The sequence below is a fragment of the Salmo salar genome, chromosome ssa25 (assembly GCF_905237065.1).
Source record: "Salmo salar chromosome ssa25, Ssal_v3.1, whole genome shotgun sequence".
Taxonomy (NCBI): domain Eukaryota; kingdom Metazoa; phylum Chordata; class Actinopteri; order Salmoniformes; family Salmonidae; genus Salmo; species Salmo salar.
Genome location: NC_059466.1, coordinates 14,257,817 through 14,546,174, shown reverse-complemented (window position 1 = coordinate 14,546,174; position 288,358 = coordinate 14,257,817). Strand labels below are relative to the sequence as shown.

General features: G+C 41.9%; 12 protein-coding genes, 1 long non-coding RNA gene and 1 pseudogene across 28 annotated transcripts; 3 read left to right on the top strand and 11 right to left on the bottom strand.

Annotated features, from left to right (window-relative positions):
* The first annotated feature begins 5,822 nt into the window (after positions 1-5,822).
* On the top strand, positions 5,823-35,201 carry LOC106586220 (serine/threonine-protein kinase tousled-like 1-B). Its single transcript, XM_014173257.2, has 22 exons — positions 5,823-6,129; positions 25,020-25,150; positions 25,309-25,380; positions 26,936-26,974; positions 27,256-27,331; positions 27,445-27,488; positions 27,741-27,836; positions 28,025-28,111; positions 28,213-28,305; positions 28,566-28,676; positions 28,818-28,954; positions 29,156-29,344; positions 29,466-29,532; positions 29,914-30,011; positions 30,348-30,429; positions 30,519-30,610; positions 30,919-31,008; positions 31,091-31,260; positions 31,373-31,508; positions 33,161-33,272; positions 33,359-33,466; positions 33,746-35,201. The coding sequence occupies exons 1-22, from the start codon at positions 6,021-6,023 to the stop codon at positions 33,914-33,916; spliced, it is 2,310 nt and encodes a 769-aa protein (XP_014028732.1). The 5' UTR covers positions 5,823-6,020; the 3' UTR covers positions 33,917-35,201.
* A 2,486-nt stretch (positions 35,202-37,687) lies between these two features.
* Positions 37,688-42,428, bottom strand: LOC106586219 (Golgi reassembly-stacking protein 2). 4 transcript variants are annotated; one of them, XM_014173254.2, is made up of 10 exons: positions 42,328-42,428; positions 41,511-41,591; positions 41,152-41,355; positions 39,632-39,718; positions 39,402-39,526; positions 39,179-39,311; positions 38,924-39,047; positions 38,732-38,818; positions 38,517-38,633; positions 37,688-38,418 (listed from the first exon to the last, which is right to left on the bottom strand). In XM_014173254.2, the coding sequence occupies exons 1-10, from the start codon at positions 42,346-42,348 to the stop codon at positions 38,282-38,284; spliced, it is 1,116 nt and encodes a 371-aa protein (XP_014028729.2). In that variant the 5' UTR covers positions 42,349-42,428; the 3' UTR covers positions 37,688-38,281. The 4 variants fall into 4 exon arrangements, with proteins under 4 accessions (XP_014028729.2, XP_014028728.2, XP_014028730.2 ...); XM_014173253.2 differs by having other exon boundaries at positions 42,084-42,346; XM_014173255.2 differs by having other exon boundaries at positions 38,517-38,564; positions 42,084-42,346.
* A 13,727-nt stretch (positions 42,429-56,155) lies between these two features.
* LOC106586218 (glutamate decarboxylase 1) lies at positions 56,156-69,660 on the bottom strand. 4 transcript variants are annotated; one of them, XM_014173249.2, is made up of 17 exons: positions 69,238-69,660; positions 67,976-68,148; positions 66,156-66,218; positions 63,583-63,723; positions 62,648-62,890; positions 62,390-62,480; positions 59,792-59,904; positions 59,517-59,632; positions 59,160-59,239; positions 59,019-59,073; positions 58,394-58,510; positions 58,165-58,229; positions 57,984-58,062; positions 57,630-57,779; positions 57,351-57,458; positions 56,952-57,041; positions 56,156-56,838 (listed from the first exon to the last, which is right to left on the bottom strand). In XM_014173249.2, the coding sequence occupies exons 2-17, from the start codon at positions 68,049-68,051 to the stop codon at positions 56,665-56,667; spliced, it is 1,761 nt and encodes a 586-aa protein (XP_014028724.2). In that variant the 5' UTR covers positions 68,052-68,148; positions 69,238-69,660; the 3' UTR covers positions 56,156-56,664. The 4 variants fall into 4 exon arrangements, with proteins under 4 accessions (XP_014028724.2, XP_014028725.2, XP_014028723.2 ...); XM_014173250.2 differs by having other exon boundaries at positions 67,976-68,103; XM_014173248.2 differs by having other exon boundaries at positions 67,976-68,056; positions 69,238-69,659.
* A 9,269-nt stretch (positions 69,661-78,929) lies between these two features.
* sp5a (Sp5 transcription factor a) lies at positions 78,930-81,244 on the bottom strand. Its single transcript, XM_014173247.2, has 2 exons — positions 80,893-81,244; positions 78,930-80,471 (listed from the first exon to the last, which is right to left on the bottom strand). The coding sequence occupies exons 1-2, from the start codon at positions 80,941-80,943 to the stop codon at positions 79,398-79,400; spliced, it is 1,125 nt and encodes a 374-aa protein (XP_014028722.1). The 5' UTR covers positions 80,944-81,244; the 3' UTR covers positions 78,930-79,397.
* Positions 81,245-85,420: 4,176 nt separating this feature from the next.
* myo3b (myosin IIIB) lies at positions 85,421-183,303 on the bottom strand. Of its 4 annotated transcripts, none has more exons than XM_014173241.2 (37): positions 183,033-183,303; positions 182,486-182,528; positions 176,893-177,076; positions 174,802-174,936; positions 174,076-174,180; positions 173,714-173,813; positions 172,889-172,965; positions 172,034-172,179; positions 163,673-163,738; positions 156,419-156,574; positions 152,710-152,794; positions 152,481-152,597; positions 152,274-152,378; positions 152,013-152,096; positions 151,635-151,837; positions 151,434-151,532; positions 151,193-151,307; positions 150,445-150,571; positions 150,067-150,277; positions 149,081-149,228; positions 147,507-147,660; positions 145,223-145,311; positions 144,970-145,099; positions 129,142-129,221; positions 118,782-118,802; positions 117,786-117,863; positions 117,293-117,498; positions 115,307-115,418; positions 115,015-115,177; positions 114,712-114,792; positions 113,067-113,163; positions 111,530-111,569; positions 110,548-110,668; positions 98,553-98,653; positions 98,136-98,182; positions 97,600-97,754; positions 85,421-86,011 (listed from the first exon to the last, which is right to left on the bottom strand). In XM_014173241.2, the coding sequence occupies exons 1-36, from the start codon at positions 183,124-183,126 to the stop codon at positions 97,622-97,624; spliced, it is 4,053 nt and encodes a 1,350-aa protein (XP_014028716.1). In that variant the 5' UTR covers positions 183,127-183,303; the 3' UTR covers positions 85,421-86,011; positions 97,600-97,621. The 4 variants fall into 4 exon arrangements, with proteins under 4 accessions (XP_014028716.1, XP_014028719.1, XP_045563569.1 ...); XM_014173244.2 differs by lacking the exon at positions 183,033-183,303 and adding an exon at positions 182,793-182,885; XM_045707613.1 differs by lacking the exon at positions 118,782-118,802.
* A 1,477-nt stretch (positions 183,304-184,780) lies between these two features.
* On the bottom strand, positions 184,781-233,402 carry ubr3 (ubiquitin protein ligase E3 component n-recognin 3). Of its 6 annotated transcripts, none has more exons than XM_014173234.2 (40): positions 231,828-233,399; positions 230,733-230,872; positions 230,197-230,349; positions 229,818-229,979; positions 229,611-229,651; positions 229,453-229,519; positions 229,213-229,343; positions 228,843-229,071; positions 228,551-228,730; positions 227,650-227,783; positions 227,431-227,517; positions 227,275-227,340; positions 227,104-227,193; positions 222,907-223,035; positions 222,755-222,807; positions 218,243-218,376; positions 218,029-218,114; positions 217,477-217,618; positions 215,861-215,957; positions 214,469-214,613; positions 214,210-214,314; positions 213,638-213,814; positions 213,331-213,363; positions 208,665-209,110; positions 207,252-207,340; positions 204,711-204,860; positions 203,680-203,813; positions 202,766-202,876; positions 202,427-202,639; positions 201,998-202,134; positions 199,874-199,959; positions 197,087-197,189; positions 192,303-192,403; positions 190,414-190,538; positions 189,289-189,396; positions 188,917-189,042; positions 188,627-188,806; positions 187,534-187,743; positions 187,175-187,314; positions 184,781-187,020 (listed from the first exon to the last, which is right to left on the bottom strand). In XM_014173234.2, the coding sequence occupies exons 1-40, from the start codon at positions 232,259-232,261 to the stop codon at positions 186,903-186,905; spliced, it is 5,592 nt and encodes a 1,863-aa protein (XP_014028709.2). In that variant the 5' UTR covers positions 232,262-233,399; the 3' UTR covers positions 184,781-186,902. The 6 variants fall into 6 exon arrangements, 5 of the variants coding, with proteins under 5 accessions (XP_014028709.2, XP_014028710.2, XP_014028711.2 ...); XM_014173235.2 differs by having other exon boundaries at positions 202,439-202,639; XM_014173236.2 differs by lacking the exon at positions 213,331-213,363.
* Positions 233,403-240,446: 7,044 nt separating this feature from the next.
* On the bottom strand, positions 240,447-244,456 carry LOC106586213 (lupus La protein homolog B). Its single transcript, XM_014173232.2, has 12 exons — positions 244,316-244,456; positions 243,093-243,156; positions 242,864-242,967; positions 242,564-242,738; positions 242,359-242,466; positions 242,172-242,275; positions 242,009-242,080; positions 241,886-241,928; positions 241,515-241,652; positions 241,235-241,421; positions 241,028-241,147; positions 240,447-240,889 (listed from the first exon to the last, which is right to left on the bottom strand). The coding sequence occupies exons 2-12, from the start codon at positions 243,147-243,149 to the stop codon at positions 240,795-240,797; spliced, it is 1,203 nt and encodes a 400-aa protein (XP_014028707.1). The 5' UTR covers positions 243,150-243,156; positions 244,316-244,456; the 3' UTR covers positions 240,447-240,794.
* A 1,729-nt stretch (positions 244,457-246,185) lies between these two features.
* On the bottom strand, positions 246,186-247,220 carry LOC106586214 (kelch-like protein 23). The gene has a single exon (XM_014173233.2). The coding sequence runs from the start codon at positions 247,135-247,137 to the stop codon at positions 246,319-246,321; it is 819 nt and encodes a 272-aa protein (XP_014028708.1). The 5' UTR covers positions 247,138-247,220; the 3' UTR covers positions 246,186-246,318.
* A 1,154-nt stretch (positions 247,221-248,374) lies between these two features.
* Positions 248,375-254,582, bottom strand: LOC106586211 (D-3-phosphoglycerate dehydrogenase). The gene is made up of 12 exons (XM_014173231.2): positions 254,276-254,582; positions 253,521-253,672; positions 253,321-253,386; positions 251,663-251,717; positions 251,389-251,487; positions 251,163-251,295; positions 250,932-251,080; positions 250,669-250,821; positions 249,773-249,911; positions 249,356-249,483; positions 249,033-249,249; positions 248,375-248,757 (listed from the first exon to the last, which is right to left on the bottom strand). Exons 1-12 carry the CDS (start codon positions 254,411-254,413, stop codon positions 248,603-248,605), a joined length of 1,584 nt encoding a protein of 527 aa, XP_014028706.1. The 5' UTR covers positions 254,414-254,582; the 3' UTR covers positions 248,375-248,602.
* Positions 254,583-255,622: 1,040 nt separating this feature from the next.
* Positions 255,623-259,394, top strand: cfap210 (cilia and flagella associated protein 210). 2 transcript variants are annotated; one of them, XM_014173229.2, is made up of 9 exons: positions 255,623-255,935; positions 256,147-256,351; positions 256,608-256,781; positions 256,910-257,115; positions 257,273-257,429; positions 257,535-257,674; positions 257,833-258,022; positions 258,182-258,346; positions 258,504-259,394. In XM_014173229.2, the coding sequence occupies exons 2-9, from the start codon at positions 256,172-256,174 to the stop codon at positions 258,855-258,857; spliced, it is 1,566 nt and encodes a 521-aa protein (XP_014028704.2). In that variant the 5' UTR covers positions 255,623-255,935; positions 256,147-256,171; the 3' UTR covers positions 258,858-259,394. The 2 variants fall into 2 exon arrangements, with proteins under 2 accessions (XP_014028704.2, XP_045563243.1); XM_045707287.1 differs by lacking the exon at positions 255,623-255,935 and adding an exon at positions 255,969-255,987.
* On the bottom strand, positions 259,395-264,403 carry LOC106586208 (peptidyl-prolyl cis-trans isomerase G). The gene is made up of 13 exons (XM_014173227.2): positions 264,272-264,403; positions 263,829-263,905; positions 263,639-263,713; positions 263,430-263,537; positions 263,289-263,333; positions 263,120-263,207; positions 262,936-262,965; positions 262,650-262,789; positions 262,319-262,508; positions 262,035-262,217; positions 261,862-261,943; positions 261,622-261,767; positions 259,395-261,393 (listed from the first exon to the last, which is right to left on the bottom strand). The coding sequence occupies exons 2-13, from the start codon at positions 263,887-263,889 to the stop codon at positions 260,352-260,354; spliced, it is 2,190 nt and encodes a 729-aa protein (XP_014028702.2). The 5' UTR covers positions 263,890-263,905; positions 264,272-264,403; the 3' UTR covers positions 259,395-260,351.
* A 3,947-nt stretch (positions 264,404-268,350) lies between these two features.
* On the top strand, positions 268,351-280,559 carry LOC106586212 (FAST kinase domain-containing protein 1, mitochondrial-like; annotated as a pseudogene).
* A 316-nt stretch (positions 280,560-280,875) lies between these two features.
* On the bottom strand, positions 280,876-283,634 carry LOC106586209 (kelch-like family member 41a). The gene is made up of 6 exons (XM_014173228.2): positions 282,442-283,634; positions 282,120-282,277; positions 281,917-282,024; positions 281,580-281,765; positions 281,353-281,499; positions 280,876-281,180 (listed from the first exon to the last, which is right to left on the bottom strand). Exons 1-6 carry the CDS (start codon positions 283,540-283,542, stop codon positions 281,069-281,071), a joined length of 1,812 nt encoding a protein of 603 aa, XP_014028703.1. The 5' UTR covers positions 283,543-283,634; the 3' UTR covers positions 280,876-281,068.
* Positions 283,635-284,968: 1,334 nt separating this feature from the next.
* Positions 284,969-285,948, bottom strand: LOC123730521 (uncharacterized). The gene is made up of 4 exons (XR_006761976.1): positions 285,882-285,948; positions 285,703-285,754; positions 285,375-285,487; positions 284,969-285,221 (listed from the first exon to the last, which is right to left on the bottom strand). It is a non-coding gene; the product is annotated as an uncharacterized lncRNA (long non-coding RNA).
* Between the last annotated feature and the right edge of the window lie 2,410 nt (positions 285,949-288,358).

Here is a 288,358-nt window from a genome sequence, read left to right as displayed (position 1 = left end):
CACTTGCCCCAACAGTGCCTGTGTGCTGGAGGCGAGTGAAAGCTCGGGAGAGAGGGGGGGAGTGTGGTGGGGGGGTACCTGTACCAGACAGCGGGAGACAAGCCAAGGCAGACCAGATACCCAGGTGGAATCCAAGCAGCAGTGCAACAGGCAACGGGAGTAGGTGTCAAACCCACTTGGGAGAAGCTTTTATTTCTGGAGGCAGATTTCTTGTCGAAAATGTCAGTGGATGGTCTCTAAACAGCGGAAGAGGGTTTCAAATGCCTCTGGATTTGGGTGCGGTAGCCTGTGAGACTCCTGTCATTTGTTGGGCTCAAAGGCTTTGACAGCTCTCACGTCACACCTCCGTGCTAATTGAAGTTGTATCTGTTCTGTCTCAGTTCCAGTTTGGATGGTGTCCTCAGGTCTCTGCTTCTTGTTTGCCAGAGTACCCTCTGTAACGCTTGGAAAAATCAAACCTTGGTAGAAGTAATCCTTCCAGGTAATTTTGTCCAAAATAAGGTTTGGAGTTTTGATCTGGAGGGAAAGTTATGCATATGCTCCTTCTTTCAACTCCAAACCCACCACTGGTGTGCGTGGACAAAGAACTCTATTTTTGTCTCATCTGACCTAGCACCCGGTTCCAATCCAAGTGCCAATGCCATTTAACAAACTCCAGGACTTTACATTTGTTGGTTATCCCAATAAAGGCTTTTTTCCGGGCAACCCTTCCAAGGAGCTTATTGGCATGGAGGTGGTGAATAATTGTAGATTTGGAGACTTGGTGACCCCAATGGATTTTTCTTTGCCTCCCGAACCATCTTCCTCGCAGTGCATGGGGACAAGATACACTTGGAAGTTTACCACCGTTCCAGTCGTTTTAAACTTCATAATTGTTGCCCTAATAGTGGTAAGTGAATTTGGTTGTTTGGCTAATGTGTACCCAATTCCTGATTTATGAAACTGAACAACAATTTGTCTCTTTTCATTTTGTGAGTTATTTGCCTTTCCCCATGGTGATGGATGACAAAGGGATTTTGCATGCGTGTTACCTCATTTTTATACCAATGAAACAGTAAGCCATGGAAAGCCACAATACAGTTCCTTAAACTGAGATTAATTTAAAATATATATAAAACGTTAATGTAGATTACATTTTCTTTGATTTTATTTATATGAATCATAAGGGGTGCCAATTATTGACACTTATATTTTTATATTTGTTTTTATTACTTGTTAAACACTGCCAGGTCTCTGACCTCCTCCCTATAGGCTGTCTCATCGTTGTCGGTGATCAGGCCTACCACCGTTGTGTCGTACAGGAGGGGACTAAGCACACACCCCTGAGGGGCCCCCGTGTTGAGAATCAGCATGGCAGATGTGTTGTTGCCTACCCTTACTACCTGGGGGTGGCCTGTCAGGAAGTCCAGGATCCAGTTGCAGAGGGAGGTGTTAAGTCCCAGGGTCCTTAGCTTAGTGATGAGCTTTGTGGGCATTTTGGTGTTGAATGCTGAGCTGTAGTCAATGAACAGCATTCTCACATACAGTTGAAGTCGGAAGTTTACATACACTTAGGTTGGAGTCATTAAAACTCGTTTTTCAACCACTCCAAAAATGTATTGTTAACAAACTATAGTTTTGGCAAGTCGGTCAGGACATCTACTTTGTGCATGACACAAGTAATTTTTCCAACAATTGTTTACAGACAGATTATTTCACTTATAATTCACTGTATCACAATTCCAGTGGGTCAGAAGTTAACATACACTAAGTTGACTGTGCCTTTAAACAGCTTGTAAAATTCCAGAAAATGATGTCATGGCTTTAGACACTTCTGATAGGCTAATTGACATAATTTGAGTCAATTGGAGGTGTACCTGTGGATGTATTTCAAGGCCTACTGTCAAACTCAGTGCCTCATTGCTTGACATCATGGGAAAATCAAAAGAAATGAGCCAAGACCTCAGGAAAAAAATTATAGACTTCCAAGTCTGGTTCATCCTTGGGAGCAATTTTCAAACGCCTGAAGGTACCACGTTCGTCTGTACAAACAATAGTACGCAAGTATAAACCCCATGGGACAACGCAGCCGTCATACCGCTCAGGAAGGAGACGTGCTTTGTCTCCTAGAGATGAACGTACTTTAGTGTGAAAGGTGCAAATCAATCCCAGAACAACAGCAAAGGACCTTGTGAAGAGGCTGGAGGAAAAAAGTACAAAAGTATCTATATCCACAGTAAAACGAGTCCTATATCGACATAACCTGAAAGGCCACTCAGCAAGGAAGAAGCCACTGATCCAAAACCGCCATAAAAAAAGCCAGACTACGGTTTGCAACTGCACATGGGGACAAAGATTGTACTTTTTGGAGAAATGTCCTCTGCTCTGATGAAAAAAAAGTAGAACTGTTTTAGCCATAATGACCATTGTGATGTTTGGAGGAAAAAGCCCAAAGAAAACCATCCCAACCGTGAAGCATGGAGGTGGCAGCATCATGTTGTGGGGGTGCTTTGCTGCAGGAGGGCCTGGTGTACTTCACAAAATAGATGGCGTCATGAGGATGGAACATTAAGTGGATGTATTGAAGCAACATGTCAAGACATCAGTCAGGAATTTAAAACTTGGTCGCAAATGGGTCTTCCAAATGGATAATGACCCCAAGCATACTTCCAAAGTTGTGGCAAAATGGCTTAAGGACAACAAAGTCAAGGTATTGGAGTGGCCATCACAAAGCCCTGACTCAGTTACACCAGCTCTGTCAGGAGGAACGGGCCAAAATTCACCCAACTTATTGTGAGAAGCTTGTGGAAGGCTACCCAAAATGTGTGACCCAAGTTAAACAATTTAAAGGCAATGCTACCCAAATACTAATTGAGTGTATGTAAACTTCTGACCAACTGGGAATGTGATGAAAGAAATAAAAGCTGAAATAAATCATTCTCTCTACCATTATTCTGACATTTCACATTCTTAAAATAAAGTGGTGATCCTAACTGACCTAAGACAAGGCATTTTTACTAGGATTAAATGTCAGGAATTGTGAAAAACTGAATTTAAATGTATTTGGCTAAGGTGTATGTAAACTTCCGACTTCAACTGTAGGTGTTCCTTTTGTCCAGGTGGGAAAGGGCAGTGTCGAGTGTAATTGAGATTGCGTCATCTGTGGATCTGTTGGGGCTGTATACGAATTGGAGTGGGTCTAAGGTTTCCAGGATGTTGGTGTTGATGTGAGCCATGACCAGCCTTTCAAAGCAATTCATGGCTACCGACGCGAGTGCTACGGGGCGGTAGTCATTTAGGCAGGTTACCTTCGCTTTCTTGGGCACAGGGACTATGGTGGTCTGCTTGAAACATGTTGGTATTACAGACTCAGTCAGGAACAGGTTGAAAATGTCAGTGAAGACAGTTGCCAGTTGGTCAACGCATGCTCGGAGTACACGTCCTGGTAATAGGGCTGGCCCTGCGGCCTTGTGAATGTTGACCTGTTTAAAGGTCTTGCTCACATCTGCTACGGAGAGCGTGATCACACAGTCGTCTGGAACAGCTGATGCTCTCATGCATGCTTCAGTGTTGCTTACCTCAAGGCAAGCATAGAAGTAATTTAGAACGTCTGGTAGGCTTGTGTCACTGAGCAGCTCGTGGCTGTGCTTCCCTTTGTAGTCTGTAATAGTTTGCAAGCCCTGCCACATCCGACGAGGGTCGGAGCAGGTGTAGTATTATTCAGTCTTAGTCCTGTTTTGATGCTTTGCCTGTTCGATGGTTCGTCAGAGGGCATAGCGGGATGTCTTATAAGCGTCCGGGTTAGAGTCCCGCTCCTTGAAAGTGGCAGCTTTACCCTTTAGCTCAGTGCGGATGTTGCCTGTAATCCATGGCTTCCGGTTGGGGTATGTACGTATGGTCACTGTGGAGACGACGTAATCGATGCACTTATTGATGAAGCCAGTGACTGATGTGGTGTACTCCTCAATGCCATCGGAAGAATCCCGGAACATATCCCAGTCTGTGCTTCCTCCTTTAGTATTTGCTTGTAAGCAGGAATCAGGAGGATAGAATTATGGTCAGATTTGCCAAATGGAGGGCGAGGTAGAGCTTTGTACGCATCTCTGTGTGTGGAGTAAAGGTGGTCTAGAGGTTTTTTTCCTCTGGTTGCACATTTAACATGCTGGTAGAAATGAGGTAAAACAGTTTCCCTGCATTAATGTCCCCGGGCACTGTGCCGCCTCTGGATGAGAGGTTTCCTGTTTGTTTATAGCCACTAAGTGTGGTCTTAGTGCCAGCATCAGTTTGTGGTGGTAAATAGACATCCATGAAAAATATAGATGAAAATTCTCTTGGTTAATAGTGTGGTTTACTTATCATGAGATACTCTACCTCAGGCGAGCAAAGCCTTGAGATTTCGTGCACCAGCTGTTGTTTACAAATATACACAGACCGTCACCCCTTGTCTTACAGCAGTTCTATCTTGCCGATTCAGCTTAAAACCAGCCCGGCTGTATGTTATCCATGTCGTCGTTCAGCCACGACTCTGTGAAACATAAGATATTACAGTTTTTAATGTCCCGTTGGTAGTATATTTGTGATCGTAGCTCATCTGTTTTGTTATCCAATGATTGTACGTTGGCTAATAGGACTGATGGTAGAGGCAGATTACCTACTCGCCATCGGATCCTTACAAGGCACCTTGACCTACATCTTTGATATCTTTGTCTCTTTCTCATATGAATGATGGGGATTTGGGCCTTGTCGGGTGTCTGAAGTAAATCCTTTGCGTCCGACTCGTTAAAGAAAAAATCTCCGTCCAGTACGAGGTGAGTAATCGCTGTCCTGATATCCAGAAGCTCTTTTCGGTCAAAATCCAATGTATTTTCCATGTAGATTCCACGTCACAATACGTTGACAAATTAAATTTCAACAACGTTGATTCAACCAGTTTGTGCCCAGTGGGATGCAACTCTTTCACCAAAGAAACGTACTTACCAAATAGATTTTTTTTCCATTAAATGTTTTCTTTATTTAGTATTAAAGATTTTTTGTAAAATATTGTGTGGTATTGAATAAAAATGATTCAGTAGCTATTATTGTGTGCTTTTATGTTTGCTTATTTTCTAACTCTAGGTAAGAAAAAATACTTTTAGGTATTTCATAGTGCTAAAAGTGCTTGGGACCTCATTTATATTTTTATAACAGATACTCAAATTCGGACTGTGGGGGATTTTATTTGGCCCCCAAGTTTTTTATTTTTATTTTTATGTTGGACATAAAAGACTGTAAAAACACCAGCAAATCAGCTCCAAGTGATTTAAATATTATATATGTTAGGGCTTATAGCCTAGTTAAATAAAGTTTAGATAAAAAATATAACAAAATGATTGCGGTCAATTTGCAGTCTACAAATTATTTGTAATTATGTTGCAGCCCCCTGACCATCTGCTCAAGAAAAAATTGCTGAATCTAGTAGATGATTCCTGTTATAGATGGTTATATATCAGTCCGCTAATACAGGACTAGTAAACTAGTGCACTAGTTTTGTGAAGAAGAAAAAAATGCTAATATATATATATATTCTTTGCTTCAAGATTTATCAGGGGGTGCTGCAGCCCCCCTACTTCCCACGGCTATGTTTGTATTACATATTTTATCATGTGTGTGCATGTCTATGTACTGCTGTATCAATTTCTAAATGAAATGTACACTGATAATACAGTATATAAATTACTATATTCTATTCCACACAATTTGGATGGCTTTTTCACTAGTGACATTTTTGCCTAGGATCATGAACCTCGCGATAATGTTTGCACACGATGCGTGACGTTTGATGTAAGGTAGCTTATTAAATTCATTTTACAAAGGGAACTTAAAGATCCACCGCAGAGGTCTTAAGATGGGTTGTGTCCAAAAATGTTAAATTCCAACATTTTGTGAGGTTACCGATGGCAGCTGGACTTATGTCTAAATATTGTCAGGTTTAAAAAAATCACAAGATTTCACTGCCACTGACAGCGGTGTTTGTTTGCTTTGTCGTTTCAAAAAGTAGCTTGATGAGTGTCCAAAGTAACAGTGGAAGTTTGGAGGGGACGCCATCTTGGTCCCAGATCTCCACGTCCCTTTCTCAGCAACATATCACGGCAGTGGTGAAGGCCAAGGGAGGTAAAAAAATAATATTATTGAAACAAAAGTATTTGCTAGTTAGATGTTTTGTGTGTCGTTTTGTGGTAGGTGTTAAGAATCATCTTGAAATGAATTGCAACTGAGTAACACCGAAGCCATGGTGTACAGCAGCCTGCTAGCTAGCCACTAACAGACGAGTGTTTGCTGGTGGTGTCTGCAAATGTCCATGAGAAATAACATGAGGAACGTTAGCCACAGTACCTAAACTACTGTTACAGTTCTTTGTTGGTAATATAAGTGAAGATTGTAGATGTTTCCATGCTGAAGTGGAGTAGTTGGCTAACTGACTACAGTACTGTAGTAGCCCAAGTTATCAACACTAGAGAATTTGCTATCCAGCAAAGGTAGCTAGCTAATATAGCTAGGTAGTTTAATAACTACATACTGCTAGCTAGCTGTCTCCACCGGCTAGCTACGTTGACAGCGTTAGCTAGCTAGCTAGCTATTATCGGTTGTTGAATGTTGTATTTGCAAGACAGCAAGCTAATATGTCAGATTTAAATCAGGGTCGAGTGATGACATGGATGACCTATGGATTCAGTATTGCCAGATCTAAACGGAATTTTGTGGACTGTATGAAATTCTATACAAATATATATATCGATAGCTAGCTAATGCATGTCTGGCGACCCTCCTTTCCTTTGACATGAAGTCGGGATGACACCTTTTTATTGCAGTAACCAGCTACGTACACTGTGCTGTGGAAACCCGATGTACAATTGACCATATCAGATTAAGAAACTGGGGGTTGTAATCATAATTGTATTGCACTCATTGACTAAATTAGGTATCCAACTATTACTATGCTAATGAGGGCACACCATGTATTTTCAATGGCTTGCGTGAACAGGACGGTGGCAATAGTTTGTAATTGGGCAGTGTATTACTTCCGACACAAGTCTAGATGTTGAGGCGATGTAGCGGGCTAATGTGATGCTCATTAGCCATTACATGTTAGGTACTGTTTGGCCTAGCACGGATCATTTGACGGCCTTAAAGACACCCTCCAGTGCGTTTTTGAACATTTCCTGTTGAAAAGCGATATCCCAAGGATAAATCCCGGAAAGTACACACACGAAAGGGTAAAAAAATATGTTTTTTTAGGCACGACTGCAAACTTCAAGGAATAGGGCATTCATGGAGTTGGTTTTATGGGACGTTATGTCATCGGCCTCCCCTTTGCTTGAGGAGCAATAGAGAACAAAGAAAGCCCCCCTTGTGCCATGTCATGACTTACCTGGACTACCTATTGATGTGCATTTTGTTAAGTAAATCAGGTGTTAAATGATGTGGAAAGGAGATTGGCGTGCCAATGTGTATTTCACAATCATGTCTATTTTCAAAACTTCTCTCATTGATCGAGACAGGTGAGTGCCATGATTTGCAGCACTTTGGGGTGGACACCCACCTGTCTCATTGAGAGAAGATATGAAATGGACAAGATGGCGGTGTACATGCTGGATACCTTCATGGAGCAAAATTATTTAATTTTAACTGAGTGTTTTCTAAATTCAAACAACCCCCCCCCCCCCTGCAACTAGACTGGAGACTTGTTCTCTGGAGTGATGAAGCATGCTTCACCATCTGGCAGCCAACGGACGAATCTGGGTTTGGCGGATGCCAGGAGAACGCTAACTGCCTCAATCCATTGTGCCAACTGTAAAGTTTGGTGGAGGAGGAATAATGGTCTGGGGCTGTTTTTCATGGTTAGGGCTACGCTATGACATTCTAGACGATTCTGTGCTTCCAACTTTGTGGCAACAGTTTGGGGAAGGCCTTTTCCTGTTTCAGCATGACAATGCCCCCGTGCACAAAGCGAGGTACATACAGAAATGGTTTGTCGAGATCAGTGTGGAAGGACTGGACTGCAGAGCCCTGACCTCAACCCCATCAAACACCTTTGGGATGAATTGGAACGCCGACTGCAAGCGTGACCTAATTGCCCAACATCAGTGCCCGACCTCACTAATGCTCATGGCTGAATGGAAGCAAGTTCCCGCAGCAATGTTCCAACATCTAGTGGAAAGCCTTCCAGAAGAGTGGAGGCTGTTGTAGCAGCAAAGGGGGGACCAACTCCATATTAATGCCTAGAATTTTGTAATGACATGTTTGACGACCAGGTGTCCACATACCTTTGGTCATGTAATGTATTTAGAGCAAATGTTCTGTCAGCAGTGATTAACTGATTTCTAGACATTGTGCTAGTTGGTCACGTTCCGTAGATGGCTATATTTTTAGTTTGTAACCCAAACAATACTGAGCACAGTACCCCTTTTAGTATAGAAGGCCACAGATGTGAAGAAAGTAGACTGAGCTGTATCAAAATAGTACAATTGTCTGTGTACTAAACTTACTCTGTTCACTACCTAATTTAGACATTAAGACCTACATGCATGGGAAAACATTCAGTGTTGAAATATGAGTAGATGAACTGCATCCTCTAGTTAGCCAATAGTTGAGTTGTCAAAGTATTGTAACCCAGAATACATTTTCTGGTGGATTTATACAAACTGGGTACAAATTGTGCCATTTATTTTGATCTGAATCTAAGCTATAGGCCTAGCCTTATGCCAAAGGGATTTTTGAATGACTGTCCAAATGTCTGTTGTCAACAGGTGGACACTATGTTGCACAGCATGGAGCTCAAATGACATCCACAGCATTCTAAGGGTTCAACCACTGGCTTGCGCAGGGGCTTGAATTTGGTTGCTTGGAATGTATTGGCTACATATTTATGCAGAATGTTTAGGAAATCATCCCTCCTTGCCAAAGAGAGAGGGCTAACACTCCACGCTTTCCTGGCTTTTTTAAATATGAAAACGCTTGTAGATCAAGTGCGCTCAACGCAAGATTATGCTTTTATTTTAAGAGGACCATAGTTTTTGTGTGGTGTGTTCACTACCAAGTTAATGGTGACGCGTATGAGAGCATGCACTGAGATGCTGCTGTAAAGTGAGAGCCGTGTCTAGTAGCCTGGTTCTTCAGACTATCATAAGGAAATGAAAGTGCCATGACAACCTAGATCTTGTGGATTAAGCTTTTCCAGGTTACGAGTTGGTTCAGAACAGTTTGAGGGGTGTTTCTCTAGCACCCGTCTGTGTGCTTCATTTCAACCCTAAAATCATTAGGCTATCTGAAGTAGATGATGATATTTGGCATTTAAGTTGAGTATTATTTACTGTTACGTCATCCTTGTTACATGACATTTCTCAAGTTACTTCATGTTGCACTGAAATATCTACTGGCAAGCCATAACGTTACCACACTCCATCACCTTAACCTCGCTTGTTTTAGTTAGGCTATATTGTAAATTATGGCTGGTGTTTCATTTTGTCACATTCTTTCAACTTTTCAACTTTTTATTAACTATAAAATGTTATTGTCGTGCATAACTGCTGCTTATTACAGTATTGGTGAAGAATAGAAAATACCTTGTTCCACTTGGGCAGTTGTTACATACAATTATATTAAATCAAATGCATCTTTCCAAAAGGAGATGCATTGTTGCACTGCACTGTCCTGGGTTTGTACATTGATTCCCTAGAGCCCAAGTGCACCACATTTATTTCACCTCTACTCCACAAATGAGCTTAAGGGGCATCCATCTTGGGTGTCTTGGAACCTGCTGTGGTATCTGATCCTTTGTCCCCAGGGTGTTGTCTTTTTCTTTCTTTTGTGTATTTCACTTGAGAGAGACTGCCTGCATCTGGTGTTGCAGCATCCACAGACTGCAGATGAAAAGCAAACTCTCTAATAGATTACAGGGTAGTTGACATAGAATGGTAGCACGTATATTACAAGTAGGCTATGACCTGGCAATGAAATATTTTTCTTGCAGTGGACATTTTTGTAAGATGAACAGGAGTGTTCTGCTTCTCAGGGGAATTTGAAATTGTAGGTGAGGAAAGTGGATTGGAACGATGGGTAGCCAGATGGTTCTTTTGGATTTTGATGTGAAGCCAGTACAGGGAACAAATTACAATTGCCATGTCACTGGTGGCAGCACTTTAAAAACAGTAGCACTAATGAGCGATCAATGTAGGGGAACCATTATCTGGCCTAATTTTAGACAGTCTAGCTCTCGCATACATTTTTTCAGAACAACCTATTTTGTAGTTTAGTTAATAGGTTGATGTAAGGGTGTTTGATTTTAAGAGAACTGCCAGAGAAGAATTTGATGTACATGTTTTTTCTCTGTTCCAGCTCTGATGCGTTGGTGCTCTCTGTTAAAGCCAAGTGAAACAGCCAGGCCCAGGTCCCTTGGGCCTACTACACTTGTGGGAATTGTCTTGGAGACAGGCCTGCATTGTTCTCCAGGCTCATATTAGACAAGGTGGAGGAACTGTGTCATCTTGTCTGTGGGTGCTGTAAACCACAAGCTGGTGGGAAACCACCATGAACTGTACTGACGAGAGTAAAGGGGCTTGTACTGGACACACTGACTGCTTGAGGAAACCTGATGTCTGTAAAGGATATACAGTGAGGGGAAAAAAGTATTTGATCCCCTGCTGATTTTGTACGTTTGCCCACTGACAAAGAAATTATCAGTCTAATTTTAATGGTAGGTTTATTTGAACAGTGAGAGACAGAAGAATAACAACAACAAAAAATTCAGAAAAACACATGTCAAAAATGTTATAAATTGATTTGCATTATAATGAGGGAAATAAGTATTTGACCCCATCTCAATCAGAAAGATTTCTGGCTCCGAGGTGTCTTTTATACAGGTAACGAGCTGAGATTAGGAGCACACTCTTAAAGGGAGTGCTCCTAATCTCAGCTTGTTACCTGGATAAAAGACACCTGTCCACAGAAGCAATCAATCACATTCTAAACTCTCCACCATGGCCAAGACCAAAGAGCTCTCCAAGGATGTCAGGGACAAGATTGTCGACCTACACAAGGCTGGAATGGGCTACAAGACCATCGCCAAGCAGCTTGGTGAGAAGGTGACAACATTTGGTGCGATTATTCACAAATGGAAGAAACACAAAAGAACTGTCAATATCTCTCGGCCTGGGGCTGAGGGAGTTGCAATGATCATGAGAACGGTGAGGAATCAGCCCAGAACTACACGGGAGGATCTTGTCAGTGATCAAGGCAGCTGGGACCATAGTCACCAAGAAAACAATTGGTAACGCACTACGCCGTGAAGGACTGAAACCCTGCAGCGCCCGCAAGGTCCCCCTGCTCAAGAAAGCACATATACATGCCCGTCTGAAGTTTCCCAATGAACATCTGAATGATTCAGAGGACAACTGGGTGAAAGTGTTGTAGTCAGATGAGACCAAAATGGAGCTCTTTGGCATCAACTCAACTCGCCGTGTTTGGAGGAGGAGGAATGCTGCCTAGGACCCCAAGAACCCCATTCCCACCGTCAAACATGGAGGTGAAAACATTATGCTTTGGCGGTGGCGGTGTTTTTCTGCTAAGGGGACAGGACAACTTCACCACATCAAAGGGACGATGGACGGGGCCATGTACCGTCAAATCTTGGGTGAGAACCTCCTTCCCTCAGCCAGGGCATTGAAATGGGTCGTGGATGGGTATTCCAGCATGACAATGACCCAAAACACACGGCCAAGGCAACAAAGGAGTGGCTCAAGAAGAAGCACATTAAGGTCCTGAGGTGGCCTAGCCAGTCTCCAAACCTTAATCCCATAGAATATCTGTGGAGGGAGCTGAAGGTTCGAGTTGCCAAACGTCAGCCTCGAAACCTTAATGACTTGGAGAAGATCTGCAAAGAGGAGTGGGACAAAATCCCTCCTAAGATGTGTGCAAACCTGGTGGCCAACTACAAGAAACGTCTGACCTCTGTGATTGCCAACAAGGGTTTTGCCACCAAGTACTAAGTCACGTTTTGCAGAGGGGTCAAATACTTATTTCCTTCTTTAAAATGCAAATAATTTTATAATATTTTTAACGTGTTTTTCTGTATTTTTTTGTTGTTATTCTGTCTCTCACTGTTCAAATAAACCTACCATTAAAATTATAGACTGATCATTTCTTTGTCAGTGGGCAAACGTACAAAATCAGCAGGGGATCAAATACTTTTTCCCTTCACTGTACATCTTTGGCTTTTATTTAGGCGTTTCCTCCACCCTGTCTTTAACTTTACTGGATAGTTGAGCAGAATTTAGAAGATTTATGGCAGTACCTGAGATGTAGATTCACTTTTGACCGACATTGCATTTGGTAAGATATGTAAATAATCAGTGTCTCTCTGGCATTAGTTCTGACAGAGGAAGTGTTGCAGCAGACTTGATGCACTGACTGAACAGGTGTTAAGAGACCTCATAGCCCTTTGTTGATACAAAATGGAGCGGTTGTTAGAGCAAGGCCATGTCAGCTGTCTCCCAGTGGCCTTTAGGCTTGAGGGAGACAGTCCAATCCTATTCTCTGTCTAGGATGTAGCCTACTCGTTGAAATCCTTGTTTACATGTGAAATGATAAAGATCTAGCATAGGCTATTATCGAAACTCGTACACTACATGACCCAGGGGTATGTGGACAGCTGCTTGTCGACCGTCTCGTTCCAAAATCATGGGCAGTAATGTGGTGTTGGTCCCTACATTTTGCTGCTATAAGTCTCCACTCTTCTGGGAAGGCTTTCCACTAGATGATGGAACATTGCTGCGGGGACTTGCTTCCATTCAGCCACAAGAGCATTAGTGAGGTCGGGCATTGATGTTGGGCAATTAGGCCTGGCTCACAGTCGTGGTTCCAATTCATCCCAAAGGTGTTCGATGGGTGCTGAGGTCAGGGATCTGTGCAGGCCAGTCAAGGTCATCCATGACTATCTCAAACCATTTCTGTATGGACCTCGCTTTGTACACAGGGTCATTGTCATGCTGAAGGGCCTTCCCCAAACTGTTGCCACAAAGTAGGACGCACATCGTCTATAATGTCATTGTATGCTGTAGCTTTAAGATTAAGGGGCCTAGCCTGAACCATGGAAAAACAGCCTCAGACCATTATTCCTTCTCCACCAAACTTTACAGTTGGCGCTATGCATCGGGGCAGGTAGCATTCTCCTGGCATCCGCCAAACCCAGATTTGTCCGTTGGCCTGCCAGATGGTGAAGCGTGGTTCATCACTCCAGAGAACGTGTTTCCACTGCTCCATAGTCCAATGACGGCGAGCTTTACCTCTCCAGCCAACGCTTGGCATTGCGCATGGTGATCTTAGGCTTGTGTGCGGCTGCTCGACCATGGAAACCCATTTCATGAAGCTCCCTACAAAGAGTTATTGTGCTGACGTTGCTTCCAGAGGCAGTTTGGAACTCTGTAGTGAGTGTTGCAACTGAGGGAAGATGACTTCTAGGTGGTTTCGTTCTGTGAGCTTGTGGCTTATCACTTTGCGAATGAGCCGTTGTTGCTCCTAGAAGTTTCGACTTCACAATAACAGCACTTACAGTTGACCGGGGCAGCTCTAGCAGGGCATACATTTGACGAACTAACTTGTTGGAAAGGTGGCATCCAATGACTGTGCTACGTTGAAAGTCACTGAGCTTTTCAGTAATGCCATTCTACTGCCAATGTTTGTCTATGGAGATTGTATGGCTGTGTGCTTGATTTTTATACACCTGTCCGCAACGGGTGTGGCTGAAGTAGCCTAATCCACGAATTTGAAGGGGAGTCCACATACTTCTATATTACACAAGTGTCTTGATATAGAGCACCTAGTGTTATGTTTGGTTTGCCTTGAACACTCACCATGCAGAATGTGGTCAGCCACGTACTGGGATTAAGGTATTTTTGTGTTTATAAAATGTTATCTGAGTATAAATTTAGGACATTACATCTCCCTTTCTCTGTTCAGACATGAAGTAACCAGACATTTTGAAATTGACAAGGGAACAATCCTCATTAGTTTTGCTTTATCACATCATTTAGTTCTAAGTGGATAGCTCTTTGATAATGCCTTTTAACAGATTCTCTGCAACCTTTTTTATGGTTGGGGTATTCCTCAGGACTAATCTTCAAGTGTATTCTGAAGGTCTTCAGGATTCCTAGTCAATCCCGATTTGTTATCTTGCAGTTAATCCTTAAGTCTAAGCTGTTACTAAGAACATAATTTAGTTGTTTGATTTGTAGTTTTAGGACCCCTTTAAACCCCCAGGAAGAATGACAACCCTTTTACATTTTCTGACAAGCGAGTACTTATTTGGTCGTTTTCATACTGTCATTCCCAAACATTCTGTAAATGTGAAAATTCTATAGCAATATAGTGGCAAAGCAGGCTGTGCGTTTGGACAACTAATAGACAATGGAGTAAATAAAACCTAAACATCGGCCTCATCCAGGATGGGAGTCTACAGACCGGTGTGCCGTAGCCAACCAGAGCTACAGTAGGCCTTAATGCAAATAAGCCATTTGCCACAAGGGCCAGCCATCATTCACTTTGAACTGGACTGAGTTTTTACAGGCGGTAGCAACAGAGTGACTTTAGATCAGGGGTTCTTAAACTTTTTTAGCTTGGGACCCAAATGATAAATTCTGTGTTTTTCCTGGGACCCAAGTTTAGGAACATATGCAACTATATGTAAATATTGGTACATTTCATTGCCCTTATGCCTAAAACAAATGCAATATAGACAAAAACAAATAACAATGAAATGGCCATATAAATAGCTAGTCACGTTTATTTCCCCCATTTTAAAAACTCTTACATATCTGTCTAGGTTGGAACTGTTGCTGTTTAAAATGAAATGAATAATTTTCATTCTGAACTGGAACAAACTGATAACAGAACAGACACGCAGGCTTTTTGATAGTGTTGCACCAAGTAACAGTACAGATGAGAAATGATCAGGCCTACTGTACATCTTACTGTATAAATTATTGTAGAAAGAAAGCCAAGGTTGGAGCTGCTGCTGTTAAAATAGTCTATTTTTTTTTATTATTCTGAACTGGAATAAACTGATCCGGGCTGTATCACCTGCGGCCGTGTTTTGAAGTTTAATAGGGCTGTGCAGAATTATCCCAGCGTCGTCCAGGTTTGGCCGGGGTAAGCCGTCATTGTAAATAATGATTTGTTCTTAACTGATTTGCCTAGTTAAAGGTTCATTTCAATTTGTTTTTTAAACAATCACACAGATGTAGACCGTTAAAACACACACAGTCCTAATTAGAGGTGTTTCAACAAGCAGGTCTATTTTGGGCTCAGTTTCTGACAGTATAACACTGAGGTCATGCTCAGCATTGAGACTGTTTCTGTACTTGTTTAAGTAATCCAGAGTTGAGAACCCTGACTGACACAGGTATTTGGTGCCAAACAGGACCAGAACATCTACTGCTTTCTCAGTTAGGCAGGAGAATGCTTCCTGCTGTAGATGAGCAACCCAGAACTGTATGAGTGTGTTTGCTTCAAAATGTATCTTGCTTCAATCAGTTTATTCCAGTTCAGAATAAAAATGATGACTTGTATTTTAACAGCAATGGTTCCAACCTAGACTTGTTTTCAACAATCATTTCTACAGTAAGATGTACAGTAGGCCTGATCATTTTTCAACTGTACTGTTACTTAGCTAGCTACTGATAGGGTTGCTTGCTTTGGATAACGTTAGCTGTGTACAAGGCCAGGGGATTGTTTGAAAGAGAAATTCACATCTAACTACAATGAGATAGTACTCCCTTATTTCTGCTTATCATCACCTTTTATAAAATGACATCAGTGCCTTGCTAGCTGACTTTTCCACTGTCGAAGCACTGTTTCCTGACGCATTCTGCCCTGTTCTGAAATAATTCTCTGGGTATACTGTCATGCTGTGGATGTTTGGTGTGATAGAGCCTGGATTCGAACCAGGGACTGTAGTGGCGCCTCTTGCACTGAGATGCAGTGCCTTAGACCGCTGTGTCCGCTGTGTCCATGTGTTAACTATTTAACTGTACTAGAATGCTTAAGGCCGCAAAAAGTTTTACTATCGGCATAGCTTTTTTTTTTTTTTGGGGGCAAGGAAAGTGTCTGCCAAAAATGTAATCTCGGTGCATCACTACTCTTGATCCAGCAGGGTATTCTGCTGTTACCAAGCAAATGCTTGATTTTGGATGAAGCAAACCACTCTGCTAGATGACTAAGTAGCTACTAAATTAGCAAACCAAATGCACAACTGGTAATCAAACTTATCCCAGAGGCTGTTCCAAGACGCTGCCGGCGGGAAGGGGTATTTGGAGTGGACTTCATCCAGCGCCTCAGAGTGTGTATTACTTGCTAATGTTCAGTCCCTGGACAGTAAAGTAGACGAGCTCGGCTCCCCGATGTCTATCTGGGGACTGTAAAATACTGGTTTACGGAATCATGACTCTCCTTATATACTGTGCCCGTCCATACAGCCAGCTGGGTTCTCAGTACATCGAACAGACAGGAATAAAGAACTCTCCGGGAAAAAGAGGCGGAGGTGTATGTTTAATGATTAACCACTCATGGTGTGATTGTGATAACGTACAGGGACCTCACGTCCTTTTGTTTAACCGACCTAGAATACCTCACAATCAAGTGACGACCGTATTACCTCTCAAGACAATTCTCTTATGTTATAGTCACAGCCGTGTATATTCCCCCTCAAGCCAATACCACCACAGCCCTCAAGGAACTACACTGGACTTTGTGTAAACTGAAAACCACACATCCTGAGACTGCAATTTATTGGAGCTCGGGGCTTTAACAAAGCAAATTTGAGGAAAACGCTCCCAAAGTTCTATCAAGACATTGCCTGTAGTACTTGCACTTCAAAAACAAATTTGTTACTCTCCCTTCCAGGATGGCTACAACGCCCTCCCTTTGGCAAATCAGATCATTGCTCCATTCTGCTCCTCCCTTCCTATAAGCAGAAACTCAAACAGGAATTACCTGTGCTAAGGTCTATGCTATACTGGTCTGACCAATTGGATTGTTTAAAGATTTGATCATGCAGACTGGGATATGTTCCGGGTTGCCTTCGAGAATAACATTGACGTGCACAATGACTGAGTTCATCAGGAAGTGTGTAGGGTGGGTTGTTCCCACTGTCTATTAAAACCTACCCAAACCAAAAACTGGATAGATGGCAGCATTTGCGCAAAACTGAAAGTGCAAACCACCGCATTTAACCACGGCAAGGTGACTGGGAATATGGTCGAATACAAACAGTGCAGTTATGCCCTTCGTATACAATCACAGGCAAAATGTCATTACAGAGACAAAGTGGAGTTGCAATTTACCGCCTCAGACATGAGATGTATGTGGCAGGGACTCCAGACAGTCAGATTACAAAGCGAAAACCAGCCATGTCGCGAACAGTCTTGCTCCCGGACAAGCTTAAACACCTTCGCCTGCTTAGAGGATAACACGGCCTGCTCCAGAGGACTGTGGGCTTTCATTCTCCGTGGCCGATATCATGAAGACGTTTTAATCGTGTTAACCCTCGAAAGGCTGCCGGCCCAGACGTCATCACTAGCTGTGTTCTCAGAGCATGCACAGACCAGCTGGCTGGAGTGTTTACGAACATTCAATCTCTCCCTATCCCAGTCTGCTGTCCCTACTTGCTTCAAGATGTCCACCATTGTTCCTTTACCCATGAAAGCAAAGGTAACTGAACTAAATGACTGTCGCCCCATCGCACTCACTTCTGTCATCATGAAGTGCTTTGAGACGCTAGTTAAGGATTATCACCTCCACTTTACCTTACACTCTAGACCCACTTCAATTTGCATACCGCCCCAATAGATCCACAGATGATTGTATTGACATTCCCAGCCTTAGTTACTTTCATCCATTTTTGTCCAGAATATTGAGTCATTAACTGAAAGGGTGTAACCTGAATAGGGCTGGGTGGTATGCCATATTTTACTGTATACCGGTGTTGATGTACAGACCGGTTTGAGTTTTTACTTTATCTTCTATAAGTGTTTCAATGTTTGGTTTGTTAAATAGACCCTTTTCCTGTACACAACACACTGACGCCACTCACAGATGTATTTGTTGTTGCTGGCGTTCAATAAGAACTGGTGTTCTGCCACCAACTTGCACACATCTCCCTCGTTTGTAAACACAGAAAGGGGTCTATGTGATACGCAACTCTGGTGCGTAAATTCCGTTTTGATAGTTTACTCCGTTTTATATTTGACTCATCTCTCTCCCTGCTGCTGCATGCCACTAACCACACCAAGCCCTGCCCCCGTCACTCAAGGAGAGAGCAGTTGTTGGACCAAGCACTTTCTTGCCGTTCACTCTGCATGGGCCGATGGATGCAACAATGTTGGTGATATGCTGCTTTCCACAAGCGTTCTATAATTACACTATTTGTTTGTGCATATTACTGTTTGCTAGTTTGTCTTTTATTAGCAAGGTTTTGCTCAAATAATTTGTTAGCTGCTAATGCGAATCGCTAGCCTGCTAAATGTTCTAAGAGTCAGAGCAAACATAGCTAGTTGGCTAATACAGCCTGGTACCGATTCTGATGTAGGCCTAGATAAGATACCGTTGCACAAACATGCTTATCAGCGAGTAATAGCCAACATATTCATTCACCTAACTAGCAACGTGAAGTAAGGGAACATGTAATGTAACATCTAATTGGGGCCACCTGGAAACACTGACCAACACTGGTTCTTACTCTGTCAATAATTCCTCACTGACTTATTCATGTCAGACAATTTATTCTAGGTCCTTCCCACTGTTTCCAACTATAGAATAATCATAATTTCCATGATTCCAATAGTTCACCAATTAACTAGGTCTAGATTTTTTGGGGCTTGTATCATGCTTTGTGGCACAGTGTGGAAATGATGATTAAAAGTGCATAAATGTATTTTTGTTTAGAGTTCTATTGAAGCCCCATTTTGAAATAACTTATTTGTATTGCCACCCTAGGGTCATGAACTACTCAAAGCATATTGAGTATTTATTATAAAAAAAATCGAATACCGTCAAACGTGACAAATCGGTATATGATATTTTGTCCCTATCACCCAGCCCTAATCCTGAATGGGTAGAGGTTGCAAACAATATACCAGTCCAGGCTGTGAGTTACAACCTGATAGCAGTATTTTTGGGACTACCAGGAAATGTATTGGTGAGTTATATTAATCATGCATTGAACTGCATCCATCTACTCTGCCAACAATGCCTTACTGTACATCATGGAATTGAGTCAAATATAACCTATTTTTAAAACCTTATAAAGTTGGTTTTGTAGCATTAACTGGGAATTTGATTTTTTTGACTGATTTAGGATTATCTGTTTCATATCTGCGAAATAGTTACTCAGTTGTACTTTAAAGTGTCTGTCCTATATACACTGCTCAAAAAAATAAAGGGAACACTTAACCTCTTACATCTAGACGTTCCGCTAGCGGAACACCTGCTCCAATATCCAATGACGGGCGTGGCGCGAATTACAAATTCCTCAAAAATCCCAAAACTTCAATTTTTCAAACACATGACTATTTTACACCATTTTAAAGACAAGACTCTCCTTTATCTAACCACACTGTCTGATTTCAAAAAGGCTTTACCGCGAAAGCAAAACATTAGATTATGTCAGCAGAGTACCCAGCCAGAAATAATCAGACACCCATTTTTCAAGCTATTATATAATGTCACAAAAAACAAAACCACAGCTAAATGCAGCACTAACCTTTTGATCTTCATCAGATGACAAGCCTAGGACATTATGTTATACAATACATGCATGTTTTGTTCAATCAAGTTAATATTTATATCAAAAACCAGCTTTTTACATTAGCATGTGACGTTCAGAACTAGCATTCCCACCGAACACTTCCGGTGAATTTACTAAATTACTCACGATAAACGTTCACAAAAGACATAACAATTATTTTAAGAATTATAGATACAGAACAACTTTATGCACTCGCTATGTCCGATTTTAAAATAGCTTTTCGGTGAAAGCACATAGCCCAGCCATCACGGCTAGCTATTTTGACACCCACCAAGTTTGACCCTCACCAAACTCCGATTTACTATTAGAAAAGTTTGATTACCTTTCCTGTTCTTCGTCAGAATGCACTCCCAGGACTTTTACTTCAATAACAAATGTTGGTTTGGTTCAAAATAATCCATAGTTATATCCAAATAGCGGCGTTTTGTTCGTGCGTTCAAGACACTATCCAATGGTGACGAAGGGTTACGCGCCCGACGCGTTTCGTGACCAAAAAATTCTAAATATTCCATTACCGTACTTCGAAGCATGTCAACCGCTGTTTAAAATCAATTTTTATGTTATTTTTCTCGTTAAAAAAAAGCGATAATATTCCGACCGGGAGTCGTTGTTTACTTTCAAAGACGAAAGAATAAAAACATGGGGTCGCCTCGTGCACGCGCGCGCCAGTCTCTGTACCTTGACCGACCACTATCAAAATGCGCTAATGTTTTTCAGCCAGGGCCTGCAAAGCCACGATTCAGCTTTTTGCCGCCTTCTGAGAGCCTATGGTAGCCGTAGGAAGTGTCACGTAACAGCAGAGATCCCTTGTTTTGGATAGAGATGATCAAGAAGGCCAAGAAATGGTCAGACGGGGTACTTCCTTTACAGAATTTTCTCAGGTTTTGGCCTGCCAAATGAGTTCTGTTATACTCACAGACACCATTCAAACAGTTTTAGAAACTTTGGAGTGTTTTCTATCCAAAGCTAATAATTATATGCATATTCTAGTTTCTGGGCAGGAGTAATAATCAGATTAAATCGGGTACGTTTTTTATCCGGCCATGAAAATACTGCCCCCTATCCATAACAGGTTAAACAACACAATGTAACTCCAAGTCAATCACACTTCTGTGAAATCAAACTGTCCACTTAGGAAGCAACACTGATTGCCAATAAATTTCACATGCTGTTGTGCAAATGGAATAGACAACAGGTGGAAATTTATAGGCAATTAGCAAGACACTCCTTTATTGGGGGTTTCTGCAGGTGGTGACCACAGACCACTTCTCAGTTCCTATGCTTCCTGGCTGATGTTTTGGTCACTTTTGAATGCTGGCGGTGCTTTCACTCTAGTGGTAGCATGAGACGGAGTCTACAACCCACACAAGTGGCTCAGGTAGTGCAGCTCATCCAGGATGGCACATCAATGCGAGCTGTGGCAAGGTTTGCTGTGTCTGTCAGCGTAGTGTCCAGAGCACGGAGACAGGCCAGTACATCAGGAGATGTGGAGGAGGCCGTAGGAGGGCAACAACCCAGCAGCAGGACCGCTACCGCCGCCTTTGTGCAAGGAGGAGCAGTAGGAGCACTGCCAGAGCCCTGCAAAATGACCTTCAGCAGGCCACAAATGTGCATGTGTCTGCTCAAACGGTCAGAAACAGACTCCATGAGGGTGGTATGAGGGCCCGACGTCCACAGGTGGGGGTTGTGCTTACAGCCCAACACCGTGCAGGACGTTTGGCATTTGCCAGAGAACACCAAGATTGGCAAATTCGCCACTGGCGCCGCGCCCTGTGCTCTTCACAGATGAAAGCAGGTTCACACTGAGCACATGTGACAGAGTCTGGAGACGCTGTGGAGAACGTTCTGCTGCCTGCAACATCCTCCAGCATGACCGGTTTGGCGGTGGGTCAGTCATGGTGTGGGGTGGCATTTCTTTGGGGGGCCGCACAGCCCTCCATGTGCTCGCCAGAGGTAGCCTGACTGCCATTAGGTACCGAGATGAGATCCTCAGACCCCTTGTGAGACCATATGCTGGTGCGGTTGGCCCTGGGTTCCTCCTAATGCAAGACAATGCTAGACCTCATGTGGCTGGAGTGTGTCGGCAGTTCCTGCAAGAGGAAAGCATTGATGCTATGGACTGGCCCGCCCGTTCCTCAGACCTGAATCCAATTGAGCACATCTGGGACATCATGTCTCGCTCCATCCACCAACGCCACGTTGTACCACAGACTGTCCAGGAGTTGGCGGATGCTTTAGTCCAGGTCTGGGAGGAGATCCCTCAGGAGACCATCCGCCACCTCATCAGGAGCATGCCCAGGCGTTGTAGGGAGGTCATACAGGCACGTGGAGGCCACACACACTACTGAGCCTCATTTTGACTTGTTTTAAGGACATTACATCAAAGTTGGATCAGCCTGTAGTGTGGTTTTCCACTTTAATTTTGAGTGCGACTCCAAATCCAGACCTCCATGGGTTGATAAATTGGATTTCCATTGATTATTTTTGTGTGATTTTGTTGTCAGCACATTCAACTATGTAAAGAAAAAAGTGTTTAATAATATTATTTCATTCATTCAGATCTAGGATGTTATTTTAGTGTTCCTTTTATTTTTTGGAGCAGTGTATGAGCGATTATAAGAAATACTACATTTTGGGGCACTAAACTACTTCCATGTACATGGAGTATACAAAACATTACACTAACAAAACACAAAAGCAGATGAGCGTGCTTTGTAATATTCCTAAAACCATAAATGTACTACTAGTAAGAAGTAATGTGGTATATTTAATTTCATACATTTTGTGACTGAAGTCTTCACAAAAATATTACAGATGAGAGAAAATCACCTGCCCCTTTAAGTGTGGGAAGTTACCGTGGTAACGTGACTAGTCATATGTGCATGTGAAATTGAGTATGACCAGCTGCAGCTTTTTTTTTTCTCTTCCCCAGCAGTTGAAACTTAAACATTGATACTACATGACCCAAAAGTATGTTTGTGTGTGTGGACAGCTACTAGTCTGTTCTGATTCCAAGTGTTATTTCATAGTTATGATGTCTTCACTATTATTCAACAATGTAGGAAATAGTAAAAAATATATAGAAAAACCCTGGAAAGAGCAGGTGTCAACTTTTGACAAATGGAAGTGAAATGCTCACTCTGTGGAGCCCTGACCACCCGCCAACATGGCTGGTGTTAATTTTAGGCCCTGAAAGCTGTGATCCCTTATTGATGTCATTTGGTAAATTCACTTCAACCAGTGTAGATAAAGGGGAGGAGACTGGTCAAAAGAAGGACATGAATTGTCTGTGTGCCATTCAGAAGGTGAATGGGGAAGACAAAATATTTAATTGCGTTTTGAACGGGGTATCGTAGTAGGTGCCAGATGCACTGTTTTTCCTAATGTTTGGTATACTAACATTCATTTAAAAAATATATATATTTGTACTGATCCCGGCCTACCTTCAGATGAGCCGTGTGAGACTCGTGGGCGTCCTAGAGCAAAACAACACATGTTTGTGAGATTCTCACCTTTCCATAGACGGGTCATATTAGTGCGTAGCCCAAACTGGACGCTACAAACAAGTTGGTAGTCGGTACCGACTACTAGAGTAAAACCAAGAACATCACTGTGTTAGTGAGGGGCTCATCTTTCCATTGAGTGGTCATATTAGTTAGTATGCCAAACTGTTGGGATGATAGATGTTTTCAATTTTTCGAGCGTCTCGTGGTCTGACAAACACAGCTGTACCTCGGCCACCTTCCACCGCAGATTCGAAAGGCTGCCCTTCGGTAGATTGAGATGCAACAAAAAAATGACTGACGCAGGGAGCAGTGGGAGAGGGAGGAGCAGCATGAAACAGCTGAGATTCAGACTTTCTCTCAGTACTGGTTTTCATATCAACTTTATTTAGTTGTCCAGAAGCCAAAGGCACAATCCTAGTCGTATTTAACAACCCGTCCTCGTTGTTGCATGTTTACATTTTCCCTCAAAGTTTCGAACGGAGATGTTCATCTCTGTCACATGAAACGGCTCGTATCAGATGCGTCTTTTTAGAACGGTGTCTTCCCGCAAATTGGATTTTGGCAAATGTTTGAAAATGTGTTCCAGTCTCTGCTTCATTACTGTAGTTTCATGTTCAATAATATGAGAGGATAGGCTTGCTATTGTCGCATGTTTTTTATTTTTTTATTTAAGCTTTTAATGAAAAATGTCAGTTCCTTCCATGCATAGTATTTTCTGTTTGGAACAAATTTAACTGTTTGTTTACCGGTTAATAGGGGTTGGTTAGTCGGCAACGAAATTTACCAAAATTTGCGTCTCTTGTAGGAAATTTTGCGAGCCAGTGCTAACTAGCGTTGGCGCAATGACTGGAAGTCTATGGTACTGTATCTACTAGCATGCTAGCAGTTACCGTAGACTTCTTAATTTCGCTAACGCGATTTAGCAATTGCACTAATGCTAATTGGCAACTTTCTTCAAACTGCATGCAGAGACCTAAACATGGTATCCACGAGTTCATTGGACTCTGGGGAAGTAGATAAAGGGCTTCATTGCCAAAATCCTGAAGTATCCCTGTGTCAGCCTGAAACTGAATTAGCTGTATACCTGGTCTCAGTTATGGTCGAAGCTTCAGATCAAGTCAATGAAATGCAACAGTTTTCAGATAGGGGTGGACTTCAGTGTGCTTTCTGTAGTTTGTCTCAATTTTGTCATGAAGAAATTGTAAAAAGAGCCAGACATTCTGGTTTTCCTTGTATAGGCCTAAAAGAATAGGTAGACGTAGGTATACATTAAGATAGAGTTCAGTAAGGTGCAACATAAAAATTGTGATGTTACATTGCCTGTCCCAGTGACCCCCCCCCCCTCCCCATACAAGACTGGAACACAAACAAAACTCAAGACACTTTCATTTGGACTGCATTGCCTCATTAACATCTCACCTTTAGAACGAACACAAGGGGACAGCTGTGTTCCCTTAACAGCTGTGAAATATGATTGACTGAAAAGCCTTTTTTGAGGCTTGGCGTCCTACTCTGTAATGGTCACCATTCATAAAATGTCTTACTTAAACGTTTCAAATAAAGCCTGACATAGAAGTGATGATCATGATGCAGTCAGGTCTACTCTGCAGCGTTGGATGACTGAGAGGAATGTGAGGATGTAAGGAACAGTAGGCAATAAGTGGTTAATATTCTGTGACTGTGTTTCTCTTCTCTTCCAGGCACCATGGAGGAGCTGCACAGCCTGGACCCCCGGAGACAGGAGCTGCTGGAGGCTCGCTTCATGGGCGCGGTCACTGGCACTGGGGGCAGTACCGGGGGCAGCACTGGCAGCACCAGCGGGGGAACCAAAGTGTGTGCGCTTGCCTCACCCCTGATACCCATACACTTGGCTGCATGTTTTCAGCTAGTCTAATTGTCTGTCAGGCTTATTTTGTGTAACTAAAGTAAATAGTTGTCATGGTTTCTTTTCAGAAGAATGTTATGACGTACTTCTGTTTTTGATTTCAGGGCATGACTAACAATGACTGCTCAAATCAAAGTTTTGGAAGCCTGGGGTCCTCCAGTGACAAAGAGTCAGAGGTATGTTTCTTAACATGTTCTTACAGTTTTAATGAAACATTATATAATGAATCAATGTACATGTTTGTTTGAACAGGCTCTTGTCAGACAATATAACTGGTTTCCAAGGCTTTTCTGTTTTAGTTTTTTTGTCTTTGATATTCCATCCTTTGTTTGGATTAGACCTATGTTTTGATTGGATGTTAGATGTGGGCTGGTTGGTGTGAGCAGGGAGATCCCACAGGGGGAGAGGAGCTGGACCCTCATGGTCCTCTGTCACTGGTGAAAATGTCAGACGCAACCTAAGATGGAGCTAGCTCTAGAGAGAATAAAAATGTGCGGAATCTTGTTGTAATTAAACTGCCTTCTTGTGACGCATCATGCCACAAGCTCTCACCTCTCTGTACAAACACGGTCTGCGCCAGGGCAGCCTGATCACAGGCGTCATGCTGCATCTGCGCCTCCCTCCACGCTGTTTTCCTGTGTTTGGCAGCACAGCTCTACGCTAATGAAGGCAAAACACAAATGGCTTCCAACTTGGGAGGGGCTCCAGTGTCGCAGCCTGTTTGTGTGGGGTAGTGGGCTCCAACATTGTCTGGAATAAAGAAGCCTGAAGCACTGCAGTGGAGTGTGTGCGTATACTAGCAACCCGACTGTGCAGGTGACTGTCTGCTCCCTTCCATTCTGTACAGTTTGACTGGTTTAATAAGTCACTGATGGAGGCCTATGTGTGAGCATGATCGAGGGGGGGGAGAGGAGGCAGAATAAATCCTCTCTGGCCGCCTCTGCTGCTGAATCTGCACAGATGTCACCCACACAGATGCTACCATACGTCATACACTCCCTAATGATGCACTGTTGACACACTCAATCAGACTAGCACCTGTCAGCAGATTCTCTGCACAAGGCTCTGTCCTGGCCCTGGGGTTTTGCATAAATATCACGAGGATTCCTCTGCCCGGTTGAAATTGGCTACTCCTTTTTGATTTAGTCTGGGTTTTCTCAGTTTAAGCATTTTAATATTTTTCTTTTGTAGGGCAGAAAGAATCCTCATATGTTATCTTGTTGGTTGGTAATTCATTAAATTGGTTGATCATGGTTATTCCTTGTTATTTGGAGATCTTGTTTTTTTTCCCACTCATAAGTTTAGCTCCTGAAGGCTTCGTTTACACAGGCAGTCCATTTTTAACTAATTGGTCTTTTGACCAATCAAATCAGTTCTGAAAAAGATCTGTGATTGGTCAAAAGATCAGAATTGGGCAGTGTGTGTGTACTCTGTCATTGAGATTTGAATCAGACATTAGAAAAGGCTAGTTAATCTTTGTGCCACAGTTACCTGCTGTAGTTGCTTTTCTTGTCTTTATTTCTCACAGCCTGTGGCCCAAAACTGCCAACAGGCTGCATTGGCCATAGATAAACATCCTCTCTCAACTGTTGAAATTCTTCCATTACAGTCTTATTAAGCTTTCCAATACAATGAATCTCTGTCAAAGCAGGCTAATTATAAACGGTATTAGTTATGTATTTCATTACATTGAACTCATTCTCTGTACCCCTCTTGTTCTTGTGTTTGCAGAGCTCCGATGTGAAAAGGGGGAGCTCTCCTGCATATTCGGTAGGTACTCCATTGTATTTGGAATACTAGGCTATGTTCCCCTTCATTTGTCATCTGCTGGGTGGTAGACAGCAGTGGTCGGTCAGTTCACCTACATTCAGGAACTCCCTAGCAGGCTGTAGGTTAGGCATTTTGCTGCTGCTACAGTATATTCACAACGCTTTTGTTTTTCAAAAGTCATTACATCCTCATCTTGACATTTCAAGGAATCAAAGTAACTGTACTTGTACAACCTACCAGATGATGATGGTTATTGGTTAAACTCAGTTTTTCTTGGACAGACTCCTGAAAAGAAACACTCTGAATCATCCAGAGGAAGAAAAAGGAAACCTGATATCCAATCAGAGAGCAGCCAAGGTAACTTCCCTTAAGCTGTTTCTGTTATGCTCCGGGTACATATAGTCACTGCTGTATGATGGCCATAATTTATAAATGAAAGTCAAATGGTAAATGTGTTTTCTCTCTCACAGGGAAGTCTATCGGGCGAGGACCCAAAATTAGTGATTATTTTGATGTAAGTTACATGAGTTGGGAGCATGCTAAATGTTTTTTTTAATGAAAGTTCTACTCTTAATGTCCCTGTGTGCTGGAGCACCACGTTTGGTGTTCATCTGAGAGGTGTTTTTGTTTTGGAGAATATCAATGAAGCTCCATTTCACTCAGAGGCAGTAAACAGAACCTAACATAAAGGAGGCTTTCTGTGCCTCTGTTTTTGCCAAGTGGCAGGCAATGATGGCACTCACACTGGTGGCCTCTCTTTCTCCAGTTCCAAGGAGGGAACGGGTCCAGTCCTGTGAGAGGTCTCCCCCCAGTGATCCGCTCACCCCAGAACTCACATTCCCACACCGCGCAGGGTTCCAGTGTAAGTTACCCCATATCCACTTCAATTAATTTACCGCTTGTTGCCATTTGAAACAGAAGACGGTAAGTATCCTTGTCCAGGCCAGAACAGCCCAGAGCCAGACCGGCCTATTTTAAGCAGTCTGTTTTTATAAGTAATATTGATGGTACAATTAGATATGCAAACAATTGTTGTCCCTTGTGTTTCAGATTAGGCAAAACAGCTCATCTCCTACGAGTCTGTCTTTTGGGGACCATGTGATGCATCCTAAGCAGCTAGCAGTCAAATGTGTGCAGGTGAGGATGACATCCATTAGTATGTGTATTCAGCACTTTTTGAATAACTGACATTGTGTTGGAGCATTTTAAGAATTTGTTCTATTTGTTTTTTGCTGCAGACTGACCTGACGGGGCTCAAGTTGGCTGCCCTTGAAAGTAACAAGAACCTGGACCTTGAGAAAAAAGAAGGCAGAATAGATGATTTGCTTAGGGTAAGAAAAGCTGTCTAATGAGCACAAAGAGAACCTCAGCATAAACTCAATGAGGAACTTAAGAACTTCAAGTGTCAGTGATGTAGTACTCTGGCACAACTGAACACGGATCAATTAAAACACAGCTCGGTGTGCTGCCAGTGGACTCAAAGTACATACAATAATGCATGTTATCCATGCTAGACTGGCCGTCTTAATTCTGTTTAGAGGTCCTGGGTGTTAGAATTGTATTGATTAACCTAATGTGTGTTTCTCCATAGGCAAACTGTGATCTCAGGAGACAGATAGATGAACAACAGAAATTACTTGAAAAGTACAAAGAACGCTTAAATAAATGCATTACCATGAGCAAGAAGTTGCTCATAGAAAAGGTACTTTCATTTCAAAGTGGAATGTCTAAAGCCTGGCATGTCTGGCTTTTGACATTGTGCCAAGTCTTTTGCATTTCCGTGTGAGTAATCAGGTATTGCTTATCAGTCTGTGATGTCTGACATTGTGCATATGTTGCTTAGAGCACCCAGGAAAAGCAGGCGTGCCGGGAGAAGAGTATGCAGGACAGACTACGATTAGGCCATTTTACCACTGTACGACATGGCGCCTCCTTCACAGAGCAGTGGACAGATGGCTTTGCCTTCCAAAACCTAGTCAAGTGAGTACCTTAGTCTCCAGGTCAACTTAACTTTCAACTATGATGTGGTTGGCAAGCTACATGTATTTCTCTTTCAACCAGGTATCAAAGACATCTGTAGTATTAGTACAAAATTACCCTTTTTATTCTAAAGCCTTAGCCAGGGTTAAACGCAAGCGTAGCGGAAATGGTATTGATTGGATATAACATTTTTATCTGCAGACAGCAAGAGTGGATAAACCAACAGAGGGAGGAAATCGAGAAGCAGAGAAAACTCCTAGCAAAGAGGAAACCCCCATCCTCCAGCAACTCCCAAGCACCAACCACAAACTCTGAGCCAAAGCAACGCAAAACCAAGGCAGTGAACGGAGCGGAGAACGATCCCTTTCTCAAGCCCAGCCTACCTCAGCTGTGAGTGTCCTTGTCCTCCTTACTTGTGGCTAAGCCTAAACGCACAAGACGCTAGATATCTATGAACATGTATGCCTGATCCTGCTGCTTTCATTGGTCATTTTGTTGGTTCATTCCGAAGGTTGACTCTAGCAGAGTACCATGAGCAGGAGGAGATTTACAAACTGCGACTCGGGCATCTCAAAAAGGTCAGTGTGTAGATGCCCAACCTGGCAGGGCCAGGCAACGTGAGATGACCTTTCATTGTTTCATATGTCACATTGTTCATCAAGACAATGAAATGGGGATAAGACATCCTGATATAGAACCACTATTAGTTTGACTGCCTAGAGATTCTGTGGATTCTTAAAAAAAAAATGTTTTAAACCTTATAGTATATTGAATTATTAGTTTTCCTAGGGATTAAGCATCAGACGGATTTCCCTAGACAGACTTTCTACCACGTCAACCGTTAGTTTTTAAAATGACTTGTCAGCCTCGGTGTAGAAGTGGGTTTTGATGCGCTCCCCTCTCCTTGTAGTCAGTCCTCTGATGTTCCTCTTTATGTCTGTTTGTGTGAATCATTACAGGAAGAAGCTGAAATCCAGGCGGAGTTGGAGCGTCTGGAGAGAGTGCGGAACCTTCACATTCGGGAACTTAAGAGAATAAATAATGAGGACAGTTCACAGTGAGTCTGATCACTGGAATGAATCTCTGTGACGTCAGGGCATACGCACAAGGGCTCCTGCTGACAACCATAGATTGTTCAGTGTGGCAGTAATGGCCATGTCATGGTGTTTTTCACAGTACGTTAAAAATCATTCTGGATGTCAGTTTTCCATTCTGCAACTTGAGGTAAAATGAGCCAGTGTTTTTTTTTTTTTCACCCATTAGCATTTCAGTAACAAGGTCCGACTTAATGTCTTTATAGGGATTAGTCGTCTTTGTGTTGGTGGAAGTCCTACCATTTGACTAAGTTCGTAATGAATTGCTAACTTTTATATTTTTTTCTCTCCCGCTAAAGATTCAAAGACCATCCGACTTTGAACGAGAGGTATCTACTCCTGCATCTTCTGGGAAGAGGAGGCTTTAGTGAAGTTTACAAGGTGAGTCTATCGGAGTTTTCATGTGTCATCAGTTGCATCTGCAAGTCTTCGTTTGAATAGACCAGTCAGAACTCTTCTGTTTATTATAGGCGTTTGACTTGATTGAGCAACGGTATGCTGCTGTGAAAATTCACCAGCTCAACAAGAACTGGAGGGAGGAGAAAAAAGAGAACTATCACAAGTATGTTCAACATTAAATAATTGCCACTTTTGCCATGTTCTGTTCATCAACACTGTGAAAAGTAACTTTTTAAAAAGCATTGCTCTGCTTTAGATCATTTTAGAAAAGCAGAGTCAGTTTTATGAATTACTGTAAGAATGGCACAGTTTTGTGTGTAATTCGCTGGCTTTAAGCCTTTGGTTTTTCTAGTCCGTAAGCTTAGTGTCTGGGTTAGCCAATCAATCAGTCATACCTCCACCTCTCTGCGCTCTTACTGTCTTGAGTCATTCCTTTGGTTGCCCATGGTAACACTGCTCACCTTGTTGCAGACACGCCTGTCGAGAGTACCGAATACACAAGCAGCTGGACCACCCCAGAATCGTCAAGCTGTATGACTACTTCTCACTGGACACAGACACGTAAGTGACCCTTCCTCATTATACTGACCATATGTCCTCATGACATCCTCTCATCACTGCCTTTTACACATTGCCCTCACAGGTTTTGCACAGTTTTGGAGTACTGTGAAGGAAATGACCTGGACTTCTACTTGAAGCAGCACAAGCTAATGTCAGAAAAGGAGGCCCGCTCCATCGTCATGCAGATTGTGAATGCTCTCCGATACCTGAACGAAATCAAGCCCCCCATCATCCACTATGACCTCAAGCCAGGTGAACAGACACACTTCACACACTGCAGGGATATTATGGTTACCTTTCCATCTGTAAAGAGAGCCTCAGAGAACACAGGATATGTGCTCATTTGTTCTGTTCCAATTTCAAGGTAACATCCTGCTTGTGGATGGCACAGCTTGTGGGGAAATCAAAATCACAGACTTCGGTTTGTCCAAAATCATGGATGATGACAGCTACGGTGCGGATGGCATGGACCTGACCTCACAAGGAGCAGGGACCTACTGGTAGTGAACTGCCACCATATATGGATAAATATGCAGTGTGCCTTCAAAGTATTCACACCCCTTGACTTATTCCACATTTTGTTTTGGTACAGCCTGAATTCAAAATGGATTAAGTAGAATTTTTTTTTTCTCTCACCCATCTGCACATGATACCCCATAATGACGATGGTAAAACAAAGGAATTTTTTTTGCTAATTTAAATACAGAAATATGAAATTTACGTAAGTATTCACACCGCTTTCCTTTGACGTTCCAATTTGAGCTTGGGTGCATTCAATTTCCTTTGATCATCCTTGTCACTACAACTTGATTGGAGTCCACCGGTGGCCAAATTGTATGGACATGATTTAGAAAGAAACACCTGTCTATATAAGGTCCCGCAGTTGACAGTGTATGTCAGAGCAGAAATTCTACCATGAAGCCCAAGGAACTGTCAGTAGATCTCTGAGATTGAATTGTGATGAGGCATATATCTGGGGAAGGGTATAAAACAATTTCTAGAGTGTTAAGTTTCCTTTCACCACAGTGGTCACCATCATTTGTGAAAAGATGACAAATTATGGAACTACCCAATCTCAGGCTAGAGCTGGCTGGCCAACCAAACTCAGCAACCGGGTAAGGAGGACGGAGGTGACCAAGAACCCAATGACCACTCTGACAGAACTACAGAGTTCCTTAGCTGAGATGGGAGAACCTGAAGGACGACAGTCTCTACAGCACTTCACCAATCTGGTCTTGATGGGATAGTGGCCAGACGGAAGCTACTCCTGAGAAAAAAACAAATGACAGCATGCCTGGGGTTTGCAAAATAGCATATGTACGACTCCAAGCATAAGACAAAAGATTCTGTAGTCTGATGAGACAAATGTAATTCTGGCCTGAATGCAAAGTGCGGTGTCTAGAGAGAACCAGGCACAGCTCATCACCCATCTAACACCATCCCTACTGTGAAGCATTGTGGTGGCAGCATTGGGATGCTTTTCAGCAGCAGGGACTTGGAGACTGGTAGGGATAGAGGAAATGGAGCCAAATACAGAGAAATCCTTGATGAGAACCTGCTTCATAGTGCAAATGACCTTTACATTTGCGTTCCAACAGGACAATGACTCCGAGCATACAGCCAAAGCAACACTGGAATGGCTTCAGAACAAGATTGTGAAAGTCCTTGAGTGGCCCAACCAAAGCCCAGACTTGAATCTCATTTAAAAATCTGTGGGAACACTTGAAGATTGCTGCTCCCCGTCTAACTTAACAGAGATTGAGACAGTCTGTATGGAAGAATGGGAGAAAATCCCCACATCTAGATGTACAAAGCTGATAGACCTAACCAAGGTGACTCAATGCTGTAATTGCCACCAAAGGTGCTTCTACAAAGTATTGACTCAGTGGTGTGAATACTTATGTAAATGTGATTTCTGTATTTCATTTTCAATAAGTTAGCAAACATGTCTAAGCATGTTTTCACTTTGTCATTATGGGGTATTGTGTGTAGATAGGTGAGAGATATATTTTGAATTCAGGCTGTAACACAACTTTAGAATAAGTCAAGGTGTACGAATACTTTCTGACGGCTCTGTATCAGGACCAGCACATGATTTTGATGATATGATGCTAGACTTATGGACAGATTTTTGTTTTGTGTTCTCTCAAAGGTACTTGCCTCCTGAGTGTTTTGTTGTTGGCAAAGAACCTCCAAAGATCTCCAACAAGGTGGACGTGTGGTCTGTTGGCATCATCTTTTTCCAGTGTTTATATGGAAGAAAAGTAAGTGTTAGAGAACTGGCTTTATCGACTAATAAAATAACTTATTTTCGCAACACTTAACTCGTCGCCTTATTTTTATCTTTCAGCCATTTGGTCACAATCAGTCTCAGCAGGATATCCTGCAGGAGAACACAATTCTTAAAGCAACCGAAGTTCAGTTTCCTGTCAAGCCTGTTGCCAGTAATGAAGCAAAGGTCTGTGGAAGAAGTTGTTCTGAATATTACCATCTGACTGCAATTGTCACTTCTATTTAATATTTTGGGATTGTTTTATGATTTAGCAATTCCTGTATGAACATTGCTTTTGTTGAGACCTCTAGTGTTCATATAAGATAAACCGACATTACAGCCCCTTTTGAGATGCATTTCGGTCCAGTCATGATCGCCATCATACTTAGCGTCTTGCTCCAATGTTTCATTTAATTGGTTCTGAGTGCTGTGTTTTTTTTAATGATGTCTCCTTTATTCCCCAAGGCCTTTATAAGGCGTTGCTTGGCATACAGGAAGGAGGACCGGTTTGATGTTCACCAGCTGGGAAGGGATTCCTACCTGCTCCCTCACATGAGGAGGTCCAGCTCTTCAGGGAATCTGCAGCTGGGCGCTGGTGGCTCAGGACCTGCCTCCTCCAGCATCATCTCATACTGAGGGCCGGCTGTGCACTGACTGACTGGCTGCACCACGCCTGCAGAGCCCTCTCCCCCACAGGACCAGGTGTGTGGGAGAGGAGCTGCCTGCCAACCAGCGGTGTATGGAAGGCATTTGGACCCTGCAGACTGAATGGTGTGGAATTTGGCCTTTGCCTGGACTGTGCTGGATTTCAAATGGGTGTTTACTAAAGACTTATTAATGAATGGATGTTTAAAAGAACATGAGTAAATTACCTTGTGAAGGTTGACTAGAGCACTGCTACAGACAGTACCTTAAATAAATGTGACTGGACACTTGCTGGTGGAAGCCTTACAGGGCCTAAGGGATACCTGGCAGCCCATCGTTTAGAAGAATGAACATGGTCCTACAGGGGTGATTTAACTTCTAGGACAGTCTTTTCTTTTTTTCTTTGTTGTTGTAGATCTGCAATGATTTCACCATCAATTTGGCTGTATGTTTTTTTATTTTCAGAAAGTTTTGAGTTGTACAATTAGCCATGAGAATGTAATTTTTAGCGTATGTGGGATCTGTCATTTAGGCCCAGGCAGCATACTAATGTTGAATGCACAAAATAACCAAATGTCAATGTACAGAATCCTATGCAGGTAAGATTTTAATGAATTTCTTCGAGAGTACATGAATATTTGCTGTACAGAAGACGATTTTCAGATTTCGAACTGCAGCTGTACCATTCTGTACAAATGTTTAAAGGCCCAGTGCAGTGATTTAAAAAAAAAAAAAAAAAAATCTCCCCCCCTTAGTTTTGTATACGCATTACCACACTGAGGTTGGAATAATACTGTGAAATTGTGATAATTATGATGATGACCTTTAGTGTAAGAACTGTTTGACAAGACCACCTGAAATGTTTGCCTGTGTGGTGGGATGGAATTTTGGCCTGCCTGCTGACATCTCCAGGCGGTAAATTAGTTTATAGATCAATAAGAGTTCCAAACCTCACTGCTAATAACAGCTAGTTTTCCCCTCCCCACTCAGACCACTAGCAATTCTTTGCTTCAGAAATTGCTATGTTTTGTTTCTGACCATATTTTCTATTGAAAATCACAGTAAGGTACTTAATTGTTACCCAGAAATGACTTGATATTGAGATAAAAATGGCTGCATTGGACCTTTAACAATTTCTCTTGTACTTTTTTTTTTTCTCTTTGTTTTACATTTTTGCTGCTTTTGATGTCGCTCTTAAGTTTTAGGGCTGTATGTTCCACTCTGGGTAGAAAATGTACAGTTCTGTAAAAACAATAAATGATGACGATGATAAATACCAGGGAATCACAGTATGCTATACAACGGATTTCTTTTGGAGACTACGATGGGAGGAGCTCTCCAGTGTTGGGCTTTTTCAGTCCGTGTAGTCCTGACATAAGTTACAAAGAATTCCAGTCCCATCTTAAATTACATACAGTGCATTCTTAAAGTATTCAGACCCCTTGAATTTCTCTTTTACGTTACAGCCTTAATCTAAAATGTATTAATCCCCCCCCCCAATCGATCTAAACAACCCCATAATGACAAAGCAAGAACAGGTTTTTAGAAATGTTTGCAAATGTATTAAAAATAAACTGACATTTGCATAAGTATTCAGACCCTTTACTCAGTACTTTGTTCAAGCAACTTTGGCAGCGATTACAGCCTCGAGTCTTTGTTATGATGCAACAAGCTTGGCACCTGTATTTCGAGTTTCTCCCATTCTTCTCTGCAGATCCTCAAGTTCTGTCAGGTTTGATGGGGAGTGTCGCTGCACAGCTATTTTCAGGTCTCTAGAGATGTTCGATCGGATTCAAGTCCAGGCTCTGGCTGGGTTGCTCAAGGACATTCAGAAGCCACTCCTGCATTGTCTTGGCTGTGTGCTTAGGGTTGTTGTTGTCCTGTTAGAAGGTGAACCTTCACCCCAGCCTGAGGTCCTGAGTGCTCTGGAGCAGGTTTTCATCAAGGATCTCTGTACTTTGCTCTGTTCATCTTTCCCTTTCCTGACTATTCTCCCAGTCCCTGCTGCTGAAAACATCCCCACAGCATGACGCTGCCACCACCATACTTCACCGTAGGGATGGTGCTAAGTTTCCTCCAATGAATTCTATCTTTCATCAGACCAGAGAATCTTGTTTCATGGTCTGAGTCCTTTAGGTGCCTTTTGGCAAACTCCAAGCGGGCCATCATGTACCTTTTTTACTGAGGAGCGGCTTCCGTCTGGCCACTCTACCATAAAGGGCTGATTGGTGGAGTACTGCAAAGATGGTTGTCCTTCTGGAAGGTTCTCCCACCACAGAGGAGCTCTGTCAGTGACCTTCTCCACCAATTGCTCAGTTTGGCTGGGCGGCCAGCTCTAGGAAGAGTTTTGGTTGTTCAAAACGTCTTCCATTTAGGAATGATGGAGGCTACTGTGTTCTTGGGGACCTTCAATGATGCAGAAATGTTTTGGTGCAGATCTGTGCCTCGACACAGTCCTGTCTCTGAGTTCTACGGACAATTCCTTCGACCTCATGGCTTGGTTTTTGTGCTGACTTGCACTGTCAACTGTGGGACCTTACCTAGACAGATGTGTTCCTTTCCAAATCATGTCCAATCTTGAATTTACCAGAAGTGGACTCAAATCAAGTTGTAGAAACCTCTCAAGGATTATCAATGGAAACAGGATGCACCTGAGCTCAAATGAGTCTCATAGCAGAGGGTCTGAATACTTATGGAAAAAAGGTATGTTTCATTTTTATTTGCAAAAAAAATCAAAAAACCTGTTTTCACTTTGTCATTATGGGGTATTGGGTGTAGATAAATGTAGAAAAAGTCAAGGGGTCTGAATAATTTCCAAATGCACTGTATCTTGTCTGGCTACCTTTTCTCAATTGCGGCAAGGGAAAATAGCTATACTCCCAAATCTGTGCTTTTGCTCAATTGCGTTTCCTGTACTTGTAAAGATGAACTTGTGATGATTCTGCTGGAATTGTAGACGTAGCCCAGAGTAAACACCTGAATGTATATTTGGCTCCCTGACAATATTGGGGATCATTGGGGAAGATGGGTGTTCCTTGTCGTTGGGGTCAGACAGTGCCAGAAGAGCCTGCTGACCAGACAGTGACCCAGTCTGATTATTTGCGTGTATGATTGAGTTTCTTCCACAGCCCAGTGGAGTAGGCATGCTTTAGATCTGATGCTAGCAGCAACTGGGAGCCAGTGACGGGATGGAACTGAAGAAGGGCAAAGTTAACATGAGCAGCAGCATTCTTGATCAGCTGTTGCACCAATATGTTCTGTTCCACTGACCATCTAAATACTTGTAGCAGAAAATGTTGAAGGGCTCAATACAATTAACATGCAGCAGGCCTACAAAGAGTGAACCATACCAATTTCCAAACACTGAATGGGAATAATTGTTTGAAGCTACTTGGTATATACAGAAATTTGTAAAAATACATCCGACAGCAAATATGTTAAATTTGCAATTGCATGTGAAGTTTGAGGTATTAACTTTTTAGTAGCCAAGATGCACCAACTTGGTAATAGTGAGTGCAAAATGAATCTGCTCAAGGTACATTGTGGGAAAATCTCAACTGCATCCTCTCCTTCTCAAAACCCACTGGAAAAGGTCAGTGGGGTGGGACCTCTGGCTTTCTCATATGATGGGTTGAGGAGAGAAGACAGGATGAGTATTCCCATTCCTACACTGACACCTTGTGGTTTTCAGCAGTAATGCACCTTCATTTTTACACCAACCAAAGAATTACAGAACTGAGGTGGAAGTATGAGAAGTCAATGCCGCAGGCGAGAAAAATAAATCAATTTATTCAAAAAAGGGATCTCAATTACACACGTTTTAGTACTTTTTGTAAAACAAAAATAAGACATGATTCTGCATTACAACAGGCTAAAGCGGATCTCGCACAATACTTCTCACATTTCTGACCGCCCATCGTTCTTCCGAAGACCCTTGCTGTTGATTCAGCCACCAAGGCTGCATCCCGATTCTCCACCCTTTTTCCAGACTGTACACCCCCATCATGGATTTAACAATGGTGGAAACTTCTCCAGCCAATGATTACACCAATCCAATGCTTGTAAATCTATAACAAGAAATGTGCAAATATACACACACTTCTGGAAAAGGGTGGATAATTGGGGACGCCGCCATAGTTTCAGGAGTACAACGGAGTGTTTTCAGATTCTTTCTTGTTGAGTTTTAAATGCGGTAGATCTGGTCGGTAAATGGTTCTCTGCTAGGAAGATGCAAGTCACTGGTGCTTCTCTAGGTTCAGAGGAAGTCACTGGTGTAGGGAGGAGTGTTTCTGTCAATGTGTCACTGACCACTGGGGCTCTGGAGAAGGATGTTGCGTCCAGGATGAGGGTGTCTGCTCATAGGAGACTGCCGCTTGCGGAGCTAGGTGGGAGAATGAACTCAGATGGAGGCAGAGTTACCCCTGGGACCAGAGGCAGCTGGGAGTTGATCATGGATAGGTTTAGGGGAGGAAGAGGGGCCAATGGAGGGAAACCTGAGGAAGTCAGGTGTAAGGTTACAACAATACAGGAATTTTACTAACAGTAGTATAAAAATACCCATAAACCTACATCTTGAAAACATTGACATTACCTGCTGGTGACATCCCTCCAATACCTGGTAATGACACAGTGCCCAAGTCTGGTAAAGTGACATTTAAATTTGCCAGTTTGTGAAGGGGAGGTAGGCCTCCGGGTAATGACATTAGACCTATGCAGGACATATAAAAACAATGAAATACACCAAGCCACATAAACATAATACATGCATCATATTGTTCCCAAACTAGAACCGTGTCCAACAATGACCTGGTAATGTGGTAGCAGGGATGACTGGGGGCACTGTGCTTAGCAGGGGGCTGACTTGGCTAGGCAACAGTGGCACAGTAGGTACTCCTTGGACAAAGATACAATCCATTGTTAATAACTCATCTCTTACTTGGTGACATCAAGTCTGTAAGCAATATGCGTCTCAATGAAAAGTAGTGATACCTAGCATACCTGTTTGAAGAGCGCTCGGGACAGTGAGAGGAGCTGAGCTGACTGACAGGTCAAAGAGATTTTGTTCCAACCCAGTTGGAGCAGAAGGCACCGCAGATTGAGGACTGACAGCAGAGAGCTGAACCTGAGGAACAAATGAAAACTGGGATCAACACCCAGTGCTGTAGAATATTCTCACTGTACACACAAATTCCTTCACGTGACCGGCAGATATTGGGGATGAAAAGAAGTAGGTCATTAACAAAAATGTCTTACCTCTGTGAAGCCATCCTTAAATGGGGAAACTGGTTCACTTGGAATATGTCCAGGGAAGCTGATCTTCTTACCCTCTTCAAATGTATGTGTGGGTATCCTGTGCAGGTAGCCATAGCCAATCCCACAGCCTAGGCTGAAGAAGAGCACAGAGAGTATGTGTGCTATGGGCCAGCCAATAGGCATTTCAGCTAAATGAATTAACAACAAAACGTCAATGCCATACCTGCCCTCTCCACCCCATTCAACGTTTGGAATGATAACCACATCCCGACAGTTGTCCGTGTTATACACATACAACTTAAGCTCTTTCCCTTCATGCGTCTCAATGAGGGAGAAGAGATCCCCAGACTGTGGGGAAAAGTCCAGACAAAAACCATAGTCAAACACAACATCAACAGCTTAGTGTAGGGAAAACATCATTGAAATGACACTAAAGAAAGGCATCCCACACACCTCGTTCATGACAGTGTCAGCACCAATGATGTAGTCAGTGTGTGGTCTCAAACCAGCCAGGGCTGCAGGAGAGTTTGGCTCCACTTCCTGAGGACAAGAAATATAATACAGACCGAAATTGTAAACACAGTGTGCCGTGAAAATGTATTTGCCCCCTTTCTAATGTTCTCTACTTTTGCATATTTTTGATACTGAATGTAATCAGATCTTCAACCAAAACCTAATATTACATAAAGGGAACCTGAGTAAACAAATAACACAACAATGACATACTTACTTTATTTATTTCATGAACAAAAGTGCAACACCCAATGCCTCTGTGAAAAAGTTAATTGCCCCCTTCACTCAATAACTGGTTGTGCCACCTTAAACTGCAATGACTACAACCAAATGCTTCCTGTAGTTGTTGATCAGTATCTCACGTCGCTGTGGAGGAATTTTGGCCCACTCTTGCATGCAGAACTGCTTTAACTAAGCGACATTCGTGGGTTTTCAAGCATGAACTGATCGTTTCAAGTTCTGCCACATCTCAATTGGGATTAGGTCTGGATTTTGACTAGGCCATTCCAAAACTTCAAATTTGTTGTGCAAAAAGGTATACTTTTGAATCATCTGTTCATAGAACATTCTTCCAAGAGTCTTGAACCATCCAGGTGCTTCCTTGTGCTTTTTGGCAAACTTCAGTCAACTTTTTGGACGACATGGGTCCCATTATGCCTGCCGAAAACAAAACACTGCATTCCACAGTAAGAACCTCATACCAACAGCATGGTGGTGGTAGTGTGATGGTTTGGGGATGCTTTGCTGCCTCAGGACCTGGACGACTTGCCTTAATAGAAGGAACCATGAATTCTGCTCTGAATCAGATAATTCTACAGGAGAATATCAAGCAATCTGTCTGTGAGCTGAAGCGCAGCTGGGTCGTCAGCAAGACAATGATCCAAAACACACTCAAGTCTACATGAAAATGAATTTAAAAAAAACACATTTGAAATGGCCTAGTCAAAGTCCAGACCTAATCCCAATTGAGATGTTGTGGCAGGACTTAAAAATGAGCATTTCATGCTTGAAAACCCTCAAATGTCACTGAGTTAAAAGCAGTTCTGCATACAAGAGTGGGTCAAAATTCCTCCAAAGCAATGTGAGAGACTGATTAACAACTACAGGAAGCATTTGGTTGTAGTCATTGCAGCTAAAGGTGGCGCAACCAGTTACTGAGTGTAATGGGGCAATTACTTTTTCACACATGGGAATTGGGTGTTGCATAACTTAATTAAATCAGTAAAATAAGTATATTTTTTGTTATTTGTAAACTCAGGTTCCCTTTATCTAATATTAGGTTTTGAGTGAAGATCTGATAATTCAGTATAGATTTTTTTGGCAAAAATAGAGAAATTAACGCAAAAATACGTTTTCACGGCACTGTATATCGGGGTCAATGCAAGTCTTCACATCAACACCATTTCCAGTTTTACATTTATTCATATGTGCAGCTCTAAACGCCAAGGCGATTCACTCACCAGAACATGCCACACATTCTCATTGGCTCCTTCGAAGCTGCAGAATCGGATGCTGACACCCAGCAGCCCCTGACCTCCCCACATATTGTTGGGTGTGACTGTTGCCTCCCGCAGCTCAATCATCTTGCTGCTGTATACAAGCATCTTGATGGGTTTCTCCACATTCACCTTCAGCAAGTCTTTTAATGTGTCATCATCTTTGTTCTGACAAAAATGTACAGATGTTAAAGTGCATCATCACCTGTAAACAAAGTTAGTCCACCTATAGGTTGTCTTGTAACCCTGGCTTTGAAAATAGTTGAGCTGCAAAGGGATCTGACAGCTTCAGGATGTAGATAATTTGAGAAATGACAGTTTACCAATCTTGTGTCACTGATGGAAATAATAAAGTCAAAGAATGGTTCCAATCCTGCACGATGCCCAGGGGAATTCTCTTGCACCTGCAAATTGAAACAGGATTTTTGTGCATGACTTAAATAACATGATATTCATATTGCCCTTAAAAATTCAATCGCCACACTTTTACAGCTAACACACAGGTGCAATGCCCTTTGCAAATGTGTTCTGAATTGAAACGACATCCCACCCCCGTCATGCACATTGACAGACCGGTTGCTCGAGTCAAGCGACGACCTGGCACTAGTTAACTAACTAACTAACTAACTAGCTATCCAAATCAGCTTGCACAATTTCACTCGTCAGACATTGCTCTGTTTAATTGGTTAGACTACACCATTTTTTCCCCTGAACGACAAACGTGGTGAATTACTCACATGGAGCACATAAAATACACACTGACATTCTACAACAACCTGATGACAGCAACAACATTAGCGTCATTCACACTCATGACAAGTATTTATGTGTTGCGTTCCCATCATCAACTAGCCCAGTTACAGCTCGTGGTTTAGCATGCTACTAAAGATCCATACTCTGAGGACGTGATAACCTTCGGATCCTCCTCCAGGTATGTCCATGCTCTGTGCACCCCCCATGTCTCCTCAAAACCTGGATATTATTCTGGTGAATAAATCAGTGTAGCTGGCTAGACACTTAGCTAACACTTTCCCCCGGTTCCGGGATGATGCTAAAATCAAGATTGCCTACATAGCCACACTTCCGGTACACTGTAAGAGAGTTTCTGGCATCATCTAAAATACAAAAAAATACTAAAACCTTGTTTCTTTCCTCTACCATTTGTGTTCAGTGTGTTTTTTATATATTTTCTTTTCTCTAATTGACTTTCCAAACCCCGGCCTGGTCTTGGTCTGTTTCGCAAGCATTCCCGGAAGTCTCGCGATATTGTGACTCGATGTTTAGAATCTGTGCTATGCATTTATGCAATTTTATATGTTCTTGTTTTAAGGTTACTTAAGGTCACTTTAAAGAAAAAACGGTTAATGTTAAGGGTAATAGAAGGTTAAATGACCCTTAATTGGCTATTTGATATGTTTTAGAATGGGAGTGGAGCTGATGAAAGCAGTGTATGCTATGGTGTCTAGCTCATGATTGGGGAATCATCACAAACAGGAGCCTTATTAATCTATCTCACGTATTCCATCGTGTTCCAGGCTTTACTTATTATGGGAAAGGAATTTCATGTTGACCAATTGGATGATAGACGACATAAATGTGATGTGTTTTCCTCAACAAACTGAATCCGTGCCTTTGTCCATTGGGGCAGCAACCAAACATTGTAAATGAAAACAACATCGTTGTTGATGCCATAGGTGCTGGATGGTGCTGTCTAATACAATCACTGGAAGGAGTATGGCATATTGCTATCATTTTAGAACAGGAGTGGAGGAGGCTGAGGTAAACTGTAAGGAACGTCGCTTGCACAAACAGATTAACCCTATCAGTCCTGAGACCCCAGCAAAAAACAGCTTTTCATTTATCTGACTTTCATTTATCATCAAGCCCTCATATTTAGCCTCACAATTAATTGTTTCACCATTTTATTTTCAGGAAAGCCAGGGCTATAAGTAGAACACAAAATAATTTGACATTCATGAGTTTTATTGACAAATGTCAATTAAATAAATAAGGTCCACCGAAGCAAAAAAACGGATAAAAATTAACTCACCAGAACATGCCACACATTCTCATTGGCTCCTTCGAAGCTGCAGAATCGGATAAAAATGTATTTATATGAAGGTTTTAAGTACAGTAATTATTTGCTCAGTGGGAAATGAATATCTGACTAGTGACAACAGTTTGGAGTTTGTGACAGAAATTATGTTCATTACAGTATTATACAATGGGTGGGTCTAATCCTGAATGCTGATTGGTTAAAACCGCATTCCAGCCAGTGTCTATTCTATGACATTAAAATGCCAATTTCCGCATTCCAGCCAGTGTCTATTCTATGACATTAAAATGCCAATTTCCATCTGACTGCGCAATCCACTACCTCATCAGCCCAGCCAGGCTCTTTATAAACTTCTCCACTATAAAAAGCATCGAAACATTACCTCACATTTCTTTTAGACTAACATTTACTTTTCACAGTGTAGATTTGTATAAACCTTGCTGTCTGTCTCCAGCATTTGCAACATTGTTTCAATATTCAAATTAGATCTCCAGCTGTCCCAGAGTACTAATGAACGTGTCGGGAGTCGGGACGAGACAGACAGGCAGTGTTTCTTAGCCAGTCTAAAACATGAATCAGACATCAGATGGTGTAGGTGTCCTGGAGGGCAGGTAGTTTGCCCCCGGTGATGTGTTGTGCAGACCTCACTACCCTCTGGAGAGCCTTACGGTTGTGGGCGGAGCAGTTGCCGTACCAAGCGGTGATACAGCACTACAGGATGCTCTCGATTGTGCATCTGTAAAAGTTTTGTGAGTGTTCTTGGTGACAAGCCAAATTTCTTCAGCCTCGAGTTGAAGAGGTGCTATTGCGCCTTCTTCACCACGCTGTCTGTGTGGGTGGACCATTTCAATTTGTCTGTGATGTGTACGCCGAGGAACTTAAAACTTTCCACCTTCTCCAATACTGTCCTGTCGATGTGGATAGGGGGGTGCTCCCTCTGCTGTTTCCTGAAGTCCACGATCATCTCCTTTGTTTTGTTGACGTTGAGTGTGAGGTTATTTTCCTGAGACCACACTCCGAGGGCCCTCACCTCCTCCCTGTAGGCCTTCTCGTCGTTGTTGGTAATCAAGCCTACCACTGTAGTGTCGTCTGCAAACTTGATGATTGAGTTTGGAGGCGTGCATGGCCACGCAGTCATGGGTGAACAGGGAGTACAGGAGAGGGCTGAGAACACACCCTTGTGGGGCCCCAGTGTTGAGGATCAGCGGGGTGGAGATGTTGTTTCCTACCTTCACCACCTGGGGGCGGCCTGTCAGAAAGTCCAGGACCCAGTTGCACAGGGCGGGGTCGAGACCCAGCTTAATGACGAGTTTGGAGGGTACTATGGTTTTAATGCTGAGTTGTAATCGATGAACAGCATTCTTACATAGGTATTCCTCTTGTCCAGATGGGTTAGGGCAGCGTGCAGTGTGGTTTCGATTGCGTCGTCTGTGGACCTATTGGGGCGGTAAGCAAATTGGAGTGGTCTAGGGTGTCAGGTAGGGTGGAGGTGATATGATCCTTGACTAGTCTCTCAAAGCACTTCATAATGGCGGAAGTGAGCGCTACGGGGCGATAGTCGTTTAGCTCAGTTACCTTAGCTTTCTTGGGAACAGGAACAATGGTGGCCCTCTTGAAGCATGTGGGAACAGCAGACTGTTCAGGTGCATCCTGTTTCCATTGACGTCCATAAGACGTTTCTACAACTTGATTGGAGTCTACCTGTGGTACATTCAATTGATTGGACATGATTTGGAAAGGCACACACCTGTCTATATAAGGTCCCACAGTTGACAGTGCATGTCAGAGCAAAAACCAAGCCATGAGGTCGAATTAATTGTCCGTAGAGCTCCAAGACAGGATTGTGTCAAGGCAGAGATCTGGGGAAGGGTACCAAAAAAATGTCTGCAGCATTGAAGGTCCCCAAGAACACATTGTTCTCCATTATTCTTAGACTACTGCGCCACTCGGGAGCCCAAGGCACTGCATCTGTGCTTGAGGCGTCACTACAGACACCCTGGTTCGAATCCAGGCTGTATCACAACTGGCTGTGATTGGGAGTCCCATAGGGCGGCGTACAATTGGCCCAGGGTCATCTGGGTTTGCCCGGTGCAGGCCATCATTGTAAATAAGAATTTGTTCTTAACTGACTTGCCTAGTTAAATTAGGGTTAAACTAATAAAATTTAAAAAATGTATTCTTAAATGGAAGAAGTTTGGAACCACCAAGACTCTTCCTAGAGCTGGCCGCCCGGCCAAACTGAGCAATCGGGGGAGTAGGACCTTGGTCAGGGAGGTGACCAAGAACCCGATGGTCACTCTGACAGAGCTCCAGAGTTCCTCTGTGGAGATGGGAGAACCTTCCAGAAGGACAACTATCTCTGCCGCATTCCACCAATCAGGCCTTTATGGTAGAGTGGCCAGACGGAAGCCACTCCTCAGTAAAAGGCACATGGTAGCCCGCTTGGAGTTAGCCAAAAGGCACCTAAAGACTCTCAGACAATGAGAAACAAGATTCTCTGGTCTGATGAAACAAAGATTGAACTCTTTGGCCCGAATGCCAAGTGTCACATCTGGAGGAAACCTGGCACCATCCCTACGGTGAAGCATGGTGGTGGCAGTATCATGCTGTGGGGATGTTTTTCAGCGGCAGGGACTGGGAGACTAGTCTGGATCGAGGCAAAGATGAACGGAGCAAAGTACAGAGAGATCATTTATTTTTTAAATATTGTTTTTACACCTTTTTTTCTCCCCAATTTCGTGATATCGAATTGGTAGTTACAGTCTTGCGGACTCAGGAGAGGTGAAGGTCGAGAGTCATGCATCCTCCGAAACACAACCCCGCCAAGCCGCACTGCTTCTTGACACACTGCTCGCTTAACATGGAAGCCAGTCGCACCAATGTGTCGGAGGAAACACCATACAGCTGGCGACCGAAGCCAGCGTGCATGCGCCCGGCTGCCACAAGGAGTCACTAGAGTGTGATGGCGCAAGGACATCCCAGCCAGCCAAACCCTCCCCTAACCTGGACGACGCTGGGCCAGTTGTGCGCTACCTCATGAGTCTCCAGGTCGCGGTCGGCTGCAACACAGCCCGGGATCGAACCCGGATCTGTATTGACGCCTCTAGCACTGATCAGTGCCTTAGACTGCTGCCCCACTCGGGAGGCCTACAGAGAGATCCTTCATGAAAACCTGCTCCAGAGTGCTCAGGACCTCAGACTGGGGCAAAGGCTCACCTTCTAACAGGAAAACAACCCTAAGCACACAGCCAAGACAATGCAGGAGTGGCTTCGGGACAAGTCTCTGAATGTCCTTGAGTGGCCCAGCCAGAGCCCGGACTTGAACCCGATTGAACATCTCTGGAGAGACCTGAAAATAGCTGTGTAGCAATGCTCCCCATTCAACCTGGCAGAGCTTGAGAGGATCTGCAGAGAAGAATGGGAGAAACTCACCAAATACAGGTGTGCCAAGCTTGTAGCGTCAGAAGACTCAAGGCTGTAATGGCTGCCAAAGGTTCTTCGACAATGTACTGAGTAAAGGGGCTGAATACTTATGTAAATGTAATATTTCTGTTTTTTATTTTTAATAAATTATCAAACATTTCTAAAAAACAGTTTTTGCATTGTCATTATGGGGTATTGTGTGTAGATTGATGAGGGGGGAAAAACTATTTAATACATTTTAGAATAAGGTTGTAACGTAACAAAATGTGGAAAAAGTTAAGGGTTCTGAATACTTTCTGAATGCACTGTAAATGTCACTATAAATCAGCTTAAACAAATGCAGCTACTTTGTTGTTATTCTCGCTACACTGTTTGACGTGACAGTAAGTTAGCCGTAATTTGCTAGCTAGCAAGCAAGAGATAAGAACATTGCCAGCCAGTATGGCAATGGAACATTTAGAATGAACGACTGGGTTGCGCCTCTGGCAACCTTACCAATAGAACAAATGACCAGCCACCTTGGGTATTAACCTTAGATTTGTGTAAGGATGAAATAGTATGAATAATCAAAATTACGTTTTTAATGAAAATATGTCAACTTTGTCTCGGGCCTAACAACACCCGTGCCAATATATCCCCAAGCACTGGCTTCACGGGCATTATCACTTAATTATAGTCACTATATCCTTGGATTTCCTATGATCTTCTATGATCTCCCCTTACCTTCTAACAACTCGTGTGTAGCTTGTGAGCGTCATAGAGCAAAACATGTTACGTGTGAGTTTTTGAGAGTCTCAGCTTTTCATAAATAGCTTTTAATAGTTTGTAGCTCGGACTCTACAAACGTTTTCGTAAAAAGACCCGGCTCCAGGCCCCTTTGGGCCCTTGTCTCACAAATACCGCTCTAGCTCAGCCCCCGTTAATCACACAGACTAATGGTGTTGAAAAGGGGTTAGTAGCCCAAATTGCGTTGGCATCGCGGTGGGACACATTGGGTTAATGAATAGATAATTGAATATCTTTGGGATGCATGTTTTATCATATCATTTGAAATTAAGTTGTTCAGAGTAATGCTTACACTCATCAATCATGACCAGTCCTTTTAGTCTGAATGTCCATGTGATCAACTTGATATAGGCATACTCTGATCTAGAATAGCTTTCCACAGCAGCCTCTTGCAGTGGACACAATTACTGAGGAGCCTATATGTTGGAGTGAAATTCTACAGGTCAACAACTGTTTCCACTCTTGTTGTGGTGTGAAATTGAACAAACAGATAAGCATGGATTGTGGTGATACAATAAAATAACTGAGATGAATCAACCAATGTGGAGGGCCGCATAACCATACCCCAAATGTAGAGGGTTGCTTGGATTGTGAAGTGAATCTCGCATTATCAGCGATTGGGCCTACTAATCAATATTAAACCTTCTGTAACTTATATATCAATTACCTTTATTTGTTTTGTAAAACATATATTAATATACCGGTATTGATTAAGCAAATATATTAACTTTAAAATTAAGCTTAGCCTATTATTTCTCTTACAAATAAGGAGATATATCAAAGGATTCAAGTATATTGCTTTCTGTACTGTATGTTAGGATAGGCCTCTACAAACTGTGGTTGCAAAAGTTCCAACTTACTGGCCTTTCGCCATTGTGAGGGGGAAAATGCATCATACTGGGATAAAGATCTCCCCAGCGGAAGGATACCTTTATGCTCTGGTTTTGAGGCCAAATTACTCCCACTTCAAAGGATTACACCCATCATAGACTAGAAAGAAATAGTCATTATCTGCCCTCATCCTTTAACATTATGTTGAAAATGGTCTCTGTCGATAATGCTTTCAAGGCTGGGAGGACAAGAATCATACTAGCGCCCTATGAGTAATATGTTGAAATATCACCACCATGGCTTATGACTCTGATAACAAACTGTAAGAATTAAAGAATGCTTCATCTGCATTCCTGGTCAGAAATGTATACATTATGTGTGCTTGTATGTGCATACTGAATTTACAATTTAATTCAGAACTATGGTAATAATGTTTGATTTATACATATGATTAATATATTTTGCTACGGTGTTACATTTGTGACATTAAAATTGTTGTCCTTTTCACTTTTAATCGCTGAAGAATTCTCTGTCTACAGTGACGCTATCCTACTAGAAGTAAATAAATAAACTCAGTATTTCACTCGCAGCTTGCTGACACCTTAAGTCCCTGCAATCATCACTCCTCTCAGGGCCACTCTATGTGGCTGTCACAGATTTATATCCATTCAGTCCTCCAAGTAATTTACAATGCAAGTCTGGACTAGGGAATCTACTATTCTTAGTATACATGAAAATATATTCTTACAGCACTATAAAATATACTCTGGGGAGTTTTTAGGACACAGACTTGGATGTTTTGTGAGAGTCAACATTTTATGGTGTATATTACTGAAGAAGGACCAAATAAGTTTGGGAATGTCAATACTAGCTAATGCTAAACACTGAAGCCTGTAAAATAAATGAGTATATTTTACTTATGAACTGGCAACAATCTGGGCAATAAAATTAGTATGTACATAGAGAAGATGACCAATATTTAACATTATGGCAATGTTTAAAATACTCTTTAGAGCAGAGCAAAAACATTACCCGTCTGGGTTAAACTTGGCAGTCAACGTGCTGGATCCTTCAGCGTGCACCACATGGCAAACAGCTGTGTCTTCTCTGGAGTGCCATGCTGACCACACCAACTGCCTGGCCAGGCTCCGGCCTGTCATGATGGCGGATGGACCTTCCAGAGCTGTGCTCACCAACCATGATCTCCTTCCTGTCTGTCTTTGGCTCTCTGCTTGTAGTCCAGTTGTGAAGCTAATGAGAGCCTTCCAAATGCATTCTGACAAAGCTTAGTGATTGCAGTCATAATCAAGCCGAGTGCAAAAAATGAATAGAATTGTGCACTGCAGCGGGTTTGTATTTTAATGACATAAACTTAATGAATCCTCTGTGACAGGTCATTATCCTGGGGAAGAGAAAACTGTCAAAATAAAGGGAGCCTGTGGTTAGAGGAGCTGTATAATCTCACAGACATACTGTGCTGGGAGGCAGAGATAAAGTGCTCCTCAGAGAGAGGGGGGGGAAGAGGTGGGGGGGTGTTTAGCTGACAGTTCAGTACAGGTACCTGCTGGTGAAATGTTTATCACACAGACTGTTTATTATTTTCATTTCAACCGCTGACACTGTGTTCCCTGCCAGGCCAGTTCATGGCTCGTAGTCAGTATACGTGCAGTACCCTGGAAGTGTCAGCCCTCCTCATGTTAGAAACAATTAACAATTAACATTTAACAATTAGAGTGAGGCTGAGCACTGCATTACTGTCACATTCCGTGGGTCGTCTTGTTTCTCTAAAGCACATGATGGTAATCAGCATGCAAGGCCTGGCTACAGTGTAATTGCTCTTGGCAAACACTAATTGCCTTTAGAAACTGTCCAAGACAGACATTTACTAGCAGTCTTTCAACTTTAACAAGAGCCCCATTAGGAGTTCAGACGTTGTAGCCGGAGGGATGAGTAAGTTGCTGTTGATGCATTGTTAATTCTTCCATTTATACATTTGCTTTCTCCCAAGACAGATCAACCCTTGCACTGGGATTGAACCACGAGGTCAATAAGAGGAGGCTCTTTAGATAATTGTGAACTATTATCATTGCTTTAGGAGTGAAAGGCCCAGGCCACCGGTTTGATAATTCATGTCAGTGTTACCATCACTGCTAAAACACCCTTTAGAGTTACTGCCATGTTTGTATATCTGCTAAAGATGAAATGAATAAAATATGGCGATTTAAATAATACACTCCTCTCCACTTGGCCAAGGTGTGTGTGTGTGTGTGTGTGTGTGTGTGTGTGTGTGTGTGTGTGTGTGTGTGTGTGTGTGTGTGTGTGTGTGTGTGTGTGTGTGTGTGTGTGCGCGCACGTGTTTGCTACAGAGAGACAGACAAAAGGGGGTTGTGTGGCAATGAGCCTCCATCAAATCATCATCACCATTTCATTAGACTAGCCGCGCACAATGGGAATGTCAGTATCTATCAGGAGCCTAATGTGGCAGTGATTCCCGGAGGTGGAAGATAGATCTGGCACATCAGGAACCCAATGACTAGACTCATGGATATATACGAGAGGAGAGCTTTACAGCTGAGAGGGGACAGGGGGAGAACCCCATTGTGGGGAGAACGTCTAGGACCTCAGTGACTATATGAGGACACTGGAGGTGCAAAGAGATACCAGTTGAGATGAAACTCACTGTGCTATGGTTAGGAGGAAAGATACTGCCTCTCAGACCTGAAGCACAAATCAATATCTCACAAAATCAATGGAAAGATTGTATAACAAGCACATGAAACCAATACCATAACTATCAGGAAATTATTTATTTAACGAATAAAAACCACTTGGAGACCAGAGGTTCAGCTACACTAAAAGCCCAATGCAACCGTTTTTATCTCAATATCATTTCTGGGTAAGAATTACATACCTTACTGTAATAGTTTTCCATTAACATTTTAAAAAAAGAAACAAAAATAGCTGATTAGCAAAAAAATATGTCTCAAGCAAGAATTCTGCTTGGACTGTCTCAGAGTGGCCTGAGTGGGGAGGGGGAGGGATATGTTATCTGAAAACTTGCTGTTATTGGCAGAGAGGTTTGGAACTCTCTTTGTAATTGGTCTATATTAACTTGTCACCAGGCAAGCCAAAACCCTAGCCATGCCAAACCTGCTGATTAGAAAGTCCTGTGTAGATTGTATTTTACAACAGGTAACTGTCAAGAAATATAACACTGATCGAATTTCTTCACACTTTTACAGTGTTAGTTTAATCAGCTGTTGTACAATATGACACAAAACATAGGGAAAACTTCATTTTGACTGCACTGGGCCTTTAAGTTAGATTGTACCTTGGTGTTGGTTCATTTTCTGTTGGACATGAAAACTAAGCCTCTTTAGGGCCACCATCTCCTCATAGGCAGTGTGTTGGACACAGAGAATCTTAAGTTGTGGATGGTGTGAAATGGAGGGTGGTCAGCGAGTCAGACAGCAGGCATTTCACAGTCTGGTGTTCATAGACAGTCTACCCCCAGAGACTGAGAAAACGGAGAGGAAATCAGCCATGCTTGTTATTTTCAAACGCCTGCTTTGGACTTGTTCAAAGTTTAATAATGCTTGTAATTGCGATTGATGGGCTTCCTGATTGTTGGTTAAGGTGATGGAGCAATGTGTAATTCAATTAATTATTAATTTTATGTTCCATATATATCAGAGAGCTATTCCAAAGTGTACATTATAAAGGGTGTGAAGACAAGACAACGCAAATTAAAACATATTCATCTTACATGTTTCAGTCAAAATGGACAGACATTCTGTTCAAACAATTCTATTCAAACAATCTTGGGAATGCTAAAATAGCTCTGGAGATGATACATTTTGCATTGTGTGGAAGGACAAGCACTGATATTTATGTTCCAGTGTAGGTGGAGAATATAACTCGCAGTGGGGGGCCATTCGTCTCTGCTTAGTCACTGGACTGTGACAGCTAAAGGAGGCAATTATTGGGAGATACAAAAGCTGGTTCAGTTACTGCAGTTCAATCTGGCTCCTTCATTTTCATTTACTTTCAATTATTTCAAGAGCCTCAGACACCTGCTTCCAAATTAGCTCTGTAATTATGCATCAGTTCAATTAAGCCCGGACAATATTATCACCATTGCTGATGCAAACAACTAACCACTTTGTTTAACACACTTCGATTCAAAGAAAATAAGGTTTTTGATTTCTGTTACCCCCTTAAGACTGTGATTTATCCACTCCTGTATTTTGTGTAACTCCACGAAACATCCAATGACATCAAGTCCATAATGATCACGGCAGTGAAGGGTGGGGGGGGGAAGGTAGTTGCTGGCCTAGCACCACTCAAACACTCTGCTCCTGTATGACTGGATTCAGATAAAATGCACCCAGGCAGAGCCTTGAAATGGGCTTTTCTCAGAGCTAAAAAATGTCAAGGAAGCACAGTGTGATGCGTTTCATGATAAATATCTTCAAAGTGTGAGTAATGAGAGGAGAGGAGTACACAGCGGGGTCTCGTGAAAGCTCAGCTGTGAGATGATCAGCCAATAAAACTCCCCTCCAGGGTGATTCATTTGAGGAATGGGGAATGATAATCACATAGGCTCTTTGGAGAATTTGGACAAGGCACTGGAAATGCATAGACATTTGCTCATACTAGATCTTTGGCCCGGGGGAGTGAGGGGCTAATCATTTCACAGGCCATGGTTGAAAAAACAATACATTCATTGCTCATTTCTACTGCCCATACTGGACTTTGATACGGCACCTTCCATTTCTGGGCTATCAGAAATATTCATATGTTGTAAATGCGGAGTGTTTGAACATGCCACTGTACCGTCTAGATGTTTGCGTTCAGTTGCCTCTGACGATGAATGGAAGGTGGGTGGCAAAGGCCGAGCGTCTTCTGAGGTAAATCATCTCAGAATTTCTCTCACATCATTCCTGTTCCCCATGGCTGACCCGAGTCCATAAAGGCAGGTCTGTCACCAAAAGCCTTTTTGTTATTCAGCTACCAAACACAGGACCCCAGAGGGAATATTACTGCACACTGTACAGAATTAAATACAGCGAGCCATTTCACTCGTCGACCGGACTCATAGCCACAGATAAATTTCATTGCAGATGATCATTGACCTCATTAACAATAACTGCACAAAATGCCCCCAAAACATTGTTAAAGCTGAGATTTTTATTGGTGCTGTCAATAAGACAGTAATGTTCTGCACTTAGTATGAGGTTAAAGTGGCTACCTTGACAGGGGATCTCCATCCGACTCACCGAGGAATGTATTCAATCGATCTTATCACAGAAACAAAATCATGACTGTGCGTTTGTTTCATCAACATCTCAATGACAAACAATTGGTCTCTTACAACATGTCGATTCTCACGGGATAATATTGTCCACACATGGGTCATATAAAGACCAGAAAATCCATGACATAGTTTATAGATTTGAAAGATTGTATATTCAATTAAATGGCCCCCTTCATTAAGTGAAATGCTTCAAAACAGTCAATGCATCACTGTTAAAATACAAACAATCCTTTGTCCCTACGATAAAAATTTTCCCCAGATGGTTTAGCATTGTGCTTCTCGCTAAATAAGGGCTTTATTGAATCCGTATTGTGGAGCATTACAGCGTGATTTAAATTTAAAGGCAATGTTCCCACATTATATAGTGGAGACTGCATTCACGGCAAACGCTACATATGTCGGTTCAACGGGAAACTACCTTTCAATTTCTATTGCGCAATCTGTAACGCTTCAGCGATACAGATTGAATAGAGCCCTAAAGCACCAGCAAATTTGCTGCCAGAGCTCAGCTTCCCTCCCACAGCTAGTCATGTGACACTATAACATTCAGTCAATGTGATTCACAATGACATATCACAGTTACACAACAAAGATTGCACTAAGGTTAAGGGTGGTGACTGAGTTACATATTCTTATATAAATATCTTAATCCATCTATTGGTTATATTAAGGGACTTATTTATATATATTTGTAAGTATACCCTTCTTTGGTTCACAAATACACTAAAATACCTTTAATATGCTTATTCAAAACACAGTAGCGTTTCAAAATACAAGTAAGGACACATTACAAATGGAATAGATAACAATATAAATAAAGTGATTAATCTATTAAATACTTATATTTAGTGTTTTTTATAATCATTGGAACATGTGTTACTGAAAAACTAGGACATATATTTGCCACAAAAGCAATGTAACAATACTTTACACAATCTCCACAAAATTCATTAGCTCTAAAAACGCAGCAATAGAATACAGTACCTATTACAATGACTGTTACATATTTCCTCTACTTAATATGAAAGGGGAAAACCAGATACCATGTGGTGTTGCATACAGTGCACCTGGCTTAATAACTACATGGACAACACACAGCACCAATATTCAGTACATTATAATATATATATATATACAGTACCATTCAAACGTTTGGACGTAGCTACTCATTCAAGTTTTTTATTTTTTTATTATTATTTATTTGTACTATTTTCTACATTGTAGAATAATAGTGAAGACATCAAAACGATGAAATAACACATATGTAATCATGTAGTAACCAAAAAAGTGTTAAACAAATCCAAATATATTTTATATATGAGATTCTTCAAAGTAGCCACCCTTTGCCTTGATGACAGCTTTGCACACTCTTGGCATTCTCTCAACCAGCTTCATGAGGTAGTCAACTGGAATGCATTTCAATTATCAGGTGTGCCTTGTTAAAAGTTAATTTGTGGAATTTATTTTCTTCTTAATGCGTTTGAGCCAATCAGTTGTGTTGTGACAAGGTAGGGTTGGTATACAGAAGATAGCCCTACTTGGTAAAAGACCAAGTCCATATTATGGCAAGAACAGCTCAAATAAGCAAAGAGAAACAACAGGCCATCATTACTTTAAGACATGAAGGTCAGTCAGTACAGAAAATGTCAAGAACTTCGAACATTTCTTCAAGTGCAGTCACAAAAACCATCAAGCGCTATGATGAAACTTGCTCGCATGAGGATCGGCACAGGAAAGGAGACCTCTGCTGCAGAGGATAAGTTCATTAGAGTTAACTGCACCTCAGATTGTAGCCCAAATAATTGCAGAGTTCAAGTAACGGACACATCTCAACATGAACTGTTTAGAGGAGACTGCATGAATCAGGCCTTCATGGTCAAATTGCTGCAAAGAAACCACTACTAAAGGACGCCAATAAGAAGAAGAGACTTGCTTGGGCCAAGAAACACGAGCAATGGACATTAGACCAGTGGAAAGTCCAATTTTTTTATTTTTGGTTCTTTGTGAGACGCAGAGTAGGTGAACGGATGATCTCCGCATGTGTGGTTCCCACCGTGAAGCATGGAGGAGGAGCTGTGATGGTGTGGGGGTGCTTTGCTGGTGACACTGTCTGTGATTTATTTAGAATTCAAGGCACACTTAACCAGCATGGCTACCACAGCATTTTATAGCGATACGCCATCAGAACTGGTTTGCGCATAGTGGGACAATCATTTGTTTTCAACAGGACAATGACCCAACACACCTCCAGGCTGTGTAAGGGCTATTTGACCAAGAAGGAGAGTGATGGAGTGCTGCATCAGATGACCTGGCCTCCACAATCACCCAACCTCAACCCAATTGAGATGGTTTGGGATGAGTTGGACCGCAGAGTGAAGGAAAAGCAGCCAACAAGTGCTCAGGATATGTGGGAACTCCTTCAAGACTGTTGGAAAAGCATTCCTCATTAAACTGGTTGAGAGAATGCCAAGAGTGTGCAAAGCTGTCATCAAGGCAAAGGGTGGCAACTTTGAAGAATCTCAAATATAAAATATATTTTGATTTGTTTAACACTTTTTTTGGTTCCTACATGATTACATATGTGTTATTTCATACTTCTGATGTCTTCATTACTATTCTACAACATAGAAAATAGTAATAATAAAGAAAACTCCTGGAATGAGTAGGTGTCTCCAAACTTTTGACTGGTACTGTATATTACAATACTGTACATATCTATGCCACGAGGTCCCTTGCATTGTCCTCTGTCTCTACTGAAAAGGTCTCTCAAGGTCACTCAGTATATGAATATGTATTATTTTACGAAGGCTATACTGTACAATAGTTAAATCTAACAATGGCATAGTCACTGCTAAAAGACAGAACAGACCCACATTTATTATTCTGAAGGTTACCTGTGGTCTAAAAAGACCTACAAGCAGCTGAAGTTTCAAAGTCCTACATGATTGGTCAAGAGACAACAGGAATATGAAGCTCAGTGTAGCTCAGGGTCTTTTTAGAGCTGGACATGACAAAGCTGAGAACGAAAGGTCAAAGGGCAACATCCTCCTAATGGGTGTGACCATTACAAGTCCTGCCCCAGTCTCTCAATCTCATCGGTCAAGAAGTCGATATCTGACCTGGTGGCGGCAGGATTGGAGATGACCATGCGGAAGAAGTTGACCTTGTCTCCCTGAGGCTGGTAGCCCACCATGGTAGTTCCAGACTCCATCATCAGCGCCTTGATCTTGGGGGCCACCTGGTTTAGAGACAAGGACAATTCAGAGAAATGTACAGTAGGTCAGTGCTGTCTCATCTGAATACAGAATATAGTCTTCATGGGCCGAAGCTGACGAGTCCTTTACTCCTTACCTTATGCAACTTCTCCCTCTTCTCATGACCATCGGGCATGTCACGAATGCCTGGCGGAAGGTACCAGAAGCAGACGTTTGTGTGCTGGGGCTGTGGAAAGAAAACAGCAACATTGTTTGTCCGTGTCTTTACTCAATGGAGTGTCTAAAGTTCATAAATCCACAAGGAGTTCAACTGGGGATTCTAAAGCCTAGCACCACCTCTACAGGCAGACAGGGAGGAGAGTTGGCCTGCCTCACTACATTGTGTTGCTCAGAATACTATTGGGCATCTCAGTTAATGAGTTCATATTAATCAGATATGTAATTCCTCTGACGCTTTATTAGGGTAATCCATTAAAAGATATTGCTGTTTTTGGAAAAAGAACCAAGTAGAAAATGAAGGGAGGAAAAATCTCACCTCTCCATCGAACACCATCTGATAGCCCTCGCGACCCTTTATTTTAGTGTAGAGATAATGCGAGAGGTCCAAACACTTGTCGATGTGCTGTTCAAACCCTATTGTTCCCTGTTGGAGTGGAAATACACAAAACATAGAAAGATCACTCATATCAAGAACTACTCGTTTTCTGTTCCGCGAGCCAAGATCAGCATCCAAGATCAATCCCTGTTCCATGCTAACGCTTTAAAGCCTGCTTAAGTCTTGCAATAAGAGCTTGGAGAGATATGTGCACATTACCTTCGCTTTCCACATTAGCCAGAATTTGAAGATGTCTACATGTCGTCCACACTGGATGGCCTTGTCCCCTGTGTCGTACGATACATCGTACTGTTTGTCTGGTTGGAAGAGGTAGCCAGCACACATGGAGTTGCAGCCTGACAAAACTCCCTGTAAAGATCAATGGCGTGGTTAACGGACAAGGACGAAAGGCAGAGACTTCAAGTTCAACGGTGCCTTCAAACTGGGCTATATTCATAAGAATAGTAGCCAACTCTCTGTGACCTCTGACTTAACTTCCGACTTAACTTAAGTGTGGTTTCGTGGCATTCCCACCATAAGTGATGATAACCCATCTATCAGTATTGCTCTTACCCTCTCTCTGACCAGAATGGCAGAGCACTGCAGTGGCACACCCATCATCTTGTGAGGGTTCCAGGTGACTGAGTTGGCCCTGCAAACATGGAACACAGATGGTAAGACAGGCCACAGTCCCCATCAGTGAGTGTGTGTGTGATTGGTTTAATAAGGATATCTTCTCAGGGCTGTAGCCTACCTCTCTACGCCACACAGCTTGTGCCTGTGCTTCCTGGACATCAGTAGGCCTCCTCCCCATGCACCCTGAACAAAGACAACAGTTTGTTTTGAGGATAAGGATTAGACACGCAAGTGGCTTTTATGTTCGAGCCAAAGCTCAGCCGACCATTCAAATGTGTTGCAATTAACCCTGAAATGATATATATCACCATAACCTTACAGTATTCATAGTAGGAAGACGCACTTACATCCACATGTAGCCACATGTTGTATTTCTCGCAGATGTCTGCAATCTCGTGGATGGGGTCGAACGCTCCATACACTGTGGAACCAGCTGTGGCATTCACAAACATTGGGACACAACCCTGCAAGCATACACCATGAGAATGAATATGGAGTCTTGTATTATTGGAGTGAATTGAAATCGTTGCGTTCTGTTTCTGTAATCGTTGACATAATATGAATTGGTTAGAGCAGATTTAAATGACATTGGACTATTTCTCTTGGCAAGCCTTTGTCACACCAGAACTGCACGTCCATTGCAGACAGCCTGCTATCACCTCTCTCCTGTAACAGAACTAGCTTCAGGAGACTGTGCTTTGGTAGCTAGTGGCAGTGGGTAAGATGATACTTGAGGAGGCATAAGTACTAACCCCAAAATGAAAGTGGACATGTTTTTATTTTGTAAACATGTACGATTACCTGACGACCGGAGTATTCAGATGACTAGATTCATATTAGGCAGCTGTTCTCATTAGAATTCAGTTTCCGTGCGTCGCATCATTGTGCAGAAACAAACGGAAGGTATTTCATGTCTTCAGGGGATACGAATCCACCGTTTGAAGTTGATTGGCTGACAGTTTGAAAACTCACCCTCGCCTTGGCATCGATGACCTTGGCTTCCAAATCAGCGGGAATGACTCTCCCTCTAGAGAAGCAAACAAGACATGTCAAAGGGATGTTCTCACTGGGTTGTTTCATTCAGTGCAGTGTATTGGACATGGCTCCACAAACCTCTCATCTGTGCTCAACAGGATCAGGTTTTCTGTTCCAAAGCCCAGAGCAGCACTGGCTTTCTTTATAGAGTAGTGGCTCTGACAAAACACATGAGCATGACATTAGACTACAAACCTATCAGCTGAGCTCTGGCATATAGTCAGCTGATGTACTGTCCAATGGTTGCATTTGTTATTGTTGCTTTGACTCAGGCATGTCTAACGAACCCTTTATACGGAATAGATAGGGTCAATCAAGCAGTGACAATAAATAACAATAAGACTTTGTTTTGGTAATACAATACTGCTTCTGAGACTGGAGACCTGTTCTGTTGTGGAGATTAATGTTCTGCTCAGATGTTAGGATGAGACTTACATGCTCGGAGGTGAAGAGCACCAGCCTGGGGGCAGCAGTCATGCCTTTGGTCTTGACTTCAGGGAAGAACTTGTAGCGGGCGATCATCACACTGTACATGTTGGATATTGCTCCACCTGCACAAACGCCGCATACAATCTTTCACTAAACGGCATTCGATTATCTGAAGGCTTGTGTGAGGAATCTTCACCTGTAACGGTAGGTTTATTCCCATCTCAGATTCTCAGGGCATGGCTGAATTCATAACCGTTCATCGGAATTGGATTCGCACTCACCTGGCGAGAATATCCCATCGCCCTCTCCATCAGGCCAGCCAATGATCTCTCTCATCTTCTTCAGCGTCAGCTGCTCCATGAGCACGAAGACTGGGGCGATCTCATAGGTGAACCTGAAATACAGAGCACCTGTCTCCAGTTACCCACTACCAATAGAAATCCATTCTATCACTGGCCTTGAACTCTCATGTCGTCATTTGTTTCTCATATCTACATTGTCTATGTTGACATAAACAGAATCAATGAAGGCAGGTGGCAAAATCCCAGGATAAGGCATCACCATTGTGATAAAGGCCAATAATTGTAGCTTATGTTTTCAAATTTTTGGGGTGCAAAATAGATTTCAATTGTGTTGTTTTGTTGAATTATCATGACATATGTTTCTTATTGTGTATGTTGAGCAAGGCCACGTTGAAGCCAGAGAAAAGCATGGAACGTGCATGCTACTATTAACGCCGTCACGATTCAGTGATAGCTCTGTTACATTGTATTACGGATACCGTTTGTTGCAGTGGAATGAGAAAGAACATCAATGTCACATAGTCTGAAGCCCATTAAGAATATTCCACCAAGAGGGAGCCCTTGTCTCTGAGTTAGCAAGAAGAAGAGGCTAGAAACGTGATGCAACACAATGAGAGTGTCATTGTCTTTGTGTCTGAGGTTTGTCTTGAGGCCAGCTTCCACTGAGCTTGTTTTGAATGTGTTTTTAATTAAAACAGTATATTACCCTCATGGCCCGTCTACAGAGAGTAATGATGGAAGAATGGTCGTTTGTCCTTTAGAACAGGAATTATATCATTACAATCATGTTTATTCAATGCAATCACAATTACAACGTGAAGGATTGTCTCCATATCATTAGAAACTTCCTCCAGGGCAGTGCAATATCAATGTAGAATGAAATGGATCCCCAACTAACTCATCTATCTTCACTATGTCCTGCCCAATGCTCTTCTCATTACACTGCCTGTCTATTCATGCAATGAGTCAATGCATTAGTGGGGCAATACAGTGTATCACACTGTGCCACACACACCACCTATTTTGTTTTGTTCTCTGGCTCATCATATCCAGCAGAAATGTTTAAAAAGAGTCCGGACCTATTGTCCCAAATGAATTTGCACTCGCTCACTCATGTAGAGTAATCCTGATGATAACCCTGGGACGTGATTGTTAACCTATTAGTGGCAATCAATACCTGTCAGGGGTAATTAATGATGATGGAGTAATTAGCTAATGCAAATAACAAATATGGATGCAGTCAGAGCCAACCCTCTGATTCAAGTCATCTACGGTAGTGTTTGATATATAGCATACGCAGGGTGGCAACACTCTCACCAGGAGATCTTCAGCACCATATCAATCCCATGAGCTGGACCAACTAAACACTCTTCAAAACACTGGGGGCAAAGAGGGATACATCCTTTGAGGATCACAATACATAGAAGGTCAAGTCAGCCAGGCCATGTGTTGAACCTTTAGTTATGTCAGGGGCCAGGCAAAAATGAATAATTGAATCCCCGACATAAAGAGGACCAGCCTTGGTGTGTCTAGGCAACAAAAAAATTGAAATTGACCATGACCACACAGATTATCTTGATTATTACCACTCAGAAATGCAATGTTTTATCAATGTTTACAACACAATATTTTTCATATAGTGTATTTTTTTTAAATGATGATTTTACAATGCTGTGACGGGTTCCCAGGCTGACATCATAGACAAGATCAGCATTTCACAGCAGCTGATACACTCAGACCAGTGCCTTAACTGACTTGGCGGCCTCAGCTGGTAATCTGTGTGTACTGGTTAACAATAGTCCATGGCCAACGAAGCATCAACTTTTCTCTTGGACAAGTCCCTGGGCACCTGGTGTATCACCATGCTGTCTCTTACAGATTCCCTTTCCTACGGAAAAAGCAATATTGAATCACAATGTCTATTGTTCACATTTGCGCAGAAGATCTCAGGGGCATATCTCATTCTGTTGTGGAACCATTATCTCTGAGGCAAAGAGCATTCCATAAAACAACCACCCAATATAACTTTGAATGCTAATCAATATGCAATTTAGTTTGCCTGCAGGGCTGTATTATCTGACTACAGCCACAGTGTCGGTCAACAACAATAACAAAGCAAACAAAACAGTGAACTCACAACTCTCACGTTGTACTTGCTTAAAATGCAGTCTGTAAGAGCATCTTCGGGACCCTTCACTTAGAAGCTTATGAAGGGCCCTAAATATGTCACTTCCACTGATTTTCATCTTCAAACGAAATCTTCTGAGGCCATTTGAAATGGTAGGAATTGTCATTTTTCTTCAGCGCCAGACATACCTTAAACCAAACGAAATCAACTCTCTGCCAAATTAGAGCCTTCAACCTCTTATCACAATCCCAGCCTAAAACGGAAACTATGTTATGCAACTCTTACTAAGATCCTTTGTTTAGGCACATTGTTTACAAAATTGACAGGACTACTTTAATACTATACACATATTTACAAAATGTAAAGTTCCTGTGACTTTCAATAATAAACATGTATAAATGTATCATAACAAATGTGTACTAACTTTGGTGGAGATAAAGACCACTCACATGTTAGTGTTTGCAGTGGAGGTGAGCCATTCTCCTGACAACCCAATGATGTCTAAGCCAGTAGATAGCTGATTGAAAAACCTGGGGTGACCTGGGAGGGAGACAACACCATTTGTCTTTAATACATTTCTCATGAAAGCTTCATCATTCAACTATGGGCTTATCTGTAATCATTAAACCACATTGTAGACAAATGAGAGATATTGATTGTGCTGGGAGGTTAGCCATGCTTTATGCCTCTGTCTTCTCTGTCCTCACCTGTTCTCACTCCATACTTCAGGGTATCCCTGCAGTCCACCAGGATCTGCTCCAGAGACTCAGGCTGGTCGGACAGCTCCAGGTTGAAGCCCTCCATGCCCTCCAGCAGCTGGTGGGGGTGGTGGAAGTCCAGGACCTTGGTGGATCTGTCGAAGGTCTTCCGGACGTAGTTTGTGAGAATATCCACCACCTCCAGCAAAAACTGCATAGTTGGCTCCTCTCCATTTTTAGCTGGTAATAAATCTAGGGTGAGAAATTGAAGCATGTCAACAATATTTGTGTTTTTCTCATTTTGGATAAAATAAATCTGTCACTTTTGTTTGCATCCTTCATCACTTGAGGATGTTTTTTTAAGAGCTTACTTTCACAATCTTCCGTAGAATGTGTCATGACTTCGTTCTACTTCACATCTTGTAAACTATTTATTTGGTTTTCCCCTCTAAAGCTGGTATAAATTATATAAATTAGAATGTCATTTTCAGAAACAAATGAATGACCCTTTTTGGTATTTCTCGAGTGAGTGTCCCTGAGTAGCCTATGCTATTGTACAGCTATTACAACTTGATCTAGCAGGTCATTATGGTAAACCAAATGGTGAATATTGATTTCAAATAGGCATAGCAATCAATTCAATTTAAATTACTAACAATTTAACGATTTGGGGTTTTATTATTTTCAACAAAAAGTGTTTTCAAAAATACCTTTTATCATCAAACATGACTAAATCGAAAAAAATCCCTGAGATTTATAAAGATGTGGTATTTTCAAACCAGATCAAATCAGGCTAATCTTTGCATCAGTAACAACATTTAAGATTTTAAATTGACTCATGTTCCATGTAAAACAACTGAACAACACGAACATCAACAAGTTCCCTACATCATTTTGATTCATAGGCCTACATTTCCCATAATGAAAATAATCCGGACATCTACCTCTAGCAAATAGATTGGAAAAATCCGTCTCGGTGCGTCTGAAACGGGAATCTCTGTCGCTGTTATCCAGCAGGTCCTTAGACGATCTTTCCTTGAAGGAACTAATCTTCTCCTCGAGGTTGTTGTTCTTCTGCAAAAATCCTAAATTGTTGCAAGGGGCAGAGGATTGAAATGAGTGATTACTATCATCACTTCCAATCCCAAACATTTTGATGACACCTTTTTTTATATACACAAAACACATGCCTAAATGTCTCTCACTGATTGAGCTGACAATGACGTTGTGTAGGCTGGTTTTGAGAAAATTCCCGTCCTGTCCAGGGAAGCCTTTTTATGGGAGGAAGAGTCAGTGGGAGGTTGAGCCCAGTGACAGCAGCACCAAAAGCCAGTCAAGCAAAAACAAAATAGCCGTCATTTTGCGCAGCTGTAAATTCGTGTTAATTCCCTCCGACAGATTCCACTTCAGTAAACAGGGAAGAGCACACAATGAAGTGAACCGATGTCATTAAAGCCTGAAGGCAGATCTAATAGCTGGACTGGGCTGTGATGATATATGGGACATTTTATAGCTTATCTGCTTATCTGCTGGAGGATACCACATTAACTCAAATCTTATTTAACCTATACCGATTTTTTTTGTTTTTCAAAAATGTATTTCTAGGTTGGTCCTAGAAAAGAAAACACCTATTCCAAATCTTCTGCTAAGATTATCAGTAATAAAAATTCCTGCAATATGATGTTATTTATGATCTTATTTTACAATCAACAACGCAATATTTCAGATAAACTAGCTAGGCCTACAAGATGTGAAACTCAAATATGCCATATCCCACACCCTTTTAGAGTAATAAACAAAAGTACTTAAAAGTGTATCAGGAGATGATAGTTGGAAGTATTTTTACTGTTATTCATTTTTATTTCGTTTTCAATATAGACTAATTGTATATAATTGTATTATTTCACATTCAGAAAGGATATGTTAGATTATACCCTGAATACGCATAAATCCTAACATTTCACAAGGTCAAGCAAGAGGGATAGCTTTTGATGTTGTTTTTAGACCAATATCATTGCACTTAATAAACAGAGATGAAAGGTGGAAAACGGGCCTATAGGCCTATAACTTGATAGTGAATCAGATAAAACCAAAACGTAAAAATTGCGTAAATATCGCATTAAAACATTAAACTTGATTTATATTCGCCTTTGCGTGGGGCTCCCGAGTGGCGCAGCGGTCTAAGGCACTGCATCTCAGTGCTATGAGGCGTCACTACATACACCCTGGTTCGAATCTAGGCTGTATCATTTCCGGCCGTGATTGGGAGTCCCATCGGGCGGCGCACAATTGGCCCATCGTCGGCCGGGTAGGCCGTCATTGTAAATAAGAATTTGTTCTTAACTGACTTGCCTGGTAAAATTAAAATAGGCCTATGGCCTATACTGTTGGTCCTTGATTGGCACAATAGCAATAGACTCAACGCTTGGCCATATCAGATAGGGCTAATGCATTTTGCTCCCACTTAATCGGTGCGTATTGTGGAGAAGACTGACAGTAGGCCTACTATCTCTGCAAAACAGAACCTTGACGAATTGCGATTTGAATTCCCTGGAGCAGAAAAGATGACTATCATGATGAGAGGAATCTTTTCTCTTCTGATGGACTCGCATCATGATAAGGACCGATACCAATCATTCCACCAAATATAGCTCTTTAATAAATGACACCCGCTCAGAGGCTACCGATATATTTTGAGAAAAAGACAAAGGCAGGTGCGTATAATAGGATAGTCAGATTTGGCTCAGCAAATATAAAGATAGGCTATCTTACTTGTGGATAACTACAATGAATGTAGTAAAATCAACTATACATGTTCATGTTTCTGTCGAAATGACCTAAAAATAATGAAAATGGGGTTGCATAATTTAGCCGGCTATTTGTTTATTCCAAGGTTATTAAGCATTGGCAAACGTATATGTTTCTCCAGGTAGGCCATAAGAGGGCGCAATAGTACGATTTAATTAAGAATTCTATATTTTTTAAAGCAAGGTAAGAAAACACACACATTGAAAACATGCCCAAGACTAAAGAGAGCTCATATTCCATTTTGGGACGTGCCAACGTAGACCTATAGTTCTTTTTGGATCAATAGCTAGTCTCTGCTGTTTTTCAAACTGATTTTAATATTGATTAAAAAAACAGGTTTGTTACTATAAATTCAGTGGTAATAATCAATATGGCCATTTTGATTCTTTCTGCATGAAAACCCACTCATGCGACCAGAGAATAAAGAAAGGGGCAGAAAGCATTCAAAGAGCAAGTAATCAGAGCCGCCCAGGCTGCACTGTGTATTAAGCAGTATGGCTAATAGCCTATTCATCAGCTATCAGAATGGTCTGCTTGCTCGACGTTGAGAAACACATCAAATATGCAACATAGTAACCTATGATATTTCTTCTGTTCATTATTTGACGTAGGACTAGTTGCATTCTAAAAGACACATACGAACAAAAGCCTACACGAACATGTATTATGAGGTCCACGAAAATAAATGACGTGAAAATAGTCAACTTACCACATATCTTCATTCCCAATTTTCTAGAACATCCGTGAGCAACTCCACACCAAGCGTCATAGCCTAAAATAATTTTGGAAAACTATTGAGAAGGCCTTCACATTTAGGCCTCAAGTGCATATTATCTCTGCAAAAATACTCCCGAACTCAGAGTGATGGATGGGAAAATATTGAAGCATGTTGGATAAAACAATGCATAAGACTATCAGTTAACATGTGTGTGTGTTTTAATTCATCTGCTCTATCCCATTGATACCACCATGGCCATAGGCCTATAACGTGGCATTTCAGATGAACATTCCACGATTTAGACATTTCTGACTGTGCTAAAGGAACTAATTGGGTGAGAAGATGCTGAAAAGATCAGACATGCATCACCAGACGTTGGCCAGTGACAAAAAGGGCTGAGCATTACGTCGCTATCAAGGGCTTCCAGGGATTAAATCGGGGAGGTGGGGAGTTGGTGTGTGTCTGTGTGTGAGGAGGAGGAGGAGGGGGGGGGTCTAGGAATTGAAGAATTCTGTTGAAATTGACCCTGGAAAAATCGGCCAGTGGAAGGGACAGACAGCTCCACACAGAATGCCGTTGAACCGCTGCTTAGGATCACACATCAAATATATCTGGACCAAATCTACGCCAATGTTACACCCACGAAGGCAAATGCAAAGGCAACAGAAATATCTGAAATAAGACGTGTATAATGCCAAATAATTATGCCAATTATGGGTGGAATAAACTTGAGATCCACGAGCATAATTCGGATTTTCGTGTAAATCATGCATTGATGTCAAAAGAGATACAGACACGATTGAAGTTGCACATTATTAGATGTAGCCTAATACTGGCATGACAACAGTCTAATGGCTTTGGCACACCATCAAGCCCAAAACAAGCACAGTTTTGCAAGCAAATTCAGCCCTGACTGAATCCCTTTTCTTGTGAGAAAAACGGAAGTGCAGTTTTTCTACATTTAAATCTGATCTGACGTCAAAATATAATTTCGTGGCTTCATCTTTTACCTTTGCGAATGCATAATTTACATTGGAGTGTAGTCTATCAAATCAGAGCTTTATGATCGTATGTGAGAAAAATATGACATTAATGGCGAGCTTTGCATCAAAATATTAATGTGCTTGGACAACTAACTGAGACGTAGCCTAGGCTATAGGTTAGTTATGTTTGTCTTCAATAGCTCTTGGATAATAAAAAGTATTGAGGCAGAGCTGTTGGCCGCTTACATCTCTACACCCACTCTCAGCTGAAGGTACAATAAGGTGCTTGAACACATGCCATTAGGGCCAATTTAGTGTGGCTACAATTAACGCCACTTTGCACATAAGAAATTAGCATTAAATTCACTCTCACTTTTTATTCAACCACGACGGAATAAATACACTGAAAAATATAGCCTACTACAGTCTCTTTATGGAAGGCAATAATAATAATAATAATAATAATAATAATAGGCTTATAACAGCAGAATAATAATTCAAGAAGGCTGTATATTTTTTTGGAAGATTATGTTAAATTCTTTTGGGATTTTTGCATTTATCAATACCAACAGGATGCTACTAGTCTAGCCATTAGTATTTTCTAATTGCTTCAGTTCATGTTTTTAGAGGACATCACCTATTTTGACAGCAAGATCCGTCTATCAAGCAGATGCCGGGAGGTCTGCTGCGCATGCAATGATGCGGTGATTTGTTGCGTGGGAGGCATTTAGAATGGTACAGTTTTTTTCCTCCATGGAAATGATTAATGGCATTGCCCACAAAGTAAATAGCACAAGTGAAATAGCGTTTTATCTGTGATGGACCTACTTGAGCCTGGTGGTCGTAAATTTGTCGAGTTGGGATCCGGTTCGTTGCCAGACGAGGAAGGTGCAGACGCCGCCATCACTCCTAAGATACAGTACAAATGTCCTCACTCCAAAGCTCGCTGTCACTTTCTGCGAAACCTCTCTTATTTTATTCAAGATGAAAAGTCACATTCACTGCAAGGAGAGTATAAAGAATAGCTGTCTCCGAGCCTTAAAATATATAAATAATGACATGCCTATCTAGGCTATTTTAAATGTATGAATATGATATTTTAAGATCGATCCCTCATTCAAACGCTGACAGAAATATCCACAACTACGAATAAGCAAGGAGACAGGACACGACAGACATGTCTACGACATCGTCTGGCAGCCAGAGTAGCCTACAATTATTCTCGAACATCAATTAACAGGTTGGCTGAGGCTGCAGTGCACATTCTTTTTTTCCTGAATCCATAGGCTACAGATATGAGAGTCAAAAAAAGCCTAAATAACTTATTGGCTATAAATGCAATGCATTTCATTTAGGCTTTATCAAATCAACGTCGACGATGATGCTCATTAATCCTCACCATTCCACAACCTGATCTCTGCTGTCAATGTGGATAATGAGGCATCACTGCAAGTGTATTTCTTTATTTTCAGAGAGTTGTATATGTATCTGCCTTTGATGATAGGGAGGTAACCCGGGGAGTTGGGCAACAAATAGTTTAACCCTAAAACATCATGTATTGAAAGTGAAAATACTGAATTAGCCTTGATAAGTAATCAACTATGCCATAACAGCTAATCTGGTGATTTATCACATAGGCAAGTTAGGTGAACTGTCAAACCTCAGATAAATGAAGTACTCATTTGATAATAATGACCCAAAAAAGATGCTATGTTTACATAATTGATTGACAAACAGGATAGCGACTCCTTAATTAAGAGGATGATTTGTAAATAGTGATGACCCCTTATCCAGGTCAATGTCACTTCAAGGGAAAAGCATGCCCATACAATGAAAAACCCTCCGTCAAAAGCTCAAACAACTGTAGATTAATGATACCACAATTGTATCAATCAATAACTTTAATATCCGCAAACAAATACTATGCCTAGCCTGTATTGTTCTCCGTGTCTATCTTACAAATCGTTTATGAAAGATGTTAAAACACCTGTTTGAGCCTCTCGAACGTCAATTTACCGTAAAGCTTTAATGAACAAAGCACACTTATCCAGCTCTTGTAAGATACTAATCCCTGTTAAAAACCATCTTACCGTGCTGAGGGTGGGTACAGGTGACCAAGTAGAGCCCCAAAAAGAAACTATGGGACAATGATGAAATAAAGTCCTTTGGCAACGCAACGCAACGCAACGTCTGGTGCGCTTTTAACACTTCAAGAAAAACAGGGTTTCGAATATCAGATGTCTACAAAATCCCATCCACGGTGACCTTTTTAGAGAAGTAGCCTACGTTTGATTTGCTGATATTTAGAGCCGCGTGCATTGACTATTTATTCGTTACTACGCACGCATGAGTCACACCAATACCTCCTCTGGTGCTGAACATTTCCCCCCAATATCGAACAGATCCGCTTTGTCTGCAAATGTACACAGAATAGTGGCGCTTTCAGCTATAACGTGACCTTTAGTAAGTGTTTGATAGCCTTTGAGACTATATACCTCGATTTGGAAACTGATTTGGAATCCCGGTCACGAACCTTGAATTGGGAAGTTTGATCCTATGCAACACATTACGCTCATATGGGATGGGGGGGGGGGGGTCCTTGGCTTGTTCTTGTGAAATCGGAATAGTAGGGAACCATAATCAGAAGAACCATCTCCTTTTATGTTATTGTAGGTCTTCTGTGGGATTAATATGTTTTGTTGAAATCTCAGTGTGTATGGCTTCATCTGTTTTTCGATGTAGGCTACAATAAATATATTATCAATAACGATATTTATAGACAAGTAGGCTATTTTGGCCAAAGTTGTAATGTCTTCTTTTCTTCCGAATTTTAAAATGAAAGCGCAACATTTATCTTACGTTTTTTGGTAAAGAAACAGTGAAATTCAAAGTGAGTGCGTAAAGGTTGAAACAAAATCCACAAGGTGGCAGTAATGAATCATCAATGATTCCTCCCAGAACTCCACACAAATGAAGTGGGCCACTCCGCAAATACTTCACGAATCTAATAATAAACCAACACATTAATCAGATTTGCTACATACCAAAGCTACATGAGTGCAATGGAACGGAACAAGAATAGGCCCAGTGCGCAAGAATAAGATTCGAAGGAACAAGCTATTCATAGACTAGTCTATAGACTACAGGTTTAATCCTTCAATCAATTAAAATATAAATTCGTCATCATAAATTATCATCCATATAAATACTGGGCACATGGAATTTTAATCTTCATCTATTATCTTGCATAATCAATAAATAAGGTCAAAGTATTATGTTTGGCTGTAAGGTCAATAAGTAAAGCCATTCAAAATTTCTGACTCTGAAGCCTCGTTTACACCTGGTTCTAATATGTGTCCTATGTCCTGATCTTGGCCATATTCTGATTGTGCTCACATTTTCAGACATGTGTCTACACATCACAGGAGGTTGGTGGCACCTTAATTGGGGAGGATGGGCTCATGGTAATGGCTGGAGCAGAATGAGTGGAACGGTATCAAAGAAACCAGGTGTTTGATGCCGTTCTATTCGCTCTGTTCAGGACATTATTATGAGCCCTCAGCAGCCTCCTGTGCTACACATGTTATTAAAATGTGTCTCTTATCCGTCCACTGTGTCCACATTGTGACCAGATGTTCTGGTCCCTCCCTGTATGCAAGTTATTTGACAGGAGGTATGCAGAGGCCAAATTGAGGTCCATTACACATTGGCGTGCACCTTGCAAATGTTTGCTCCGTTTTGCGCCATATAGCTCCACATTGACATGGTTGGTTGACCGTAGGTGGGGGCGGGAGGTCCCGTATAAATACAAAAACACTTCCTTGACAACTTCCTTCCGAACAGCTCTGCTCAACAGCTCTGCGCTGCTCCGCGAAGCGCAAGAAGCATGAATGCCCTGACTTCTGCAGAAGCCTAGCACCGTAAATGCTGCACGGCCAATGCAGACGTCAGACCACGCAGCGCCTTTTAGCACACTTGAGCTCATGTGACCTCAGCGGATCTTGGCTGTGCTTCTATGGAGTTTTCAGCACCTGGACAGCTCCTCCAACGGTTTCCCGTTGACGATGTCGGACCTGTTATGGCAAACACTATTTGGGCTATTTTTCAAGTCATTGTGATAGGCAACATACTGCCAATGTGATCCTGAATATCCCAATGTATCATGTTTGTGATTAATCTGTTTTGATACATTTATCATAATGAATCAAGTGGCAGTCGTTAAAAATCCGACGTCAGATCTTCATTGACATCCAAAGGAAAGTGAAGGATGCAGCCCTCTTCATCGCGTTGCATAGAGCTTATTAACAGCAGTCTCCAGGAGATGGCGCTTCCTCCTACCATTGAAACCAGATAAACCTCAAACCCCAGTGTTGAAACCACCTTGAAACTATTATAACCACGGAGATATTGCCCACAGAATGCCGAGGGAAACACTATTGTAAACCATTTAAGGGGAACGTGAGCATTAAAAACACATCTAGGCAGTACCGTTCATAAATGAGTCTCTATTATTGATAATGTCGTCACTCACCAAAAGCTAGACTAGGCCTATTGGAGAAAAGGCTCAATGTTGATAACAAAATGTATGTTCCGTTTCAGTGAAAAAAGGTTTGGACATCAGGTTAGAGCCCCCATGGTCATAGAGTCAAACGACCATGACGTCTAACAACTGCAAAGCAGAATTGCGCTGGCCTCGGTTGATGGATCTACTATTACCTGGATGAAAGACCAGGTGGTACTGGAAGTGTCTGAGGTCCTAGAGGGCTTCTTCCCCCCGAAGGAGACCCCAATGCCCTTGGGTAGTGACAGGGACACTTCCCTGTAAAGTGTGCTGTCTTTCAGTTGAGACGCCCTGACTCGGTATGGTCACTCAAGCTAAAAGTAACAGGTCTGCGTTAACCCAGCTGGCTAAGGCTTATGTGATGCTGTGCCTTGTTTGTGATGAGATGCAAGACACATTTTGAATTATTTTTTTCCTACTTGAACCTCGTACTATCATGGTCATCTATCCCCTTGTTTTTAATCGATGATGCACTTTTCACCTCCAGCCCAGTCACTAAGCAAGTAGCACCACGACACTGCGGCCATCTTTACTTGAGCGCTTCACTGTTTCTGAATGTGGAAGTAGGATCCTTCTCTCTCTCGTCTTCCTCTGAAGGAGCAGCTGTCAGAGGATTCCCCTTAGCTGTCACAACAGTCATCGGCATCAACTTCTTTGCCACAGCAATCATTCATGTCTTCGCTCTGCTAATGTGGCATCCTTTGGATCGAGAAGAAGCCATAAACGATTTGGACGTACACGCTGATGTTGGCATAATGGTACATCCAAGCATTTTACACAACTTTTCAAACCAGTGTCACAAAATATGTTGTGTTGATATAACCATGATTCTCAAGGTTATGTTTTATTCATAGGACTCTGAATGTGTAGGTCTTTGTGAAGAATAAAACCATTACATCCATCTGGGGAATAAAGGTTATACTAAGTTATATACTTTTATTGATATACAGTGCCTTCATAAAGTATTCACCCATTGACTTTGTCCACATTTTGCTGTGTTACAGCCTGAATTTAAAATGGATTAATTTGAGATTTTGTGTCACTGGCCTACACACAATACCCCATAATGTAAAAGTTATTCAAACCCTTTTTTTAATGTCAAGCCTAGATAAGTTCAGGAGTAAAAATGTGTTTAATAAGTCACATAATAAGTTGCATTGACTCCCTCTGTGTGCAATAATCGTGTTTAATATGATTTTCTGAATGACTACTTCATCTCTGTACTCCACAGATACAATAATTATCTGTAAAGTCCACCAGTCGAGCAGTGAATTTCAAACACATATACAACCACAACGACCAGGGAGGTTTTCCAATGTCTCGCAAAGAAGGCCACCTATTGGCAGATGGGTAAAAATAAAAAAGGAAGCATTGAATATCCCTTTGAGCATGATGAAGTTATTAATTACACTTTGGATGGTGTATCAATACACCCAGTCACTACAAAGATACAGGTGTCCTTCCTAACTCAGTTGCCCGAGAGGAAGGAAACCACTCAAGGGATTTCACCATGAGGCCAATGGTGACTTTAAAACAGTTACAGAGTTTAATGGCTGGGATAGGAGAGAACTGAGGATGGGTCAACAACATTGTTGTTACTCCACAATACTAACCTAAATGACAGAGTGAAAAGAAAGAAGTCTGTAAGGAATACAAATATTCCAAAACATGCATCCTGTTTGTAATAAGGCACTAAAGTAAAACTGTAAAAAATGATTGGGGCAAGTCCAACACAACACATCACTGAGTACCACTATATCTTGGTGGCTGCATCATGTTATGGCATGCTTGTCATTGGCAAGGACTAGGGAGTTTTTTTGTTGATAAAAAGAAACAGAATAGAGCTAAGCACAGGCAAAATCCTAGAGGAAAACCTGGTTCAGTCTGCTTTCCAACAGACCCTGAGAGACAAATTCACATTTCAGCAGGACAATAACTTAAAACACAAGGCTAAATGTACCCTGGAGTTGCTTACCAAGACGACATTGAATGTTCCTGAGTGGCCTAGTTACAGTTTTGACTTAAATCGTCTTGAAAATCTATGTCTGGACTTGAAAATGGCTATCTAGCAATGCACAACAACCAACTTCACAGAGCTTGAAGAATTGTAAAAAGAATAGTGTGCAAATACTGTACAATCCAGGTATGCAAAGCTCTTAGAGACTTACCCAGAAAGACTCACAGCTGTAATCACTGCCAAAGGTGATTCTAACATGTATTGACTCCGGGGTGTGAATACTTATGTAAATGAGATATTTCTGTATTTCTTTTTCAATAAATTAGCAAACATTTCTACATATTTTCACTTTGTCATTATGGGGTATTGTGTGTAGATGGGTGAGAAAAAATCTATGTAATCCATTTTGAATTCAGGCTTCAACAACAAAATGTTGAATAACTCAGGGGGGTATGAATACTTTCTGAAGGCACTGTATGTACCATGCAATTGATATGTTTTGATGTGAGACAATGTCACGTACTGACTTTTTTAGATCCCTTTTCATCAAAATGGCATGAAATTCTCTCTCTATCATACTTTTTTTTCCTATCCTACTAGAATATGTCAAAGTTAGAATCCAATTTAAGAATTTTGCACGGTTAAACACCCTGCACCCTCTTTCCTTAAAAGCCAATTAAAATATGCAAAAACACAATCCTTTAATTTTCTTATATCCTTTAATTTTCTTATAAAAATGTAAATGACTCAAAAAAAGCTAGTTAAAATCTGAGGAATTATGATCCAACAATGAAAAAGAAACCTTTTCTTTATTGAGTTAAAAGCAATTGGATAATGGAGTAAAGATCGAAAGAAGCTCCTTAGGGGAATAAATAAGGCATCATGGTGACATCCATGTGTTAGAACTAAAAAGTACCACGACTGAAGACATTGTCACTGAAATGTTGTTTAGTAAATGGATTGGTCTAATACACCATTATATTGTATTGCACATGGCCTATTAGTAATTCACTTATCCACCTGCAGCGTTGATATCCGATGTTCAACATTGAATTTTGGGGATACTATGGATTATTGAAGATTTTCAGCGTTTTTAATATTGGTAAACGGCTGGGCTAGATGTTAGTGGAATTAAGATGTTATTAATTCTAGATATTAGTGGAATTAAGTAAATCTCACGTGGCTTTACTATGGTTGGTGTTTTACAGTATAAGACGTTGCTACATTACACCTCAATGAGGACTACATTTCATCTTTGCAAGCACAACCTAATCAATGATAAGTCAACAGTTATCAAGATAACGTGTTCAATAACATGCTGATTAGAGATAAGGGAGAAAGTAGGCTCTATCTATCCAATGCCCCATGGCTTTACAGTCGGTCCCTCTGTTGGGTTATGACAGAGATCCAGGTGGTCACGGTGTAAGCCTGAAAATTACCCCTTATATGTTTACATTACATTACAGGTCATGTGTACATGTTCATAGCCACTTGTTAAAATAGTTGGAAGTTAAGTGTTGTGTCTTTTCACTTATTTCAACCTCAGCCTTGGCTCAGCTTCCTGTCATAGTAGACTCATGGTGGGTCCCTGTGGTACAAAACTTGTCTAGTAGGTCTATGTCATAATACAAAAGGGTGGCAACCTCTTCTCTACAAAACAATTGCTCCCGACAGACTCAGAATTGCCCATAAGGATTTGGTGTTCCTCTTTTGGATTCTGCTGCTGTCCTAATTAATAAGTCATGAGTTCATTATAGCTCAAGTTCAGAAGCAAGTACCACACTTAACTCCTCCCCCTAACCAATCACTGCATATATACATCGACATCTACCTGTCACTCATGTCTTCCTGGTTCCTGCACCCCACCTCACATCATCTCTCTGTTTTACAGGCCTTCAGGAGGTATATTGCGTCACCACCATGAAGAGACTCCACCAGTCTCCACCACACTCCACACTCTGAGCTATCCCACCAAGACCAAAGCTACTACTACTACTAGGATATCAGACACATGTATAGTTAAAAAGAACACTTTTTTAGGGTGTTTTGGAGACCAGTACTTCCTACTTCCCATCCTATCACCAGGGGTCTGGCACAACTGATCCATTCCACCTCCAGCTGATATGATGCCCATGGTCAGATCCCCAAGACCTGTTAACAAAACAAGATTACCAGCCTCTTTACCAAACCAATAGGGCCCTCAAACTCAACTCTAGACCTCCAAGCCAGTTCCACTGCATATATATGTTCATTGTTCCCCTCTAATCAGGGACTGATTTAGAGCTGGGACACCAAGTGCGTGCAATTCATTATCAGGTAGACCAGAAAACCAGCAGGCTCCATGATCTCATCGGATCGTAGAGTTGAATCTCTCTGCAATAAGGCAATAAGATTAGCAATAAGATTAGCACTCCCTTAATGACATTTTACAAGCAACTGCACTGATGTAAATGTATACCTCTATATGTCAGGTGATGTCAAGAGATACAGAACATCAAAACAACATGATTAACTATTTGATCAAATCTAAAGATGTGTTATAATTGTACAAACAATCATCTTAAGTATTGGACGTTAATAACTCTATGGACAACCAGACAGACTCTAATAGTCTATTCTAACAATACAACTGAACTTATTGGAGTGAGTAGGCTTTGTATTTATAGCCATACAGTAAAAAAACACCCTCAAACCTAGTGTAGCAGGAAGATTGGAATGTTGTGACCCAAGAGGTTGAGAGTTCAAATCCCAGGTGAGGACATGCTGAATATGAATTACTGTGTAAATAAACAAGCACAATGTAATCATGTATGCCAATATGTACGTTTCAAAGAATGTATATTAAAAGCACTGTGTGTGCGTAACTAGTTCCACAACCTTTTTTTAGGCCAAATAATCATTTCTAGTTGAATGAACATATGAGACATTTGTGCAAACATAATTTTAAGTCGACTGAAATTTTGCCTGCGTTTTCTCATGTTGGTGCTACGTTTGGGCCAACTAAAAATGTTAAGTTCAGGTAACACTTTGACCAAAAAGTTGAGTATACAAAAAAAAGGATGTCAAATCAAATGAGAAAAGGATGTCAAATGAATTTAGAAAGCCCCTTTTACATCAGCAGCTGTCACAAAGTGCTCATACAGAAACACAGCCTAAAACCAGTTACTTAATAATATTTAGTTGAAACAACTAGATCTTCGTTTTTACAGTGCGTGCACGTCCCCCCCCCAACAATCTCTATAATTCCACAGTTATTATAATCATGGCTATCTTGGACGTTTAAAGCCAATCAGTGGCTAACAAAGCCTTTGTCTGCCATTAGGAGCCTCCGTGGATGTGTTCAACGCGTCCTTAGAAGTCATCGCTTCATAACAGGATCATGAAATTTGGATCAAGACTTAAAAGTTCAAATGGTGAAGACTCCTTTCTATGATCACCACCGACGTATTTGGTTCACCATACCCCCCTCCTCTTCCCTCCCCTCTTTTGTGTCATGAATGTACTGTAGATGATGACTATTGTTTGTCCGTGGAATGTGGAGGAGTCCTGTGGGAAAGCTGGATGAAGCACTCAATCTCATTAAGTGTTTAGATATGAATTTTCTCAAGTACTGAGTTTTAAGGTCCCTATTCAGTCAAACACTGGGTTACTGGATCTCAGGCGTAGGCCAAGTTGAAAAACCTCAAAAAGCTTGTGGCGCTAGAATACCCATTTGCATTCATGTGTCCAACATTTCAATGTTTACAGGATGATTTAAGTAGAAACTTATTTAGACTTCATATTATTTCAAACATGCTCGGTAGCTGCAGGGAAAAGGCCGGCCGTTATAACTGATCCCAGAACCTGGTCACTGCATTGGTTTCAGTAGGGCCTCAAGCCCGGAGTTCATATGACAGAGGTCCGTCATGACTCAGAGTTTTTTCTGATATGTCAAGGTTTATGGGCTTGGAGCTGTGCTTCACTGTTCTCAGAGGCGCCCTGCAATGGCTTCTTGTTTTGTTTTTTTGCGACAATATTTATGATTGTTTGGTGATACAGTACCTACAGTATAATCATTGCATTACTTTAGTTTCGATTTTGAACTTAAATACGTGTGAGACTTCCAAGTAAACTAAATGTGTTTCTCTAAAGAAATCCACAGCAGAAGAGAAGCCTTAAGAACAATATGGTGCTCATAACACCTCCATTTAAATATAAAATTCCTCTTCAGATCAACCGTTTCACTGTAAAATGGTACCATTTCAATATCATCTCTGCTGTAGCCCAATAAGTTATGGACAATATACTGACTGGTTATTTCACACAGTATTTCTCATGTACTGGGTTGGGAACAACTGGTGGATATAAATTCCTACTGGGTCTCAGGAAAAGCACTGGTCTTGGGCAATAATTATTCTGTTCATCTGGAGGGTCACAGAAAATGTAAAACCTTAGGTGCCATTTTTTTTTTTTACATAACAGACACAAGAAGAAGCTAGCTAGCTCGTATGTGCTGAAAACCATCTATGCTGTTGAACACAACTATGTTTATTATGTCATAACAATTGAACATACATACGCTAACTTTTCATTTTAGTTGTAGTTGGACACCTTATCTGCAGAGATAGTAGGATTCTAGCTGATTTAGTGCTGACATGATTATGTAGGCTGATGCTTATGTGATGTTTATGACCAGTTTCATTATCACAAATAATAACTTAGAGAACCTACGGTTTTACAAGCTCTATGTGCCAACATCACTGATCAAGGTCAGGATAAAATCCTTAGGCAGGTGCAACTTCATTTTGTCTTGAGTTTGAAAACCATATTTGCCTAAATGAATCTTCCACATTTCATTCGTGTGGTTTTCCATGTTACTTGAAATGGACTGTTTTATATTTACATATTCCTTCAAATGATAAATGTCATGTTGCTAGTGGATGCCGATGCTAAAATTCCATGATTCACTCTTTTATCATCGGTTTGGCCAACTTCTCAGTCACAATTATGGCATACAACTTCTCCTAATATGAATATAGATTCTCAGTCTAAGCAGCAGCACTGGGGGAATGTTCCGGACTATGGTAAACTAGGGTGGATCAAAGCGCAAGTCCTCACACAGGTAACTGTATAGTGTGTGTAGCAATATAAAGTTTGCTTTAACTATATATCTTTGTCATGACTACAACACAAAACATATTGAAACAGCGTGGAAGTTGTAGGATATATATATATTTCCTTTCAGATAATATGTGAGGAAAAATTAAATGAGACTAATTCTGATCTGGGACATTTGTATATGTTTTATTCTCACACAGTATTTGGGTCATATCAACAATAGCATATCTTTTCAAGAGCATGCTAAAACACCCACATGGAGCGAAAACGGACACTTTCATTCAACAAAAGCTATTAAATATTATTTACAAGAAAGTGAAATCTTCCACCGAAGACAATGATCCAAACACAAGCTGAAACTTGTCTTTCTTGATATGGTATATAGACAATGCCCATCGGGGTATTAAAGTAAGTTCTCCAGGATCCCATGATAACTTTGAGACAGATGTCATATATACAACAACAACAAAAATCATCCTAAACAGACCTGCAATGTTAGAGAAATAGTTTTTCAGTACCTAAGAAAAAACAAAGTAACCAAAAAGAATGGAAATGTCAGTTTGTACTTCAACTAAGTAAAGGACTTATATTGCACTATCTTGATTATGATATCAAATTGACTCTAATGAATTCTACTACATGTTCCTCATATCTTCCCTTTTCACGTGATGATCAAACGTCTTCTCATGACACTTGTTTTTTTTGTTCTGGTGAGTTTTGACATGTTTTGCCAAATGGTCACTCCTCATGAACCTCTTGCAACAGTCTGGACAAACAAAGCGCTTCTCCCCAGTATGAGTCCTCAGGTGTCTCTGCAGCTCATCAGACCTGGTGAAACTCTTGCCACAGAAAAGCCAGTTACAAACAAATGGACGCTCTCCCGAGTGCCACCTCAAGTGCGCTTTGAGATGGGAAGTTTTGCCATAAACTTTCCCGCACCCTGGTATGTGACAGATGTGCTGCTTTTTCTTGCCGGGCTCATCGTTTGAGGTGGAGGACTGACAGTTGGGACACCTGCATCTCCGGCATCTTCGGGCTGTTGCGAGGGGGGACTTGGTGTGAAGGAGGGCAGCGATTTGAGTCTGGTACTGCGCGAAGTCTGTATGCCCCATCACCAAGCCCCTCTGCAGTTGGAAACGGTGGTGGCCAAGGGATTGAGTGGTGATTGAGTGGTGATGACTGACGTGATTTCCCTGTTGGAGACTCCACCACGGAATGTCCTCTCCTGGGCTAGGGGACAACTGCCTCTGTTGCTGGTGCACAAGGCCAGAATGTCCCGTAACGAAACCTGGCATGGCAGTTGGCGCTGCGTAAGATACAGCAGGGACGTAGGTGGGTGGGCACGAGGACTGTAACGACTGCATTGAGCACGGTAACATATTCACTGGAGAAAAGTCATAAGGATATGAAGGGTCCGCTGGAGGGGTGAGAGGGAGCTCGTGGTGGGAAGTAAATGAACTTTGAATGTGGAGCTGGGATTTAGATGATAGTCCAAAAGTAGAATTGCTAGAGAGAGTGCTTTGAGGATTCCCCTCGTTACTCCAAGGATGAAAAATTCGCGACGGCGAGCCTAAAGTAGTGTCATAAGGAACCTGGAGGAAATCCGCCGGACTTGATCCGTGGTGGTGTCCGATCCGGTTACAAGTGGCAGCTAAGAGCGCCAGTGGAGAGTGCTTACAGTTTTCTGGAGAAGAGTTAGGAGTGCGGTCCTGCATATAAGTAAAACAAATAATGATTAATTATGTGTTGACTTGGCTCTAAACCAGAGTTGTAACTGTCTTGAAAAACAAAATGACACTCCGGCAATTAAAACGACATTGATTTGCCTAATATTAGTTTTAATGCACTCTCACTCCAGCAAAATGATCACAATACAAACATATAGTTGTAACATAATCATTGAATCCGTTATTATTCGCCACATACAGTAAATCAAACAGCCACATTTCCGTTATTATACAATACGTTTTTAAAGATGAAACAGGTTCAGATTCGCATTATCCGCAACACGCGTAATAACTAACAATACGCGCGGTCTAAACATATTTTTTTTAAACTACCGTGTACATACAGTAATATTTTGAGAAGGACAAATAAAACCACAACGAGAGCCAAAAGTTTTGAACAAACCTGAAGAAAAGCCTGGAGTGTTTCATTCCGCAGTACAGCCACTGCTGCCATGGTAAACGTCCTCTTTTATTTTTGTTAAAAACAGATCACAATATCAAAACTACTTGAGATAAATGTAAAAGCGTAGAAAAATGTCTTGACGTGGTAAAGTCTTCACTCTCAATACTTCCTCTCCTCGAGATATCCTTGGACTATCTGGAGAGTGAGGGATCACTTCTTAGAATTTGATAAGGACTTTGGTGGGCCGCCAGCCAGTCAGAAATAAGATTTATTACTTTGAAGTTTGCCGCTGCCCAATCATCAAAGAATAGCGGCTCTATGAGAGGGGAAAGCAAATCCTTTGAATCCACAAAGCTCCTATGGTGTGTTTGTTGGTCTGGATAAAAGAGCTGATTATTAGGGGGGATGGGAAGGGAGGAGATAAAGGCGGGACAATTAATGAAGTAATCACTATGTGGGAAATGTATATACACAAATAATTGGATTTTCTTGATCAAAGACCCCCATGCCGCCTGGAGACCCTGGTATTGGATGCTGTAGTCATCTGATCCTCTTTTTGTAATTAAGGATTTGTAGCACAACCCTATGTGACAATGTAACATTGTTATCTCTGGAGATCTCCTGGCGCATAGCTGTTTGATAACTTCAAGAGGAGTAGCTAATGAGAGCAAATCAAGTCTCAACACAAAGTTAATGTCGTTGGGGAAGTATTTACCTTTTTTCTAAATATAAATGAAATACTTTTTTATTATAACAAACAATTATGATGTTGATAACGTGTTTCCAATGGAACTAAAATGCTCCTGATAGTTTATTAATCAACACATGTGAACTGGCAGACTACAACATGTCTTGGAAGAAGATTACAGTTTATACCCTGGCCTGCTTACAGACATGTCAATGTCAATATCACTTCACTTCTTTCATTCTTTGATAGTTAACCTCAAAAGCCCATAGTGGTGTCATTTGCGTTCTAGTGTGTAAAGTGACTTTTACGCACTATTGGGAAAATTGGCTATCGGATAAGTTGAAAGTGATACAAGCAGTAGCCTAACAACTATATCCCATAGGCTACTTTCAGTAACGAAATGCAACTGGTGTAGCACTTCACTTATTTAACTACCAGAGTATTAACCGTCATCTATTTAGATAGCCATTAATTGATCCAGGTGTCAAAAGTGGCAGATAGAGAGGGTGATGTCTCTATGTGTGTTTTCTAAGAAGTTGTGCCAGTGTTAGAGACCTGGGAAGGAGGGAGGAGTTCCCATCCGCAAGAAAGTGGAAACAATTTTGAAACCCCCTGCCTGCATCTCTGCCTTGAGCTTGTTGGGCTTTCATGGCCAAGGACCAACCTGGTCTCAGATAATTTCGTATTATTCTGTACGTAAATCCGAGAAACTGTACAAAAAATGTGACATGTAAAGTGTTGGTCCCATATTTCATGAGCTGAAATAAAAGATACTGGAAATTTCTCAGATGCACATGAAGCTTATTTCACTCAAATTTTGTGCACAAATTTGTTTACATCCCTGTTAGTGAGCATTTCTCTTTAGCCAAGATAATCCATCCACCTGACAGGTGTGGCATATCAAGAAGCTGATTAAACAGCATGATCATTACACATGTGCACATTGTGTTGGGGACAAGCAAAATGCCACTCTAAAATGTGCAGTTTTGTCACTTAACACAATGCTACAGTAGTCTCAAGTTAGGAGCGAGCGTGCATTTGGCATGCTGACTGCAGGAATGTCCACCGGAGCTGTTGCCAGAGAATTGAATGTTCATTTCTATACCAGAAGCCGCCTTCAACGTCGATTTAGAGAATTTGGCAGTACAACCGGTCTCACAACCGCAGACCATGTGTAACCACGCCAGCCCAGGACCTCCACATCCGGCTTCTTCACCTGCGGGATCGTCTGAGACCAGCCACCCGAACAGCTGATGAAACTGTGGGTTTGCACAAACAAATAACTTCTGCACAAACTGTCAGAAACGGTCTCAGGGAAGCTCATCTGCATGCTCGTCGTCCTCACCAGGGTCTTGTTCTGATTGCAGTTCGTCATCGTAACCGACTTCAGTAGGAAAATCCTCACCTCTACCAGGCAGATGGCAGACAGCGTTGATGTTGGTGGCAGTGGGGTTATGGTATGGACAGGCATAAGCTAAGGGCAACGAAGACAATTGCATTTTATCAATGGCAATTTGAATGCACAGAGATACCATGATGAGATCCTGAGGCCCATTGTCGAGGAATTCATCCACCGCCATCACCTTATGTTTCAGCATGATATTGCACAGCCCCATGTCGCAAGGATCTGTACAAATTCCTGGAAGCTGAAAATGCCCCAGTTCTTCCATGGCCTGCATACTCACAAGACATGACACCCATTGAGCATGTTTGGGATGCTCTGGATTGACGTGTACGACAGTGTGTTCCAGTTCCCGCTAATATCAGCAACTTCGCACAGCCATTGAAGAGGAGTAGTACAACATTCCACAGGCCACAATCAACAGCCTAATCAACTCTACGCGAAGGACATGTGTCATGCTGCATGGGGCAAATGGTGGTCACACCACATACTGACTGGTTTTCTGATCCACGCTCATACCTTTAAAAAAAGTTATGTGACCAACAGATGCATATCTGTATTCCCAGTCATGTGAAATCCATAGATTAGGGCCTAATGAATTCATTTAAATTGACTGATTTCCTTATATGAACTGTAACTCAGTAAAATCTTTGAAATTGTTGCATGTAGCGTTTTATATTTATGTTCAGTGTAGTTTGATATGTTGCATTTCATATGGTATGTATTCATTTGTGGATGTCCATATCCCATTTCGTATGATATGTTATGAATTACAATTCGTATTATATGTTATGAATTTGCAAAACGAGTTATGTTACAAATATGCAAAATGAGTTATATGTTACGAATTTGAAAAACATACAATATGTAACGATTTTACAAAACGTATGATATGTTATGAATTTGCAAAACGCGTTATATGTTACGAATTTGAAAAACGCGTTATATGTTACGAATCTGAAAAACATACAATTTGTAACGAATTTGCAAAATGTATGATATGTTACGATATTTTAACTACGCTAGGTTTTAGGCGTTAGGGTTAAGTTTAGGAGTTAGGTTAAAGGGTTGAGGTTAGGGTTAGCTAAAAGGGTTAAGGTTAGTGTTAGGTGAAGGGTTAAGTTTAGGGTTTGGGTTAGTTAACATGGTAAGTAGTTGCAAAGTAGTTAAAAAGTAGTAAGTAGTTGAAAAGTTGCTTTCCCCTAGTTGCTAATTAGCTAAATGCAAAAGTTGTCTGTGATGAGATTCTAACTTGCAACCTTTGGGTTTCTAGACCTTTGCCTTATAACCATCTGTCTTATGTAAACATACGAACCGTAACATATCATATTAAATGGAGTGTCTCGGATTTATGTACAGAATAATACAAAATGCTCTGAGAGCAGGTTGCAGCAACATCACTATATAAGACCTTATTGGGAGTGTCTCAGATTTACGTATGTAATACTACGAAATGCTCTGAGACCAGGTCGCAACAACATAAGCATGTAAGAGCTTAGTGCCTTCAGAATGACAGAAAGTGTTTGTAAATAGATGAAATAAAACAAAGAAAGAAACTAAGGTTTTTGTTGTTATAAAGGAATGTATTTTCTAATAAGAATTATAAACCATCTCATTAAGTAACAAAAAATACATAACTGAAAATAATTTCAAAACTTTTGTAAAACTGTTGTAGTCTAGTCAACTTCAACTGTAGAGCAATGGAAGTTTTCTTCTATATCAACACAGTGATCATTATCAGGCTTCCCTGCAGAAACAATCACTGTCCTCTCAAATACTTTGGAGCAGCTGATTTAGAATTAGATCTGTTCCTTTGAAGGGATTAATGTTCCGGTCCTCTCCCACGGCTCTACACACAGTCATGGGGGAAAGGGGGAGTCCTGTTGGGCCACGCAGAAACCCTGTTTCTCTGCAAAGCCATAGGCTGCTTGCTTGCAAGAGTGGGGAAGCTACACTGAATAGCTGAAATGAGTTAAGGCCTGATGCCTAAATGAATCGTATTTACAACTATGGTCAATGAAGACCAAGTTACACAACATGTCAATAAGGATGTCATTTCCTATGCACATTGTTGCTGCATAACTTAGTACACAGCAATCTTCATTTTCCAAGAATAATCTCACCACTAATCCACTAAACTATATGAATACAAGAGAGACTGCCATAGAAGTGGTGTTTGCTAATATAAAGTTAGAACATGGCTTGAGGAAGAGAAAGTGCATTATTGTTTTCATATGAATTCCATTAGTGTACTACATTTACAACCAACTAAAATTCAAATATTCATATAGTTTGATATTCTATATAGTCTAAAAACATACATTTCTGGCATAAAAATGGTTTATAACGATGAATGCATCTTGTACTGTACATGTGACCTGGGTAGATGCCTGTGTGGTAGGCCTACGGACAGTTCGAACAAAAGGCAAAGCTTTGAGTATTGTTGTGAGTATCTTTAATTTGTTTTAATCACTTTATTAGAATGGTACAAAACAATGTTGATACAAAGAAAGAAAGTGAGAACATGTACATGTAAAATCAGTATGCAGTGAGTTCACCAAAAAATGCCAATCTGCAAGTACTACTGGCTACAACTGATTCCACATGGGGGTGAATTACAAGTTTACAATAAACTGATATTTGACATTATACTGTATAGAGTGGAATACATTGAAAAAATAACAGCAATTAAAGCCAGCCATTACACTAAAGGTGACTTAAGGTAAATGATTTAGCATGAGTTGTATGATAAACCATGCTATTTACACTTTTATATCAATTTCATGTTTTTGGATAAGTGACATCAATGAAGAATATTGATCATGGCCTTCACAATCACTTTTTTGGGGCAATTCATATTGCTAATCAAAATGCAGAGACGTAAACACACAATCCCTTAAGAAAAGAACAGCTTTCACATCCACTTACAGGAAAATAAATAATCCACGGTCATTACAATATACAGTACAATTCAGCTCTGACAAAATATACAGCTCTTTTTGGTTGACGTCAGGTTTAAAGAAGGCAATCTGTAAAAGAAAGAGAGACCAAGCCAGTTTACAATATGTCATAAATTCCCTTTGTATTACTTGAACATAGTTGACTTCAAGTCCAGAGAATTAAGACATGGAAATGAAACACTGAAATGCTTTTTCAACAGAGGACAGAGGGGTCATTTCTAGGCACAATGGCTTATTCCATCTATATACAACGTTTTTGAATATTCACTTGTATTCATAGGGCATGTTTCACATTTCAGGAACAAGTATTCCCTCCAAAATCGCGAATATGTGGCGTAAGTGAAAGTGTAGTTGCATCCGGTCTTATAGCATTGAACACATTGACAGTTAGAACTGCAGCTGTGAGGAAGTTGGGGGTTAATGCCACAACATGAACCCCTTTTTAACTATTCATATTCTCTGGACAGTTGGAGAGAAAACAGGTTCCACATCTGTCTCACACGAGAGACATGAGAGAGGCAGAGAGAGGGGGGCTGAGAGGGAGAGAGCAAGAGAGAGGAGCTCGAGGCTACTGGATACTTGAGCCGCTATAATGGCGTCTCCTATGAGAAAACATCTGTGAATTTCCTCAGTGATCTACAACAAAGTATAACTCAGAGCAGTCACTCAGCAGACCTTTGAAGTTGCTCTCTGACAGAAAGCTGCCATTGTTCACAGCCCCCAACATCGAAGAGCTCCAACTTTGGTCTCACTAATATTCAAGATTTGCCCTGCAATGCGATACAACTCTTGTTTCTCCCCCAACTTATGAAGCAGAGGATCTCCACATTTTCAAAAGCAAAGCCATGGCAATGTGCAGGCTGGCCCGAGGTCAAGGAAGGCGGGACAGGTCATTTCACCTACTCAGCCCACCCTGTGTGTGGTAATCCAGCCCTCCCATAATAATTCTCAGGGTCACAGCCTGATCTGCCAGGAAAGATGAGGAACAGAGATATCATATCAGGAGGCAATTAGGCTGAGTGATATGCCAGCCAGGGACAAGAGCACATCTTGCAGACTAACTTACTGCATGTGAAAGTTGTCACTACTCAGATATGAGCACATTGGCATGTGGTCAAGCCAATACAACATGTAGAAAGACTAGCTTGTCTAACTTGTTGTTACTTATATACAATACCAGCCAAATGTTTGGACACACCTACTCATTCAAGGTTATTTCTGTATTGTTACTATTTTCTACATTGTAGAATGCTAGTGAAGACATCAAAACTATGAAATAACACATATGGAATCATGTAGTAAGCAAAAAAAGTGTTAAACAAATCAAAATAAATTTTATATTTGAGATTCTTCAAAGTAGCCACCCTTTGCCTTGATGACAGCTTTGCACACTCTTGGCATTCTCTGAACCAGCTTCATGAGGTAGTCACCTGGAATGCATTTCAATTAACAGGTGTGCCTTGTTAAAAGTTAATTTGTGAAATTTCTTTCCTTCTTAATGCATTTGAGCCAGTTGTGTTGTGACACGGTAGGGGTGGTATACAAAAGAAACCCCTATTTGGTAAAGGACCAAGTCCATAATAAGGCAAGAACAGCTCAAATAAGCAAAGAGAAATGACAGTTAATCATCATTTTAAGACATGAAGGTCAGCCAAAACGGAACATTTCAAGAACTTATAAAGTTTCTTCAAGTGCAGTCACAAAAAACATCAAGCGCTATGATGAAACTGGCTCTCATGAGGACCGCCACAGGAAAGGAAGACCCAGAGTTACCTCTGCTGCAGAGGATAAGTTCATTAGAGTTACCAGTCTCAGAAATTGCAGCCCAAATAAATGCTTCACAGAGTTCAAGTAACATACACATCTTAAAATCAACTGTTCAGAGGAGACTGCGCGAATCAGGCATTCATGGTCAAATTGCTGTAAAGAAACCACTACTAAAGGACACCAGTAAGAAGAAGAGACTTGCTTGGACCAAGAAACACGAACAATGGACATTAGACCGGTGGAAATCTGTCCTTTAGTCTGATGAGTCCAAATTTGAGATTTCTGGATCCAACCGCCGTGTCTTTGTGAGATGCAGAGTAGGCGAACAGATGATCTCCGCTTGTGTAGTTCCCACCATGAAGCATGGAGGAGGAGGTGTTATGCTTTGCTGGTGACACTGTCTGTAATTTATTTAGAATTCAAGGCACACTTAACCAGCATGGCTACCACAGCATTCTGCAGCGATACAACATCCCATCTAATTTGTGCTTAGTAAGACTATCACTTGTTTTTCAACAGGACAATGACACAACACACCTCCAGGCTGTGTAAGGGCTATTTGACCAAAAAGGAGAGTGATGGAGCGCTGCATCAGACCTGGCCTCCACAATCACCCGACTTCAACCCAGTTGAGATGGTTTGGGATGAGTTGGACCGCAGAGTGAAGGAAAAGCAGCCAACAAGTGCCCAGGATATGTAGGAACTCCTTCAAGACTGTTGGAAAAGCATTCCAGGTGAAGCTGGTTGAGAGAATGCCAGAGTGTGCAAAGCTGTCATCAAGGCAAAGGGTGGCTACTTTGAAGAATCTGAAATATAAAATATATTTTTATTTGTTTAACACTTTTTTTGGTTACTACATGATTACATATGTGTTATTTCACCGTTTTGATGTCTTCAAAATAACTCTACAATGTAGAAAATATAAAAAATAAAGAAAAACCCTGGAATGAGTAGGTTTTTCCAAACCTTTGACTGGTACTGTATATGTGTTATACTATATCTTGTGTCATAAGAAGTGGACATTTATTCTTATAAAAGCCTACATTTCAACCAGTCAAGTCATGGATGCATCTGATGAGAATGTGATCTACAGTAAAATTAGGTTATTTCATGAAGCACCAGGTGATATGATCCTTTTCCTCTTGGCGGTGGCAGAAAGACAGATTTCCCCATTTTGCCTCCCAAACTACAACAAGGCTGCAGTGATTCTCACACTGTTTCCCGCCAAGCGTTTATTCTATGGCAGCTGGTCACACCATCTGGACGAGCAGTGCCGAGGCAAAACAAAACAGGTTACACCTTTGGCCATGCCAAGTCTGCTTGTGCCCCGTTCAGTCCACAAACTGAGAGAGGCTAATCAGAATTTCATGCTCTGATTTGTCAAGCCCCATTCCAACACAACAACTTTTTAGGTAAACACCTTTTGTAGGATACAGGATGAATGTTGTTTCCTCACGCTGTTTTGTAGATTCCATTGCTAGCTTAAAGCCCCTTACACTCGTGAGAATTGGCCTATATGGATAGGACTAAATTTAAATGTTAATTACAGAAGAAATATAAAAATCATATGCATAACCATGGTTGCAATTAAACAGTGGAGATTATGGGAAAATTATTAGACTAAAGGTGAGGACACAACAGCTCACCCGAAACAAGACTGATTCCAAACATTACACTGTTGATTTTATGTGCATTTTACATGTACTGTACTTTTTGCTGCACTTGTTAGTAACGAAAACTGTAAATACTCTACATACATCCAATAACATGATAAGAATATTGGATAATTTGGGGTAGGTGCAACATAAGACAAAAAAAAAATGATAAGGGTTTGAGTGAGAGGTCTAACTGGGGTTTCCAAGTGGCCACACAACTCTCCAAAGTGTGCACATTTCCTAAGTTATTTCAATACACTTTTATGACTCAAAGAAGAGTCTTCAACTATAAGATGCTTTTTGGGGGGCTCTCCTAGCTGTGCCGTTGAGGAACTAGAGCAAGCACACTTGTAGTTGTTTTGAACAGCCCTGCATCCCCGCCTTTACCTCAATTACTGTTGTTGTTTAAGCAAAACAGTCCATTATAACCCGCAATCTGGGTCAGGTGGGGCATAATTTGAAAGCTTGTTCCTTTTGCCAACATGACTAGCTAAATGATAAAATATGATTTTACATTGTTAGGCTTTCACAAGGCATTTCAGAGAAGCAGATTTTGGTGCGCATAGAATGGAGTCATGAGTGCATTCAGATGCGTGGTCCGCAGCAACTTTTCTTCACATTACAACAAACAGGCTCATTCTGTTCAGGACAACCCAGGGTATAACGCCATGTCATCTTGTAACTGTACATCAAACATAATGATCATAAATGTTGACACTGTATTACATGAGTTTTATGATATGGAAATGTGAAGTGAACGTTTGGCCGTGTTTGGATCGCTTATATGACATCAAAGCGGTATTTATTATAATCCTCAACGTCTCATGTTTTAAAATACTTATAGTCCTCAAAATGTACAGCAATTCCCCAACTAAGACAACAAAACATTTGCAAAAGTTGCCCAATTAGCAGGAGGATGGCTCTCAAGTTAACAACGGCTGTCAGTCAAAACCCATACAGGGCTGTGAAACGGAGAGCTTGAGCTCTGACATCATGTATAGCATGTTACTGTATAGCCACTGCTTTCCAATTTAGGCGCTTATCAGTGCCAAAATCTGCCATTTTCAACCTGCATACGGGTACAAATGTAGAGGGCACGTTTCTCAAATAAAAGTCTTCTGAGGAGAATCGGTCATTAGCTACCCAAATTTCAGGGGAAAACTTTCCAGGAAAGGTCCTCTCTATCCCATCGTGCACACATTTTCTATTCATGCATTTTCTATTCATGCAAATGTGAGCATCTCAACTGTGCATAGAATGCCCTCAACAAATTGCAGGTGTGAGGAAGCTGAAACAAAAGCCACTGTAACCCTAATGGCATCCCTTGTCATTAAGAGGCCTTTGATGTGCGTACTCAACAGACTCTTTTATCTCCTTCTTCCCTCTCTCCCTCTTTACTCTGTATTCTCTCTCCCTGGCTCAACCGGTTTCTTTATTAATACACTCTTCAGGGAATGTTTTTTTGCACAGAACCCTCAACACATCTGACATCTGTTTGACATTCATGCCTGCCCATTTCTTCAATCATTAGCTTGCTAAGAGCATCATAGAGTAAGGTAAGACTTTAACGCACCTGTTGAGCCCACAATGCACCCCACCAAAGTAGAAGAAAACAATATCACAACAAAAAAAACCACACAAAAACGACAAATTAAAAGCCCTGACATAAGCCGTAACTTAAGATAGAAATGTATGATCATATTCAAATTATTACCATATGTCTACTTGGGCCCCTGTTGAAATTCTTTAATGCAAAGCTAAACATCTGTATATCAAAAGCACATAAACTTAATTAAAACAGAGTGTGTCTGCAAAGACGGCTGAAGAAACATTGATATTCAAAAACTCTCCCTTTGAACTCAAAGGATATAGAAACAGGACAATGTTGGCTTAATCGTGTTCGCTCTTTGAAGTAAGACATCACTATTAGTAAGACATCACTATTAGGAGAAAAGGTAAATGTGCCTGCTTTTCATAATTTGTAAAGGCTGTAGCTTGAGATATCAGATAGGTGGTGGTAGTATGAGACTTTATTTAATTAGGCAAGTCAGTTAAGAACAAATTGTTATTTACAATGACGGCCTACCCCAGCCAAACCCTAACTCGGACGACGCTGGGACAATTGTGCACCGCCCTATGGGACTCCCAATCACAGCCGGTTGTGATACAGCCTGGAATCGAAACAGGGTTTGTAGTGACGCATCTAGCACTGAGATGCAGTGTCTTAGACCCCTGTGCCACTCAGGAGCCCTGTGTTTGGAGCAAATAGTTAAAATGGCAAGAATAACATCAGTGGTAATGTTAACCACATTAAAGGAATCCTCTGTTCCACCAGATGCAGACAGATTTAATGAGGGAAAACAAAAGGGAACTGGGTTTTATGAAGAGGTAATAAACAAAACAGGTGGCAGACCTCAAGCCTTTACCTGACACACACACACACACACACACACACACACACACACACACACACACACACACACACACACACACACACACACACACACACACAGGCCTGCTCTGTCTGGTTGGTGTCCACCTGTCCGTCCAACACCACCACGGCTACTTTGCCGATCTGGCTACTTTGGCAGGCATATTCTAAGCTAAGAACAAACGGTGTAACATCGTTTACCATATGACACATAATCAAGTACCCAAGCTTGTTACATCCACAGCCACCTCCGCTCATATGCTCAGGCAGACAATCAGCCAGGGACTTCATTTGGCAGAGAGAAAGAGGGAAAGTAACACCCACTTACAGCACCATATGTTACCACAGTCCAACCTTGTTATTAAAACTAGTAAGCCTATTTGAAATTCATCTCCATGGTTAAACAGGGCCAAAATAATCAAGGGAGCACGATCACACTTAATTGATTCAGTGTACTTTTAAGACGCTCTATTGGGTGCTGTGGTGACCTATTTCAGCCGGTCTTCAGAGGAACGAAATATCCCAAGTAAGGGGGTAATGCACAACTAGTATTATAATTACTGCTGGATCCGTCGCTGCACAACCGGAGGTGAAGTGCTTTTGAACTAACTGCACAATCGACAAAGCCCCATTATACTGAGGCCAATGATTCTTGGGGTATATTTCTTGCAATTTCCATATGAAATACTCTCAGCGCAGTGTTGAAATGTAAAATTATCAAGGCACAAGGCGAGACCCAGATGCAGACACAGGAGGCAGAGGTGAAAACCAGATGGGCAGACACGAGAATAAGCAAAAGGGACTAAAAGAAAAGCAACGGGAAAACACGCTGGTTGACTTGACTTGACGAACTGGCACAGAGAGACAGAAAACACAGGGATAAATATACTGTGGAAAATAAGCGACGCCTAGAGGGGGTGGAGACAATCACAGGAACAGGTGAAACAGATCAGGGCGTGACAGTACCCTCCCCCCCAGGTCTTGGTTGGCTCGCTCCGACTGATCGTTAGTTTGGGGATGGAATCCGGATGACAGGCTGACCAATAAGGTTGCAGAATGCCTTCCAGAATTGAAATGAGAACTGAGGACCCCGATCGGAGACCATGTCATCCGGGAGTCCAAGGATCCGGAAGACATGCTGCACCATAAGCTGGGCCGTCTCCTTGGCCGAAGGTAGTTTGGGGAGAGGGATGAAATGGGCGGTCTTGGAGAACCAATCGACTACCGTCAGATTGACAGTGTTGCCATCAGACGGAGGGAGCCCAGTGACAAAGTCCAGAGATATATGAGACCAGGGACGATGAGGGACCGGTAGTGACTGAAGGAAGCCAGAAGGAGCTTGCCGTGGAGTCTTGTTCTGAGCACACACTGTGCATACTGCGACAAAGGCAGAGACGTCAGGAACCATTGTGGGCCACCAGAAACGTTATTGGAGGAAGGCTAGTGTAGGACGGGACCCTGGATGACAGGTCAGCCTGGAGGAATGAGCCCATTCCAGGACCCGGGACCGGACAGGATTAGGGACAAGCAGCCAGTTAGCCGGGCCCCCTTCAGGTCCAGGCTGGGAGCGTCGTCCCTCGCGGACCAGGTTCTCAATACCCCAATCCGCAGTGGCAGCAAGGCATGAGGTAGGGAGAATGGTTTCAGAGGTCGAGGGTGTGGCAGAGGAACTGTATAGGCAGGAGAGGGCATCAGCTTCACATTCTTTGACCCTGGGCGGTAGGAGATGGTGAAGTTAAATCTGGTGAACAGGAGGGCCCACCGGGCCTGCCTGGAGTTGAGGCGCTTAGCTGTATGGAGATATTCCAAGTTTTTATGGTCGGTCAGGACCAGGAATGGCTGTTCTGCTCCTTCCAGCCAGTGCCTCCACTCTTCCAACGCCATCTTCACCACCAGGAGTTCTCGGTTGACAACATTGTAGTTCCTTTCAGCAGGATTGAGATGATGGGACAGGAAGGCACAGGGATGAAGCTTCTGGTCCTGGGCAGATTGTTGGGACAGGATGACCCCCACTCCAACATCTGAAGCATCCACTTCCACCACAAATTGCGCGAGGGGTCCGGATGGATGAGGATGGGTGCTGTTGTGAACCAATGCTTCAGGTCCACAAAGGCTTTGTCGACAGCTGGAGACTATTTGAACGGTAGCTTGGGAGAGGTGAGTGCCGAGGGGGGCCGCCAGTGTGCTGTAGTCCCGAATGAAACGGCAGTAGAAGTTTGCAAACCCAAGAAACCATTGCAACTGCACCCTGGGCGTTGGTTGAGGCCAATCCACCACTGCTTTCACCTTTCCAGGATTCATCTGAACATTGCCCTCAGCAATGACATATCCCAGAAAGGTTATTATAGAGCGGTGGAATTCGCACTTCTCGGCTTTCACGAACAGTTGGTTCTCCAGGAGGAGCTTAAGGAACTGTCTGACATTAAGAACATGTTCTTGTGCAGATCGGGAAAAAAACTGAATGTCGTCAAGGTACACAAACCGGTTTAGCATGTCCCGAAGCACATCATTGACCAAAGCCTGGAAAACAGTGGGGGCGCTGGTGAGTCCAAATGGCTTGACCTGGTACTCATAATGTCTACTGGCTGTGTTGAAGGCGGTCTTCCACTCATCCCCCTTGCGTATCTGAACCAGGTGGTAGGCATTTAAGAAGGTACAACTTGGAAAATATGGTGGCCCCCTGGAGAGGTTCAAACGCCGAGGAGAGGAGAGGTCTGGGGTAACGATTCTTGATAGTAATGTCATTAAGTCCCCGGTTGTCAATGCATGGACGCAGGGTCTTGTCCTTCTTCTCCACAAAGAAAAACCCTGCGCCAGCATGAGATGCAGACGGACGGACGGCCCCAGACCTCCTTTCACTCTTCCGTTCCCTTAGATGTCCATCAATTTGAATGGTAAGGGCGATAAGGGAGTCGAGATCCATCGGCAATTCCCGAGCAGCTAGCTCATCCTTTACCGCCTCAGATAATCCGCGCAAAAAAGTATTGAAAAGAGACTCCAGATTCCAGGCACTCTCGGCGGCCAACATGCGAAAATCAACCACGTAGTCTGCCACACTATGGGAGTTTTGACATAAGTCAAGCAGTTTACTGGCCATCATTCTCCCGGAATCCGGAGACTCAAATACCTTTCTCACTTCTGCCATGAATTCCTCCAGATGACCACAAATGGCAGATTGTTGCTCCCAAACTGCCGTAGCCCAGGAGAGCAAACTTCCCGACATTAGCATAATAATATACGCTATCTTCAATCTGTCTGAAGGAAACGAAGAAGGCTGTAGCTCAAAAATAAGCGAGCACTGAGAAAGAAAACCCGGTAGGTACCAGGATTCCCCAAATATCGCTCCGGAGGAGGTAAGCGGGGTTCTCGGGGACCCGGGATAGGCTGTACAAACTCACCAGATAGGGTAAAATGACTGGGTGATTGGAGTTTTTCAGAGGAGGCAGGCAGCCTCTGAGCTAACTCCCTGATTTGCTCCATAATAGCCTTTAACCCATGGTCGTGGCGTTCTGTCAAGGACCTGAGCCCTTCCAAAAGGCCCTGTGCCAACTCCTCATGTCTCCTAATGGTGGCTCCCTGCAGGGAGACAGCGTGGCGGAGCTGGTCCAAGTCTGCTGGGTCTGTCATGGCCAGTTCGTACTATCAAGGCACAAGGCGAGACCCAAATGCAGACACAGGGGGCAGATGGTTGGAGTCTTACAATGTTTAATAATCCAAAGGGGTAGGCAAGAGAATGGTCGTGGACAGGCAAAAAGGTCAAAACCAGATCAGAGTCCAGGAGGTACAGAGTGGCAGACAGGCTCGTGGTCAAGGCAGGCAGAATGGTCAGGCAGGCGGGTACAGACTCCAGAAACAGACAAGGGTCAAAACCGGGAGGACTAGAAAAAGGAGAATAGCAAAAGAAGTACGGGAAAAACACGCTGGTTGACTTGACTAAACATACAAGACAAACTGGCACAGAGAGACAGGAAACACAGGGATAAATACACTGGGGAAAATAAGCGACACCTGGAGGGGGTAGAGACAATCACAGGAACAGGTGAAACAGATCAGGGCGTGACAAAAATATTGTAATGCAATGTACTAATATGTCTTAAAAAAAAGTTTAATAAATAATATCAACTATTCATTTTAATGTCAGTATTTGTGGTCAAATTATATCAGAGATTGAGTCTCAGACGTAGTACACTGTTGTACATTCCCTTAGTTTGACATACTTCATTCAGCCAAAGTTTCAATCTCAAAGGGCATCTCATTTGTAACTTCTCTGGTAGAAGAAATGTACAAATTGAATCAAAAAGTATGTTTTTAGCTTTGACAGTTTTTAAGCTGATCTTATTGGTACTTGAAATTTGGTCCGACAAGAATATACTATTTTCTATAGCTGCCACTAATCAAGACTGGATTCTGACTTATTAATAGCCAATAATCTTTCATTTCATATTTACGCAGGCATGAATAACATTATTAGTACATATTAGTATAGTATGTCTCACAATGTGAAAGAAAGACACAACATGTAAGCTAACTGTTAAACGTTTGGTAATCCCACAAAACCTGAATGCAACTCGACTTAGTTCTGACCCTTACGGTACGTAGTCTTCCTCTCTACGATGGCCACCTAAAGCTTCTGAAATCAGAGTAAACCCTGTACTGTCTGTGGCTGGTCCTGCTATCTAGACAGAGCTCTAATGTTTTCCCCGCTGAGTACAAGGGATCTTCAGTCATACCACCCTACTCTTCCTATTAAGATCAAAATCTCAGCTTGGGCCCTGGGGTGTCAACAAAAGGAGATGCAGTAAATGATATGCAAATCAGGGGGGAAAAAAGCACTACAGATCAACTTGCCAGCCCTGCATTTCCGACACATCTTAAAAGGACATTTCTATACTTTGGGTGAAATTCAGAGTTACGACTAGCTCTCTGTCTGCTTTTAGACAGGAAATGTTTTAGCGGTTCTAGTACACAGCATATACCACTCACTCCTTGGTATAATGATACTCATATATTGCAACCATTATTGAAGAATTCACTGCAAAATGGTCATAGTATAACATTGACATTTCACGTGATATCTCTATGCTCTCAATGCAGCTTTTCAGCGAGGAGACGAATTGTAACACGTACTTTATTATACCACAGTGAACAGAGAATTGATTCAGTGACCATTAAATTATTACAACTTTATGAACACCGAACTGACTTAGAATGATGGGCACCTGTCTTGTCCTCAGAGTCTGGTTCCATGCCAGATTTCCGTCTGAGCTCTAATTTGGCCCGAGCTTGCTGTTAATGGAGTCTTGGTCAATTGTTAAACGTTCAGTGACAATAAAACTTTATAGAAAAAAAACCCATGATTTAATATAGATTTTTCTCTGCCACTAAACAGCAGTGTCATTTTCATGTACCATTTGTCAGGATTTTGAAAGACAAATATTTTTCCTGAGATGAGTCTCTTGTGTGAACCAGATAGAAAAACAAGCCTGAAGACGATTGAACGACACCATAACTAATCCCTACATTACTGGAGCATATCTGCCTAAATTGAGAGGTGTGTGGGGGAGGTGGCAATGTACAAGGAACTGCTAATAAAAACATGGTAGCAGAACTACATTCAACAATGTTAATTGTGGAGTTTGTGTTCATCCAAATACACACATACAAGGGGAGCATCATTAGTCATTATTTTAAACTAATAGACATTTACTCTGGTCTCTTGTACATCACTGGCCCTTGTTATACATGGTGCATATGGAGGAAATGTTATTTCAGTATGTGTCTGGCTAGTGCTCTTTGACTCGTACCGGTTGACAGGGGTTGTAAGACTCAGCTCTGACTGACGAGTGGCCCTCTTGACAGGGTGGGAGGGGGCCCGGTCAAATAGTCTTCCTCCGGGATTGATTCCACCGTTGACAGTAATTTGTAGTACTCATCCTCTCCATCCAGTACTTTGATTTGGCTGTGATGTTCAAGACAGGGAGGGTATGAGGGAAAATAGACTGCTCTTCTAAAATGCCTCTGACCAGAAAAAGCATAACATTTCACTTAAATAAGAGCAATGATATCTAACAAAGACAAGGCAGTGAGGAGTTAACCTGGTAGACTATAAACCAGGCTTTCATTTACAAATACAACTCAGACCATCAACAATTAAAATTAGCATGCTGACAAAGCCTTAATATGTAGCCCTCTCTAATGACACAAGAGGAGCTTGTAAAAAGCTGTTATTTTCAGCACTCCATTTACATGATTGGAAAACAAAATCCATTTCTGGATTCTTCTATTCCACAAAGGGCCTGCTCTGTTTAGAGTTACTGTAAGTAGGAAAGCAGTTATTTACCCAAGTTTTCTCGGCTTCCTCTTGCTCCCCTGGTAATCCAGAGTTCTCTGTGGAAAGGGCCAAGAGCACAGTCAAAAAGATGAGCAGAGAGTCATTCATTTTTAATTCAAAGTGATTTTGTGTTGAATGCGAGCAGATGCTGATAATATCAGAAGCATAATTTTTGGGGATCAAAGGGCTCAAGTGAGCCCGATGAAGCATGCATCTTGCTCAGCTTTGATAAACCACATCAATTATTCACCGTGAAGGCAGACATCCTGACATGAAAGCAACAGATAAAGAACATAAGCACATGTTCAAGACAAGAGGCAGAGAAGCGTGGGGGTGGGGCTCGAGGGTCTGGCACAGGTAGATTTAATTGTATTATCATCTGGAACCAAAGTCAGACAAAGGACTTTATCGCCACTTTGAACTCACATTTAGCTGGTTGTAATAGAGACTGTCTTCAGGGCTGTTCAGCAGTTTGGGCTGCTGGCCCCGCCGGCGAGGGGTTCGCTGCTGCAGCTTAAGCACTGGACCTGCAACAGAGACAAATCACTGAGAAACAGCACAGCAACAACACTCCCGCACTGATAAACAGTGTGGTAACAGCCCCAATGGATAACCACTACACACTGAGATGCATTCAGATTGCACTGGAACAAAACACAATGAGGTAACAAACCTCACAACAAATCATAAAGGCATAAAAAGCATAAAAGCTGTAAAAGACGAGGTGAAAAGCAAATATTCCCACAGTCATGTCAATGGGGTTTATTCCCCTCTATGGGACTCGAGGAAAACCAAGCTCTCAGAGGTAACTATGCCAATATGGCATGAGCAGATCAATGACTCAAACTCAGATCCACTTCTTGAAGCAGAAGACTGTAGCATTGCCAATTTCATGTTGTTTTCTTTTCATGTTCAAAGCCGCATGATTGTTACTATTTATAATTCATAATACCATAGATGGTGATGTAACATGGTAGGCTTTTGCAATAGATAATGACCCAGCTTACACAATCACCTGATTAATCAAACATAAGACAATTTAAATATTTTCTACAACTCTATGACCAAGTTTCAAGATTTCAGACAAAAAAAAAAACACGTTCTAAAACTCAGACACCTTTACAACGAAGCATCTATTTTTAATGCCAGACAGCGTTTCATCTTCTACCCTTCGTTTTGGGTGAGACAGGACATTCCTTCATCATCTCCTGTTACTTCAGCTTCCCAACCTTGACTAAAGCTGCATTTACTTTTTGCAGCTTAACACTACTTTGTACTCACTTTGAACAGACCTCATCACATCTCAATCCTACACATCAAAGCTCAAGAGTTTTTTCCTCCGCTCCTTCTGCTTTCTTGATGTTATTCAAACCAGCGTAGATTTACTAAATTCACACAACCTTGAAAATGCCCATGGAGATGCTGTCATTTCTATATGTCTGCACTTCTAATGTAGATATTTTATTTATCAGGGCGCAGTCAGAAAGACTTCTTGTCCCAAAGAGTCAGGGCACACTTTCTCTCCAATGCTGTTGTTTAAAGATATATAAACAGGGTGGAGAGAACTAACCTTCATTAAAAAACAAAACTTAAGGTTCCTTGCGTAACCCCGGTTCTCTGATATTATGAGATATCTCACATGGAGGTTCGCTAGGACCGCCTACTCTCTTGGAAGTACCTATCAAAAGCGTCTGTTGGAGACAGACAGGTAGAGTGGAGAATGAGGGGAGACCCTCACTTCCATTAAAGGAGCCACTCTCCCGCCCTCTGGTTATTCTTAAGCATGTTTCTCTTCCTCACGCTCATGCGAGCAGGGGAATGTGGTGAGATATCTCACTCATAATATCAGAAAACTGGGGTTAAGCAAGTAACCTTAAGTTCTCTTTCAATTATTAGTTTTGATATATCACATGTGGGTATATGGCCAATTCCCGTATCACAAAACATGCTCTCCGATGCCAGAGTAGTCACAACATCAACATCTCTCGGAGGTGCCGAAAAGGTGCGGAGACAACCCAACGGGGAAAAACCTCATAACAAAGTAAGGGAAAGCCCAATACAAGATGCATACAATCTCAGTTGATTGAGAAATGCCCCAAAAACCAGAGGATGCTCTCTGTACTAGCGAGCACTTCTAGGCCCCTTCGAAGGCGTTCACCCTCGCTTTGTAAATAAATATTATGGTCCCCGTGATCCGGCAGGATATCATTGAAAAGGGAACAGCCCACCCTCGGTTGCCCAATGAGTGAAGAGCATGACACCCTTTCCCGAGCACTCCTACAATCCAAGTTCATGCGAACTGCACGTACTGGATGACGACTAGGGCGCCCTTCTAGGGAAGGCAATACGTGAAAAGCCATAGGCTCCAAGGTGCAACAATGGGAAAAGAAGTCCTGCAAAGCGCATAGGACCAAGGAAAACAGAGCGTAGGGAGGAACAATCTGTCTTGTCACACAACTTCTCCATGACAAAAACGCACCAACTGTAAAACAGAGAGCGTACAAAATGGGCTGGCACTCTTTTCCAAGAGTTGCGGGCCTGTCTCTTTCCTTTTTTCGTTCTCTCTCATTGGCTATGCCCCGAAGGCTAAAGCATCCGAGTAAGGATAGAGAATTGCTTCGTTCACTAGGGCAGGGGTTCCCAAACCTTTTCACTCGGGGCCCCCCTTCCAGCATTGGGGAACATCCACGCCCCACCTGCGTGTGTGTGCACGCACCACGTCTATTTCTTATATCTTTTTTCACCCCTTTTCTCTCCCCAATTTCGTGGTATCCAATTGGTAGTAGTTACAGTCTTGTCTCATCCCTGCAATTTCTAATTCCCCTGAAACCGCATCAAAGCACTCAATCAAGGATAATGACGTCCTTGAACAAAGTTTCATAATGTAATCATAATGCAGAATAATGTAACTATATAGCAGCACAAACTGTTTATCCAAAAAAAATATGTTGTTAAGAAAATAAAAAAAACTAAGTAGTTATGCTAGAGATAGCTAGTTAGCTGGCATGCAATCTTGTTATTTCACAACTTCTGTTCAGTCAGGCATGGCCCTTTCCTTTAAAACAAACAAACTAAGGACATCAGATGTTCATGGCAAAGCAACGATTCATCACAGCACTACACGACTGAATGGGGGAGATTTATGTTTGGGGTCTGAGGTGAGATGTTTTCTATATTCACATTAGACCCTCCATCCTGAGGGAATGATTGTAACTTGGCTGCTCTGATATACAGCTGGATCCCTGTGTGTCTGTGCAGTCTAGGAGTCAGAAACACAACTCTCAGTTCCAACATCCCCATTTATCCAGCATGACCCACAGCGATTAAAGCGTGTAGCAGATCAGAGAAAGGGTCAGGCTTCCCATCTCCGCCTGTTTGGGAAATCACTGCCATTTGATCCAGGCCAGCCCCAGAGGAATGTTGTTGCCGCAGATATCTTACAGACACTGAGGCTGCCAAACGGGCTTCTGGCACGAGAGCATTTTGGACCCAGGTAGGTCCGGGAAGAGGTCAGACAGTGGCTCACACTAGGCTTGCTATATGATAATAGTGGGCAGCGTCTGATGTTTGCGGTGAGGAATAATGATCAGAGAATACAGAAGAAGAAAAAATTCCAGCAGAGTTTGCAACAGACTTACATTTTGTACATGCTTGCATCTCCAGATAAAAAGGATGAGAATAATTTTTTAGATAGGCACTTTCTTTCATTTTCAAAGAGGTTCAGATGATTCGTAACACATCTCTAAATACCAGTTTTAAATCCCTTGAAAATCAGAATGCTCCTCAGAAACAACATCGAAGAGCTGCTAAATGGGATTTTAGCCGAATAAATGAAAGAGATGTATCGATTTACTTCCTGAATCATCTGCTGTGATCACCTGACTTCTCCCAGACCCCAGTTATCCACTTGGGCTTTGTTTATTCAGATGGAGGGAGCCGAAGCACCAAAAGGCATGGATTATAATGAAAAATCATCAGTGGAGTCCTTTGATGTCTAAATAAGACATGTGCAGCCCATACCCCTCTTTTCCCCTCACAAACCCTCACATGCACGCACGCACGCACGCACACACACACACACACATTGTTTATTGCTAACAGAAAGTCCCTGAACAGATAGCTAACTCTAGTCAAACTTCAATAGGAGTTCGAGAGCTTTTCAGGACTACTGTGATTTATTACCAATGTCTTAATTTGGTAAACCATGTGCTTTGAATTATAAAGGCACACTAGGAAAATCACAAGGTTTTCCAGATAATGGTCCAAAGGGCATTTCCTGCATCTGTTTTTAACTAATGCAGGCAGAGGATGTTATTACTTACAACCAATTTTCCAATTTTTCACACTGAAATCAATCATTTCCACTGACGGCAGATTTGGGGCTTGACTTCTGAACAAATCTTCATGTGCTGGGAAAATCCCACAGAGTTTTTTGGAAGTCAATCATTTGTCAGACCTCTGTATAATGTATCATTACAGCCCTCCAGATTGAGCAGTGAGTACATGTTGGTATGTTGCACAGGGGAAGTCGGAGAGTCATTGAGAAACCATCCTACAAAGTGAACCAAGCAACTGAAATGTACTGTGATGGATAATATACATTCGTATAACCACTTCTAAAGATCAACAACTAAAGGACAACAACTTCAAAAAACGGGATATCTCAATATCAAATAATTTCTGGGTAACAATTATGTACCTTACTGTGACTGTTTTCAAATCAAAATCGTAAAATATAAACAAAAATAGCTTCTTAGCAAAGAGCAATTTCTCAAGCAAGAATTTTGCTAGGACAAGGTCTGATTTGGGAGGAGAAAACTGAAAACGAGCTGTTAATGGCAGAGAGGTTTGGAACTCTCTTTCTTTTTGGTCTATTGTTGAATTTACCACCTGATGATGTCACCAGGCTGCCCAAAACTCCATCCCACCAAAACAGGCTGACATTTTAGGCGGTCTTTTCAAACAGCTTTTACACTAAAAGGGCATTAGTATTATTATACAGTATTAATCCAACCTCGTAGTGTGGAAATATATATAAAACACGGAAAAATCTCATTTTTGACTGCACTGGGCCTTTAAAAGTTCTAGCATGACAAAACGTTCCAAATAACCCAAGCCACTTGTACGATACTAAAAGAAAAGTTACAATATAATCTTATACCTTCATATACTACAGGTACGTTTGAAAAGATTATTCTGTAGAAATTGTGATGATGAGTAGTTTGGAAGTACATCCTGTTAACTACTCTCACTGACATTAAGAGGATTATGGTAGGTAGTGGCAGACAGGAGTCCTCCTTCCTTCCGTTAAGTTGAGTCTTCCTATCCACTCCAAATTTCAGCTACCTCTGCGACGCACCTGTAATTTCAGCCTCTATGATGGGTGGAGACAGACAGATAAATCAAAAGGTTGAGAGACAGTGAGAGAGGGAGGGAGAGTATTTGTCTGAGGAACACGGAGAGGGTGGATCATTTGTCTTGCAGATGTATGTTGATATGGTGGTGTTGGTGAGGGTAGGGGCAGGACTGGGGGGAGTAGGGCGTTGTGGTTGCACAGCTAGTGGGAGGACATGTGGTAAGTGGTGTCAGAGTTGCTGGTAATGAGCAAGTTGGACGGTAGGAAAGTGGGATGGATCAGTAAACGTGGGTTTAAGAAAATTGCAACTGGGTAATTCCATGTCCTAATGCCGTGTTCCCATTGACCACTCACAGCTGCAGCACAGCTCAGGGTGCCAACCAAATCAAGGCACAATGACTAGACTAGTACTCCCTATACAGATGTAGGATCTTCATTATTTTGTTGCTGAGAACTTTCCTGCACTGCAGGAAATGCAAACTTGTTGTATATTCAAGGTTTAAAAAGGCTTCTAAAGTTTGTAATTTCCACTTTAAAATGTCGGACTTGGTTTGCCCTAACAAAAAATGTATCAACCCCTACAAAAAAATGTCCATTAATTATAATCCACATAATAATTAACATTTTCTGTTGTTGCAGGATTATTTTCCTGCTGTAGCAAACTGGCTCAAATTAAGATGCTACATCTGCAGAGTCGAGGTACAGAACAATAACGGTACTGAGCCTTCCTCTTTTTCCTTCCTTTTTCTTCCCTACTCATCAAAAGACCAGGTTAAGTGTCTTTCTAGACTCAGCGGTAATTGGTCTCTGTGTTGTGACTCCTCTTTATCGCTGTCTCACTTCTGACATGTATGTTTACCAGGACTGTAATCTTCAAAAAGCCTGTTAACATAAGTAGCTCAGCTTTCATAAACCATAAAGTCAGCCTCTGACTGATCCTCGGCACCAGCCTGTTTACCACACTGAGGAGCGTAAACAGCACTCTGATCATATCGCCGCATTGCTCGCAGAGCCTTTCGTCTGCTTGACTCATTTTGAATTATTATTCATATTGTATTAATATTCAGGCTGGTGAGACAGGGAGAGAAGTTACATACTGTAAGTGTTCTGTTTACATGAATGTTTGGTGGATGCACCTCGCTGAACTTTCTTGGTGACAAAATGCTGCAAATCAAAGGTTGACACTTTTGTGTGTCAAGCTTTGACACAAACCACATCATTTCATCATGGAAATGTGGGTAATTTTTGGTTGAGACGTTGATCGATGAGATTTCAACCTTTCTGCACCCACTCAGAAAGACAGTCAGAAGTTTGTTGAATTCCCAATGTGTTATCACTGCACTTTCAACCATTTAAAAGCACAACAAAGTTCAAATGGGAATACAATGCCAGATATTTTGTATTTATACAACAACTTAATGTGTTATCACTGTATTTCATCCAATAGCACAACCAAATTACCTGGATTGTAGTTGAGATTACATTAAAAGTACTGTTTGAGGTTCTGTGAAGATCTCCACAGACCTGCGACATTTGCATGCTATGCTGAACATGCGCACTTGCTATGATTACATAATAATACTTTTATAGTTACAGTAACCTCAAAATGTGGCCATGGATGAGTTACTCATTTTAAGGTTGAATAAAAACTGTTACATTAGTTTGTAAAATAGCCTCATTACAAAAGTCATTTTGATTTGTGTTAGGTTGACAACAGGGGGGTTAACTCAGTTAGGGGTCTCCATTTAATGCTGAGAGTTAGAATAGTAGAATACACAAGGTGCATTTCAAAATTTGGTTGTGCATTAGCGGTTTTTCTTGTTATGTCAGTCACTAACCATGTTTCCATCCAGTTTCTATGCGAGTAAAGTCATACTGTATAAAAACAAATTACGCCAGCTGGGATGGAAACAGGAAGTTGCGGTAAAATTGTATACATTTTGGGGCTGCAGGTAGCCTAGCGGTTAGAGTGTTGGACTAATAACCGAAAGGTTGCAAGATCGAATCCCCGAGCTGACAAGGTAAAAATCTGTCGTTCTGCCCCTGAACAAGGCAGTTAACCCACTGTTCCTAGGCCGTCATTGAAAAGAAGAATTTGTTCTTAACTGACCGGCCTAGTTAAATAAAGGTAAAAAACAAAAAAAATATTGTATAAATGCTGACAGATAATTTGTTCGTTCGACATAGTGGGATCTTTTGTGTCGTTAAAATTAATAATGAGAGAAATGGCAGTGGAAACCCCTTTGTGCAAATATTGATATAATAACCATCATAAGGAAGTAAACTTGGAGTCACGTGATGATATGGTGTGTGAGCCTCCCACTACGACTCAGGAAACCATGCAGTTTATTAGACTACAGATGAAATAATTTCTGATGAACTTCACAGGGTGGCTTGTGTTCAGTCACTGGACAATAAAGTAGACGTGCTCAGGTCGAGAATCTCCTACTAGAGAGACATCAGAGACTGTAATATACTCTGTTTCACAAAAATGATGCCTCTCTCCGGATATACTGTGCCCGTCCATACAGCCAGCTGGGTTCTCAGTACATCGCACAGACAGGAATAAAGAACTTTCCAGGAAAAGAAAGGCGGAGGTGTATGTTTGATGATTAACCACTCATGGTGTGATTGTGGTAACATATAGGAACTCAAGACCTTTTGTTAACTCAACCTAGAATATCTTAAAATCAAATGCCGACCGCATTACCTCCCGAGAGAATTCTCTTCGGTCATCGTCACAGCCATGTATATTCCCCCTCAAGCCGATACCACGACAACTCTAAAGGAACTACACTGAACTCTGTGCAAACTGGAAACCACATATCCCGAGGCCACAAGCTGGGGACTTTAATAAAGCAAATCCTAGTAAATCTCTACAAAACTTTTAACAACAAGTATCAACGAGTGCCTGCGCCACTCTCGCTTCAAAAACACTCAACTATTGCTACTCTCCCTTCCCGGGACGGCTACAAGGCTCTCCCTTGCCCTCCCTTCAGCAAATCAGATCATGCCTCTATCCCGCTCCTCCCTTTCTATAGGCAGAAACTCAAACAGGAAGTACCCATGGTAAGGACTGTTCAATGCTGGTCTGACCAATTGGAATCCATGCATCAAGATTGTTTTGATCACGTGGACTGGGATATGTTCCGGGTTACCTCTGAGAATAACATTGACGTATACACTGACACAGTGACTGAGTTCATCATGAAGTGTATAGGGGATGTTGTTCCCACTGTCTATTCAAACCTATTCAAACCAAAAATCGTGGATAGATGGCAGCATTCGCGCAAAACTGAAAACACAAACCACCGCATTTAACCATGGCAAGATGACTGGGAATATGGAGTAGAAACAGTCCAGTTATACCCTTCATAGGCAATCAAACAGGCAAAATGTTAGTACAGAGACAAAGTGGAGCGGCAATTCAAAGGCTCAGACACGAGACGTATGTGGCAGGGACTCCAGACAATCACGCATTATAAAGGGAAAAGAAGCCACGATGCGGACACCGACGTCTTGCTCCCAGACAAGGTAAACACCTTCTTCACCCACTTCGAGGAAAACACAGTGCTGCCCACGCGGGCCACCACCGCTCCCCTAGACTGTGAGCTCTTGTTCTCCGTGGCTGACGTGAGTAAGACATTTAAGCTTTTTAACCCTCGCAAAGCTGCAGGCAGAGATGGCATCCCTAGCTGCGTCCTCAGAGCAGCTGGCTGGCTCCCTATCCCAGTCTGTTGATGCCACTTGCTTCAAGATGTTCACCATTATTCCTGTACCCAAGAAAGCAAAAGTAACTGAACTAAAGGACTATTTCCCCGTAGCACTCATGTCTGTCATCATTTGAGAAACCAGTTAAGGATCATATCACCTCCCCCTTACCCGACACCCTAGACCCACTGCAATTTGCATTCCGCCTCAATAGATCCACAGATGACGCAATCGCCATCGCACTGCCCTATCCCATCTGGACAAGAGGAATACCTATGTAAAAATGCTGTTCTTTAACTACATCTCAGTCTTCAACACCATAGTACCGTCCAAGCTCATCATTAAGTTTGGGGCCTAGGGTCTGAACCTCACCCTGTGCAACTTGGTCCTGGACTTCCTGACAGGCCGCCCCTAGGTGGTGAAGGTAGATAACAACACCTCTACTGCGCTGATCCTCAACACAGGCGGCCCCACAAGGGTGCGTGCTCAGCCCCCTCCAGTACTCCCTGTTCATCCGTGACTGGTTGGCCATGCACGTCTTCAACTCAATCCTCAAGTTTGCACAACAGTGGTAGGTCTGACTACCAATGACGACAAGACAGCCTACAGGGAGGAGGTGAGGGCCCTGGCGGAGTGGTGCCAGAAAAAGGTAGAGCTGAAAATGTGATGGAAGTACAATAAACTTTAGATTCTTATTCAGTACATGAAAATGTAAGCTTAAAAGTACATTTTGTGTGCACTACATCATCACACACTGATTTTTATCTGCAACAAGTCCGTTATACAGATTTTGGAAAATGTGCATTAAAATCTGTCGCCAGTTGGATGGAAACCTAGCTACTGACAGTCACTCAACTAGCCCATGTCAGCTAACCATTTTTAGATTGGAAAGTTAGTCTAGCCAGCTATCTAAACTAGCAATCATGGTCAAATTACTGGCCCCAATGATTTTGTCAGTCACTCTTAGATATTATATTAAAAACTGCAAACATTTTCTCCCACCCTATGGCAAAATCTGTAGAATTGCAGGAAATACACTGTAAAACTGCAACATTTTCTCTCCGTGCCATGGCAAAATGAGTATTATTATTCTCTACACCCCATGGTAAAATGTGTAGAATTGCAGGAATGTCTCCTCTGTCAAGAGGGGGGCTGCTAATATGTTTTGCTCGCAAGGGGGTTCCCCAACAAAATTTCACCCAAAAGACTAGGACGGGTTCTGACAGCTTGTGTGGGTATGGATGTGGGTACGCAGACCCGCAAGCCACTGCAGCCCCTCATGATGAGTTCAGATTTTTAGTTGCCCCCACCCCCATCAAAGTTGCCCATCCCTGCTATAGATAAATCAACTCTCCAGTAGGATGTGCTGCCCAGCCTACTGTTTTTTTCTTCTGATAGTGGATATAATGTTGAAGATCTGACGTTATTTCAAAGGTACAAATTCAACATATTTTATACAAATTTTGTCTATGTATAATTTTTTTAACCATAATGTCATAATTCTGTTGTTGAAAACAACAGTTTACGTTGATGACTTTCTGCAATCCAATGTATTTTCCACAGATTCCATATTGCAATACGTTGACATATTACATTGAAACAACGTTGATTCAACCAGTTTGTGCCCAGTGTCTGTGGAGTGCTTTAATTCTTTCTTTCCTTCTTCCTTCCACAAAAGGCAGCACTGCAGGTATCTGGCTAAAGCTGAAGGATAGTCCCTTAGCCCTGTGTTAAACATACACTGAAACAGACATCTTTGAAACTAAGGGTAATCTCCTCCTGTCTTGCTTTCACAAATGGGGCTGTCCTGGACCACACAGCACAGCTGAGCTCAGTTAAATTACTTAGAAGGGACTTAGCGTCCATCAAACGCAGAGAGGTTCCGGGTCGTGCCACAGAGCTCTTTTGGCCAAAGCGGATTTGAATTTCCTGGGCTAATTTTCTACTTTCTCTGTTGGTGTCCTGAAACACTCCAGGTTCACCTCAGCCCCAGAATATAAGCGTTCACCAGGGGCGTCGGCAGGATGAGACACAGGAAGAAGCCTGGTCTCCAAACATCTGGCAGGGCCAGGCTTCCATGACTCGCTCAACCTCAGGATAAAAAAGGCCTCAGATCTGCAGGGATCAAAGTGTACCCTGGGTGCCTGAGCCACCGTGGCCTCCCTCAACGTATTCAAATATGGTTTCCTGAAAGCAACTTGAGCCATAAGCAGACCTCAGAATATAAACGTGGAGGAAAGAGATGATGAATACCTGAAAGTCTATGTGACCTCTACACACAACACAAGTGAAGCATTATGAAAGCCCATGGCTTATGGAAAATGAAAATGTTTTTATCACAGCATTTAGCATTTTGCCCCGAAACCAGCTACCCTGCTCTCAGGAGAAGGGAATTTCAAACCTCATTAATAGACCTAGCTAGTTATAATTAATATTTTCCCAATTTATAATGGCATAACTGCTTAATTCTTTTTGCTAGTATAAACCAGGGAACTACAGTGGGGGAAACACTTTAAATGCATATTTCAATGAATGAAATTAAACTCAAACTGCTATTCCTTCCAGCATTTCCCTTCATATTCACACATCATAAATTCTTAAAAGCACTCCCTTGTCAGCGGCAGTGATGCTTCAGAGCGGGGGTCACCTGTATCCAGCATTACCGAATTAGCTGCTATCTAACCCAGACCTGCTGTGGCATGCTGACACTAATCCCGCGCCCGCTGGAGAGCCCTGTCTGTGTTATATTATCATGTCTAATCCGCGTAATCTCCCGGTCGTGCAGCTAAACGGTATTCCACCTCCGTCTCTTACCTCAGTCTCATAATAACATTAATGAAGGGCCGGGCTCCCATTACCCAGGCAGGCTAGTGGTGGGCTGGGTGACGGCCGTAATCAGCAGCCCCCTGCTCAACCACCCACTCAGCCTCCCAGGCAGCATGAATTAATGGAATTCAGCGCCTTGGGCAAAAAGCAAACCAAACATATGTTCAACAAATCAGGGTTTGTGTATTTTCTTGTCACCGTTACTATGGGTGTCTATTAGAGCCATTGATGAGATCTTTAGCAAAGGGCTTGGCGTGTGGGAGAATGAGGCTTTGAAGTGCTATAGCTCCACTTCTAAAACCCCTGCGATGAGACGTCGTTTATGACCAGTTGACCCAGGTTATTAAAATACCATATAAATATCACTCATAATACTTTCTCCCTTTGTTGTCAACAAAAAAAGGCAGGAAGGATTGGTAAGGATGAAAGGGTTCCTGAATTAAAAATGGCACTTTATCAATTAAAGCTGGATTTCTCCTGTCTCCTTACGTAATTACCTGCACCCTTCAGCTCTGTGCTCGGGCTTACCTTGTTTACACTGTGTGTCTCGCAGGCTGCCTGTCTCCCTACAAGGCTTCACTACTGTGTCTTCTCTGACTTTGTCTCTGCTGTCATTTCTCAGTTGTTTATCATGGCGGTCGGGAGCAACCTTTAAAGAAGAAGCATAAACACACCCAGAAGAGTACTGGTCAATGGAAACACAAAATACACTGACAGACAGAAAGACACAAGTAAAAGCAGGCTGCCTATTTATTATTGTTTCTTAGTCATACTGGATTCAAATTCATTTATTTTTAATTTACTGTTTTGGCAGACACAACCCATGAATGTGTTTTGCAATGTTAATCACATGCTAATGCAATCGCATAGGCCCCGCTATTACCCCTACCTCCCTGCAAATAGCAGCACACTGACTTAATTGTGAGGTTGAAAATAACAACACAGACAGACCTCTCATATAAAGAAATTACCTTTGAATAAAAGAGCTATAGGAAAGTATTAATCTGCTTAACATTTCTAAGTACATCCTCCAAAGGATTTTGCTTTTTAAATCTTACATATGCTCAGCAGAGTTACTGCGTTTTCCTCATTTCATCCTTTCAACATCAAATGGTGAGCAGCAAAAATTGGATCAGACTTCAAAGACTGTGATGTGCTCCTAGTCACGGAGTGGCTCTTCTATTTCACATATTGAATTCGAGCAGGATATCAAAGTGCTACCAAAGAACCTCAGGTCTTTACCAAAAAGGGGTCTAACATCTGTAGAAAGAGAAGCGCAAAGACAAATCACCTCCGGGAACAGCAAGCATTTATTCTCAGCCGCGAATTTCCAGCCTTTTGATTCTCCCATTCCTGTACCACCCTGTCTCTCTATTGAGATGGAGTTTGGAGCAAGAGAAGTCTTTTGTCTCAAGGACTCAAAAAACTAATGAATAATCTATGTTCAAGGGGCTTTGTAGAAGTACAGTATTATGCTAAAATATTCATTTCTCTGATAAAAAAAACGTACCTTCTCTCTGTGATCATTGGAAGTGTGTCTGCCATCATACCTACAAAGGTGAAAAAGAGAGTTTAGAGGACTGATCCTAAACCACCTATCACAATAGATTTCACATGGTACAACATAGATAATGATATACAAACTATTATGTAAGATTTACCATCCTTCATCTTGTCTCTCTTTCATATGACATATAGACACACGACTGAACACACAGTAGAGCAACAGAACAAAGCTGGGGAATATTATTCAGGTTGGGCAGTGTGATGCAATAGAAACCTTTGGAGATAGACACAAACGTAGACAGTGTGCAAGGCACTGAGTGATATAAAAGGGGAAAGTAACAGCGTGTAGGTAAGAGCCCACAGATCTTAAAAGGGGAAAATTGGCCAGATCTCGTCAAAATAAATCTATATGGAGTGATTCCAACACTGATTAAACAGAATTGTTAAGTTGAGGTTTGAAGTTTTCTCACCAAGGAATATGATTGTAAACATGGAGAAAAAATTCCCAGAAGAAAAACTTCTCAGCCCGGGTATACAACAAGCATAACATTTTCAGATGTGGAAATCTAGTCTTTGAGTCTGGAGAGATGCATTGCCGCCCTTGACCGACAAATTCAATAAAAGCAGAAATGAATAAAGATTTCAGCTTCTCCAACAAAATGGAGGATCTGTGCATCAGTTGGCAATATACTTCCAAACCCAAGTACTGCCTATGTATTTACTTCCTTTAAAAAAAAATATATATATATAATACCCTTAACATTTGAAGATTATGGAATAAACCAATACTATTCCAAATAATAAGGCAAGAGAGAATCAATAGTGGTCTTGAATGAAAGAACAAGTGTTGAAGGAGAGTGGTGCGACAGTCAGCTCGGTTGGACTTGTGAGCAGCACTGGCCAGACACCATGTGTACTGCAGTTCAGCTGCTGTTCTCCTGCTTCACACATACTTCCTTAATGACTGGCCTGCCCATACGCTGAGTAAACACAAACTGCGTTCAGCTCTTACATCTGGAGACCAGTTCAGGGCCCAGCCCCGTTTGCGGTCAGACAAGTGCACTATCTTGGTGGAAAGTTATTTATTACATTTATAAAAAGGAGAGGTGGTGCAATAGGAGGAGCTTCCTCTAGTGGTTGAAACAACAGTACATTAACGAGGGGAGGAAAGAGGTCTGTGTAGTAGAGCTCAAGTTGAGTGACTGGTATGCAAACCCATTTGCCCCATGACTGTGGTCTCTACCGGAGGTCCTTCTGTAACAACTTGAGAATGAGCTTGGCAGGGGTGCACACCAGGCTCAGATCTAATGGCCTTCAGAGACACTTAACACTAAAAAACTACAGTAAACCACAAACAAACATACAAAAACACAGAATATCATCCCTATGGAGATAGCTGAACCCTGCCGTCTGTGGCCAGACTTTGGAGCACCCTACTCATTAGAGCCTAATGGATACATCAACACAATCACACACTGACAAAAACATAGCTAACTGTTTTAGATCAAATATAACACTGGTAAAGGGATGAAGAAACTGACCCAAAATACTCGTTCCTGTCAGTGTGGCCTCGTGCCCCTGGGTGAGATCTGTGCCTCTGGATTCCATGGTTTTTACGCACTCGGTGGCCCCTGTATGCTGTGGATACAGTAATATGACTACCATCAATGCATTCCGACACGATATTATCTGGGATTTAAATTAATTTCAGAGTATTAAGCTACGCTTAACTGCACAATTTAAACTAGATGAGACAAAGAAAAAGGACACAAGATGTTATTTGAAATAGTTTAAAGAACACTCATTAGTGTGGCTTGGGCAATTACTGACTGGCAACTAACAAAGCCTTGTAACTTACAATTCAGTAAACAAAGATGTTATCCAAGTGTAAAAAATTCTACCAGTTAGTGGTACAAAAGTCCATTTTTCATCAATCCAAAAAGGATTTTCAAAACAATATGTGATGACAAAAGGGGACCCTAATGGATGGCACTAAACAGAGCATGCCACGCTATTCAGTCAAAGGGCTTTGTGTTTTAGTTGTAAAATTATACACAGTGAAAAAGAATGTTGGAGTACATTGTTGAGCAGCTCTATTTTCCATGGTCTAATCTGATCGATGGTTAGCATGCCCCCCAGGCCCTGCTGAGATCTGAGGAGCCACCAGACTCATACATTTGAAAGGCATCTGTTTATTTAAAAAATGCAAATGCAGCCCACCTCAAAGGCTATAAGCTGCAGTGAACACACAATGTGAGCGTGTTGGAGTGTTCCGTCGGAGGGCTGAGGCCCCACTTATGTCAGGTTTGGCCTTCTCCTCAGCCCGCCCGCCCGCCCGCCCGCCCGCCCACACACAAACACGTCAATGTGGAGTTCTACAAAGAGATAAAGAGCGAGGGCCGACAGCAGGGCTTTTCTCACACCAAAAAACCTGTTTACCTATTCCACAGCGTTATTTACAAGGGTTTTAATGGAGGACATTTACACAAGGTGTGCAGGCGACTGATATGCTCCGTGTGCCAGATGAGGGCAGCCCTTAGGAGAGCCACATAAAACAATGCCAAGTCTCCTCCCCCCAGCCCTCCTCTACCCCTCCTCTCCCCTGCCCCTCTTGGCACCTTCCCTTGTCCTCCAATGAGAGGCTCAAAGGAGTGGGGGAGGCCCGCAAAGGTTAATGTGCCCACTTTGATCTTCGTCAAGGCACACTGAGTACGAATTAATTTACATTTCAGATGAAAAGGTTGACAGTATAAAAAGGCATCTTGTTTCTGGTATGTGAGAGCAGTGTAATAGACTGGGAATTTGACAGAGGAAGTTGTGAGGAAACAGAAGGGATAACCCCCCTCTCTTGCCTTTACTGGGAAAGAGATGAAAGGAAAAAAAGGATCTCAATATGCACTGTTCTTCTGAAACATGGGGACCAAATGCTGCCCAAACTTTCAAAAGCCTTTCCTTATACATTATTAATTAATTATTACGGTTTCATGGGCTGCTTATTGAGATCAAAAAGGTATTTCATCAAACCATAAGGTTTTCAGACCTTTATTAATTTTCTCTTAAAAATATATAAAGAAGAATTCCAAAGCACATCATTTGGATATAGAAGTGCATGAAATTTTCAGAAGTGCCCTATTTAGTGTGTTGAGTACTTCTGAGAACAATACAACCACATCTGCCATGCTTTACCTGATTGTATGCAAACAGCCGCATCTTCCCTCTCCTTTCTGGTTCGCTTGAAATTCTGCCGGGTAGTGTGGCCCCTCCAGGCTACAGAGAGAAATAAGCTACTGATCAACCTCAGTTAAACAATATAGACGGCACATACAACATGAGACCCCACTTCAAAACAGAGCACAACCAGGTGGCAATGAACTCTCAGAGGTCTTATTATCTACTCTGAAGCATTGCTCTTTTGGCCTATATGGGTCACACTGGGTCACACTCTTTTATGAAGTATAGTCCTCCAGATTAGGCCAGGTGGATGGCTACCTGACTGGATGACGACGGCCCCACGGTTCCTCTTCTCCTTCTCTCTGCGGTAGCGCCTCGCACCCAGCCAGCCCTTGGTGTAGGCCTGCATCACCATCACCCGTGCTATCAGCTCTCTCAGCAGCAGGTTCAGCTGCTCCACATGGTAGTACTTCAGGAACACCTGACATACAGTACACCCAGGGAGCTTAACATCGAAGCACCTCAATCCATGGACAAAGTTCCGATGCCATCCGTATATTTTGAAACAAGAATCACTATAATATTCCCTGACTAATCATCATCACTTTACCTTTGTCTTCCCTAAGACCCAGTTCTCTAGTTTGGCCCGCTCCAGTATGGCAACGGCATTTTCTTTGCTGGTGTCAGGCATCTGGTGAGCCCGGAAAGCAAGATAGTAATACCTATAAAAGAGGGGAGAGGGAAAGATATCTGACCTTTATCATAGGTAATCCTATTTCTTGCCGTGATTCCGTGTTTTCAGACAGTTCAGAAACGTGCCTTTCATACAACTTCCAAATATATTTCTATCTAAATTAATTCAATCGCCATGCGTGGATCAGTGCACAAAGAAAACGAGGCTCGCTGAGGCATGAGTCACTAACAGAGGCCTATTGTCTGAGCTTTTCTGAATGGACTATGCGCTCTTATTTCAATCACTACACAGATGACACCCATCTGTGTTAATCAGCTCCAGTGCATGTCTCTACTTCATTGTCTAAGGCCCTTGACTGTCCCGCCTGTCACAGTTTATAAAACACCCGCATAGGACAGAGCTGATATAACTGTTTGTTCAGGGACATCAAGGCTCCCAAACTGCTGGTTCATTCCTTGTGTTCTGGTGTTGGTCAAAGAAAAGAAAAACAACAATGGAGATTGAAGAAAATCGTCTTTGAACCCTCCCCTTCCCCCCCACCTCATCCTACAGCCTTTCATTCTAATTCCTGTTGATACCTGTTCTTTCTTTGATGGTAAATACAAAGCACACTCCTTGGCAACATCAGACGAGTCTTTGATATGAGAGCACAAATTTAAATCAGTATTGCACTAAAGGTGCAGTTTAACTATTGAGTCTGTCAGAATTATTTCTGCCTGGCTTGGATGGGATAGATTCAATGGCAAGGTTGAAAGCCAGGGACATGCCAGGATATGGTCTCCTATACTCCAAACAACAGATGTGTTACTAGGTTGATTTGACCTAACAGGACAGTAGCTTTAAACACTGCTAAATGAGAATCTAGCCCCTCCCCCCTCCTCACACACACCTGCACGTACACATTCATTCTATCTGAGGGTCAACAGGCGATTGTCAGGTGATGCACTCTCCCTTTTATCACCAAACTAAGTGAACCCTCAAATAAAATAGCCTCACCAACAACGTCAGAGAATTGGGACAGGCAGAAGAACGACATGTGGTCATTCAAGGTTTCCTGCTTGAAATCCGGCTAAATTAAACACACAATCTTTTAAAAGCTCCCCTGGAGCAGCGAAACTAACCAGCTGTCCCACTGCTTTTTACACAGGCCACAAGCCCAAGCTAATTAAATTGTACATCATATTAAAGCGCCCCATTGGAGGTGCCTGGAATATTTTTCAAAGGATAATTGATCAAACGTACGGTTTCCCAAGGACCTAGTTTGAGTATGTATTTTATTCTTGATGGGTCGAGGAAGGTTTAAATCCTTGTTTTTTTTCAATAGATGGAATTCATATTATGCTCACACTGGCAGATGTTGCCAGACATTTGAAAAACAAATAAAAACCTTATCTAATATCCTGTATCTAACCCAATTTCTTCATTACTTCATTACCCACTTGGGGAATAATGGGGTTCGATCTCAGATATGGACTGCGTCCAGGACACTGAGCATAAAAACAAACCCTTCATGAATAGCAAAGAAAGATTAATTAAAATGTCTACGGTCAGCCTCAGAGTTCCTCTCTGTTTGAATTGTGCCCTTATTTCCCAGTCCCGTGAAGTGAACCCACCCAGTTAAGAGAGTTGAACCCACGCAGTTAAGAGAGTTGAACCCACCCAGTTAAGAGAGTTGAACCCACCCAGTGAGTTGTACAGGATGTAGTCTTACGCTATCACTAATGACTGCCAATTAGTGAGCCTATTGCTGTGCTCAAGTTTTAACTCCCATCTAATTAAGGAAGCCGTGTTTTGTGTGATGTAGCACACACAGTGCACGTGTTCTGCTCTACCACTGGGGTTGTGTCGGCACTCGGCGCGCACATCTAGCGCCGCGGCGCCCGGACTCACTGCAGTTGTTACCTGTTAACAAACTCTTCGAACAGGATGCGGTGGGAGTAGCCCTGGCGGCGGATGTTCACTGTCTCCAGGATCCCGGTGTAACGTAGCTGCACCATCACCCTCTCCTTAAAGAAGCGCAGCGCCTGTCTGTCATCGTTGGGCTTTATGCAGCGCACAAAGTGGGGTTGACCCACCACCATCTTAGACAGCAGATCCATCAGGGAGTACTGCCAACGCAGTGAGGAGACAAAGCAAGGCGACGGGGGCAGAGCAAAGAAGATAACAGGGATTATTCTTTGCATTATGCATTACTTCCTACTGTCATCGCGGAATTCACAGATTCTGTGCTGATGCTGTTTTGTTATTGTGTCAGCAAAACAATATTTTTACTGACACGCTCTTCACCGCTTGATAGGAATCGACCCAGAAATTAAAACCCTTTTCTGCTGTATTAGAGGTCAATGAAAAACATTCCCGAAACGGTATGGTTGTGTGTGGTGATGGCGATACATACCCGGAAGTAGGAGGCCACTGTCTGTCTCCTCATGTTGGTGGTTTCCTCAGGGTGTCGCATCATCTCCATGGTGTCCACCTAAACACAAGCTGTCCCATTAATTCCTTCCTCACAATGGGATGGACATGAATGCAGTACATTGTTGCTTGTACTGTTGTCTGGGAAGGGTATCAGCACCATAAACACTTAAAGCCAACAGTGTAGAGAATGGATGTGTACAGCTGAGGGGCATGGGAGAATTGCAGCTAGCGCTGCACTGTATAATGAGGCTTGCCATCTCAAACCAGATAGTCCTTCTAACAACGGATTAACGAGGACACAATATAAGCATTCTAATGGCCCTCACACTCCATGGCTTCATAAAAATGAATGACGCAATCAATATTTTATAGTAAGTCTACACAGCAAAGTGCATATCTTAATACTTTATTTCATCTTACCACAGGGGGAAAGGTATGTCAAACATTTTCTGAACAACTTCATGTAGTAATTGGATGTCTTGACAGTGTCTATGTTGAACGCTGTTCAGACAGAAGTACCAGCAATCATCCCCTTTCTGTTCAACTACTTCTGCCCATGTATTTTAACAAGGGCCGTCCATACGTCTGCACTAGTTCAATCATTTGTTTGCAATGATAACTTTTACCAGCTTCTCATCTATTAACTGTTTAGAACTTTCCACAGATTTTGATTGGGCAAAGGAGAACATGCATTTTACATCAATCATATTTCAGAGTTTGACTCATCGTTACCGTGTACTTTCGTTATACAGAGTAAGTATAGTAGTGCAGCTCATAAGTTGGTTTGATGCTTTACAAAGAGTGTATGAAAATGTCACAATGTCAAACCACAGAGAAATTGAACCCCTCCACATGATACCAGTAGCGAACCATTGGAAACAGTAGAAATGTTGTTAAAAAATTTTAACTGAGAAAAATAAGAAAGTCATGCAAGACAAGGTAGAAGGTAAAAAAAACAACCATAGGCTGTTCTTACCTTCAATAGGTATTTGGGAGACTGAATACAGGAAGATGTTGTTGAGAAACATGGAAAAAAAGGAAACGATAAGAGGATAGACAAGAAGTAAAGAATCTGAAATCTCCCTTAAAGGGTATAACACCAAAAATCATAATGTGAGTCATTTCTTAATATACAATATTTGACAATCGACAAAATCTTAACAGGACATTATGATTTTACTGTATGCTTCCCTTTAAAAGAGGTTAGTTCAGACAGTGAGAGATGAATAGAGCAACAGAGTATTTTTCTTATAATTACTTTTATGGTACACTAAGTCAGTAAAGTCAGTTAAGAACAAATTCTTATGTACAATGACGGCCTATCCTAGCCAAACCCTAACCCGGACCCCACTGGGCCAATTGTGCGCCGCCCTATGGGATTCCCAATCACGGCCGGTTGTGATACAGCTTAGAATCAAACCAGGGTCTGTAGTGACGCCTCTAGCACTGAGATGCAGTGCCTTAGACCGCTGTACCACTCGGGAGCCCAGAGCCTTAGTCATGTGTGCAGGTTTGTCTACACACATGACTAAGTGGCTTTGGATAAAAGCGTCTGCTAAATGGCATTTAGCATTATTATATATTAGGTTCACTACACTAGTTAATAGGGAAGATATAAAACCAGATAACGCTTTCAGAGGGCTGCAGCAATTGTAATTGTTTATGGCCTAACTGTGGCCTCGTTATGGCTAGAGGCCTGTAACATGATGTTCCATCAAACGTCTACCATTCAACATGTTGTTCTTTACAATAGGAATTGTACGAGAAAGCCGTACCGGCCGTCATCATTTAAAGCCTCCTTCCTAAAAGCTGTTGATGGGGTAAAACACTGAGATATGCCTTTATAGTGTCAGGGGGATCCCAGTTAAGGGTAGAGCATGGTGCACTTGGACTCAACTCGTTCTCAATGTTCAAACGATTCAAATCGTTTTCAATGATCTCGCAAGCTGCTACAATGGACTAACAGCTCAAGTAAATACAATGTCAGTCACAACTGCCTGAATCTGAACAATACTACCAGACAGCGTGGAGATAGACAGCACCACGAGCAAGACAGTAGCATTCACAAGGGAATGCTATGTTGTGTTTGATTTCTACAGTTTGTTTTTGATGTAATCCCTGTGAACTCATACACAGGGCTCTATTTTAACAAACCTAACGCAATCGTCAATCTTAGCGTTGGGCGGTAGTGCTATAGGTTCGGGGGATGTGTCAGAAATATTTGAGCTATTTTCACAAACACAATTATCGGCGCAGTTGCTGGCGTTGGCACAAAAGGGCTGGGTTTTGATGAATGAACAAGTTGTGGGTGTGTCGAGGCTTGGCCCCTAACTGGACAATCAGAACGTGCTCCATAGCTAAATATGTGGTTGCTTTGAGTTGTGTATTTAAGGTATTTTATGTATTGCCTTGGAATCAACTCCAATTCCAATGTTAGTCCATTAAAGTTTGTTAAAGAGCTTATAGAAACAAAATAACAAAATGTACAGTAGACCTATCCCATCTTTGCTAAATTTGTTAACTTGAACCTGTTTGCAGTCCACATTGTCCTCTCACTGTCAGCTGCGTTTATTTTCAGCAAACTTAACATGAGTAAATATTTGTATGAACATAACAAGATTCAACAACTGAAACATCAACTGTACAAGTTCCACAGACATGTGACTAACAAAAATTTAATAATGTGTCCCTGAACAAGGGGGGGGGGGGGGGGGTTAAAATCAAAAGTAACAGTCAGTATCTGGTGTGGCCACCAGCTGCATTAAGTACTGCAGTGCATCTCCTCCTCATGGACTGCACCAGATTTGCCAGTTCTTGCTGTGAGATGTTACCCCACTCTTCCAGCAAGGCACCTGCAAGTTCCCGGACATTTCTGGGGGGGAATGGCCCTAGACCTCACCCTCCGATCCAACAGGTCCCAGACGTGCTCAATGGGATTGAGATCCGGGCTCTTCACTGGCCTTGGCAGAACACTGACATTCCTGTCTTGCAGGAAATCACGCACAGAACGAGCAGTATGGCTGGTGGCATTATCATGCTGGAGGGTCATGTCAGGATGAGCCTGCAGGAAGGGTACCACATGAGGGCGGAGGATGTCTTCCCTGTAACGCACAGCGTTGAGATTGCCTGCAATGACAACAAGCTCAGTCTGATGATGCTGTGACACACCGCCCCAGACCATGACGGACCCTCCTCCTGCAAATCGATCCCGCTCCAGAGTACAGGCCTCGGTGTAACGCTCATTCCTTCGACGATAAACGTGAATCCGACCATCACCCCTGGTGAGACAAAACCGCGACTAGTCAGTGAAGAGCACTTTTTGCCAGTCCTGTCTGGTCCAGCGACGGTGGGTTTGTGCTCATAGGCGACATTGTTGCCGGTGATGTCTGGTGAGAACCTGCCTTACAACAGGCCTACAAGCCCTCAGTCCAGCCTCTCTCAGCCTATTGCGACAGTCCGAGCACTGATGGAGGGATTGTGCGTTCCTGGTGTAATTCGGACAGCTGTGGTTGCCATCCTGTACCTGTCCCGCAAGTGTGATGTTCGGATATACCGATCCTGTGCAGGTGTTGTTACACGTGGTCTGCCACTGTGAGGACGATCAGCTGTCTGTCCTGTCTCTCTGAAGTGCTGTCTTAGGCGTCTCACTGTACGGACATTGCAATTTATTGCCCTGGACACATCTGCAGTCCTCATGCCGCCTTGCAGCATGCCTAAGGCACGTTCACGCAGATGAGTAGGGACCCTGGGCATCTTTCTTTTGGTGTTTTTCAGAGTCAGTAGAAAGGCCTCTTTAGTCTCCTAAGTTTTCATAACTGTGACCTTAATTGCCTACCGTCTGTAAGCTGTTAGTGTCTTAACGACCGTTCCACAGGTGCATGTTCATTAATTGTTTAATTGTTTATGGTTCAATCTGGTGCAGTCCATGAGGAGGAGATGCACTGCAGTACATAATGCAGCTGGTGGCCACACTAGATACTGACTGTTACATGTTCATTAATTGTTTATGGTTTATTGAACAAGCATGGGATTTTTACAAATTATTTTTGAAAGACAGGGTCCTGAAAAAAGGAAATTTCTTTTTTTGCTGAGTTTATGAATATACTGTATTTCATACCATCTATTGCATCTTGCCTATGCCGCTCTGTCATTGCTCATCCATATATTTATATGTACACTACTGGTCAAAAGTTTTAGAACACCTACTCATTCAAGGGTTTTTCTAAATGTTTACTATTTTTTACATTGTAGAATAATAGTGAAGACATCAACACTATGAAATAACACATATGTAATCATGTAGTAACAAAAAAAGTGTTAAACAAATCAAAATATATTTTATATTTGAGATTCTTCAAATAGCCATCCTTTGCCTTGATGACAGCTTAGCACACTCTTGGCATTCTCTCAACCAGCTTCACCTGGAATGCTTTTCCAACAGTCTTGAAGGAGTTCCCACATATCCTGAGCACTTGTTGGCTGCTTTTCCTTCACTCTGCGGTCCGACTCATGCCAAACCATCTGAATTTGGTTGAGGTCGGGGGATTGTGGAGGCCAGGTCATCTGATGCAGCACTCCATCACTCTCCTTCTTGGTTAAACAGCCCTTACACAGCCTGGAGGTGTGTTGTGTCATTGTCCTGTTGCAAAACAAATGATTGTCCCACTAAGCCCAAACCAGATGGGATGGTGTATTGCTGCAGAATGCTGTGGTAGCCATGCTGGTCAAGTGTGCCTTGAATTCTAAACAATTCACAGACAGTGTCACCAGCAAAGCACCCCCATACCATAACACCTCCTCCTCCATGCTTTACAGTGGGAAATACACATGCGGAGATCATCCGTTCACCCACACGGCATCTCACAAAGACACGGCGGTTGGAACCAAAATCTCAAATTTGGACTCCAGACCAAAGGACAAACTTCCAACGGTCTAATGTCCATTGCTTGTGTTTCTTGGCCCAAGCAAGTCTCTTCTTCTTATTGGTGTCCTTTAGTAGTGGTTTCTTTGTAGCAATTTGACCATGAAGGCCTGATTCACAAAGTCTCCTCTGAAAAGTTGATGTTGAGATGTGTCTGGTACTTGAACTCAGTGAAGCATTTATTTGGGCTGTAATTTCTGAGGCTGGTAACTCTAATGAACTTATCCTCTGCAGCAGAGTTAACCCTGGGTCTTCCATTCCTGTGGAGTCCCTCATGAGAGTCAGTTTCATCATAGCGCTTGATGGTTTTTGCGACTGCAGTTGAAGAAACTTTCCAAGTTCTTGAAATGTTCCATATTGACTGACCTTCATGTCTAAAAGTAATGATGGACTGTCGTTTCTCTTTGCTTATTTGAGCTGTTCTTGCCATAATATGGTCTTGGTCTTTTACCAAATAGGGATAACTTCTGTATACCAACCCTACCTTGTCACAACACAACTGATTGGCTCAAACGCATTAAGAAGGAAAGAAATTCCACAAATTAACTTAAGGCACACCTGTTAATTGAAATGCATTCCAGGTAACTACCTCAGAAGCTGGTTGAGAGAATGCCAAGAGTGTTGAAAGCTGTCATCAAGGCAAAGGGTGGCTATTTGAAGAATCTCAAACATTAAATATGTTTTCATTTGTTTAATACGTTTTTGTTTACTACATGATTCCATATGTGTTATTTTATAGTTTTGATGTCTTCATTATTATTCTACAATGTAAAAAATAGTAAAAATAAAGAAAAACTCTTGAATGAGTAGGTGTTCTAAAACTTTTAACCAGTAGTTGACACGTCGGCATAAATGATTTGGGAGACAGGCGCAGGAATGCGTAATAGTTACGGCGTGCCGTGTAAAGGCACAAGGACGAAGACCAAGCAAACACGTAACAAAACACAGGGTAGAAACCAAAAACAAAAGAGCAAAGAGTACCCTGAATAAATAACACACACGCACAATGATTAACACACGGCACGAGACCAGTAATCATCTGCGCAATCCACAATAGCACGAAAGCCAAAACACACAGCACAGGTACTCACACGCACCAACGGACATTGTAACAATAATGGACCGACAACGGAAACCAAAGGGCACACTTATACAAGTACTAATCAGTGGGAATAGGGGACAGGTGTGCGTGATGAAAGTTCAGGAGGGATCCGTGACAGTACCCCCCGACTCGCTGCACAAGCAGTGCAACGACACCGGCCTCGAGGACGATCACAGGAACGCAGTGCGGGTCGATTAGGACCCGATGCAGCTGCCGAAGTTGCGTCATCGTCGGACGGTCCAGTTGTGGCTGCTGAAGTGGCGTCGTCGGACGTACCCATTGTGGCGACGTTGGACGGCCCAGTTGCAGCTGCCGAAGTTGTTGTGGCAGCATCGGACGGACCAGTCGCAGTGTCGTCGGACGACTGTCTCCCTTAATGGTCGATTATTCTGTCAATGTTGGTAAAAGGGATCGGAAGACAGGCGCAGGAATGCGTAATAGTTTTTAAAATGATATCCAAAATGACGCCGTGCCGTGTAAGGGCACGAAGACCAAACAAACACGTAACAAAAACACGGGGTTCAAACTAGAGGTCGACCGATTAATCGGAATGGCCGATTAATTAGGGCCGACGATAATCGGTCTTTTTGGGCACCAATTGTGGCCAATTTTCTTCTTCTTTTTTTTACACCTTTATTTAACTAGGCAAGTCAGTTAAGAACACATTCTTATTTTCAATGACGGCCTAGGAACGGTGGGTTAACTGCCTTGTTCAGGGGCAGAACGACAGATTTTTACTTAGTCAGCTCGGGGATTCGTTTTTGCAACCTTCCGGTTATTAGTCCAACGCTCTAACCACCTGACTTACATTGCACTCCACGAGGAGCTTGCGTGGCAGGCTGACTACCTGTTACGTGAGGGCAGCAAGAAGCCAAGGTAAGTTGCTAGCTAGCATTAAACTTATCTTATAAAAAACAATTAATCTTAACATAATCACTAGTTAACTACACATGGTTGATGATATTAATAGTTTATCTAGCGTGTCCTGCGTTGCATATAATCGATGCGGTGCCTGTTAATTTCTCATCGAATCACAGCCTACTTCACCAAACGGGTGATGATTTAACAAGCGCATTCGCAAAAAAAGCACTGTCGTTGCACCAATGTGTACCTAACCATAAACATCAATGCCTTTCTTTAAAACCAATACTCAAGTATATATTTTTAAACCTGCATATTTAGTTAATATTGCCTGCTGACATGAATTTCTTATAACTAGGGAAATTGTGTCAGTTCTCTTGTGTTCTGTGCAAGCAGACAGGGTATATGCAGCAGTTTGGGCCACCTGGCTCATTGCGAACTGTGTGAAGTCCATTTATTCCTAACAAAGACCATAATTAATTTGCCAGAATTGTACATAATTATGACATAACATTGGAGGTTGTACAATGTAACAGCAATATTTAGACTTAGGGATGCCATCCGTTAGATAAAATACGGAACAGTTCCGTATTTCACTGAAAGAATAAACGTTTTGTTTTCGAAATGATAGTTTCCGGATTCGACCATATTAATGGCCAAAGGCTCGTATTTCTGTGTGTTATTATGTTATAATTAAGTCTATGATTAGATATTTGATAGAGCAGTCTGACTGAGCGATGGTAGGCAGCAGCAGGCTCGTTAGCATTCATTCAAACAGCACTTTTGTGCGTTTGCCAGCAGCTCTTCGCTGTGCTTCAAGCATTGAGCTGTTTATGACTTCAAGCCTATCAACTCCCGAGATTAGGCTGGTGTAACCGATGTGAAATGGCTAGCTAGTTAGCAGGGTGCGCGCTAATAGCGTTTCAAACGTCACTCGCTCTGAGACTTGGAGTAGTTGTTCCCCTTGCTCTGCAAGGGCCGCGGCTTTTGTGGAGCGATGGGTAACGATGCTTCGAGGGAGGCTGTTTTCGATGTGTTCCTGGTTCGAGCCCAGGTAGGGGCGAGGAGAGGGACTGAAGCTATACTGTTACACTGGCAATACTAAAGTGCCTATAAGAACATCCAATAGTCAAAGGTATATGAAATACAAATGGTATAGAGAAATAGTCCTATAATTCCTATAATAACTACAACCTAAAACTTCTTACCTGGGAATATTGAAGACTCATGTTAAAAGGAACCACTAGCTTTCATATGTTCTCATGTTCTGAGCAAGGAACTTAAACGTTAGCTTTTTTACATGGCACATATTGCACTTTTACTTTCTTCTCCAACACCTTGTTTTTGCATTATTTAAACCAAATTGAACATGTTTAATTATTTATTTGAGGCTAAATTGATTTTATTGATGTATTATATTAAGTTAAAATATGTGTTCATTCAGTATTGTTGTAATTGTCATTATTACAAATAAATATATATACACTGCTCAAAAAAATAAAGGGAACACTTAAACAACACAATGTAACTCCAAGTCAATCACACTTCTGTGAAATCAAACTGTCCACTAAGGAAGCAACACTGATTGACAATAAATGTCACATGCTGTTGTGCAAATGGAATAGACAACAGTTGGAAATTATAGGCAATTAGCAAGACACCCCCAATAAAGGAGTGGTTCGGCAGGTGGTGACCACAGACCACTTCTCAGTTCCTATGCTTCCTGGCTGATGTTTTGATCACTTTTGAATGCTGGCGGTGCTTTCACTCTAGTGGTAGCATGAGACGGAGTCTACAACCCACACAATGGCTCAGGTAGTGCAGCTCATCCAGGATGGCACATCAATGCGAGCTATGGCAAGAAGGTTTGCTGTGTCTGTCAGCGTAGTGTCCAGAGCATGGAGGCACTACCAGGAGACAGGCCAGTACATCAGGAGATGTGGAGGAGGCCGTAGGAGGGCAACAACCCAGCAGCAGGACCGCTACCTCCGCCTTTGTGCAAGGAGGAGCAGGAGGAGCACTGCCAGAGCCCTGCAAAATGACCTCCAGCAGGCCACAAATGTGCATGTGTCTGCTCAAACGGTCAGAAACAGACTCCATGAGGGTGGTATGAGGGCCCGACGTCCACAGGTGGGGGTTGTGCTTACAGCCCAACACCGTGCAGGACGTTTGGCATTTGCCAGAGAACACTAAGATTGGCAAATTCGCTACTGGTGCCCTGTGCTCTTCACAGATGAAGCAGGTTCACACTGAGCACATGTGACAGACGTGACAGAGTCTGGAGACGCCGTGGAGAACGTTCTGCTGCCTGCAACATCCTCCAGCATGACCGGTTTGGTGGTGGGTCAGTCATGTTGCGGGGTGGCATTTCTTTGGGGGGCCGCACAGCCCTCCATGTGCTCGCCAGAGGTAGCCTGACTGCCATTAGGTACCGAGATGAGATCCTCAGACCCCTTGTGAGACCATATGCTGGTGTGGTTGGCCCTGGGTTCCTCCTAATGCAAGACAATGCTAGACCTCATGTGGCTGGAGTGTGTCAGCAGTTCCTGCAAGAGGAAGGCATTGATGCTATGGACTGGCCCGCCCGTTCCCCAGACCTGAATCCAATTGAGCACATCTGGGACATCATGTCTCGCTCCATCCACCAACGCCACGTTGTACCACAGACTGTCCAGGAGTTGGCGGATGCTTTAGTCCAGGTCTGGGAGGAGATCCCTCAGGAGACCATCCGCCACCTCATCAGGAGCATGCCTAGGCGTTGTAGGGAGGTCATACAGGCACGTGGAGGCCACACACACTACTGAGCCTCATTTTGACTTGTTTTAAGGACATTACATCAAAGTTGGATCAGCCTGTAGTGTGGTTTTCCACTTTAATTTTGAGTGTGACTCCAAATCCAGACCTCCATGGGTTGATAAATTGGATTTCCATTGATTATTTTTGTGTGATTTTGTTGTCAGCACATTCAACTATGTAAAGAAAAAAGTATTTAATAAGATTATTTCATTCATTCAGATCTAGGATGTGTTATTTTAGTGTTCCCTTTATTTTTTTGAGCAGTATATATAAAAAAAATAAGAAATCGGACGATTAATCGATATCGGCTTTTTTTGGTCCTCCAATAATCCGTATCGGTATCGGCATTGAAAAATCATAATTGGTCGACCTCTAGTTGAAACCCAAACAAAAGAGCGAGGAGTACCTCGAATAAATACACATGCGCACAATGATTAATGCACGGGACGAGACCTGTAATCATCTGTGCAATCAACAAGGGCACGAAAGCCCAAAACACGCAGCACAGGTACTCACACGCACCAACGGACATTGGTTTCCGTTGTCGGTCCATTATTGTTACAAAGGGCACACTTATACAAGTACTAATCAGTGGGAATAGGGGACAGGTGTGCGTGATGAAAGTTCCGGAGGGATCCGTGACAGTAGTGTATATATTCTTATTCCATTCCTTTACTTAGATTTGTGTGTATTAGGTAGTTATTGTGGAATTGTTAGATTACTTTTTAGATATTGCTGCACTGTCGGAACTAGAAGCACAAGCATTTCTCTACACTCGCAATAACATCTGCTATCCATGTGTATGTGACCAATACAATTTGATTTGATTTTGGAATGCGACGTTCGACAAGCAGGTGTCCACATACTTTTTGTCATGTAGTGTATAATGTTTTATATACATATTGGAATCATCTTACAGATCGCATTTACACTTCTCCAGAAGTTGCATTGCATGCGTGCCACGGACATTCTCACCATAAAACCAGTACAGTGAATCATTCTAATAAGTTTTTTTTAATACAATTAAACGAAAAACAAACAGTTGGGGAATGTCAGCTCACTGTTAAAAAGGGAATGTCAGCTCGCTGTTTTGCTCCTCTCAAACATTATCTTTTAACAAAGCTTTGCTGATTAAGATTTATCTCCAAGCGGTCTCACGAGCCAAACACTTTATATATGGTCTTGACTAGCCTACTTGATTAAATTGGCAAGGACTAAAAGAAAACAGCCTTCATTGAGAGGAGGGGGTGCTATGCATGGTTTTTAATCAAATAAATCGAAATGGGGGAAAAAAAACATTCGTGTTTTATGAAATTGCAAACTAACGTACGTTTAACACTAGCGCTGCTTTAACGCCAGCCAAATATAGAGCCTAAAGAAGTTATGGTCTCAACTTGGATGAAATAATAGCCCTTAAAAGGGTTTAAAGGATACTTCGGGATACTTCCCCAGAGTCAGATGAACTCATAGACAGAATTTTTAGGTCTCTGCATCCAGTATGAAGAAAGTTAATTTCGAGAGCCAATGCTCAACTTCCTTCAAAATGGACACACAGACAAAAAATGGTATCCACGAGTTCATCTGACTCTGGGGAAGTAGATAAAGGGCTTCATTGACAAAATCCTGAAGTATCCCTTTAAGGGAGAGAGAGCCCACCTTGTTGCGTCCTGAGCTGAGCTGGGGTGGCAGTGACCTTGAGGCAGCAGTGACTCTCGCCCTGGAAGTGGCCAGATTACCTATTCAAACCAACACAGCAAAGCAACAAGTCAATACAATCCCACATACTTTATGAACACCTGCTCTTTCTATGACATAGACTGACCAGGTGAATCCAGGTGAAAACTATGATCCCAAATCAGTGTAGCTGAATGGGAGGGGACCGGTTAAAGAAGGATTTTTAAGCCTTGAGACAATTGAGACATGGATTGTGTATGTGTGCCATTCAGAGGGTGAATGGGCAAGACAAAAGATTTAGGTGCCCTTGAACGGGGTATGGTACTGTAGGTGCCAGGCGTACCAGTTTGTGTCAAGAACTGGGTTTTTCACACTCACCAGTTTCCCATTTGTATCAAGAATGTTCCACCACACCAAAGGACATCCGGCCAACTTTACACAACTGTGGGAAGCATTGGAGTCAACATGGGCCAGCATCCCTGAGGAATGCTTTCGACACCTTGTAGAGTCCATGCCCAGAAAATCAAGTTAACTGCTGCTTTCAACAAGCATGTCTCTTGAGAGCAGGCCAGTTCCATTGTGGACCAGTGTGTTGGGTAACCCTTTAGGTAGACAGAAGGGGGCAGTTTAGGACCTCACCAGTCTGAGCTGGATCTCACTGCAGTGCTACAGTCACTCCCGGACAGACGAGAGGATATGACCCGAGCATATGCAAGACAGTCTGAAACATTTCAAAGTTTCTGCACAAGATGTCCAAATGTTTTCTCTGGCTATATCTTCAGAGGCTAAACTGTGATTAATAGCAGTGAAAGAAGCCTTTGAAGCAGGATTGGTGACATCAAAGTCCTAATCCATGGGTGGCAGGATTTTTATAATGAGTGGGAAGTATCTTAACACATTTCAAAGGGTTTACTCCATGAATAAACAATAGCTGCACAGATGTGCCACACACACCTTAGAAAAATATGGCTCCAGAAACAGGAGGCAGTATTAACCAGGCTGCAGTGTACACTCCGAAGAAAACCTTTGTTTTCGATGAAGCTAAAGCTGAATAGACAGACAAACAATCGTCCTCGATTTCATATAGACCCGTACGTCAATAGACAAAGATGAGGTCATTCCTTTCACTATAATTACAACAATTTAGGTCAATTCTCAAGGGTTAATGACTGAGAATGATCAACCTAAAACAACTATGGTGTTAGATCACAATTCTGTTGTTCCAAAAGACGAACAAACAGTTTATATTCTACAGTATGACTCATACAGTTTTGCATATCTGGAGAGATAGAAATCAATTTGTGATGGATTAATTAAAAGTCAGATCACGTCTAACTTTAGAACAGGAATGTCCTGCTCTCGCCAAAGGCTTTTTTTCCGGCCAAAGGAATGTTTTGTCACATCACACTCACACAGCTGTAGTCAGGACAGTCCACAACATATGATGTGAAAAAGAATATATAGTAATTACATCGACGGTAATAACAATGACATTGTGTTTAGGGTCTGACAGTCACACACTTTACTGTTCATATGTCTGAAAGATCCAGCAACAATATTCACGATATGGTGTTTAGGAACTCTCCCTTGTCTAATTCAAATTATAAACTGGGTAGTTTGGGTACTGGATGCTGATTGGCTGAAACAGCATTTCAGCCCTGTGTATATCAGACAATATACCATGGGTATTATGCAAAAATACTTGTTTAATGTTCTATTTATGTTGGTAACTAGTTTATAATAGCACTAAGGTACCTCTGGGCTTTGTGGTCTATAGCTAACATACCACAGCTAAGGGCTGTATTCAGGCACTTTGCTTCACGTCGTGTCTAAGAACAGCCCTTAGTGGTGGTATATTGGCCATTATAAACTGGGTGGTTTGAGCCCTGAATGCTGATTGGCTGACAGCTGTGGTATACCACGGGTATGACAAAACATGTATTTTTACTGCTCTAATTACGTTGGTAACCAGTTTATAATAGCAATATACCACGGCTAAGGGTTGTGTCCAGGCACTCTGCGATGCGTCGTGCCTAAGAACAGCCCTTAGCCGTGGTATATTGGCCATATACCGCACCCCCTCGTGCCTTATTGCTTAAATATACCACAACCCCTCGGGCCTTATTGCTCAAAGGCAATAAAAGCCCTTTATCTACTTCCCCAAAGTGGATACCATTTTTATGTATCTGTGTCCAGTTTGAAGGAAGTTAGAGGTAGTTTCGTGAGCCAATGCTAACTAGCTTAGCACAAAGACTAGAAGTCTTCAGGTACAGCATGCTAGCTAGGGAAGGAGATAAAGGGTCTAAATGCCAAAATTCTGAACTATCCCTTTAAGTCTACCTCTACCTTATTACTTAATGCTACATGTAACATTTTGGGGCGACCTGACCAAATTCACATAGAAAGGCGAGTTATGGATCTTTAAATCTCATTGAAAGCAAGTCCAACAAGTGATAGATCTGTTCTATGTGCACTATTAAGTTTAGTTTTGGAATCTTTTACTTTTGGTTTTGTACACCAGCTTCAAACAGCTGAAAATACAATATTATTGGTTATGGAAAATTATTTTACAGCGGTTTAGATGGTACAATGATTCTCTACACAATATCTGCTTGCTTTGTCACCTAAACTGAAATTAGCCAACCAGGAAATGGCGGAGCGATTTCTGCATAGTGCATCTTTAAATCTATATTTGGAAATTTCAACAACAACAAAACATCTTTGTTCATCAAACAAAAATAAAATAAAAATTGCACAGTATTGCAGAAATTATTCAATCATGTAAACAACCTAATCACTGTAAACAACCTAAAACAGGGCTAAGAAAATAAATGTCAGAAATCAACATCTTATGTCTGACGAAACATAAACATCTTACAGGCCAAAACACACAAAGATGAATCTCTCAGAATGGTGCCCACAGACAAATGGTGTCAGGTAGCCCAGTGCTCAAGCAGGGATGCGCTGCAATTAGCCCAAAGTAAAGCTGGATGGATTAATTGGAGTCGGTCTTGTGCAAATGAAGAGCCCTCTCTCCTCTCCCCATTAGTGCTGCTGGGCCAGATCATCTGAGCACATTTGTCATGATGAATTAGTGGCTGAGTGTCGAACGGGCCCGTGGAGTGTCACGGTGCTTTCACGCCTCTCACTTGCATGACACCATCAAGGGGAGATGAAGGGGCTGTGTTATGATGAGGGAAGCTATGACAGTTGTACCTAAGCCTCAAAACAGACACTCTTCTACTGCTTTCTACATATATTCCTAGGCGGCTCTTATTAATTCATTATTTTTGTGGTTCCTTATCGACTTATGACTACATGATTAGTGCATGGGTTAACTGTCTCTGCGCTCAAAGATTTCCTTTCTTGAAACATGCTAACACCTGAGATGTCCAGCATAAAAAATCATCCTTATATCATAAGACTGTAATGAAGTCAATGGCAGATTGAGAAACAGCGCGTTTCTGTCTGTTGGTAATTCTAGCATAGTATTCGTACTGAGCACATACGGAGTGGGAAGAAGTCACCGCTGCACTTTAAAGGCAATGGAATGCGGTTTTACGTCTAGTATGTAAGCTTATGCCTTTTAATGTGCATGGGCCATCAGCAAAACATTTTTTTTTTTTCAATCGCTTAAGTAATTCACCTCTCTGACTAAGCCTGCACCTTTTCTTTTTAAAACTAGATAACATCCTCTTACTAAAAACCCACCGTGCCTATTCTCAATGTTCGGAGTCATCATCACAACTGTACAAAACGGTATATATTCGCAAAGGGGTTAATCACTAGAGGCTGTAGGGGTGTTGTGAGAAGAGAGGAGGAAGTAAGGGGGTCCATCTCCCAACAGGTCATCCTGTCTTAGGGAGCAGACAGTGGTGGAGGATCACACTGATCGCTTCTGCTTCACGCGTGTTGCTCTTGGCATGGGCTGCCGCCACAGATACACAGAGTGCGAGAAGGAGAGGGAGAAAAGAGAAAAAGCCATCCCTGGCATCTGTGCGTACACTTTGAAAATTAAGCCCAGCAAGAATCCTATAGAAAAAAAAGCTCAAGCTGGCAGTTGTATTGGGTTTCTATTGACAAGAATAGTCAATGTGCCTGGGATTAAAAAGCAATCCCACGTTCAATATGACACCTCCCTACATTCTTTTATGAGTGCCAGTGCACGCCTTGTAGTTCAGAAGCTATGGATCGAGCTGTCGACACAGGGGACAATCAAAGTTGTTAGAGAGCAGCCTCTTAGAGCTGAGTTTGCAGAAGCTCCGTGGATATATCTCCCTTCTCTCCCGCTCTCTTTTTTGAATAAATGTGATCTGGAAACTCAACTCAGCAACCAAGCAAATGAGATTATGGCAGCCATACCGCCCCCACATAACCAGCACCCTTTATGCCCAGAGTTAGTTGATTTCAATGCAGAAAAGGGTCATCTGAATCCGACTGCTGACTAAAAACATTCCCGTGATTAGAGAAAATATAAAAAAGTATAACTTAAAGTAAAATTCCACCCAAAAACTATATATTGTTGATATAGTCCCAAAATGTTTTTCATGTCAGCAATCAAGTTTTCAAGATACAGTATATACAGTGCATTCAGAAAATATTCAGACTGCTTGACTTTTTCCACATTTTGTTACGTTACAGCCTTATTCTAAAATGGATTAAATTGTTTTGTTTCCTTATCAATCTACACACAATACCCATGATGACAAAGCAAAAACAGGTTTGTATAAATGCTTGCTAATTGATTAAAATAAAAAAACGGAAATATTACTTTTACTTAAGTACTTAGACCCTTTACTCAGTACTTTGTTGAAGCACCTTTGGCAGCGATGACTGCCATGAGTCTTCTTAGGTATGACGCAACAAGCTTGGCACACCAGTACTTGGGGAGTTTCTCCTATTTTTCTCTGCAGATCCTCTCAAGCTCTGTCTGGTTGGAAGGGGTGCGTCGCAGCACAGCTATTTTCAGGTCTCTCCAAAGATGTTCGATCGGGTTTAAGTCCAGTCTCTGGCTGGGCCATTCAAGGACATTCAGAGACTTGTCCCAGAGCCAATCCTGCTTTGTCTTGGCTGTGTGCTTAGGGTCATTGTCCTGTTGGAAGGTAAATCTTCGCCCCAGTCTGAGGTCCTGAGCGCTCTGATCAAGGAGCTCTCTGTACTCTGCTCCGTTCACCTTTCCGTCTATCCTGACTAGTCTACCAGTCCCTGCCGCTGAAAAACATCCCCACAGCATGATGCTGTCACCACCATGCTTCATTATAGGGATGGTGCCAGGTTTCCTCCAGACGTGACGCTGGGCATTCACGCCAAAGAGTTCAATCTTGGCTTCATCAGACCAGAGAATCTTGCTTCCCATGGTCTGAGAGTCCTTTAGGAGCCTTTTGGCAAACTCCAAGTGGGCTGTCATGTGCCTTTTACTGAGGAGTGGCTTCCGTCTGGCCACTCTACCACAAAAGGCCTGATTGGTGGAGTGCTGCAGAGATGGTTGTCCTTCTGGAAGGCTCTCCCATCTCCACAGAGAAACTCTGGAGCTCTGTCAGAGTGACCATTAGGTTCTTGATTACCTCCCTGACCAAGGCCCTTCTCCCCCAATTGCTCAGTTTGGCCGGGCGGCCAGCTCTAGGAAGAGTCTTGGTGGTTCCAAACTTCTTCCATTTAAGAATTATGGAGGCCACTGTGTTCTTGGGGACCTTCTCCAGATCTGTGCCGCAACACAATCCTGTCTCAGAGCTCTACGGATAATTACTTCGACCTCATGGCTTGGTTTTTGCTCTGACATCAACTGTGGGACGTTATATAGACAGGTGTGTGCCTTTCCAAATCATGTCCAATGAATTTAATTTACCACAGGTGGACTCCTATCAAGTTGTAGAAACATTTCAAGGATGATCTATGGAAACAGGATGCACTTGAGCTAAATTTTTTGTCTCACGTATACTTACGTAAATAAGGTATTTCTGTTTTTATCTTTAAATAAATTTGCAAAAGTTTCTAAAAACCTGTTTTCGCTTTGTCATTATGTGGTATTGTGCATAGACTGATGAGGACTTTATTTTATTCAATCCATTGTAGAATAAGGCTGTAACGTAACAAAATGTGGAAAATGTCAAGAGGTCTGAATACTGCCAGCTCGCTAAAATTGGCCCTTTCCTAAATTAGCCAAGGGTGGAGATAGGGATTTGGACTTGTGGTTTTACTTAATTCTCCATTCTGGTCAATGATTATAAGGGCGATTCTGATCCAACAATAAATGCATACATTGTGCCCCTGGACTGAGAGGATGGAAGTTTAATATGTAACTAGTTGTAGAAGGCGAATGTTAACTAGCTAACGTTGCCCATGAATGGAAGTTAGGCTAGCGAGCCAACATTTTAGCCAGGTGATAGACAGTTTCAAATTAAATCACATTTTATTTGTCACATGCGCCGAATACCAAGTTGTAGACCTAACAGTGAAATGCTTACTTACAAGCTCTTCACCAACAATACTTAAAAAAATAAAAAAATAAGTGTAAAGTAAAAAATAGATGAGTAAAAAACTGAAAATTGAAAATAAAAGTAAAATTAAACAGCAGCAGTAAAATAACAAGCAAGGCTATATACAGGGGGTACCGGTACAGAGTCAATGTGCGGTGGCACCGGTCAGTTGAGGTAATTGAGGTAATATGTACATGTAGGTAGAGTTATTAAAATGACTATGCATAGATTATAAACAAAGAGTAGCAGCAGCGTAAAAGCGGGGTCTGAGTAGCCCTTTGATTAGCTGTTCAGGAGTCTCATGGCTTGGGGGTAGAAGCTGTTAAGAAGCCTTTTGGACCTCGACTTGGCACTCCGGTACCGCTTGCCGTGCGGTAGCAGAGAGAACAGTCTATGACTGGGGTGGCTGGAGTCTTTGACAATTTTTAGGGCCTTCCTCTGCCTGATATAGAGGTCCTGGATGGCAGCAAGCTTGGCCCCAGCGATGTACTGGGCCATACGCACTACCCTCTGTACTGCCTTGCGGTTGGAGGCCGAGCAGTTGCCATACCAGGCAGTGATGCAACCAGTCAGGATGCTCTCGATGGTGCAGCTGTAGAACCTTTTGAGGATCTGAGGATCCATGCCAAATCTTTTCAGTCTCCTGAGGGGCAATAAGCTTTGTCGTGCCCTTTTCACGACTGTCTTAGTGTGTTTGGACACCAAGGAACTTGAAGCTCTCAACCTGTTCTACTACAGCCCCGTCGATGAGAATGGGGGCGTGCTTGGTTCTCCTTTTCATGTAGTTCACAATCATCTCCTTTGTCTTGATCACATTGTTGTCCTGGCACCATTTGACCAGGTCTCTGACCTCCTTCCTATAGGATGTCTCATCATTGTCAGTGATCAGGCCTACCACTGTTGTGTCATCGGCAAACTTGATAATGGTATTGGAGTCATGCTTGGCCATGCAGTCATGAGTAAACAGGGCGTACAGGAGGGGACTGAGCACGCACCCCTGAGGGGCCCCCGAGTTGAGGATCAGCGTGGCACATGTGTTGTTCCCTACCCTTACCACCTGGGATTGGCCCGTCAGGAAGTCCAGGATCCAGTTGCAGAGGGAGGTGTTTAGTCTACGGTCCTTAGCTTAGTGATGAGCTTTCAGGGCACTATGGTGTTGAATGCTGAGCAGTAGTCAATGAATAGCATTCTCACATAGGTATTCCTTTTGTCCAGGTGGGACAAGGGCAGTGTTGAGTGCAATAGAGATGCTGTGGATCTGTTGGGGCGGAATGCAAATTGCAGTGGGTCTAGGGTTTCTGGGATGATGGTGTTGATGTGATCCATGACCAGCCTTTCAAAGCAGTTCATGGTTACAGACGTGAGTGATATGGGTCGATAGTCATTTAGGCAGGTAACCTTAATGTTCTTGGGCACAGGGACTATGGTGGTATGCTTGAAACATGTGAGTATTACAGGTTGAAAATGTCAGTGAACACACTTGCCAGTTGGTCAGCGCATGCTCGGAGTACACGTCCTGGTAATCCTTCTGGCCCTGCGGCCTTGTGAATGTTGACCTGTTTAAAGGTCTTATCTGCTAAGGAGAGCGTGATCACACAGTCGTCCGGAACAGCTGGTGCTCTCATTTATGTTTCAGTGTTACTTGCCTCGAAGCGAGCATAGAAGTAATTTAGCTCGTCGGGTAGGTTCGTGTCACTAGGCAGCTCGTGGCTATGCTTCCCTTAGTAGTCTGTAATAGTTTGCAAGCCCTGCCACATCCGACGAGCATCAGAGCCGGTGTAGTATGATTCAATCTTAGTCCTGTATCGATGCTTTGCCTGTTTGATGGTTCGTTTGAGGGCATAGTGGGATTTCTTATAAGCTTCCGGGTTAGAGTCCCACTCCTTGAAAGCGGCAGCTCCACCCTTTAGCTCAGTGCGGATGTTGCCTGTAATCCATGGCTTCTGGTTGGAGTATGTATAGCTCATTGAGTGCGGTCTTAGTGCCAGCATCCGTCTACGGTGGTAAATAGACAACTACGAAAAATATAGATGTACGGTGGGGACGTCATCGATGCACTTATTGATGAAGCCAGTGACTGATGTGGTGTACTCCTCAATGCCATCGGAAGAATCCTGGACAAATTGTAGCCTGTGCTAGCAAAACAGTCCTGTAGCTTAGCATCTGCTTCATCTGACCACTTTCTTATTGACCGAGTCACTGGTGCTTCCTGCTTTAGTTTTCGCTTGTAAGCAGGAATCAGGAGGATAAAATTATGGTCAGATTTTCCAAATGGAGGGCGGTGGAGAGCTTTGTACGCGTCTCTGTGTGAGGAGTAAAGGTGATCTAGAGTTTTTTTTCCCCCTTTGGTTGCACATTTAACATGCTGATAGAAATTAAGTAAAACTGATTTGAGTTTCCCTGCATTAAAGTCCCCGGCCTCTATGAGCGCCGCCTCTGGATTTTCCTGTTTTCTTATGGTGGTATACAGCTCATTGAGTATAGTCTTAGTGCCAGCATCGGTCTGCGGTGGTATATAGACAGCTATGAAAAATATAGATGTAAACTCTCCTGGTAAATAGCGTGATCTACAGCTTATCATGAGATACTCTACCTCAGGCAAACAAAACCTTGAGACTTCCTTGGATTTCATGCACCAGCTATTGTTTACAAATATGCATAGGCCGCCGCCCCTTGTCTTACCAGAGGCCGCTGTTTTATCCTGCCAAAAAAGCTTAAAACCCGCCAGCTGTATGTTAATCATGTCGTCTTTCAGCCACGACTCTGTGTAATATAAGATTTTACAGTTTTTAAATATCCAGTTGGTTGAATATACGTGCCCGTAGTTCGTCTATTTTATCATTGATTGATTGCACGTTGGCTAATAGGACCGATGGAAACGGTAGAGTACCCTCTCGGCAACGGATCCTTACAAGGCACCCGAACCGTTGTCCACAATACCTCCGTCTTTTCCTCCTGCGAATGACGGGGATGAGGGCCTTGTCGGGTGTCTGGAGTAAATCCTTCCCGTCCGACTTGTTGAAGAAGAAGAATTCCTCCAGTAAGCTCAGTCATTTTCGGTCATAAGAAACATTATGTACAAAATAAGTTAGAAATAACGTGAAAAAAACATACACAATATCACAATTGGTTACGGGATCGTAAATAGGCGGCCATCTCCTTCGGCGCCATTACATTCGTCAACATGAAAGAGAGGAGGATGGCGTTTCTCTACAAGTAGGGTGAGTCAACATGTTTTTCTACTTGCACGAATGCACACACACACACACACACACACACACACACACACACACACACACACACACACACACACACACACACACACACACACACACACACACATGCACGCACACAGAAATCAGAACCATGGACAGCCACATCATATTTAGCTTACGTTGATTGAACTGAATTGTTTTTGGTATGGTTTAATTGTCACTGTATTAGACTAAGCAGAGGTGATTTGATAATGTAGACCTGTTGAAGTTGAAATGGTGCAGGAATAGTGGAGGCAGCTCCTGTTTTCTTTGCGACTTATGGTAAATCTCTGTGGTTCTAAATCAATATTTGTTTAGTGGTCCAAAAATTTCAGAAACATTATCTTGCTTGACCATGCTGTAGGTCATGTAACTGTTACTGTACATGCACTATGCTTTGTGGACTTCAATGGACAGATGTTGCTATCCGGTTTTGTGATGAAACAAAGGTGTGGTTGAATTTATTCTGCCACTGTCTTCTTATTGTCTCGGCCTTTAGGCCTATATATCACGGCCGCAAGGCATGTGAATTAATAGGTTATAGAGCAAACAACACAATTATCACAACACATAGGTTGTAATATGGCGGGGGCTTGGCTTCCCCAGTGATTTACCCACGCATCCCTACTGCATCCTACTCAGTGAATTTACATTTAGATTTAAATGGTGAAACATTAAAAAAAAAAAAATAACTGAGTAAAACACACTGTTTTGCAATGAAGGTCCACATTAGGCTCAACAGCACTCTTTGGGGTAGCACCATGGTGTAGCCGGAGGACAGCTATTTTCCGTCCTCCTCTGGGTACATTGAATTCAATTCAAAACCTAGGAGGTTCATGGTTTTCACACCATTCCATAGAATCACACAGTAATTATGACGACTTCCGGAGGACGTCCTCCAACCTATCAGAGCTCTTGCAGCATAAACTGACATGTTGTCCACCCAATCAAAGGGAACGTATCTAGTACTGAAAGCATAAGCTACAGCGAGCTAGAGAGAGAGAGCTATATTTCATTGTAATTTCTTCACTTTCACTTACCTAGCTAGCTAATGCAGCTGGCTAATTTAGCTTACCCAAACACCTGGCTCAAACAGAGAGGAATGCTATTTATGTTAGCTAGCTGGCTAAGTCGATCCAACACTGGAACTCGTCCAAGTCAAGGTAAGCTTTCGGGGTTTATTGATTTATTGCCACAGAGGCCCGCCATTGTAACTGCTAAACTGCTAAACTGTTTGCTGTACACTGTAAGGTGTGATTGTAGCGGGTTTACTAACGCGTTAGTTCTAGTAGCTATGTTGACTATGATGTTAGCTAATATGGTGACAACAATGTAGGTTGTGTGTAGTGGTTAGCGGTTATGATTTGAAGGTTTGGCTTGGAAAGTTTTTTTTTTACCTGGTCACAGACAGCTGTTGTGTTGTGCACAAGTCCACAAGCAAGGGAATAGGTAAGAGGAGGAGAGCGCGTAGATGCTAGAAGGAATTATACAAAGAGTGATGCTATGAAAGTGAACTGTGTGTGCGGGGGATTTGGGGTATATTCATTCCGCTGATTCTGTAGAAAAACATTTCTTAAACAAAAGCAAACAGAATGAAACTGGGATAAATCTACCTGAACTTGTCCAATAGAAACTCTCGTTTCCAACTGTTTGTACTAATGATTTTACCCTAGATCAGCTAGATGCAGGCAAGAGTGTGCAAGGCTGTATTGAATGAGTCACTGTCTGTCACCTTGATTACTACAATTTGTCTCTCGACCTGTGCACCTAAGTGATAAACATTAATTCGTAGGCTAGGTTTTAATAACCTCATGATAGGGAAAATTCAGAGTATCATGTAGTAGCCTAAACCTATCGATGTTACATTGAGCTGGGTGAATGGAATATGAATGAGTCATCCAATATGCTGTAATGGAAATAAGGCCATGGTTATAAAAAAAATAAAAATAACCGTCCTCCCTAATCTGATGATAGAGCTAAATGTGGAGTAATCGGAAATGTGTAGTTCTGTCACGACTTCCGCCGAAGTCGGTCCCTCTCCTTGTTCAGGCCGCGTTCGGTGTCGACGTCACCGGTCTTTTAGCCATCGCCGATCCACTTTTCATTTCCCACTTGTTTTGTCTTTGTTTTCTACACACCTGGTTTCTATTCCCCAATTACATGTTCATTATTTAACCCTCTGTTTCCCACATGTTAGTGTGGGTGTTTATTTATTGTTCATGGCGGTACTTGTCGGCTGGTTATGTTTGCCGGGTTATGTATTTACGCCCGTTATTTTCGAGTGACCGGTATTTCTCCGCACTTTGAGTTTTGTCTGCATACTGGTGCTGTCGTGGAATTAAATACCTTGTACACTCATTCCTGCTCTCCTGCGCCTGATTCACTGCACCAGTTAACCACCGCCTGACAAGTTCTGAAAATGCTCTTCAAGATGTGATGATATTAAAGGCAAATAGTTATACATTTATTTAACAACCCATTGAAAACGGCACGTAGTTGTCAATGGTTTTAGCGGAGCTGGAGGTCTCCTTTCCCTCCCCAGCAGCCAAATCGAACACTGCACCGTATTGACGTTTTATTGATAACGACAGAAAAGTATATCCATGAATGTAACCCAGTGGGATGAAAGCCAGACTACTAGCAGAGAACAAAGAGCACAATGTGTCATCACGCTGCACGGCTGAAGGAACATGTCAGTTCTTCACAAGAGAAACTCTTAACACGAAGAGAGGAACATTGTACTGTCTTGGAGTTGTGAAAACGTTGAACTAATATGTAGCTTTCATTTCGTACATTTCAAACATCACAGTGGAATTAAGTGCAGTAAACTCGAGCCATTACATTACTGTTGATGTACAGTATGCACAACATTGGAACATACAGACTTGTCTGGTACATGAATAAAAATAATTTGCAATAAATTAAAATCAGTCTCTGTGATCACTTTCTTCTAGGACGTTTGAAATGTAAGCTTGTGTATATATAATGAAAGTTACATAGGCCTACATAGAGTAATATCATTTTCTCTGCAGTAAACTAAGGTTGCCACTAAAAAGAGTTGACTACAATGATACATGGCTAACATCACAGAAATATAGATAAATATACATTATGTTAATAGTGTTTTAGTATCCGTGCCCATCTATACACTAGAGACTACTCTCCCATCCAATAAAAATATGCAAGTTAGGCAATTATAAATTACACACCACTTTACTCGTCATATTTTCACCAATAAGCCAAGGATACCTACCTAATAATTCAAAACGCACACAGATGATCCTGACACCAGTCATGTTTATATTACTGGAAATTACAGTACACAAAAACATGGTTTATGTATGTACATACTAAAAGCCCTGAGAAATACATCATGCATATTAATATGGTGTGAGAAAGCAGAAATATATTGACTTCTGAGGTACAGTAGATGAATATGAGGAACCATGCACCATAGAAACAGAATTAGACCACTATGCCCTGCAGTCTGGTCTGGCAGAGTGAGGGCTGTCATACGGTGCCGTGTTTGTGTGCACTGTGCTCTGCTGACACTAACCCTAAGGATACATACAAATCCTCTGACCGCAGGCCCCCCAGGCCTCACTGGACCGACCATACACAGCTCAGCCAATTCAAGCACTCTGATCTGAGGGATCTGGGAAAGACCCTGGCTTAGAGGAATTTGTCCATGCAAATACATCCCATTTCCTTTGACAAAACCCCACCACATGCCCAAACCTCAAGGACCCTGCTTGATGAGATTATTCTAGGCACAAGTGGTCCAACTTTTCTGGCAAGGAAAGCTTTTCACTTTTTGGTTCCGCACGACTCTCAAGAAACTCTGCGTGTAATCACATCTTACTTATCAATATGCAACATTTCAATTTATTTCAACATTTCTAGACCAGTCCCATTCCCAATGAGTAATATTTACTGTAATGTTCCAGACAGTAAAGTGTTCACAGTATCTTCAATCATTTTGAATCCGAGATATCATTTGATAACAGTAAGGGTCACTTGCTTTGGTTAACTTGCCTCTGAATTATAATTTGATACTCACATTTGATAAGACAGATAAAATATAGTCAAGTAATCCTCTATGCCTGTATGTGTGGTGCCTCGTTCCAGACCCATCAATGTCCTTTAATCTCAAAAGTTAACATGAGGATCAACGAGGCTGACACCTAGTGGTCATAAGAAGAGCCATCCGGTTGGTACAATATTCACAACTCGACAGCATAGAACTAAACCACCCGGGTTAAATAGATTTTCATCTGATCCCACAGATAGCAGTAATTTCACAGATAACACTGACTCTATAATATGAACTAAAATGCAAATTAAATTCCCCCAGATTTTACCCTGAAGAATCGAATTATCATCTTCCTCTGCTATTTTTCACTTAAAAGGGAACTCAAGCTTTTCCCACTTGATAAACAGAAGTAGATTGTCTCATAGCTGTTATCTTACGTGATCATCTCTACCGTCATGAAGTGTCAAGAAGACGGGACCTCTTTATCAGAGGGATGGTGAAGATTGAGTGAGGGCACCCTGTAGACATTTTTTAAAAGAGATGAGTTACGGAGGAAGATTCCATAACTGGCGCACTAGACACTAATAACTCCAGAGTGGCGCAGCGGTCTAAGGCACTGCATCTCAGTGCAAGAGGCCACTGGAAGTCGGAAGTGTACATACACCTTAGCCACCCTGGTTCGAATCCAGGGTGTTTTACATCCGGCCGTGATTGGGAGTCCCAAAGGGCGGCGCACAATTGGCCCCGCGTTGGCTAGGTTTGGCCGGGGAACTGTAAATAAGAATTTGTTCTTAACTGACTCGCCTAGTTAAATAAAGGTTAAATAAAAAATATGAATAAAAGAAAAACAGACAACAACAGTGGCTAGATTACAACTACACAGCAATATAACATTTTACTGCAGTCATGAAAATCTCAACTTGATACCTATTACCTACTATGCACTTGACCCAATGACATTGCTGCAAATATGTCCCTTGTGTGTTGTGCTGTAGACAAGAAAGCCTTTGGATGAGCTGAACCAAATTAGAGGCTTTTAGGCCTAATTGACACTATGTCTGTACCCATGAATGAGGGACCACATCTCTGCTGTCACTCATTACTTTGGAGTACCAAAGTGCAGTGAATTCTCCCCCCATTTTCATTCTACTGAATTAACTTTGAAATGGTACTGTATTTTTCTGCAATCAAGTAAAGAGGAGGATGGCCATGGGCTCACCTTTTGCACTACCTCCCATTATTAAAACCTAGAGATATAACACATGGATTTCTAATGGAGGCTAAACCAAGGTACACATCGTAAATTGGAGCTGCTCTTAATTCGACTAGAACTGAAAGCAGTCATAATATGGCTTAACTTAAGAAAAGTATGAAGTGCTGCATCTGGTAATTGAACACATCCATTAGCATTCCGGCTCAGCCAAGTGACCACGGGCACCAGCCACGGCTAATGACGAAGATATTACCACCTTCATTTAACTGCACAGAAAAGACTGGAAAGAAGAGTTGCTTTTATGCTCTCTAAATACCGTTTCTTCATCCCCTGGGTATTTGGAAACCTTATCACAAAAATATCCCGCTGCTGCACAATCTGTAGATAGCAGCAAGCAGCAGGAAACCAAAAGGGACAGCTTAGTGAAAATAAAAACAGAGCCCTCCATGGAGAGCTGAGCCTCTCAGGAGATAATGGAGACTGGAGATTTATTCACACAGTATCGGATCGCAGAGAGAGAGAGAGGGGATTTGAGTGGAGGACCAGGACGCTGGCGCGTCCGGAGTCTTTAAAAAAAAATCCTTACCTGAATGTTTATGGAGACATGAACCCTAGGAAGAAACACACACTCACACAACACCGCCATCGGCTCCCCAATAACTTTCTACTACAGTGTAAACAGAGTGAAGATTACTTAGTTGTTTTTACAAAAAAAGGGAAGTTTCCAAGTTCCTGTGTGGAATATGGGGCAGTAGTGTAATAACACTCCAAAAGGAGTAAACTGCTGATGATAATGAATTCTACAACACTTTTACCACAAGTCTTGACACCTACCTGTTTTTGTCAATGGACTTGAAAATAGCTGCTGCAGAAGTTTGTTCTCTGATGTTCTCAGAACCACAACGATGTCTGCAGGGAGAGTGTCTCGGTTCTTCTCAAGAAACCCGTTCACATTGTACAACACCTGTGTGACAGCACAGGGACAGTCAACTCAAACTACACCTGACAAAAGAGGACCTAACCAACTGTATCAGTGGGCAAACAGCAATGAAACATACTGATCCATACATACGGCGGTGATCTATACCTTGCCAGCATAATGCTGAATTCCAAAGCAGAGCTCAAAACGTTTTGGTCTCCAGAAGTACTTGTAGCGCAGATTGTCCTCAAATTTATCTGAAGAGAAAACATATTTTGTGGATAATATAAAAAAATATATAAACTGCTTGATCCAACATATATATTTTCAGAGCCTTCTATGCAAGGCTTCTTTCTAAGACTTTGGTTGTTTTAGTACACATGGACGTGAATCGGTCTGCTTGTGAGGCCATGTGCCTATATAGTCTCACAAGGCTATATACAGTTGAAGTCGGAAGTGTACATACACCTTAGCCAAATACATTTAAACTCAGTTTTTCACAATTCCTGACATTTAATGCTAGTAAAAATTCCCTGTCTTAGGTCAGTTAGGATCACCACTTTATTTAAAGAATGTGAAATGTCAGAATAATAGTAGAGAATTATTTATTTCAGATTTTATTTCTTCATCACATTCCCAGTGGGTCAGAAGTTTACATACACTGAATTAGTATTTGGTAGCATTGCCTTTAAATTGTTGGGGGAATTTTGGCCCATTCCTCCTGACAGAGCTGGTGTAACTGAGTCACGTTTGTAGGCCTCCTGGCTCGCACATGCTTTTTTAGTTCTGCCCACTAATTTTCTATAGGATTGAGGTCGGGCTCTGTGATGGCCACTCCAATACCTTGACTTTGTTGTCCTTAAGCCATTTTGCCACAACTTTGGAAGTATGCTTGGGGTCACTGTCCATTTGGAAGACCCATTTGCAACCAAGCTTTAACTTCCTGACTGATGTCTTGAGATGTTGCTACAATTTATCCACATCATTATCCTGCCTCATGATGCCAGCTATTTTGTGAAGTGCACCAGTCCCTCCTGCAGCAAAGCACCCCGACAACATGATGCTGCCACCCCCGTGCTTCACGGTTGGGATGGTGTTCTTCGGCTTGCAAGCCTCCCCCTTTTTCCTCCAAACATAACGATGGTCATTATGGCCAAACAGTTATTTTTTGGTTTCATCAGAGCAGAGGACATTTCTCCAAAAAGTACGATATTTGTCCCCATGTGCAGTTGCAAACCGTAGTCTGGCTTTTTTATGGCGGTTTTGGATCAGTGGCTTCTTCCTTGCTGAGCAGCCTTTCTGGTTATGGCGATATAGGACTCATTTTACTGTGGATATAGGTACTTTTGTACCTGTTTCCTCCAGCATCGTCACAAGGTCCTTTGCTGTTGTTCTGGGATTGATTTGCACTTTTTGCACCAAAGTACGTTAATCTCTAGGAGACAGAATGTGCCTCTTTCCTGAGCGGTATGACGGCTGCGTGGTCCCATGGTGTTTATACTTGTGTACTATTGTTTGTACATATGAACGTGGTACCTTCAGGCGTTTGGAAATTGCTCCCAAGGATGAACCAGACTTGTCGAGGTCTTCAATTTTTTTTTCTTATGTCTTGGCTGATTTCTTTTGATTTTCCCATGATGTCAAGCAAAGAGGCACTGAGTTTGAAGGTAGGCCTTGAAATACATCCACAGGTACACCTCCAATTGACTCAAATGATGTCAATTAGCCTATCAAAAGCCATGACATCATTTTCTGCAAAATTCCAAGCTGTTTAAAGGCACAGTCAACTTAGTGTATGTAAACTTCTGACCCACTGGAATTGTGATACAGTGAATTATAAGTGAAATAATCTGTATGTAAACAATTGTTTGAAAAATTACTTGTGTCATGCACAAAGTAGATGTCCTAACCGACTTTCCAAAACTATAGTTTGTTAACAAGAAATTTGTGGAGTGGTTGAAAAACGAGTTTTAATGACTCCAACCTAAGTGCATGTAAACATCCGACTTCAACTCTATATATACCCTGTAAACACACTCACGCTACATTGACACTCACATAAAACCTACACACATTCACATACACTACATATGCACACACATAACAGACACGCATACCGACAAAACACACACATTTACACTCATCATTTGCTGCTGCTACTCTGTTCTTAATTTTACTGTTATTATTATCTATCCTGATGGTTAGCCACTTTATCCTACCTTCATGTACATATCTACTTCAAATACCTCTTTCTGCACATTGATCTGATGCTGGTACTGTATAAAGATCCATTCTTATGTATTTTACTCCTTTGTGTTACTATTTTTCTTTTTAGGATTCTTTTTTAACTCTGCATTTCTGGGAAGGGCTCATAAACAAGCATATCACAGTTAGACTACAGCCATTGTAATCAGCGCACGTGACAAATAAAAATGGATTTGATTTGTCTTACCCACTAGGGTCTGGTCGGTGGCCTGAGGGAAGCGGCTCTCCTCATCCAGCAGAGAGAGCAGGCCCATGGGCTTCTGGAGGAACATGTCCAGGATAGGACGGTTGTCCTCATACTCCACCAGGCTGGCATCCACCCCCTCGCTCTGGTACTCCATCTAATTAAAACACACAGAATTTAGAACATTGCACAGTTAATGATTTCACTAAATAACCCAATTAAACAATCTAGGCTAAATAGGATTTGTGCATGTTTTTTTTTTTAAATACAGTCCTTAAGCAACAGCACCACTGGGCTGCAGAGAGACACTCCAGTTACTATTTCTAAAGTCAGTCGCTGAAATTATACAGAACTGTTCTGAAATAACAGATAGAGCCACATACTAATTCATAATTTAGTTCCATTTGCAAATAACCCAGAGTCATATCACATTATTGCATCTGCTTAATTTAGATCAAAAAGTTATTTTAAATATATATTTTACTAATAAAGTGGAACCAATGGAACTAAACCGTCCTCATGTTTAAATCATTAACTTAGAATAATCAGCTTCTGTGTACCACTGGATTGAAGCCATTTTCACATTATAAAAATCCCTTTTCCGCTAAGCACTAGCGCTACATCGAAAGCAACTAATACTTCTACGTAACAAATCATGCAGGAAAGTTGCCTAGTTAAGAACCAGGAATTAAGTATGCCTAGTTAAGCCTTGGTAAAGTAAATATACAGGACAGTTTCAGAACACAACCCCAATATAGTTCAGTTCTTCTCTATTCATTAGACTGAATAAAGTGATCACTTTATAAATACCAACTCTCTCTAATTCCCTTGAGAGGAATTGCTAAAGAGCCAACATTAAGACAAAAGGACACAAGAGCAAAAAGTGCTTTTGATTAATGTCTATACAGTGTTGTCAATGAAAATGAAAAGCTCCCACACTCCAGGGTAAAAAGCTTAATTAAATCAATTAAAGGTGCACTATGCAGAAATCGCTCCACCATTTCCTGGTTGTTAAAATTCGAATAACTCGCCTAATTTAAGTTAATGTGACAAAACAAGCAAGTATAGCGTAGAGAGAGAATCATTGTACCATCTAAACCGCTATTAAATATATTTTCCATATCCAAAAATATTGTATTTTCAGCTGTTTGAAGCTGGTGTACAAAACCGAAAGCAAAAGAAGCAAAAATGAAACTTAAGCATGGGAAGCATAGAATTAGCGCACATAGAACAGATCTACCGCTTCTTACACTTTCTTTCAATGAGAATGACAGATTATATGTAAGGGAGAAAAACATTCATGTTAATATCATATAAACGCTATAAAGAAGATAACGCTGGTTTACAATTAAGAGACACTTCCTCCGTGATTGATGAACAAGCCGGCATACTATATCGCGATTTTAAATATACAAAATGATGCTCAACAAAAATGGTCAACATGTACTACACACAAAAGGACATTTTCAGCAAAATCTAGTATACCTTCAATTGTCACTGTTAATGGACTTACTGGAGTTAGAGAAACAATGAATCTAGATTCTCTAAAACATGAGCCACCCCATCTGCAGGCTCACCTGTTCCAGGGCAAAAATGTGTTGGTTGAAGTAAAACTGAATCTGTTCATTTGCAATGTTGATGCAGAGTTGCTCAAAGGAGTTCTTCTTGAAGTTCTCGAATCCAAAGATGTCCAGGATTCCCACATTCATGCCACTTTCTGCCACACTTCAAAGGGGAACATCGGGACAGAAAAACAAAGTTCATCTTGTGTGGAACTGTGTGAACCACATTGACTTATGAAACTTTAATGATGAAGCAAGTTCAACCCAAATACAGAATATTTTGATCTGAATGGCCAATTCTACTGTTATGGGGGAGTCCTAATGAACTTTTAAACAAAAGTGCTGAAAGTTCAGAGATCCTTGACTACGATCAGTTAATCATAAAATGTTAATTGCTGGCAAGGGTTGTACAAACAGATTGATACTAAAGTCTGTATTTAACTGTGATCGACACAATCGACACAATACTTCATTTGGGTCTACACTAACAACACATACGCACAGAGTGATTTCACTTTTTATTCCTAAGATCGAAAGACATCATTTCCCATAATCCCTTTCATTAACAAGACATTAGAGGTCACCTTTTGTCTTGGTTAACAGGTTATTAATGGCAATAACAGAGTGTACAGATGACTGAAATGGAAAGAGACCCTGTGGGCCTTCTACAGCTCAGAGAGAGAAGATGACTCCCTGACAGTCCACGCTCACATTTATGAGGGAATTCTTTTGGATCAATGAACAACCCTTTACAGTCTCTCTGAAGTATTTTTAATCATCAGAATATTATTTCCTCAGCACGTAACTCTGCATAAAACATTTACTCGACTTATTTTTCTCCCTTTCTTGTCTTGTGATGTCCATTCCTATTCTACTCCACGTGTTTGGTTCTCATCTCAGACGTAAAGGTCACTAGAGCTTAATAATATGCAGCAGCATCCACACCCACGGTAGTGTGAAGCACAGCGCAACAACCAAAGACAGAGATATCTTACACTTACCAGATATTCATATCAGGCTGCAGGAGGGCATTGATGCGGTTGACTATCCAGCTGAAGAGGCGTCCGTACAGAGCCTTGGACATGGCGTCCCGGACATCGGTGGCTTTGTCTACAGTATTGGTGCGGATAATTGTCTCTCCACGGGTCACCACACAGTGGGACGTCAGGGCCTCCGTGAGCTCCTCAGGGCCGATGCAGAGCAAGGCCGCAGCTGAGGGACAGGGTAGGTTCATGTCACAGTCACACAGAGTAACAAGGAAACAACCATTCAGCCATATTGTGTAAATACACCAAGAGGTGGGAATGTTACTATCAATTCTTAACCTGAGCAAGAAAAAAATAGTGTTTGCTAATAACACTGAAGTACAGTTGTCTTACCATTTTCCAAGGCCTCAACATTAGGCACTTCACTTTTATCAGTCTGGTGTTGGGAAGTAATGGCAGTGAATTCAATATTTCCTGTATTCAAAATGGCGCAGAGAATTCTGTATACAGAATTGACCTCCTGTTAAAAAAGGAAGCACAGAAATCAGCGTACAGTGAGTGAAGAAATGCTATGGATATTTAGACACAGTACCAGTCAAAAGTTTGGACACACCTAATCATTCAAGGGTTTTTCTTTATTTTTACTATTTTCTACATTGTAGAATAACACAAATGGAATCATGTAGTAACCAAAAAAGTGTTAAACAAATCAAAATACATTTCATATTTTAGATTGTTCAAAGTAGCCACCCTTTGCCTTGATGACAGCTTTGCACACTCTTGGCATTCTCTCAACCAGCTTCATGGGGTAGTCACCTGGAATGCATTTCAATTAACAAGTGTGCCTTGTTAAAAGTTAATTTGAAAAATCTAAAATATATTTTGATGCATTTAACACTTTTGGGGTTACTACATGATTCCATGTGTGTTATTTCATAGTTTTGATGTCTTCACTATTATTCTACAATGTAGAAAATATAAAAAATAAATAAAAACCCTTGAATGAGTAGGTGTGTTCAAACTTTTGACTGGTAGTGAATGTTCTCTTTGTCTTATTTGTTTTAGGAGAAAACATCAGACAAGGCAAATAAAAATAATGTTCACACATTTGCTTTTAAATGAACAGAGCAACTGTACCGACCTCGTCAGTGAAGCCAATGATGCGGAAACAGTCCTGAATGGCATCAAACTGCTCCTTGTACAGTTTACTGGAGACAATGTCCTGCATCACTTTGCCATGTTGATTTTCAATATATCTAGACAGAAACACAGTTTTCAGTGCCAGTTTCTGCATTAGTCAAGTGATAGGAAATAACTCACTATATTCAGGCTATTTTGAGGTGCCAAGTAATCAAAGCCAAGTAAAGTGATGAAATGCTAACCTGGGGGGTTTCTTGTCAGGTAATCTGTACTTCTTCAGCTTCTCTTGGTGATACAGACCGGCATAGATGTAGTAGAATATGTGGAAGTTTTTCTCTCCCCTAAGAGCATAAAGACAAACGGTTAGCCATCTAGCCAGTTAACTTCAATTGAGGATAACAGTTGTGATGAATAATATCCCTAGCACATTTTTCCATTCTTACGTGGCCTGTTTGATGACCCTGGACTTCTCCAGCAGGTACTCTGAGATCTTGGCCCCCATGACGGCCCCGGTGGGGGTAAACTTCATCTCCAGGTACTTCCCAAAGCGACTGGAGTTGTCGTTAATGGCCGTGCACGCGTTGCCAAACGCCTCCACCAGGGGATTCACCTGGAGGATCTTCTCTCGCAGCGTCCGATTGTTTGCCTGGGATCACAGTCAATCATTTTTTTGGGGGGGGATAACTCCCTCCGGAGACAACACAAACTAAATGTGTAGGACTGAATCTATCAGTGTCCAGTCTGTCCATTCAATAATGAATTCCACTGAGGTTCAATATTTATGAAGATGATGAACAGATTTTTTAGTAAACAAGCAGTACCTTTCCCAGAAAGGTGAGATGCTGGACAATCAGATGGGCACTCTCTGTCTTCCCAGCTCCACTCTCTCCACTGATGATGATGCACTGAAACATAGGGACACGTCAACGCCTTTTGTCATCGGGATGTCTCTAACAAGCACATCACTAGAGCTCTAAACAAAGAAAATGTTTTTGTTTAATGCCAATGATAACATTATCCATATGAACCGGCATATCACTAAATAGGACTTCCTCAAACAAAGTGTATCCCCCCTCAAGTACCTGGTCTTTGCAGAAGGTCACCATGCCCTGGTATGCTGCATCAGCAGTAGCAAAGATGTGGGGAGGATTGTCTGCTCGCTTCACCCCATGGTACAGCTTAGAGAACTGTGAACAGACACCCCACATTAGAATATCAATACCGCTCTGTCTTTACAGAGGTGTTAAGCGGAATTATGGCACACAATGGCACTGCCGTAGCAAACAAACCTGTGGTGAGTAGATGCTTAGAGTTTGAAAAGGATTGAGAGCGATGAGGATGTCTCCAACGTACGTGTATATCTGCAGCTCGTCATATCTCTTCGAGAGGTGTTTGATGATGGTCTCCTTCGGAGAAGAAGTAGTAGAACACATACAGTGGGTACTGTGTACAATACCTACATTATTCACATACCGTCCTCTAGTCCAACAACAACAAAGTCAAAGTATGAAATCTTACCTCATCTAAAAACTCCAGGTTCACCAGATCATCATCAGGACTTGTCTCTATTATGAGTGTTTTACGAGTATTGATTCTTTCATGCCTGTTGGAGTAAAGGACATAATACTGGGTTAGAAAGCATTACAGTGATGAAAGAATACAGATACATTACTAATGCTAATCTGGATATAAAATCCATTCATTTAGATGGGTTGCCGGTTGGCCCATAAGGGTGTTCCCCAGGGAGATCTCCACCATTATCACAGGCTGTGATTGCACTTCATCGCCGTTTGACCTATCACTCTACAATGGGGCCTACCGGTCAGAGGTCAGCACGGAGGCAACTGCCTCATTGGGATTATGCAAACCCCCAAGGGCCTACTGCGGTGATGTTTGTTAGTGTGTGTGTGTGTGTGTGTGTGTGTGTGTGTGTGTGTGTGTGTGTACATGTAAGCGAATAGATTAATCAGCACTTTTGTCAAAAACATCAAGCTTTAAAATAACAGTTATCACTAAAATATTGCACCCAGAAATTCCAGTCAAGTTCAGATACTAAACCTAACATGAACAATGAAATGGACCAACATCTCAGTCACAGAGTGTATCTATTCTATGATAATAAATAATAGATACACTGAGTGTACAAAACATTTCCATGACATAGACTGACCAGGTGAATCCAGGTGAAAGTTATGATCCCTTATTGATGTCACTTGTTAAATCCACTTCAACCAGCGTAGATGAAGGGGAGGAGACGGGTTAAATAAGTATTTTTAAGCTTTGAGACAGTTGAGACATGGATTGTGTATGTGTGCCATTCAGAGGATGACAAGACAAAAGATTGAAGTGCCTTTGAACAGGGTATGGTAGTAGGTGCCAGGCGCATCGGTTTGTGTTAAGAACTGCAACGCGGCTGGGCTTTTCACGCTCAACAGTTTCCCGGGTGTATCAAGAATGAGGCTGTTCTGAGGGTAAAAGGGGATGCAACTCAATATTAGGAAGGTGTTCCTAATGTTTTGTACACTCAGTGTATATGAAGTGAATAACATAATAGTAAATCCCTCCTACGAGTGAACAATGATTTCCCATTTCAGAAGATACATATCACACCATAGGCACAGACACATGCATACACATACGCACTATAACACACGTACACATGGATTTTGTGTTGTAGATATGTGGTAGTGGAGTAGGGGTCTGAGGGCACACACTTAGTGTGTTGTGAGATCTGTTATGAATGTATTGTAATGTTTTTAAAATTGTAGAACTGCCTTAATGTTGCTGGACCCTAGGAAGAGTAGCTGCTGCCTTGGATCCATAATAAACACAAATATTCTGAGTAGAAATCCTACAGAAGTTCAACAGGGAAACATAATGTCACAACTGCCAATGGAGCACTGTGTAGTATGGAATCCTCAACACTTTCTTCTCCAGAGACATCCCTTCTGAAAAAGAGTAAAGGCCCTCAGCTTGTACCTTCTCTAGCTTCGAAGCATGATACATGTTGTAAACCATTCCACCTACTTAAATCTGCCTGTCTCCTGTCTGTGCCGTGTGCTGATCTTTGGCACCAGTGACTAAAACTGGGAAAGCACAGCTCATTTTCCTTCAAGCCTCTAATCTCATTATGCACTTTCACTGTGGACAGGGACATAAGATCACCATCTCACCACACACACACACACACACACACACACACACACACACACACACACACACACACACACACACACACACACACACACACACACACACACACACACACACACACACACACCTGGCATGGCATGGCATCAAGACTCATTCAATGGCACGTGTACTTAGCGCTTTTCTTTAGGGACACGGAAAAGTATTCCACAAACAGATCATTGGGGAAATAACAAAGTGAACAGAATCATTTTGCAATCACAAACAACCGTTTTTGAATAAAAGCTCATGGCATCCCAGATATAAATCATTCCAAATTCTTAATTCAGTGATAATGCGACCTGCAAGGTTGAACAGTTAGCATTTTCCACAAGTAAATCAATCTGAGACTAAAGTGTTTTATTCCCTCATTGGTTCAATCATATGGGTGGAGGACTGCTCTGTCCTAAATGCTCCTCGTTGTCACACTGTTAAAAGATCCATTGGGATAAAAAGCTTTTCTTAATCTAACTTTGAGTCAGCACAATCACTCCTATCAAATTAGTTCCACTCCCCTAACTTCTCTTTAATCACATCATTTTCATAACTTCGACTACACATCATACACTAAATATCCAAAGGTATGTGGACACCCATTCAAACTAGTGGATTTGGATATTTCAGCCACACCCATTGATGGCAGGTGTATAAAATTGAGCACACAGCCATGCAATCTCCATAGACAAATATTGGCAGTAGAATGGCCTCACTGAAGAGTTCAGTGACTTTCAACGTCAGTTCATCAAATTTCTGCCCTGCTAGAGCTGCCCCGGTCAACTGTAAGTGCTGCTATTGTGAAGTGGAAACGTCTAGGAGCAACAATGGATCAGACGCGAAGTGGTAGGTCACACAAGCTCACAGAACTGCTGGGTGCTGAAGCGCACAACGCGTAAAAATCGTATGTCCTCGGTTGCAACACTCACTACCAAGTTACAAACTGCCTCTGGAAGCAACATCGGCACAATAACTGTTTGTCGGGTGCTTCAGGAAATGGGTTTCCATGGCCAAGCAGCCGCACACAAGCCTAAGATCACCATGCACAATGCCAAGAGTTGGCTGGAGTGGTGTAAAGCTCGCCGCCATTGGACTCTGGAGCAGTGGAAATGCGTTCTCTGGAGTGATGAATCACGCTTCACCATCTAGCAATCCGACGGACTAATCTGGGTTTGGAGGATGCCAGGAGAACGCTACCTGCCTGAATGCATAGTGCCAACTGTAAAGTTTGGTGGAGGAGGAATAATGGTCTGGGGCTGTTATTCATAGTTTGGGTTAGGCCCCTTAGTACCAGTGAAGGGAAATCTTAACAACACAGCATTCAATGACATTCTAGACGATTCCGTGCTTCCAACTTGAGGCAACAGTTTGGGGAATGCCCTTTCAGCATAACAATGCCCCCATGCACCCAGCAAGGTTCATACAGAACTGGTTTGTCGAGATCGGTGTGGAAAAACTTGACTGGCCTGCACAGAGTCCTGACCTCAATCCCATCGAACACCTATGGGATGAATTGGAACGCCGACTTCGAGCCAGGCCTAACCACCCAACATCAGTGCCCGACCTCACTAATGCTCTTGTGGCTGAATGGTCCCTGCAGCAATGTTCCAACATCTAGTGGAAAGCCTTTCCAGAAGAGTGGAGGCTGTTATAGCAGCAAAGGGGGGACCAACTCCATATTAATGCCCATGATTTTGGAATGAGATGTTCGACGCAGGTGTCCACATACACTACGTGACCAAAAGTATCTGTTACACTAGTTTGCGCGGACACAACAGTTGAAGGAAATGAAACCCTGCCACCCACTGGTGAGAAAACACATCTCATCTCAGCATTTCATCCAGCTCACTCTGTCTTGCTCCATAGCATTGTCTCTCAAATGTAGATGAATTAATCAGCAATAAAAGATACATAACATCATTTGATTGATAGATTTAACAGATGTCATCTCAGAGAGATACATCAATGAGATCTGCAGAGGGGATTGTTTCAGAATTCTATAACTGAGAATGTTAGCATTTCTCTGAGTAGACGACACACTTACTTGGTCTTGAGTTTGCAGCCCAGGTCTTGTTGCTCGCAGATTAGTGTGGACAGCTGTTGACCGAGAGCCATTTCTTTGCCATGGGCCTGCTTAATGAAGGGGTGTTCCAAGAGGTGGGTAACAGACGGACGAGTCTCAAAATCCTTTATCAGACACCTGTGTAGCGAGAGAACGCAATTACAACATCATAATACATCATCAAAAAGTCAAAAGTACAACCTTTTTTGGGGTTTAAACCCTCTGATCACTAACTCACTGATCACTAATACAATGACCTGAACATTTTACAAAGCGGATTTTTCTGGATTATCTCTGATATGAGGGTGTTCAGTAGGGTGCTTCTATGGAGCTTCTCATCAGTGCTTCTGTGTCTAGGTGACTGACCAATGTGTCCCCTCTGTGAGCACCACATGGTCTGGTCATCACCATGGCCCCCAGTGCAAACAGGTCTGTTTCTGGATGGCCCCTATCTGCTTTGTGCAGTGTTTACTCAGAGCCCACTTTTTGCCATAGTGGTCATATCCCAGCAAACCGGGAACATTCACAGAACATTAGCTAATATTACCATTAAGTTCTAGTTAGGGTTTTATCTAACATTAGGATGATAACATCCCCAAAACATTGTTTTTGATACAAATAAAAAATCATTCTCAAAATGTTTTAAATAAAATATCCTTGGAATGTTCTCTTAACATTCACTAAAATGTTGTGCACAACATCTGTAACAACTACCACAGAACATTTACCAAACGTTCTCATTAGGTTTCCAGGTAATGTAATAACACAATGTACCAGTAATGTTTTAGAACATAGTGCTGCAATTAAATGTGAGAGCAACGTTCTGGTATACTTTATACAAAAATTATATAATCATCAGCACAACTGGACTGTTTTTGTGTTATGAGAAGAACATTTACAACAACATAACGAATGTTCTGGGAACTTTCACAGAACCAATTTCTGTTAGCTGGGATCTCACTATTGTACTGCCTTTACATTATGATATAATCAATATGAAATATTTTCAATCCAGAGGCAATACATTGTTGTTCAAATAACTTTATATCATAAGTAAAATAATTTGTAAAATATGTAGTCCATGGACATGGTGTGATACCGTTTCAAATGGTGAGGGTATTTAAACCAGCTGCCTAGCACTCCATTTGAAATGTATGTTTTTTCAAAACAAAATTATTCTGAAAAGACATTACCAATAGTCATCACACTGTATCTATCCCTTCCATTCAGAATATCCATCATTCCGTACCTAATCTAAACACTTAAATGCCTGAATATGTTTTGGTGTACTGCAACACAACAATGCAGGCAGGCGAGAGATAAGAGAATAATACCAATCTGACTCCTGCTACCTAATCTAGGCTGAAATTCTGCTTGCTCTTTCTATCAGTTTTTATGCTCTAGAAATTCATTCATAGAATTAATTAGTGTCAGGACATTAAGCAGAGGCTGCAGCCATTAGCTGAGCTGTGCAGCCAGGATGCTAAACATCAGGCTTTGTTATAAAAGGCAGCTCTTTTGGCTGCACAGGGACAGACACTGGTGATGCATTTATTATCGAGAGCAATGACAGTAGTTACCTACCCACCCGCACACACACTGGTCTGGCTGAGAGCTGGAGAGTCCTCACAAACAGCCTGCCAGGCCTGATAACATTGTCCATGCTCCACACATTGTAGCCTGGTGGGCTTTGTTTGAGGAGATTATTTCTGATCTGATATCATACAATCCATTACCTCATACTCATGAGAAAGAGAGAGAAAGATTAAAAAAGCACCTAATAAAATGCATTGTATCTGAATATGGAAAATGGTCAAATAGAAGAGGATGCATTACTATAAGACAGGGATCATCAACTATATACAGCTGCGGGCCGATGTTTTCTTGAGCGGATGGTCAGCGGGCCGGAAAATCATTACAAATAATTTGCAGACCGCAAATTGACGGAAAGAAGCCCAAGCAGATATAATATTTCACTAAAACATAATCATTTCAAACCTTGCTTACAATCTGGAACAGATTTCCAAAATGTAAATCACTTGGAGCTGATTTGCTGGTGTTTTTACAGTCTTTTATGTCCCCCACCCCCCTTTCTTTATTTTTTGCTCAGAAAACTAGGCGAGGACAAACAAAATCACCATCAGTTGGGGAACCCTGCTATAAGACGTTTCATGACATTTTTGGGGACGAATCAAGTAAAGGTTGTATGAGCTGTGTTCTCTAAGAATGTTCTCTAACTGAGTTTTTTAAGAGAAGCAATAAAGACGTCAGCATTCTCAATAAGGAAGGCAAAAAGGAAAACAATGAGGATCCTTACAATAAACAAAAAGTATTCACACCCCTTGACTTTTTCAAAATGTTGTTGTGTTCAGGGATTGGAACCTGTTCAGGGAACAGAACCAAAAACCTATGTCATTTTTCAAGAAACAGAAACGGAAACAGAAACGGGAACGAAAGTAATCCGTACTAGGCCTCCCGAGTGGCGCAGTGGTCTAAAGGCCTCTCTATAGATCCGGGTTCGATCCCAGGCTGTGTCGCAGCCTGCCGCGACTGGGAGACCCATGAGGCGGCGCACAATTGGCCCAACGTCGTTCGGGTTAGAGGAGGGTTTGGCCGGCTGGGATGTCCTTGTCCCACCGTGCACTAGCAACTCCTTGTGGCTCCCGGGCTCATGCCAGCTGACTTCGGTCGCCAGCTGTACGGTGTTTCCTCTGACACATTGGTGTGGCTGGCTTTCCGGGTTAAGCGAGCAGTGTGTCAAGAAGCAGTGCGGCTTTGCGGGGTCGTGTTTCAGATGGCGCATGGCTCTCGACCTTCGCCTCTCCCAAGTCTGTACGGGAGTTGCAGTGATGGGACAAGACTGTAACTACCAATTGGATATGATGAAGGGGTAAAAAGTACCAAAAAATATCTATAAAGAAAGTGATCCATACTGTTCCGGAACAGAAACATTATTTTAAAAGCATGGGAACCGGTTTTAATAACATTCTTTTACATTCCAGGCAACAAAGCCCTCACTCTGTCACTCAAAAACGTATTCCAGTGTCTGCCTGCAAGCTGAAAATCTTTGCCAGTGTGTGTTTGTGTTTAGGCTACCTGCCCCTCCCCCCTCAGAAGAATAGGTTACTGTACTGACATTACAATTCAGAAGATAGGGAGAGATATTAGAGAAGAATGGAATCACTTTTTCAATGCTAGTTAAGAATACTTCTTGGGGATCGGCGTCTCGTCAACGGGACAGTTGTAAATCATGCAGCGCCTTGTGTTACCATCGCAGATTTTAGAGAAACAACAAATGTCGGTACATATAAGTGTCTTATATCGTCTGAAAGCTTAAATTCTTGTCAATATAACTGCACTGTTCAATTTACAGTAGTTTTTACTGCAAAAAAATGCCATGCTATTGTTTGAGGAGAGCTCCTAACAACAAAACACTTTTTTCACCGCGATAGGTTTGATAAATTCACCTCTGAAGGTGAAATGTGTACTTACATTCTGAAATTTTGCTCTGATTTATCATCCAAAGGGTCCCAGAGATAACATGAAGTGTCGTTTTGTTAGATAAAATCCTTATTCATATCCTAAAAAGGTCCATATAGCATGCACAATCAATTTTGTATTTCCACTCGTTGAATTTGCAAAGAAAGGAATCTGTGAAAATCTAACCCTAAACGTTGTTACAACCAGACAAATCACGTTCATATGTATTCCTCAGAGATCCTAGAATGTAACCAGACTTCACTATATCATTAGGACACCATATTTGGTCAGAGAGCAACGCCTTCATGGCACGCCGATGACGTGGGTGGTCTTCACTTGAACAACTTTAACTTTGTCAAATAAGCACCAATCGGGGTCAAACGAAGCTAGCTAGATAGCCAATGAGCTAGGCTTTACGGGAGTATCCGGAAACCCTGTATCAGTCGTAAAATGTAGCTACTAACCTTGTTCGACAGCATGCCTTTTCCTTTTGGACAAAAATTATAAGAATATTCAGTTATGAAAACTGGTTGTTTTGCAAATGTTGAACTTATAATATGGCTACTAATACTGGAAAAGCTAAATCAAAGTCTAAGTATACAGATTTGACGATATTCTTGCAGAAAAAATGTAATATGAATGCAAATGTCTCCTTCACGATTTGCCCAAATGTACCTGGGTGACTTCACACTAAATGTCATGTAATTCGCTCATACTTCAAGTTATAAATCTGAAACTTTGCACATACATTGCTGCCATCTTGTGGACACCATCGGAATTACAACCAGAGTGATGGCTAGAACTGGGACCTTTCTCTTGCATTTCAAAGATGGTGTAAGAAAAAAAACTGTCGTTTTTGTATTTTCTTCTACCAGATCTAAAGTATTATATTCTCCTACATTCCCATTTCCACAAACTTCAAAGTGTTTCCTTTCAAATGGTACCAAGAATATGCATATCCTTGCTTCAGGGCCTGAGATACAGGCAGTTAGATTTGGTATGTCATTTTAGGCGAAAATTGAAATAAAGCGGGCTATCCCTTAAGAATACTATAGTCCTAGTTATTAAGTTTCATGTTGGATTTATTAACTACAAAAAGGTAAGAGGTGTTTTCAATTCTGGTGCTGCTCTGCACACACAAGAGTGTTAGCAAGCTAGCTCAAGCTTGTTAGCTAACTAGCTCAAAGGACATTCAAAGTTCCTCCATAGAAACCGCTCATCGTAGGTATAATTATGTGGACATAGCTAATTCAGATAATCCATGTCATAACAAGATGCCCAGCACTTCAAGCCTCTTTCTCAACCCTCTCTTAGGTCATGGCTAGAAGGGATCCAGCTTTTGTCAAATTAAAGTCAAAAGTACAAATGAATTTAAAATGAAAAGCTGAAATGTCTCAAACCCTTTGTTATGGCTTGCCTAAATAAGTTCAGAAGTAAAAATATGCTTGACAAGTCACATAATAATTTGCATGGATTTTTGAATGACTACCTCATCTCTGTACCCCATCTCTGATAATACAATTATCTCTAAGGTCCCTCAGTTGAGCAGTGAATTTCAAACACAAATTCAACCACAAAGACCAGGGAGGTTTTCTAATGCCTCACAAAGGGCACCTATGGAGGGGTAAAAAAAAAATCCCTTTGAGCATGGTGAAGTTATTAATTACACTCAGTTGTTGGAGAGGAAGGAAACCGCTCAGGGATTTCTCCATGAGGCCAATGGTGACTTTAAAACAGTTACAGAGTTTAATGGCTGTGATAGGAGAAAACAGAGGATGGATCAACAACATTGCAGTTACCCCACAATACTAATATAAATTAGACAGAGTGAAAAGAAGTAAGCCTGTACAGAAAAAAAATATTTAAATATATGCATCCTGTTTGCAACAAGGCACTAAAGAAATACTGTAAAAAAAATTGCCTAAGCAATTCACTGAATACAAAGTGTTATGTTTGGGGAAAATCCAATACAACACATTACTAAGTACCAGTCTCCATATTTGCAAGCATAGTGGTTGCTGCATCATGTTCTCGGTTTGCTTGTCATCGCTAATGGAATAGTGCTAAGTACAGGCAAAATCCTAGAGGAAAAGCTTTTTACTAGACACTCGGAGATGAATTCAACTTTCAGCAGGACAATAACTTAAAACAAAAGGCCAAATCTACACTGGAGTTTCTTACCAAGAAGACAGTGAATGTTCCTGAGTGGCCAAGTTACAGTTTTTATTTAAATGTACTTGAAAATCTATGGTAAGACTTGAAAATGGTTGTCTAGCAATGATCAACAACCAATTTGACAGCGCTTGAAGAATTTTTAAAAGAATAATGGGAAATTGTTGCACAATCCTGGTGTGGAAAGCTCTTAGAGACTTACCCAGAATGACTCACAGCTGTAATCGCTGCCAAATATGTTTCTACAAAGTATTGACTCAGGGGTGTGAATACTTATGTAAATTTGATATCTCTATTTCATTTTTAAAACATTTGCAAACATTTATAAAACACGTTTTCACTTTGTCATTATGGATGAGAGTTGGGTGAGAGAAAAAATATACTTGATACATTTTGGATTCAGGCTGTAACACCACAAAATGTGGAATAAGTCAAGGGGTATGAATACTTTCTGAATGCACTGTAAATGAGAAATCAGCTTCTTTAGGGTACCTATAACACAACAGCACCAACTAGTTGTTACTGTTCATGTGGGCCTTGAACCATCTCCTCAGCTCTCCAGCTTCACCAAATTATTAAATAACAAGCCACACAAAGGTACATCTTAAAGCAGTGCTTTCCTACATGCATTATGAAACAAAAAGGCCTGTATGATAGGCCTTATGACAGGGGATCCATTCCAAGCAAAGCTTTAACAATATTATAACAAAGTAGTGTACAGGTCATACAACTCTACATTGGACTCAGCTACAGCTTCTAATCCATCTCTGACAGACCTGGTGCTATGATAAACGCATGACTAACACAAATAAATGAGTCTATTACCCCAAATGGTTATGGGCTCACAGCTGTACTGTTTGATGTTTCAATTATTAATAATGAATTAATAACCACTGCCTTTCAATCTATTCCACCACTAATAATAACCCAAAATCCCCCCCCCACAAATAAACCCAGAAGAAATAGATTTTTTCTCTCTCATTTACTTGCACTGCATGCTAGATATTAAGGTTGTATATTCAGCGAGACTATTATGGGCCAATGTTGACATGATTTGTTTTCCACACTGGAGGGACTGATTACTTATCTTGTCCTAAAGATATAACTGATAAGTCAGTAGAATGAGTTTTTTCCTGTGACAGATTTACGCAAATGAAAACCGAGGAAATGAGAGGAAGAGAAAAGGGTTGATACAATCTATCTTAAAAAAAAGATCAATTTCTAGTCCTTTCCATTTCCAGTGATCAAAGGACGCCCAGAACCAAATGCGTAACCAGTGCATTCTGCCCCCTTGGCCAAATGGGAAAAGATTTAGGTCTCGCCATTGAAACCCATTCAAATAGGCTTGTGTTGTTTAAAAAGTAACAATGAATATATTTTGTTGTCATCACCATTAACCAACTGCATTAGAGTCAGTTGGGTGCAATCACTTCAAAGACTAAATAAACACAAATAAACATGTATAGCTACATTATCCCACTGGACTAGACCCAACAACTTCATTACTGTGTAATTAAGTGTAGAGGAACACATTCATTTCAGCAGGAAGCAACTTCATTGTCATAGAAAGAGTAGGATACTCACTGGGCAATGAAGTGACTGAAGCTTCTGCACCACTCCTCTGGATTGCGTAACGTAGGGGAAGGGTTTCTGAAACGAACACACAACACAAAAATCATCATTCCTGGATATGCATTTTTTTTTAAAACATTTTTTACATTGAACTGAAATGTTTAAGTTACTGATGGTGTTGTTGTTGTCGGCCTAAACACGATAGTTCTCATGAGACTGGAGCGTCAGAATGGTAGGGTATAATCTGAGTGCTGAGTATAATCAGTGACAAATGATAACAGCTCCTCAACTGTCTGACAGGAAGCATCTGCCAGCAGGAGCCACAGTTATGGGAGCCAGTAATACCTCTGTCAGCAGCATTTAAAGAAACCATCTATAACGAGGCAAGCACCTCAAGACTAGTTCAGTGGATGATATCGGGACGGAGCCAGGGCAGTACCAAGGCTCAACAACAGGGCGTTACCATTCTTCAAGTTCAAAACATGCTCATCAAAGAAAATAAAGAAATAATGTAATGGGGAAGATGGTGATTAAAGTTATGATTTTGCTCATACTGTAATTTTGGATAGGGTGCTTTTGTACACTTAAGCTTTCAAACTTAATTTTCAAAGTATCATCAACTCATTTCTAAAACAGAGCCAGCTTTGTACATCTAAGGCATGCAAAAACAACCAAGAACAAATGGTTCTAATTTATATGATAAGAAAACATTGTCAATAACAAAGCTTTATGCTACACATATATGGGAGTCCATTAAATGAGGAAATGTGTCATTATTCCCAGCACTAAGTCACGCACGTCTGTGATAGAGACTCAGAGTCAGACAGACAGTCCTTTCTGAAGTGCAGATCAAAGCCTAGTAATGGACTGCTTCAATGCAAAATATAATATGAGCCTGCAGCAATGCTCTTGCCTTGATGTTGTACCACTGCGCTGCTTATATATTACAAAGTCAATACACCAGTACATTGGTGATAACACTGTCAAGTACCCTCTTACAAAATCAGGCATTTTTCTTTCCAGTATATATGGGAGCACTGACTCATTTTGTAAACACAATTGGCTTATTTAAATTTAGGTCGGGGCACTCCTTGTGCTGTCAAACGTGTGTCAAAGTGGATTGAGTCAAAATCAGTGGTTCTCAGCTCCACTTTTGAAGCCCTAAGTCTGCTACTAAGCTCAGGAAAAAGACAAAAAAGCATGCTCGTGAATATGATACTTTGCATGCAGAGCTCATAATTCTTCCCATTTTCCTAAAAGATATAAAAAACAGTCAGATCATTTCCATGAATCCTGACAGCCAATGTCATACAGTAGATATAGTTGTAGAGCATAGCTGGGATAATCAACTAGATTCAGCCACAGGCTGATTTTGTCTTGAGCGGATGTTTGGGGGGCCGGAACATGAATACAAATAATTTGTAGACTACAAATTCATCGCAAGAAGCCCAAACAGATATAATATTTGACTAAAACACAATCATTTCAAACATTGCTTATATTTGTATACAATCAATTGTCTCTCTATTATGTGTGGGAATACTGGGGAACAGATTTACAAAATGTAAATCGCTTGGAGCTGACCCTATCTGGCAGTGTTTGAACTTTGAGGGCCTAAAGAGCAGCACTACGGGAAACACAAGAAAGACTTCTTCTGTGGGCCCACCGCTCAAATTCCAGCTCATCTATCATCAGAGAGCACCGGCAGTTCTGTTGAGCACACATGAATGAACACGGAAAAGTGCTGCAACATTTTTCTCTACAGGATAGACTGTGAGGGTACATCAGTGTGCCTGCATGGAACAACCGCATAACAGACAGACAGAGGCATTCTAAACACAACCAATGTCACACCCCCAATATCCTATCACCTCAGAGGTCGAAACGGCAGATGTGTATTAGATTATGTTAAAAACAATAGGATATTGAACGAGGGAAAACAAGTAGTCAGTACAATACATTTTCTCTAAGATAGCTGTTGGATAATCACAAACAATCCAATATTATTTGAGAAGAAAAATAACATAACTAGGTCAGAAACCTTCCCAGTCTGTGTTCTATTACTGCTACATTTCTCAGAACAACCAGTGAGGAGTTTCCAGAACAAATGACCACACAATGTTGAAAAATAATCGTTGCGAAGTAACTACATTCGTTTATAAGCCATAGCGTGACTCTAAATCATTACAAGACATTTGATAAACGACCACTGATCGTTTGTCATAAAAAGTCCCACAGAGAGAGATACAAACAGTATCCAGCAATATTCTAAAGCCTTGTTCACACTGCAGGCCTTAATGCTCAAATCAGTTTTGTTTTTCAAATCTGTTTTGGATTATTGACTGTCCAAACAGCAAGTTACAAGTGACGTGACCAAAACGGATTTGTGTGTGTTCAGACAGCAGTGACATGGCTATGCTAGTTGTCATAGTAATGACGGGTGTGTGAGCAGTGGTGCAGGCTGATTGGTGGTGGTGCTCATGCTTCCTATCACTCAAGAGGTTATGTAGCAAGCTAACGTAACAACAATGCCTGCCATGGACATTTCCCAGTTTCTTTGAATGTTCAGAATCATTGTGTAAGAACACTTTTAAAGCCTCAAAGGATAAGATGATACAACTTTTTCCTGCAGGAAAAAGAACAGATTCGAATCGGATATGCAAAAAAATAGGATTTAAGTCACTTCAAACTGCCAATGTGAACAAGGCTTTAGAGACTATGATGGATTGACCAGTTGACATGTAGCCAATAGTAATCTTCCACATACAAAATGCCAAACAATTGTTGTGAAAAGTACGTGCCAAAAGCTGTGTGAGTTTACTTTGAAATGAACGTATCTCCAAGACTTACAGTTTATAGAAAAGTAAGCATAAATCTTAACCCCAACCCTAACCCTAACCCCAGCCTTTCATGTGCATAAAAATCTACAAAATGTTACCAAGGCTGAATGTCAAGATTACAATACAAGAATCACACTTTACATTCTGCTAAGACTTAAGTTTACATTTAACATTGAACCAAGGCCTGCGTACTGTGCTGCTGATGGCCAGGTGTCAATTTCTAAATCTGACCCAAAATGGATGAACAGTATTGGTAAAACAAAACAGTTAAATGGTAGCAATGTCTTTCAGTCTTGACTGTTCTGCTCTGCAACCTTTCCATTACCTGTGGCTTTTGGCTGGGATATTGCTTCTTGCCATAACACTGGTTGCCCTATGATTTCATTAGCCTTTGTTGGCTCTGACAACCCATCATTTACTCCCATTATCTTCCTCACTTCACGTCTCCCTTCAGACAGATACAAGCCCAGTTACATACAGTGAGCTCCAAAAGTATTGGGACAGTGACAGATTTTTTGTTGTATGCTGTAAGTGCTGTAATCTCTAAACGGTTCATGAAATATGGATGAAAATACCATCAAATGAAAGCTGACAGTCCGCACTTTAACCTCATAGTCATTGTAAAATTTCAAATCCAAACTACAGAGCCAAAACAACAAAACATTTTTTACTGTCCCAATACTTTTGGAGTTCACTGTATTTTGCTAATATCCACTGGGATCTGGGCGAATAAACACAGCATTGGACTTCTTTGCCAATTACCTTTAACCTTCACCGGCTTTTTACATACACATCTCCCTATGCCTTTACACAGGACTTTGCTCTGGGTTTGGCAAATACAGCATGGAGAATATTGGCTCAAGCAATTAACCTTTCCACATATTGAATATCTGAGAGCATCGTCTCAAGTTTCCGTAATTAATTCTGCAGTTAACCGTTTTACAGCTTTACCCTTTTACATGCTCCATTACCCACATTCATGATAACCATGGGCCCCACGTATGTGACATACTATAAAGCAGGCAAAATCACATCCAATCGTCTCATCATGATATGCTGTAGGGCATATAATCTGTTTTCCGTAGAAGAGGATCTCTGATTGGCTCTTGGAGGTCTATCTACAACAGATTGGATCCCGGGCCGGCCTTACTTTACTGTTAATAGTGATTTACAATGGTGTTGGAATCAATACAATTCTTTCAATGCGATGCTATCTGCGGAAAAGAGCAAGCAGCAGGTATGAATGGAGTGGAGGAGCAGAGCAGCTTCCCTGACAGCGATCTGAACTCCTCTCATCACTTCACACTGGTCGCTGTGAAAGGGATACCATCTGTGCAAGTTCCCACCACAAATCTAAAGCTCTATCACATGGCTTGCAGTAGTCCTGCCTGTGTTCAGCCCCAGTGTCAATGGCCCTAGAGGCCTGGCTACGTTAATGGTGCTCTTGTTTTATCTACACAGTGAGTCCACACCCTAAGGCCACTCCATCTGCTGTATGACATGGAGGAGATAATGTAGTACAGCGAGGGGCATAGTCCTGGGCCAGCCAAAACAACCAGAACCCTCTCAGATCTCAACCCAGGGTTCACATACTGCCAGCTACATCACAGAAGGATATACAGTTGAAGTCGGAAGTTTACATACACCTTAGCCAAATACATTTAAACTCAGTTTTTTACAATTCCTGACATTTAATCCTAGTAAAAATTCCCTGGTTTGGGTAAGTTAGGATCACCACTTTATTTTAAGAATGTGAAATGTCAGAATAATAGTAGAGAGAATAATTTATTTCAGCTTTTATTTCTTTCATCACATTCCAGGGGGTCAGAAGTTTACATACACTCAATAGGTATTTGGTACCATTGCCTTTAAATTGCTTAACTTGGGTCAAACGTTTCGGGTAGCCTTCCACAAGCTTCCCACAATAACTTGGGGGAATTTTGGCCCATTCCTCCTGACAGAGCTGGTGTAACTGAGTGACGTTTGTAGGCCTCCTTGCTCGCACACGCCTTTTCAGTTCTGCCCACTAATTTTCTATAAGATTGAGGTCAGGGCTTTGTGATGGCCACTCCAATACCTTGACTTTGTTGTCCTTAAGCCATTTTGCCACAACTTTGGAAGTATGCATGGGGTCATTGTCCATTTGGAAGACCCATTTGTGACCAAGCTTTAACTTCCTGACAGATGTCTTGTGATGTTGCTTCAATATATCCACATAATTTTCCTCTCCTCATGATGCCATCTATTTTGTGAAGTGCACAAGTCCCTTCTGCAGCAAAGCACCCCCACAACATGATGCTGCCACCCCCGTGCTTTGCGGTTGGGATGGATGTTCTTCGGCTTGCAAGCCTTCCCCTTTTTCGTCCAACCATAACGATGGTCATTATGGCCAAACAGTTCTATTTTTGTTTCATCAGACCAGAGGACACTTCTCCAAAAAGATCTTTGTCCCCAAGTGCAGTTGCAAACCATAGTTTGGCTTTTTTATGGCGGTTTTGGAGCAGTGGCTTCTTCCTTGCTGAGTGGCCTTTCAGGTTATGTTGATATAGGACTCGTTTTACTGTGGATATAGATACTTTTGTACCGGTTTCCTCCAACATCTTCACAAGGTCCTATGCTGTTGTTCTGGGATTGATTTGCACTTTTCGCACAAAATTACGTTCATCTCTAGGAGACAGAACGCGTCTCCTTCCTGAGAGGTATGACGGCTGCGTGGTCCCATGGTTTTTATACTTGCGTACTATTGTTTGTACAGATGAACGCGGTACCTTCAGGCTTTTGGAAATTGCTCCCAAGGATGAACCAGACTTGTGGAGGTCTACAATTATTTTTCTGAGGTCTTGGCTGATTTCTTTTGATTTTCCCATGATGTCAAGCAAAGAGGCACTGAGTTTGAAGGTAGGCCTTGAAATACATCCACAGGTACACCTCCAATTGACTCAAATTATGTCAATTAGCCTATCAGAAGCTTCTAAAGCCATGGCATAATTTTCTGGAATTTTCCAAGCTGTTTAAAGGCACAGTCAACTTTGTGAATGTAAACTTCTGACCCACTGGAATTGTGATATAGTGAAATAATCTGTCTGTAAACAATTGTTGGAAAAATGACTTGTGTCATGCACAAAGTAGATGTCCTAACCGACTTGCCAAAACTATAGTTTGTTAACAAGAAATTTGTGGAGTGGTTGAAAAACGAGTTTTAATGAGTCCAACCTAAGTGTATGTAAACTTCCGACTTCAACTGTAGGTGAAGCCAGACAGAAGCATCAACTAAATTTAGATGGTGACACTGAATATGCAGTTACTGCCATATTTCATAAAAACATCCGTTGTGTTTTTCATAATGCTTATACCCAATATAGACCATGTTTGTCATGGTAATGTCCTACTCATAGGAATAATCTTGGGATTTACACAGCAGATTAATAAATACACTGTGCCATTGAGTGGATTGTGAGGTGGAAATACAGGAATGTGTGCAAAGACATACAATCTTATGTCATAAGGAATTATAAACTGGATGGTTCGAGCCCTGAATGCTGATTGGCTTTATTTTATACCACGGGTATGACAAAACATTTATTTTTACTGCTCTAATTACGTTGGTAACCGGTTTATCAAAGCAATAAGGCACCTTGGGGGTTTGTGGGATATATGGCCAATATACCACGGCTAAGGGCTGTGTCCAGGCACTCCGCGTTGCGTCAAATCGACCTCATTACAATCATTATAACTACCTCATTACAATCATTAAATCCACCTAATTTTACAATAATTAAATCCACCTCATTACCATCATTAAATCTACCTCATTACAGTCATTAAATCGACCTAATTTTACAATCATTAAATCAACCTAATTTTACAATAATTAAATCTACCGCTTTACAATCATTAAATCTACCACATTACAATCATTAAATCTACCTCACTACAATAATTAAATCTACCTCATTACAATCATTAACTCTGCCTCATTACAATCATTAAATCTACCTCAATACAATCATTAAATCTACCTCATTACAATCATTAAAGCAACATATTGTGTATCACTATCATTTCTGTGCTCAAAAGTGCAGAATAAAAGTGTAACACACAGATACACCATTTTGTAACACATGTCCTCTGTTTCAAATAGAACGCACAGACAGACAGACACTGACAGACAACCTTCCCTTATAAGTTTGACTGCCTTGTTGCATTGATGGGAAAATATATTTGAGACAGATGACATGTTAACAGAATCATTTCACGGTTCAGTGTGCCCGCACTGTGATTTATCCTGGCGCCGCCCAGCCAAAGGTCCCAATTCAAAAGATTTATGGGCCAGGGCCAAATATCTATTTTAATTTTGAAAAAGAAACCCCAGTCTTAACAACGGTAGACTGCTGCACGTGTCTAACTCTATTCATATTCCAAATCTCTCACAAAGTCAAATTATTTCATTAAAAGGTGATAAAGAAAAATGGGAATTTTTATCATGACCTCTAGTGAATGTTATCTAAGGGCAATTCAAATCATTCACACAGAATGCAACATCTGCTCTGGTACTGTATCAATAGCTGCGTCTACTTTAGATGCTGTCTGCTGTTTTCATCCTTCTACCAAAACAGGCCAATCACCAACTCAGCACAACACAGAATTTAGGTGTACATCCCACTGAAAAGGTTCCATCCTATCAAATCCGATGACTGAACGCATGCTTCCCCACAGACCCAGTCGAGTGTTATTCCAGGCTCTGTGCTTCGGGAGCGTTCGTTTGACCAGGACAGCTTCCTCTGAGCCTGTAATTGCTGTGACCTGTTTTACCTTTCACTCGAGTTTGGTGTGATAAACCGCTGCTGTGGCTCCCATAACCACTACTGCGACACGACGCATGCTTGTTTCTCATCAGGTTTGGTGGGGTGGAGATAACACTGTGATGGGTGGCTGCTGACAGCCTCATCTCAATGTGAATGGAGCTAATCACCAATGCAAATTGCAATCAGAAGGGCACATCCTCACCAAACTGAGAGATAATTGCATGATTGTGCCAATAGTAAAAGGTCAGCCACTTGTACCATCAGAGGTTTTTAAATAATCATTCATCAGAAATTGTGAACACATCAGAGGAGAGTTTTTAGATTAAATAACATATTTAAGGCTAAGGCCAAATGTTGTTCCATTAACTCTTGATCAGTTCTGATCAGTTTATCATTCTGCAATTTTCAGTTGAGTTTTCAATCTAGCCTTGTAGCTTGGAAACACGGATTGTAGAACGCTAATTTTTTTCCTGATTTAATTCATTTATACCAGGTCTATCCTGCATTTCATGACCACACAAAATTACATTAAGAATCTTTACAATTTCATGACACATTTGGCATTTCATAATTTTTCAGAGAAAGGGCTCTGTGACGATCCACTCTTAAATTCAGTCTACCATTGTCCTCCAGCCAAAATCAAAAGCTTCTTATGAGAGCGCGACTGCTGCTGCGTGTCTGGTCTGCCCCAGCCAGCCGTGTGCAGAGGGAGCCCTCTAGTGCCTTACCGTGGGATCTTGAAGAGGGCTTTGACGGGGTGCATCTCGGACAACGGGGGGTCTCCATCAGCCAGCTCTATGGCTGTGATGCCCAGTGACCACACGTCACAGCGGGCGTCATACGTGGAGTCATACTGCTGCTCACAGGCGATGACCTGGGACAACACAGGCAGGACAAGCGTGACACAAGCAGGTGGACACTTCTCATGCAAGTTGCTGCCATGTTTCTTACTGCCCATGATGATATGACGATAATGTCTTTTCAACAGCGAGGTACTGACTTCATTATGGCCACTTAAAAGTCGTTCATTTTGTGGAGCTGAAATCCGATGAGCTTTGGACAACAATGCAGAAGACGATCAAGTCATTTTATAATTGCCTGTGTTCGAAAAACATATTGTAATGTTGATTTAAAAAGGGCACAGTTAAATTCGTTCATCAGATAAGGTGCGTTGCAACTAGTATTGAACCTCCCTTCTCTCACCGTCAAAAATCATTACTGAGACCAAAATGAACAGCCTCCTTTATTCTAATTGCCCCTGAGGACCCCTCCTACCAGCCCAATCATCATGCCTCATTTCTGCCAAACAGTAAGCTGGGGCAGCAGACTCCCAGCTATTAACCTTGGGGCGACCTCAAGAGCAGGGCGCGTGGAGGGGAATGCACAATGACAAGGGGGTGTTACATATTGAACAGCCTCAGCAGAGTACATAGTCACTCGTCTGTCTCGCTCTACAGTCCACATAGCACATCTAACGCAACTCAATGGTGTCATCATGTAGGACATTTTGGCGCTTAGTGTTCTCATGTAATTGCAAGCAAAGTGGTTTAGTTGGGCATGTAAAAAAAAAAAAAAAGGCTAACCTCAGGTGCCATCCAAAAGGGAGTGCCAACGGATGTGTTTCTTCTCAAACGTGCACTCGTCAGCTGAGCAGAGACACCTGGATAGAATTCAAACTAATTAATAAATCACCTCATTCTCAGCGCATCAGTGTTTGGTGCAAAATAAGACTGTTTGTGTTATACCACATTACAACCTGTTATAATTACATATTCACAGTTGTTTAATACGCTGTTATGTGCATATTAGATGATTGTGAATTACAGAGGGAAAGTGTGTGTGAATCAATCAATAGCAATATGGCATATCATTTGGTGGGGCAACCTGCCATACCAACATAAATTGGCAATAATAATTTCAAATTAAGTGGGACAGATTTTTATCAGCAGGAGTCCACTTCATTCCCAACACACAAGGACATAAACATGCCCGGGGCAACTCAGAGTCATTTGCTAGAACAGCTTTCTTTTTATATGCAAAGGATCAAATAATGCAATTTAAATTAGCAATAATAGCCTTAGGTTAAGCTATGGTCCATGAAATACCAAGATGTTACATAGGGTAGGGGGGAAGCAAGATGTGGACTGCAACGAAGCATTGATCTCCACATGCTTGTATTCATCTTATACTCTTTACCAATAACATCACAGGCTTTTTTTGTGGACAAAAAAAACATGGATCAACTTTCAACTATTAATGATAGGTCATCTGTTAAATGAAGACCCAGACAGAAGAAACAGAGCCAACAAACAACTTCCCAGAGCCTCCCTGTAATATGCATGTATCTCTTTTCTACAAGCCATCAATTAGCCAAAGTGCACCCACAACAGGAAAACAAAAGCCATTACCAAAGTCAACAAGTTTGACCCCTCCCTCAGTGGTCAGAAGGATGTTGTTTCCTTTGACGTCACGATGGATAATCCGGTTGTTGTGTAAATGCTGGAGACCCTGGCAGGCGTGAGGAGGAAAGCAAAGGGGGGCTTAATAAGCGTCAGTAACCCCATTATCAACGGTTTGTGATTAGTACAATTTGAATGTGTTTCAAATAAAGCTGTCTACTGCCATGCATATCAAAGAGCTCCCCCTGCTGTTTAAAGGGATGGAAATCTATTACTCCCACACCCCGCCACCACCTGAGTCAATCCCCTGCCCACTGTGTATGGATGCCACCCCCTTCTGTCATTAGGCATTTTGCAGTTGGCCATCTCACCAAGAGGGCGCCGTATAAGATGTATGCGATAACGGGCTCCAGCAGTCGTTGGCCCCGCATGAGCAGGCCTTTGATGAGATCGGTGACTGAGCCCCCGTTGCACAGCTGTGTGTGTGTGAGAGAGAGAGAGAGAGAGAGAGAGAGAGAGAGAGAGAGAGAGAGAGACAGACAGACAGAGCGAGAGATAGACAGAGAGAGAGAGGGAGAACAGTGGTTCCTCCATTACTCACTACACTAGATTATGATTCATTACACAAGAGCCATCCCTCCCGCACATACAACTAGACTGGTGTCACGACTCTTTCTTCCAGAGCTTTTAAAACATGCGATTTTCCCCAGTGTAGGAGGGTGACCTCCTCTCAGCTCTGCGATGGATTTCACTACCGTGATATAAAGCAAATCTACTGTTTATGATCCTTCTACTTCTCAAACAGACAACAGCTGTAAGACTACGTGATCGTAGTGGAGGAGATGTAACACAGGAGAGAGATAAAGTGCAGCTACTTATATTGAGCACAAGCAGACTGTAATGTTTGACATGCAAACACCACTGGGTTATATTTCCTCCCGTGACAAAGTCATACAGTATGAGCGCTTTGATGATTAACTCCATGTGTGTAGTGCTGAAGACGTAGAGATGTTATAGATATACAGTATTTGACAGGACTGTAAAGCTGGGCGAAGTCTTACTTTAAAAGCGAGACAGAATAACCCAGGGGATCTCACCTCTAGAACCAACCAGAGCTGTCCGCCTGAGAGGTCGTCTGACTTGTAGAACATGCCGTAGAACTTGACCACGTTGGGGTGGTTGGACAAGGTCCTCAGGATGTTGTACTCAGCCTCAATCTCCTCATCAACATCCTTTGTCAAAGAGGACACATTTACATCAGTAACACACCATTTTGACTGAGGACATTTGTGATAAGTCACACAACAAACTGTATTGAAAAAGGATGTTGAAATGAGATTATAAGGAAGCTAAAACACCTTCAATCAGAGCCCGGAACCATTAAACACAAGGGGAAACTAGTTCTTGGTCAGAAGTACCAATTGAGCTTCTTCTATATCAGTTTAAATCTCAGTGGAAGTGAAGAGAAAGCGTCACAGAGGCAGAATTCTTCTTCCTGGATGTGTGAAATATACTGTCAGCGGTCTAATCAAGGAGAGGAATGAGCATGGAAGCAGCTGCATCTTCATAACCGGCCAGGCAGGGAGCTGCAGCAGGGGGCTAGCAAAGAGAGTCGCAAGAGGGATTGGAGCACCGACACAATCATAAACAAGCACTCAGCCCTGAATCTCACAAACACACAGCATGGCTCCACTGCAGGGCCCATGGCCCCAGGCATCTGCAGCACAGACAGGCCTGGCAGCTAACTGCACATCACTAAGGTAGCGACACATGCATAATGGGGAAGGTGGAGACAGCGACTGGTTAGGACGACCGTGGAAAGCGGGTGTAGAAATGGAGTGAAAATAGATGAAAAAGGAAACAGGTGGGAAGTGGCGTGTCTAGAACATTTTGAATGGGGGTGGCCAAGGTGGTTTACAGGGGGCCATAACATTTAAACGATCAAAAGTGGATTTTTCAATATAATTATGATGGTTCAACGCATGAAATGCTTCAGCTTAGGTTTGGTACATTTCCCTGTTAAAATAAATCCTAAATCAATTCCAAAAGTATTGATACAGTGTCTGCTTTATAGTAAAGACATGGAATTTCACCGTACAAATGTATTACCTTTTCATTTGTCATGAACACGATGAGTCATAAAGTTTTCATCTGACTGTCAAACAAAATCACTTCAAAGTAGGTTACTTGCGTACTTTTGTCTACTCCAAAATAAGTCCAGCATCTGAACAGGGCACTGTGCACCCGCCATTTGAATGGAAAGGTAAACTCTATTACAAACACCATAAGTTTAATGACATTCAGCCAAAAAAGTGGCGGCATCCCCAACATGTTTTACAATAAAAAGAGAAAGAAAGTTAGAAATTTCTTCGTCATGTCTATCCGTGTTTCATCATTTTCGCAAGAGGCTAATTCACAAGAGGCTAATTCACAAGAGGCTAATTCACAAGAGGCTAATTCACAAGAGGCTAATTCACAAGAGGCTAATTCACAAGAGGCTAATTCACAAGAGGCATAACTCACAAGAGGCATAACTCACAAGAGGCTGAATCTATTTCACCAGAGAAAGCATCGGAGTGAGGCAAACATCGCCCCTCTGTCTTAGTATATGTAGGCCATGTATCTGATTTTGTCTGGCCAAAAAGAGTATGACATGTCCAGACAGCATCAGATACATGGGCTACACATACTAAGACATAGGGCTGTTTCGCTCGCTCGGATGCTTTCTCTGGTCAGATCGAGGAGTCTTGCTGTCAGTCAATATATTCACAGACGACCTATGAGATCACCGAATTTCTGGGGGGGCCACTGGGGTGGCCAATCAGATTTCAGTGGAGGGGCGTGGCCAGCCTGGGCCATCCCCTGGACACGCCACTAGAGGTGGGGAATCTACTAGGGAACTGTAAACACAGGGACAGGGACAGGTACAGGAGGAGGGGCAGGCAGGTACAGGGAAATAAGAGATGAAACTTACTCTGTTTGTATGCCTGGTATACTGAGACAAGCCAAACAATAGTAAAGAAAAACAGAGATGATTTCCTTTATTCATTTGTTTGGTTTAGTGTTGCCACAGGTCAGGGTTGACAATTCTAGGCGGGAGAGCACCTAAACTTGCTGGATCCATAGCAATTAAGCTCCATGCACAAGGTGGCACATGCATTGATTGTACGTCTTTTGCAATTACTTACATTGATTGGGTCCAGGACTTTGACTGCTGCCTGACTCCCATCCTTCCTGTTGTTCACTCTGTAGACTTTTCCATAGGTTCCTTTACCGATGGTCTCCGCAATGTCCCAGTCACCCGATGGATCCGCCAGGCTCTCCAGACCGATCATACTGGCCTTGTAAGGGTATAGTCCATACAGCGATCTCCTACATTGAATAATAAGAGATCCAAGAGAAATGCTTCATTCATGTACACACATTGGAACTAAATATGCATCCCTGACAACACTTTATCCTCTCTAGGGTAAGCTTTGCTAATCAAGGAATGATGGCAGGCAACGTGTCACCATAGCTTTAAGCTTAGCTTCAAAACATCACGCATATGGCTTTAACCACACTGATGTGCATGTAACGCTCCACCAAAACACACTTTCTCATTAGCGATATATCAACAGCAAAGAGCCTAACAGCTTGCTATGTTATACAGTAGATTACTTCACCACTGACTGTGCTCAATGACACATCTATTTGGCCATGGGAGGCGCTTAACAGATTTAAAACTGATGAAGAGAAAGCAAAATACAAACCATACGACGGTACTTACATCGGGACTGTTATTTTCTGCTGACTCATTAAGCCTTGGGCAGTGCACACAAACGACTAAGGTGTTTCATAGTAAAACAAGACCCATACAGATGACGCTCGCGTATCCCCGGGAGGACATGTAACAAGCAGCATGGCACTGGGACGCCGAATTAGCGCGCACCACAGGGATCCAGTCTACGTCCAAGAACACGCCACTAAGAACACTTCAATCTCTTCAGAATCAATTGGATTGGCCTGAGATTAATTTGACTGGTGCTTTTGTCTACCGCATTACCAACCCCGTCCCCCAGGCGCCACACATAATCAAACTGAAAGAGTTTTCTAAAACAATTCCTTTTTTTTTTTTTTCATCGTATCATTTTCAATCTGACTTTGGTGTCTTTATCCGATGACAGGTCAAGATCAAATCATACTAAGTAACTGCACAATGAGGGGCAGTTTCCCCGGACACAGATTAAGCCTAATCCTGGACTAAAAAGCATCTTCAATGGAGATTCTTAATCTTAATCTGTGTCCGGGAAACCACCCCATAGCGTCATAAATGAAGGATAAATCCCTATTATCAAAGCCGAGGGGTTAGGCCTGTAATAAATCATACTGGGGTGTATACAGTGGGGGGCATAACCAACATGACAGATATAATGGGTTAATGGTGCAAAGCAAGAGGTGTCAAAACACACACCTGAGTGAGCAGTTGTACGATGTGACCGATCAGGAAAATGTATTTACATATGTATGTATTCCGTATTGCCTGAATGATTGATATTCTCAGTGAGAGGAGTTCAGTTCTCCCATCCCTTCAGTTTGTCACATAAGTGCAATGTATCACAGAGGTTGACTGACCCCGAGGGAGACGGGGGAGCATTTATTTTGAGTTGCAGTTCACGTGAAAAAAAATAAACGATATTTGGACCACCAGGGCTCTCTGTCACTGCACCAGCGTGGATAGATTTATGAATTGGCATAGGAGCAGGGTGAGTGATGGCTTGACACTAGATGGATATAACAGTAATTTGAAGAGATGTATAAACATGCAGAGCAAAGTGGTGACTGAAGTCCTTGAATTTATCCATCCTCAAAGAAACCAAACATAGCGTGGACAAGCGGGAGACAATAGCCTTCTTTGAAAGTGTAACATTAGGCAAGACCGCCTAATCATTTTCCCCACTGTCCGACTTCAGTAAAAAAACAACGCCATCATCACCGATCATCCAGAAATTAATCTACCTGCTCAGTCCCGTTCAAATACAGTAAATCACACATGCCTTGTGCATCAACAAGGTCAAAAAGCTATTTTTGAGCCATTGATTACTCTAAACGAATGGAAACACTTTTTGTTTCTAAGCATCTTTTAGTCTCAGTGCATTGAATACATTGTGGTTCCCTTGTTGCCCAGGCATCTATGCCAGGCTTTTGTAACAACAGTAGGCTCATATTGCTAGAGAGCAGCTGTGTGACCAAAGTGGCTGGCAGCATCAGACACCCAGTCTGGTATATCAACTTTCTCCCGGTGCTTCAAAACTAAGCCCAAGCCTCGGATCTGCATAAGTAACCTTTTGCCAGTCCAGCTGGTATTGTTCTCATGAAAATACTCAATTGGTGGCTGAAATATATATTTTTGAAAATCATTTGTTAAAAGGAAAACAGTATGAATTTAGATAAGATTTTAGATATAAACTTCAGATCACTAAAGACACATAACACTATGAATGAAATGAAATACAACGCTACACATAACCCTTTACACCTCTCTAACGTCTCCTTTTGAATGCCAAACATCACACTGACAATAACCACTGGTAGCAAAACAAGAAAGCTGAGATAAACACAAAAGAGACCATGTCAATATAACATCATCCATCCTTAATCAAAAACCCCACATCTCCTTTCAACTCAAACATTACATAACATACGTACAGTACGGTATAGCACTCTGAATCTCAAACTGAGCTCTCAAAAATATTTTCAGAAAAAAAAAAGCTTCAATAGCCCATGCATACCTTGTTTGTGACAGTTGATTCCCTATCACGTTCTGCTAAAAGTGTATCTCTGTGTCTACCCTAGCAACATGTCCCTGACCAAATCATGCTAATCAGCAGCGATCAATAATTCATCCAGTAGTAATCAGCAATGTGATCTAGTTTTAAATATTCAGGTGCCAGATGTATCCAGTCATAAACGAGGTAGATATGAAGCCTCTCAGGTTGCACACAGGTAACCAGGAAGTTCTGGATAGTTACGAGGTCACGTGACCCACACATGTCGCCAATCAGTAAATTAACTCTCCCTCAAAGACATACTCTTGATAAAATACTTGACTTTGGATTCAGACAACGCTTGATCTTCATTGAAATTCTAAATGGCTATAATACTATATTTAATGTGCAGTTGTGTAATGTCTTGGTAGTACTTAAATTGCATAGGCTAAATTGCAGTGTGTTGCAATGCATTGTACTCATTCGTTGAATGGTTAGCAGCAAAAACAAGACTTATTTCACATGAGCAACAAACACCAGCAGTCATGTTGCTATGAGTACAAAGCCCAGGGGGAACACAGAGATAAAAGACGATCACACAGACTGAACGCAAAAGATAACCGCTGCCTCGCTTCCACAACAGCTTCCATTTCATACAGATAACTGTCAGTATACCATGAATAGATCAGATTTGAAATTGAACTGACGTTGTTGAATCTACCCCATGCAAACAATTCATACATTAACACCAAACGTGACCTGTTTTCATATAAACCCAAATTCGAGAGATTGATATATTCCCTACCCCTGAGACTATTGTGTATTAACAGCAAAATACTGTATATCTTATCACCACAGCAACGAGAGAGAAAATGTTCCTACAACCGCTCTCCCAAACGGATGTGAGATAAACCAATGTCTGGGAGACAATGAAAGAGCGCTCTCGCAGAACAGGACACCAGAACTGCCTGATGGCAAGGCTCTGGTTACTCATTGTCTACGACACTGTGTCAACAACATGTGGAGAAAAAAAAAAGACACGTCGTAAAGAATGCAATGCTCTTAATGCATGCAAACAATGCAGTTGGATACCCCAGCCAACATAATCATGTATATAAAACATTATAAATGTATTACATATTTATGTCCACTCAGCATCATCGAAGGATAAAGCCAAAAGCATTTGCCAGGAGTTTACAACAACGCACTCAATATTGGAGCCAGTAGATGTGACAATACAACATGCAATGTATTTCCCTCTAGCTCGACAATGTGTTTCATCATATACCGTATAGGTATATTTAGCATGGTTCACCAAATTACTTTGATTCTTCATAGGCACCTATAGGTTTTACATGGTCTGTTGCGAAAATACTCAGTTCTTCCCAACTTTAATCCCTGTTAAGGGGATATGAAGGGGCTTTACAGTACTGTAAACCTCCATCAATGTGTCAAACTTGAATCGTCATGTCCTTGCAATAACCCTGTCTGACCAGTGACCACAGTCATGGAGAGATTACAGTGGTGGAGATGAAATGTGTTGCATCCCTCTATTCAAACCTCATTGTTTACAGGTGGGTACTTCTGTGCTGCCATAGGTACACCAGGTACTGATGTAACACTAATATCATACTACAGGATACCTGTATAGCCTGATCCATGACCATCCTGAACGCTGCACTCTTGTTTCATGTAGCGAAACAGAATTTAATCTGGTGAGACTTCAGGATGGTTGTACAGTAGGAGGCTAAGGCTAACTGTATGATATGTAGTGGTGAAAGCCAAAGTGTGAAGAACTGAGTATCTGATCTGGTCTCTCACCATATCCTGCCGTGTAGGTGGAAAAACTCTTTTGCCTTGAGGTGATTTTCCTCAGTGTTTCCATGTATCCTGAGCATTGAGTGAAAACGACACACCCTATCGTCAATACTGTACATGTATGCCATGTGTGCTGTATTTTATCATTTAGGTTGATATGCGACATGAGTTTGTAAAAGGCAGTAGCCAAGCCTAACAAAAATAGCTTCTTAGCAAACAGCAATTTCTCAAGCAAAAATTGTGCTAGGACTGCCTGGGAGTGGGGAGGGGAAAACCAAAAAGTTGCTGTTATTGGCAGAGAGGTTTGGAACTCTCTTTTTTATTGGTCTATTGACTAATTTACCGCCTGGTGATGTCAGGCAGGCCAAAACTCCATCCCATCTAAACAGGCTGAAATTTCAGGCGCACTTTTCGAACAGCTCTTACACTAAAAGGGCATTATCATTTTCACAGTATTATTCCAACTTCATAGTGTGGAAATATACACCGAGTGTACAAAACATTAGTAACACCTTCCTAATATTGAGTTACACCACCTTTTGCCCTCCGAACAGCCTCAATTCATCGGAGCAAGGTGTCAAACGCTTTCCACAGGAATACTGGCCCATGTTGACACCAATGCTTCCCACAGTTGTGTCAAGTTGGTTGGATGCCCTTTGGGTGGTGGAACATTGTTGATACACGTGGGAAACGGTTGAGCGTGAAAAACACAGCAGCGTCGCAGTTCTTGACACAAACCGGTGCGCCTGGCACCTACTACCATACCCCGTTCAAAGGCACATCAATCTTTAGTCTTGCCCATTCATCCTCTGAATGGCACACATACACAATCCATGTGTATGGCATAAAAATCCTTCTTTAACCTGTCTCCTCCCCTTCATCTACGCTGGTTGAAGTGGATTTAAAAGGTTACATCTATAAGGGATCATAGCTTTCAACTGGATTCACGTGGTGAGTCTATGTCATGCAAAGAGCAGGTGTTCCTAATGTATTGTACACTCAGTTTATATAACACATAAGAAAATCACGTTTTTGACTGCAATGGGCCTTTAAAGCCTCTATGTAATCTTCATGTCTGCCAACTTATGCTTTGCTAGGTACTGTAGTCATATGTTTGTTTTTGGTACTGCTGCTTAAAGAAAAAAAAGACTATTTACATTTCATTTCAAAATATTGAAGTCATGTATTTTGAATATATTTTTTATTAAAGCCTTACCCTGTCGTTGCTGCGTCAGTATTTCCATTTGTGAACCCGAACCCTGGAAATGTTTTAAATTATAGAAAAGACTCTGAAACAAACCAGAACTTATAAAACATCTTGACAGGCACAAAAAACAAAACATTTTACTTTCAATTTGATAATTTGCGACACATGACATGGCCAGTTCAAACACAGGCATCCCCATCTCAGGAATGCGGAGATAACGAACGACATTCCGACGTTTGTAACTACACTATGACAAATGTTTTAAGCATAATGTAGACAAGCATCATCCAATCAATACACTTTCTCTGTACCTTACCTTCCATAGCGACATATCCGAACTGATTTTCTCGGTTTTCTCACTAACCACAGTCACCCGTCAAAGGTTTAATTATTAACAGGAACTTGATAAGCAATTGAGAGGAAATAATATACCCTAACCAACTTGCTCTGCAAGCTACTGCTCCACATTCTGTATATGTCTTATTTAGGCTTATGTAATATAGCACATACAAAATGTTTTACAAATTCACATTTTTTTAAATAAATAAGATCTTACCAAAGCACGGAACTAACAAGTTCCTCAAATGTAGGGATGCCTGTGGCGGATATTTCAGTGCTCGTGTGATCAGAGCGTGCGAGAAAAGCTCCATTTTAGAAAAAGGCCTTGGTTTAGCTAACTATTTAACAAATGTTGAAACTCTTAGGATTCCCTGCTGGCATCATCTGCATGTCTGACAAATTCCACTAATTAGAGATGATGCCATGACATAGAGGCTTTGTACAGTACTGGTCATTACGTTGAGAGAGGCCTTTTGTCTTTGAAACTTCAACCCAGTTTTCATCCAGTGAGCAATATAATCTGTTGCTGTCATTCATAGTTCCTATTTGGCATGTAATGCCCTCATTGGCTTGCAATGATGCATTGTGAATTGGTCTCTGCCTAGTTGTTTTCTTCTCATTTAAAACGTGAGTTTCTCTCTCTGATTCTCACAGATGTCTGTGGTTTTATATCAATCCAAATTGCACATCCTTTATTTCTAACTACAAAGACATGTTTTCCACAGGTCATGTAGACTGAAAGTATAGGCTAAGTTACATTTTTGTATTTATTTAACTAGGCAAGTCAGTTAAGAACAAATTCTTATTTATTTCAAATTGTACCTTAAAAATCATATTATTCAGTCAAAGCAACCAATGAGTAAATGATCCATAGTGCCCCCAGTCCCAGAACAATGACCTGTTCTATCTGCACATTTCTGCAACAGTGCCCAGAGACTAAATTCACTGTGGCAAGAAGTAGATTCATCTGAATCAATGGATGTAATGTGTTTAATTTCAATTACAGTATGTTTTTTGAATTCGTGTGATGTAGTAGGCGTATGTGATCATTTACATGGAAACATTGTAAGCAGTAACAATACATCTCACAAAAATGAAATACAAATTTGAGTTTTCACCATATGACCAGAGCATAACTTTGACCATGTGTTTGAGGTTGAGAGAAAGAATATCCAAAAAGTTACAATATTGCCTCTTGGCACTAACATGTACATCCTGCTCTTACAGTCAACCATGCATTCGAGCTGTGAGAAGAAACTGAACCGTCCAAATGGAAAATAATGATATTCAGCCCCAAATTGTGGCTGAATATTTGTGTATTATTCTTTCCCATTTTGGACAGTTTAGTTTCTTCTCCCAGCTCGACTGCAAGAGCAGGATGTACATGTTAGTGCTGAGGCAATATTGTAACTTTTTTGGGCAACCTGAACAAATTCACATAGAAATGGTAGTTCTAGATCAGTCACTCATTGAAAGCAAGTCTAAGAAGCAGTAGATCTGTGCTATGTGCACCATTTTCTATGCTTACCGTTCTTAACGATTCTTCTTTGCTTACTTTAAGTTGTGTGCACCAGCTTCAAACAGCTGAAAATACAATAATTTTGGTTATGGGAAAATATATTTCAGCGCTGTTGCGATGGTAGAATGATTCTCTACACTGTACTTGCTTGTTTTGTCACAAACTGCAAAAATTCTAATAGTTTTCCTAATTTCAAACAGTAAATTGAGTGATTTTGCATAGTCCATCTTTAAGGGTTACCATGGAGCTAACCTCAATTTCAACTTGAGGTCCTGAGAAATCATAGTTAATGGCCTGAGTAGACAAAGGAAGCACAAGGGGCTTTGCTGCAGGCCAATTATGTTAATCATCTGAATGGACCGACAACACAAACTCACCGGAGAATAAAAATAGGAGATATATATATAATCTAAATGACATCAGCATGGAGAATGAAGAAAAACGAGTCGGTGTGTTTATATTTTATTAACATATGTTACATTTTGCAATAAATGTCCAAGTCACACTTTCTGATCCAACTCAGAAAGCCTGAATCAGCACCTACAGTAATGTACTGTATTCCTGATTTTCATTCATACAGGAGAACAAAGAACTTTCCATTAGAACGTACACCCATCACTCATTGGATATTTTGTTGCAGTCATGTAGGCTACAAAGTAGGGACTGGCAAAAAAAGAGGGAAGGGAATCTCAGAGTAGACAGATCAGCAGCATGCGTGGATGGAAATCAATATTTCCTAAAAGATTCCTCATTCGAGCACGATGTGGACCAGCAATTCACAAAATACTTTCACCAGAATAAATCACCCAAGGATTTGAATGTGCTGTTTTTCACTAAAAGTTATCTTGCACGCACAAGTGGATAAGTAGGCCATCTACTCGTCCAGCTGGTGACAATGTAATTGAAACTAAGCATTTAAGACCCAAAACTCAAAAAGTGTGACTAAAGTGTGACTGAAAAAACAATGTCATGCATACATTGTGTATTATGGTTGAAGTCTGGTGTCGAACATTGGAATGCATCCATGACCCAAGATAATAATTTTAAAAACTTGGAGAAATGTAGGCATAGGGAAATAGTCTTCCTTATAAATATACTGTAATTATAACTTTTGGCAATCAAAAGCATACAAATAAACTGTTATTTGAAAGTATAGAAAATGATATAATTGGACCACAAGTGTGGATTACATGAATAACAAATTTGTTAAGGTTAACGCTATTACACTTCGCAAAACCACATCTATTATCATCTTCAACAATTTCCCAATTACTTGTCTTTACCTATGGTTATTTAAAAGATGGGATCTTGCATTATGAGCCCATATACATTTACAGAGAAACTAAAAGGAAATGTGAAAATCAGGCCAATTTTTTTTTTAAACTGTACTCTAAAACTGCAAAATTATTCACCAGCAAAGGATGAAATGATTCCCATTCCCTTAAAGAAAGCCATACCAGTACAATAACTTTGAAATAAAAATATTTAAATTTAACTATAGCAAAATCCCATTGCACATGAGATTCTGAGCAATGGAGATCTTGGGAAAAGCATGCCAATTACATTGGACAGATATACTCCACAACAGTATTTTCTTTGTACTCTACTGTGGCCAGACTGGTGAGTGGGCATTGAGTTTCCTCAGGGACCCGGGCCGGAGGCATAAAGGCAGGACTGCAAAGACCAATAGAGATGACTGTCTCCCTCAACCTTGCAGCGAGCTGGAATCAACAACCTGTTGCCAGCCATCTACCATAAACAAAACCTTAATTTCTTAGAAAAAGAAAACAAAAATAATCTTTACAAAGGTAAAATTACCTATTTGAACAATGAGCAGCAACATTTATTAAAAATAGTAAAAACGTTGTATTTTAAACTGCAGCAAAAAAATTATACCTGAGGATGAATAAAAATTAAAAACAATTGCCTTTGCTTAACTGCAATAAACTCTTTGTTGATGAGTGGACTTGTGTCGCCTACCAGAATGTCCCCAACACACACACTGAGCACACAATTTGCAATAACATTGGTATACTTATCAAGAGCTTTAAACTCATGCCAGCAGTACAAAGTCCAAAAATGAGGGATATGCAGCAACTCGTACATGGTGACAAAGATGATAATCAATAACCTTACCAGGGGCAAATCTGTCATTCTATATACTCCAAATATCGAGTAGTTCGAACTCAAACTGTAAGCCAATCAGAGTGTCCAAATATTCACCAGAATCAGAGTATTTTTTCGTGAAAAAAAAATGTCTGCCTTCAAAACCTCTTCCAAACTAATGTGTTACAGGGAAAAGTTGTGCTTTCAGGTTTCTCCCTGTTGAAATCCACACAGTAAATCACTTAAATAAAAACACACACACACACACACACACACACACACACACACACAGTTAGTCTTTAGGCATGATTGTACACCAAACTCCACATAATCCAAGGCTGTGGCAGTGACACACTCACTGCATATTTGTTTATATCACATGATAAGATTCCTATATGTTTAACAGAGGCAGACACATAAGCCAAAGAGATTCTTTCCCATCAGGGTGTGGGTTCGGTAACCTTACAGTCCGTTGTAGTGAGGTCCCCAGCGCTTGTTAATGTGATCGAAGGTGTGCGAAACCCACTGTTGCTGCAGCACTCTATACCTCTCCACACATAGAAACAGGGGCTTGCCACGACTGCAAAAAGATTGAAATGATTTATTTACATTTTTACAATTATCGGCATAGTCCCCACCACATCAACCGTTCAAGTGAGAACCTGACAAGATCACTGTGTGAGATATGAAACAGAAGAAGTGTTTGGCGACGTGTCTACGGAGTGTATTCGTACCGTAGATCGCGGTCCTCCTCTCCATGGGCATCCAGGTAAACGGAGCCCCACAGGCAGAAGCGATGCCCTCGGATAATGATGATGACAGAGGCGTTGATCAATAGGAAGATGCCCGTTGCTGCGCCACAGTGTTGAGAGTGCTAAAGACAGACATAAACAATCTCTTCACCTAATCACAGTCATCTGCACACACAGCAGCACCACCCAAGCAAGCAAGCAATAATATCCATCGATGACCTAAAAATTAAGCACGTCGGGCCACCCAATGAATAACACATCTTTTTAAACACGGTATGAAGATCATGGTGTTTTTTTCAGATATAGTCTAATATGGCCGTCGAAAAAGCAGGGCCACTCACCAAAACACATTCACAGATCCCCTGCTGCTTGCAGCACAGCCCTTTGAGGCAGACGAAGGCGCCACAAACGAGGCAGAGTGCTGGGTCCTTTGGCACCTTTTTGCAGGCAGTGCAGGCCTTCTTGTGGTAGTACTGGAAGATGATGTTGTAGTGGTCAGGTAAGTGGAGGAGGTGGGGGGACGCCCACTGTGGATCCTGGACAAGCAAGGTCTGGATGAAGAAAAAAAAACATGTTTGTCACAACATTCCAATTTTGAACTGTAACTTTGTGACCTAGGATATCCATTGTAACAGCTTGGATGGAATAGGAGCTGGTGCTCACTACTGTGCCTTGTCCATGGTAGGTCTACCCTTCAGCTGCCTCATCACTTAAGAACAAAACCAATCCAATCCCGCAAGAGCCGACTCTCAAGTGCCTTTCATTTAGCCATGTGCTCTTCTGTTCTCTCTAACCTGTCAATAGAGTCTTAATCAGCGGACTCATCAGGTCGCCTTGGCAACATTTAGACATTGAAAATATGACATAGCCCTTTCATCCTGCTCCTTTAAGCACCACCCCCAAGAAACACTTAGGCTACTGTACATTCATTTCAGTTGGGGCATTGTCTCTCCCCACTTGTTACTAAAAGGGATTTAAGAATATAGGAAGTTAAAGTAAGTTTTAAGCCTTCTACTGAATAACTTGTCAAGAGGTCCTATATGCCACATTTTTCAGTATTGACTTCAACTCCAGGGTGTAATGTTGTGGGTTGAAAGGTATGTGGGAAAAAAATCCAGAACGGCAGTGTGAAGCGATGTGAGGTTTCATCTTGTGATGCAAGGCAGCAAAGGTCAGTGCTGAGTGACAAAGGCAGGGTGGGAAAAACATTACTCTCGCAAGGGCTATATTCAGCACTGAATATACAGAAGAGGGGCTATACGCAGCAATGGCTAAAATAAAGGGCCTGAAATGCCATGGCTCACACGTGGTGTCAATAGTCTTTTCTTATAAACACAATAGTGAAAAACAAAATGACACCACCATTGGTGCTTTGGAGACGTTATAAATGGAGCACAACGATTGGTGGCGTTAAGTGCTCAGCCTCAAACCTACTATTGATTTCTTTGCCTGAGTGTCAGAGAGCCCCGTGACCTCAGAGCACCATTGAGTCATCAGGTCGAAAGCGTTGACCGTCCAGTCAAGACACGAGGCACTGTAGATGGGGTTGGATGGTTGAAGGGCCGGGGCCAGGAGCCCTAGACAGCCGGCGAGGCCTGAGAACTCCTCTACCTCCTGAAATAGAACAAATGGTCAGTATGAGTTAAAGCAGTGGGGTTGGAGCTGCTACGGTGCAGGCAGGTAGATAAACAGACAAAGATGTGGAACAGTAACAGTAACCGTACCGGGCAGCCTGACAGTTTGTCCCCATAGAGGTGGTGCTGCAGGAGACAGGAGAGGCGGAGGTAGGGCAGGCAGAACTGCTGGAGGCTGTACTCTATGGAGTGTGGGGACCACACACTGGAGCTCAGCTGGGGAAGGAAGCACAGGAGTAATGCCTCATCAATAACCTTTCGACAGCTGGCTGATAATGGGGTGATATACATCTCCTTCAGAGAGCACAGATATCAAAGCATTGTTGTTCTGGGTAATGGCCAATTTATCATGTAAGAGAAAAGAGGAGAAAACCAGGTGGGGGATTACCAAGAGAGATGGAGCTAGCCAAGCACAGAGTTCGGCAGCTTTGTTTTGAAACCCCAAATGCTATTATGGCTTACCATAGACGGCACTTCAGTGTTCACATCATACACAGTCTTCACCTTGGACAGCTCACCGATGACATGGCTGAGAAGAGCGTCATAGGACTTCTCGGCATTGAAAGCATTCTGTGTGAGAAAAAGTCAAAAAGTATTGGAGAGGTGACAAGAGTACACAGTACTATAGAATGACACTACTTTGAAACAATTCAGCCTATGCCACTGGAATTGTTTAATATGATATTCAAGCAGTCAATTGTCAAGTATTTGAGATGTGCTGCAGTGTGCATATTTCCCCCTCAAACATGTGCAGCACTGTATAATATCTTATGCAGAATAAGCCGAGGACACATTTTCATGCAATAAAATATTTCACAGTTGATAAGCGCCAAGACATTACTGAATGTGTGTTCTGATAAAAATTAAACTGGTTTGACTAATATTCTATATGGAGTAAAGCTGCTGGCATTTATCAAGTTGACGGTGGGAGAATATAAACCAGCAGCCAGTCTTATCTAGCCTGGCGTTCTCAGTCCTAGATTTATAGCTGGAGGAATTTGGAGTCAGGATTTCCTTCCTCTGGGCTCGGGATCTCGGTTGAGACTTTGGCGTCTTTTTATCAACTGCAATTTAAATACAACGACATCCCTCCAAATATGGCCCGTGTTAACAATGAGGATTTCCAAGCGGTCTGAAATGACAGCTAGTGAGCGAGTAAGTGCTGCATTGTTCGTGACGGAGTGGGGGGGAGATTTTCAGCCCTGCCCCAATAGATAGAAAACACTAAAGGGTGGGCATTTTGCTGTTTGCCCATTTACATTCCAACCAGCCACTTGCTAATACAGATTTAATAGACTGAAGATGAAAAGCCAATTAATGTCAGCCCTCTCCGGTAATCTCTCTCTCCTTGATAATGATGATCGATACATCTACAGCTCAAACGGCTTAAATTAACTCGGCCAGGGCTTAATCTTTATTTGCATTCACACTCATTTGCTACGGCTGTAAACAGTTCCTGGGAATAACAGGTAGAAAGTATAGAGACACGGCATGCACTGGCTTCTCAATCGAGGGAACTTTCCTAAGCTTACTTGTTAGAGTACAAGGCGGCAGTACGGTGAGGAGAGTGGGTGATATGTCCATTACCTTCTTGAGAGCGCCAGACGTGCTCCAGGCCTGCCTCTCCTCGGGGCTGAACTTGGCTGAGAGAGATGCCAGAGCCTGGGTGTACTGCAGGTTGTACAGCATCCTCACCAGACAGATGAAGTGTTCTGCAGGGACAGAGAGAGGAGACACACCCATGTATAGTGTCGGGATACTCGCGCTACATAGTCTTGGTCAGACTTTCATTGTTTTGAGAAGAATAATGGATTCATAATTAAAGTTGTTGCCATTCTCATTCGAAGAACCACTCATGGATGAAAATCTGCATATCATAAAAACAGGAATATGATGGCAACAAAGTTAATCGTTTTGGAAGAATAGGCAAATTACCACCCTTCATTTGCATTTTTCTTTTACAATAATTATGAGCATGGATGGAGCATCCTAGCAATCAGCAAAAACAGGAAATCACAACAGCCAAGATGTGTTCTCCACAGACAAATTACTAAGTGGAACAATACATTAATATAGGCATACAGTACATTATCTCTTCCCAATGACTACTTCGAACACCTTGTTAAATAGAAAGCCGTTTCATCCATGTTCAACAGTAAAAAAAATGACTTAAAAGGAGGCCTAGAATGATCTGTAAGAGCTGGACAATCAGGTTGCCTTCAAAGGAGATGAAACCTTTCTATTGGGCTAGAAGACAAGTCAATAGGTTGGGTTTGGTCTCCAGAGGAACGCTCCTGTGTTTATAAAGGCTCATCAAATAGACTTGTAATTAGCAGGGGGCACGGGCCCGCCAGGTGGAGGCTGCGATTTGGAGCAGGTCTTGGATTTGAACCGACAGAAAAACAATTCCAACTCCTTAGGAAAGTGGTGGTGGTGACAGGTCCTCTGGACTGGCCATTGTGTTGCTTGTCAGCACATTAAAAAAAAAACACACAACCTTTACTGCCATGAAGGACATATAGGCTGTTAGGACCCCCCCCCCGCCCCTCCTATCCACTCTAAATGAGACAAAAACCCAGACATGTCCTGACCTCCATGCCACGGATATAATAAAAAAATACTTAATTCACACCCATCTCGCATAGTGATGTGTTAAAAATCAATTCTCCATGTCACAAGGAGGGCCGTAATGATGCTTATTTGGCTTAATCAATGTGGAATTGAAGAAGACACAAAGTCCATCTAAAAGTGCGTAAGACATTGAGTGCCGTTTTCCCCGGCAGACTGAAGGGCAATGTAAGGAGGTGCTAATCAGTCAATAGGGAGAAGAGGTCTAACAGCTGTGGAATGGCTTTCTCTGGAGAAAAACAAAACCTGTCACAGCTATATCAACTCACCAATAACCAATAGCATCTCAGGCTCTTTTTCACTCACCATGTACAATAGTATTGTACTGTATATTGTTTACCAGAGTTGAGTTTAACCTAAATTTCAGAGTATTCTACGTTTTGATGCTAGGATAGATATTTAGGCCTCATACCGCCTCAGTGTCCATGGATTCAGGCAGTTCAGCACAGCACAGCTTTGTATGGCATGGCACCCATTAAGTAGGCCTATGATTGCTGCAATTTGGGCTCCAATGTAGTGGCCCTCCCCTCGGGCACGGGGCTGAGCCTGGAGGAGATCAAACAGGAAGCACTCAGCTGGAGATGAAGGGCATGTGAAGGGTGCACAGCCTCTATAAACAGGGCGATGTCACTCTGCTCCTGACAGCCAAAAATAGAGGGAACGGAAGAACAGATAAAAACCCTCCCTAATTTAGTCATGATTAGGACTGATAACGGTCTGTCATTCTGACCCAGCCAATGAGAAACCTCCCTCTGTAGCCTCGTTAACTCCCCTTCCACTCCTGTCCCTCTTGTCTGATTAAAAAAATGAATAAAAAATATTATGGATAGTTAGGAGAGTGACAGCACCTTTGCGTAGTGGCTGTGGCATGGTCAACACAAAGATGATGAGCAGGGATGGGCAGTCTCTGAACAGCATGGGGACCTCTGGCCTCTCGTCATCCAGGCAGCTGTAGAGAACAACACACCTGATGTACCGCTTTAAGACATATTGAAAAACATACAGTACATTCGTATTCAGATAAGAGTTAAGTATTCATTGAAACAAGAAATACCAGGTAGGTACACATACAGTGCATAAGGAAAGTATTCAGACCCCTTGACTTTCCACATTTTGTTACGTTACAGCCTTATTCTAAAATGGATTAAAAGAAAGAAAATCCTCAATCTACACACTATACCCCATAATGACAAAGTGAAAACAGGTTTAGAAATGTTTGCAAATGTATTAAAAAAATAAGAACAAAAATAGCTTATTTACATAAGTATTCAGACCCTTTACTATGAGACTCGAAATTGAGCTCAGACGCATCCTGTTTCCATTGATCATCCTTGAGATGTTTCTACAACTTGGGAGTCCACCTGTGGTAAATTCAATTGATTGGACATGATTTGGAAAGGCACACACCTGTCTATGTAAGGTCCCACAGTTGACAGTGTATGTCAGAGCAAAAACCAAGCGATGAGGTCGAAGGCTTTGTCCGTACAGTGCCGAGACAGGATTGTGTCGAGGCACAGATCTGGGGAAGGGTACCAAAAAATGTCTGCAGCATTGAAGGTCCCCAAGAACACAGTGGCTTCCATCATTCTTAAATGGATGACGTTTGGAACCACCAGACTCTTCCTAGAGCTGGCCACCTGGACAACCTGGCAAGGGAGGTGACCAAGAAGGGCCTTGGCAAGGGAAGTGACCAAGAACCCAATGGTAACTGACAGAACTCCAGAGTTCCTCAGATGGGAGAACCATCTCTGCAGCACTCCACAAAGCAGGTCTTCATAGTAGTGGCCAGATGGAAGTCACTCCTCAGTAAAAGACAAATGAAAGCCCGCTTGGAGTTTGCCAAACGGCACCTAAAGACTGACCATGAGAAACAAGATTCTCTGGTCTGATGAAACCAAGATTGAACTCTTTGGCTTGAATGCCAAGCGTCACGTATTGAGGAAACCTGGCACCATCACTATGGTGAATAATGGTGGTGGCAGAATTGGCAGGGACTGGGAGACTAGTCGGGATCAAGGGAAAGATAAATGGAGCAAAGTACTGAGAGATCCTTGATGAAAACCTGCTCCATAGCACTCAGAACCTCAGACTGGGGTGAAGGTTCACCTTCCAACGGACAATGACCCTAAGCACACAGCCAAGACAACGCAGGAGTGGCTTCGGGACAAGTCTCTGAATGTCCTTGAGCAGCCCAGCCAGAGCCTGGACTTGAACTCGATCGAACATCTCTGGAGAGACCTGAAAATAGCTGTGAAGCGAAGCTTCCCATCCAACCTGACAGAGCTTGAGAGGATCTGCAGAGAAGAATGGGAGAAACTCCCCAAATACATGTGTGCCAAGCTTGTAGCGTCATAAGAAGACTCGAGGCTGTAATTGCTGCCAAAGGTGCTTCAACAAAGGGTCTGAATACTTATTTTTTTATATACATTTTCAAACAATTCTAAAAACCTGCTTTTGCTTTGTCTTTATGGAGTATTGTGTGTAGATCGATGAGGGGGGGAAAATTATTTTCGATTTTAGAATACGGCTGTAACCTAACAAAATGTGGAAAAAGTCAAGGGGTCTGAAAACGTCTTATTTTTCCCGTGAGTGGAAACGGGACGGGATGAATGAGGAGGGGGAATGAACCTTCCAGTTTAAATTTGAATACAATTGTGGGTGAATCCTTTGAACAGTTATTATTAAAATGTCCATTCAAAACGTTGTGCTGTGTTGCTCTTTCTGAACGCACCTCAAACCTTGGCTCAAAGACATCTCCAACCAATGGGAATACACCTCAGTCCGTCCCTCAGGTAGGAAGCTAGAAACAGCGATGCTGAGTGACTGAACAGAAATAGCTTCTAATCAAAAGATAAGAGCTATTTTAGTAACTGCATGTAGGCTCCGGTATGTGCAAGACCCTATGCCTCGAGCTTATTAGTGTGCTTCGTTCAGGAAGACCACTCCTGGTATCTGGTACTTTTCTAATCCATCCTACTAAAGTAAATCCGAATGATTGTTTACTATATTGAACACCTTTAACTTGTTCATCTTGAATTCTCCATAAGCCTATAACAATTTAAAACTTATTGATCTACCATAATAACGTTTTAAATATTTGAGTGATTTGCGTCAGCTTCCTTTTACTGCTTCTATTCTCCCCACCACCTGTCAAAGAACTGTATTATAAACCGTACGTGAAAAAAATTCAAAACAGCAGCAACAGGTAAAAGAGAAAGGAGGGGGAAAAGACCGGATGGACATGGACAAGACCGGATGGGGCTAACAAATAAAGAGCAGAGACATCAGAGCAGTTTGCCACTTTCAACAGAAAATATTTTTTGCAATCGTTGTTTAAGTGGACCCCTAGCTGGGTTTACCCATTCAATTCTGTCAATTTCCACCCTGATTGTTCCCAATAACTACTGGTAGGTGCATGTTAGAAAGAATGTGCACGCTAAAATACATTGACCTGCAAAATAAATTGGGACAGTGACATTTTTTGCAGTTTTTTGGGCTCTGTACTCTAGCACTTTGGATTTGAAATGATAAATGACTATGGAGGTTAACGTGCAGACTGTCATCTTTAATAACACTTCTACATTAATGTGGATGTTGCCATGACTACGGATAATCCTGAATAATGATGAGTGAGAAAGTAAGAATCACAAATATCATAAACCACCCCCCCGTAGTTGTAATGGTGAGAAGATAGTGGGTCTCTACAAATTTGTAGAGTCACAAGCTTGAGGTAGTCATTGCATGCTATGAATATGGGACCAAATAGTTCACTTTTTAACTTTTTACTAATTTAATACACAAGTGAATTTTTCCTTGAAATGGGGGGACTATATACAAAAAGTGCTGTAACTTCTAAACGGTTCACCCGATATAGATGGACATACCCTCAAATTAAAGCTGCCAGTCTGCACTTTAACTTCAGTCATTGTATAATTTCAAAGAGTGCAGATCCAAAACAAAAAAGCATCACTGTCCCAATACTTTGAGCCCACTGTATGAGCCCATTGCCTGTATCTTCCCAGGGCCAAGAACAAAGTCCTCCCTTGAATATAGTGTATACGCTGGATGGCTAATAATAATAATAATAATAATAATAATAATAATAGGCTGGAATGGAGCAAATGGAATGGCATCAAACACACAGAAACCATGTATTTAATAGTGATTCCGCTCCAGCCTTCACCACGAGCCCATCCTCCCCAATTAAGATGCCACCAACCTCCTGTGGCTGACCTTAATATGCTGTGCACTTAAAAAACTTGCAATGACGTCACACTTCCAATTGCCCTCGAGGAGTCCCCCCCCCACTTTAATGCAGTGGGAGAAAGCAAAGCATTTTTCCTTATATCCCGTGACCCACTTCCATAATACAACCCGAGCCACATATTGTTGATTGCCACCTCCATTTAAAATGGCTGCTTTTCATCTGGCTGCCCATAGAGAGCCTCCCATCTCCACTCAAGACCTCCGGGGACATCGAATGAAGGGAGGTGCACTTACACAATAATACATTCCATTTTGAAGGCACTCGCCGGTTAATTCTAGTGTGCAATAGAAGAAAACCTTTATAACGCAGCAATCTGCTTTTCATTCCATCAAATTCAAAAAAGACTTGCCTACAGTGAACAGCCCACACAACGAAATGCATGTTGCACATTTCAGTCAAATCCAAATGACTAATAATTATTTTATTTTTTAAATCACATGAGCAATGTAGTCTTTTGAAAATGAGACTTATTTAAATTTAAGGCGTCCACATAAATGGACATAAGAGCGGTTATGAAAAACAGATTGTGTTATAAGTCAGACTAGGCAGGCACGGGCATCGACGTTCTCTGTCCTATTTAAACAGAGCAACACGACTGGGAGGGTGTCAATGACATAGTTGCCTTCCGAATCTCTAAGGGATTTTGAACACAAAATAGCTCCTCCGACACTCCTGCCTGGCTCGGAGCATTTAAATAGTAACAGGTGTAAAAGCTGTCTTCCACTGCTAACAGGGAGGGAGAGAGGTCGTTAGGTCACCTAATAGCGCTAAGTGTTATACGACTGGGATGCTAATAGCGCTCAAGACTGAACCTGGGAAGCCAAACTGTTCCAAGACAGAGCATGTCTCTGACCAACAAAAACAAGCTCTGTAGCGAGAGCATGAATAAAAGGAGAGATTATGCTTTGTTACATTTCTCTGTTTCTCTAAACCTGTGAAAGATGAGGCTGGGTGGCGGAGGGCTGAGATGTGTGGCGTGGTTGTTTCTCGGTGCAGCGATCGTGACAGGGTCGTTTCGCTCTCTAACGAGCACCCGGTAATTTGCCAGATGCAGCAATTATTGGTATCTATGGCAACCACGCATGGTGCCTTCTCGGTTTTTGGCTCCTCTTTGTCTAGAGGAAAAGCTGCAAGGGCCAGGGGGGGGGATGGTGGTGTTTAGCGTGAGGGGAGAGTGGCACTGTGATTACAGGAAGGGGGTGTGTGTTGCGTATGTGTTGAACGGGCTGTTAGGGTAAACTGGACTTAGGAGAGGGGTGTAGGGATGTCAGGTGGATCTGCACGGCTCGGGGGGGTGGGCGAGGAGATGTGAGAGTGGAGTACCGAATGTCTGTGTAGTGTAGCTTTAAGATGGCCGTCACTCACTCGTCTCTTCTCTGAGCCACCTGGGTCAACCTGGTCCAGGGATTGTACGCAGAATCAATGCTGTACAGACGCATGTGCATGGCAAGCACATGGAAAAGCTGATCTGAAAGACAGAAGAAAAAAAACTAAAACACACATGGATTTAAATGGTCAGCCAGATAGATCAAAACACTGGAACAGATATGAGACGGCTACTGTAGCCGGCCACCTGCATGCCCATTGGCCAGTGCCTACTGGCACACCAAGCTATGAGTGTATCAAAATGACAGATGCAGTTGACCTGAACTGATTGCACTGAGCGTAATGGTTTGGCTGGGTAGTGGCTGGGACAACGCAGGCCAGATGGATAGACGGCACTACTCCGCTCCCAGCCATCCTCTCTGGTCAGGAGTTACACCTGTTCACTGTGGAACATGAAGAGCACCACACCTTTCTCTCACACCAAAAAAAATGTCATCTCCTCCTGGAACAATTTCCTCCTTTAATATTAACACCAAAAAACCAAATGACATCTACTTAATGGCCCACTAAGGTAGTGCTCATTGGAACCATAGCTAAATGTCCATTTGAAATCTGAAAAAAAAAAATCACATTTAGAAATTACACCTGTAAAGCAAATAATAACAAACCATACATTCCTAACATAGAGACCTGGGATCATGTTGACTACTTTCTCTCACGAAGAACAACCAAGTGGTCCGAAATACTAATACAGTTCTTCACATCCAACCTTGTCAACAGACCTGTAGCCCAAATAAATAAATAAATAAAATATTCTTCTTCTGATAGTTATGACAGAGCTGTAATGCAGCAAAACATTGAATTCCATTGCTGCAATGTGGACCTTCGGGTGAGTTGGCTCACACGGCTGGCAAAAACTAGAGCTACACTGCCCTCTACAGCTGACACATGGTGGCAGCAGTCTACGACCCAGAGGTCGAAGGAGGTGAGTGACTCTGCTTCAGTCCCTCCGTCTGTCAGACGGGGTTAGAGTCCCTCCACTAGAGGACGAAGACATGTGAAGAGTGACACAGTGGTAGGAAGGATCGCCAGCCAATGCCCTTCAAGCTGGCAGGGAACAAGGCTTCAATTGCTGCTCGCATGGCTAACACCTCTTCCATCAGTCAGCCCCTGCCTTGTGTGTGCCTGCTCCTCCTCTCCCAGTCTGCTGCGCTGTTATGTGCTCTGTACCCCCCCCCCCCCATAGCCACACGGTCTGTCAGCACCAATAGAGAGGTCTTCAGTTTGCCTTCAGATATTGATCTGGCTCTGCTTTCTATTAAAGCTCATGCTATTCGCCATGATCTTTACCCCCGCACTTGTCATCCCTCCGATATAGATTTGTAATGGCTGTGTGACTTATGTTGGGATTAGATTACTTTTACACCCACCCCCCTGCGGACAAACACTTCAAATGAGAAATTCTCTTGGACACATCTCATCGTGATAGGCCGACACCTACCATAACAGTATTGTATTGGACGTTGGAGGCCATCTTCACTGTAAAGACCACATCAATAGACTGGCCAAATAAATAAAAAAATGCCAGCTATACCAGAGACGAGCCATTTGAAGGTGGACTCTCCACAGTTGATTTAACACGAGAGACTGGCGGCGCCACTCTCCAGCCCATGACATCCTCATCAGCTAAACGATATAAGTGCCTTGTGGGATATGGGCTTAGGAACCCCCTTGGGTTGTAGTAGTCAGCGCGCATGTCCCCTGTTCCCCCTCCATATCCCATTCCCTACGAAGAGGCAACACTAATGTACTGCAACTGAGTAAATGTGGCCGCCGGCATGGCTACACAAGTTAATATAGCTCAGAAAAACGGCAGTCCTCTAGTGTGAAATCTCTTTTGCCCCACTCAAGGATGACAGGCGTCTCACTAGAGCAGAGAGCAGCGCGAATTTATCGCCGCTAAACAGACTAATTAAACCGAGCAGGAAAATGGACTGCTCTCATCCCCAGGCTCAGCTCTGATAGAACATAATGTTTAACACATAAAAAAAAAAAGGTCAAGTTCAAATGACAGAAAGTAGAATAAAGGAGAGACACCTTTGGGCATCTTGAGTCGACCATCCAAAAATCAGAACCTCGCATCTTCGTCTGCACCTCTGAGCATAAGTGTGTTTCGTCCTCCAAATCGACCACCAATGTCGGAGGCTGTCTTCGGCATTGTCGTCACAGCGGGCAGAGTCACCGCTCAAGACGGCAACGTCACTCGGTCTTCATTTCCAGTCCACCCCAGAGTGGACCACCCTTGCCACACAATCAACTAAAAAACAGCACTTGACACGTTTGTCTGCTTCATTTACCCTGACGGCAGAAAGCGTCAGCAACAGCCTTACTTGAGATAGCATCTCTCCTTCCCTACCACGGCTAAATCGACAATCTTTACCAATGGTCCAACGGTTACATGGACGAGCGGCTTCAATCTCACCTCAGAGACTTTATTACACAAGGGCCGTTGGGACAAGGCTTCCCACCACCTCCGATTCCCTCATGTCCCCATAATCAGCCTAAATTCCAACGGACCTTATCGTAAAAGAACAAAGACTAAAATGCTTCATACTAATCTCTTTGAATCTAAAGAAATATTTCAAACTGTTGATATACGAAACATGGGTCAATGGCTTTACACAAGGTCAACTTCGGATGTACACAATAGCTTAGTGGTCAAGTAGAGGGCAACACACTTCCTATAGCACCGAGTAGACGGAAGGAGGCTTCATGCATGTTCATCTAGTGAGAAGCAAGGCGAGGGGAGTGGTGTATTGTACTCACTGAGACAGGAGCGCTTGGCTGCAGCGCTGGCTCCACCAGAACACAGGTTCCCTCCACGGTGCACCAGCTCCAGCTCCAGGTTTGTCCTGAGGAAACAACCATTACTAAGCACACACACACGGTAAACTGCTAGGGCTTAGTGGGACAAGCAGAAGATTTTTGGGGCATTTTCGCAGCCATTTTTAGCTCAGGCAGTCTGACAGGAGTTTCCCCCCCCCCATTCAGAAACAGGACAGAACAGTGGACTATTAACATTCCTTCATGTCATCTACCTGCTATTGCAGTAGCGACCTAAGACGGGAGGGCTCGTAGCGACCTAAGACGGGAGGGCTCGTAGCGACCTAAGACGGGAGGGCTCGTAGCGACCTAAGACGGGAGGGCTCGTAGCGACCTAAGACGGGAGGGCTCAACTAGTGAAATTATCGCCAATATCTGGTGAGGTTACTGACTACTGGCTTTCCCTCTATTCACCCATTTTATAAGAAACATCAGATATAGAAGATGTAGCAGACATTGGCTGTTGTGTTTGTACCAGCCATTTCATATCAATAACAAAGAGTTGAAATAGCTAGTCCATTGGCATAAAAGCCGTTCCATCCAGTTTCCCTTGTATAATCTCGGCTGTGAATTTCCCATGCATATCCAAACCATTTAATATTTCAATTTCTGCAACCAAATAAAAGAAAAAAAGTAAAACCATTAGAGAATAAATTGATATTAAAAGCAGGTAGGTGTCGCTTAAATTAGACAGAACAGGGGTTGTTTTGATCCTGCCACTGGACGTTTCCTCCCGTAGGCTGGGGAGGTGGGGGCAAATCCTCGGGCTTCCTGGGAGAAAAAGCAATTTCACATAGATAATGCAGCCACGCCGAGCTTCATCTGGCTGCTACTGATAAGAGCGCCCTTCCGACAGAGGAATTTTCCACTGCTCAGGCAATTTGCGCTGTTCACTGAAATTGTGAAAGCCAACAGGCACCCAGACACAGGGAGCAAGGACTTCTCTCTGCAGGGCACAGGTTGAGAGAAAAAAAGGTGAGGGGGAGAGGGGCATGGGGAGGGGGAGGAGACTGGGAGGGGCCAAGGGCATCCCACAACCCTTTGCCTATGGTGAGAGAATAGAAATGACGGTTCCATTCTCTAGTCCCTGTAACGCATTATCAATTTCGGACGACGATAAAAGCATAATTTAACGTCATTTAGAGGAGCGTGTCCAAAGAAGAAAGATTTGGGGCTCCAACACAGCAAGCAACAAAACTGTAAATAAGTACTCTGGAGAAAAAGAGCTATAAAAAAATAAAATAAAAAATAAAATAATTTAAAAATCAGTGGAAGAGAGGCAGAGCGATAAACCCATACAGTCAGAGGTAATAAAGGATGGTGGAACCAACCAGTCAATACCATTTTACTGCATCGTCAACTGACAAAGCTGCCAATGTCGCTTAGAAGGATTTCCAGCGACACCTCCAGCCCCACACACTGCAGTACAATCAGAGGTATGAATAAAGCCAATCAAAAAAACCTTCACAGCTACCGAGCAACTTCAAAAAACACCAAGTAATCTATATATCCGGTGCAGCTACAAAGACTGAAATTCAATACGCCCCGACCGTACGCTACAGATATTGTACAAAAGCCTTTTCAAGCGGCCCTCCTCAAGCGAAGAAGTGCGCTCAATGGATAAAAGCAACAAAACAAAAATAGGCTAAGCTCAGGAAACGTTGCCGTTCTCTTTCTGTGCCCAGTCATTGTAATGCAAGGCAGGGAGCTGGCTTTCAGAGCACAAAAGGAGAGGAGCAGACAGGCCAGGCAGCCAGTGTTTTGGCCAGAGGCCACAAGACTAGAGTCAGTGGGCTGCATAACAGAGAGCAGTAGGAGGAGGACCTCCCTGTCTGATTGGAGCACGCGTCGGGGTCACTAGCCACGGGAACACAGGCCATTGCTCATCTCCCAGGCCTGCATGACTCACACCATATGTTACCAGGTGCACTTTCACTTAGTCTCATGGAGCTGCAAATGGAAAATTCTCCATATGATTGTGATAAATGGAGTTTCTCTTTGGTTTCATTATTTTGAAGCGTCTCAGAGGAGTCTGTGGTGACATTTTGACTGCGTCATGTCCCTCACCTGGCCACAGAGTACATGAAGAGGAAGTCGTTGTCAGGGGAACCAGGGTTCTTGCCATAGTCCATGTACTTCCTCTGGGTGGTGTTCTTGATATCCTTGATAAACGACTCCATCTCTTTGCTCAGGTTGGACTCCGTCTGGAAGGGAAAGGTTGCAAAGTGACTAAGCAGGATCTCCATTTTGAAATGTTGTTGACTATGGTAATTTTGACATAATGGCCACCTACATGTATGCATTTGCAAATCATTGGGATAGTACATGAAACAAACCATGGCAAATGTTTGGCAGGAGATGACAGGCGACATATGTATTGAGGCCAAACTGGAGTAACACCATAACAGCTACAATACTGTTGGCGTCCGTCTCATTTGTCAGGAAGTGTTAAGATGGAGTGATCGGGGTGAAGCGGTGTATATCTCTCTGCCTTACAGTGGTGCTTACTGGGAAAAGCCCCAGCTGCTCCTGCAGGTCCTCCACCTCCTTCACCAGCACAGCGGTCTTCTTGTTGGTGGGCATGTGCCAGCTGACCACCTCGGTGCTCCGGCCCGGGCGGCAAGGCAGCACGCTGTTGGCAAACTGTCTGCACAGCGGGCAGGTGAACTCGCCCTTATCCACAGAGAAGCCCTGCAGCACCTGGTCATTCTGGGTTTAAAAAAATATATATATATAAAAACATGCACGTTGGATTATTACAGGAAACAGGGCAGGTAAGACTGTCCTATGTTATGACCCTTATGTCAATCCATACTTGCATAAGGATACTCTTACCCGCAGAGACTCCATGTAGGACTTGTGGCAGTCTATGTGCAGGGTGTGTCCACAGGTCTGAACATACACACCCCCATCCCAGCCTATTGAGGCGGACTGCAGGCAGGAACTCTGCGAAACAGACAAGAGAACAGCTCAAGACAAGAGTCTCTTAAGTTCCATAACGGTAGAATAGAAACCAAAGGGGGTTGGTGGCACCTTAATTGGGGAGGACGGGCTCGTGGTAATGGCTAGAGCGGAATGGTATCAAATATATCAAAACACATGGTTTCTATACACTGGGTTCCGGACATTATTATGAGCCGTCCTTCCCTCAGCAGCCTCCTTTGATAGAAATATATACAAGAAGTTGATTTAACTACATTTCTACAGCAGAGCAGCATTTTTATGTGCGAAAAAGGCAGGGGGAGCCATTTCTGGAGAAAGAGACAAGAAATGGCAGAACAGCAGTGCAGCTAACACCCAAAGACCGTGGCAGTGTTTCTTTGTCACGCTGACTAACTGCCTCAGCGTTTCCAGAGAGGGGTAGAGGAGGAGTGAGGGAGGAGAAGCTCTGTCAGGAGGTCTTAATCCTCCATGCCCAATTCTCTCTGTTTTCTGGCTGCTGGAGTGGCTGATAGACTGGCAGGCTGGAACACTGGGCTGGGCTGCTGAATCACCTGAACCCAGCTCAGAAGGAAACGGTTCAACATGCATGATGGGAATCCACTCTATGGCCATTAAAATAGGCTTAGAGAAAGACTTCAGAAAAACGCCAGTGCTTACATTGAAACACTCCCCTGTGTGTTACAGTGAGCCTTTACTAGCTAGATCCAAGCCAAGGACACACGGGAGGAAAGGAAGGAAGTAAAAGAGAGTGCGAGGTAGAGAGAGAGTGCGTTTAAGTGACTGGGTGCGTCAGTCAAGACACCTACATCCTTGAAGAAGCGTTGCATGAGAGCGAGTCTGACGTCGTGAGCCGCCCCGCACGTGTCCGCTGGGTAGATGTGCTCATCGTCAGTGGTAGGCAGTTTCTTCATCTCGTCACTCTTGCATCGGTGTCCCAGCACTGAAAAAAATAAAAAATAAATAAGAGCACGGGGGCTCGCAGTGAGTGACGATGAGCTTTATTATGAATGTATTAGCATGAGTAATGAGCTCTCAGATTCCCATTTTATAGATCTGCATAACATTTATATAAAACAATCAAGGGCAATGATTGCTTGGAGAACACGTCACGTTTTAGGCGCGCCTGTAGTCAAACGCAGATGTTTTCCCCCTTTCCACATCAGGAACAGAGGACAGTGACTGATACGTCCGTTGATAACGACAGCTAATCTCCCAGACATCCACTCAGTAAATCAGTGGCAGTCTGGGAAAAATAAATTCTGCTTCAAATGATTACGGCTTCCCATCTATGAAAAGGACAATAAAGATCTGACAGATAATTAACTTAGTGTTTACATTGGCTTTTGAATGGGCGTAATATGAAATAGCAGGTGGCAGATCACATAAGGTGTTCTTTTGACCTTGAGGCGGCGAGCGGTCCCAAATCGCAACTAATTACTAATCAAACATGCCGTCTATTTTCATGACAGTGAATGATCCTGTCCGGCAGCACCGCGTAGAAAGGCAGTATGAAAACTCGGCCAGGGATCAACGCGAATGATAAATGAGCCAATTAAAACAACAGCTAACCTGCCTATTAAAATGTGATTTCCAATATGCTGGTGCTAAGCTACCATGAATAACAGTGTATCTTAACAGGCGAGGGCTGTGCTAAGGGGAAGTAGATTTTCATATATCAATGAAATACACTACCTTTAATTTGACTCCGTATTGCTAGTTCATTTGTAGGTGGTTGAAATTGAACAACAAATCAGGACAGTGGTAAGACAAAAGGCAGACGGTGTAGAACATTAATTCAGATGTGTGACACACTGAAGGGGATACAGTGCAATAGTACCTGAGGATGCCTGGAGGAGAACCACCAGGCCAGTGGGCCGGTCCTCAGTGGAAGGGCCACTCTGGCCACAGATCACACAGTCATAGAGGACCTCAGACTCCATCACCTCAGTGGCACCCAGGTCCATGGCTGCTTCAGCATCCGGGGATTCTGACAGACACAAAGGGTTACTCTTGGGTCTTCAATAAAACACTTGATTAATACCACATTCAAAAGCTTCATCAGAAATGCTGGAGATGTATCATATCTAGATAATATGTTGGAGCTGGTTAGCAATTTTGCATTCTTAACAGATTTTCTGATCAATTGACATTAAACTAACAGCGAGAAGACACATTGGAATAAGCGCTTGGAGCTCAGGGAAGATATGCAAGCAATGTGCAAAAAGAAAAAAAAAAGAAAAGAAAAAAAACTTTAGGATGGTAATGTGGTGTGAAACTCTGCAGTCTTTGGGGCCGGCTAAAACCGGGTGATAATAAAATGCCATTAGAGGTGGTCAACGGCAGATATGCTCACCTTCCTGCCTAGAAATAATACCATGCTCAATTACCTTGTTCTTTGCTAACTCAGAGCAAATCAATGACTAGTTCTACTAGAGTGAAGCAAACACGGGTCTCGACATTTCCACTTTGGCGAAAAAGCATGTATTTTTCCAAGGGCATTTTCTCAAATACAGCATGAGAAAGGGTGGGTAAAGAGGATAGACACTGACAAAAGCACAGGAGGCTTTCAGACAAACTTGTCACTGCATTAGTGCGCACATTACCACTCCACCTAATGTGCGCATTAGAGCACCACTCACTGTACTGGAAAGGAATACAAACGTCGGACTGTGCCTAGCATCAATGCTTCCAATAACCACACTTCAGCTCTCCGCTTCCTCTGTCCAAGGGATTGGCATGGCGCTAGAGATTAATTACCGATGTGAAATTAGTTTTAAAATGTTAAAGACCGTGTTCAATTTGAACAGTAAAGTTTGCGTAGAAATGTCAACCCGTGTTGGAATTGATTTATTGCTTCAGGGTGCAATATGATCTCAGGAGAGGTCAGTGTGTTCCAGGGGAAATAAACAGTTTGCATTAGATGCCAAAAGAACAGCTCAGGCCTCAGGCCCTCAGTATACACAGCACACACAGAGCTGGAGAAGGGCTAGGAGACAAGGACACTCGTGTTGCTATGCAGGACTACTGCCTTGCTAAGTTGCTATGCTATTTTTCTCTATGACACACACGTAAAATCCTACAGTCAATATTGTAGCGTGATTGTCGGTACAGCTATCTACAAACTCTATTTAAAAGCAGCACCGGGAGATTAACGCTTGAACAGATGCTCTTACTGTTGGACAAATTTGTCTGGTAAAAATTCCAGTGCAAATATTTATATTATCTGTGACCTTTGATTTAAATCTGTGAAACAAATGTAACCCATGAGAAGTAAAGACCATTCTTTATACTGATAAGATAGAAAACACAAGCTAAATCCGTTCAATAAATGTGGGTCAATGTCAGCAGGGACACCTACAAAAAAATTGTGAAAGTACTAACTCAAAACACAAGAGAGTCTCAGCTGTGGTAGACTTCAACAGTAGTGCACATTCTCCATGTATATTGTTAAACCATATAGCCAATACATTTAGTTGTATTACATCTTTTGACAAAATCAGAAAACGCAATTATCAATGAAGTTAAGCGCATCTCTCTGTCTGCCCCTAGTTTTGCCAATACGGTAGAGGTATGTGAGGTGGATGTTGTATATGTGAAACTAGTAGCCAGCCAGGCAGCAGTTAGCCTGAGGGAGATTAGAGACAATTCCCAAATGGCACCCTATTTAGTTTATAGTGCACTACTTTTGACCGGGACCAATAGGTGGTAAAAAGTAGTGCACTATATCGGGGAAAGGGTGCCATTTGGGATGTAGCCCTGCACACAAGGCGTCCTAGCCTGCTCAGCCGGAGGCCCATCCGTAGCCCTGTCTAAGTGCTCCCTCTGATCAGAGACCATTATTCATCCACTAATCACGCTGTGTCAGGGTGGTCCCTGTGAGTCCATCCCACTATTAGTGCTTTGATCCACAGTGCCCTCAACCAGCACGGCTCCAGTCTCAGAGGAGTGCTTTCCTCTCATTGCTCCTAACAGGCCTGGGGAAACCAGGGAGGCCTGAGGGCTGTGGCCAGTGTCACCTTGCCACATTGAAAAAAAATAAAAGCTGTATTTTTATATATATTTTTTTACTTTCCTTCAAGGACTATAATGGAACGTGTGCACAATACGTCCTCAACATGAGTGGAGTCCACTTGAAAGTTATAGAGAACCAGGCCCTGTATCCAAGTGCTAGAATATAATAGTGCACCATGTAACAAATCTGACAATACATTAGTACATCTAAAAGCTTGGAAAGGTTCTGAATAATCAACTTCCTGTGTATTAGACAAACTGACCAAACATTCAGAATAGTTAATAGATGAGGGAACAACATGAATAAGCTTTGAGAATGAGAAATGCTGCTGGACCAAACGGGGGGGGGGGGGTCATCACTCCTTACCGACATCCATGGCTGTTTCCATGAAACTCTTCTGTCTGGAGGCAAACTCAGCCAGTAGCTTCTGCTGTCTCTCTCGAGCTCTCTGACGCCTGAAAGACCAGGAAAAACTAAGCTTAGCATAGAAGACTACATAGAAAATTGTCATCGTGATAAGTCAGTCAAACCATTTTACGTAACTGTCAAAGTGTTGCATAGCGTGGAAAGTCTGAAACCGCCACACAAAAACAAATAAACATCCTATCGTGCTATTCAAATCAAAATGTACTTAAAATAGAGTGCCGAGGCATAGGGCCCAGACTACCATTATTTTGATGCAGGAGTAATGCCTATTCTCTACACACTGAAGGGGTTAACCCATCTCTATAGCAACAGCTTCTGCGGGTAAGTGGAAACGCTTGGTTTTATATAACACTGAAAGCCCTTCTCTCAATGACTAGCCATTAAATCACCACTACTCACCCACCAGTGCATTCTCATTTCCAGAGTGACTGTCTGCCCGTCACAGATGCTCGTTTTCCCCCCCTCAGACGCTACCATAAAGGCATACTATAAAGCCCTCAAACTGAACTCTGGACCTCGAAGACGGTTCCACTGCCTTTTTCCACTGTTCCCCTCTAAAATCAGGGACTGATTTAGACCTGGGACACCTGACGGGTGTAATTAATTATCAGGTAGAAAAGAAAACAAGCAGGCTCCAGACCTCGTCGGGGAGGAGTTGAATACCCGTGGTATAAAGTGTAAGATGAGCTTTGTAGCATTGGACACAGTACATACAAAGTAAGAGTCTGATTTAAATAAGGTTACAGTATGTGACTGGGTGCAGGGCTGGCAAGGTGATTATTTCCCTAATGTGGCTGACTGTAGCGTCTGTGCAGACTTCCAGAGAGCAGGGTTGAATGTAAATAGAGACTCCTAATAAGAGGACATAAACAAATGGTGACAGGAGTGCCACAGCTCAGTAATTCCCACTGACAGCTTCAGGGGCACAGACGGCCCGCCTGAGAAATGTGCAGCACCCCTTTCGGCTTCCTCTGCCATTGGCTGGCCCACAGTCGCCCTGGCACCACCACGAGCGAGAGATGCTACCTTTGTCTGCGGGTCTAGTCAACCCAAAAATAGGTCATCATGGAGTGCTTATAGCCCATTCCATCATCTTTAGTGGTGGAAATAGAATAAGGATGTGGCCGGTGAATGTGAGCGGAACTGCCAAATCCGGCTTCATCTTCATTTCAAAACAGACTCCACAGTGGGGTGAAGGGAGATTTACAGAATACAAATTCCCTCTGAACAACTTCAAAAGAGGGTCTCATTTCAAAGGCTAATAACCTTTTAACATTGTATTCATTTAATTAAAGTGGTACAGATAAGTTGTCGTTCATGGTTTTGCAAACAGGACGGGAGCCTGTAACAAACCTCTCGTCCTTATCCATGGTCTTCTTGTCAGTGGGGCTGTTCTTCTTGGGAGCGACGGGAGGAGAGACCTTCCCACAGATCTCCTGGATGCTGCGCTTGCTCTGGCGGCTGCGCGTGGCAGCCTTGGTGAGGATGCGCTCGATGGCGGTGATGCCATCCCCGTGGGCGTGGCTGTTGGTTTCCATATCCTCCAGCCAAGTGGCCGACAGAGAGTTCTGCTTGGCCGACAGCTTCTGGTGCAGCTTGATGAGCAGGGAAAGCATGCTCTCGCGGATCTCCAGGATCTCTGTGACCAGCTGGGGAGGCGTGCCGGGCGGGACCCAGCGTGTAGAGTTGCTCTTGGGCCTCACCACCTGGCTGGCCTCGGTGCTGCTGCGGTTGATGATCTCCTGGAACTTCCTCCTGCGCTCTGCCACCAGGCTGAACACCTGCGCCTCCCGGACGTTCTACAACAGCAGAAAAACACATCAGATCTCTCCAAGACACACACTTTCCCAAACCTGCAGTTCAAATAATGGCGCTCACTAAATACATGCAGATGATGTAAGCCGTTACATAACCAGCAAAAATACTGTAATCGGATCAGATACTTTTGAAAAAGTAGATTACTTTGAGCATTACTTTTGAATTCAGAAAGGCTGTAAACCAACAAAAAAAAGATTTAAAAAATAATAATAATAAAATAGATTTTTTTTTAAAGTTACGTTTGTTTCCTGCCTGAGCAAGTGACCACAAGTCAGCGACCACTATGATGACACACCAAATGCATTTTGATGGCTCGCGGGAAAAGAACAGGAATAGGCTTTTGTTGACTAAAGTCCAAGATAGGTCTTCCAAAGGTGCAACTAAGATTATACATCCAAGTTGAATAACCGATTGGAGATAAGGATGACAGCAGTGGTGTAGCCTACTGGTGATACAGATATCACTTATTATTGACATGTACATAGTGAAATTATGTGAATCACACTGCTGCTCTCTAATTTTGCTATTTGCGCCTTACGGATTGTGGACGGCTGTATATAAAATTTATGAGCGTATTTTAACCCAATAATGATTGAATTGAAGAAGTTTAAGCTACCCATCAAGCATGGTTTTTGTGACCAGCGTACAGCCAGTGAAAAAAATTGCACTTGCAACAGCTGCAATGTGGATCCCAGCCTATGGAATAAGGTAGTTCCTCCCTTCTAAAGTGTGTGGTATTGTGCTACACACTGTCAAATTATTTTAATAAGATGTTGGGGAGGGGGTCATATTTCATTACAAAAAAGTTGGCACACTTTAATAAAATAAAAGTCACACATAAAAATGTATTTCATATTTGAGATTCTTCAAAGCAGCCACCCTTTGCCTTGATGACAGCTTTCAACACTCTTGGCATTCTCCCAACCAGCTTCATGAGGAATGCATTTCAATTAACAGGTGTCCCTTGTTAAAAAGGTACATTAGTAGAATTTCTTTCGTTCTTAATGCTTTTGAGCCAATTAGTTGTGTTGTGACAAGGTAGGAGTGGTATACAGAAGAACTTTGAATGTTTCTTCAAGTGCAGTCGCAAAAACCATCAAGCGCTATGATGAAACTGGCTCTCATGAGGACCGCCACAGGAAAGGAAGACCAAGAGTTGCCTCTGCTGCAGAAGATAAGTTCTTTGGGGTTACCAGCCTCAGAAATTGCAGCCCAAATAAATGCTTCACAGAGTTCAAGTAACAGACATCAACAGTTCAGAGGAGACTGCATGAATTGGTCACCAAGGACACAAATAAGAAGAGACTTGCTTGGGCCAAGAAACACGAGCAATGGACATTAGACCGGTGGAAGTCGGTCCTTTGGCCTGATGAGTCCAAATTAGAGATATTTGGTTCCAACCCCTGTGTCTTTGTGAGACGCAGAGTAGGTGAACAGGTGATCTCCGCATGTGTGGTTCCCACCGTGAAGCACTGAGGTGGTGTGATGGTGCGTTGCTGGTGACACGGTCAGTGATTTATTTAGAATTCAAGGCACACTTAACCAGCATGGATACCACAGCATTCTGCAGCGATACACCATCCCATCTGGTTTGCACATAGCGGGACTATCATTTGTTTTCCAACAGGACAATGACCCAACACACCTCCAGGCTGTGTAAGGGCTATTTGACCAAGGAGTGATACATCAGATGATCTGGCCTACATAGTCACCCAACCTCAACCCAATTGAAATGGTTTGGGATAAGTTGGACTGCAGAGTGAAGGCGAGGCAGCCAACAACTGCTCAGCATGTGGGAAGTCCTTCAAGACTGTTGGAAAAGCATTCCAGGTGAAGCTGGTTGAGAGAATGCCAAGAGTGTGCAAAGCTGTCATCAAGGCAAAGAGGGGCTACGTTTGAGATTCTTCAATAAGATATATTTTGATTTGTTTAACACTTTTTGGTTCCTACATGATTCCATGTGTTATTTCATAGTTTTGATGTCTTCACTAGTATTCTACAATTTAGAAACAAGTAAAAATAAAGAAAACCCTTGAATGAGTAGGTGTTCTAAAACTTTTGACTGGTACATAAAGTATTCAGATCCCTTGAATTTTCCACATTGTTACGTTAGAGCCTTATTAAAAAAAATAAAAAAAAATAAAGTAAAACGAGATATAGATATATATAAAATAAACACTACCCCACAATGACAAAGCAAAAACTGGTTTAGGAATTTTAGCAAATGTATTAAAATAAAACTGAAATACCACCTAAGTATTCAGAACCCTTTCTCAGTACTTTGTTGAAGCACTTTTGTCAGCAATTACACCCTAGAGTCTTCTTGGGTATGACACTACAAGCTTGGCACACCTGTATTTGCGGAGTTTCTCCCATTCTTCTCTGCAGATCCTCTCAAGCTCTGTCACAGAGAGCTATTTTCAAGTCTCTCCAGAGATGTTCGATCAGGTTTAAGTCCGGGTTCTGGCTGGGCCACTCAAGGACATTGTCCAGAAGCCAGACTTGTCCAGAAGCCACTCTTGGCAGTGTGCTTAGGGTTGTTGTCCTGTTGGAAGGTGAACCTTCACCCCAGTCTGAGGTCCTGAGCACATTTGCATCATGGATCTCTGTACTTTGCTCGGTTCATCTTCCCCTCGATCCTGACTTGTCTCCCAGTCCCTGCCGCTGAAAACACCACCACAGCATGATGCTGCAACCACGCTTCACCTTAGGGATGGTGCCAGGGTTCCTCCAGACATGACGCTTGGCTTTTATGCCAAAGAGTTCAATCTTCGTTTCATCAGACCTCAGAATCTTATTTCTCATGGTCCGAGAGTGCTTTAGGTGCCGTTTGGCAAACTCCAAGCAGGCTGTCATTTGCCTTCTGAGGAGTGTCTTCCGTCTAGCCACTCTACTGTAAAGGCCTGATTGGTGGAGTGCTGCAGAAATGGTTGTCCTTCTGGAAGGTTCTTCCGTCTCCACAGAGGAACTCTGCAGCTCTGTCAGAGTGACCACCGGGTTGATGGTCACCTCCCTGACCAAGGCCCTTCTCCCCTGATTGCTCAGTTTGGCCAGGCGGCCAGCTCTAGAGTCTTGGTGGTTCCAAACTTCTTCCATTGAAGAATGATGGAGGCCACTGTTCATGGGGACCTTCAATACTGCAAACATTTTTTGATACCCTTCCCCAGATCTGTGCCTCGACACAATCTGGTCTCGGAGCTCTACGGACAATTCCTTCAATTCCACATAGGCCGTTTAAAACCAGAGAAGTTGGTTCTAAGGGGCAGTTGGTCTTTAACGAGAAGTAATCCAAACGTTATGTTACTGATTACAATTTGACAGGTAACTAGTAACAGATTACATTTAGAAAGTAACTTACCCAACACTGCACAGCAAACATATCAAAGTCACATTAAACACCCCTTCAAAAAAAAAAAAAAATCTGCTGACTTTTCAAGAGAAGCTCAGAACGCTAGTTCATATGCTGAGAGAAAATTCAACCCCCTAACTTTAAAAATTAAAAAATGTTTAAAACGCTTGTGATGACCTACCCAGACAAAGGACCGGAGCACTGTTAAAAAAACATACATCATACAGCCCAGTCGGAGCGCCACCAATCAAAGTCACATGCAGTTGAATAGCATTTACCCAGACTCACATTATACTGAACAAAAATATTAAAAAACGCAATAATTTCAAAGATTTGGCTGAGTTACAGTTCATGTAAGGAAATCAGTCAATTGAAATAAATTCATTAGGCCCCAATCTATGGATATCACATGCCTGGGCAGGGGCACATACCTGGGCAGGGGCACATGACTGGGCAGGGGCACATGACTGGGCAGGGGCACATGACTGGGCAGGGGCACAGCATTTGTGAGAAATAAGCTTTGTGCACATATGGAATATTTCTGGGATCTTTTATTTCAGCTCATGAAACACAGGACCAACACTTCCCATGTTGCGTTTATATTTTTGTTCAGTGTAGTTTCAGCAGTCAAGAGGGAAACCCCATCAGAGCACTCTAAACAAACCAAGGCAGAGTGCAACCTCAATGACTAAAAATCATAAGACACACAAATATAACAGAGGAGAGAATAACCTAGTCATGAGGTTTTTCACACAACAGTCAGAACAGAACACACTGCAAGGCCCTGAGGAAATCAACCTGGTCTTCCTCTTCTTAATATGACCAAACAAACACTCCAATGCAAACAGCTACCTCTCTCCAATTCCCTGTCAGACGCCTGGAATTCTGTGGGGCAAAAGTACGGCAAACCAACATACGTAAAATGCTTCTAAAACATGACCCGCTAAATAGCAACCTCTCCGCATCAGGACGAGGATGTGACAGGCTACATAATACAAAAATAACCAATATACCAAACGCATTGAATGAACATTATACCTTATCTACCCTGAGGCAAGCAATTCTGAGCCCACTCTGAACAGGAAATGTAGTATGAATACATGAGTAGTGGCAGTACCACCCGGTGTGCAGGCAGGGTAGAGACAGATGTTTATCTGACCTGGCCGAAGTTGGATGCCTCAGCGCTGGTGCTGGGAGGGGGATCTTTCTCCCTCTTCACCTCGGGGGCAGTCTCAGGCACCCTCACCCTCACGTAGTTGATGACATGGTGCAGGTTGGACAGGAGGTTGGTGCCTGGGAACCAGCTGTCATGGCAGTGCTCCTCAATGCAAGGCTCCTAGTCACAGTACATGAGACAGATTAATGTGAAGAACACCTTGTAGGTCCCTTAATACTAAAACAAAATAACACATTGAGAGCTTGGGACTATAAAAAGGTTCCATCTGCAAAATAAATGATTGAGATAATTGGTTTTAAATTTCTGAACCTTCATTGGTTTTAAAAACAGTGTGAACTATTTTTATCTAGTAGTATTCTTTTGAACTTAACATGAATTGGGGTATTTAGAGTACCATATTAGGTAGAACATTGACAAGAACAAGGCTGTCAATAACACAACTTTGACAAAAATGCAGATAGAACCTAAACTCGACATGTTATCAATGTCTTTTTTTTAATGTTGTCTTCGAGCGGCTAAAGGACAGATAGTGATCAAGCCAGTATACATCTTACCTCATCCTCCTTGTCCTCTTGAACCTGGTTGTCCAAGCCCAGCTCAATCAGGTAGAGCACCATGCACAGAACATGCTCAGACATGTTGGAGTGATCCAGCCAGATCTAAAACAAAACATTATAGTTCTGCCAAATTCAATCATAGGGCAATCTCACCATCAGTTATATCAAACAATTACATTTTGATGGACAGGTGTTTCTTTGCATGACAAATGAAGCAATGAATAATATGACTGAAGAGAGCAGTTGGAAAGGTGACCTTGTACAGCAGAGTGAAGATGACAATGTGAAGAGTCTTGCAGTGCAACAGTCTGTCCAGGCCTTTGTAACATGGGTGCAGAGGAGTCCGCTCTTTGTATGGCGGCCATGGATTCCCTGTCGTGTGCATCCCGGACTGTTTCAAGCTGGGTACAACAACAAATCAGGTCAATTCCATGCAGTAATAGTCAATTGAAAATAATATTCAATAGATATCCATTCAACATCACAAACGCATAGGTAATAATGTGACACTAAACAATCTAGAGTAATTTACCACACAAAATCTTTCAGTGTATGCAATGGAACAGCCAATCGGCTGAAAGTGTCACACTATTAGCCATGACAGGATTGTGGTTATATAAAACGTGGCCTGGCTGACAGGCAATCCATCATATTCAAAGAGTGTGAACCAGTAACATAAGCCCGATGTTACGGACTGAGTTGTGGGAAATAGCAGCTTCAATATGCTTCAAGAGGGAAATAAGCTATCGTGTGGTCATGACATCAGGTTTACTACATTCCGTACCAGAATGGTTTCTTTCAACGTGATGAAATGATCGAAAAATACCAAAACAGAAATCAAAATCAGTATTTCTTGTTCAACATTGATAGAATTGCTTGGATTTCTAAATTGCCTTTGTTCAATATAGCCTACATTTGGTTTTGAAGAAATCATAGAGGAAGAAAAGCACTTAAATCCATTACCCATGTATGCTTTGCTTGCCCTTTAACTGCTATTTCAAATGAAGAAATGCTGCCAGGAGGACACTTCTGTACATTTAGTTACTTCACATCTTAAAGAGATCTTCAGGAAATTAACCTAACACTATCTCCTTCACCCCAACCATCACATTTGTCTTCGGAGACATCCAACCTAAATCTAACAAGGGAAGGATTTCCTCAATTCTATTACAATTTGCCTTGAAATATTGATTTTACTCGACAGAGAACTAATTGGAACCAACCCTATCACTATGTTGGCCTAACCCCGCTTTTCATTATATTGGTCTAAACCCCCTCTTTCCTCCATTGTTGGCCTAAAACCCCTCTTCATGTTGGTCTAACCACTCTTCATTGTTGGCCTAATCCCCTTCTTCACTGTTCGCCTAACCACTCTCTTCAAGGGCAGGTGGGAACAGCGACCCTCTAACATTCAGCAGGGCATGACATCCACCCACTCAGTTTGGCATGGCTGTTCAAACATTACCATCCGAACTGTAGAACTGAACGAACCAGAACTAAATAAAAAAGACACTAAATGTACTGTTGAAATACATATGTATTCATAAATAACCATTCAAAAACCTAACTATTCACATGCTTTGAAAAAAATAAAAATAAACCATTCACTTCCAGGTGGAGGCGATGAGCTTAGTGACCGTTCACTTACAATGCTGAGTATCTGTCCATTGCTGACTGGACATCACGACGATAGACTGTTCTGAGAACCACCATGATGGGGTCAAACTCCTTCTCCCACACCTCCTCTGGAAAACAGAAAGAAATCCTTTAGGAACACCTGCTTAAAAAAAAAAAAGTCACTGACATACAATTCATTCTTTATTTTCTACTGAGCTATCAGAAAGTGGTGTTAGGCTGCAACCCAAGTGGAATGTGCAATGACAGTGAATGTGGAGTTGCAAAGACAATCTGATGGCTCCAATGACAAAACTAAACGCTGTTCTGATTGCTACCAACCAACAGAAGAATCATATCAGCAGAGAATGGCCTCATAAAACAGATCGTATAGGAGGTGAGGTCTCCATTAGAAATACCAATTTAAACTGGAAATTGGGCCAAAATGGCTCAAACTACAAAGTCACAGGGCTGATATTAGGATAGGACACCTAATGAGACAAATCCTGATCTGATATCATAAACGCACAATGCTTTATAAGAGCCATTGACTTGAAAATACACAGGTCTCTGCAGGCAATGCCCTATATTTGGTAACAGGGGAGACAAAGCGTATAGATGTAACTGCCTGAAGGGCATCACAAAAACAAAGTCTTCCAGATGGATCTTGTTTTGATTTAGTCTTGTGAATTGTGCAAGGCCCTAGTTCTGTATGGGTAGAACTATAGTCAACTGTGGTGCATGAGTGCCCTCTCAAGGCAGACTGGTGAAAAAGCACCTGTGATTACCGTAAATTCCGGACTATAAGCCGCAACTTTTTTCCCAGGCTTTGAACCTCGCGGCTTAAACAATGACGCGGCTAATATATGGATTTTTCCCGCTTTCCATTTTTTTTATATATTTTTTTAAAACACATTCTGTGACGTGCTCAGTTTTTTGGCGGCATGAAGCTTTCATTAGACCAATGAAATTGCCGAACGGGTTAAGGTCAAACAACTTTTTTGTTTACTGTTTAGATTAAATCGAGCGCTCTCAAACTTCCCATCATTCTGATTACGGTAGTCATTTTGTCACCCTCATCATGGCAAAGACACGGAGAAATGCATATGATGCAGCTTTCAAGTTGAAGGCGATTGATCTGGCTGTTGGAAAAGGAAATAGAGCTGCTGCATGGGAGCTTGGTCTTAATGAGTCGATGATAAGACGTTGGAAACAGCAGCGTGAGGAATTTACTCAGTGCAAAGCCGTGTTTCGTTAAAGCCTGTGTAAAGTTCATTTGTTTCAATGTACCGGTAGGCACATGCGGCTTATAGACATGTGCGGCTTATTTATGTTCAAAATAATAGCGATTTTTTTAAATTCAGTGGGTGCGGCTTATATTCAGGTGCGCTTAATAGTCCGGAAATTACGGTATGTTCAAATGGAAAACAATAGGCTTGGTTATGATCCAACAAAGCGTTTGGACAGCATTAGTCACACACCGTAGCAAAACTTTTGCACTGTATTAAAATGTTTTACAAAAAAAAAAAAAAAAAGGAAAATGAGTTAATCGGACAAACTCCGGGAGGTCCCTCCCTGTTAAGTTCCATTTGCTTCCATTCTGTAGCTAGTGAATTCACACCAGGCCATGAGATAAAAGGGACAACTTACCTTTAGGTGTGTACATGCCCTGCTGCATGGAACCCCCAGGTTCAAACACAGGGGCCTTGAAGTCAGCCACAGCAGACAGCATCTCCTCAAAGCTGCAGCTTCCCGGGACGATCCCACTCTTGGGGTTGGGATTCTCAGGAATCTGAATATTCACTTAAGGAAAGTACGCACCTAGGCAAATGTGCAGCATAGTAAATGTGACCCCAAAAATAAAAAATGCAAAGACTGTTGTCTGTGTGTTAAAATATGCAATTTTACATCAATTAAACCAGTCAATCAGATTCACATGTAATAACAGGGGGAAGGTCTGGTGAAAACAAGGTGTTATTGGTGCTTTTTCCAATTTGTGGAACAGGGACAACACATTCTAGCAAGGGAACAAACAAGGGTGTTCAGAAAAAGTTACCACTGACAACCACTGACACTACAATATCCGGAGACTAAAAAGCCAACTACAAACTCAATGAGAATCAAAGAGAAAATACTGACCACGGGTTTGGATATTCAATTCATTCTACTGTGAATTAGAGGCTGATAAAGCAGTGAGGATACAAGGTCCAACAGTGAACTGTGGGTGCGGTCGTTCATGCACAGTTGGGAGACCATCTCGGCTCTGAGAATCTCATCATCTGCCATGCCTATCAATGAGAGGGAGAAATACTCATTCATGCATCTACGGATAACGCCAATATAGTCAGGATGATACAAATCTTCCAATTGCTGTTCATGTACAATTTCCTTCTCCCCTGAATTCATCTGCACCTACCCAAGTGAATGCGAAGACTGGACAAGATGACAAGAAACGTCAAGGCTCCCTCCAGCATTGGCCTCTCCTGCTCACCGTCCAGTACTGCATTCTGGTGCACAGAGGCCATGGTCAAGAGGTCCACCACTTTGAATCTGTATATGAAATACATGTCACTGATAGAGCTGTTGCGGTGACCGTATTCCCAGCACACAGGTAGTAATGACCGCAGTCAAATTCCACGTGACACGGCCATCTCCTCGTATACACTCTGGACATGCGTTGGTAGTACCCAACTCGCTAACGACCTGGTATTCAGGGCTCTATTGTCTCCCTAACACCAATGCAAATACAATCGAAAAGCAAACATTTACCATCAAAACTGTATCATGCTTTTTAAATCTCACCGTTAGGCTACATTTTTTTTGGACCTCACTGTGATAATTTGAAGTAAGAAGTTCAACAAAAGGTTGAAACAGAAGAAAACATGGCCATTGTGGATGTTGTTTCAAAGCCAAAACAAAATGGATGTTGTTTCAAAGACAAACCACGAAATGGACAGCACTAAGGTGATGATTAATTCAAAGCATTTAAGACATGACATGTAGAACACACATAGGCATAAGCTATGAGTCCAAGCCAGAAAAAATAAAAACTGAATTAATAATTGTGCCGTTATACAATACATAGCCTAAGATTCAAGATGTCTGGTCTAGCCTACAGTCCAAAATTAAACAAATTCTAGTAAATCGCCTTTGAGTGTGGACTGTATTATTATAATACACACACTGGATGGACTGGTTACCTTATGCTACACTCCAAACGTTGGGAGAGAACATATAGGCCTAGGCAATGCCGTTGGTTCATTGATTGGGCAGGGCAGCTTATAGAGTTACATGCTGACCACACCGCTTGCGTCACGTGCGTTGCAAAACAAAATGTACACATACATGTTATTCAATCAAAGCACCCAAAATACTCGTGAGTGTCTGCATAGCCAGGTGCTAAAATAGAACTTGGTTCTATTTGTGATGCTATAAGTGCCATCTCATTGGTTTTTAGGAACATAAACTTATGTGGGTGATTGAAAGATGAACTGAGGTCCACACTCCAGGCCAGTTGGTGGTGGTAATGCACCTTAAAGTTGGTTGCCAACCGCCATAAAGTCCAAAGAAGAAGAAGAAGAAGCCTGAAGGAGGAAACACTACTAGAAGCGAATTCAGTTTACCCTTTTATCTGTGGATTAATCGTCAGAGTAGAGGACCTTGTGCATTTCAGGTAAAATAACAAAATCAACATGTGGGTGATGGCAGACGCGCGAGCGGTCTAGTCAACATGTTACCCTACAATTATAGTGAATTTGTATTGATTTTGAATAGCCAAGTAATTGGCTGACATCACCTTAAACTACAGAATCTCAAAACCGTGCGTTTCCATCTCCTCCCCTTTCTCGAGCACACAGAGATAGGGGCTATCAACAGTTGAATTGTTTTGTTGTGAAAACATGTTAGTTATTGATGTTCCCGAACAGATTTCACTTTGTTTCACAAATTAAGCACTCGGTAGCTGCAGGAACATGGTTGGAGATCCCATGGCATACAGAGTTTGAGCAGAATGCAGGCTGTATGCTCCTTAAACAGTGGTTGATGCATGAAGTGAAATACGTGTTCTTATAAGCCCAGACATGTCTATGTGCAATCGTGTGAAAGTTGATGGTTGCCACTAAAAAGAGGATCCCAGCAGCTACTATATTTAGGCCTACCTGGTATGGTTTAAACTGCAGGAAAGTGGCCTCCATTCGTTATTCGAGTACATACAGAAAACGTATTATTCCCCCTGCTCCTACCATTTAATAAATGGGCCATTCTGCATCATGCAACCCATATGTTTTGATTTAAGACATTAAGATTTGTATCATTCACATCAACATTTTCTAATTTCTAAAATCTAGCGTATAGGACCTGTTTCAAATGATCACTTTTACGCTCAACAAAGCCACTTCAAATGAAAACTCACTCCTGAATGGAAAAAAATATCCTTTCTATTTTATTCAGCTAAATTCAATTATTCTTACAATAAAAACAAAATAATGGCACAGGACTTATAAGCATTATCTTGTCAGCTAAAAGAACTAGCTTACAGCCTATTGCATGGCACATAGCCAGATAACATACAGTAGGGCGACTCATTCGGTTATTCTGAAATATATTTTATTCATGTCACAATGTTTCTTTAGACCTGCCTAAAATAAATAATGGATTTATTGTGATGGGGTATATTAAATAGATTTAGACGTTCCGAAGGCGTGCATCAGCAGCTTGGAGATGCTAATTAACGGTCAATTACCGTTCAACTGGTCAGGATGCACCATTGAGAGCATCCTGACCAGTTGCATCACCGCCTGGTATGGCAACTGCTCGGCATCTGACCGTAAGGCGCTACAGAGGGTAGTGCAAACGGCCCAGTACATCACTGAGGCCAAGCTTCCTGCCATCCTGGACCTACAGCTGAAGTCAGAAGTTTATATACACTTAGGTTGGAGTCATTAAAACTCGTTTTTCAACCACTCATCAAATTGTTAACAAACTATAGTTTTCGCAAATCAGTTAGATCATCTACTTTGTGCATGACAAGTAATTATTCCAACAATTGTTTACAGACAGATTATTTCACTTATAATTCATTCACTGTATCACAATTCCAGTGGGTCAGAAGTTTACATACACTAAGTTGACTGTGCCTTTAAACAGCTTGGAAAATTCCAGAAAATGTCATGGCTTTAGAAGCTTCTGATAGGCTAATTGACATCATTTGAGTCAATTGGAGGTGTACCAGTGGATGCATTTCAAGGCCAACCTTCAAACTCAGTGCCTCTTTGCTTGACATCATGGAATACCAAAAGAAATCAGCCAAGACCTTAGAAAAAAAAATTGTAGACCACAAGTCTAGTTCATCCTTGGGAGCAATTTCCAAATGCCTGAAGGTACCACATTCATCTGTACAAACAACAGTACGCAAGTATAAACACCATGGGATCACGCAGCCGTCATACTGATCAGGAAGGAGACGCGTTCTGTCTCCTAGAGATGAACGTACTTTGGTGCGAAAAGTGCAAATCAATCCCAGAACAACAGCAAAGGACCTTGTGAAGATGCTGGAGGAAACAGGTACAAAAGTATCTATATCCACAGTAAAACGAGTCCTATATCGACATAACCTGAAAGGCCACTCAGCAAGGAAGAAGCCATTGCTCCAAAACCGCCATAAAAAAGCCAAACTACGGTTTGCAACTGCACATGATGACAAAGATCGTACTTTTTGGAGAAATGTCCTCTTGTCTGATGAAACAAAAATAGAACTGTTTGGCCATTGTTATGTTCGGAGGAAAAAGGGGGGAGGCTTGAAAGCCGAAGAACACCATCCCAACCGCGAAGCACGGGGTGCTTTGCTGCAGGAGGGACTGGTGCACTTCACAAAATAGATGGCATCATGAGGAGAGGAAAATTGTGTGGATATATTGAAGCAACATCAGTCAGGAAGTTAAAGCTTGGTCGCAAATGGGTCTTCCAAAATGGACAATGACCCCAAGCATACTTCCAAAGTTGTGGCAAAATGGCTTAAGGACAACAAAGTCAAGGTATTGGAGTGGCCATCACAAAGCCCTGACCTCAATCCTTCAAAAAATGTGTGGGCAGAACGGAAAAAGCATGTGCGAGCAAGAAGGCCTAGAAACCTGACTCAGTTACACCAGCTCTGTCAGGAGGAATGGGCCAAAATTCACCCAACTTATTGTGGGAAGCTACCCTAAACATTTGACCCAAGTTAAACAATTTAAAGCCAATGCTACCAAATACTAATTGAGTGTATGTAAACTTCTGACCCACTGGGAATGTGATGAAAGAAATAAAAGCTGAAATAAATCACTCTACTATTATTATGACATTTCACATTCTTAAAATAAAGTGGTGATCCTAACTGACCTAAAACAGGGAATTTTTACTAGGATTAAATGTCAGGAATTGTGAAAAACGGAGTTTAAATGCATTTGGCTAAGGTGTATGTAAACTTCCGACTTCAAATGTATATAATAGGCGGTGTCAGGGACAAAATTGCCAGAGACTCAAGTCACCCAAGTTATAGATCGTTTTCTCTGCTATCGCACGGCAAGCGGTATTGGAGTCTAGGACCAAAAGGCTCCTCAACAGCTTCTACCCCCAAGCCATTAGACTGCTAAACAATTCATAAAAATCGCCACCGGACAATTCTTCTTGAACGGCACTGTTGGTTAAGGGCTTGTAAGTAAGCATTTCACGGTAAAGTCTACACTTGTTGTATTCGGCGCATGTGGCAAATAAAGTTTGATTTGAATTTGCATGACAATAACCGGCTGACAAAATGTCCTGACCGCCACAGCCCTAGTTACTGCTATTAAATTCTGTTTTGTTACATCTTGACTTTCAAAACTGGAGTTGTCAATCAAGTTCAGCGAAAAATGACAAACTGCAAGGACTTTTACAACAGCTCAGACTATACCTCTCGAACACTGAAGAGATGAAGTAGTCGGGATCAAGCCTTGACGCACACACCTGTCGACAGATTAGGAAGAAAAATTATACAATGGAGTATATGGCATTCATAACAGTCCATAATGTTGTGATCACCAGGAGTAGGTAAGTAGTCTTTACCTGGAGCAGAAAGATGTCTGGATCGATCATGGAGTTGCAGAAGTGAGACTGCACGTAGGTCATAGCCTGTCCTTTGATCTGGAGACCATTTCTTACCCACATGTTACTGTGAATCTCTGATAGGCTCGCCTACAAGAAAACACAAACATAAAATGCCGGCCTTTTGAGAATGTGACTACAGCTAAGCGCTCAACACCATAGTCCCCTTGGGACTGGACACCTCCCTCTGCAACTGGATCCGGGACTTCCTGATGGGCCGACCCCAGGTGGTGAGGGTAGGCAACACCAGCTCAGCCACGCTGACCCTCAACACTGGGGCCCCACAGGGGTGTGCTTAGTCCCATTCTGTAGTCCCTGTTCACCCACAAATGTGCGACTCCAACACAATCAAGTTAGCTGACAACAGTGTTAGGCCTGATCACCAGCGACAATGAGACAGCCAACAGGACAACAACCTCTCCCTCAAACTCTTCCCAGTGGAGCAGGTCGAGAGCGTCAAGTTCCTCAGTGTCCAAATCACTAAGGACTTAACATGGTGCACACACACACGTCGTGAAGGAGATTGAAAAGATTTTGAATGGGCCCTCATTTCTACAGCTGCACCATTGACAGCATCTTGACTGGCTGCATCACGGCTTGGTATGGCAACCGCACCGCCCTCGATTGCATGGCGCTACAGAGAGTGGCGTGGACAGCCCAGCAAATGTTTCTATCCGCCCCATGGCAAAATGTGTATTATTGCAGCAAACTTACTTTACAAATGCTACATGTTCTCTATGCTCCATGGCAAAATTGCAGGAAATGAACTAAACGTTTTTTTATTCTCTCCGTTGTCAAGAGGGGAGCCGCTAAAATGTTTTGCTTGCAAGGTTGTAGGTGTCCAACAGAATTTCACTTAGGGACCCCAAAAAGCTAGGGCCAACTGACTGCATGCATGGTAATGAACGTGTGTATGTGGACTCTCAAGCCACTGCGGCCCCTCATGACAAGTTCAGATTGTGGCCCCCACTCCTATCAAAGTTTCCCATCCCTGCTGTGCAAAGTACATTGAACACACTGTCATGACTGTGTCCAAACGATCAGGTTACAGTGGATCAGCTCTACAGTGCTCCCTCTCCTTGGTGAGGATCAAAGATAGCCAGACCCATGGCGGCGGGGGGGGGGGGTTGTGACTTAACCGGATCATAAATACCTTGCAGAAAAATGTATAACAAGATAACTCTGAAATTGTACATGTTTTAGTGATCAGGTTTGATACTAAATGTTGTAAAAAATTTAAAAATAAAAAAAAAAGATTAAAGTATAAGAATACTTTTGAAAAGATAGAAATGTGATTTTAGCCTTCTAAATGAGATAATGGCTTTTCATATAAACCTGGGCCAAGTCAATAACCCTGCCCACATGAGCACAGACATGGTTCCATCATGTTGACACAGCCTTTCTGACCAGTGTACTTAAAAAGGACTCATAGCTAAACGTACAAGGCCAGACAGCGTGGAGCGGTGGCTACGCGGCTGGAAATGGTTAAAATGTACAAGACCAGAAAATAGTAAGACCGTCTGAAACTCTCGAAGAGTGACAAAGGTGAAGACTAGATTAAAACATGCAGTCTGCAGCTCTGCATGTAAAGTAGTCTAGGACAATTGCCCAAGAAGATGGACAGACAAATTCCTCTCACCATCATAGGTACCTCTGAGGTATCTATTCTAACGAACATAGGGAAACACAGATCCCTTTGAACACCACGTGGTACACACCTGATGTACCCAGTCTAACAAGGACATTGTGACCTTTGGTGGACAAACAGAGACTTACATTTAACCACTTCCCATAGACGGATCGAGTTCAACAGAAACATCCACACGTAAATACAGTTGAAGTCGGAAGTTTACATACACCTTAGCCGAATTCATTTAAACTCAGTATAAACATTTAATCCTAGTAAAAGTTCCCTGTCTAAGGTCTGTTAGGATCACCACTATTTTAAGAATGTGAAATGTCAGAATAATTTCAGCTTTTATTTCTTTCATCACATTCCCAGTGGGTCAGAAATGTACATACCAAATACTAATTGAGTGTAGCATTGCCTTTAAATTGTTTAATTTGGGTCAAATGTTTAGGGTAGCTTTCCACAAGTTGGGTGAATTTTGGCCCATTCCTCCTGACAGAGCTGGTGTAACCGAGTCAGGTTTGTAGGCCTCCTTGCTCGCACATGCTTTTTCAGTTCCGCTCACAAGTTTTCTATAGGATTGAGGTCAGGGCTTTGTGATGGCCACTCCAATACCTTGACTTTGTTGTCCTTAAGCCATTTTGCCACTACTTTGGAAGTATGCTTGGGTCATTGTCCATTTGGAAGACCCATTTGCAACCAAGCTTTAACTTCCTGACTGATGTCTTGAGATGTTGCTTCAATATATCCACATAATTTCCCTCCTCATGATGCCATCTATTCTGTGAAGTGCACTCCTGCAGAAAAGCACCCCAACAACATGATGCTGCCACCCCCGTGCTTCGCGGTTGGGATGGTGTTCTTCGGCTTGCAAGCCTTCCTTTTTCCTCCAAACATAACGATGGTCATTATGGCCAAACAGTTCTATTTTTGTATCATCAGACCAGAGGACATTTCTCCAAAAAGTACAATCTTTGTCCCCATGTGCAGTTGCAAACCGTAGTCTGGCTTTTTTTAATGGCGGTTTTGGAGCAGTGGCTTCTTCCTTGCTGAGTGGCCTTTCAGGTTATGTCGATATGGGACTCGTTTTACTGTGGATATAGATACTTTTGTACCCGTTTCCTCCAGCATCTTCACAAGGTCCTTTGCTGTTGTTCTGGGATTGATTTGCACTTCTCGCACCAAATTACGTTCATCTCTAGGAGACAGAACGCGTCTCCTTCCTGATCCCATGGTGTTTATACTTGCGTACTATTGTTTGTACAGATGAATGTGGTACCTTCAGGTATTTGGAAATTGCTCCCAAGGATGAACCAGCAACTTTTTCTGAAGTCTTAGATGATTTATTTTGATTTTTCCATGATGTCAAGCAAAGAGGCACTGAGTTTGAAGGTAGGCCTTGAAATACATCCACAGGTACACCTCCAATTGACTCAAATTATGTCAATTAGCCTATCAGAAGCTTCTAAAGCCATGACATTTTCTGGAATTTTCCAAGCCGTTTAAAGGCAGTCAACTTAGTGAATGTAAACTTCTGACCCACTGGAATTGTGATAGCGAATTATAAGTGAAATAATCTGTATGTAAACAATTGTTGGAAAAATTACTTGTGTCATGCACAAAGTAGATGTCCTAACCGACTTGCTAAAACTATAGTTTGTTAACAAGAAATTTGTGGAGTGGTTGAAAAACGAGTTACATGACTCCAACCTAAGTGTATGTAAAATTCTGACTCCAACTGTATATGCATTGCAATTATTTTGGAATGAGCGGTCGTTCATGTGCAGTGTTCATATTCCCAAGAGCATAGCTTCCACATGTATGTACGATAAGTCCACGCTCTTTGTCTCTCCCGCTCATAATCTTTCCCCACCCCCTTTCCACTGTGTAACAAGCCGTCATATCGGGTTAGTCCACTAGGGACTTTTCATATGCATTATGTTAGTAATCAATATAACCTAGACCTTGTGTGTGTTTATGTAATTCTGTGATTGTTTAGTTAGTAAATAAATTATTCAGCCAATTTGTGTATCGCTGATTCATCACTTAGGCTAAGGTTCGTGCAGATATCCAAGGATTATGCGACGTTCACAGACTGATATGAGGAAATGATTCATTGATGACTGGTATGATATTGATATATTCTTGAGCTAATTAAGGAAACGGTAACTCATTAAATAAACTTTCCCCTTGGTGCCCCAAATTACTAATGAATTGTTACATGATTAATTTGAAAAAAATTAAACGTAGGAGGTAATTATTCTATGAATAGCATTCATCACATTAATGGTAGTCACATCACGACAACACATTAAGGTCATCTCCAGAGTAGTCACATAGGAACCCTTTAAATAGCCAGTCACCTCCTCCTTATCATATTTATAAGACACTAACAACCGTTCGGGTACTAATCAGCCTTTCCTTTTCAGACATTGTGTGACGTTATTCACCACACAACCTGTTCTGATATTTGAGCCATTGTCAAGACATTGCAAAGACATGTGTAATGGCCTGTACCGGTGCAATACCTGAATCTGGAGTGGATGGACCATGATCTTCATGAGCATCTCTTGGTGTGGGAGGAGACTGTCCAGGTCAAGCCCCTGGCACTTCACTGCCTATGAGACAATAGACACAGTCAACTCACTACAAAGAGGGCTTAAAGCACCAGAACTTAAAGGGTTGTAGATCTACCACACCTTGCTTAGGAACATGGCGTAGTAACGGTGCAGCGGCAGGTGAAAGGTCACTTGATTTGGAGCAGGCTACACAGAAACAGAGACCAGATATAAACACTAAAGGAAAATGTTGGTTTACAAATGCATCCTGACTGTTGTGCATATTTGCTGAGTTACCTCATCCACAAAGCCAATGGCATCAAACCAGATTTGCAGAGTGTCCAAGCAGTAACGCACCACCGTCTTGGTGTATTCCTGTGTCTCCTGCAAATAAACAATTATTCATAGTGTAATCATTTTCCTAACGGTTTCCGTGCATATTACTGGAACGTCAAATAGCTACAACGTGATCCGCACTGATAAAAAAATAAAAAATTCAAGGGATATTGGACTCACTTTGACTTTGCAGTGTGTGAGGAGACCCCACATTGGTTGTGCGCAGGCCTCCAACTCTGCCGCAAATGCTGCATAGTACGTCTGGGACTCAAACTCCACGTGCTCACTCAACTCCCGCTTATTCAAGTTCATACCTACAGGACCACAGGAGTGCTTTCATGGTTAGTCATCACGTAACACGAAGCATTATTACAGTGGTTTCATTCACCAAGTCATCACGTAACATGAAGCATTATTACAGTGGTTTTGTTCACTGAAAGACGCTTAAGGGACACAAAGACAAAAGGCAGGTGAACCTGTCAAACATCTTTGTTGACATCCAGATGAATCTGTAAGAATGTACTTAAGGGCAGAGCAGTCTACACGCATAAAATAACATAGTGGCACTCTGCTCTATGCACCTTTCCTCAGTAAGCGGATACTCCAGTCCACAGTATCTGAGGCTAGGGGTTATTTTTAGGGTTTTGGTAGACACATGGTAGGAGTGCTGCTCAGACTATAATTCTAATAGAGACATGCACCATTATTCTCTTTTGGTCAGGCAGTGTAAAAGTTAAGTTGGATGTGACATAACATCCATTTTAAATCAAATCAGATTTTATTTGTCACGTGTGACAAATACAACAGGTGTAGACCTTAAATGCTTACTGAGCTACAGGAAATAGGGACCAACAACAACAACAAAAAAGCAGTGACTAACCAATAGAAGAGAATCCCAGAGGTCTAACATTGCATCATATGACTAAGCAGATATATTAACAGAGACAGGTGATAGTATATGACTCACATAGATAACGAATACACTACAAATCACACCAGCTACTCTACCTGGGACAATGACTGAGGAAAATACTGAAGCATCACCACTGCTATTCATATTCTTAAATCCACAAGGAATTACCTTGAAAGAAGGACACAAAGCTCATCCACAGCATGAGCAGTGAGTGGTCCTCCAGGAATTTTTTTGCTACACTTTGGTGTGAGAGAATATTAATAAAATCGCTAACTAAAGGCCAGTAAGTGTTGTTCTTCAGCAGAGGCTCGCTGCAGTTGACCACAACATGGCGGCTGTTCTCTTCATCTGAAAACAAGGAGAAGAGGGAGAGGACACGAGGCTCAGTAGTGCGAGAAGCCCACTAGATTCATGAATGAAACAATCCACTCATCGGTATGGCCATTCAAACATAGCTCACCTTGAAGTTCACTTTTGATAAGGCAACTCTCCATCATGTAGAGGAGGACAGTAACCATGATGTCTAGGAGTTGACACTCCTCGGTGACGTGACGTGCTAGCTCCTCATTGCTGAACAGCTGTACACTGATATGCACGATGCGGTTGGACATGGTATCTGACTCCTGGCTTTTCATCAGTGTCTTCATAATGAACGCATAATGTTGAACAAATGTTTTCGTGAAGGTGATCTACAAAAGGATGATAAGCGGGTGATTTGATGCATTTGCTGTTGTAACAGCTTCTCTAAGCAAGAATGCAGCAGTGCCAATACACCATAAAGCTTAGGAATTAGAATATCTATGGACTACACTTAACCTAATTAAACATACCTTGTAGTCTTGATCTGGCAGCATGTTCAGTAGAAAAGTAACCATCTTCTGAGGAAACTCATACTTTATTGTCCAAAACAGCAACTCCTCCAGAAAACATTTGTGTTTCAGAGAGTCCATAATGGATGGATCTAAGAAAATAACACAACTGACTGGTCTCATGGTAATGCAGACCTTCACATAAAGTATCTGTGGATTATTCATCATTACATAGAATGTTAGGCAGGTTATGCGAATTACCTTTGGCAGTGCTACTAAGTTTAACTCTCTTTCTCTGTCCAACAGATTGCCCCCCATCTTGATCCTCCTTTAAAAAGACAACAGGAAGTAATATAACAACTATCTATATTTCAATACTGAGGAGCGAGACTAACTATTCTGATACCGTATTCACATACCTCTTTATTGGACTCATCAGGGCTGGCTGGTGCTTCAGCTCCTAAGGAAAACAGAGCAGAGACAGAAAGCAGCTATTAGCTGATTATTCCCTTGTTTAATGAGTCATTGAGAAACATTACTTCCATTAGGTTTCCATAATAAATAAATAAGATGATATTTTTGACTTATTTTGAGCTCCAACTCCTAAAGAGGGGATGAGGTCTTACCCAGTAAGCCCAGAGCCCCTGCGCCAGCCCCTGCCTCAGCCCCGATAGTGGGCTCTGCAGCCCCAGACTGGGCCTTCTCCTCCACAGACACCAGGCCTGAGTTCTTCAGCGCTGACAGGTACTTCTCGTAGTTCTTTTTTGCATATATATTCTCCTCTTGACCTACAGGGCATATTTACATATGACATATTTTTTTAACTAATTAGACATTCATTAGCATCACACCAATGCCATACGTGAAGTATTAAAGCATTAATAGCCCAACTTCAGTAGAGTTCTGCAATACTGATTAACTATCATTTTGATCATTTTCCCCACCAATGGTCAGAATAACATTAAACCAAGGGCTGAATGAGAGAGTAGAAACAGACATATTTACCCATGCTCAGGTCCTTGAATATTTGCTGATTCGTTAGGATCTTTGTCAGTACAGTTCTCATTGCCCCACCCATCTTCGTAAGTTCTTCTAAGAAGGAGATCTGGGGTTCCAGCTGCTGTAAGACCTTCTGTAGGTCCCTCTCAGTTGATGTGTCTGAGAGCAAGATAAGATAAAAGTGATGAAGTGTGTCAGATAGGCTCATGAAAACAAACAGAATGACCTACATAAGATAAAGTTGTAAAAGAACAAGATTTCTCAAAATATTTTGATCTGAGGGCTGTTTATTTGCAATCGGCTATGAAAGGTGCTTTTAGACCATGGGGCGGCAGGTAGCCTAGTGGTTAGAGCGTTGGGCCAGTAACCAAAAGGTTGCTGGATCGAAGAAAAATGTCGGTCTGCTCCTGAACAAGGCAGTTAACCCACTGTTCCCCGCTAGGCTGTTATTGTAAATAGGAATTTGTTCTTAACTGACTTGCCTAGTTAAATTTAAAAAAAATGGGATATCCTGTAGACAGAGATATGCTGTTTTTCCTCACCTGGTTCAGTGTATCCATCCCTTAGGTACTGTATGATACAGAAGATGAAGCGAGGCAGGACCATCTCTGACATCAGTAGTAAGTCTCTGGGGACTGTGGGGACATTCTCCCCGGTTCTTAACCGATGCCGATTGCAAAATCTGAGAGAACAACACACATGCATATATCTTGATTTTAGAAGTACCCAAAATAAATGTAAGTATTGGGGAACAATTACTCAACAACCTATCTAATGAACACTAGCAGTATATTCGATCTTCCTTTGAAAGTGCAAAATGTGCATTTTAATATAGGCTATTAGTATATTTGGCTGCCTTGAACAAACTGTTATGCCATCAAACAAAATAACAGCAGAAAAGTAAACTCAAAAGTTGTTGATTAAGGATCACAGAAGAAATGACATGTCACAAGAACTGATTAAGTTATTCTGCTTAGAAAATGTGTCATTATCCTAGAAGCCTTGTAGAAATTAGTTAATTTCAATAGTACAGCATTTACATTTACTGGAATATAAAATGCAAACCTTTCACAAAAGGGGCCAGTGCGGGAGTTATCTACCCTACAACAGAAAAAACAGCCGTCTGGTTCAGAGCGATTGTTCAAAGCGCTGTGCACTTGACTAGATTGCTGGGGTTGCGTCTATCCTCTTATGTTCTGTTAATTAGCCAAATTACTGTAACTAGTGCCCCATAAAGACAGCACTTGATCTTACGTTGTGTAGCTAAATCTAATAGTGAATGGTTTATCAAGCACAACAATGGCATGCTCAGTGACAACAGACATGTCAGTACAATTATAAAAAAGGCAGGGACCTTTCAAAACCGCACTGTTAAATATTTTACAAATTGATACTCCCAAGTAGAACTTTGCTAGCTAGCTGTTAGCCCGCAAGCTAGCCATCATCATTAACAGCCTAGTTAGTTAGCCAACGTAGTTAGCTCGCCATACCACATTATTAAAAATGGGGGGGAAATGGTAATGTCAGTTGCAGTCAAATAATGCCACGTATTAAGCCTCGTCAATTAATTAGAAATTGTCACTTACAATCTAGTTAGCTAGCTAGCTATCAGCCAGCTAACGCTCCTAAAGACTTACCCAGTCTCTCGCATGACATTACTGTCTCCACAGTCACAGGCCCCGCCAGCCTGGCTCCTGAACATGTTGAAATCATGGCCTGTGTGATCGCCGTTATTAAAACATTCTGCACAAAGTGACATGCAAGGAGAAATGCCACAGGTCCGACAGCGGTATGCCACAAAATTGGCTGTCCAAACCAAGCCACATAAAGTAGCGTTGTCATAGGACCGGACCATTTTGCAGAACTCTTCGAAACCTTCTCCTCCTGCTATTAGACATTTACACCAGTCAAGGGCTTCTGTGTCTGCCGCTGGCTTTTCTGGATTAAGAACACAATCAAGTAGTTCTTGAAGTTGTCGGACACCAGAGCTGTTGTCAGTCCAATTAAGATCTGCCTTTAAATGGGCAGCAGTAGATTTCTTGTCCCGGCGTACCAGCGACCCCGCCATCATTCACTCTGCTTGTTTTCCACAAATTTATTTTTGTTGTCTTGTTGGTACGTTCTCGTGATTTCTCGCGATACATTTCGATAATATCATTGTGTTGAGTTGTGTTCAGCGTCTATAGTGTTCAGTTGGTTCCATAGGAGTCAATCAACCACATTGGCCTGCGACTTCATTGCCAATCAGCACCAAGTTTGGCAAGTGACTAACTGTGTCGTAGTCTCGGCTACTGCTGTCCCGTAGGCAGCTGATCAACCGTGACAATGTCAGAACCCACGATTACAGTAATCCTACTAGAGAAGATTCCAGTGCTTGAAATAACAACACACTCTTTATGGTGGCAGTAACTAGTGGACTAAGTTTAGAATACGAAAATGTTATGCATATCTTGTATTGCAAAAACTCGATGTTCATAGTGGTACAGTTTTTCGTAGCGTCCGTTTCACTTCGGATTGTTTTCATTGAGACGCCACTAATGCGGAAGTGTTACTCTGTCTCTACATGCTCCCCGTGGCTCTGACGATGGGTGTGCTGTGAGTTGCTGCTTTTGTTGCTAAAAGTCCAGCTCAAACTTGGTCAGCAGAAGGTAAAAAAATAAAACCTATGGGATTCCATTTACAGGCAGCAGCTACCGAGTGCAGACGAGGATTTTAGCTTGTTCCGAGTAAACTTAACCCCTCTCAAATTTACTTAAATGTAACAAAACTTGGCTTATAGTAAACACAATAGAGAACAACGCTCAGTAGACCGCTAATTTGATCTGAAACTTGACAAAATGGAAGAACAAAATGTGCGAAAGAGCAAAGGGAGGAGACGGCAGTTGCTCGCTGACCTGTCATACACCGGAGAAAAAACGCCACCGACTACCCCGGAGAAGAAATTTAGGAATTTGGACATTCAGTTGATTCTGAAAATCCAGTCAATAGTCCCGCACCCAAAAAGACACATTGTCTTTGCGCGAACTACAGGTCAACAAAATCGATTATGTCTCTGCAAAGATAAACGAAAGAGCCGATGGTCACGAGGAAATGATACGCGAAAACACACAAAAATCATTGACCTCTGAATCATGCATACAAAAGTATCGAATAGCTTAAACTTGCAAACACTGCTACTTATGATAAATGCACTCCACAGAAGAAGACCATCGCCGACATGCAAGAACGCTTATCGGAAGCAGAGCGATACGGGAGAAGGTGGGGGCTACGGCTTTATGGTGTCCCGGAGGACCAGGGTGAGAATGTGAAGCGCATAGTAAGAGACATTTGTAACCGTGTGGCACCGGACTTCGCCGATTGATATATGGCTGTGGATGTCGCTCATCGTATTGGGATGAAACGAGATGCCATCGGCAGCCGCTCGGTCATCATCCAGTTTGCGTTTTCGCACAGCGAGAGATGCCGTTTGGAAGAAAGCAAAGGAAAGCGCCTTTCTGAAAGAGATAATTTAGATTCGGTGAGGACCTGACTGCAGCAAAAGCAAAGTTGTGGCCTCTCATCCAAATGGCAGAACATCAAGGAAAGGGTGGATACTACAGGGGAATCCGAGCCTTCTTCGCCGACTGAAAAGAAATACAACTGGGGTGATTTGTTCTGCCGGTAGGTTTACAAGTGTAACCGATGTGAAATGGCTAGTTAGTTAGCGGTGGTGCGCGCTAATAGCGTTTCATGTGGCGCGATGGGTAACGATGCTTCGTAGGTGTCAGTTGTTGATGTGTGCAAGGGTCCCTGGTTCGAGCCCAGGTAGGGGCGAAGAGAGGGACGGAACCTACACTGTTACACAAGGTAGCCCCTTCCCCACAGCAAACTGAGCGTTCTAGTTTTGAATTGTGGTGTTATGGTTTACAAGTTAAGACTTCTGATATACATATATGAAGCAACTTTTTATAGAGAGGGTAGAGTTGAGATTGCATAGGATTTTTCTTACTATTCTGTTTATATGGACTTGAAGTCCATATAATCAATGCCAGGGGATACGAAACTTGTTGAAGAGAAAGTTTTTTTTTGGTTTTGTAAGGACTGCAACGCAGATCTTGTATTCGTTCAAGAAACACATTCATGGAAAGAGGACAATTCTTTTGAAAAATCAGTGGGGCAGGGAAATTTTTTTGGCCCACGGGACTAATCATTGAGCTGAGGTTGCAATTTTAGCACACAATTTCAAAGGGACATTTTTCAACCACATGGACATTTGCGTTGTGGAATGTATACTGTTTTAGTCCTCCAAATAACTTACTTCTGAGAAAATATCCATCCAGTCAGATCATAGTTGGTGGAGATTTTAATATGGTTTATTCTAATGAGACTGATAGATTGCCCCATAGGCCTAACATTGGTGTGAACAAATTGGTGAATTTCTGCCAAAGCCTGGACTTAATTGACCAATGGAGAGTTAAAACCCCTGGAGAGAAACAATACACATGGAGTAATAGAGATCGTTCTCTACAATCAAGAATTGACATGTGGGTGATAACTAGAGGTCAACCGATTTATGATTTTTCAACACTGATACCAATTATTGGATGACCCAAAAAAAAGCCTTTACCGATTAATTGGCCTATTTTTATATATATATATATATATTTGTAATAATGACAACTACAGCAATACTGAATGAACAATTAACACTTAATATAATACATAATTAAAATCTATTTAGTCTCAAATAAATAATGAAACGTTCAATTTGGTTTAAAAAATGCAAAAACACAGTGTTGGAGAAGTGTTCTGGACTGATGTAAAACTATATCTTGGCAACAAAATGCATACAACCATTGAAATATCAAATTTTGACATTATTTTACTACATTGAATCCACAATTGAAAGTGAGTATGTCAGACATTTCTTTATTTTATTAGGAACATTTTTCATACACAAATCAATTTATGAAGTAAAAGCCCCTTTTCTTCATTTTATCTGATTTGGAAAACTGTTTAGAATCATTAAAACGTATACAAAACAAAATGTCCATTTATTCGCTACATGTCTGTATTTGCATTGATATAATGTGGATTTGTAATAAAAAAAATCTCTATCTTTGTGGAATCCCTCTGGCTGTTCTGTTTTGTGTTTTGCATGTTACTGTTTAATGAAAAAAAAAAAAAAGCTATCAAGTGCAAGCTACGCTTGTTAGCTGTTGATGTTCCGATAGGGATATCGACATTGATGCCTAGCAGGTCAACGTTCGCTATCCAGCCAATATGAAACAGAGTTAGAAAGTTTCCTTTGAACAACCGAAGATTTTTCTTGAACAATTTCCAACCAGCCCTTCCATTGCACGTATGACCGCTCCACATTAATCAATACAGGTGGCCCACTAAAACTATGCCATTACAAATGTGTGTTTGTTAAAGTTAAAAGGTAGACTCAGCCAGCCATATGACGTCAAATCAACGTCATTACCTGGAGTAGCTCAACCCAGCTCCGACTGGGAAAAATCTTTTAAACGGTCATCCAACTTGCAATTCCAAGTCGGAAACTCGGGCATATTTCTAGAGCTCCGACTTTCATACCCGCTCATGCTTCTACCTCTCGCTCCCCATCAATCTCCGTAGTTGGTTGCATTTCCTAAAGCCTAATTCACTTTTACTTGATATGATATAGCATTTTTTTTACTTTGGTGTTTTTTTTTTTCAAGCATTTGGACGGGAGATGAGTGCAATTGTGTATAGCTGCTGTGTCTGATATCAAATCAAATTTTATTGGTCACATACACATGGTTAGCAGATGTTATTGCGAATGTAGCGAAATGCTTGTGCAAACTTTCCTAAGGACAGACAACTCGCACAGCTTCCCCACATACGGCTCTGGATCAAGGCTGACCTCATTGAAGAGGAGATGTATGTAGCCTGTAATGTTTTTGAAAAGGGAAATATTTTAAATGGGTAGTGAATTTAATTTCCTTTTATTTACTGTTCTTAGTTATGATGCTATCACATTTGTTGATGTAGTGATCTACTTATTTTACAATGTGTTTTTTAGGTACTCATGTCGGGTCTGTCTTCACAGCATTTCTCCCCCCCCCCCCCCCCCCGGGAAAAGTGATTTTGTATCGCAGCATTTCTGCTGCAGTGGTTGCCTGGGAAGCTGTGCAGGCAGAGTAGATGTTACATTTCCTAAAATGTCTATCAGTAATTATTTATTGGCGGGAACTGGAATACGCTGTCGTATACGTCGAACTGGGACATTTTCAGCTTCCAGGAATTGTGTACAGATCCTTGCTACAGAAGGCTGTGCATTATCATGCCGAAACATTAGTTGATGGCGGCGGATGAATGGCACGACAATGGTCCTCAGGATGGCGTCATGGTATCTATATGCATTAAAATTGCCATCGATAAAATACACTTATGTTTGTTGTCCGTAGCTTATGCCTGCCCATACCATAACTCCACCACCACCATGGGCAGTCTGTTCACAACACTGACATCAAAAACCTCTCGCCCACATGACGCCATAGACATGGTCTGCGGTTGTGTCTGTTTAGACATACTGCCAGATTCTCTAAAAGGACAGAGGTGGCTTATGGTAGAGAATGCCAATTGCACTCTCCCTCAACTTGAGACATCTGTGGCATTGTGTTTTGTGACAACTGCACATTTCAGTGATCTTATATTGTCCCCAGCACAAGGTGCACCTGTGTAATCAGCTTCTTGATATGCCACACCTGTCAGGTGGATAGATTGTCTTGGCAAAGGAGAAATGTTCACTAACAGGGATGTAAACAAATTTGTGCACCAAATTTGCAAAGCTTTTTGTGTGTATGGAACATTTCTAGGATCTTTTATTTCAGCTCATGAAACATGGGACCAACACTTTATATTTTTGTTCAGTGTAGTTAAGCTTATAAGACGCTACCATTGGTGTATAAAATGTCCGGCTTTACGTGACATTGCATAAAGCCAGAAGTAATGCCTGCCTCCTGAATCCAAGCATTTTACATTACATTTTAGTAATTTAGCAGACAATCTTATCCAGAGCAATTTACAGGAGCCATTGGGGTTAAGTGCCTTGCACAAACAGATTTCAACTAGTCTGCTCAGGGATTCGAACCAGCAACCTTTCAGTTACTGGCCCAGTGCTCTTAACTGGAGGGAGGGACCAGTAACTTTATGATCAACTATGTCAATGTACCAGCTTGTCATTTTTCATACCTGGGTCAACCTACTATGAACTGGTTTCATCAAAATAACCAATTTAATGAAAAACATGATTTTCACAGTTTGGCACCTTTTAATGCAGATTTTTGAATATTCACATGGAAATCTGTCGCCAATTGGATGGAAACCTAGCTATTGACCTCCATACAAAATTTCCTCACTTTTTGGTCCTATTTCTGTGGACGGATTTTGGGCTGAGAAAAACGTCTCGCTCGCTTTCTTTTGTCTACACACATGCAAGAGGCATTTCACTCGATACAAATTGTGTATTTAATCTTTCTGAATTAATTTTTTGTTGTAGAACCACCTGTGATCTGTTAACCCAGAAGTAAAATCTCACGTAATTTGGTCAACTGCGTGATTAACCTCTGTGTTAGAGATCACACGCAAAGAACTTTAATCACCGCCTTCACCCTGATATGGCCATATAACCAGTGACGAAAACCCCCAAAACGGAACTAATGCTGCACGGATCTCACACATCCCATTCAATCCTGGCAGATTATCAGTCTTCACACAATCTGCCAACGTGAGATTAAACAACCTGCAACTGGACAGACATTTAAAATACACTTTTTTCCCCAATCGAGGACAAAGAAAGTAAGACCCAGGTTAGTAGAAATATATACAGCGCATTCAGAAAGTATTTAGGCCCCTCGACTTTTTCCACATTTTGTTACATTAGCCTTATTCTAAAATTTATTAAATAAAAAATCTCAAACACACACCCTGTAATGACAAAGCAAAAACAGGTATAGACATTTTTGCAAATTTATACAAAATAATAAACAGAAATATCTTATTTACTTCAGTATTCAGATTCTTTGCTATGATACTTGAAATTTAGCTCAGGTGCACCCTGTTTCCATTGATCATTCTTGAAATCTTGCTCCAGAGCGCCCAGGACCTCAGACTGGGGCACACCTTCCAAGAATAGTTTACCTTTGTTGTACCACAATTATAGAATATTCTATTTGTTTATACAAAATGCATAATAGGCCTGTAAAAAGCACTTATGATAGCTTGGTTTTCGTAACTAAACGTTTTTTTTGTTTGTACCAACGACCCTAAGCACACAGCCAAGACAACGCAGGAGTGGCTTCGGAACAAGTCTCTGAATGTTCTTGAGTGGCCTAGCCAGAGCCCGGACTTGAACCTGATCGAACATCTCTGGAGATATCTGAAAATAGCTCTGCAGCGTCACTCCTCATCCAACCTGACAGAGCTTGAGGATCTGCACAGAAGAATAGGAGTAACTCCCCAAATCCAGGTGTGCTAAGCTTGTTGCATCATAACCAAGACTCGAGGCTGTAATCACTGCCAAAGGTGCTTCAACAAACTACCGAGTAAAGGGTCTGAATACTTATGTAAATGTAATATTTAGGTTTTTCATTTAATACATTTGCCTGTTTTTTGTCATTATGGGGTAGTGTGTAGATTGAGGGGGAAAAAAACAATTGAATCCATTTTAAAATAAGGCGGTAACAAAATGTGGAAAAAGGGGTCTGAATACTTTCGAATCCACTGTATGGCAGCGTTTTCCCATTAGCCAAGCTGTAACGTCAACTTCAGAGGCATCCATATTGGCATTACGTTTAGATCTGCCAAAACCTCCACTACTGGCTCTTCCCAATTCGTTGGCATTACAATTCTTAGATTGGAATTGAAATTGCTTTGTCTAACTTTAGAGTAATTTACATTTCTCCTATAAGCATGTACACCCGTTCTGCCAGTCACATTCTGTTAAATGTCCCCAAAACACACATCCCTGGGTCACTTCTCATTTCAGTTCGCTGCAGCTAGCAGCTGGAACGAGCTGCAACAGTCAAACTGGCAGTTTTCTCAATCTCTTAATTCAAAGACTCAATCATGGACACTTACTGACAGTTGTGGCTGCTTTGTGTGATGCATTGCTTCCTTCTTCTTGACCTTTGTGCTGTTGACTGCCCAATAATGTTTGTACCATGTTATGTTGTATTGCTACCATGCTGTGTGTCATGTGTTGCTGCCTTGCTATGCTGTTGTCTTAGGTCTCTTTGTAGTGTTGTCTCTCGTTGTGATGTGTGTTTTGTCCTGTATTTATATATTTTTTTCATCCCAGGACCCCGTCCCCGCAGGAGGCTTTTTGCCAGGCCGTCATTGTAAATAACAATTTCTTCTTAACTGACTTGTCTAGTTAAATAAAATATGCTTTATACAATCCACAACATCAAAGGCAAATTGGTTGCAGATTCAGGATGCTGAGTTCTTAACATTGGTGCAGCAATGCTTGATGCAGGGTAAGAAAATAAAAGCTGAAGAAAAGTTATACTGGAGTATTATCTAACTACTTGCCTTGTTCTTACAGTTTGTGTGTTGGGTTTGACATTGACGATTACACTGGAGATATTCTAAGACATGATCCAGTGTAACATGCGTTTCCTGAGAGCCCATGGATATGCCAAGGAATATAATGCTGTGATAATGAATCCCCCGTTTGGTACCAAACACAACCAAGGCAAGTTCTCACTTCAAATTAAACAGTTGAGAAACCTTGATTTCTTTCTCCCCCCCCAAAAAAAGTTTGAGAACCGCTTTAACTATGGCAAAGACAGTGTTTTCCTGTCACAAAACATCAACACGAGATGTACGTTTTCAGAACACTCAATCGTGGTGTATTACTCCATCAACTTCTGTCATAAGTGGTTGTCCAATTTCTCTTTTTGCCAAATTTCAGCACATACAGAAGCAAGCGACAGGAATAAAACTTGGAAGTAATAGCAGGTAACAAATGCCGAACAAGTACACAAATCAATCCTGCCCGTGTTTCTCTCCTTGACAGAGCTAAGATATGACTTGCCAGCATCCTACAAGTTCCACAAAAATCTAAATTGTTAAGGGGCAATGTTGACAAAAGTCTAAATTAGTCTTGACGCCAAGTGCTTTAAATACTCTCCTGAGAATCGAACTTTTAAAAATCTAATTTTATTGGCTATTCACAAAAGTAAATTAGGAAGAAACAAGATCTGGGCTTTAGGATTCAACAGTATACACGATTAAAATAATTGAGGAAATATTTAATGGCACTGATTAACAACTTTCTATTGACATGCATGTCTTTGTATGGAGGCGACTAACAAGCATAATACGCTCCTGTTGAAATTAAATTATATGTTCAGACGCAGTCAACAAATTAAATAAGACAAACCCATCAAAAAAAATATGTTCAGGGTAGAAATTTACCGTTTCCAGTCTTGCATTATACATTTTTTCTAGGTTGACATCAAGGTGGACTTTCTACAGTTCTCATGAAGCCTCCACTGGAATGGAATAAAGTTGTTCTGTTTTCAGTTAGTTTCTTTTCAAATACAATATTTCATTGAGATGTGCAGTACATCTCATTTCTAAGAACCATTCTGAGTTTTGACAACCTTTGCAGCTGGAGCATCAGCATCTTTGCCCGCACCTTCCAGTGCTCGCTTCTTTGGACTAGGAGGTGCTATTGGAGAAATGGAAGTTAAAAGGAAAATATTAGATATTCAATTGTCCCAATGTTTACTTTCTCATTGAAGATTGGTAGAGACATTTGTCTCACCAGAATCCTATGATACTGCATGATTAACATAACTGCTCTTACCGTCATCATTATCACCATCATCAAATTTGGTCTTTCTGCCTTGGTAGTGTGATTTGCCATCACGTCCACCCCTGTCCCTTCGTCCTCCTCTCCCCCCTCTCCCACCTGATTTTCGGCCACCTGTAAAGAGCAAAAGGAAATGTTCCATCAGATAAGACAGGAAATATTACACCCCCGCTCCCCCCCCCCTCTTGAAATCACAGTTACCTCTGCCTCTTTGTTTGTTGAGAGATTCCTGTTGGTCTTCAATGATCTTTTTCAGAGTTTCCCGCTCAGCATCTCCCTCCACCACCTCCCACGTAACATCCTTGTCTTTAATTTTCAAGTTTCCTCCATTTGCTTCTTTGGCCTTATCAAAAGCTTCCTTAGCACTCACTCTGAAGAGGATGGTACCCTTTAAAATAATAATTGATGATTATTTCCTATGCCGATTTAATTTGTGTAATTGAAGGGTGGTTCAAATAGTTTATTACATTGCAATTCTTGCCTCTTTGGCACCCCTGATGAAATCAATCCATTTGATCTGACCATGACCTGAGAACACCTCGTGAAAGTCCTCTCTTGAAACACTGTCAAGATTGCCTGAGAACTTCAGCAGGCATCCGGTCTGCTCGTCCAGAGATTTCTACAATGCAAAATAAAGCAGAGCACCACTAGTGAGCAACTTTAAACCTCCCTGTTTTGGGAAGGGTCCTGTTCAATAGGAACAAATAGGAGAAAAAGCATCTTGAATTGGAGGGGGTACTACACAAACTAGCCCAATAAGAACAGACGCCAGTTTCAAAATGTTTAGTCCTAATATAGACGACCCCCTTCAAAACATACAATGATTTAGTATAGCACTTCCAGAGATCTTACCATTTCCTCTTCCTCTGCATGTTTTTGTTTTTCGTCCTTGTCTCTATAAAAACAGTTAATTTTGCACAATTTACTTCACCATAAGACAAAAAGAACATTATTAAGTATCAGTAATGTGCTCACTGTTTAGCTTTTGCCTTTGCCTCCGCTTTGAACTGTTTTCTATCCTCTGCTTTCTTTGCATGGTAGTCCTCTCTGAAAACAAGAGCAGAGTTAATATATATTTTTCACCAGTATCAATAGGTCATCTTAGAGACTTGGCAATGGTAGCTAAGCCTCCGCATACCTTGACAGTACAATCATTTCATTTTCTTTGAACGATTTGGTGTCTGTGCGTCCAAGGAACTGCTTTGATACTTCTTCAGTGTCGAAAGTCAGGAACACTGAGCCCTGAAAAATGGATGGAGATGCTGTGTGTTTTTATTACAAACAGTTAAATCTTAACAGGAAAAAAATATCTCCTGCCACATTACCTTGAAGTTCTTTTGCAAGTTTCGTCTCATCTGAATGTTTTCTATGTCGCCTTTCCCTTTCAGCCACCCCTCAATTTCATCAAGCGTTGTCTCCAATGGAAAACCTTTCTGGGAGATCATAGAACATGTTTAACAGACACAGGGCTCCAAAACAGCTGTAAGATCTCAATCAGGTACATCTCAAATATTGGAAAATCCAACTTACAATGTACACAGATTTGTGTTTGAGGGCATCTTTGTACTCGTCGTTCAGTTCTGGTAAAGGCTTGCTTGAAATTCTCCTGATTTTTGTCTTATCCTCACTCATTTCCAAAAGGCCAGTCTTGGATTTTTTCAGAGACTCAACAATTACGTTGGGATCGGTTGTCAAGCATTTCAGTCTGAAAATAGCAGGGAGAGTTAGTAATCATGTTATAAGCAAGCAACTCATCTAAAAAAAAAAAACAATGTAGGCTGAATCAAGTCCCAAATTCCAATTGAGCAAATAAAAGTAAATTGCACAAACCTGTTAAACTTTAGCATGGTCTCCAGGGTCACCCAGCCATCATCGAGCTGCAACTGTTCTTTGAGGAACTTGTCTCTTGGAAGGTTGTGATCACCAAAGTAGTACTTTGAAGATAAAGAAAAACATGTCAATCAGGGCTGACCAGCATTATCCAGGTTAGCCGTCAGTATAATACCACCATCTTTGGTTATACAGCTACAGTAGAATACATTTTGCTATGACAAAATACCTCAATCTGTCGTGCCACCTTCTTCTCAACTTCAGACATTGCTTGATTTTCTGCCATGATGCGTCTGAAAAAAATAAGTCAAAGACAATTATTAGAGCCAAATGTGACAAATCAATAAGCAACTCTAACCAAATGGGAAATGCTTTAGATACAATTACTAGCCATGTCAGCTAATTACACAACGGACATGCATGCGCAAGACGTATGCATTGACAAAAGCTTTTGCTTAAGCTTCAAACACACTGGCTGTTTATTTGCGAGAAATAGTACGCAGCATCATCTTGATATGTATTTTTATTCAACTAGGCAAGTCAGTTATGTACGCAACAAAAGGTCAACAGTCACCTTCTACTACCATTTCTGTCAAGCCGTCTACGCATACAGTTTGACGCATACGTTCGATAAATCCAACATATGCCCAACGCACTGCAACGCAAACGCAGCGTTTCATTGGAAATTAATGTAATTCTGGTGTACCAAAATGCAACGTCACTGTCGTTGTGATCGAAGCGTTACCCACGTTTTCACTCCTGGCTAAAGACAGTAATGTTACCCAGCGTACCAAGCATTATATAATGCACATACTGTATGAAGTCTTTTCGTTTACTAGTAGTTACAGTAACAGCCTCTAAATTCAAACAAGTACATGACCTAAAAGAGCAGTTTACACCATGATGCAGTTTAGTGAGGCCAACGCGTACTTACATCAAATATGTTATTATATTGACAAGATAGTCGCGTGACAATTCAAACAATGGAAATACATGTCCTCAAATATGGAAGGAAGGCAGGCGGCGAGATCAGCTGGGTAGTTTCTAGCCAACGAGGGCAGATAGTTCACACTCCTCCGATATAAAGTCGTTTTTCAAAGTTGCCGAAATGCCACGTGCGACCACTTAGATCATTGGATTATTAACAACCTAACCACTACGAAACTTATATTTGATCAAATATGCCTCGCGTAGTAAATTAGAAATTCAATTTACAACGAATTCCTCAATTCGTTGTCTTATTTTCGTGGACCGATTTTGGGCGGAGTAAATTATCTCGCTTCACCTCTTCCTCTCTGGCTACATGAACTGTGTGCTAACTCGTTAGCTTACTAGCGATCAACTGCTTATTTTCTCCACGGGCCTCAAAAATACAATAGGACTGTTCTTTCCAAATTAAAATGCATTGTATATGAATATCTACCGCTGTTAAATTGTAACAGATTTACTTACTGTGATAAATTCACCTTCTACCTGCAGAGATGCTGGTTCTTCAGAAGACTTTCTACCACACTCAGCTAAATCACGTTGGCAAGCAAGCACGTTCTACGGAGAACATTGAGGGCCAAAACAAATTGCTTTCTGCACTGCACCCGGGACTACAGCGCCACCTGACTGACTGCTGCGGAAGTACCTTACGGTCAAAGGTTTTGGTAAATATTGTATTTCTATTTACACGTGTTAATTGATTTGTTAGAAAATATTTGGGCAGTAGGCAGAATTCACACATCACACTCTACGAAATCAATGAACATACAACCACCACATCTATGAGCATCATCTTGTAGATGGACGTTACATTTATCAAGTAAAATCAGGTGCATGAACCGCATCAATCAGCCACAGGACAGTTGTTTTAGTAAAAAAAAAAAAACATTTACATTCAGAATCCGAGGTCTCCACAAAGGAAAACTGATTAATTGTGCATATCCCAAACCCTAAGATTCAGATGTAAGGTTGATACCCTCCTGGTGACATTTGTGCTTCAAGTGTAGAGATTTGTTTAAAAACGGTGCATTTGTGCATATCAGTGCTTTATCAGGTTAACCAGTACAAAAGTACACAAATGGTAGTGTTAAAGTGCATGAGAACCAGTGTGTTAGAAGCCATTCAATGTAAGTGGATTGAAAATGATGTGCTCTTTTTGTAATATTAAACCAGCAGCAGTCATTTGTCACTGAACATTTGTTTTTGGCCAAATGGTTATAAAGATGCTCTAAATAATGTAAGTTTTTGTATAAAGATTCTTAGCACCTGTCACACATGATCAGTATGGCACAAAGGACTTGCATCTATGGGATTTAGTTGAGGTTTGTTGTAAAAGTACATTGAAAGACACAACACACTATAAATCCAAATGCAGCCGTGTGTGCTTGCTGGGCTGCGGAGGTTTCCCACAACTTCCCAGGTGTCCAGCTCAGGGTCATACTTCTCAATGCTCTGCAGACACATCTCCTTTGAATAGGAATATCCCCCAGTCACATAGATGTAGCCATTGATCACTACAGCACCACACTCCATCCTCTCCATCATTGACAACTGCCTCCACTCATCTCTCTCTGGATCTCATCCTAGTCTGTCCTCCCAAGTACAGCTTGTTGTTCAGAGAACAGGCCATACTCTGAAAGCATAAAGACAATGATTTCCTGACTAAATATATTCCATACAAATGAAAATATATGTCCACTTCCTTTGAAATGTGTCATACCTGGATGAGGAGTTTTGTGACAATGATTCACTCATTGATGTCCGGCTTGTAGGCCTGAATTTCTTCATAGGTGCTGCCTCCTCTGGATCCATAGTGGCCCCCAGTCACAAATATTGTGCCATTTATGACACAACAAGTGGCATTTCCTACACCTTTGAAAGAAGAAGCCTTTTATCAAGAAGAGTGAACAGCGGAACACATGACAAAACAATAATGATTTCATTAGTACTCTGTGAAATATTTTTCATGTTATTTGAATGTGCAGAATAACTTAAATCATTATTTACAGGTCAATGGCTGAGAATCAGTGGCCCAGACAACCATGTAAAACGGACAAATTCAAGACACAATGACAGTGCAATAGAGCGACACAGGCTTACATGTTTGCCTAGGAGTCTTCTCATTGTAACAAACTCCTTTCTGTATAGTTGTTCTATTTATGTTTTCATACTTTGAATCATGTTGGCTGTTGGGAATCATTATTTTTTTATAAGGGATCATAGAATTCAGTCTCAAGTTGTATAGCTCCCACTCTGTACCCTCCTATAGCATAGATACAGCCATGTCAAGCCACAGAACAGTGGTAGTATCTGGCAGTGATCATGGGGCATCCCACTGTCCACTCATCGAAATCACCATTATAAATCCAAACTGTGTCGAGGACTTCAATAGTCTGTTTTATAAACCCCAGTCACAAATATAGCTCTCATCTGGTCAGTCATATATTTTCCTTGCACCCATATGTTGCTTATTGGATCCCATATGTGGACTTCAGAGTGGATGCCAATAGTTCCCTCCAATAACATACATGCTTTACAGTTTTTTTCCTGCTTGTTGAAGTCTCTTTGCAGTTGGTCTTCAAAGCGTGGATAATAAATGACCTTACTTTTCCCTCATTGCCCAGTAAGCATGGTCTCTGTACATCCAGGGCAGTCTTGAAGTGCATCTCATCCAACTCAAGATGGATACAACAAAGTAGGTTCTGAATGTGATCAACACGGTTAAGAAAGTCATGGGTGAGCCATTTGACCACAGCATCCAGGAGAACTTCATCGTTCCATACATTGACTGAACTCAACTTGTCGTAGTCCACCTCTAAGAACTCCTCCTGTTGTTGTATGAGCATTACCCTTCGTGCCTCCCACTCAGGGCAGATGTGCAGCACAGCAAAAGAGTGCATTCCCGGGCAGTTGTCCACATCCAGGATGCGTATAAGGAAGTCCTTGCAAGCAGTCTTCACCGAGTTTAACTGTAGGTCTGCTGCCTCCAGCAGGCTCTGTACATTTGTCTCAGTGATGCTCACCCTGGAAGTGTATATGTAGTTCACCAAAGCACTCAGAAGTTCATAATCAATCCCAGTCAGTTTGAAGAGGTTGTTTGACCGTGCCTTCATGTCAGCTGTGAACATGACTTTAAAATAAGAGCGGTGAGCTGACAAAACTGCCTTGTGACAGTGAAAGACTTGTCCTGTGGCACATTGTAGGGTGATATCTGTGTGAATGTCACCTATGTAGAATTTTTTCACCCCATCCAATAGCTCATTCGGCTGGGGGATGCCGCAAGTCATAAATGTAGCTTTATTTTCCTCTGTCAGACATGATGGCTAGAAAATGAGAATGTCTAGCATTTACCTTTGGGGTGTTTATTTCTGGTGTCCCATTAATTCAACAAGCCTGAGGAGAACATTTGAAAATTAAAACTAAAGTCTTACAGCATTAAGGTTAAACCGCATATATATATATATATATATATATAGGCGTTCATCTGTAAGTCACACTATTACAAACATAGGCTAAAACATTAGGGCTATTTATATCTATCCACGCATGAGTAGGCTACGATGACGATAAATTAAGTATCTCATGTCATAATCAGCAGCACACAACTTCCTATTCCTAAATCACTTGATTCCAATCATTACGCTTCAACGCAACAGTCCCTCGTTCACGCTTACCTTTCCACCATATAACGCACGTTCTGTACTAAACCCGCGCTCGCAGTGCTTTTGTTTGAGCGCTCTGACAAGGCCTCGCAATTACCTTAAATTAGCTCAGGACGGTGGCTGCACACCTGTCCGATTTTTTCCTCTCCTTGTGTATAGTTAGTCGCTGTCTGTTATCCTGCTCCATATTACTCCAGTCAGCTTCCCATATAATAAAGCCAAGCAGACGGCTTTAGTTTATTAGCATTCCAGTTATTTCCTGGACACGCATTCTCCTACCACGGAGAATGAGCCTAGACAGCATCGATGCGCACAAGGAGACTCCAATACCACAAGTGAACCAAAAAACGATATGGTTGGCCGCCTATTTCAATTTAATTGAGGAATTCCCCCACGGCAAAGAACCACTTCCCATTCAGTCTCTTTCGTTGCCATGGCAGTTTTAGCCGAATATGGATTTAGATTGCATAGTCTAACACGAGACTGTAGTGTGGTGCATACTAACACCGATTGCGGTTTACAACCTCACTGCAACGTAGAATCATCTAAGTGATGGACATTTGACTTCCACTGTCACGGTTTAAAATGTATTAAATATTTTTTTTAAATCTAAATTACTAAGAGGCTGGTAGTCTATAACATAGCAGATGTTATCTTTATTGCACCCAAGGGAATACCAAATACTAGTAATAGACTAGTCACCATAGAAACCTAGGATGCACAGCAAATGCTTTAGAGTTGATTGGCAGGTTGAGAGTTGTTTTTTGTTCCCCCATTTCAGCTACCCTCCTCCTGGTGTGTTTACATTGAGAACATTTACCAAAAACAGGCAAATAGAGAATACAACAAAAATAAACAAGTGTAATGATGTAACAATTTTATTAAACGCTACATAAGGCCAGCATCACTACAATAGAAATAACAGAGGTGCATTTTTAGTAACTTCTACGTGTTTGTGTTGTAAACCAAGTATTGCAATGTTAAAAGGCCAAGAAAACATTTTGATTACTTAAATAATCAGTGGTTAGATTTTTAGACATTGGAATGCTCTACTGGTCCCTCAGCATTGTAACAATGCTCTCGCTGCCATTTACACAGAGAGCTGTGCTGCTTCTTTCACTAAAGGTTTTAAAGCACCAAGGTCACCCAAGAGAGAGGATAACCCCACACAATACCACTGATCTCCATTACGAGCTGCAGGGGCACTGAATGACTCCATTTCCACTCCTGCCGTGGCCAGTAAACCTGAGGAAAGAGTGGGAGACAGCCAGTTTAAAATAAATTAAGTTATTCTGGTCATCTGACATTTACAGCTGGAGAGAAGCTTGCTGTCAAGTGCTAGTTCAGTGTAAACACATCCTGATGTGAAGAGGCAGAAAAAGTATGGGTTAAGACTGCATACTGAAAAAATGTATTATTCAAGTAGAGAAAAAGGGCTATACCTGGCGCTGCATAGAGGGATTATAGCTCCTATGATCTCGATAAGTCAATCGTGAGGTTACGTCAAATTCATTTCTCACCGGTTACAGAGGGCAGGAGCTGAGGAGAAGCCGCGGCCTTTAAGAACAGCAGGTTGCCGGTGAGAGAGACAGGCTGTCGGAACACGCTGCGGTTCAGCTCCAACAAGACTGGTACTCCTCCCTGGACTGAACCAGTAGCTCTGTAGCTGCAGCCGTTAACAGAGATCTCAACCTCACATGCGCCTTGAGTCAGACCCTCACTGTGGTTTCTGGTTACCTGAGATTTAAAAACAGTCACTGATAAATAATCAAGACAACATTTATAAATTACACAAGTTAACAGAATATGACCTTTAGCCAAGTGTCAATGGGGGCCATTTTACCAGGATTCCAGATTCCTTGGCCAGGCTCAGTGAATTGACCAGGTTGGGGCAACTCGTGGAAACGTCAGTAAGTAATCCAACCATTACTGCTGAAGTCATGTAACCAGAGGAACCTTTCAAGCAGTCTCCTAGTTTGTGATAACAAAAAGAAACCATGTTCAGTTTGATATATAAGATTATACCACAAGGGGGAGACAAACCAAAGGGCACAACACCACCTGCCCCTAATACCTGTATGCCAGAACGGCATCCAACGTCTCCTTTCCCTGCCAATCAGTGATCTGAGAAGACTGGTTAGCAAAGGTTGACAGGCTTTCCTGCAAAATCTTTTAATCTATCAAGCCTGTTCAGCAGTTTCAGCAAAAAAATGAAGCAACTGAAGAATATAAGGACAGTCTAATGCCTTGCAGTGCTTACCTTGAGTTGTGATTTGGACTTGGCTGAAGGGCTGTTTAGAGGTGGTGCATGATTTCAGCACAACTCCTATGGCCTCTCCTAGTTTGATCCACTGGTGAGACCCAGGGGAGAATGTGCTTGCCAAAACCTGGGCATTCACCTGCGCACACACACACCACATGTAATGTGACCAATCAAATGTGGTTTGTGCATTTTGGAAAGATAAGATCTATTGTATTGAGCTGCATTGTTTTTTCCTCGTGAAATTTCACAATTAAAGGCAACTGGTTTTACAACACTTCATGTGGAAAACTAATTGTGTTTCCAAGTATGATTCAATATTGAATATACATCCTTGCAATGAAACCATCAGAATAGTTTGAACATTTTGAGGGTTACATTGTTTAAGGTCTGAGAGCAGTTTTTTTAAACCATTGCAACAGTGAAACCATCAAAGAAAGAACCCATTAGAATCAGTCACCAATAGTCATTTGCTTGACCGCAATAGAAAAGTGTAGAACTCACTGTCACTTCCTGATCTGTTTCACCTGTCTGTGATTGTCTGCACCCAACTCTAGGTGTCAACCGGTTTCCCCATTAGTCCCTGGGTATTTATTCTGATGTTCCCTGTTCATCTTGTCAAGCAGTGTTTTCCGTGCTCCTTCGATTCGCTCTTTTGCTAGTCCTCCTGGTTTTTACCCTTGCCTGCCTCGACTCTGAACCCACCTGCCTGACCATACTGGCTGCCCTGACCTCGAGCCTGCCTGCCACTCTGTACCTCCTGGACTCTGACCTTATGATCTTTTACCTGTCCACGACCATTCTCTTGCCTGCCCCTTAGATTATAATAAATAGAGACTCTAACCATCTGCCTCCCATGTCTGCATCTGGGTCTCGCTCTGTGCCCTTATACTCACTGCTCCAACCAGGCCCTTGCCCATCACCATGTCCACAATCTGCAGAGCGATGTCCTGTCCACAGCGTGCCTGGGCCTCCTTTGTACTGGCACCCAAATGAGGACAGCTAATCACATTGGGATGGTTCACCAGGGCACGGTTCTTTGGGGGTTCCTGGGAAAGAACGGAATACCATGATGTTAGTGAATGTCAATACAGGGGGTAGACAATTAATACCCAAATGGAACTTAATGTTTAGGTGATTTAAGTGATGATATTCTTGCCTCAACAAAAACATCGAGGCCAGCCCCTCCACACTGTCCAGACTCCAAAGCTCTGAGGAGAGCATCCTCATCGATGATGCCACCGCGTGCACAGTTCACGACCTTTACACCCTTCTTGCACTTAGCAAATGAGGTGTCGTTCAGTAGTCCTAGGAGAAACAACTTTACCTCAAGTGGAAAAGCACTCTTCACCCTCCAGTACCACAACCATGGCACTTCTGTAAAACTCACCAGCTGTAGAAGGCATGAGGGGCGTGTGGACGGTGATGTAATCACACTGGGGCCACAGCTGTTCCAGGGACATCTGCTCCACCCCCCAGGTAGCAGTCACCTCAGGAGGAGTGATTGGATCATAGCCGATGGTCTGCCGAAAGCAAATTCATATAGAATTAGTCTAAATACTACAGTAGGCAACTTTGAAAGATTGTTTCTGCTTTTCACAGGATTTTGAACTGACCTTCATGCCAAAGGACTGCATTCTGGTGGCAACTTCCTTTCCAATTCTTCCAAGTCCAACTATTCCAAGTATTTTGCCGTACATCTCTGCACCCATGAACTGCGAAATCATTAACACAACTTTGATCCACTTCCCTGAGGAGAGTGAGACTCCACAGATTTAAAGATCAGATTTGATTACTGATGACTGGCTGAACACTGGGGTAGACCACGCGACAGTAATTGCTTTGTGTGTCAAAATGAAACTCCTAATGAGGGAAGCCAAAATACTCTACCTTTTTACGATCCCAGTTCCCTGCCTTCATGGACATGGCTGCTTGTGGCACATGTCTAGGAAGATAATGATTTTGAATGGAGTTAGTCAAACTTTTCTGTAAAAGTTCAAGAAGGACAATGCATTCAGAAAGTATTCAGACATCTTGACTTCTTCCACATTGTTACGTTACAGCTTTATTCTTACATGGATAAAAACAACTAATCCCTCAATCTACACACAATACTCCATATTGACAAAGCAAAAACAAGTTTAGAAATGTTAAAAAATGTTAAATTTAAACTTAAATATCACATTTAAATAAGTATTCAGACCCTTTACACAGTGCTTTGTTGAAGCAACTTTGGCAGCAATTACAGCCTTGAGTCTTGGTTATGATGCAACAAGCTTGGCACACCTGTATTTGGAGAGTTTCTCCCATTCTTCTCTGCAGATCCTCTCAAGCTCCGTCAGGTTGGATGAGGAGTGTCGCTGCACAGCCATTTTCAGGTCTCACCAGAGATTTTAGATTGGGTTCAGGTCCGGGCTCTGGCTGGGCCACTTGTCCCAAAGCCACTCCTGCGTTGTCTTGGCTGTGTGCTTAGGGTCATTGTCCTGTTGGAAGGTGACCCTTCACCCCAGTCTGAGGTCCTGAGCAGGTTTTCATCAAGGAACTCTGTACTTTGCACCGCTCATCTTTCCCTCGAACCGGACTAGTCTCCTAGTCCCTGCCACTGAAAAACATCCCCACAGCATGATGCTACCACCACCGTGCTTCACCGTAGGGATGGTGCCAGGTTTCCTCCAAACGAGATGCTTGGCATTCAGGCAAAATAGTTCAATCTTGGTTATATCAGACCAGAGAATCTTATTTCTCGTGGTCAGAGTCTTCATGTGCATTTTGTCAAATTCCAAGCAGGCTGTCATTTGCCTTCTGAGGAGTGGCTTCCGTCTGGCCACTCTACCGTAAAGGCCTAATTGGTGGAGTGCTGCAGAGATGGTTGTCCTTCTGGAAGGTTCTCCCATCTTCACAGAGGAACTCTAGAGCGCTGTCAGAGTGACCATCAGGTACTTGGTCAGCTCCCTGACCAAGGCCCTTCTCCCCCAATTGTTCAGTTTGGCCAGGCAGTCAGCTCTAGGAAGAGTCTTGGTGGTTCTAAACTTCTTCCATTTAAGAATGGAGGCCACTGTTCTTGGGGACCTTCAATGCTGCAGCCATTGTTTGGTACCCTTACCCAGATGTGTGCCACGACACAGGTCTCGGAGCTTTATGGACAATTCCTTTGACCTTATGGCTTGGTTTTTGCTCTGACATGCACTGTCAACTGTGGGACTTCATATAGACAGGTGTGTGCCTTTCCAAATCATGTCCAATCAATTGAATTTACCACAGGTGGACTCCAATCAAGTTGAAGAAACATCAAGGATTATCAATGGAAACAGGATGCACCGGAGCTCAATTAAGTCTAATAGCAAAGGGTCTGAATACTTATGTTTTTTTTATTAGCAAAAATGTTAACCTGTTTTCACTGTCATTTTGGGGTATTGTGTGTAGATAAAAATGCTCAATTTTATAATAAGGCTGTAACGTAAAATGTGGAAGAAGTCAAGGGGTCAGGATACTTTCTGTATTGTGCAAAGCAATGAAATATGCAGAGGTATTCTGTTTTAGTGTCTTACCTTGAGAGGCTCATCAAAAGGGTACATGTCAGCTCTGCAGCACTGATAGTGTTGCCACTTGGTGTGCTAGAAAATATAATTTACACGATAGTCTAATGTTTAGGGAAAACCCAGATCTGTGGCGATTTGATTTAAAACAGAACTGCGTTGAAACTATACACCGATGCATAAACTCATAACTTATTTCGAATTACACTTACTTCATAACAATGATGCCCTTTTTAGTGGCAGCATCTACATCCACGTTGTCAACGCCAGTCCCAGCTCTTCCAATGATTTGGAGGTTATCAGTAGCATTGATGACATCAACTGTCACCTTTGTTGCAGATCTAACGACAAGGCCATCATAGTCCTGGAGAGGGAATGAACAGACAAAATGACTTGCATAGTGACATTGCATGATAATTATCTGTTATTCATTGGAGTAGTTTGAAGAAGTTAGGAATGACCTTATAGTTGTAATTTGTGCATGCGTCAAACTCATTGAAATGATTGATTTGGACATAACATGGTGTCATTAGATTAGCAGCCTTTGGGCTGGTGTAATTGATGTATAGTCCAAGGTAGAGAAGATAAAAAGCCCCGGTCTAAATGTGATCCTGGTGTTTCCATCGGCCAAACGAGGGAAATCAGTAAATCTCTGGCGCAGTTGCATCAGATTCACAAGAAGGCGGTACTAACAATCGACACCAGATGATAGGAACGCACAAGCAAGACCTTGCTTTTATCATCTAAACTGCAACTGATTTTAAATAATATACTGTTTTCTGAAACGCAGAAATCGTTGCGTGTTACTTCAGAGACACGAGGTTATTCAACCAATGACCAAACGCGATATACTTTTTCCGTATAAGTTTGATACCAACCGTGAAATGGTTTTGTTGCACATTTTAGATAGACATCGTGCAACAAAAATGTAATGGATGCAAAATTAGGAAAATATGTAAACCCCTACCTTAATCTCTGCAATCAAATCATCCTTACTCATGTTTTGCTTCTCCGTAACTTGGATTCCATTTTCTTGCAGGATCTTCTTACAACAAGGATCAACACTTTCACTGATTAAAATGCGTTTAATGGATACTGGGGCCATTTTGCTGTTCTCAACAGCTGCGGACAGTTTCACAGATGGATGAGTGAGCCTTTACGTAAGCTGCTGGTGGACAGACACTGAAAAGTTCTCAATTCAGTTGGTTTTGAATGAACATTTCGGATAAGGACTGCCCCATTCAAAGTAAACCCGCCTCTTCTCATCTCCAGTTTCTGACGTGGATGCTGAAACAACAAGGAGAGGCCATAGATAGGATACAACAATGGTGGATAAATTAGGATGTCCCACTCAGGCCGTTTACCTTTGCATTTTTTTTGTCACAGTTCATGTCTGTTTAAGGGGTGGCACCAATTCATTAGCAGCTGGGTCTGGTCTGCTTAGTTAATTTATATGAACCCGATTTAAACAGCGAGTGAAATGTCTCGCTTCATCTTCGGTCTTTGCTATAACCACATAAATGACTTTGAATATAACTTGTTGGACCATAAATACGATATACAGTCATCACCTGGCAATGTTGTACAGTAGTGATACAATTCTGCTGGCTCAGTTTAAAATTAAAATGTTATTCAAAACTGAAGAAAAATTTAATTTCTGTGCGAGCCTCCCCTTCCTAAACGTGATATAATTGTAGCTGATATCTCAAGAATATGAGTTCAAATTTAGTGAGGCAGCTTTCAAAGTCTTGTGCTAGTCTATCTAATTGGAGTGTTTGAATGTGTTAAGCCTATCACATGACAGGCCCTTCTCTGTTCATTACCGCGAATAAAGCTCTAGTGTGAAACACCACGCCTACTTTTACCCAGTCTTTCTCTGGCTATGCACTTAGCCGAAATGATTTATCTCGTGGTCTGTGTATTGTATTGAATACATATCTAGCTATTTGAATTGTCTATACATGTAGGCAATCATATGAAATACAATGTAACCATCAACAGAAAAAAAGAATAATACATCTACAGAAATGTGTGAAACGTAAAACAAATGTAATTAAATCGAGGAATTTCACAAGCCACATTTCTCCATTAAGAAAAACATTTGCTGCAACAGCCAAGAAATAATAATCAAACGGAATAACATTACACCAAATAACATCTGAGTAGGCTACAATTCAGAATCCAAAGCCATTCATATTACATCTGTATTGCGTCCAGACAATCTTTGCTTTATTTTCCCGCGTAGAAATGACACTATCTGGTGGGAGACGATGGATTTTTTTTACTTGACCTTGGTTCTTCGATCGCTCGTATTCTGATTGGTCTCTGTGTGTTCCCGGGTCTCCGCAACTGGTCTCGGGCCGCAAAGCGTTGCTAGGATACATTGCAACAAACGTGTCCATCGTTACTGGATACAGTCCTACAGAAAACATTCCGTCAAAGGCACATTTGTACACAACGACGTTGTAAAACTGTCTAGAGACAACAAGAAAAGTGCCATGCAACTTTCTGTGAGCTCTGAATGCTGTTTTTTAGATTCATACGATTGAAACCAAAATACATTCAGACCCAAATGGCAACTGCGTCTGTTGTCCGGTATGGTCGAAGGAGTGGGTCCAGCAAAACAAGTGTGTTTGACTACTTGCATAGCCTATTCGTTTACTTGCTCGTTTGACGCATGTATGGGTTTGTAACGTTACTGTAGTGTAGCTAATATTGCATATTTTGCTCGGTGTAAAAATGTTTAAGCAAGATCTATGCATAGTCTACCACAGCCTAACAACATTGTTAAACCATAAACATGTTTTTTTTTCTTCCTTTCATTTCTCCTATTATCAGCGCTAGCAGTTGAGAAAAAAAAGCTATGCAACCACCAGATCTTCGACAAGTCACTGTTTTGCCCAAAGCCGAATGGCTCCGAATTCATGGTAGTTTGAATCAAGGGAATAAATTCAACGAGAGTCTAAAGGAAGCAACCAAACAAAGAGAAGCTATGCACCTGAGGTCCAAGGAGGTGGTGAAATTCTGGTCAAACACAATAGCTGTAAGTATCTTTGTTAGTTTGTTTTTACCATAATGCGTAATGGTAGCTATTATACATGTCTTACTCTGTGCATGTGCCCACAGGCAGCCTCAGGATCACAGTCTCATACAAAACATTAGGCTAAAAAAATTATAAAAGGAAAGGGGATACCTAGACAGTTGTACAACTGAAAGCGTTCAACTGAAATGTGTCTTCTGCATTTAACCCAATTCCTCTACACAACCTACTTGAGGAAAATGTGCCATTCACTTCATAGGGACAAAGACAAAAGAAACTGGAGGCAAAGAGGATTCGGGAGGAACTTGAAGAAGAGGAGAAGAAGCAGATGGATATTGAGGAGGCTAAATATCAGGCGCAAAAGAGGAAAGAAGCTATTGAAAAGGCCAAAACTCAACAGTACTACGAGACTGATCGTGTGAAAGGATTTCATGTTTGTATTTCTTATAAGTTAAAATTGTCTTCTGCAATTATTATTTTTCATCTGAAGACGTGCTGTGTTCTTTATAATGTGCATTTCTGAGTTAAATTGAATAAATGCAATATTGTTATTTCAACCAGAGTGCACTCTTGCTGACAGAGGTCCTGAAGGAAAGGGAGGCCCAGATAGAACTAAAACAGAGAAAGCAGGATACCTCCAAAGATGTGGACAAGGAAATCATGGCTATCATTAAGCGTAGAGAGGATGAAGCTTTGCAAAAGGAGCAGCAGAAAGCTTTGCAGAGGAAGCTTGACAGCCAGGCCACAGCAGAAGACTTAAAACAGCAGTAAGTCTCACTGAAACCTAACAACCTGGCAGCAGGTATCGAATTGAATATCCATATACTCTACCATGGAGTCAAATGAATTTAAATGTAGTCCAAATAGAATAGACTGAATGCTCTCAATGGTTTAGTATGATGAATGGTCTCTTCCCCCTATTAGGGCAAAGGAACATGAGATGAATAGAGAACGGGAGAAACTGGAAAACAAGAAAGAGGCAGAGGAACTCCAGCGACTAAAAGAGCTTTTTCTGTGGGAGCAATGCATGCAGGAACAAAAGAAAGAGGAGCAGAAGAGAAATACCATGAAAGCTCACATGGTAAGATATTTGGATGTTATCAATGTTCAAATGTCTCACTCACTAGAGCAATATTACACAAGATTCATGGGGGTGTGTTAATTAATCCTGCATTTGTATTTAAAGGAGCATCTCTCTAACAGAGATATCATTAGAGCAATAGAGGCACAAAAGCAAGAGATGGAGGAGGAGCGCAGGAGGCTTTTTGCAAATGCAAAACAGAAAATGGTGAAGTTGAGGAAAGACAAAGAGGAAGAGATGTTCAGGTAAGTAGACATATTAAGAGAAAGTAAACAGTTCGAGAAAACATTTCAAGTCCCACAATAAGAAATGAGTATAGCTGTGGCATCACTAGTCAACAGTAGTCTTACAATTCTGGAAGTCTCATGGACAGAGATTTTCTAAGCCTTTTTTCCCTCCTAAGAGAGGTCCAAATGCACAGGGAGGGGATCATGAATAAACTGGCTGCAAAACAGCAGGAGCAGACGGATAATGAGGAACTCATCGCCAAGGCTATTGCTCAACGGGATGCCAGACAGGCACAGCAGCAGAAGGAGAAAGATGACAAGAGGACGGCTATGCTGAACTCAATTGCCTCACACAGAGAAGCCATGGTATGGCATGTGCACCCTGCCACAAGCAAGGGGTCAATCGGGAGCTCAAAATATTCTCACAATATTAAACTCAGAATTAATATTTATCAATGAATATGCCGGCCTATATGTTACAAAAAACGTCTTATCACAATGACACTGGCTTCGTTTTTTTCCCAGAAAGAAGAACAGGAGCAGAAGGAAAGAGAACACAACGAGAGAGCCATTGACATGCTTTATGCCAAGAAAGAAGCCGACAGAATATTTATTGAAAAACAACACCTGAAGGCACAGAAAATAAAAGAGGATGGAAGAACTTTACAAGACATCTACATTCATCAAATGGTGAGCTTGGATTTGATTTGCACTTTGCCTTTCCATGATTACAATTCTTGATCATTTTTGGTATGTCAACTATTTTGACACGTAGTGGAATGTGTCAGCAACATTTCTAATGAAGCAACATAAGATTTCATTTAACATTTGAAATCTTGCTGTTTAGGCTGAAAAACGTGCCAAGGAACAGCACATAAGAAAGCAACAACAGGACTTTGAGACCAAAAATGCAGAGCTCATTGCTGTGGAGGAGAAGCAGTTCCAGCAGTATGCAAAGAATGTGATCAATACAGCCACCGAGGCCAAGAGAAATATTCACCCACTCTGCAAAGCTGCCAGGGAAGGAATTGGAGGTGGTCTTGGCCCCATCTTTGGAGGAGTGAGACCAAGTTACTTGGTTCAAGATGACACTGGTGTCCAGATGCCCAATTACGTCGGCAGTAGATCTCAGGACGTCAAAGAGCTGAATGAGACATGTGATATTCAGCAATCCAAGAAAAGACTTGGATTCACATGGTAAACGTCTGTTGAAAAGAGTAACATGGTCAGGTGAAGCATGATTAGAAAAACAATAAACCAATGGAATTCAGCATTTCCTAAGCATTTATTTCACACTCAAAAAACCCACACTTGATAGGCAAGTTCTTGACTGACCTAGCGGGATGATTGCGGTCTTTTCAGCACTCAAAGATGATTCATCTCAGAAATATGGAAATGTAGAGATGGTGTATAACTAATGTCTCTGAAATTAGATTTTGTTTAGTTTTGTTATTTTACATAATATACATACACACAATTCAATTAAAACTAGTGCACAAATTGGGAAACAATGCTGATAATTCCTAGCCTGGTCCTAGATCTGTACCTACATGACAAAGATAGTCAAGAGTTGGCTAAAGCACAGATCTGGGACCAGGATATATAGTTCAACGGTTTCATTTTAATACATATGATTCACCCAGATTAAAATGTGACGTGTCAATGTTATCTTTATATCTATTGTATCAGTTGTCACTCTTCTGTGAAACATTATAATAAACAATCTATAGGCAACATATTAACCATATCCTTTTATTTTAAAACATGGTTCATTGGGGAATATTGAATTCGGCCCGTTTTTACAAAGCCAGTGGTTTTCATTTATAGTTTAAAGGAAAGTCATGCCCAGGAATTTAACACCTAGTATGAACTAACATAGAACATTTTGAAAGATGTAATGGGTGGAAATCTGAACATAAAATACTAACAAAAATGGATACAATTATACAAAACTAATTTGAGACTGAGGTCAAGAAAACAGTTCTGGTTCCCTGAAACGGGTAAAAAAAAAAGAACTAAATGGTATACGCATCTAACACCCCAATCATTTCACAAAATGTCTGCACTCTTACCTGCCTTTCAAGTCAAATTGAGCCTTCTCTGACATCTCCACTTAAATATCAGCGAAAATACTAAAAAGGAAAGGTATTTTCTTTTACAAAACCATTTTATACGTTGCACTTACTGTATGTTCTGTCACAATGAGACTGTTGGTAATTTAAACAATCAAAATGTTGAAAATAACCATATGATTAGTCATACATGTAATATTACTTGAGTCAGGCATATAGCCCAGAAAGCCAAACTCATCCCTTCCATTATAATTATCACAATGTAATCACGTCCCCTCAGTACGAGACTGAAAGAGAACATTTTTAATAAAACCTGACAAAAATGTTCCTTCCAACACTCACCTGTTCAGTCACTTCCTTACTCGACCATTAATAAACATTACATTCCCAACATTTGTCAAATTAGTCTGACAGTGAAAAAAAAAAATAACTAAAACATAAAATGGCTTTTAGCCGCTGTCAAATCTTATGAAATCTTAATTTGTAGAAATATTCCAGAATTGGATCTGTTGTGATATCTAACAAGTGTCTAAAATAGGTCTACAGCAGAACCTCACACATTATTAGGCATCAGCTCATTGATTTGTATGTTCAAGGATGGACAGGAATGAACATTTAGTGGACTAATCACTGTCATCAGAACTTGAGCTGGAGCTGTACTTCTTTTTCTTGCTGTGGTTTTTATCCTTCTCTTGGCTCTTTGACTTCTGATTCCGCTCAGGGTTTTTCCCTGCATCTTTGGACTTGTGAGAGGACTCCTTTTCTGGGCTGCCATCCCTTTTCTTCTTGGAGATGGGGCTCTTTCTACTTCTGTCCTTCCCTTTATTCTCCGAGTTGCTACTCTTGGACCGCCTTCGTCTGAGAGTGTCTTCACTGTCTTTGTTCTTCCTCTGATGAGATGAACCGTCTTTGCTATGGTCTCTATTGTTGCTCTTACTCCTGGAGCGCCTGCCTCTACGCGAGTCCCTGCTCTTATTCTTGTCTGGACTCCTTGTCCGTTCTCTGCTCTTGGATCTACCTCTCCTCTTGTCCTCCCTCTCTCTGTGGTGCTGTCTTTCCATGCTCTTACTGCGCTCCCTACCTCGCTCTCTGTCCCGTCCTTGCTCTTTGTCTCGAGATGAGGCACGTCTCCCCCTGTCCCTGCTTCTGCTGTTAGATCGGTTTCGGTTCTTTCCAGAGTTCCTCTCCTTGCTTCTAGACTTTGTCCTCAGCTTCTCACCATTTCTTCCTTTTGTCTCCTTTCTGTTCTTAATGTCAGCCTCAGTGGGTTTAGCGCGTTCTTTACTTCTATCACAGTCTTGAGTTCCAGACTCTGTGGCTCTCTCTTTATTTAGGTTTCTGTCCTTGCTTCTTGAGCGGCCCCTCTTATCATCACCTTTGCCATGTTTCTGATCCCTCTCTCTGCTTTTGGACCTACAACTTTTCTCTTTGCTCCTACTGCGGCTTCGAGATTTGGCCTTCTTTGCCTTGTGTTTGTTATGCTTGTCTTCAGTTTTATTAGGGTCCTTTTCTTTGCTCTTGGATCTATGAGAGCGACCTTTCTTCTCCTTCTCTCTGTTTTGACTGGGGTTTTCAGCAGTGTTTTCATGCTTGGTTTCAGAAGTCTTCCTCCCTCTTCCTCTTGGAGCTTTGCCACTCTCATTCCTGCCCTCTGTCATGTCACCCCTACAACAAAAATACAGAGAAAAGTCACCCCCACAGCAAACACAGAATCCAAGTTAACTCTGAATAAAACTTAAATAACTGGCCCTTGGCTGATGATCCCTTTTGACAATAGGAGAAATTAGGAAATACTTCAGAAGCCATGTAATTAGATCAGGCTGTTAAAGGTAAAATCAGCTTATCAGTCCAGCAGACAGTTCAAATATTAACAATAAAAAAGGTAAGACTTACTTGTCACCCTTGATCCAGCGGTCTCCACTGGATGCTCTTGGTGCCCTTTGTACACGCTGCATCTCCTGGCGCCAGTGTGGAGGAGTCTCGCTGCGTCGGAAACGATCCCTTGACCTTGACCTGGAGTGTGACGGAGTTCGGTACCGCTGCAAGTAAAAGATTAAATTGACATTCACTTTCTAGATCCTTGTTTTGCAGAAATGGTATGATAGTACTGTACTTGTTTGATAGTTGACTTACTCTTGGACCTCTGCCTTTAATTGTCCTGCCTGATCTTGTCATCAGAAGTCTCCTCTTATATGCTGACTGACAATTAAACATTCTGCAACAAAACAAAAATGTATCTAAATGAATATACTCCCAGTTGTAAAGGTTCAGAATGAAATGTTGTTCTGTCTTGTCCATGAACTCACCTCTCCCTAGGCTTTTCCCTCTCCCTAGCCTTTTCCCTCTCCTTTCCAGCCTCAGCCTCTTCTTTTTGCTGCTGAGGACTTCTCCTCATAAGGAACTTATTTTCTGGGATAGGAGGGATTTCCTCTGGTCGTACCGTAGACGTAACCTCTTCCTCTTTCTCATCACCACTGCCGGGCTCAGACCTACAGACATTACAGACCAGACTTCAAACCTATGCTTTAATGAAGGTGGTTGTGGGAGTTATCATGCTATAAAGCACATTAAAACAGTTTTCAGTACAAACCCTTTCTTATCTTTCTTCTTCTGTTTCTTGTCCTTCTTCTTGGACTCTTTCTTGTGCCTCTTCTTCCGTTTCTTGGATTCTTTATCAGAGTCACTCGCAGATTCAGAAGAGACGTCAGAACTGTCAGAGTCACTTGAGCTGTCGCTGCCACTGGAGATGGCCTTTTGTCTTCTCTTCTCTTCTTTTTTTGCTGTAAATAGTAGAGGACACTTAACGAGCGCTAAGGATACCTTGAAAAGCTTTGATCCTGACGATAAGACAGTCCAAGACCTACAATCTAAAGCAATAAAAAGCTTAAAACAACTTGCCAAATTTTTTTAATCATACAAACCTTTCGATTTTGGAATGAGCTCGCCACAGTTCATAACTTTCACCTCAGAGTATGGTCTACTGCCGGCATCTGTCTTTTGACTCTCCATTGTCTGAACGACCTCTTGTCCAGAGATCACTTGTCCAAAAACCACATGGACACTAGAATAAAATAAGCAAGTTATGACAGGTGATAATAACAAAGAACAGATCACCATTTATATAACATGCTCTTATTATCAAAAGACAATTCAAGCAGATACAAATGGTCAACTAAGTTGCAATACTTGTCCAAATGTTATACTTACCCATCCAAGTGTGGTGTGGGTTTTGTTGTTCTGTAGACCAATATAAAAAAAATGGAGCAGAAGATTAGAATGAGAGTAAAACATATTTTTGTAAGTTAGGTTCACTGAAGATGCTAGATTCATGAATGAATGACCAACTGATTCTAGCAAGGCCAATTAAAAATTCAAACATTGATAGACTTACATGAAAAACTGTGATCCATTGGTATCTTTGCCCCTGTTTGCCATTGACAGGAGGTACTCCTTGTTATGTTTGACAGAGAAGCTTTCATCTGAGATACAGACATGACATTAGTTCTTGAGGATGGTTTTGATTAGAATATTTAACAAAATGATCTGTAAAATAGTCATACCTTCAAAGAATCCTCCATAGATAGATTCCCCTCCCTTTCCATTGCCTGATTTACAGAAGGAATATAGATATTAGAATATCATCAACAACAAAAACATTTCCACTGTTGTCTTTGGTTAAGGCTAAGGCATATTTCATATACCTTCACTGAAGTCTCCTCCTTGAATCATGAAGTCCTTCACAATTCTGTGGAATAGGCATCCTTTGTAATGCAGAGGTTTTTGCGTACCTTTTCCAATTCCTTTCTCGCCTACACAGAAAGCAATGTTTTAAGTCAAAACAGAGATGACAATATGTACAGAATCTAAAGATGGTACACTGTCAGACCAAGGCAAGAAAAAGTCAAATTACCTGTGCAGAGGCATCGAAAGTTCTCACATGTTTTGGGACAGACATCAGAAAACAATTCTACCACAACTCTGCCAACTGCAAAATAAACCATTTTCATGTCAGTGCATATTTTAGTAAAGCGTCTCAAGCTACATTTCAGAGATATGATAAACGGGACGGTAAGACCAAATGAAAACCTAAGCCTTCTCACCCAGCACGTTACTGATGCCAATGTCAAAGAAGCAGCGTGGACGCTGAACCTTGATTCCCATGATCAAACTTCTATAGCTGAAACAAGTTTTTTTTGCAGTTAGTTAGCTAGTTAGCGTAGGCCGCTAGTTGTTTACAAATACAACCATCTCTACAGGCTAATATAGCGTATAATTGGCAGAAAAACCAGGCTGCGCAAAATCTGGGCAAGATAAAGGAAATAAAAATGAATAAATAACGTTAATATTTAGTTAGAGTAAACACAATGCAAACTGAAATGTCCACGCTAACTAGCAAGCTTGCTAGGTAATGACTTGTGCTCATGCGGATTGTGGCCTGCTACCTAACGTTAACTGTTTGATACATTTCAGTCTTCCCTTTCATTCAACGTTATTTAAAATTGACACAATTTACAATAGCGTAGACATTATAGAGTTGACCTACACGAATTAGCTCAATTGGCCAATATCTCACGGCAGTTATTCTCAACAAGGTGAAATCGAGTTTCATTTAGCTACCGCTTCTTCCACAATGTTTTCTAAAGATGGCGCGACGGGAAACGTCAAAGAATTTTGGGTAAAAAGATGCGCAGAAGACGACATTTCACACCTGCGGACAGTCTACTGGTACATCTGGCTGGTTTTGGGAGTTATGATGATTGCTTATAACACTAAAAACTAATATTTTTCTTCAGTTATTGTTTACCTGCTGCTTGTGTAGAGTACATACAATATAGACTTCTAGGGGAGAAAATGATTACATGTTATTTATATGAGGGACTTGATCATGGATTACGGTAAAAGGTAGTCACAGACACAACAATGAGACAGATATTTCACCGGATGCAGTGGCTTCAATTTTATGTTACTTTGTAACTATAACATTGATAAGATTCCTACAAAATGATCTGCTTTTCATAGACAAGTATTCTTAGGGTGGTCGTTAATATATAAACATAATTTTCCCCCACATAGGTATTTCATTTGGAACAATAAGGATATTTTGTATAGAAATAAGTCTTTATTTTTTAAGAACTGGTTCAATAATCATATCCTGCTGGCGAGTTAACTTTTTAATGCAGAATGATTGTTACTAAATTATGAGGAATGTTTATCTCGTTACAATATCCCTGTTACCAGTAGAGTTCGCCATAGTCTTTGATGCTTAGTCCGCTCTGTTCTTAACAGATTCTAGTTTTGGGAACAGAAAACTGTACTGAGATCAAAGGTTTCGCCGATGAGAACATTTGCAGAATTTAGGCCAAAACCATCTCATTCCAGCTTCTCTCACTGGGCTTCCCACTAGACCTCTCACTACCATGTGGTAATGAGTGGAAACACCAAACGAAAGCTTCACATTTATGCATCCGGTGAATTTTTTTAATTGAATTGAATTTATTGTATTGCAGAAAAAAACAGTATACGCACAAGAAGTATACATATAAAATAACATATGCTAGGCGGTACAACAAATTACAAAGACTTAAAAGAAACACACATATTCATTGTTTTAACAGCTTTCTTATTCGAAGAATGTAGAATGGTCTTAATGTACTGCTCGAAATCCTTATAGAAAACACGGAAGAGTGGTTTTTTATTATTGTATTTACATTGATGAATATGACATTTTGCCATAAACACAATTAGATTCATGAGTTTTTTAGTTTTTTCCCCCTTATTATAGTTAAGGAAACCGAGCAGCACATTCTACCATAAAAAACAAAAATCATCAAGAATATTAACAATTATAAAACTATGAATATCTTTTCATAATTTCTTTACATGTAGACAATGCTAAAATAAATGCTAAACTGTTTCTGGATGCTCAACACAAAAAGTACAGTTAATGTTAATGTATTTTTAGAGTTTCTTCAGGTAATGATTCGCAAGGTAATACTTATGGATCTTTCTGAAAGAGACCTCTTTGACCCTGTTAACAAGCAGGTATATGTGTGGTAATAACCAGACTTTTCCCCCAACAGATGTTATTGACAAATGTAATCCAGTAAATTGTGACAAAAGGAATGGATACAATATCCCTTTGAAATAAAGCACCTTATATATCTGTTGTTCTGAGGGAGCAAGGAGAAACACATTTTTCCTATTTGAGAGTCAACTGGATTAAGTGAGGGTAGGTCAAGGTGAGGTCTGGTCACACCTCTAAACAACATGAGAGTTCCAGATGAAATAGCATCGCAGTCTTTACTCTTTGACAAAAATTGCGTTGATTAGGAGTGCAAAGGCGAATTTTGTTATTGCACGCATGCATTTCACAGAGTAGGTGTTCCCTAATGAAACTATGCAAATGTTTGCTAATTCACAATTTGATCAAACGGAAACGAAAATAGATTTACACCAGTCAACACTTTGAACACACCGACATTGCATTTTGGTACACCATAATTACTTTAATTTCCAATGAAACGCTGCGTTTGCCTTGCAGCATTGCGTTGCAGTGCGTTCGGTGTGAAACTGTATGTGTAAACGGCTTGACAGAAATCTTAGCAGAAGGTGAATGTTGAACATTTGTTGCATACATTTCCAGATTATGTTGCATACTATTTTGCGCAATGACCCTGTCGGTGTGTTCGAAACGTAAGCGAACGGCAAGATGTTTTCGTAACAGGACGGACGTTGACATTGTCCTGTCCTCACGTGAATAGCACGACACGCTTTTATAATTGTCACTGCTAAGGCTAGCCGACTAAACTCAACTCTATGATTTACGATGAAGTTGGGCAGCGAATAGTGTGGGCGAATTGGAGCTCCGACGTCATATTAAATTACGTGTTTATATATACTGCTCAAAAAAATAAAGGGAACACTTAAACAACACATCCTAGATCTGAATGAAAGAAATCATCTTACTAAATACTTTTTTCTTTACATAGTTGAATGTGCTGACAACAAAATCACACAAAAATAATCAATGGAAATCCAATTTATCAACCCATGGATGTCTGGATTTGGAGTCACACTCAAAATTAAAGTGGAAAACCACACTACAGGCTGATCCAACTTTGATGTAATGTCCTTAAAACAAGTCAAAATGAGGCTCAGTAGTGTGTGTGGCCTCCACGTGCCTGTATGACCTCCCTACAACGCCTGGGCATGCTCCTGATGAGGTGGCGGATGGTCTCCTGAGGGATGGTCTCCAGACTGCCAACTCCTGGACAGTCTGTTGGTGGATGGAGCGAGACATGATGTCCCAGATGTGCTCAATTGGATTCAGGTCTGGGGAACGGGCGGGCCAGTCCATAGCATCAATGCCTTCCTCTTGCAGGAACTGCTGACACACTCCAGCCACATGAGGTCTAGCATTGTCTTGCATTAGGAGGAACCCAGGGCCAACCGCACCAGCATATGGTCTCACAAGGGGTCTGAGGATCTCATCTCGGTACCTAATGGCAGTCAGGCTACCTCTGGCGAGCACATGGAGGGCTGTGCGGCCCCCCAAAGAAATGCCACCCCACACCATGACTGACCCACTGCCAAACCGGTCATGCTGGAGGATGTTGCAGGCAGCAGAACGTTCTCCACGGCGTCTCCAGACTCTGTCACGTCTGTCACGTGCTCAGTGTGAACGTGCTTTCATCTGTGAAGAGCACAGGGCGCCAGTGGCGAATTTGCCAATCCTGGTGTTCTCTGGCAAATGCCAAACGTCCTGCACGGTGTTGGGCTGTAAGCACAACCCCCACCTGTGGACGTCAGGCCCTCATACCACCCTCATGGAGTCTGTTTCTGACCGTTTGAGCAGACACATGCACATTTGTGGCCTGCTGGAGGTCATTTTGCAGGGCTATGGCAGTGCTCCTCCTGCTCCTCCTTGCACAAAGGCGGAGGTAGCGGTCCTGCTGCTGGGTTGTTGCCCTCCTACGGCCTCCTCCACGTCTCCTGATGTACTGGCTTGTCTCCTGGTAGCGCCTCCATGCTCTGGACACTACGCTGACGGACACAGCAAACCTTCTTGCCACAGCTCGCATTGATGTACCATCCTGGATGAGCTGCACTACCTGAGCCACTTGTGTGGGTTGTAGACTCCGTCTCATGCTACCACTAGAGTGAAAGCACCGCCAGCATTCAAAAGTGACCAAAACATCAGCCAGGAAGCATAGGAACTGAGAAGTGGTCTGTGGTCTCCACCTGCAGAACCACTCCTTTATTGGGGGTGTCTTGCTTATTGCCTATAATTTCCACCTGTTGTCTATTCCATTTGCACAACAGCATGTGAAATTTATTGTCAATCAGTGTTGCTTCCTAAGTGGACAGTTTGATTTCACAGAAGTGTGATTGACTTGGAGTTACATTGTGTTGTTCAAGTGTTCCCTTTATTTTTTTGAGCAGTATATTTATCTTTGCTATATTTTGCATGATGCTCTCTTTCTACAGATGTTTCACCAAAGGAACCAAAGGAATATGCAGGCATCTCTCCTTCCTTGTGGATTCTAAGTTATGTGGGCCTGATCTTGGCAGGAGTTACCTTCTGAAGATGTGGCATTCCATTCTCACTTGAACTAGGCTTCCATGGCCTTGTTTCAGCTCCAAGCTGTGACTGGGAGCTTCTACTTTTGCAGGTTTCTGCATGGGGGTGCAGTGAACCGGGACCAGGTTCTAGAGCAACTTTGCATCTGCTAAGGTGAAGACCAAGTGTTGGAGGTGGTGGGCAAGAACAAGGCCAAGCTGACTGTGAACCATGTCTGGCAGTTCCAGAGAGAGAAGCCACAGATGCTGAGAACGGTTGAGTTCTTCAAAAGCCACCCTGAGTTCCTGACTCTCCAGGTGCTGGCTGAGAACAAAATTGAGCTCATGGATGATTTCACGTTGGTGGACATGCTCTACAATGTTCTCAGGTACAGTTGTTGGCTAGGTGGGTAAATGTATATATCTCAGTCTTGAAATGTTTTTTAAAAACGTTTTCACATCAACCTTGTATCTTTGAAGGCTCAATGTGGAACCATATGATTCTCTTGTTCATCATTTGGTCTCAGAGGCTTGGCTTAGATTATACAGGTAAATATTTTCTTTCTATATATTTTGCCATTAAATCCAGCAGAACCATTATCTGTTAACATGGGGGGGTGAGCTGGTGTACAGATGTAAATTCACTGTTTTGCAGATTTTTGATGCTGTCACTGTCCAAGTTTGCTGTCTGCCTAAGTGATCAACATCTGCAGAACAGTCCTCTGCATGGGTCAGATCACTGACATTTTGAATCAAAAACTCTCCACAATTGATGATGCGAGGTACACAAAAAAGATCACTTCCAGTAATCTATAAGTCCTTGATATTACATAAAAATAATTCTGGACATGTCTCTGCAGGACCCTCTACCAGTCACTCCATTTCAACAACTGTGACTTAGACTGGCTGCAAAACAGAGGCTAATGGAACTAGTGAACTCAAGCACAGACCCTTTCTCCTTCACCAAGCTGTTTGTTTCTCTTGGCCCTATGGCAGGGCAGAACACTAACTCATTGATAAGTAATTCTCTTTCAGGCTGGAGAGTACAACACTGCTTTAGGCAGAGGAGTTTAATGCCAGCAGGCCCTGGCTGTGGCAGAGACACTGGAGGAGATTCAGTGTAGAAACCTGCATCTGATCCAAAGTAAGTTAATTCTCTGTTACAGCCTTGTCTGAAAGTTGCATTTAGACAATACAACTAAAGCAAGTTATCTCTCTACAGGATTGTGTCAGTAGTCCACAAGAACCTACATGTTTTCAAGCCCATTGAGATATTCAGGATCACACAAACCCTGATCCTGCTGCATAACCAGAGTCCAGAGCTCTTCACTAAATTAAGGAACATCCTAGTTCAGTGAGTGGTTATTCTAAAGATGTATCTCTGCCCACTATGATCCTGTATGACAGGTCACTCTTATTGCATACTATACAAAGTATGCTAATACACTTTTTTCTCACAGCTACTTGCAGGACAGTGTCTCTACCCATATGAAGTGACCATGCTACCTTCACCTGGACTCGACGAAGGTGTAATTTCATGGGTGGAGGCAGTGCTGCTCCAGTGTAATCTAAATTAACCTTTGCAATGGCCGTCGCTTTAGTGGGTGCGCAATGACCCGTCCTACCGACACAACATGCCCAGCAAGTATGTGCGTCTGCTGCAGACACTGAACCGCTGCGTACATGAGCGCCTGGACTTGGTGTTGGAGGAGCTCAAGTACATGTCAGGGGAATGGTTTGAGGAGATTCACTGGAGACCATGGTTACACTCCAGAGGCTGGAGAACCAGATATCTTGGACTAATGTGCCTGAGATGGCCCTTTTTCTGACCATGACTAGTCACCTCTGTACACCATTAATGGACCGCATAGCTAGCGTGACCATGGAGCACATCAACAAGGTACTTTGAGACATTACATTTTATTTCACATCAGGGAATACTGTTCTTTTGCCTGTATGTATGTAGAGACGGATAGAATGTGAGTCCATAACAGAACCATTTTCTTTCTATTCACTACTCAGCAACTTATGCCACCTTGCTGCCCTTTGCTGTACTGAATTATGATCCACCGAGGGTGGATGAGCTGTTTGACATCTGCATTCAGCACTTCATACCTCATATCAGTAAGTGATTGTGGTTTATGTTACATTTTTGTATTTGGAACTCATCAGAAGGACCAGACAAATTAATTGATCTTCTTCCTCCAGGTCTCTTTGACTCCCATCTGCTGGTACTTGATCCCATCTGCTGCCTGTGGCTGATTTTATTCTTTTTTTCCCCCCGGAGGACCTGATTCGAGAAATCGTCAATGTGGATTTCCTTGCCAAGCTGGATTCCCAGTTAGAAAGTTTGTTATATAATTATATTAGAAATATCCAAATGAAGACAAAGCCAACATCCTGTATCCCCTACTATCTGAAAACGGCATTTTCAGATAAAGCTGATGGGATTAGATAACCTCTCTGTTATGTGGTAGCCCTGCCTGACGCCCAAAACATGCGGCTCCGCCTGCGTCTCATGGAGCTGAATCGGGCTGTGTGGCTGGAGTGTTCAGAGCGGATTGGTGTTAAACTCAAAAGGTGGTTGGGGAACAAAATGGCGCCGTAGAGAGAACACGGTGTTTCAGCGAGCTCACGCGGTATTCGTACATTTATATTCTTACGTTAATCTCCTAGCTTGAAAAAGTGGTAGAATTGGCTAAATAAGTTACCCTACAATGAGTCTTGGCGACTATTTCTCAAAAATCTCCGACAACATGCCCAACAGAGCTACTAAGAAGTCGACCAAAACCGCCATCCGTGTAGATGTGCAGGAGGAGCTAGCTAACGTTAGCGAATCTAACAACATTACAGATCCAGGCACAATGGACCTGGTGATTCAAAGGATGACGGATAACATTACTAAAGTGATCGATGTTAAGATAAGAACGGTCCTGGAAGCAATAGCAGGCCATTCAGCTGAACTACAGAGGGTTGTCAAACGTGTTGATGAGGCGGAAGGAAGAATTGCTACTGTGGAAACTTCAACTACATCCATGGACACTAAGATAAAAGCACTTGAGAAACAGGTGCGCGAAATGGCGGTGCACATTGACGACTTGGATAATCGAGGACGCAGATGCAATATACGTGTTGTGGGACTCCCGGGAAAATTCTGAAGGGACACGTTCAGTAAATTTTTTTGAGGAATGGATCCCTGACTACCTACAAATGGACACTAAGGCTGGTCGGGTGAAGCTAGACAGAGCACATCGCTCTCAAGCACCGATACCCGGTCCCAATCAGCGCCCACGACCAGTGGTTATAAAGTTCCACAACTTTACCGACAAGCAGCGCGTCATGGATGCGGCTAGAAACATCGGTTCTCACGGTAGTCAACGTAAAGGTCCAAAGGTCTCATTCTTCAATGATTATTCCACAGCGGTTGTACGAAGGCGCAAGGCGTTTGATGAGGTGAAGGCTCGACTCAAGAGAATGAAGATCGACTACGCACTGCTGTACCCGGCCACATTGAAGATTATGGTCAACGGATCGCCTAAAAAACTCTACACATCTGAAGAGGCTGCTGCGTTTATTGACTCTCTCGGGTAAATAACCTTAAGCTGCACCTCCGCAGCATTTGATAACGTCTTATTTTATTTTTAATCTGATCATGAAACAGCGGTGTAAGTTCTCATGTGCTCCTGTTCAGTAATATTCGTATCGTTATTATTTTTCTTGCTAAAGTAACTGCCGCCGTAGCTCAGACTGAGATATGTGTGAACCTATATTGGTGCCCAGGCTTGGTTTTAGGTGGAAGAGCCTCAATCTTCTTCTATTGATTTTAATTTCCACATATATAAAGGATGAGGCTATTGAGTGGCAATGCGGACTTAAGAGTCTACATTGGAAAGTTGAAATCCCCTGCATGTTAGCTAGTGGGAAAACCCCCTTTTGGATCTTTTCATGTTTAATTTTTGGGTTTAGTATAGTTTGAGTTCAGGGTTCATATCGTTTGTTTACGCTCAGTGAGATAGAGGAGAGTTCAACACATGGAAAAAGGTACCACCCCATTTTTACAGTAGGATTCAGTCTGGATATTGAATGGTCAAAGCGCAATGGCAGGTAACAGACTACGTGTATGTACATGGAACATTAGAGGGAGCCATAACCCCATTAAAAGGAAGAAGGTACTGTCCTTTTTGAAAAAAGAAAATATTGATATTGCCCTGTTACAAGAAACTCATTTGAATGATAAGGAGCATCTGAAATTACAACAATGGGGGTTTGGTCAAGTGTTTTTCTTATCATTTACATCCAGAAGTAGAGGTGTAGCAATTCTTGTGAAAAAGAACCTACCACTTAAGGTCTTGAAGTGTGTGAAAGATAAATTGGGTCGCTTTGTAATAATTAATGGTACTTTACAAGGGCAGAGCATTTCCATAATGAATATTTACTGCCCCCCCCCCGTCTTCCTCACTAAGGTATTTCTAGACTTTTCAGAATTAAACTCAGACACTGCAGTGGTTGGAGGAGATTTTAATTGTTTGTTGAACCCCCTTATTGATAAGCTTCCCAGTGGTATAGCCTCACTCTCTCCTCAAGCTAAGTCACTTACAGCTATTTGTGATGATCTGGGGTATGCTGATGTTTGGAGAGCTTTTCATCCCTCCAACAGAGAGTTCACTTTTTTCTCTGCACCTCATGGATGTCAGACTAGAATAGATTACTTTTTTATGCCCAGGACGTCAATGCAGTCGGTTTTATCCGCTAGGATAGGAAGCATAGTCATGTCTGATCATGCGGAGGTGATCCTGGACATAAAACTCAACGGGGCATTCAATCAGTCAAGACACTGGAGGTTGAATACAACCATTCTTAAAGACCATACATTCACATCATATTTTATAACAGAGTTTAAAGCATTTTTCTCTATTAACTCTCAATCAACAGATAACCCCTCACTCCTTTGGGAAACCTGTAAGTTGTACGCCAGGGGTCTGATTATGTTATACGCAGCCACTAAGAGGCGGAAAAAGCGTGAAAAGCAAAAAACACTAGAGGGTGAATTAGGAACTAAAGAGAAGGAATACATTGAATCTCCCACTCCTGCCCTATTAAAGGAAATATCAGTCATTAGATCAACGTTGGACTCCCTCCTAACACAGGACGCTGAAAAGAAAATGAGATTTGTTAAGCAAAAGCTATATGAACATGGCGATAAGCCAGGAAAGTACTTGGCGTACCTAGCTAAAAAGAGAGCTGACTCACAGTCAATTGCGGCTATTACTGATTCTGATGGCAATCATTTATATGAAAATAAATTGATAAATGCCTCAATTAAGAAATTTTATGCAAATCTTTATGCCTCAGAACTGCCAAATGACGCACCCAAGTTAATGGAGAACTTATTTTCTAAGATTGAGCTCCCTACTATCTCCGAAGAACAGAGGTCTCTCCTTAATGCTCCTATTACTGAGGAAGAGATAATGTCCGCAATTAAGAATCTGCAAAATGGTAAGGCCCCAGGACCTGACGGGTTTTGTAGTGAGTTCTACAAAGAGTTCCATGGCCTGATCCTTGAGCCATTGCGTGATATGTTTAACCACTCATTTTCAAATGACCAGCTCCCCCAAACGCTGCGAGAAGCCAACATATCACTTATTCTCAAAAAGGGGAAATGTCCGGAGTCTTTTTCCTCGTACAGACCAATTTCCCTTCTGAATGTGGATAGAAAATTGCTTTCTAAAATTCTAGCCACAAGATTAGAGGACTCACTGCCACTAATTGTGAAAGGAGACCAAACTGGCTTCATTAAGGGACGTAGGTCATGTAACAATGTCAGATGGCTTCTTAATGTAATTGAAGTCTACCAACGAAGTGCTATGGACGGTCTTGTGCTCTCCCTAGATGCTGAGAAAGCATTTGATCGTGTGGAGTGGTCTTACCTATTCTTTGCTCTAAATAAATTTGGTCTGGGGGACAACTTTATAAAATGGGTGAAAGTTTTATATGATGATCCTCAGGCTGCTGTCCTTACTAATGGACTACAGTCAAATAGCTTCCCTATACACAGAGGTACCAGACAGGGCTGTCCTTTGTCCCCCCTCCTATTTGCACTTGTTATGGAACCACTGGCCGAGGCCATCAGGGTAACGCCTGCTATACAGGGGCTGCTCATTGGTGATGTTCACCATGAAATAAGCTTGTATGCTGATGATGTCCTGATATTCATTTCTAATCCCGAGACTTCAATCACATCTCTTATTAATATTATTGAGTTATTCAGCGAATTCTCAGGCTACAAGATTAACCTAACTAAATCAGAGGCTATGCCACTTGGTAACCTTCACTCTGTACCTAATACTTCTCCCCCCTTCCCTTTTAAATGGTCTCCCTCAGGTTTTACGTATCTGGGTATATTTGTAACTCCTAAATTCCAACAAATGTACAAAGCCAATTTTGTTCCCTTGTTCGACACAATAAGACAGGATCTGGAGCGCTGGAACTCTCTTCCGATTTCATGGTTGGGTAGAATATCCCTCTTGAAAATGAACATTTTACCTAGGCTACTCTACCCAATCCAAATGATCCCAGTATTACTCTCCAATAAGGTAATAAAGGATGTAAATGGATGGCTAAGTTCCTTTATATGGAGTAAACGCAAGCCAAGACTTAACCTCTTGGGGCTAGGTGGGACGCTAGCGTGCCACCCGTGGTGCACTCCATCAACAGCAGGTGCATTTCAAGAGCGGCAAATTTGAATCCAAATAAATGTCAAAATTCAAATTTTTCAAAAATACAACTATGTTACACCATTTGAAAGATAAACATCTCCTTAATCTAACCACGTTTTACGATTTCAAAAAGGTTTTACGGCGAAAGCATAAATTTAGAGTATGTTAGGACAGTACATTTACAAGAGTTGTGTGTAATGTTTTGTCAAGTCAAAGACAGGGTCACCAAAACCATAAAACCAGCTAAAATGATACACTAACCTTTTACAATCTCCATCAGATGACACTCCTAGGACATTATGTTAGACAATGCATGCATTTTTAGTTCTATCAAGTTCATATTTATATACAAAAACAGCGTTTTACTATGGCATTGATGTTGAGGAAATCGTTTCCCTCCAATAACCGGCAGTCAAGTCAGCGTCACAAATTAAATAATTAAAATTAGAAAACATTGGTAAAATATTATATTGTCATTTAAAGAATTATAGATTTACATCTTTTGAACGCAATCAACTTGCCAGATTTAAAAATAACCTTACTGGGAAATCACACTTTGCAATAATCTGAGCACTGTGCCCAGAAAAATACGCGTTGCGATACAGACTAGACGTCATGTTGGGGAGATCTAAAATCGAAAATACTATGTAAATAATCCATTACCTTTGATTCTCTTCATCAGATGTCACTTCCAGGTATCACAGGTCCATAACGAATGTAGTTTTGTTCAAAAAAGCTCATCATTTATGTCCAAAAATCTCCGTCTCGTTAGCACATGATGTAAGCCAGCCGGACTTCTCGTCATGAACGAGGGGAAAAAATATATTTCCGTTCGTTCAAACATGTCAAACGTTGTATAGCATAAATCATTAGGGCCTTTTTAACCAGAACATGAATAATATTCAAGGTGGACGAATGCATAGCCTTTATAACGTATTGGAACGAGGGTACCCAACATGAAGTAGCGCGCCAGGTGTCTAATGGGACATCACCGTTCCATGGCTCTTGTTCGGTCAGATCTCCCTCCAGAAGACTCAAAACACTTTGTAAAGGCTGGTGACATCTAGTGGAAGCAATAGGAAGTGCCAAAATATTCCTAAACCCCTGTGTTTTTCAATGGGATAGGTTTAAACTCAATACAACACATCAGGTATCCACTTCCTGTCAGAAAATGTCTCAGGGTTTTGCCTGCCAAATGAGTTCTGTTATACTCACAGACACCATTCAAACAGTTTTGGAAACTTTAGAGTGTTTTCTATCCATATATAATAAGTATATGCATATTCTAGTTACTGGGTAGGATTAGTAACCAGATTAAATCGGGTACATTTTTTTTATCCAGACGTGCAAATGCTGCCCCCTAGACCCAACAGGTTAAGATGGCAATATTGCAGCTGCTAAGTTCTATGGGTGGCTTGGATCTGCCCAATATCAGGTTCTATCAGTGGTGTGCCCACCTATGTTATATCTCAGACTGGATCACAAACGATGACTCCTCTATTTGGTTAGACATTGAGACTTCTCTTTCAAAATACCCTTTACAGGATCTTTTTGTTTTTCACAAGTTTCAAGTCTGTAAAAGATCATTGTAACAACCCCATTACACTTAACACACTCAAAGTATGGAGGTCAGTTCAACGTTTCCTGGGAAGGTCCAAACTAACCTCTGCTCTTACACCAATTCTTAACAACCCAGATTTCGCCCCAGGATTGCTGGATGCTGGCTTTAACGTTTGGCTTAATAAGGGCATACGCAGACTAAATGACTTATTTGCGGATAAGATTTTATTGTCATTTGAGCAGATGGTCGAGAAATATCAACTCCCAAAGCAGGACTTTTTCCGTTTCCTACAAGTAAGACATTATATTCTGAAGAGCACCACCTTAATTGGCAACCCTGATATGTCTGTCATTGAAATAATGCTTTTTTTCCCACAAAGGAAAATGTCTGTAAGTCTGTTTTATGATGCTTTAAGGTCCTTTTCCGCTGTCGACACACAGAGGGTGAAACAAGTGTGGGAGAAAGAACTGTCTGTTACTATTGACGAAGAGATGTGGGAGGACATTTGGAAATATGCAAAAACAATATCTATATGTAATCGTACTAGAGCAATTCAATTAAGAATAATACCCAGATTGCATATATCCCCAAATCGCAGACATGCTTTTAGCCCCTCTTCCTCCTCTCCTCAGTGTCTTAAATGTAAAACTGATACAGGCACCCTAACACATTGTTTATGGTCATGTACCAAAATGCAAAGATATTGGTCTGGTGTTCTGGAGGAATTGAAAAGATCCTAGGGGTCGATCTAGAATTGGACCCAGTCTCTCTACTGTTAGGTCTCCCTAGTAGGCATGTAACTTCTGTGGGTAAGAGGAGGCTTTACAACATCCTCACCTTCGCAGCGAGGAAAAACATACTTTTACAGTGGATTAGTGATAAGGTTCCCTCTATTAAAGATTGGCATAAGATACTGTTTGAATGGGTGCCACTGGAATATCTGACATGTACATTGCATTCTAAGACAGATCAGTTCTACAAAGTATGGGAACCTTACCTAAATTACCTAGAACCTGAAGTGTCAGCTATTATGCTGCGAGGATTCTCTTAGAATGGTGATCTATGTATTTCAGAATTACACTGTACGGTCCATGTGGGGAACTCAACTTCTTGGTTTAAACTGAGCTTTTTATTTGTTTATATTATTATAATTTTGAAATTTTTTATTTTTTTAATTATTATTATTATTTTTTTATCTCTGTTTATGTTTGTTTAAAATGTATGTATTGAGAGACGCAATGAGGGGGATGGGGTGAGAGAAGCGCTGAGCGGGGAGAGGGAAATGGTGTGTGTGTACGTGCGTGCATACATACGGATATGTGTAAGTGAGTGCTGTTTTTTTTACCTTGTCTTTGTTGTTGTATCTCTTAATATGGGTGAAAATTTTGAAACTCCAATAAAAAAATACTGTTACAAAAAAAAAAAAAAACTCAAAAGGTAATCAAATGTGTCACCTGTTCTAGTTGTGAGCTGTATTTCTTCTTATCTCCCTAGACTTTGAATGTGTTCTGGACAGACACCACCAGGTAGTGACCTACAGTGAGCATAGCCAGCTGCAGATATCTGACAATGTGAAGGTCCGCTGGGGTTCTGACTCTGTAGGGAAGGAGAGGAGTGAGGTCCCTCCAGGGGCACAACGGTAGGAAACTTGATTGGTTGATTTCAGAACTTTTGGTTGAAAAAGTGTTGCTGATGTTCTGTTATCATGGGTAAACACATTGAAGGGGATTTCATACAGTGAGGGGAAAAAAGTATATGATTTTGTACGTTTGCCCACTGACAAAGAAATGATCAGTCTATAATTTTAATGGTAGGTTTATTTGAACAGTGAGAGACAGAATAACAACAAAAAAATCCTGAAAAACGCATGTAAAAAATGTTATAAAATGATTCGCATTTTAATGACGGAAATAAGTATTTGACCCCTCTGCAAAACATGACTTAGTACTTGGTGGCAAAACCCTTGTTGGCAATCACAGAGGCCAGACGTTTCTTGTAGTTGGCCACCAGGTTTGCACACATCTCAGGAGGGATTTTGTCCCACTCCTCTTTGCAGATCTTCTCCAAGTCATTAAGGTTTCGAGGCTGACGTTTGGCAACTCGAACCTTGAGCTCCCTCCACAGATTTTCTATGGGATTAAGGTCTGGAGAATGGCTAGGCTACTCAGGACCTTAATGTGCTTCTTCTTGAGCCACTCCTTTGTTGCCTTGGCTGTGTGTTTTGGGTCATTGTCATACTGGAATACCCATCCACGACCCATTTTCAATGCCCTGGCTGAGGGAAGGATGTTCTCACCCAAGATTTGACGGTACATGGCCCCGTCCATCGTCCCTTTGATGCGGTGAAGTTGTCCTGTCCCCTTAGCAGGAAAAACACCCCCAAAGCGTAATGTTTCCACCTCCGTGTTTGACGGTAGAAATGGTGTTCATAGGCAGCATTCCTCCTCCAAACACGGCGAGTTGAGTTGATGCCAAGGAGCACCATTTTGGTCTCATCTGACCACAACACTTTCACCCAGTTGTCCTCTGAATAATTCAGATGTTCATTGGCAAACTTCAGATGGGCATGTATATGTGCTTTCTTGAGCAGGGGGACCTTGCAGGTGCTGCAGGATTTCAGTCCTTCATGGCGTAGTGTGTTACCAATTGTTTTCTTGGTGACTATGGTCCCAGCTGCCTTGAGATCATTGACAAGCTCCTCCCGTGTAGTTCTGGGCTGATTCCTCACTGTTCTCATGATCATTGCAACTCCACGAGGTGAGATCTTGCATGGAGCCTCAGGCTGAGGGAGATTGACAGTTCTTTAGTGTTTCTTCCATTTGCGAATAATCACACCAACTGTTGTCACCTTCTCACCAAGCTGCTTGGCAATGGTCTTGTAGCCCATTCCAGCCTTGTGTTGGTCTACAATCTTGTCCCTGACATCCTTGGAGAGCTCTTTGATCTTGGCCATGGTGGAGAGTTTGGAATCTGATTGATTGATTGCTTCTGTGGACAGGTGTCTTTTTTTTTGACAGGTGTTTTTTTTTTTTCTTTGGACAGGTAACAAGCTGAGATTAAAAGTGTGCTCTCATCTCAGCTCGTTACCTGTATAAAAGACACCTGGGAGCCAGAAATCTTTCTGAGTGAGAGGGGGTCAAATACTTATTTCCCTCATTAAAATGCAAATTAGTTTATAACATTTTTGACATGCGCTTTTCTGGATTTTTTTGTTGTTATTCTGTCTCTCACTGTTCAAATAAACCTACCATTAAAATTATAGAATGATAATTTCTTTGTCAGTGGGCAAACGTACAAAATCAGCAGGGGATCAAATACTTTTTTCCCTCACTGTATGTGCTGAACAAGGACTTTTTTCCTTTTTCACTTAGTGTTGCTGTGGACTTCTTGGATTCCAAATCATTCTACAAACCGTCTCATCACATGAAAGGGGAAACCATGATGAGAAAGAGACATCTGGAGATTCTGGGATACCATGTTGTCCAGGTATGTGTGTGAAATGTCTGTCCTCAAAAGTGGTATTAATCTATATAACATTCTACATCAGTGATTAATGGTAATGTCATTTAAACAGATCCCTCATTTTGAATGGAACTCTATAGAGCTCTCTACACAGGATGCATGGAAGGAATACCTTTAGGAAGAAGATAGTTACTGAGCTTTCCTGAAGCACCTAGATGTTGAATCAGTGACACGTGTTTTATTGCTTTTGCTACTGATGTGAGAGGAAAAGTCTGCCTTTGGAAATGTATATTTGCAGGCAGATCATTGACAATTGATGTTAAGCATCAGATTTTTATCAAGTGCTCCTTATTGCCTACTCCAAATCCTAGAGTGGACATGGAGTTATGTCACCTCCTGCCAAGAGATTGTATCATATGAAGTGTAACGTTTGTCAAACAATAGTAAATGTTTGTAATAAGAAATAGCATTGTTTTTGTGGGTTTGATACATCCAAATAATCTGTCTCACATAAATAAAATACAAAAAAGCTGTAGGGTGCAAACATTTTCTTTACAAAGACAGGCAGGTTTAAAAGAATTCACTGAGTTAGTTCATGTAAATTCATTAGGCCCTTATCTATGGTTTTCACATGACTTGGAATACACAAAACTGCACATTATAGTGTAGCCTTTTATTGTCCCCAGCACAAAGTGCACCTGTGTAATGATCATGCTGTTTAATCAGCTTCTTGATATGCCACACCTGTCAGGTGGATGGATTATCTTTGCAAAGGAGAAATGCTCACTAACAGGGATGTAAACAGATTTGTGCACAACATTTGAGAAATAAGCTTTTTGTGCAAATGGAACATTTCTGGGATGTTTTATTTCAGCTCATGAAACATGGGACCAACACTTTACATGTTGCGTTTTATGTTTTTGTTCAGTATATTATGGTGAGTTCCAATAATGAAGGATCCGGATGAAAGTCAATCTAAATACATTGTTTTAGCAGTCCTCCATGTTACATCTAGACGGTACAGTACTTATTGTGTTCTTGTTCACAATTTGGGCATTTTGGCTGCATTGAGACGCATAGACACACAGGAGGCCCCTGAGGCATAACGCATCGCTTTGAGCATCCCGGTCCACTCTTTCTTATCCTCTTCATACCTGCCACAGGAGAAAAGATAAGTTTTACGTTATGCCTTTGGCACAGAACAATAGTGTCAGTGGCACCATTTCACCATTAGACCTTATCAAGGAGCTTTTAATATAGACCAATCTCCAAAGACGGCAGCAGGGTACATGGGATTGGATTCAATTTGGGTACTAATTTACTTACTGCCAGATGTCAATGATTTCCGTTGGGGCAACTTTCTCGTCCTCCGTCGCCACAATGGTAAAGCCTCCAACTGCATACAGCAATCCTCCACTGCTGACCAGGTTTACTGAGCTCCTCTCCTGGGGGAAATCTGTGAAGGGCTCCCACCTGGAATGGGGATCATTGTTAATTGAATGGTTTTGTTACATTGTTGCTAATCATACAGACTTCAACGTCAAGGCACATACTTGTTGGTTCCAAAGTCATATGCTTCAGATGCAGCGGTGAGACCATCTTCATTGACCCCTCCAGTCACCACAATTTTCCCATTGTGAACGACTGCCCCAAACATGGATCTTGCCATTTTCATTGCAGCCACCTCTTTCCACTCTGATTTCTTGTGGTTGTACGCAAACATCTTATTGATGGCTTTGCTTTGATAAAAACAAGGATGGAACATCACAATGAGGATTATAAAATGACACATTTATTTTACATCATGCATCTACTATTGCATGCCTTTCCTGTATAAGTATCAAACAATTAGAAATGACAAGGTGTGTTTTGTCTAAAGAGCAAGCTTACTTGTCATCCGTCTTCCCTCCGATACAGTACACCAACCCATTCTGGGAAACAACACTATTACCATGGATTTTCAGAGGTAGCTTTTTGGTCTCAGCCCATTTCATCTTCCTAGGGAACGGATAGAAAGGATCAAATGTGTTTCGGGCTCCTTAGTCATGTAGTGACAGGAAATAAGCATAGGAATATGAACTCATCCTACTTACTCAACATCATAGCACATTACAGAGTCAAGAGATTCGTTGGACTGTAGATCTTTACCAGCTACAGCAAAGATGAGATTGTCAAATTCTCCCATACTGAACAGACATCTGGGAGAGGGCATAGGGGGCAGAGCTATCCAATCAGCAGCAAGGATGTCCAGCTGAAAAAAATACCCAGATATTAGAAGGTTACAGTAATCAAGCTATTTCTGATGACAGAAAAGTTTGGTGGTTAAAGATCATCCCTTGCTAAGTCATGGTGTTACAAATGGTGTTGATTTAAAGTTTTATCAGCTGCGGCGAATGAAAACGCAAAGCTTATTACCTGATAGAAGTAGCATTGTAATGGAGCTTCTTTATCCTCTTCATCGACAAACAATCCTCCCAGGATGAAGAGATCATTTTTCTTTGATGTCAGGCTGACATGGTTGCGTGGAATCTGCTCAGTCATTGCAGCAAGGAAGCATTCGTTCTCAACGCCATCATAGGCCACTGCAGCAGTGTCGTTGATCATCAAGACGAGATCTTTGGCATACATACCAATTCTCTTGATATCATTCAGGTAACCAGGTAACCTGTTATCCTCTCCTTCTTTACTGTTGACTGCATCCTTCCCTGACTCTCCTGTCTTATTCTCAGGGAGTTTCCCAGCAAAGGCATCTTTGATCACTTTGGTTTTTTTGAGGAGCTCAGGGTCAGCCTTGATGATGTCATCCTTTTCCACTTTCTCATTGAAGTACTTCTCTGGGAGTAAACGGAAACGGATGCAGTCAAAGGCCTCTTCTAGCGTCTTGACACGGTTCTCCTTGTCTTTTCGAATCCATTTCATCAAGGATTCAAACACCACCTCCTCCTTTTCTACATTGAGAGAGTCCGCTCCGATGACAGCAAAAAGCTCATGAGAGGCAAGCTCTAAGAAGTCTTCCTCCTTGGCCAGGGTTTCAAAACGATCTGCAATGTAGTCTCGACTTGCCAATGCCAGTCTGGGGCAGTTGAGCACCAGTGCCATTCTGAATATGGCCATACAGTTAACCGGGGACAGCCTCTTCTGTAGGAAATTCGCACACACTGTGAACACTGAGGGGATCTGAAAACGGTTTGCCACAGCAAAGATATCCTGCACATTGTCATCTGTGATGTCAATCTCTGCTGAATACATGTAATTCACAATCATCTCCATGATTGTGGGGTCCAAATTCTCCAGAACAACCTCCTTATCCATTTCTTTAGCATCGCCTGAGAAGTAAAACTCTCGGAAATAAGGACTACAGGCTGCCAAAATAAGTCTATGGCAGGGCAAGCTTCTGTCTCCCACTTTCAGAATGCAGTCAATAAACTTGTTCTCGTTCAGTAGCTCTTTCAGGCCATCCTGGAGCAGGGTGCTCTGAAACAGGCGCAAATCTTCCCTTACAGCTTTCGGATCCATGCTGAAAGAAACGCGACTTGACAAAGAACGTGGAGGATGCAGCTCTCAGCACTCTGTCCCGACTGGACTGAGCAGTATAGACACCCAGGTCTGAAGACCCTACAATATAACTATGGCCCTCTAAATATAGCCACTCACTCCATTGAGGAAGAATTCAGGTTGGCCGTATCACACAGCTGTCACAGAGTGAAAGAAACAACTGTGGACCCTTGTCAGTGGTAGTTGGCAAACAATTATTGTTATATGATTACTTCACACACACTGCATTTGTAAGTGACTGGTGCAGTTCTGTGTCGTGAGGAGCATACAAACTCAATTACAAGTGCAACATCCTGTATGAATCATTAGGATTTTCCCCTTTATCACTTACAAAATGATTTATGTTTTACCAGTGATTGTCATGATTAGAGTAAAATAGTATATAAGGCTTCAAATATACAAATAGTGAACTTCAGAGTACCCTGAAGCTGTTATTATACCTTTATTTATATCAATTACTATGATCCTTTTTAGTCCTGAAAATCTTTGGTGATTTATTTGTGTGCGACTCATGTTTTATTATTAAATGTGAGTATATTTCCAAAGGACTGACCTTCCTCATAGGCAGGGTCAATGAGCAGCTGCAGATACAACAGTCTGTCCTCATGAACCATTTGTAAAATACTTGAGCTCTTCTGGCACGTTTGTAAATAGCCTTTAGATCATTGTCCAAAGAACAAATGACTCAGTTTTCCCCACATGCCACTGGATTATGAGTCTTCAACTCATTCTCAGTCTTCAACTCATTTAAAAAAAAACTGTTAAGACATTCTCAAAACTAAGGAAGGTCAGACAATTGCCTACTATACTTAAATAGTTTAATTATTGCATCTAAACAACAACACAATTCAACTATTTTCTTTTACAATTTCTATTTAATTGAACAAGTAAACGTTTACAATTTTAATTTATGGCACACTATTTTTTCTTACAGGTTGCCCATACATGCATCAGGTCTACGTCTTTATTATATACATCAGACCTATGAGTAAATATACAAAATATTTTGTACTTTTGCAAATGCTTATAAACAACCGTCTGGCTAAAACCAGCACTTTTACTGAAACGTTGATTAATGTGCACTGTCCCTGTAAAAAATAAAACTCAAACTCAAACTGTAGTGTGTCAATTGTGTCATTTAAAAGAAAGGGTGGATTTGAGGAACTATGTTCACCTAACTCGCCTATCAACGTTCATGCTTCAGCCCATAACTTCCCACAGTCCTTGAAGTGTGAACCCCTCCTTCAACTTCTCAACTGCAATTCCCAGATCCTCGGAAAACATAGGTTCCCGGTCTTGTTGCTTATTACCATGAGAAAAGTAAGCCTTAGAGGCAAACAACAGTAATCAGTAATGACAATGGCAATTATAGGAGGTTATGTGTTCAAACCTTTTGACAAAGTACACCTCAGTCTGTATCAACACGATAGGTACTAGGCAACATAAAGCCATGTTTGCGGTATGTTGTGTAACATGACTTAGCAACCTGCTATTTTCAGAGTGTGAAAACAAATAGCGGATTCCCAGAGGAGGGATGACAGTCTAAGCACACTCACGGTGAAAGCATCAGTCTGCTCATCGGGCTCAAATTCCACATCATCAGGGAGTTGGTCCACCGTCAGCTCCTCCAGTGGCTGAGGCTGGAATTATTGTTGGGAGAGAGAAAAAAGTTGAAGGAGAATCACGCCACACAAATTCATAATTCAATGTCTTGTTAAAACATGGCAAAGCCATAACGCATTGAACTATTTTTGTGATAAGAAAAAGTGTGGTACAGTATAATATAGAATGACCTTTTTCTCCATCTCATAGTCCACTCCAAAGATGGAGTGAGTTGATCTCTTTAACTTCATCTTGAAGCGTATACCATTGGGTCGATCTTAAATCAAAGCACATATCCTCCACTCTCCAAACAAAGAAAAAAAGATGTACTCAGGAGTATGCCACAACAGTAAATGGCATGCAAAAGCCAAGTTATTTTCTCTGTGTTTTCTGTCATCTTTTAAAGCTGATACTACATAAATATACTATATATGCTTTTAAACTACTAGTTCTACATGTAATTCTATGGTACACAGTAAGTAAAATGCCACCGGTTACGTTTGAAATGATCCCAATTACCTGCTGAGAGCTTTGTATCACTAAAGCTAGGCCAAACTTTGAGTCTCTTATTCTGGGAAGAGGGAAGAGAGGTGACAATAAGGAAAATAGTTGATCACTTTCAATACCTCAAAAGGTCATTTGTTAGACTGGACATGCCAGCTGGTTTTTCGATTACTTCATTTGTTTACTACACTTACAATTTGAAGGTAGGGAATGCTGACGTTCATATTGGCATGCCAAACAATCGGAACATTAGCGATGAAGAAGGTCCCCAGATTACCCTACAAGATACAATTCAGGACAGTTAGTTTCCTTGTAAACGCATGACACACTTTTTAACTTCAAATACTTCCTGAAGGATTAACTAGCTAGTGTAATTGATTTGTACCTGGTCACTGGATAAATTCCACACCCCGTTGATTTTGTTATACGCTTCCTCTCGAGGCAAAAGCCTGTTGTTTATTTTGAATGAGAGCTCCTCCCAGCTTCAGGTCACGGTACATTTCAGAGGTCTCATAAGCCCTACAGCAGAGGGATATGGACAATTAGTTGACGAGACATTAAATTAAACTCAGCAATGACTTGACTGAATCATATATCATGACATAATCTGGAAAAGTGTCACAAGTGTAATTTCTTGTTTTCTAGGTATAAATATCTGTGAGCAGCAATGACCGATGTAAATAGTCTTGACTCCCTGGATCCACATGGGTGAAAATGGACTCAAATCTAATATTGTTAGACTTTGTCAAGATATACAGTGTTTCAGTCTGGCCTCTCAATTTCTGAAAAATTCAATTGTTAGTAATGGTGGTGACATCTGTCTACCTATATAGTAAATTGATAGACAGACCAATATACTTACAGAGTTAGCTGTCCTTGTTGTAATGTCAATGATGGAATAGTATCCAACTGCTATGAAACATAAAGAACATCAATGTCACTCTGTGTTGTTAGATTACATTTTTGGGGGGGGGAACAATACTTGCTATTACTTATGATTGTCTTTGTGGTCCACTGTGGTACCATCAAAATCCAAAAGAGGGCAGTATTCATTGACATGAGAATAATAAGGTTATCCCTTTGCAGAGTGGATTCCTCTCTAGCCATGTCAAGGAAAGAGAAATAGATGTATATAGGTAGCTAGGTCTAGGTGTACTCACACAAATTGACTCTTGGCAGAGCCAAAGAATGACAGATGATCCTCAGATTTGTTACCAGGAGCCTCCCTGCAAGTAAGGGATCCTAAGTGGCGCAGCGGTCTAAGGCACTGCATCACAGTGTTAGAGGTGTCACTACAGATCCGGGTTCGATCATGGGCTGTATCACAACTGGCTGTGATCGGGAGCCCCATAGGGCGGCGCACAATTGGCCCAGCGTTGTCAGGGTTAGGGGAGGGTTTGGCCAGGGTAGGCCATCATTGTAAATAAGAATTTGTTCTTAACTGACTTGCCTAGTTAAATACAATTTAAAAAAAGGAGTAAGTACTGTATATTAGTGCAGAGGCGGACCCATAACCACACGTTCGCTGGTTCAAGTCCCACCTAGTCCGGCTGTTTACCTTTGAGGCCTCAGTTGCTACATTGATGTCAACCCACATAAAAAAAAATACTACAGTACTTACTATATAATTCTGTAGTATACTGTATAATACTATACTACACACTATAGTATCGCTCAATCATGTGTAGTACTTATTATATAATGCTGTAGTATACTATAGTAAATACTATTGTAATGTCCGCAAAAACACTTGTTTTTACTACAGTATTCAATTAGCATATAACCTGCCCATTCCCCTCCCCCATATCCCAATTTGTGCCACCCATAAGTAAGAAACCTACATTACTATTTCATTGAGATTCAATGGCAAGGTACATAAAGATGTAGGAATTCAGATATAGCCTTCCCTGTAGCTCAGTTGGTAGAGCATGGTGTTTGCAACACCAGGGTTGTGGGTTCGATTCCCACGGGGGGCCAACACAGAAAAAAAAATTTAAAAAAATTATGAAATGTACTAGTTGTATGAAATGTATGCATTCACTACTGTAAGTCGCTCTCAATTAGAGCGTCTGCTAAATGACTAAAATGTAAATATAACGTCATTATTTTTAGCACTATCTACAGTGTTCTTAAACTATGCCATTTGGTGAGACGCAGACCTGGTGGTGAGCGGGTGGGTAACTACACATCCGCCACGCTGATCCTCAACACAGGGGCCCCTTATGGGGTGCGTGCGCAGTCCCCTCCTGTACTCCCTGTTCTCTCATGACTGCACGGCCAGGCACGACTCCAACACCATCGTTAAGTTTGCTGAAGACACAACAGTGGTAGGCCTGGTCACCGACAACGACGAGACAGCTTATAGGAAGGAGGTTAGAGACCTGGTCAAGTGCTGCCAGGACAACAACCTCTCCCTCAACGTGATCAAGACAAAGGAGATGATTGTGGATTACAGGAAAAGGAGGACCAAGCACGCCCCCATTCTCATCAAGTGGGCTGTAGTGGAGCAGGTTGAGAGCTTCAAGTTCCTTGGGGTCCACATCACCAACAAAGTAACATGGTCCAAGCACACCAAGACAGTTGTGAAGAGGGAACGACAAAACCTATTCTCCCTCAGGAGACTGAAAAGATTTGGCATGGGTCCTCAGATCCTCAAAAGGTTCTACAGCTG

Coding starts and splice junctions, on each gene's coding strand:
- LOC106586211 (XM_014173231.2), bottom strand. CDS start 254,413: ATGGCCCCAGTATCCATTAAACGCATTTTAATCAGTGAAAGTGTTGAT. Junction 251,081..251,162: donor CCTCATGCCTTCTACAGCTG/GTGAGTTTTACA, acceptor TGTTTCTCCTAG/GACTACTGAACGACACCTCA. Junction 249,912..250,668: donor GCAAGGGCCTGGTTGGAGCA/GTGAGTATAAGG, acceptor GTGTGTGCGCAG/GTGAATGCCCAGGTTTTGGC.
- ubr3 (XM_014173234.2), bottom strand. CDS start 232,261: ATGATGGCGGGGTCGCTGGTACGCCGGGACAAGAAATCTACTGCTGCC. Junction 202,135..202,426: donor TTTTCCCAGTAAGCACCACT/GTAAGGCAGAGA, acceptor TTTCCCTTCCAG/ACGGAGTCCAACCTGAGCAA. Junction 189,397..190,413: donor CGTCTGGCGCTCTCAAGAAG/GTAATGGACATA, acceptor TTTCTCACACAG/AATGCTTTCAATGCCGAGAA.
- myo3b (XM_014173241.2), bottom strand. CDS start 183,126: ATGGAGCTTTTCTCGCACGCTCTGATCACACGAGCACTGAAATATCCG. Junction 152,379..152,480: donor TAAGCATCTACTCACCACAG/GTTTGTTTGCTA, acceptor GTCTGTTCACAG/TTCTCTAAGCTGTACCATGG. Junction 151,533..151,634: donor AGGGTCATCAAACAGGCCAC/GTAAGAATGGAA, acceptor TTATGCTCTTAG/GGGAGAGAAAAACTTCCACA.
- LOC106586218 (XM_014173249.2), bottom strand. CDS start 68,051: ATGGCGGCGTCTGCACCTTCCTCGTCTGGCAACGAACCGGATCCCAAC. Junction 66,219..67,975: donor TTTACGACCACCAGGCTCAA/GTAGGTCCATCA, acceptor AAATTATTTTAG/GCTATGACGCTTGGTGTGGA. Junction 58,063..58,164: donor AAGCTGTGTGGCGTAGAGAG/GTAGGCTACAGC, acceptor CCATGTTTGCAG/GGCCAACTCAGTCACCTGGA.
- sp5a (XM_014173247.2), bottom strand. CDS start 80,943: ATGGCAGCAGTGGCTGTACTGCGGAATGAAACACTCCAGGCTTTTCTT. Junction 80,472..80,892: donor CACTCCAGGCTTTTCTTCAG/GTTTGTTCAAAA, acceptor ACTTATATGCAG/GACCGCACTCCTAACTCTTC.
- LOC106586213 (XM_014173232.2), bottom strand. CDS start 243,149: ATGGCAGAAAATCAAGCAATGTCTGAAGTTGAGAAGAAGGTGGCACGA. Junction 242,968..243,092: donor AGGTGGCACGACAGATTGAG/GTATTTTGTCAT, acceptor TTATCTTCAAAG/TACTACTTTGGTGATCACAA. Junction 242,739..242,863: donor ACCATGCTAAAGTTTAACAG/GTTTGTGCAATT, acceptor TGCTATTTTCAG/ACTGAAATGCTTGACAACCG.
- LOC106586209 (XM_014173228.2), bottom strand. CDS start 283,542: ATGGATCCGAAAGCTGTAAGGGAAGATTTGCGCCTGTTTCAGAGCACC. Junction 282,278..282,441: donor TACAATGCTACTTCTATCAG/GTAATAAGCTTT, acceptor TATTTTTTTCAG/CTGGACATCCTTGCTGCTGA. Junction 282,025..282,119: donor GTAATGTGCTATGATGTTGA/GTAAGTAGGATG, acceptor TCCGTTCCCTAG/GAAGATGAAATGGGCTGAGA.
- LOC106586219 (XM_014173253.2), bottom strand. CDS start 42,146: ATGGGGGGTGCACAGAGCATGGACATACCTGGAGGAGGATCCGAAGGT. Junction 41,356..41,510: donor CCATCAGTGACACAAGATTG/GTAAACTGTCAT, acceptor CATTTTTGTCAG/AACAAAGATGATGACACATT. Junction 38,634..38,731: donor CCCTGCTACCACATTACCAG/GTCATTGTTGGA, acceptor TGTCCTGCATAG/GTCTAATGTCATTACCCGGA.
- cfap210 (XM_014173229.2), top strand. CDS start 256,172: ATGCAACCACCAGATCTTCGACAAGTCACTGTTTTGCCCAAAGCCGAA. Junction 256,782..256,909: donor ATCGTGTGAAAGGATTTCAT/GTTTGTATTTCT, acceptor TATTTCAACCAG/AGTGCACTCTTGCTGACAGA. Junction 257,116..257,272: donor GCAGAAGACTTAAAACAGCA/GTAAGTCTCACT, acceptor TCCCCCTATTAG/GGCAAAGGAACATGAGATGA.
- LOC106586220 (XM_014173257.2), top strand. CDS start 6,021: ATGAGTGTCCAAAGTAACAGTGGAAGTTTGGAGGGGACGCCATCTTGG. Junction 26,975..27,255: donor GGAGCTCTCCTGCATATTCG/GTAGGTACTCCA, acceptor TTTCTTGGACAG/ACTCCTGAAAAGAAACACTC. Junction 30,430..30,518: donor GCTTTAGTGAAGTTTACAAG/GTGAGTCTATCG, acceptor TGTTTATTATAG/GCGTTTGACTTGATTGAGCA.
- LOC106586214 (XM_014173233.2), bottom strand. CDS start 247,137: ATGACTTGCGGCATCCCCCAGCCGAATGAGCTATTGGATGGGGTGAAA.
- LOC106586208 (XM_014173227.2), bottom strand. CDS start 263,889: ATGGGAATCAAGGTTCAGCGTCCACGCTGCTTCTTTGACATTGGCATC. Junction 263,714..263,828: donor TGGCATCAGTAACGTGCTGG/GTGAGAAGGCTT, acceptor TTTATTTTGCAG/TTGGCAGAGTTGTGGTAGAA. Junction 262,509..262,649: donor GCTCATTCCAAAATCGAAAG/GTTTGTATGATT, acceptor TACTATTTACAG/CAAAAAAAGAAGAGAAGAGA.